The sequence below is a fragment of the Mauremys reevesii genome, linkage group 3 (assembly GCF_016161935.1).
Source record: "Mauremys reevesii isolate NIE-2019 linkage group 3, ASM1616193v1, whole genome shotgun sequence".
Classification (NCBI taxonomy): domain Eukaryota; kingdom Metazoa; phylum Chordata; order Testudines; family Geoemydidae; genus Mauremys; species Mauremys reevesii.
Window position 1 is genome coordinate 135,352,551 of NC_052625.1, and position 288,358 is coordinate 135,640,908.

Genomic DNA, 288,358 nt, shown 5'->3' on the forward strand with positions numbered 1-288,358 from the left:
TTAAGAGGAGTTCATCAGGAATAGCTCAAGGAGTTCATCAGGAATAGCCCAAGCTGCTAATTTTGTTTCACCTCCCCGTAAAAACAATTAGCCAACAAACGAATTAGAAAGAATATTTCTAGTTAAATCATTGTCCTTTTCACCCTGTAATGTTCACTCATGGCACTTAGCCCGGGGAACAACGCACTTCGATTTTGCTAGGATGCTTTTCATAATCTCTACAGATCTTTGATCGGGAGATGAGGGAAGAAGCAAGATTTTTAAGTTCTACGCGCACAACCTGCGTAGCAAACCTCGATGTAAAAAGTGTATCGGAGCCGGGGTGTCTCTCTGGGCACGCCGCGGATGCCGAACAATCCCTTTCTAACCTTTATTTGTCTACATCAGAGGGGTAGCCCTGTTAGTCTGGATCTGTAAAAGCAGCAAAGAGTCCTGTGGCACCTTATAGACTAACAGACGTATTGGAGCATGAGCTTTCAGTGGGTGAATACCTGCATCCGACGAAGTGGGTATTCACCCAGGAAAGCTCATGCTCCAAAACGTCTGTTAGTCTATAAGCTGCCACAGGACTCTTTGCTGCTTTTAATTGTCTACATGTAACTACTCCGATCATTTGCACCCTTTAATACCTGAGGCGCAGCACCGGGATCTATATAGTTCCGTATCTGTAGATATCTATGCTTCAGGAGAACTGTTTCTCAGTTTAAAGGGACAGGCCTGATTCCTCCCCCCAGCAATCCGCTCTAATGCTCTGGAGGCCTTCCTAATGTTCACTGGGGCCCGAGACTGAAGGCGGTGAAGTCCCCTTTGAGCGGAAGCCCTCCCGAGCCTCCCACGAAGTGGAGCGCAAGCCCCCTTTGTCAGCGGCAGCTGGTGCCTTCTGCTGCCGGAGAGCTCGGCGGCCGGTCGCAGCAGCTGGCAGGCCAGCTGTAGCCACGCCTCTCCCCACCCCTCCCGCCTTCCCCTTTACCTGGCCAGGCGCGGCCCGCGGGTGGCCGAGCTGGTCCTTCTGCTCGACCAGGCGCTGCACAGCCGAACGGCTCTGGGTTTGCGTGCGGCTGCTGTTGCTGGTCGAGCTGCGTGGTGTGGGGGCTGGACACCAGCCGCTGCACCCCCGCCGAGCTGCTGCGGCCGCTGTCCTGGAAGCGCCGGCCGGCGGTAGGAGGAGCTCCTGGCTGGGCTGCGGCTCTGCGGGGCTCTCTGCGGAGGGCTGGCTGGAGGGCGAGGGGTGGGTGGCTAGAGGAGTGATACTGGGGTGAAGGGAGAGGAGGGTGCAGACAAGGAGGGAGGGATCCCAGTCGGGACAGATGGAGAGGGGTGGATGGTCACCAGGCTGGGTGTCTAGGAATGGCCGGCTGGAGGGGCGAGTGCCGGAGCAATGGAAAGCTGGCTGGAGCTAGCTGAGTGTGTAGTCAGTGGCGACGCTGGCAGCCTGGGAGCGACATTCCCTTGTTGCAGCGCCAGCAGCTCAGGAATGTCCTAGCCGGGTCCCAGCAGCAGGCGGACTCACCCTTCTCTCCTGCCCGTCAAAATCCCCCTCAGAAGCCAGATCCCCAAAGGAGAAGGGAAGGGTTCGGCAGCAGCCTTCCCTCCTGCTGCTGACCTAATGCCTCAGTCAGGCGTGCCAGGTCCAGCATGAGAGCTGGAGAACAAAGCGTGCGAGCAAGAGTCTGAATATACGTGAAATGTACAGTGCCAATGTGTCTCTTAACTTCTGTCTGCTCTGTGTGAGACACAGCGGGCTATGTGAGAAAGGGGTGGGGTGCTTTTAAAAAAAACATCGGCTATATAGGCAGCATCTCCAGCACTGCAGCGGAGCAAATTATAATGCCAAGGTGAACATGTACAAGGGACTGATTCACAGAGGAGAAAGAAAGAAGCACGGAAAGCGTTCCTTCCTAATAGCTAACTTGAAGCGGGATCAGAACATGGCTACTACTACTTTAGCATATGGATTTTAAGTCCCCTCCCCCGCCCCCCGGAGTTATTTGTATCACCAATTTCACCATTCCAAGAAAAAGAGACAAGAAAAAAAATGTTCCAAGAATTCATACTGGCGCTCACACGTTCATTTGCAGGGGCTGCATAGATCTTCACGTTTTATTAAATATCAATGAATAAAAAAATAGCTTTTATTACATGACATAGGACACACATGACACGTGCTTTGCTTTTACTACGATCACTAGACTGAATGTGCAAAAGAGTTAAGAGAAATAAAATGGTGCTGTTACTTGCTCCCTTGAAGCTTATTAGGACATATATTCAAAACTGAAACAACTGATTAACCTTCAGTCTTGGGTTGGTCGAATTCTTTGTTCTAATGGGTATGTTTTAATAATCTAAAGTCTTATTAGTATAAAACATAAAGATATTATGGATAGACCATTGTTATTTTAAGAATATAGGAAATGCAGTACTGGAACAGAGTGAAAGTCCATCTAGGGAAGGGTGTTACCTGTCAGATCTGTGTTCTTGGGGAACCAGGGCGCAGTATCCAGCCTGTCTGACTCAGGAAGGACCCCCCCCCCCCTCCCCCAGCCTCTACTTGAACCAAAACTGATCAGAAGAAAGACCAAAAAGCAATGAAAAGGCAGTGGGAGACACACCTAAACCCCTCCGGACAAGGGTGACCAGATTAAGGCAATTCCCCTAGCCTCATTTGCATTGAAGATGGGACAGGGAGGCATCTCCATTAGCATACAGAATGGAGAACAGAGATTCCAAGGCAAGAACCACACTGAACTCTAGGACCAGAAAAGCAGGGAAGCACTGCATGATGGGGGAATCTCTGCTCCAGATGTTAATGAACGCACACCTGCACACACCCAGCTCAGTAGTTATCAGACCAAATCTAGCAATAAATCCTTTATTGGTATCCAAAATACTGAAGCTGCCTAATTGCATTGTGAGCTCCCTGGAAGGAACACCGCCCATAGCCAGGAATGATCAGTTCCCATTGTCTAGCCTGAACAAAACAACGTTGGTATACTCCCTTGAGCCATCAGTTTACCCATAAACAAATCTAATGTTCTCCCTTGAACCATTGTTAAAGCAGCAAAGAATCCTGTGGCACCTTATAGACTAACAGATGTTTTGCAGCATGAGCTTTCGTGGGTGAATACCCATTTCGTCGGATGCAAGTAGTGGAAATTTCCAGTGGCAGGTATATATATGCAAGCAAGAAGCAAGCTAGAGATAACTAGGTTAGTTCAATTAGGGAGGATGAGGCCCTGTTCTGGAAGTTGGCAAGCCATTCACAGTCTTGGTTTAATCCTGAGCTGATGGTATCAAATTTGCAGATGAATTGAAGCTCAGCAGTTTCTCTTTGAAGTCTGGTCCTGAAGTTTTTTTGCTGCAGGATGGCCACCTTAAGATCTGCTATTGTGTGGCCAGGGAGGTTGAAGTGTTCTCCTACAGGTTTTTGTATATTGCCATTCCTAATATCTGATTTGTGTCCATTTATCCTTTTCCATTGTTGTTTCCCTACAAAAACCCCTACCCACGCTCAAGTAAGTGTTCTGATGCCTGGATCTAACATCTGCATCAGTTCCATTGGGACTTCATCTTCTCCTGATTGATTGTGCTGGGGGCTCTGTCTCTCTCCAGCACTCCAGACCCTCAGCTACCACTGCCATATGGGAACCCTGACCGGTTCAAGCGTCACGGAGTGGTGAGAACCTGACTCTCTCTCTCTCTCTCTCACACTCGCTCTGGTTTTCTAAGTACAGCTTTCTAACCCTGGCTTGTATGATCAGATACAGTTTTCTAAGCCTGACTTTTGTAATCAAATTTAAGCTAGATTTAATATTGTAACTGTTTTGTTTGTTTGGCTCTCCTATGGTTATTACGTGGCAATAAATAACTTCTATGGTTTGGCTGGCTGGCTGGCTGTGTGTGTGTGTGTGTGTGTGTTGTTGGCTTCCCCATTTGCTCTGCAGCAACTTTCCTCTTACCTAAGATAAAGATCCCTGTAGCACCCAAAATTCCTGTGGGGCTTACTCATCCAGTGGGTTACTACTGGAACAATTGTAATATGAAAGTGGGGATAGGGATGTGCTGAACCTGTGGCATAAGAGGGTGGCAGCTTCGAAGTGCTGCTTGACCCAGCCTGCTGAGTCCAGAGGCCTATCAGGGTGGCAGCTTGAAAGTGCTGCTTTATCCAGCCTGCTAAATCCAGGGGCATATGAGGGTGGCAGATTGAAAGTGCTGCTCAACCCAGCCTGCTCAGGCGTACTCTATTCCGGTGCGGTGCTCGTGGCATAATGAGGGTGACAGCTTGGAAGTGTTGCTCGACCCAGCCTGGGCAGTACCACCCAGCACAGTTCTCTGCTTTGAAAGTTTCTCAATAACTGTTATTCTTCAGATGTCATATTTTATCCAGTGCAGATCAGCCAAGTATCCAGTTAGAATATTATCCCCACACTTCCTCTCTTTAAATTTCTCTCAGCAAGCTATCAGGTGGTCTACTGCTCTTGTTATCTGTCATCCTATTAAAACAAAATATAAAGAGTGACTGTAAAGAGGTGTCAATAATCAACATAAAAATCTATACATTGCTTTTTATGTAGTCAACTTCAAAAAGAATCAACAGAAACAGAAAAATAAAAGCCACCTACTATGAATTGTTCTCCCCCAATTCAGATTAGATAGTACTTCAACATCTTCACTATACAAAGTGACTTTTATCAACTTCTTATGTTTGGTACTTTCCCCCAGCTTCATTAAGCATGCTTTAGGCATACTTACCATGTGTCAGCATGGTTTATGTGCTCTGTTGTGTCTAGCTCTCCCACTAGACTTGCTAATTTTTCTAGACACAACTACACTATTCATTTTCTTTTTCTATTCCTGTAAACCCTCAATAGAGTTGTGGGAGCTCACAGAAATGCAATGTTCATTTAGGGCCTGATTTAGGAAAGCACTAAAGTAAGTGCTTAAGTGCCGTCTTGAATAGTTGTGTTTTACTGAACCAGCAGCACCTTAGCTGTCAAATATATAAATAGCTATCACAAGGTGTTAAAAGTAGAGAAAGCATGAATACTGGTGTATAAGGCATATAGATTTCATATAAACTGACTTACATATTATAGACCAAAGCTTGACGTCCTTATTCAGTTTTTATGCTTGTATTCAGTCTTTACTCAGACAAAACTCTCAGTTAAGTCAAAGGGAATTTTGCTTAAGTAAGGACTGAGAGGAAGATAATTAAAGTCATGATTTGACTCTATTTATTAGTTATTATTTACACAGATTTTTAAGGTGCCCATTATTACCATAGTGTCTGGGTGCTCACAGAATAGAAGCTCACTGAAACATCATTGCCTTGGTTACAAGCTGGAAGAACTATCCGTGACCCTTAGAGCATACCAAGGCCAGAAGGAACACTGTTGTCATGATATTTACCCAAAAGATGGAATGTAATATTTCATTGGAAAACCAATAACTTACTTATCATTAACATTCTTGCATGATGTATGTATGATCAACTCACACAGAACTTTACAGATGGGCTGGAAATATGAGACTAAAAGGTGTTTAAACCATCCATGTCAGGGAGAGTTCACTCCAGACAAGTTTACTCCAGATAAAGGAAAGAGGCCAACACCTCAAATCAGGTGGCTATTCATTTGTACTGGAGGTTACAGGAAGAGATCATTTGCATTGTAAAAGCCACCAGTGTGGGAGAAGACAGCACAGAGTCTACACCGGGCAGCATGGCATCCACATCCACCAGGGAAAAGGAATTCTATCCGGGGACACATTTCAGAAGATACATTTCACAGGTTTACTGGACTACAAAGAGAGGGAGAAAAAACCCCTAAGTTATTCTTCACCTGAGGAGACAAAGCAACTGAGCACTTTATGTTCTGTGAAGGGTCCTGGCCAGCCAGTCTGGGCAGCCATGCTGGAAGAGACTTGGTGAGAAACTTCTCTGAACAAGAGATTTAAATCAGGTTTTAGTCTTAGAGGCATATTTTTACTTTTGTTTGTGTGTAACCATTTCTATCTTTATTTCTTATACTTGGTATCACTTAAACCTATGACTTTTGTTTAATAAATGGGTTTTACTTTTAATATAAACCAAGACAGTGCTGTGATTGAAATAAGTGTGTTTGTCAAACTGCAGTTAAATTAATGAGTTGCAATGTGTTGTCTGCAGTGTATTAAAGAAGCAATGAACTTAATAATGTCTGTGAGTGTTTCAGGAGAGGGCTGGACACTGCAAAGAGATGTCTCTGGGGAACTTGTAAACTGGAGTGTGCTGTAAGTTACCTGCAAACAAGGTTAAGTCTTGCGGAATTTGCTCATAAGAAAGACAGGCTGGTGTGGCAGAGAGTTGACACACAGCCTTATCTGCAGCAAAGCTCACTCTGGCTGAGGCAGAGAGGTGGCTTACGGTTTTGGGTGTACTGAACAGCATGTCACCATATCATATGGGGAGATTGGAGCAGCAAGGACCAAAGTATTCTCAATATTCACTGGAGTTCAGTGCTTTGGGGAGGTGACCTACCCGATTTCTGAGGGGAAGGAAGAGTGATGTTTGACATCAACCAATTCACACATTAACATTATTGTGCATCTCTCATATAAAATAGTTGCTTACTTATCATTTTGACCCCAAAAAGTGTCCACAATGTCACCTTTTGCAAAGGGTGGGAATGTATTGGGGTAAACAGGAAAAGTTTTAACTCCAGAAAAGGGTGTAGGGAATTCAAGAACCCAATTTGGATCAGCCTTCTACTCAGGGTTTGGTGTAGTGAGGAGAATCAATTCTCAGAAGATTTAGGAATAACAATATATAGGATCCAATTGTGATCTCACATTAGTTGTACGAACAAGACAGTATAACAACAAAAGATTTACACTGATGTAAATGAGCAATCAGGTTATAGTCTATATTAAAATAAATAAAACAAAACTTACCATAATATGGAATAAACACACAAGTCGTGAGAAATTCTGTAGTAATCACAGTCCAAATGGAAGCATATCTGTTTAAGCCTAACATAAAGTATTATCTCTACTACTCTTAGGGCTTGGCTACACTTACAAGTTGCAGCGCTGGTGGAGGCTTTCCAGCGCTGCAATTAACACCCCGTCCACACTTGCAGGGCACAACCAGCGCTGCAACTCCCTGGTTGCAGCGCTGGCTGAAAACCCATCCCGGCAGGGGTATAAGGAGTGCAGCGCTGGTGACACCAGCGCTGCTCAGCAGGTGTGGACACTCACCAGCGCTTTACCTGTCCTCCAGGGAATAAGGAGCTATCCCAGAATTCCTGTTCAGCCACTCTGCACATCAGTTTGCACTCTACTGCTCTTGCCTCAGGTGACCCGCCCTTTAAATGCCCCGGGAAATTTAAAAATCTCCTTCCTGTTTGCTGCAGCCAGGTGTGGAGTGCAATCAGTTAATCAGTTACAGGTTACAGGTAACCATGCCTCCACGCGGCAAACGAGCCCCAGCATGGAGCACAGGTGAATTGCAGGACCTCATCAGTGTTTGGGGTGAGGCATCTGTTCAGGCACAGCTGCGCTCCGGCCGTAGGAATTACGATATCTTTGAGCAGATAGCAAGGGCCATGCTGGATAGGGGCCATGAACGGGACGCACTACAATGCAGGGTGAAAGTTAAAGAGCTGTGGAGTGCCTATTACAAAGCCCGCGAGGGTAATCGCCGATCCGGAGCTGCTCCCACGACCTGCCGTTTTTACAGGGAGATGGACAAGATACTTGGGGGTGACCCCACTGCCAATCCCAGGGTAACGATGGACACTTCTGCGCCGGCGGGGGGCCCGGCGGCGGCGGCGGCGGCGGGGGGGGGGAGAGGAAACCGCGAGTGAAGCTCCTGGGATGGGGGAAGAAACCGCAGATTCCCTGGAGGCATGCAGCCAGGAGCTCTTCTCAAGCCAGGAGGAAAGTACCCAATCGCAGCAGCCAGCAGTTGCAGAAGGACAAGCAGAGGAGCGGGGTACCGGTAAGCGGCTTTTATTTTCTGGGTGGAAATGTTTCTGGAGAGGAAGGGGGGTTATGGATGCATGCATGGCAGCGTCTAGATGTGGAATAGCCCGTTGATGTGGTCTATCACGTCGCAGTAATCTGCTTCAGTTATCTCAGCAAAAGCTTCATCCAGAGCGTGGGCAATATGCCTGTGCAGGTTTATAGGCAGAGCCACTGTGTCCCTTGTCCCAGTGACGGTGACGCGTCCGCGCCACTCTTCGGCCAGTGGGGGGGGGACCATTTCTGAACACAGGCACGCCGCATAGGGTCCCGGGCGGAATCCACATTGCTCTAAAAGAGCCCCCCGCTGTTCCCTAGTGACTCGCAGTAGGGAAACATCTTCCAGGATTAAGTCCTGTGAAAAATGTTGGGAGACTCTTTAGTGAAGAGATAGGGAGATAAGATCACCCCTGCATCTGCATCTTCACTCAACCCCTCTAGCACTCCAGATTACCCGAAGCAACCAGCTCCCCTCACTCAAGCCCCTCTTCTCCCTATATAAGTAAACACTCCTCACTCACCATTTCGTGGCTTCTGTTGTGTTTTCCTTTGGGATAAAGAATGCAAGTGAGAACTTGCAAGTGAGAACTCCCTCAGTGTAACAATTCATGTCTGGAGATAGTGGATACAATGCTGCCCGTGTTAAATGTTGTCATTTCTGTGTCTACAGTGACCTTGAGTACTGGACTGCCCAGATGTTCAACATCACAGAGGCTTCAAAATTTGAGAAAAAATCCCCGAAAGAGCAAAGAGGACATGCTGAAAACTGTTCTTCAGCACTCTGCTACAGAGAGAAAAGAATTGAAGGAGTGGCGAGAGAAAGAAAGCAGGACCGCAAGAGAAATGCAGTGGCCAAGAGGAAAGCACGGAGCGGCTGCTAAGCATCCTGGAGCGCCAAGCGGAGTCTATAGAGTCACTCGTTGCCATGCAAGCAGAGCACTACCGTGCTACTCCCCCACCTGCCCCGTCCTTTGTGCCTTGTGCCCCAATGTCAGCTCAAACCACCTTTCCCCAGCATCCAGGCTCTTACCACCACCAGCTGCCTCCAACACCTGTACGTTCCCCAACCAGCCCTGATACCTACCACCACCCTTACCCTCTGCATTCAACCCCCATCACCATGCAGTATATGAACCCTGAAGTGCAGGATTCATTAAACAGCAATCCAGACATGGCATATGCAAACTTGTGACTGTACAGTTCACCAACCCATACCATTGCCCTCTTGTGTTAATGAAATGTTGTGTGTCTGTCTGTCTGTCAAGGAAGTTTTTTTCTTTTCAATAAAACAATTCTTGGCTTTGAAAACAGTCTTTATTATAGCAGATAGTGAAAGATACCTTAGCCCAGTAAAGAAAGAGGCACTGCAAATCATATTATTATTATGGATAATAGAATAACAGTGTAAGCAGTGCAATTCACTCCCATGCAAGGCAGCAAACATTACTGTTGGCTTTCAGCCTCAAATTCTTCCCTCAAGGCATCCCTAATCCTTGAAGCCCTGTGCTGGGCCTCTATTAGCCCTGCTCTCTGGCTGTGCATATTCAGCCTCCAGGACTTGAACCTCGGTGGTCCATGCCTCACTGAATGTTTCACCCTTCCCTTCACAAATATTATGGAGGGTACAGCAAGCGCTTATAACATGGGATGCTGCTTTCCCAAGTCTAGCTTCCCATACAAACATCTCCAGCGAGCCTTTAAACGCCCAAAAGCACACTCCACAGTCATTCTGCACCGGCTCAGCCTGTAGTTGAACCGGTCCTTGCTCCTGTCAAGCTTCCCTGTATAGGGTTTCATGAGCCAAGGCAGTAACGGGTATGCGGGGTCTCAAGGATCACAGTGGGCATTTCGACATCCCCTACTGTGATCTTCCTGTCTGGGAAAAAGTCCTGCCTGCATCTTCCTGAACAGGCCACTGTTCGAAAGATGCGTGCATCATGCACCTTTCCAGGCCAGCCTGTGTAAATGTCAATGAAACGCCCGCGGTGATCCACAAGCGCCTGGAGAACCATAGAGAAATACCTCACGATTACCGTACTCTGATGCCAGGTGGGGGGGGCAGACTAGGAATATGCGTCCCATCTATCGCCCCACCACAGTTAGGGAAACCACTTTGTGGAAAGCCATCCCCCATGTCCTGCAGGCTCCCAGAGTCACGGTCTTTCTTAGCAGGATGCGATTAATTGCCTTGCAAACTTGCATCAAAACGATTCCCACGGTCGACTTTCCCACACCAAACTGTTTCCCGACCGACCGGTAGCTGTCTGGATTTGCCATCTTCCAGATTGCAATAGCCACCCGCTTTTCCACCGTCAGGGCAGCTCTCAATCTTGTGTCCTTGCGCCGCAGAGTGGGGGCGAGCTCAGCACACAGTCCCATGAAAGTGGCTTTTCTCATACGAAAGTTCTGCAGCCACTGCTCATCATCCCAGACTTCCATGACGATGTGATCCCACCACTCAGTGCTTGTTTCCCGAGCCCAAAAGCGGCGTTCAACGGTGCTGAGCATTTCCGTGAATGCCGCAAGCACTGTAGTGTCACACGCGGCAGACAAATCCATATTGATATCATCGTCGGACTCCTCACTGTCACTTTGGAGCTGAAGGAATAGCTCGACTGCCAAACGTGTTGTGCTGGTGACACTCATCAGCAGAGTCCTCAGCAGATCGGGCTCCATTTGCCACAGAAATCGCGATTCACAGAGAGTAACAGAAAGACACTCACAATGGCGCCAAACGCTGCCGGAAAGAGTGAATGCTGGGATGTGAAGCGATGCACCACGGGGCGCTGGCAAACAGGAAGCGGAATGACCCGCACACTTCCTTCCCCTTCCCACAATACTCAGCGCCAAAATGGGACGAGGTGCTCTGTGGGATAGCTGCCCACAATGCACCTCTCAATACAGCGCTGGAAAGTGCTGCAAGTGTGGCCACACTGCAGCGCTGGTAGCTGTCAGTGTGGCCACACTCCAGCGCTGGCCCTTACACAGCTGCATGAGCAGCGCTGTAACTCCCAGCGCTGCAACTTGTAAGTGTAGCCAAGCCCTTATTCTTTTGAATTCTATGAGTACTCTGATACATATGAGTACTCTGAGTACTCTGTTCTAACCTATTGCATATAATAACCTGCATGCCATGTAATTCCTGATGGGTTAATAACTGATTGCGGACTACAATATATAAATAACTCAGTTCACCAATTGTTCAGAAAGCATCTGTTTAAATATGTTTCATCAAGTTCATACAATCACAAACAAATGGGGTACCTGAGGGTTCTCTTCACACATCATGGAATCTTCTAACAAGGAAAAACTACATGTTCTTGATTCAAATGTTTTACTGATGGTTTACTGCATTATGCCACTGTGTAAAGTCATTGCATTACACCTATAATTCAGTTATCCATTTAGAAGTGAATGGCCAGAATGACATGAACATTTCTGTCTACCACAAGATTACATCTAGCACTGAAGATGATCAGCTCTAAAATGGTGGCAAAACCACCCTAAATTAGTAGAAAAAACAAATGTCATTGCAGAATTGAACAAATACTATGCCAACTCTGAAGAAATTTGTGAAAATGCTGATGGGAAATGCCACGGTGGGTAATCACTGCCTTAGACTGACAGTCATGTTTACAGAATTTCACTATACGGTGTGGATGAATGGGACTTGAATGTAAATAAGCTGCATATTTATGAACAACAGTTAAATAGCTGATTTCTAAAAAGCAAAAATTTGCCAAGATTTTGACTGTTTTAGAAAGTGGTCAGCTGTGTTTTCTATTAGTCTACTTATGTCTTCTGTCAGCTCTTGATGAAGATTAAAATGTTGCTCAGGAATTGCATACCTGCAAAAGTAATTAATGTACTACAAGAGAGAAAAAAAGTATGCTCTCCAGAAGTCATAGTCACTGGGAGAGTAGCAAGTATCCTTAACAATTAAACTATAGACATTTTGAAAGAACATTGGGTCATACTAAGCCAAAGTTTCAGTAAAATTATTATATACTGCCTCCTTTGCTAGTATTCAATAGAGACAGGAGCTTGAGTTTCCTTTGATTTATACCAGTGTGAATGAGAAGTTATTCCACGGAGGTTAATTGAGTTACAGCTGTACAAACTGTTATAAGAAAGAAGAGAATCAGACCCAGGATCTTCATTATCAGGCAAGCAGTGGTTAATCACACCTCCCCCTATATCAGCCATTTGTCATTTGGACAGACATCAATGAAATTATACCAGCAATGATTGTGGCTTCATACAGTAGGTATAAACAGAGGAGATGGGGTCTGCATTACCAACTGGATTAGATACAGCTTTGAACCTCAGATAAAGAGTCAGATTGGTCACTGCATTGCTCCAGTTTTACACTGGTGTAATGCCATAGATTTCAGCGGTGCCATGGCAACATATATTTGGCAAAACACAGTGATGAATACGGTCCAAGGACTCGATTACACACCCAGAGGCCAAAAAGTCAGTCCAACCTACCACTAATGTGATAAAAACCCACAGAAACAACAAAAACTCACCTGAAGAAAACATTAATGTATTCCAATATAATATTAAAATAATGTGATCTTTTGCTTTAATCTAGGTCAGAAATGGTCATGCAGTGAGTTAATTAAATTAAGAACAAGGGGAGCTAGCAGCAACAGCACTGTGGGAGTGAGTGATTCAGACTGAGTATTCTCTCATCTTGGCCTAAAACCTGGAGGTAGGACTACACCCCAGCAGCTACTCCATTCCCCTTCTAGGAGCAACCATGTAAGGCAGGAAACCCCAGCAGGTCAAAAACACTCAGAGGACTGCTGCAACTTCAAACTGGGAGCATGCCCCAGTGATGTCTTGAGTATGGTGCTAATTTCTGTTTGATTGTTGAAAAGTAGGTGGCTAGAAGACTGACCCTAAAAGAGAGATTGGGAAGATACTACTATTGAGTAGGTTTTACTTCAGCACTTTGGTAGGGCTTTGTGTGGGAGGAGGAATTTTGTACTTTTCTTTTTAAATAGTTAACCAGTAGCAAGATGCATAATTGTTGGCAGAATAAATTCAATTTTTTAATAAAAGTTACCTAGAAATCAGGTTAGGTGCAACACTTAAAATTGGGGGGAAAGGGAACTAACATGATTTGTGCCTATCATCAACCTGATTATTGTGCTTGGATGTTGTATCCCTTTTCCCCATCCTTTGTCAGTTATCCATCTTTTTAGACTGCAAACTCTTCAAGGTGGGAACATGCCTTCTTATGTTTGTATAGCACCTAGCACAAGGGGCCTTCTTCCGTGATTGGGGTTTCTAGGCACTGCCGCAAAACAAATAATAAATAGTGATAATGATGATGACCAAAGCAGAAAAAAGTCTCCATCCTTTGTTTAGTGACAATAGGAAGCTATTTGTTCTCTGTCACTCAGCACTGAAACCTGGGGATCATATTTGTCTCCTCTTTCCCCCTTGCCCCTCATGTTTAAGAGGTGAGCAAATCCTGATGTTTCTTCCTCCTCCACTTCTCTAAGATCTGTTCTTTTCCTACCCACACCATGAAATCTCTCACCTAGACTCTCATCATCTCCTGTCTTGACTTTTGTAACATTCTCCTTTTTAGTTCCCCTATCACTTTCATTGCCCCCTCCAATCCATACAAAACACTGCTACTAATATAATCCTTTATTGCTCCCTGCTTTGATCAGACCACCATATTCTTTTAGTCCCACTACTGGCTCTCCTTCCAACTCATCAGATTTAAACTTCTTGTTACCACCTTCAAAACCCTGCATGACTCCCCTCCTCCCCCACTTACTTATCTTCCCTTGTTTTGTAATTTTATTCTGGGTCCACTCCCCCCGTGACTGCCCATCTGTCAGAACCCCACAATATTGTTCTGTGCTTTTTTCTAAGCTATCTCATATGCACAGAAAGACCTTCAGGAGTTCTTCCTCAAAAGCCCCCAACTTCTCTATCTGTATGTCTCTCCTGAAGACCAAACTTTATCGTGATGCCAAAAGGAAATTTATTAATTGACTTTCCATGCATGAGGAGTAAATTACCTAGTAAATATCCTATTTATTTATATTTATGAACATAACTGTATGTTTGACTTCTGAAATAATCACAGAGAAATGTCCAGATATTGTGATGAGATTATTTTTGTCATGATGTTGCATCAACAACAGGGGCGGCTCTAGGCACCAGCAAAACAAGCTGGTGCCTAGGGTGGCAAAATCTAGGGGGCAGCAAAAGGCTGGGGCCCCAGCTCATCCTGCCGCTGCGAGCCGAGGAGCGACCCGTCCCCTGCAGCCGGGGGGGGGGGGGAGGGGCGGCAGGCTGGGCCGGCGGACCTGCCACAGTCATGCCTGCGGGAGGTCCACCGGAGCCCCGGGACGACTGGACCTGCCGCAGGCATGACTGCGGAGGGGGCGCTCGTCCCGCAACTCGGCTGGACCTCCCACAGGCATGACTGCGGCAGCTCAAGCGGAGCCGCCGGACCCGCGAACCGTCCGCAGCCGCGGGAGGTCCAGCTGAGCCACGCGGGACCAGCGGTCCCTCTGCAGTCATGCCCGCGGGAGGTCCGCTGCTCCCGCGGCTCCGGGGCACCTCCCGCGCATGACTGCTTGGGGCGGCCAAAAAGGTAGAGCCGTCCCTGATCAACAAGGCCCTTATGGGTCCCTGAAAGCAGAGAAAACCTGAAGTAATAATATAGTTCAGCCACACCCTTGATGTGTTCCAAGCCCCACCTACTATCTGAGGGGCTGTGAACAGGGCCAATATAGAATTCTTACACCAGCTTTACATCAGCCAGGAAGGGTGTCAACGTGCCTCAGTGGGTCACAACCAAGAATACCAAATTCAGGACAAACTAGTGGGAAATAGGACAGACACCCCCTCCCCTCCCAACCTGGTGGTTATTCTTCTATGATATACCAAACCAGCAACAAAAGTAAACTTCAGAAATGCAGCCTTCTTAGGTATTCCAGTCCTTGTTTCAACACCCAGACACTAGACTTAATGGAGAGTGGTTATTTAAAACCAATTTAATCAATGAAAGGGTTCTTCTGATCCCAAAAGACCAGCCACATAGCCAGGTCAATATATAACTCAGATCTTAATGAATAATCACACTGTTGCCAATCCTTTAGTATCTAATATTTATAGGTTTATTTATAAGAAAAAAGAAAGAGGTGAGAGTTAAAATTGGTTAAAGGAATCAAATACAATAATTGCAGCATTCTTGGATCAGGTTTGAAGCAGTGATGGTATAAACTGCTGGCTTGTTAAGTCGCTGGTTGCTTCCAAATGATTGGAAGGTCCTCAGTCCTTTGGTTAGAATGCTCCTATTAGTGTAAGTCCATAGTCCAGAGATCAGAGCAGGAAAGAGGCAAAATGGAGATGTTTGCAGGGCCTCTTATAGCTTCTGCCATGTGGAGGGAAACTTATTGTTCCAAGCAAAGCTCTCAGCAGTCAGCACAGTTTGTGAAAAAGTACTGGCACTAGATGGAGTAGTCTAGTGTCACACGAGCTGGTCACATGCCCTTGCATGCTTCAATGAGTCATAATAGGGCCATTACCCATATTCTAGCTAGAACGTCCACAAGCAAATTCATCAGGTGGGGATAAGCTTCTTCCATGGCCAATAGAGTTCAGTTTGAATAGTTCATTCACAATGTGCTGGCTAGACTGGATGTAAACTACCTTGTGGATGTTACCACAGGAGCAAACACATTTGAAATACAGGTACATAGTCAATATTCATAGCTTCAGATACTAAAATGACACATGCATACAAATAGGATAATCATGTTCAACAAATCATAACTTTTCCATTGACACCTTACATGATATACTTTGTACAAGATTTGTTGCAATTGTTTAACAGCGGTAGCAACAATGATATATATGGTCCTATTTTAATCAGATAACATCACAAAGGGCTATTCTCAAGGGTTTGTTTCCACCCTTTTAAAGCACTCTTTTTAACTGCTAAGGCAGAATTCAAGGGCCTTAGCATAACTGAAACAGTCCCAGGATCTGGGAGTTATTGAAAGACAATAAATATTGACGACTACAATGTCATTTTTTACAGAATCTCTTTTCAGAGCAGAACCATGTGTTAACACAAGCACTGATGACTGTGAATCAGTTATAATGGAAACATTACCTGTGCAGTATTGTGTAATGGACAATCAGACACCAGATTGCTAACTTGGAGAAATGGGAGTAGGGCCTGATCTACTTAAAACATAATGGAAGTTTGGCCATGGAAGGGCAAAGGATCAAGTCCTACACAACCAGAAAATAATACAGATATGAGGGAACATTCTCTCATTTGACTTTGAGTATCATCCAATTTCTTAACTAGAATTATGCCTCGACCCATGAAACAAGAATAAGCAAATCAACATGGCATGTGTAATAGTCTCACGATTCTTCATAAAGGGCTGTTTTCTATAGGATAGACACTTATTTTTCTTTACTGCAGCCGTTATTTTTCTGCATTCTCTATTATTATTTACTGCCTTCTTGAGAGGCTCAAGTTACTGACACAGCATAATGCCATTTGTTTATCAGGGTTTTTTTTGCAGTAAATTATAATGCTGTCTTCCAACGCTGCCACATAATTGTATATAGTGACTGGACAGTCAGCTGTGCCAAGCTCTGTTCAAAGCAGCTGACGAGAAAGAGAGCACAAAAGGTTTACTTTTGCTCTCCCTTACTCCCCAGGGCTGCCAAGATTGTTGTAATTGCCAATGGCTTTTAATGGCTCCCAAGGTTTTGCAGGTCTCAGATCTCTGGAGAGCAGTACCCTCTAGAAAGGATCCAGCATGTCCACACCCACTAAGAGGACATGGGGTATAGCCAGTTATGCTGGGGAAATCCTCAGGTGCCTGCTGAGGGTAGCTTTGTGGCCATTTTCTGCCACTCAATTGATGTAAAGAGACATAGCTTGGGTCAAAATAAGGCCCCTTAATTTTGTTAGTACCTTGCAAAAGTTTTCCTGCTTATTATCTGCATATAACACATTTGATTTCATATATAACCTCCCCCCCTCTATATAAAAATCAACAAAGAGTCCTGTGGCACCTTAAAGACTAACAGATGTATTGGAGCATAAGCTTTCATGGGTGAATGCCCACTTCGTCAGACGCATGCCTCTATATATATAGTTCCTGGTGGGATTTTTTATTTTATTTACTTCATTTTTCTTCTGAGTCTAACATCTACCATGTAGCATTCTATGTTTTTAACTAGATGAGGTACTATAACATGTCCTAGCATATTGTGTTTTGTCTTATAGATAGATTGTAAACTTTTGGGGGCAGGGAGTGTCTTTCTGTTCTGTGTTTGTACAGCCCTAGCACAATGCGGTCCTGATCCATGACCAGAGCTTCTAGATGCTAAGATAAAACAAAATATAAGTGAAAAATAATAATATAGTGAAAATCACCTTCCAGAAAATTACATGGTGAAGTGAATTGGTTTTATTGTATATGTAGGTGATGTACCATAAACTCTAATGTTAATATTGTTGTTTTAGGTATATTTGAACATAATTGGTTTATTTTGGTGTTAACAAACACTACAAAAATATCAGTCAGTCACTTTGTAGGCAAATGAATACTTTTCTCATATAACCAAAATTTAAAACAGTATATTATGAAACTACTTGTAATAACTACTACAGTGTTCTCTTAGGTCCACAATCTACAACACTTCAATCCCCTCCAAAACAAACAAATAAACTCACAAACAAACAACAAACAGACAAAACCTCCCAACCCCCACAATTTACTTAGATCAAATTTACTTACACCAGAATTAATCAACACTGATTTCCTTTGATGTAATCTGGAAATTTTATGGCCCTGACCCTGAAATTGGACCCATGTGGCTGGACACTCCCACTCAGGTAAAACCGCATAGCAGAATCTTGGCCTGTGTCAGGATTAGTTAATTGTTTCTCTGATCAGTTTGAGAAAAGTAACAGTTACTGTTATAGCTACAGCAAACACAAATTAGATATTTTACACTACCTGATGGCAAGCATAACACATAGTGTAATCAATAAGCTCCATGAGCCTGGTGTGATTATTCTGCATGTTGCTATGTTTTTGCAGGTTAGTGTTTGACTGTTAGTGTCCATATGTTTTTCTTGTTGCCCTTTTACACCTCCTTAGTGCTGATTTAAGACTTATTGTTCTTAGTTCACAGTAACAGTGATAAAATCAAATTATTTGCCTGCAAAAGAAGAAAATTGAATCTAGGCATAAAAAGGAAGCTCCAATTGCTATAGAGCAGTTTCACAATATCTAGGGCATGCTAAGGAAAATTAAGCTCATGTGAATTCCTTGTGAAGAAAACAAACTATTCTTTCAGTCAGTATTTTGCATGGTCTGTGAGTTGTGCCAGTCAGTGAATCTGAAAGAAGAAAGCCACTTCTCACATCTATAGATCACAGTCCAGATATCTTGATATTGGATGCTAGCTAGAACGCTAATTATTATTCGTATTTGTTTTTAACAGCATCCACAATGGGCTATGTGCACCACAATCACAGAAGTAAACATGGTGTCTACTCTGAATACTTCATATAATAGAAATTAGTATTAACTATTATTATTGTTGTCACTCCTGGGAACCTCAGTAAAGAACAGGGTCCCATTAAGCAAGGCACTATGCAGGCAAATAAAAAAGGCAATTCCCATCCTGAAGCAGAGCTCTATGTGGCTCAACAGCTTGTATCTCTTACCAACAGAAGTTGATCTATTAAAGACATTATCTCATCCACCTTGTCTCTCTAATATCCTGGGATCCCACAGAGCTACAGTAACACTGCATAACTCCTGTCCTGTCAGACACTAGGTGTCAGATGGTTGTAATAGGTGGGCTAAAGTGACAACTGGGGTGGGAGGAGGCAGGAAGGGATGATGAGGTAAGAAAATGAACAGAACTTGAAGCAAAATACAAGTCCTTGCTTGCCATTTGTGGTAGATAAATAGATAGACAGATAACCAATTGCAACAAGAAAGTGAATGTCTGCATTCAGGTACATAAAAGGTTGTTATAAGGACGAAGGAGAAAAATGGTTCTCCTTAACCTCTGAGGATAGGACAAGAAGCAATGGGCTGAAACTGCAGCAAGGGCAGTTTAGACTGGACATTAGGAAAAACTTCCTGTTGTCAGGGTGGTTAAGCACTGGAATAAATTGCTCAGGGAGGTTGTGGAATCTCCATAATTGGGGATTTTTAAGAGCAGATTGGACAAACACCTGTCAAGGATGCTCTAGATCAGTGGTTCCCAAACTTTAACAGCCCGTGAACCCCTTTTACTAAATTGCGAAATCTCGTGAACCCTCTCCTAAAAATGAAATTTTCCAGGGATTTAAGTTTAAATTTCCTCAGTGTGATGGATGCACTTGCTTTGCTCTGCATAGCTCTTGGAATCCAGAACCACTGGAGAAAGATAAAATCTCAGGTCTGATTCAGCATCCGGCTCCACTCTCCCTGGGGTTTGGGCTGCCAGCTCCCCTGCTGACAGGGGCAAGGCTCAGGCTGTCTGCCCTGCAACCGGGTCCCACCTGCTGCCTCCAATGCACAGGGTCCTCTGGCAGCTATTAGTGAAATTTTTCTGGCAACTCCCCTGAAAGGTTCTGCGAACCCTCAGGGGTTTGCAAACCCCACTTTGAGAACCACTGCTCTAGATGATCGTTAGTCCTGCCATGAGTGCAGAGGACTGGACTAGAGGTCCCGATATTATTGGGACAGTCCCGATTTTAAGATATTTGTCCTGTGTCCCGATATCGGGGACCGCTCACCACACGCACCTGAAGTCCCGGGGCTGACGGCACTTCCTGGTGGGGCAGCTCCTGGCGCCTGCTGCCAGCTGGAGCCTGCAGTGTGGCCCCTAGACACAGAGGCGGAGGGGGTCTCCGCGTGCTGCACTGGCTCCTTCCTGCCCAATTAGAGCTGTGGGGGCGGGACTTGCAAGCACCAGTAACGGGCAGAGAGCCCTCCGCCCCCCACCCCAACCCTATGAGCAAGAGGGACCTGCCGGATGCTTCCCGGGAGCCGCCCCAGGTAAGTACCGCCGGGGCTCCCTACCTCGCCCCCCAGCGGGTCCCTCTGGATCTTAGGGTCGGGGTAGCAGGGGGCTCTCTGCGTGCTGCCTGCACCTGCAAGCCCTGCTCTGCAGCTCCGGCAGCTCCCATTGATGCTTTTCCCAGTCAATGGGAGCCACGGAGCTCGTGCTTGTGGCGGGCTTAGCACGTGGAGACCCCTCGGCCGCCCCTGATCCTAGGAGCCAGAAGGACCTGCCAGATCCTTCCTGGGAGCAGCCGCCCAGGTAGGCACTGTCGGGACACCCCCAACCCTGGCAAGTCCCTCTGGCTTTTAGGGTCGGGGGGTGGGTACGGGGCTCTGCAGGCTGCTCCCACCTGCAAGCCCCACTCCGTGGCTCCAGCAGTTCCCATTGATGCTTTTCCTGGCCAGTGGGAGTGACGAAGCTCCCACTTGTGGCGGGCACAGCTCGTGGAGAGTCTGGAGCCCCTCCCCCCTCATGGCTCTGACCCTAGAAGCCAGAGACCTCCCAGCACGGCTGGTGAGTGCAGCCAGGGAAGGGGGCAGAGTGTGATGGAGTGAGTTTCTGGAGGGTACTGGGCTGTGAGGGTCTGGAGGGGGCTGGGCAGTGGGGGAGGTTTGTGTGTTTTGGGGTGCTAGGCAGTGGGGGCCTGGGCAGTGGGGGAGATCTGTGTGTGTCAGGGCACTGGGGTCTGTGTGGGGCATTGTTTAGTTGTGGTGGTGGGGCTGTGGGGAAGGACACAGGGAGGGAGGGAGGAGAAATCTGTGGGGTGGGGGTTCTGTGTGGGGTGCTGGGCAGCTGTGGCTCTCTCTCTCCTCTCCCATCCTGAACATAATAAGAACATAAGAACGGCCGTACCGGGTCAGACCAAAGGTCCATCTAGCCCAGTATCTGTCTACCGACAGTGGCCAATGCCAGGTGCCCCAGAGGGAGAGAACCTAACAGGCAATGATCAAGTGATCTCTCTCCTGCCATCCATCTCCATCCTCTGACGAACAGAGGCTAGGGACACCATTCTTACCCATCCTGGCTAATAGCCATTTATGGACTTAACCACCATGAATTTATCCAGTCCCCTTTTAAACATTGTTATAGTCCTAGCCTTCACAACCTCCTCAGGTAAGGAGTTCCACAAGTTGACTGTGCGCTGCGTGAAGAAGAACTTCCTTTTATTTGTTTTAAACCTGCTGCCTATTAATTTCATTTGGTGACCCCTAGTTCTTGTATTAAGGGAATAAGTAAATAACTTTTCCTTATCCACTTTCTCAACATCACTCATGATTTTATATACCTCTATCATATCCCCCCTTAGTCTTCTCTTTTCCAAGCTGAAGAGTCCTAGCCTCTTTAATCTTTCCTCATATGGGACCCTCTCTAAACCCCTAATCATTTTAGTTGCCCTTTTCTGAACCTTTTCTAGTGCTAGAATATCTTTTTTGAGGTGAGGAGACCACATCTGTACACAGTATTCGAGATGTGGGCGTACCATGGATTTATATAAGGGCAATACTATATTCTCAGTCTTATTTTCTATCCCCTTTTTAATGATTCCTAACATCCTGTTTGCTTTTTTGACCACCTCTGCACACTGCGTGGACATCTTCAGAGAACTATCCACGATGACTCCAAGATCTTTTTCCTGACTCGTTGTAGCTAAATTAGCCCCCATCATGTTGTATGTATAGTTGGGGTTATTTTTTCCAATGTGCATTACTTTACATTTATCCACATTAAATTTCATTTGCCATTTTGTTGCCCTAACAATCACTTAGTTTTGTGAGATCTTTTTGAAGTTCTTCACAATCTGCTTTGGTCTTAACTATCTTGAGCAGTTTAGTATCATCTGCAAACTTTGCCACCTCACTGTTTACCCCTTTCTCCAGATCATTTATGAATAAATTGAATAGGATTGGTCCTAGGACTGACCCTTGGGGAACACCACTAGTTACCCCTCTCCATTTACCATTAATTCCTACCCTTTGTTCCCTGTCCTTTAACCAGTTCTCAATCCATGAAAGGACCTTCCCTTTTATCCCATGACAGCTTAATTTACATAAGAGCCTTTGGTGAGGGACCTTGTCAAAGGCTTTCTGGAAATCTAAGTACACTATGTCCACCGGATCCCCCTTGTCCACATGTTTGTTGACCCCTTCAAAGAACTCTAATAGATTAGTAAGACACGATTTCCCTTTACAGAAACCATGTTGACTATTGCTCAACAGTTTATGTTTTTCTACGTGTCTGACAATTTTATTCTTAACTATTGTTTTGACTAATTTGCCCGGTACCGACGTTAGACTTACCGGTCTGTAATTGCCGGGATCACCTCTAGAGCCCTTTTTAAATATTGGCATTACATTAGCTAACTTCCAGTCATTGGGTACCAATGCCGATTTAAAGGACAGGTTACAAACCTTAGTTAATAGTTCCGCAACTTCACGTTTGAGTTCTTTCAGAACTCTTGGGTGAATGCCATCTGGTCCCGGTGACTTGTTAATGTTGAGTTTATCAATTAATTCCAAAACCTCCTCTAGTGACACTTCAATCTGTGACAGTTCCTCAGATTCGTCACCTACAAAAGCCAGCTCAGGTTTGGGGATCTCCCTAACATCCTCAGCCGTGAAGACTGAAGCAAAGAATCCATTTAGTTTCTCCGCAATGACTTTATCGTCTTTAAGCGCTCCTTTTGTATTTCGATCGTCAAGGGGCCCCACTGGTTGTTTAGCAGGCTTTCTGCTTCTGATGTACTTAAAAAACATTTTGTTATTACCTTTGGAGTGTTTGGCTAGTCGTTCTTCAAACTCCTCTTTGGCTTTTCTTATTACACTCTTGCACTTAAGTTGGCAGTGTTTGTGCTCCTTTCTATTTGCTGATATTTCCTGATATTTCACTCTTGCGATCTGGTCACCCAATCTCGAGGTCCTGTCCAGCCCTACGATGCCATTCGGATGGCGAGAGGGAATCTTTTCCTTAGCCCAGATCTGTGTCTGCTCTCAGACATCAGCGGGCTACAAAGTGCAGCAGAGAGCAGGGAAAAGCCGCTGTCCCCGGTGCAAGGTGCTGCCCCAGCAGGCAGCGCCCCACAGGCACCCGGAGCCCGGCCAGCTGCGCGCACAAGGGCTCCTGGTGGTACATTTCTGCTCCCGCCTCCCCAGCGCAGCCGCCCCAGCCTGACCCTGCCTGGCCCCGCCAGCCGCCCCAGCCTGACCCAGCCCAGCTCTCGCGTCCCCCGCCCGGCGGCGGGGTGGTTTCCAGGCGGAACCCGCCCGCGCGGGAACTGGCGCGCTCGGCAGTGTGCGCCGCCGGTCGGCGGAGCGAGGACACCACCGGGCTCCTGCCGCCGCCTCCTCCTTCCTCCTCCTGCTGCCGGGCTGAGCGGCGGGGTCGTCGGCAGCGTGAGGCGAAGCGGTCGGCTCCGGTCTCCTCTTCATGGCAGGGAACTTCTGGCAGAGCTCGCACTAGTGAGTGGCCCCCGCCCGGCCCGGGGCTGCCTGGGGGCGCGGGGGGCTGCTGTGTGCCGGGGCTCGGGCAGGCTGGGCGCAGCTGTCCGTGTGGCCGGGGTGCCTCTGGGAGAGTTGGGCTGGGGCTAGGGGGTGCGGAGACACAACAGTGTGACCCCGGGGCTTTTAAATCCATCCAGACGCGCTTTAACCCGGTCCTTTGCCCATTCGCTTCAGTTTGCTCCTGACTCTCTCCCCCCCGCCTCTCCCCTTGTTTCCACCGCATTATTTTTTTAAAGTGAAGGCCATAGAAAACTTATTAAACTTGTGTGGAAAGATGTAAGGTGAGGGTGGGGGAGAGCTTTACTCGATTTGGACAATGCCAATAATTTATGAATAATAATTAAAATACCTGTTCGTCCCCCCCCACCCCTTCCGGTTTTTGACACATCCAAATTGTGGGCCGGAGAATGTGTTCTGAAAGACTGAATATCATTTTTTTAACAGACAAAACAAAATTAAAAAATAACATTTTCCAAGCAGTTGAGAAGGAAATCTAGAGCATGAAATTAAAACTGGTGACAGAAGGAAGAATGGTGTGATGGGAGGAAAATATCTTTTAGCAAAATCAGGGACATGACCATATAAAATAGGGTTCATAAGGGACTTATGATAGATGAATCATTGCTAATTAAAATGACTCAAATGGAAATAGTTATAAACAAAAATAAACATGTTTTAGTAGCTAGAGCATATTGGTATCTAAATATTTAAAACAGCTGTCAGTTTCTCTGGCCTAGTAGCAATTTTCATGACACCTGCAGTTTAGCCATTTCCTTTCTCTTCTGTTTTGTTCCTTGCTCACTTGGCTACCCTGATTATTATAATAATGGGGAATGTTCATGTACACACAAACTATTTACCAGTAAATCCCCAACTTTCCATCCCACTCCAGGTGAACTTTCCATATTTATACACAGGATAAGCATGCAAAACTCATGACTGGACAAGCTCAAGAAGTATGATTATATGTCAGAAGTGAAAGTGGTTCAGTTAGATTCACACAGGTTAAGCACATGTGCAAATATTTGTATGAAGCATTTGAGTAATCCCAATTGAGGTAGTCAGATTAAAAATGTTGGCAACTAATTAAAAAAGGTAATTGTAGCATCAGTCAGTGGAAGGCCAGCATTTTAAACATTTTTTTAAAGCAGTTGTATATTGGAGTTGCAGAAGAAAAGTCACAAATGCCCCAGGAATGGCAGTGTAAATACTCCCTTCATGTCTAATAATATTCTGTACCAAGGAGAGCAAGAGAGAGAGAGAGGAATTGAAAAGCCTTTTCTGGAAGGAAAGGCCCCTTGAACTAAATATGTAAGGTAGCCAAGAAGAACTGATAGAGTATCTCTTTATTATACAAGAATGAAGAATGCAGATCAGTCCAGATTTGAGTATACATAATTTTAAAAAGCATATTTGATAACAATATAGAATAAAACAGATGAATAATTGACAATTTATCAATTTTATAAACATGTTCAGCAATAGTATTAAAAGAAATCCTCTTACTTTTTGTGAGTATTTTTCTAAAAGCCTGACTTTAATGATCCTAATGAGTATTAATTTCACAAGCGTGCCTCTAGTATTGCAAGACTTGATTAAAGGGAACTGTCAGCCTTTTTGGTCCCCAAATATAATCTGCAATCTACTTGTGCTAGAGACACTACATAATGTTTGTGCATAGTTTTTAAAATTACTTTCCCCCCCGCCTAGTTTACAATGGATTTTGGATAAACAAGATTTGTTGAAGGAACGCCAAAAGGACTTGAAATTTCTGACAGAAGAAGAATATTGGAAACTGCAGATATTCTTTACTAATGGTAAAATGGTTTTAATTTTAGCTTAGCTGTTTAACCCATACTGTATTTACCATGTCTGAATTCACGTTTCAGTTGCTTAGAATATCTCATTAACATCTTATATACATTCTCTCAACCTATTTAACATGTAACTTTAAGTAATCTTTTATATATTATTCAGATTAGCTGTATTCTTAATTATAAGAGGGGTTTTATAGATAAACTAGCTGCATATGTATTTCTCAGTTATGTTATGAAATTTCAGTAGGCTTCCTCCTTATTTTCAGGAGGTTTCTGTAAAGACAAAAGGAAGGGGGCAAAAAAAGAAGTAAATTTATATGACGAAGTTTAAAAGTTAGAATGTGGAGTTATTTAGGGCTTGATCTTGTAAGGTGCTGAACACTCTGACCCTGACATTTAAGCACCAGAATAGTCCTGTTGGAGCAATGAGATACCTTTGAAAATCTGAGAAATGTAAGTGTTGCTATACTCAGCATTGCAATGCCTAAGTTTCATTTTTAGAAGTGATTTAGGGCACATCCACACTGCAGGAAAAAAAGCAAAAAGTGTAGCAGTGAGTCTCAGACCCGAGTCAACCGATTTGGGCTTGTGCTAGGGGGCTGACAATAGCAGTGTTGACGTTGCTGCTCAGATTGGAGCCTGGGCTCTGAGATCCACCCCGTCACCAAGTCAGTTGACCCAGGCTCTGAGACTTGCTGCTGCAGGGTTGTTGTTTTTTTTCCCCCCGCGTTAGTGTACCCAAAGTCACTTTTGAAAATGAAACTAGGCTCCTAAATCAGTTAGGCATTGCAATGCTTAGCACAGCAATGCCTAAATAGCTTTAAAAATACGGGCTTAAGTGCTTTGTGTCATAAGGATCAGAACATTGATTTAAGTATCTTGCAGGACAAAGCCCTAAGGGAGAAGAGACTCTTAAACTAGCACTTTGTGCAAAGTGCGATTTAAATACTCTCTCTGAACCATCCTGTAAAGTAGGTAACGTAGTAGTTTCTCAGTTGTCTGAGAGGAGAAACCGAGGCAGAAAGGTTAGTGACTTTTTTGAGGGCACTTACAGAGTTCACTCTAGTTTGCCATCCCCCACTTGTATGCTCAGGTGCATTTCTCTTTGGCATAGCTATTCTTATTTACAATTACCAAGATTAAAGTACTCTGCAAAATCTGGTCACAAATAATTAGGCTGTATTAACAGTCATATAGTACAAAATAACTGAGTGAGTACTCGTGTTTATCTAATGGATTAACTATCCTAAAGTTCCTTGAGGACAAAATAAAATAATACTCTAATTTTGTAATCCAACAAGATTTAAAAGGATACTGATAAGTTAACAATCACATATTTCCTTATTTATGTTACTCAGATTACTTTAGATTTATGAACACTAAGATATTTTAAAAATCTAACTTTTTCCATTGATGTTGCTTTTAGTTCTTCACTCCTCTTGACAAAGAAAACAACAGACTAGTTAGTTTCATTTTCTGGTGAAGATTACCAGCTGATTAAATGAATGACATAGTCACTTGTTTTGTTACATACATTTTAAGTTAGGTTTTTTTAATCAGCTCTTACCATTGTCCAAAGAAGGATGTTTGTGGCCACTCTCATCTGTAAGATTGTGGATGTTTACTAGAATTTATGCTCCCCTTGGGGTAGACTAGTTTCCTTTTCTGGTTTTCATGCACTAGCACAAAAGCTATGTTTGTGTTATAAGCTATTAAGAAAAATATTTCAACTTTAAACAGAAATGTTTTCATTTTTAAATCAAGTTTTTGAAATGGTTGTGAAAACACTTGTTAGTATTAGATTTTTGTGAAACATTGGAGCTAAACAACCTAATAATTTTCTTTAAAATACTTCATTTGAAAGCTTCCATTTATAAGGTCTCTTTAGGCACTTATCAGTTAACTTTTTTTTTTTTCCTTTTCTAAATCTCACTTGATTTCTCTTTCTGGTCACATATGGCCCAACCATTCTCTCCTGCAGAAAAACCCTATGGGAAGGGAAAATGAATATATAAAATTCTTTGTGGCTTACGGTGTGGATTTTTCTGATTCATCATCCCCGATGTGAGGACAGCAGCATGTAGTCAGATCAGGGGACACAATACTGTAATTGTGCAAATGTCCCAAGATTCATTGGGAAGCTTGTGGATATTGAGGCATTTGTGCAGCGACGTTTCATGTTGCAGCTTGGCCCCTTCCCTGGCAGCATTGCTTATTTATGTGCTTTGATGCCATTGGCAGCCTGACCTTAGCTGTGCAGCACGCGGGCTCTCTCCCTGAGGGGGTGAGGAGGTCACATGTCAGAGATAAGGACTTAGTCTTGCTTCGAGTAACGTTAACACATGACATAATTTTTTTCTCTGGAAAATCTGCTGGGTGGCCAAGGAATAAGGCTATTAAGAGTGACTTTCTCTCAGGTTCATCCCACCTCCAGCCAGCCATGCCCCCAGTACCTTCACATGACGTTTGTGTACTTGAATGTGGGGAGAGTGCTTCTGTTGTCTGTGGGAGACAGTGGACAATGGTGCATGAGCAAACTAGACAATTACAAGTGCTTATATGTTTCTAATACAGTGTAAGATTCTGGCATTTTTTAATAATTTAAACTGCTTGCTTTCCCCATCTAATATACCACTGTTTGGTATTGTACATACTTAAAATATATTATGTGTAAACTAAATGACAGAACTTGAGACCTCTGTATAAAAGACATGATACTGATATGGCATTGCCATGCTCAGACTAACAGCAGAGTGGGAAATACAGGAAAAATAACATGTAACAAAATGTAATGTTTCATTCCATCATTCTCTAATCCCTCCTCTACTCTGTATCCCAGACTGATGCATCTAATGTGCTTGGCACCGTTCCTTTGCCTGGGAGGCCAAATGAGCTACCTGCACAGCTGACACCAGGGCTGCTTCTTGGCCAACTGGCAGAGAACACTTGTGATGGAGCAGCTGACTACTTCCTCTGGTCTCCCACCTCCTTTCCCTAGACTAAACATGTCACTTCTCCAACACCTGCTGCCTCTGCCAAATCCAGTGACCATGTTTATGTTGGCAGCTTTATTCAATTTACAATGCATTTAAAAGTCATAGGTTTTAATTTAAAACATTTGAATTTAAAATATTTTAGACTGTAAAGTGGACACCCACATTTTACCCAGCGGAGGGCTGTGTAGTATGTGGTCACCTTCCAAAGGGACATGTGTAATTTGTACATAATGGAGCAAATTCTCATCCTCATCTTTAAGAAAAGGTCCAGTCCACATACACCACTGGCTGCAGCATGCATCCACTGCTATCAAAATGGCCTGCTGAAACATGGTCTCTGTGGAGCCAAACCTCTGAATTAAAAATGATGGCTGTCTGACCACACTTTAGAACACTTTCAGTTCAGTTTCTCCCAGGGGCCACATGTAGAGTGCCCAATAAATGGTACCAAATCATATTACAATGCAACTTAAATATTTTGTTCATTTTTTTTTTAAGTCATCCAGGCTTTAGGTGAACATCTTAAATTAAGACAACAAGTTATTGCCACTGCTACAGTCTACTTCAAGAGATTCTATGCCAGGTAGGACTGTTTACTATGATGGTACAAGAATAAAGCATTTGTTAGGCAGATTTTGATAGCCCTTTAAAAGTGCAATAATAAAATAAAAATACCATTTTTGTTTGTGAATGGTGTAAAGCTTTTATGTCGATAATGTTAACTTAAGCAGTTTTTACTTTTCCAAAGGAATGTGGTGCTCTTGATAGATTAATCTTTCTACGTGTGTAAAACGACATAATTTTGTTATAACATTTCAGATATTCCCTAAAAAGTATAGATCCAGTATTAATGGCTCCTACGTGTGTGTTTTTGGCATCCAAAGTAGAGGTATGATGTATTATAATTTTCTAATGTAAAAGTATATGATATATAGGGGAGATGAAACATTTAGGGTTCTTAAGGTATTTTTTGTTGTTTCCATGATTTGGGGGTTCAGACCTCTTTTTCTATGGATTTCCATATTGCTTTAGCATCAGAGAGAAAAGACCCAATAGCTGCTATTAAGTAGTACTTCATCTTTCACAATGTTGCCTGAGTTACTGACCTGTTTTCTCAACCCTAAAGGATCTTGGAGACATTGACAGAGTGTTTAGATTATATTTTAATGTAGTTATTTTTTATATCTTAAATTGTGCTGCTGTTCTGTAAAATCTCCATTTTTATGTGGTTCAGTTTTGTCTTTTATGTATAGAAACTGGTTAAATGTTTACTCTAATTTTCAAATATAACTGATATTCTACTGTGTTTTTCACTGTATATGGGAAGGGATCTCCAAAATTTACCACACTTGCTTTTTTTAAATTTCAATAGCAAATGCTGTAGCTCAGATGTTTATTTTGAGAAAAGTGTGTGTAGTTGGATGGCAAAGGATATTGGTAAGGAGGAACCAATCTTTCCAGCTGAAGCTCCCTGAGTATGGCTAGGGTCAGCAATGCCTGAGATTTGTTATAATCTGGAGGCTGTTCATGGCCCTTTGTGAAATAAAATGGTCTCAGGTCATTCTTTGATAGATGTCTGCACCACCAGAAAACATACCTGCAACTGACAGACTTGTACTGTGTCCATACAAGGGAATTTTACACACACACAAAATCTGCTGATGTTACTACTGGTTCAGCTGAACCCTTGTTAGCACTAGTGGAAGTCTTGATGTAGATGAAGCTTTGGCAGCATCCTGTGTGTATGCAGTTTCTTTTTATCATCGTGTTAATTTAATCTGCTGAAAATGGCAGACAGAAATAATAGATACACAGTTTTAATTTACACAATATTGAAAACACTGGGTGCCACCAAAGCCTTGTCTATACTTGGACTCCCACTGGTGTTAAGAGGGCAGCTGAACTGGTGTTAGCACTGGTGGGAATTGTTCTGTAAAATTACCTGATGTAAATAAGGCCCGGTCTTCTTGGCTAATACTGCCAACAATAATGCATGGAGACTGAGCTACCCTTGAAACATTAGCAGTGGCTTTCTAGAACAGGGTTTCCTCTCGAATAAGATTGAGATGTATTGGTAGTGGGATGTTGGAGCTTGCAGTATGACTGCCTATTCTGTATGGGTACTATAAATAAATTCAGTATTGTGAATCTGACATTTCTGAGTATTAAATGTTTGTTTCTATTCATTTTTTAATGAGAACAGTGGAGTAATTATTAAATGAAAAAGTAACCTCTGTCATGGTGTAGCTTTACTTAAATAATTAACTCATTCTGATCACCTAAACAGAAATTTAATAGCGGAGAAAATATTTAGTTAAAATACAATGTAAAAAAAAAAAAACTGTAGGAAGAAAGCCCAGTGCTTTTAAACTGATAAATAGTGTGATCAAATGATATTTCAGCTAGTTCAATACTAACTGAGTCACCTCATTTACCGCTCTTATTTGCTCAGGAATTTGGTGTGGTCTCAAACACAAGATTGATTTCTGCTGCTACTTCTGTATGTAAGTGTAAATGATGTATTTGTTATACTATATTAAGGAGGCTATTTTCAGGGGAGAGGAGATGTTCACTTTGTCAAGAAATATCAAATCTCATATCATTTCTTATCAAATCATGAGGGATTTTTAACCTTGCTCCATAAGGGCAATTCATTTACATCATCTGTGCTTTTAGGGGAAAAGACACCTGTTTTAAGTGTGTATGTGGAAGAAAAGGTCCTTTCTGTGTACCATTCTACACTGGTATCAGTTCTGGTGGGAACATATCAGTCAAATCACAACTGAAAATAAGGTGCCATGATGATTATCCTAAATAAATAAATCCTGAAAATCAGCTCTAGATTTCAATTCAAGCAGCAGTGTAAATCAGAAGTGTTGGGCTTTATTTGTCCTTTTTATCATGATTAGCTTTCGTAGAACTACTGCTCTGTTTGAGATTTTGTTTTCATTTTAAAAATAAAAGATCTTCAGATTAGAATCTTAAAGTTCGTAGAATCCTATATTTTGACATTTGGAAAAATACTAAGGTTGTATATGATAAGATCTTGTAAGGACTGACTTAATGGGAAAAATATTTATATAGAATTCTGAGACTAAAAATACATCAGTACTGCAGTTAGTAGTAGGTTTGCCATTTTACATTAAAATCTTATCAAGAGTGCAGATTTGTGTGATAACTTTGTGCATCAATGAGGAAAGCAGATATGTATTGGATAAAGATACAGGAGTCTAAATTTGATGTTAGTTTGCAGGAATCTTGCTTTTTTTAGAAATTCCCGTGCATCAGAATCCAAAAGAGAAATGTCCTCTGTAGTGCTTTAAAAACAGAATACTCCACTGCACTTGGGAGCACACATTGAGTGTGAGGACAATGCACAGGTGGCTTTTTCTTTAACATCACTTTTGTATGTCTGTCTTTTGCCTGTGCCTCTGTTAGCAGAGTTTCTTCAGCAGCACAGGTTCAGTTGGTTGGTAGAGGACTTTGGAGAGGAGGGGAAAAAAGAATGAGTGGAAGAAATAGGAGATACATAAAAGGAAACTAACAGAAAGGAAGACCTGCCAGTTAATTGAGGCAGTTTGGTCCTTTGCACCTTGCGCAGTGGCTAGAAGCACCGAGGAGGCACTGTACACTTCTCCTTGGGGAGAAGGCACCTTAAATTGATCTCTAGCAACCTCTTCACTCTACCCCTGCAGTTGAGTGCAGGAAGAGCTCAATGGAGAGGTGGCTCCAGCATGCTTTGAAAATCATATCTTTTCCCCACAACTCTTCCAAAAAATTGGGATTCTTTTACCCCAACTTGCTTGAAAAAGTGTGGTGAGGAGACCTTTTCTGCTCAACTTCAGAGTCAATTAAAGAGCCATGATGAAAGGACTGTCCACTGATGGTGAACTGTAGTCTTGTTTCTGTTTGACACAGAGCAGTAAAATTGACCTGCAACTGAGTCTATTCCTAAAACTTGGCTTGGTCAAGCTATAGTCTCCTCCACTTCTAATGCTGTTTTTCTTTGAGGCACTGGTATACACAGGGTTCTCTTTTTAAAATTATTATAGAATTGTATTGTTTACATTAGTTTTTGGCTTCTTTGCATTGTATGTTGTTTCTGGTGTAAATTAAAAACAAGTAAATGAAGTTGCAGTAGTTTTCTGAATAAATAGTCCACATAATCATTGAGCAGTTCATTGTTTTTAATCTATCGAACAACTCAAAATTAAAATTATTCTCTTAATTTGAAATAACTAAAATTTCCATCTAATGGTGTGATCCTGCAGACAAAATTCATATGGAAGCATATGGAATATGCATACATACCTAAGGACTTCAGGTTCAATCCTTTAGTTGTTCAGAGGGCTAGATCCTCCTCCCACTGATGTCAATGGTGTAGTGACTTCAGCCAGAATCAAGCCCTAAATTACTGTCTCTCAGTATTACAGGGAACACTGTCTACTCAGAAAATGTTAAATGTTGTCCATTGTGTCCAGAGGGGGAGCTTCTAAAATAGCTTTAAAAATGCATGATCTGACAGAATCGACAGTCTTTATTCAAATAATACTTCACCTTTCAGGAATTAAACAACTGAGTTATACAATTGAGTTAATTCTCCTCTTCCAAGTAGGATTGTTCTTTATGTATAGCAGTAGATGGTTAGCGGTCAAATAAGAGGGTTTGAGGCTCTACATACTGATGAACTAATAGAAATAAGTAAAGAAGAATATTTGATTTAATTTTGTCATGATTTTTAATACATCTATCTCTTTTTACTACAGTGAAAACTAGGTTTTCTTATGCCTTTCCGAAGGAATTTCCTTATAGGATGAATCATGTAAGTATGATATAACTCTAATAAATAAATACATAGACAAGCATGTGTGAGCAGGAATAAATTGTATGTTCTTCTTCGAGTGCTTGCTCATGTCCCTTCAACTTAAGTGTGTGTGCTTGCCACATGATCCGGTGCTGGAAGTTTTTCCCTCAACAGTATCCGGTTACTGCTGAGGGAAAAACTTCCGGCATCAGTGCATGTGGCAAGCACACACACCTAAGTTGAATGGGCATGAGCAACACATCTTGAAGAACACCAGTTATGGAAAAGGTAACTGTCTTTTCTTACAGGTGGAACAGCTCTGTATCATTAATAGGGTCCTACCAAATTCAAGGCCAGGAAAAACGCGTCACGGACCGTGAAATCTGATCTTTTGTGTGCTTTTACCCTCTACTATACAGATTTCATGGGAAAGATCAGCATTTCTCAAATTGGGGGTCCTGACCCTAAGGGGAGTTGCGGTGGGGGTCACACGGTTATTTTAGGGAAGTTGTGGTATTGCCATCCTTACTTCTGCGCTGCTTTCAGAACTGGGTGGCCAGAGAGTGGCAGCTGTTGACTAGGTGCTCAGCTCTGAAGGCGGCGCCCCCACCCCAGCAGCAGCGAAGTCAGGGTGGCAATACCATACCATGCCACCCTGACTTCTGCACTGCTGCCTTCCAAGCTGGGCAGCCAGAGTGTGGCGGCTGCTTACTGTGAGCGCAGCTCTGCAGGCAGTAGTGCAGAAGTAAGGATGGCAATACCATATCACAGCTTCTGCGCTGCTGCTGGTGGTGGCTCTGCCTTCAGAGCTGGGCTCTCACCGAACAGCTACCGCTCTCCAGCTGCCCAACTCTGAGGGCAGCGCTGCCGCCAGCAGCAATGCAGAAGTAGAGGTAGCGGTACTGCCACCCCCCCACCCACTAACCTTGCCACCGCCCCCCCCCCCCACTCCTTTTTGGGTCAGGACCCCAACGATTGCAACACTGTGAAATTTCAGATTTCAGTAGCTGAAATCATGAAATTTAATTTTTTTTAAATCCTATGACCGTGAAATTGACCAAAATGGACCATGAATTTGGTAGGACCCTAGTCATTAATTTAGTGACCTGACTTGTGCCATTCTGGCTCTGCATGAATATTTAGCTCCTTCGCCTTTTTATTTAATTCATATGGCTACCACACTGTGACTGTTTTATAAATGTAATACATTGTACTATTTTGTAACAAGAGGCAATTAAATCTCAATTTGGGGCCCAAGTGAGCAAAAATTGCACTAGGCAATCCTTTGGAAACAAGGTTTTTTTCAGGTCTTCCATGGAAAAGAAAGTCCTATTCTTTGCTAAACAATTTCTAAGCAATATAGTGTCGCTGTTATCTCAAGGTATTCACAATTAACTTTGGATTGTTTGTAGGGAATTTTTTTTTGGATAACCCACATCCATGCTTGCAGTTTCTTTATGAAAGAGTTACTTGTTGTATCACCTACTTTCCTTAAATTAGTAGAAAGAAATATTATAAAGGGAATAGAGAAATAAAGTGGGACTGAATAAAATATCAGTAATTATACAGCAGTTGGTTACCAAGTACACTGCTCCAGGGCAGGGCCGCCCAGAGGATTCCGGGGGCCCGGGGTCTTCGGCGGCGGGGGGCCCTTCCGTTCCGGGACCCGCCGCCGAAGTGGCCCGAAGACCCGCGGCAGGAGCCTCCCGCCGCCGAATTACCGCGGCGGGACCCGCGCCCGGCGCCGCCGCGGGCGCCGGGGCACTTCGGCGGCGGGTCCCGAACAGAAGGGCCCCCGCGCGAGGCCGGGCTGGTCGTCGGCGGCGGGTCCTGCTTCCCGCCCCGCCCCCTTACCCGAGTGCGTCTCCGGCGGGGCCTGAGCTCCGTCCCGCTCAGAGCCGCGTGGTGAGGGGGCGGGGCTGGGAACTCAGCCCGGAGCTCGCAGCCCCGCCCCCTCCCTACGCCGCTCTGAGCGGGGCGGGGCTCAGGCCCCGGCCCCGTTGGAGCTCCCAGCCCCGCCCCCTCACCACGCGGCTCTGAGCGGGGCGGGGCTCAGGGGCTCGGCCGGAGACTCGGCGCTTGATGCGCTGAGGCTCCAGGAGAGGGGCGGAGGCGGGAGCTTCCGCTCTTCTCTTGGGGGCCCCTGCGGAGCCCGGGGCCCGGGGCAAATTGCCCCCTTTGCCCCCCCCTCTGGGCGGCCCTGCTCCAGGGTAGATCAAAGTAATTCCAGTTCCTGGGATACTCACCAGGCCTACACATGGGAACAGTTGGCTCATGTTAAGGGTTTTTTATTTTTGTCCCCAATATTTAATCTGTAGTAAAAATCTGTCCATTTTTCTACAACTCTTATTTAGAGTTAAGAAATTTCCAAGTGTTTTGAAAGCAAGATCTTTGGTGATGCAGCCTCACAATAATGAGGGGACTGGTGCAGATTTTATTAATGTAATATATTTTTTTCAAATTTACTTCCTTTTAGCTTTTACTATTTATATTCCCATAGGCAAAGCATGTCTCCATACACTCTTGGTAACTGTGATATATATATATATATAATAAGATACTACTAAATTCTAAGCTCAATATATTTTTTTCATTTTCATTTGTATAGCTCTCCAAAAGAGCTGGCCAGCCCAATTCTATATATTAATTCTTCTTTAAATCTTGATATAGATCTCTGGGGCAATGCTGTGCTGCTATTTTAGGGTCAAACTCAAAACCACGTAAAAGTATAATATTGAACAACACTGCTATTCTGGTTCTTGTTGAGTCAGCATTCAGTTTATAGAATTGTATGACACATCAAGGTGTGGTTACATGGAACCGATACCACAGGAAACTTCAGCATACCCAATCTCTTAGTAGATACCTCTGAAATTACTTATTGGTAATGAAATATGTGATTGGAGGCTGGTAACTGACATTCCTACTCGCCACATAATTGTATTAGAAATGTTAAATGTCTTCTAGTTTAGTGTAACACAGTTAGTGCCATCATTATAGTTCATAGCCTTTCTTAATATACAGGAAAATATTGCTTGCTTTAACTGAACAAATGCAGTCTAGTTCCTTTCTTGTGGTGCTAAACCATTGTCCTGAGTCTTGAATATAAGATATCTTGTCTTGATGTCTATAATTTGACAGAATATTTTAGTAACATTTTATACTCTAATATCCTATGCATCTGTCAATATGCCCGATATCCCTTCCATTTCATTTCAGTCTTTGCTGTAACAGTAGAGAAACTAAACCTACAAAGGCGCAAGTGCCCTTAACTGTTTTTAACCTCCAGTGAAGTTGGGGGCACTCAACCCCTTGAAAGATCCAGCCCCAGGTGAACAAAGCAGCATAAGTACTGTAAATGAAATAGTCTACAGAACATATTCATATAACAGTTACATGAAAATACTTAAGTACATAGCAGTGATAGGAAAAAAAACTCTGTTCTTAGAAGTGGAGTGGTTATTAAAATGACGAGACAGTTGACTAGCTAAAGATGTTTTCTGTTGAGATATTTCTTAATTAGTTTGTAGTATTTCTATAAAAGAAATTTTGGAATTGGTGAAAGCTCTTGGGAATGACTGAGGTTTTTTGTGCAATTTGTAGTATATGGGAATGCTTATATGTGGGAAAATGTATTGGTCTGGTTACTGATTAACCCTTTACTCTCTTTCCTGTTAAGAGAAAATTGTTGCTTAATTATATTTTTAATTCTTTGCAGATATTAGAATGTGAATTCTATCTTTTAGAATTAATGGTAGGTGTCTTTCTTTCTCTTACTACCACATTAGTTTATTTTTACCTAGCAAGAATGTTCTGGATTCTGCACATACAAAATAATATGTATGGAGCTGCCATTTGTTTTTTCAACCTGAGTTTCATTGTTTGGGTTTTTATTGTCCCCTTTTCTCAATTAACTTGTGTTTTCGAATATATGGAGGTCAGCGACCCCCTGTATTTAGGTTGCCTACCATTTTGCACTGTAAAGATTCTAGTGACCATTTTTGAAAAACTTTAATACAGTACTTCCATTATGTGCAGAAGGACTCTGAAATTTAACAGGCTGAAGACCATAGGGTCAGAGATAGGGATGTTTCTTTTGTACCAAGAAATTCTGTTCAGGTTTGGCAGAGAGAAACTTTTGAGAGTCACCATTTTCCTTTCAGCTAAACTTTGGCAGCATGCCAAAATAATAACCAAATGTGAACATTCAAATTCTTACAGTGCAAATCTGAGGATAAATTCATTAATATTTGTGAAGCATTCAGATATTAGAATAATTAATGCACTAGAAAATACCACAAGGAAATTAATAATTCTGTATTCATTGCAGGGGTTGGATGGTGTCCTGTTAAGACAGGGTCACACATTCATAATTAAAATAAAAATAAATATTGAACATGTGCCTCATTCCCTGAACATTGTCCATCTTGTGCACTGAATGAGGCAGAGGTCCTGTGGAACAGTACAATCATGTAATTAAATATTTTTGATCAAATAGTATGTGATCATGTAACTAGAGACTGTAGTATGATGCAGTGCAGGAGGCCGAATTACGGTTTCAGAGGGAACCTAAAATCTGACATTTCCTAAATTTGAATGCTAATTCTACAACCTAAATAATGTTATTTTAACATAGGTTTTTAAATATGTAATTGTATACATTAGTAATGTTGCCACTACCTGTATCCAGTACTATAAAGCACTTAAATGTTCCAAATACAGGTGTGCAGTTCTTGGAATTGCCCAAATACTAAATAATTTATTTAGTGGCTACATCTTCAGAGCATCACACCAATATTTAGCTAACTTGAGTCTTTGTTAAGGTTGTTGTTGGGATTATCTTAATTTTATAGTGGAGGAAGTGAAGCGGAGGCAGGGAGATTAAGCGACTTGTCCCAGGCTGCAGAGGGAGTCAGCTCAGATAACTAGACTACACTTCGCATAGCTAGTACCAGAAAGAAGAGCCTTTTTAAATGCATGATAAGGATATAAAACATAGGTTAATTTTTGTAAATATGGAAGAACAAATAGTTGAAGGTACTGCAGCAATGAAATGTCCCAAATTCCCTGTATTTGACTTTTGGTGTTTTTGTAAAAGGAGTAATATTTCTTTTGTTGAGACAGAGGTGTTTTGAATATTGGCATCCTGTGCTGTGCTTAGGAACAGTCTCTGATCTTGATAATTAATCAGACATCAATTGCAACTGACTTTATTTACAGAAAGTTACTTTTTGTGACAATTAACATTTCCCCCCTGAAACAATGTACAGGTAATATTTAATTTCAGCGTTGTATGTAGCATATATTCACTGACACAGCCCTCCAGTGTTGCATACCTATAACTAGCTATTGTTGGGAGGCGAGGAGGGGTCTTTGTTCTTCCTTGTACAGTAACTCCTCACTTAATGTTGTAGTTATGTTCCTGAAAAATGCGACTTTAAGTGAAATGATGTTAAGTGAATCCAATTTCCCCATAAGAATTAATGTAAATGGGGGGTTATGTTCCAGGGCAGCTTCCCCTACTCTGCAAGCACCAACCTTTAGCCCGTCCACTCCACTCCTTCCCCCAAGCCCCCACCCTTGACCTGCCTCTTCTCCCCCCCACCTCCTCCACCTTTACTTCACTTGCTGCGTCCTGGCTCCTCCCCCCTCCCACCCCTCCCTTCTAAATGCCACAAGCCAGCTGATTGCCAAGTAGGGGAGGGAGGGGGGAGGCACGGCGAGTCCTCACTCCTCCCCCCTCCCTTCTGCCTGGGGCAATTAGCTGGCTTGCCGCATTCGGGAAGCGGGAGGGAGCCTGTGCGCCAAGTCCTTGCTCCTCCCCCCTCCCTCCAAAACGCCGCAAGCCAGCTGATTGCCGCTGGCAGGAGGCAGGGGGAGAAGAAGAAAGCGCTGATCCGCAGAGTCTGCCGGTGGGTGGGAGGCACTGGGGGGGAGGGGGCTGTAGGGAGGCTGCGAGCTGTGGAGAAAGCAGGCAGCCAAACAGCGTAAGAGTAGAGCATTGCACAACTTCAAATGAGTATGCTCCCTAATTGATCAGCAATGTAACAACAAAACAACGTTAAACGGGACGACTCTAAGTGAGGAGTTACTGTACACTCCAACCTTAAGAGTAAGGAAGAAAATTCAGAGCTGTGTAGACTTTTAAAACCAGTGTCAGTTATTCTGGCAAGCTTCTCATGTATGGTATTATTTAGTGACAGACTGTTTTCTGGCAGCGTTTTGAATTTTCAGTTGGGAATTATGGGTTTGTAGGCAAATAAGGTTTCAGTGTGCTGCAGATGTGGCACTTTGCCTCTCTAAGGGAAAAGAAAAGGATATTGACAGACTGGCAATCAGTCTATTTAATGGTATTTTAGGAGAGTGCTTCCCTCATTATCCCAGACTTAGGGTGTCATGATGCTAAAATGTATGAAACTGAAAGGGAAAATAAAGAAAAAAACCTGATTGTTAAATCAACATTTGTAATGCAAACTGATGACAGTGTATTTTCTATTATAATTATAATTTGATTTTTTTAAACTTGTTTCTAGGATTGCTGTTTGATAGTGTATCATCCTTATAGACCTTTGCTCCAATATGTGCAGGATATGGGCCAAGAAGACATGCTGCTACCCCTCGCATGGTAATGAAGACAAAGGTTAATACTAGTGCATCCTTTCAGTAGGAAAGCTAACTTGAAAAAATAAAAAATTTCAGAGATGGTCAAGTACAAGTTGGTTTGGCCAGGTCTAAACACAAAGTGGCAGCAATTTATTGATGTAAATGTGTCTACACAGGGATTGACAGTGGTGTAACTATTCTATTTTTAAACTGATTTTAAACTTGTGTGTAGACCAGAACTAGTAGCATAGTGCCTGCCCTGCTAAATAATGAACATTGAATAGAGATGCTCTTTCCCTGCTAATGTGAGAGCTTTTTGTTGTACCTTGTCATAGTAGAACGTCATAAGTAGTATACAGTTGATCTGTTCTTTTAGATCAGTGATTTTCAAACTTTTTAGGCTGCATACCACTTTCCAAATAATGTCGTTTACACAAAGTGCCCCCATCTGAGATAGGCAGATTCTATGTGTGGGTGGGTGGGTCACGGGCAGAAATCTGGAATGGCACTCCATTTAGCAATAGCTTCTAGAGGATTTCCAACTGAGGTGTGTGTGCCCCCGCCCCCCCACGGAGGCCTGGAGGAACATTCAGGGGGGTGAGTAAGGATGCCAGGTGGCTTGGACCTGCCTTGCGTGGTGGGGCTTGGGGAGGGAATGCCACCTCCACCCCTGACTCACCTCAGCAGGCCACCCACCTGTCTGGGTTGGGGGGGAGGTGCAACTAAAAATGGTAACTCAAAGGCGGGGCTCAATGCCTTGCACCCTCCCCCGGCCCCGACCCAGACAGGCTGGGTGGCCGGTGGAGGTGGCACTCCCTGCTCAAGCCCATCCATGAGGCGCTGGCCCAAGTTGCCTGGTGTTGCCACTTGCCCTCCGTGAGAACTTTCCTCAGTGCCCCCCATTAGGGGTACAATCCCCATAGTTTGAAAACTTCCGTACTAAATAAAATGCATTGTCCACCATTACAGGATTTTTCCCCTGATGAGGACTTGCGTACCCCTAGAGATATGTGTATCCCAGTTTGAAAACCACTGTTTAGATTAACAAAACTTTGTTTATAAAATAAAAAAATGCAATAAAAAATGTAGCCTATGCCACTCTGGACTGTCTAGTAGAAGCCAAGAGCTCCTGAATTATAACTTAAACTCAGACATGGACTCCTTCTGTAGCTTTGAACAAGCTACTTACTCTTTTTGACCTTGTTTCCTCCTCCATAAAATGAGGATTATAATACTTCACAGGCGAGCTGTGAGGATTGGTTGATGTTGACAATTTTATGATGAATCTTCAAAATACTTTGCAAAGCAACATTTTATTAGGAAGCAAAATATACTTCTAAGTAGAGTGCTTAGAAGCAAACCATTACTATGGTCACTTGGGAATGAATCAAAAGATTCAAGATGAGAAGTGTGTGTACCTGGATAGATATCCATGATTTTCCCCACCTTTATTTCTGACTGCCTTAATGTAAAAAAAAAAAAGTCTCCTAACTTTTAAAATAAAAACGGATGGTAACTTCTGAAGTAAAATGAGAGTAAAGGTGAATAACAGAGTGTTTATCTACCATTTTTGTTTGCACAGGAGGATAGTGAATGACACATATAGAACTGATCTTTGTCTACTGTACCCTCCCTTCATGATAGCCCTAGGTAGGTAACAAGTTAAACTACTTCACTGTATCTGAATGCTTTCATCTTGCATAGTGTTCCATGAATGGGCATTTCTTAGCAAATCCACTGTATTAAAAAATGTTGATTTGTTATCCCCACCATCTCCTTCAATTAGCACATCAGATGTTATTGACCATGCAGTCATATGGCTTGAAACTCTAGCAAGAAACCAGAAAGCTTGATTCTGAGCTTAATCCTTGAAAACTATGACTTGGAAGTGTTGTAGAATAGACAGTGGTAAAGGGAGGCAGAAACACTCAGAATTATAAAGAAGGAAATAATAGTAGAAAATGTATTCTGAAAATTATTTTCATTTACAAACATCTGTTCTCGTTACAATAAACAAACTAATCTTTGTTCAGTAGACATGTCCCCACACATATTTTACTTTGCAGCTTGCCTACATGTGGCCTGTGTTGTCCAGCAGAAGGATGCAAGACAGTGGTTTGCTGAGTTGTCTGTTGATATGGAGAAGGTATTTTTTTTCTTACTTGATACATACTGACCAGAAAGATATATCATTAATATTATAAATTGATATTTTGCATCCATATCATTTAGAGCAGGGATCGGCAACCTTTGCCATGTAGCCTGCCGGGGTAAGCCCCCTGGCGGGCCGGGCTGGTTTGTTTACCTCCCGTGTCCACAGGTTCATCCGATCGCGACTCCCACTGGCCACGGGAAGCGGCGGCCAGCACATCCCTCTGCCCATGCCGCTTCCCGCAGCCCCCATTGGCCTGGAGCGGCGAACCGTGGCCAGTGGGAGCCACGATTGGCCGAACCTGCGGACACGGCAGGTAAACAAACCGGCCCAGCCCGCCACGGGGCTTATCCTGGCGGGCTACGTGCCAAAGGTTGCCGATCCCTGATTTAGATTTATACTCTCGTTAAATGATGCACACTATGCACTGTTAAAGCTAGGTAGGAGTTGGATGGGAGACATCTCGAAAAACCCTGATATTTCAGGAAGAGGACTTTGTGATTCAGTGCATAGTACTCTGTCCTCTGAGCCAATGCTCAAACACAGAGTGCTTCTGGAGTTGTCAAGAGTTCTGAGCTCTTGTTCAGTTGTGGTCATTAAATAGTCTATGGCATTTTTCACAAAATAAAGGTGTTAGCCCAAGCATTCTGGCCAAACTCCAGTGTGGGCAATTCTGCCTAATTCTTCCTGCAATACTGGTTGCTTATTCGCCATTCTTATTTTTAATATAACTGTTCTGTAGTTTCCACAGTGCTTTACACACAGCAAATCTTTCTGGATGAAAAGCACTATGACCCCAATTCATTAAAGCACTTAAGCTCATGCTTAAGAGCTTTGCTGAATCAGGCAATATGAATCACTCTTTGGGCTTGACTGCACGGCACAGTTGCAGAGTGTTGTGCATACAAGTGTAAGGTAAAATGAGTTGAACATGGCAGAGAGTACAGGGGGAAACTACTCTGTACCAATGGATGGTCTTACGTAGCTACCAAGTTACTCCTGCTATTGAACATATTTGTGTGTTTAGACTTCCCACTTCTGATACTAATGACAGCCTAGGCTTAACAGTTCACATCACCAGACTCCTTAGCTAATTGTGACTCTGATTTCAGAGATGTATGTTGCTTCCATGGTGCTCAATGCTTTATCTGAACTCAGGGTTTTTTAATTTATTTTTGTTTTACTATCTAACATTAAGTCAGTGATTGCCAATGTGAGAGCCATACATCACATGCAATCCTTGCTTAGTAAAAATACTGCACTAGAAAGTCATATTTGTAGAGGTTAGTAGGAAGAGAGGGCAGAGCTAAGACAGGCACAGAGCAAAAATAAGTGGTATGAATAAAAAGAGAATAAACTACCAATTTTTGACTTTTTTCACCTATTATAGACAGTATTTTGGCAAACAAAAGAGCTGCTCTGGGAATGTTACAGTTTATAGGACAAAATAGTTGTGCACTGTTCAGCCCCTCCCCTCCTCTGGGGTACCTAAACCAGTGGTTATCAAACCATGGTCCACGGAGCACCTGTGGTCTGCAGACCACTTGCTGGGTGATCCATGGAGAGCTGGCTGGTTATATGCTACTGCCTATCCTGGTTACCAGCTGCTAAATAGTCTTAAAAGAAGCTAAAAACACATTCCTAATATTATTTTTCCATGTAACAGGTGGGATGTTCAGTTTTTGATGGGGGGAGAAAAATAGTGGTTTGTGTAATTCTGAATGGGAGGCAAAGTGGCCCAAGAAACACTTTGTTTGCAGTATCATAGAAATGCAGGGCTGGAAGGGATCTTGAGACATCAAGTCCTGTCCTCTGTGCCTGAGGCAGGACCAAGTGAATCTAGACCATCCGTTACAAGTGTTATGACGTAATTTACCGTAAGGAAAAGCTTTAGAACCCCTGAGCTAGACCAAGATGCTCTCAGCTATCTGTGGAAATAGTTAAGATTGCTAAATTGTTGAGACTGATGCGAAAGCCACTCTGATATAGAGAAAGCATCATACTTACATTTTGGTTGGTTAGTGGCTACACATTTGTATGGGTAGTGATGAACACAGAACCACTACAGTATCTGATCTCAAATATCTTTCTAATTAGATTTTGGAAATAATCAGAGTCATTCTAAAACTGTATGAACAGTGGAAGAACTTTGATGAGAGGAAAGAAATGGCTACTATTCTTAGTAAGATGCCTAAACCGAAACCACCTCCAAACAGGTACAATAATGTCTTTAATTTTCTTTTTTCATACCACTTCATAATATTGTACAAATGTCTTAAACTAGACTCTTCCTCGTAAAACAAGCGAATATTTCATTGGGGCATAGTAAATATGTTTACAGTGCAGATCTTTCCATGATAGACTCACTCCTATTTACTAGTTTGGGAGCCCCGAAGAGGAGTTGCTTCTGGTTGAGTAGTTTTAAACATTTTTTTTAATGTTAGCTTTTCTGATTAAATTCATTTAATGAGAACATCTTCGATTCAGTTCAGCAAACATAAGGAACTTCATTTACATGAGTTCACCATAACTAGGAAGGTCTGACTGCTCAGAACTATGCATGTACAATTTTATGCAAAATTTGCTCGTGTAGATACGGTGATTGGGTGTTGTGTAAATTGACAATCTGCACATGCAAATAAAAACTAAGGTGCAAATATGTGAGCTTAATTATGGTAACTGCAGAGGTAAATTCGGTTCGCAATTGGACATAGTGTTTTTGCATGTGCAGTTTGGAAAATCAGGTCCTTCAAGTGCTGGTTGTTTTGCATGCTTTCTAGTGGAATTAATTTATGTAGACCTAGTTATCAAAACAGTGAGTTTTTAATTGCATAGAGTTGGGAGAGGCAAAAAAAATGCTCTGAATTTTGTGTCTAAAGATTCTTCATTTCAAGAGGCTTTTAGTGCTTCGTCTGCTATTGCACAACAATAGTTCTTCCTTTCTTAAAAGCTAGCAATGTAACATATACATTTTGTATCTGAAATATGTATTTCTCCCTCCAAACAGTGAAGGAGAACAGGGTCCAAATGGAAGTCAGAACTCCAGCTATAACCAGTCTTAAGACATTCCAAAGAACTTTATTATGGACCACTTTGGATCAAGACATACTAGGATCTTAATTGTGTTCGTGAAATGGACAGAAGGTTTTAATAATGTCTTTGACAAAGAACTTGAAGAATAAATGGCTTGTTTCTATCAAGCATGTTGAAAGCTTTTTCTTTAAAACTGCATGAACCCCTTTAACACTGGAACAACCGTATTAGCAAGATTTCTCAATGTAAGGCAGTCAAGTTTTGAACAGACCTTCAAAAGATTCACACATCCACTTCAGTATTAATAGCTGAATACTGTTTTGTTTGTTTGGTTTCAGAAAAATGTAGCTTGCCATTAAAGTGAAGATTATTTTTTAAACTACAGTAATGAAGCCTGTTGATTGTAACCATATTAATGACCCTGTCTTTATCATTCAGTTTGTTACTGAAGGAGGACAGTGTATAAATCTTGTCATTTACCGAGTTTATTTTATAGCTAAGGCATATTATAAAAAAACCCCTAATCTTTCAGCAACAAAAGCTGCAAAAACCTGAAAACAGGGCAGGAAAGAAATTAAGTTCCTCTTCTGGACTGAAGTGATACTGTTTTACTCAGTACATGTAGCTTGGATATTTTTCCACAAAACTTAGTAGCCCAGCCTACCAGAAAAGTGCAATATGTATAGTGGACAGTTGAAATGAACCTCAGTTTTCTTCACTATTGCAAATATTAGGAATTTTAAAGTTTATAAATTATTTGCAAGTACTATACTGTGCAATCCTCAAGTGTTTTAGAAGCACATAGCAATATTATCCAGATATCTTTTTTTGTGGATTTTTTTGGTACAAAAAGGTATACACTGTTAGTCTGCCTCCATGTCATGAATTTGAAATTTTGTAGAAGTTTATTGAAAGGAATAAGCTTCATCCTGGCTGTTTTAAAATGTGACTAAGAGTAGCTCTTAAGAATTACTGCAATGGGATTCTTTTGTTACCTACTTGCTGGACAAAATGAGTTTCCTTCAAACCACAGGTTGTAGCCTACATTCCTGAGTCATGCAGAACCTCCCACACAAGGCATGATTAGGCCTGAAAAATGTTAATGTTTTGTCGCCCTTGCCCAACAACTTGTGTACTATTTAATTCTCAACTGAAAATGCTGATTTGCCCACAAATAAAAGCTGAATGATAAAAACTGAAGTCCAATAGCTTTTTTTATCCAATCTAATTTTTTTCTAAAGCATAGTAACACATTACACAGGTCTAAAATATAGGCAATAAGTGCTTGAAAAACCTGGCCCGATGGACCTTGTTAATTCTAAAACTTGACCATTTAAAACCCCCCCTCTTTTTTGTAGTCCTCTACTGGACTCCGCATTCAATGAAGTGCAACCAAAATGTGGTTTTGTATGCAATCAGTGAGGCTACTTTACACTTATTCTAGTTATTTTTATAAAACATTTAATGCAAATTAAAACCTGCTTTATAGTAAGAAAACAGGTATTTTAGTCTTATTTCATTACTTTTGCTGGTAAAGACACTTGGTCCTTCTACTCTTGAAAACTGGCTTGTTGATTTTATCCCTTGAAACTTACAGTGTATTGTTTATAACATGGATATGATGAGTAGGAATAAATCAATGTAAACTAACAATGATTGCGTGTAGTTCTTAAAACACTGATTATTCCTGAACTAAAGCTTTATTGAAGTAGTATTCCTCAGCAGTAGCTGTACTAGCAAAATAAGTATTTTACAAAAAATCTACAGTTTTAATATAAGGTTTTAGACTAGCAAGTTAACCATTTGTTTTCAAAACTTCTTGCTTCTGCATGTAAATATGTTTTCATTATTATAGTGGTGAAAGTATTTTTTCCATGTACTTCTAAAGAGTTCACTGATTGCCTTAGACAAGTATCAGTTCTCTGCTAGTCCTCAGAGCTAAAACGTCATTACACTGTTGTAGCAGATACAAGAAAATGGTGACCAGAGAATCCCCACCTGAAGGTGATATTTGGGGGAGGGACAGCAGGAGAAACAGTTTAACAGGTTATAGACCTAAAATAGCTCTGACTGTTAAGATATTGTAGACTGACCTCCAAAAAGAACTGTGTCTACACACACAATACATGAAGTAAACAGCATAAACTGAAAGCCTTGCTAAAGTGAAATAGATGAGCTGGTTTCTGGTACCTTTTAGTAGGATGTCTACACCTTAAAAAAAAAATCTAATTAAAAAGTATTTGTCCCCCCTCATTTGTACAAACATTTAAGATACACACAAAACACCCCAACTGTCCCTCTAAGGGTGTTTACATAGATTTACCTTAATAAAAGCCTGCAAGAGAGAGAACTTTTAAGTGTACCCTTTTCACCAACAAATAAAGATTCTGTCAAAACAACTTGGGTGGAGAAGTAGAAGAGTTCTATTGTTGGAAAGTGCCCTTCCAAAGCACCCTCTTCCTTTAAAAGGAGGGGATGGCCTAGCGTAGTGCTTCTGTAAATCCTACTTTTTGGGGTTGCATATAAAGAGGTGGTCTGTCAGATAGCCAAGTAGTATGCCAAAGAAGGCTAAGGGTCTGTCTTCACTACCCACCAGATTGGTGGGTAGCGATCGATCCAGCAGGGATCGATTTATTGAGTCTACTTTAGATGCAATAAATTGACTCCTGAGCGCACTCCCGTCTACTCCTGTACTTCAGCACCACGAGAGGCACAAGCAGAGTCGATGGGGGAGCAGCAGCTGTTGACTCACCACGGGGAAGACACCACGGTGAGTTGATCTAAGTACATCGACTTCAGCTACGTTATTCACATAGCTGAAGTTGCGTAACATAGATCTATTTCCCCCGCTCCCCAGTGTAGACCAGGGCTAAGTCAAAACTCCAACTCCACAGGGAAGCTATTTGTACAGATTAGAGGATGTGTAATTCACTTATCATATGAAGCACTGCTAAATCATGTTCCAATAACTTGCAAATGGACTTAAGCAGTGGTTCTCAACATTTCCCTACACAGTAACCCCTCTATTCCTATTTAGCAAGAATCTATCCTGGTAGTTCTCCCCTCCCTCATTTAACAATATACAATAAACAGGTGTATACCCCACTGCTCAATAGTTGTTGCCCTATTAGAGAGCATTACAGTTGTCTAGTCAGGCACAAGTAACCAGTAAGACCCATATCTAAAAGAAAAATCCACATTTCTTCCCATATGCAGATGGAAAGTTATGGGGCAAAGCTGTTCAGAGTTGCCTGTGATCTAATCTGCAACAAATTGCAAATCTAAGCACAGCAGAACTTCAGTTTTATAAGCTACAAGTTATACAAACCATTTTTCCTGATGGGAAAAGTGTTACACAATGAAAATGTCTACTTGCTGCTCTGACATCTCTTCATATTCTGATTCCTTCAGTGCATTGGAATTCACTTTGCAGTAGTATGAAGGAGAAGAAAATGATGCAGTGCATCATATTACAACTTGTGCACCATACCTGTTATAACTTCATAATGTTCAATTTTATGAACTCAATGCCAAATTAGTTTATAAAATGGGGATTCTACTGTAATACAATAGCAAGTGTACTTTATCTGAGCAGGGTTGCTAATTGTTGATTTGTATTTCTCACTGTAGATCTAGTCAGTGTCTAACTCCCTTGGGCTCTGAAGAATCCTAACCTAAAATCAATCACATCTATATGCCTAAATTCTTATTTCACATTAGGCTCATAAGGGAGGTATATGCATTGTCTGTAGTTTTCTGTCCAAAACTCTACATTTGCTTTTAAACAAATGTTACTGAACTTTCTTGAAGTACCCAGGCATAGCTCCTATAGCCAGACTCATTACATTTTGTAGTCAAATTTGAGAGAGTGTCACCTCTTGTGTTTGCAGGATCTGTTCCTCCCTTCCTATTTACCCTCCTGACAAGACAGACAGGTTAAGAACAGTTGCTATACTCAGAGTAAATTGGTACTTAACTGCAAAGTATCATTCCAACGCAATTAAAATAACTGCAATCTGATGTTTCTAGATAACTGTGCCAAGAGGAATATATAACAAAATGACTTGTATAAAGTCTGTTACTCATCACCGTAAGTTTAATCATGATCCCCTGTTGTACACATTACTATGATGTATATATATTAGTACAGCATGTTCAGTTTTTACATTGAAGTCCTTAGCTTTAAGTTAAGTTTTCTTCATGGAGTAATTCCACAGTAATTTTAACATATGACCAAAGGAGAATGAACAGTCTACTCATGTAATCTTCAACTCTCAATCAATTTAAATTCAAAATAACCAGCTACATTTAACAGTGTGTATTAACTTTACATATATAAACAATTGTTCCCCTTCACACTACATTCTCAATCTTATTTCATACAAGATATTACTAGCCTTGTGTAAGTTTCAGGACACTATGTAACAAGGCTTATATTCCAAAATTTATCTTGATTGTTTTTTCTCTGGTGATTCATATTTTGCCCACTCCTCCAAGCCACCAGCATAGTGCTGAACTCTGAAAGTATACAGAAGATTGTCAGTGTTATGGACATACTACTGCTGGTAATCCTGTGAAAAAAAGATTAAAGCCTAGTTGCTTTTATATTAAAAAAAAAAATAGTTTCTCTGAGACACTGCATAATAGTGGCAGTGTTCACTATTGCAACACAATGTAATTGCTCCTGGTTTCACAGAGCAAAATGCAAGTATTTTGCAGTAGTCTTTATGGCTTACTTTCACTTAGAGATCTTATTTCAATTAGAGAAAATGAATAACTGATTAAATATCAAGCAAGTGGTGGCATATGTCAATGCATATTGCACTCGGGGGGAAAAAATGAAAGCACTGGCCATGTTTAAACGAAGTTTGAACAAGTAGTTGTGTAATAGTAGTACATTCACTTTAGGAGATTTAAGTGGCATCAATTTAGTACTTAATATTTCATCTGTCCAAACCATTTTCAGAGACCAGATTCATAGAATACCAGGGTTGGAAGGGATCTCAGGAGGTCATCTAGTCCAACCCGCTACTCAAAGTAAGGCTAATCCCCAGACAGATTTGTGCCCCAGATCCCTAAATGGCCCCCCTCAAGGATTGAGCTCACAACCCTAGGTTTAGCAGGCCAATGCTCAAACCACTGAGCTATCCTAGATTGATATTGAGCTATACAGTCTCCAAGGAGATGTGTATAAACATCTTGAATGCATTGGTAATAGAGTGCTAACATTTCAAACCATTACAGTGAAGACCATTTTGGCCTCACATTTGCACTAATTTAAGAGAGTTGGAATTTTTGTTTTAAATCCACCACTCACATTTTCCGTGCATACTTGTTTGATAGGTTAGCTAATGAAAAACCTGTTATGTTTGCAATATGGATTTCAGATTAAGGAGATTCTCTATATTAATGTAGGTGAGGGAGAGAAGGTTCAATATCTGACTGGTACCCGACACCTTCCCAGATGCTATACTATCTAGAACAGTGGTTCTCAAAGATGGTCCTCTGGTTGTTCAGGGAAAGCCCCTGCCAGGCCAGGCTGGTTTGTTTACCTGCCGCATCCACAGGTTTGGCCGATCGCGGATCCCACTGGCCGTGTTTCACCACTCCAGGTCAATGGGGGCTACAGGAAGCGGCGCGGGCTGAGGGATGTGCTGGCCGCCCTTCCCGCAGTCCCCATTGGCCTGGAGCGGCAAACCACAGACAGTGAGCTGCGAGCAGCCAAACCTGCAGATGCGGCAGGTAAACAAAACTGGCCCAGCCCACCAGGCGCTCACCCTGAACAAGTGGCGGACCGGCTTTGAGAACCACTGATCTAGAAAATACCATAGAGAGGCAGGTAGGTAGATAGTGGAGCATTTAGGGCCAGAATGACAGTTTAAAAAGAACTGTGAGAGACATTAATTAGGGAGGTTTTTCCAATCTACAAAGTAACCAAATTTAAAAAAGGTAAAAACACAAGAGCCTTCTCTATGAAGCAATATGAAAACAGATGTTGAAACTCCACAGGAGGGAGAGGGAAAAAAAAAAACAAAAAACCCCACACACAACAAATGTGGGGTCATAGATGGTTTAGTCTGGTTCTTCTCAGAAGAAGAGAGTACAAGATTGGAATTGTGGGATTCCATTTTGGTTTGAACTATTTCCACTTCAATATTTGCTCAGTTTACAAGAACAAAGACTGCCAGCAATCCAAACTCAGCCTGCAGCCTGAAAGTCAGATTGATGGCTAGATAAGAGGAACCTGAGTAATAAGATGAAAGCAGCACTTAACTGCAGAATTCTTACACCTGTGCAATCATGTTATGCCCTTAATTACCATATACCTGAGCAATCTAGTAAAGGATTATATAATTGAGGGCTTGATTTGAAGACAATAGCATTGCACAGATGGCACTGCAATTGCAAGTGAGCCAATAGTTTTGTTGATATGCAACAAGAGAATTCAGTTCAGTCTCCCAGAGCTGTTCTAGTTTTGCAGAGCTGACAGCAGTGGGAAAAAAGTCTTGTTACTGATTGACCAGAGATGTCTCCGAATAGATTCTGGGAGCATATCTGCAAAGTACCATTTTCATATAGCCCATCTTTAAGACAAAAAGGTAAAATAACTAGTACCTAAGTTGTATTTGTTTTCACCTGTATCCTTAAGATAATGGCCATGCTAGGCCAGACCTATGGTCCATCTAGCCAATATCTGATCTCTGACAGTGGCTAGTGCCAAATTCTTCTGGCAGCTGGAGGAGTAGGGGACACCTTGCATATGGGGTTGCATCCCACTACATTCTCTGCAGTGAAAACTGATGAAAAGAATTAATTTAGCTTCTCTGCAACAGCGTTGTCTTCCTTGGATGCTCCTTTAGCACATCCTTCTTCTGATGTACTTAATTTTTCTTAGTGTTAGTTTTTGTATCTTTTGCAAGTTGATCTTCCAGTTTTCTTCTTGGCCTGTCTAATTATACTTTTACACTTGATTTGCTGGAGTTTATGCTCCTTTCTATTTTCCTCACTAGGATCTGACTTCCAATTTTCAGAAGATGACTTTTTGCCTGTGATTTCCTTTTACACTGCTGTTTAGCTTATGTTTGTTCCTTTATTGTTTGTTTTTGATTTGGGGTATACATTTAGTTTGCGCCTATATTATGGTGTTTTTAAAATTTCACCCTTGTGACTGTTCCTTGTAACTTCTGTTTAACTAGAGTCCTCATTTTTGTGTAATTCCCCCTTTTGAAGTTAAATGCTACTGTGGTAGGTTTCTTTGGTATTTGCCCTCCTACAAGGATGTTAGGTTTAATTACATTATGCTCGCTATTACCAAACGGTTCAGCTATATTTCCCTCCTGGACCAGAGCCTGTGCTCCACTTAGGACTAAATAAAACAGACGTGGGGAAACTACAGCCCGCAGGACCGTTCTGCCCAGCCGGGGAGCCTAGGGCCTGGCCCCTCCCCTGCTGTCTCCCCTCCCCCGCAGCGGTCACGCTCTTGCCCGCCGCTCCCACTGGGCAGCGTGGGGAATGCAGCTGGCTCTGGCCGGGTGTCGCGGCTGCAAGCTCCTGCTGTTGATAAGGGAGCGAAGGGTCCTGGGGGACAGTCAGGGGATGGGGAACAGGGATAGTTGGGAGTGGGAGTCCCAGGGGCCCTGTCAAGGGGCAGGGATGTGGCTAGGGGTCAGGAGGGCAGTCGGGGAAAGGGAGGGTTGGATAAGGGGGTGGGATCCCAGGAGGCAGTTAGGGGTGGGGGTCCCAGGAGGGGGTGGTCAGGGGACGAGGAGCAGAGGGAGGTTGGATAGGGGATGGGAGTCCCAGGTGGGCTGTCAGGGGGTAGGGGTGTGGATAGGGGTCGAGGCAGTCAGGGGGACAGGGAGCAGGGGGATTGGATAGGGGGCGGGGGTCCCAGGAGGGAGCGGTCAGGGGACAAGGAGCAAGGGGGGCAGTCAGGGGGCAGGAAGTGGGAGGGGGCAGATAGGGGGCAGGGGCCAGGCTGTTTGGGGAGGCACAGCCTTCCCTACCTGGCCCTCCATATAGTTGTGCAACCCCGCTGTGGCTCTTGGGCCAAAAAGTTTGCCCACCCCTGAAATAAAAAAAAATAAAAATAAAAAAAAATTGCCTCTTCCTTTGAGGGTGCCAGGACAAGTTGCTCCAAAAAGCCATCATTTATGGGTTCTAGAAGTTTTATTTGCATTCCTTCCTGAAGGGATATGTATCCAATCAATAATATGGGATCTGTCTTTGCAGCCTCCCTAATCTCTGAGCCCACCAGGGAAGGGGTCTACTTTTCAGAAAGTGACTTTTCCCACTGATCCTGTTCTCCATACAGGAGCTTACCCAGCCAGCACCTCAATTGCTTACCTGCTGAAGCCCAAAGACATAGCAATATCCAATGCCTTCTTGCTTCGCACTCCTGCCATGCAGGAAAAGACTAGATGGTCAGATTTAGCAGGCATATCTTGATTGTACCGTTCTTTAAAGTCTTTTGGGTTCATCTGTAGAGCTTCCACAACCTCACCCACTGCAAGAATAGATGCAAAGCCTCTTATGTGTAATTAATGAAGGTGTTTTGTTGGTGAAGACTTACACTAGTTAGTTTCCCAGAAGAGTTTGCCATATGTATTGCAACTTGTTTTTGTCAAGTCACCAGGGTTCGCTTGCAAGTTTAGGCTTAAAGGTTTCTGATCTTGTTGCTATGCAGTGATACATATAACTTACATGGTATGTTGACGGATCCAGGAATTTTTCCAAACTGTCCAATTTCCCACTTCTCTCGAACATCAATAAGAGTTGTTTTGGATTTTAGCAAGCCTTTGAGTTCTTTATACGAAAGACTACAATCAGCAGCAGTGTCAAGATTTCGAAAAATCACATTTACTAGGAAAAGAAAAAGGACTGTTATCCCACAAGAAGCAGGGGGAAAAAAAATAAATCAAAGAAATCTTGGAAAAGGTGGTAACCAGTAATCATGCTAAAAAATTAAGATGCTCCAGTCTGAGGGAAATTTCCCACTGAAGATTCACTAAATGGCAAGTTTACAGATGTTAAGGTGAGCCAGAGTTATTCCACTATCTTTCACCGTGGTTATCCTAGTGCCTCCCAAAATTAGAAATGAAGTATATACACATTTCTCTCTTTTCCCAAGAGTCAGGAAGGAGTGGGCTGTTTATTCTCTATGACAGGGGTCCCCAACGTGGTGCCAGCATCTAAATGCGCCCGCGTCCTGGCCGGCGGCAACACCTCTTGATGACGCCGCTTGTCGCCGACAAGTGACGTCACCGAGAGGTGTTGCCGCAGAAATGCCGCAGAAATTCGGCGGCATTTCGGCGGGTGCTCCACCGCTGCCACGGTCCTTCATCTGGCGCCTGCCAGACGAAAAGGTTGGGGACTACTGCTCTATGAGGTTCTAAAGTGGATTTTAAAAGGTATTGTGAGATGGCTCAAAGAAGTGGGATTTGCTTCCTATCTTTGATCAATACTGACAATGAAATTGTTTCTTTTTCCAACTTGAGAATTAAGAGAGAAATCTACTATCAACACAGGTGCAGGTCTTAATCACAAAAATTTAGGCTGTATTTTCTATTAATATTTATGTTAAGGATTGTGCTTGTCTCAGGTTCATTTGCATTTTAATAAAACTCCTAGCAGGAAAGGGTTAAATACACTTTTCAACACTATAAAATGGATTTTTATTTACAATGTATTTTAAATCCTTGGTTTCCTACTGGCTGGTCATAGACCCATTCCACTTACATAGTCATTTTTATTGCTACCATCAGGTTAATAAAAACAGAAATCTTTTTTAAAAAGCAATTTGATTATAAGAAAAAGGTCTGAAAAGACACTTATTTTGGTTGTGTGTGTTTGTTTTGTTTTTGCTGGAAGACATCTTGAAGGTATGATGCATATTGACTGGGAGCGTTAATAACTGAAGGAACAAATTTTCTGAAATTAACACTTTGGATAAAGGACTGATTACTTAGATTCAGATTTTTAAGGTTTTTGGCATTGGTGTGCTCAGCAGTCCAACACTTAACTGATTTAGGAGCCTGACATTTCAAAAGCAGTTTAATCACTTAGGAGCCAAAGTCCCATTGACACTCAATTGGACTGAGTTCAGCAACACCTAAACACCTTTAAAAATCTGGGCCATAGTCATTTTAAATTAGAGAAGTATTCACATAAAATTTAACAGTGATTAAGAGTCACTTTCCTTTTCAATTGCTAAAATTCTCTTGACTTTCCAGATACCACTTGTCTACCTTTACAGTCATCCTAGAGCAGGGGTCTCAAACTCAAATGACCCCGAGGGCCGCATGAGGACTAGTGCATTGGCCCGAGGGCCGCATCACTGACACGCCCCCTTGCTGCCCCTGGCCCCACCCCCAATCCACCCCTTCCATGAGGCCCCGCCCCTGCCCTGTCTCTTCTCCACCTCCTCCCCTAAGCGCGCGGCTCCCCGCTCCTCCCCCCTCCCTCCTGGCGGCCCGGCCCCGGCGGGTCCCGCTTCCCACCCCAGGCCCGGCTCGCTCCCCCTTACCCGAGCGCGTCTCCGCTTCCCCCCCTTACCCGAGCGCGTCTCGGCGAGGCCTGAGCCGTCCGCTCAGAGCCGCGTGGTGAGGCGGGGCTGTGAGCTCCACGCCGAGCGCAGCGCTCAGCCCAGAGCTCCCAGCCCCGCCCCCTCCCCACGCGGCTCGGATCGGGGCGGGGCTCAGGCGCTCGGACGGAGACTCGGCGCTCTATGCGCCGAGGCTCCAGGAGAGGGGTGGAGGCGGGAGCCTCCGCTTTTCTCTTGGGGGCCCCTGCGGGGCCCGGGGCAAATTGCCCCCTTTGCCCCCCCCCCCGGGCGGCCCTGGGGAGCTCCGCGGGCCGCAGGGAAGAGCTCCGCGGGCCGCATGTTTGAGACCCCTGTCCTAGAGCCAGGGTAGTCAATTATTTTTTATCAAGGTCCAAGTTTCTTGAACCTGGTATAGTCAAGGTCCAGACTCCAGAAAAAGAGAGAGAGTAAAAAACACACACACACACACAACCCAACAATAATGATGCTTAAATAAATAAAATAATAATAAAGTTAAATAAAAAGTTTTCAGAGTCCATTCAAAAGCATCTGCTGGTCTAGATTTGGCTCATGATCTGCCTATTCACTACCTCTGTCCTAGAGTCTTCAGGCCTTGTGTCTGATTAGAGAAGGCCCACACATTTCTCAGACCTTCCTTAGCGATTACAGATAAGGGAATGTCCATAACTCTGAGCAAACATTATGGTTGTTCTTTCAAAAGTTTACAACTGAACATTGAGTTAATACAGCTTTGGAATTTTACTATGCAGAAGAATGCTGCTGCTTTTAAACCATCTTAATTTAAATGAAACAAGGACAGAAACCGTTTCCTTACCTAGTAAAAAGAAAATTTTAAGTAGTTTACATTTAACATAGTACTGCATTTGCTTTTTTTTGTCTCTGTTGCTGCCTGATCACATACTTTCGGTTCCAAATGAGGTGTGTGGTTGGTCAGTCAGTTCATAACTTCCACGGTATCACCACACCCACCATGGCTCGCTAATATCCTGGGACCTACGACTACAACTACAGTGCAAACAAAATCTACGAATTTGTAATACCAGACCAGAGTCAAGGGCAGGGCAGCAGCTTCAGCAGATGCTATTGAGTAGCCTCACTTCGCATGAGCCTGCTCAGTCCCAGCCATGCCATATTTTTTTTAACACCATACCGCAGCTTCCAGACACACGCCTCCCAGCCCCAGCACGGCCATTTTCCCGCGCAGCAGTGCGCCAAGCCTTGCGCGCTAAGAACGGCGCTTCGCCTGCCGCACACCGTGGCCTCGGGCTCCTCCAAAAAGGGCTAGGCACGTTCTCCGACCTCAGCCCGGCTCGCTTCCCAGCGGGACAGCCGGCTGCCCGGCGCCACTCACCGGGCTGCAGCGGGCGGCGACCGCTGGTCCAGCCCCCAGACGCCCGCGGGACACCAAGCAGAACCCGGGCTGCGCAGCTCAGCCCGCGGCAGCCCCACATGACCGGGCCCCAGGCAGCGGCGTCTGCGTGCGTCTCTGTCTGACCTCGGGGCCGCCCCACTGGGTAGCGCACGGCAGGCGGGGCTCGCTCTTGCCCGGCCCTTTCAAGGGCCTGCGCGCGTGACAGCTGGGCTGGGCTGCGTCCCATTGAGGGCGTGAGGCGGGGTGATGGAGCCTGCAAGGTGAGGGCTCGTAGCCGGGGTGTCCCGTGAAATGGGCAAGTGGAGGCCCGCGGAAGTATTTGATTTTTCTACTTTTAAAACAATATCTTTGTTGTGGAGTCCCAACGTTTGAAAATTTATGTGGAATTTAACAGACGTAAGTTAACAAGTGCAAGCTTTTGTGTTTACCCTTCAGCTAGCCCAGGGAGCAAAGATTGCTCCAAACTTGGGACTCCCACATGGCAAGGGTAGTGCTACCAGCTGAGGCTACAGGCTGGTGATTCAGCCCCTAGCATTATGGGCACAGCTCCCATCTAGCAATCTTACAAACCATGTCTCTTCAAAGAAAAGAAAAGGGTTTGGTGTACAGGTTGAGAAACTCACATTAGACATTGATCAGCGGCGGTTTTTCTGGCAAGCAATCGGGCGTATGATCTTAAAAAGTGGGTTTCTATACATATATAAGATAATATGCATTACTGAAAAGATGATTTTTTTATAATGCTTTTGAAAAGACTCTAGCAGCCAGCCTAGTGGCATATGGTGGCTGTACATTTCCACATGGAAGACCTGTCACTGGTGCAAACCAGTCATGTCATATAATAAACTGTTTTCCAACCTTCAGTCTAAAAGAGGAGGTAGCATAGTTTAGAGGTGCAAGTAGGGACTAGGAGTCAAGAAACGAGGTCCTCGACCCTACAGTGATCAATGCATTGGCCCAAGGGATCTCCAAAGGTTCAAAAGCCATGAGTCAGACCTAGGGTGACCAGACAGCAAGCATGAAAAATCGGGACAGGGGGTGGAGGGCAATAGACATCTGTATAAGAAAAAGCCCCAAATATCAGGACTGTCCCTATAAAATCGGGACATCTGGTCACACTAGTTAGACCCCCCCCCCCACTCCCATTCATGAAATTGGCTTAAAATAGTGAAGTTTTTTAAAATAATAGTTTTCCACCTGCCTTATTATTTTTTACACTTTTGGGGAAGCTGCTCACAATCAGTTTGTGTGTGATCCTCACAGGGTCAAAATTCAACCTTAAATGTCCACACAAAAAATGCAAGCCTCCCCCTTGACTACAGGCCTTATAAATACATGTACCAAAATAATAACATAACAGTATTTCTAAAAATTTCATTAGCATGTTATCTAGATGCCTGTATGCTAATTCAGAAGTATATCAGTTTTCTCAAGGAAAATGTACACAGCTCCACTCCGCAAAAGAATAAAACAACTTATTTAAGTCAACTCAAATTTAAGTCACCAGTGCTACAATCAAATCTGCACAAATCTGATTCCAGAACTGAGGGGGAAAAGAGCAATTTCCTTGAGCATGCAGCCACAGCCATTTTGGGTATGTCTACACTGCAGCTGGGAGAGTACCTCCCAAGTTCCAGCCCAGGTAGACAGACTCTCACTATCAAAGGGGTAGCCGTGTTAGTCTAGATCTGTAAAAAGCAACAGAGAGTCCTGTGGCACCTTTAAGACTAACAGATGTATTGGAGCATAAGCTTTCATGGGTGAATACCCACTTTGTCAGACGGATGCAATGGACATTTCCAGAGGCAGGTATAAATATGCAGGCAAGAATCAGTCTGGAGATAAGGAGGTTAGTTCAATCAGGGAGGGTGAGGTTCTCTGCTATCAGTTGAGGTGTGAACACCAAGGGAGGAGAAACTGCTTTTGTAGTTGGCTAGCCATTCACAGTCTTTGTTTAATCCTTATCAGATGGTGTCAAATTTGAATGAATGAACTGAAGCTCAGCAGTTTCTTTTTGGAGTCTGGTCCTGAAGTTTTTTTGCTGTAAGATGGCTACCTTTACATCTGCTACTGTGTGTCCAGGGAGGCTGAAGTGTTCTCCTACGGGTTTTTGTATATTGCCATTCCTGATATCTGACTTGTGTCCATTTATCCTTTTTTGTAGTGACTGTCCAGTTTGGCCAATGTACATAGCATTGGTGGACGTGCAGGTGAATGAACCAGTGATGTTGTAGCTGATCTGGTTAGGTCCTGTGATGGTGTTGCTGGTGTTGATACGTGGGCAGAGTTGGCATTGAGGTTTGTTGCATGGATTGGTTCCTGAGTTAGAGTTAGAATTGTTATGGTGTGGTGTGGTGTGTGGTTGCTGGTGAGAATATGCTGTGACAATCCACCAACCTTAAGCATATTCTCACCAGTAACCACACACCACACCACACCATAACAACTCTAACTCAGGAACCAATCCATGCAACAAACCTCACTGCCAACTCTGCCCACGTATCAACACCAGCAACAGCAACCTTGGCAAAATTAAGGCAAATAAACTTCCCAAATGGATGGAATGCGACGGGCAGATGTGCTGATCTCTTGATATAAAAGCACTGAGCATATGAAGTAACTGTTAAGGTTTTGCCTTACAGTGTAAGTCTGATGAAGTTGGGGGATATATTGTTTTTGGGTATCTGTTGGAGATGGAAGTCAAAGCATGATGGAGCACTGGAGTGTGTTAATATAAAAGTGGAAGAGAAGGCACAAGTTTACCCCCTAATTTCTTATTTCCATACTTTTAAGGTTTTGGGTGGGATGGGATGTGTCCTGCAGTAACCTTAACTGTGATTAAACATAGTTTTGCTTGCTAATAGTAACTCTATATTTAGTTTCTTCTTTTCAATGTTAAAATGGCTTAAACCTAGTGCCATGTCTGAAAACAAAGCCACCACCATCTCCATGGAGATTTTAAATTCTGCATTTAGCATGAGTACAAAAAATGGCCATATTCTGATTTTATTTACATCTGTGTAAATCCCAATTAGTTTTTTAGTTCAGTGGGATTACTCCAGATTTGCACTGCTGCAACTGAGATGAGAATCTGGCCCATCAGCAGCAGCTGTTGAAAAAGCAGGGTTGCATTGTAGTTCCGTGACTAAAGTCTTGTATAATTTTAAACATGTAATTTACATAAACAGTATGACTTCTAATCACACTAAAGAAAAAGTAAATCAAAATGTAATTGAATTTGCTTGAAACCAGAAGTATACTACATCATTACATTTTTAAGCAATCTACAATTAGGTGAATAGGTTTTTCATGAATACAGGGTAACCGGTCTCACAGAGTGCACCTCCTCCAGTGTCAGGTCTTGTGTCTTACTTCTCCTGAGGTAGAATTCCACTCTTGGACCAGACTCTGAGCTACAGTATACTACAATCAATTATGTTTACCAAGCAGTTCCAGTTGGGTTTGGAATCTGTAGTTCTCTTCTCTCTGAGGCCAGACAGCCGTCTTAAAACCAGAGTATTATTTAATAGTGGGAACAAAGCACTTAGAGAAAAAGGATTTTAGGACAGTCTACACACTTCTATTTTACCTAAAGTCCTACCATCTAGTAATGGTGACCTAGGCAAGCCTAGTATCAGATGGGGTAGCCATGTTAGTCTGGATCTGTAAAAGCAGCAGAGTCCTGTGGCACCTTATAGACTAACTGACGTATTGGAGCATGAGCTTTCGTGGGTGAATACCTTCGTCGGATGCATGAGCCTAGTTTCTCCAGACATCCCTGATGGTCCTGTGTATCAGTCTAGTTACCCCAAACAACTCCCCAACATATACCCCTTCTTTGACAGGGTCTACCTTTTTAACCCTGTCACAGGTTTTGTTTTTGTTCCTCTGGTTCCCAGGCCTTTTCCAGTCTCTCATCCACCCTCAAGTGTTTGCTGAGAAGTGGCTTATCCTGAACCACTGTTTTCCTTCCTGCTTGTTTTTCCTGATAACCCCCCATTAAATTAAACCAATGTATTCATACAGTAAACATCCTCATTATCTGGTCAATATTCAATGTTCATAAATTATTACAGAGCAGTTTCACTTCTATCACAGTAATCACCATTACTACCAGTAATGACAGGCTCAATTTAGGATGCTTCCAGAAAGTCATATCTAAAAAGTTTAGAACCATCTGGTTTTTTTTTTCTTTCTCATTGATGTAATTCTGTCACATGCTACTTATTAGAGACTGGGTTAACAAAGCACTCTACCTCCTACATTTAATATATATTTTACATCTAATTTTTCTTAATAGTGATTATTACTTATGGCTAAATAACAATGTTATCATACCTTTGTCTTTTTTCTACCAATCTCCCTTTCAGCTATCTAGGATTCCCACTTGTATCATATTTGAACTTAGTACCTGATCCTGTGATTGGATCTGCACAGAAGTCTTGTGCCTGTAGGAAGTCCCACTGGTTTCAATAGGGCTCTGCGTGGACACAGGGGTCCACCAACACAGATCCAGGGGCATTCAATTGTAAGCTTTTTGGGGCAGGGAACATATATTTGTTTCTGTAAGGTACCCAGCCAACTTTCTAGTTCTCTCTTTAGAGGGAGCTATACCACCCTCTTTATAGCTCACATGGAATAATTGTTAAGTATTATTATGTATTTGTAGTGTAGTAGTGCTCAGAAGCTGCAGCATCATTGTGCAGAAACATACAACAAAAGTATGGTCCTTGCTGTAAACTGCTACAGTGTTTGCTGTTATGGAGAGTTCTAATACCTTCTAACCCAGAAAAGTTCCATAAAGCTCTTATTTTGAGTGAAAAGACCTGAAAATTAACAAGGAAAATCAAAATAGTCATACTGATAAATGACCATCACAGAATATTATCAAAGTCCCTTATTACCAACTATGCACCAAATTGCAGAATTTTTCTGACTGGCCTTGATCTTGATCCTGCAAAGTTAAACATGGTAAATCTTTACAAAGCTCTCAGGATCAAAATCTGTTAAAACTAATCCTACAAAGACTTGCACATGTGCTTAACTTTACACGTGTGAGTAGTGTATTAACCTTAATGAGACTACTCATGTGGTTAAACACAAGCATAACAGGTCTAAGTTACTCATTCTGTGTGTGATCTTGGGCAAATTTCACTTGGCCTCCTATTGCCAGGAAATCTATTTGTAAAATTAGGTAAAAAGCAGGATCTTATGAAAATCAGGGGTGAAATCCTAGACTCATTGAAATCAATGGACATTTTCCACCCCAGTTATCTGAGTTCAGCAGCCGAGGTACGTGAATTATACAAAAGATTTATCACTGCATATGTAGCACCATCAAGTTTATATATGAAATTTGCGAACTCAACCACTGTCTTCAGTCTCAAGCGAGTCAGCATATACTGTACAGTTTTTGCTACATAATTAAGCAAAGGAAACTTCCATAAATGTCTCAAATACTCCAAAAGCATCAAAGACTTTAAATAGTAATTTTTAAAAAATCTGATAAATACAAAAGTAAACGTAACTTAGGGACCAAACCTAGCATTCAGAAAAGCTATCCCTGAAAATTTACAACTATATATGTAAGTGGGATTGTATGGTGTAACTGAGGGCAGTATCTGGCTTCTGGAGTTTATTTCACAGTCAATATCTGTATTACTATTTATGTCTGAAGACTGTACATTTTAATTTGATTGTATGTTTTTGAGGTAGAAATAATGTCATTTATGTGTCTCCACTTGTGCTCTAATATTTTAAGTCTATTATCTGCTTTGTATTATAGGGATTCACTTTAAAGATCAGGCTGCCATTTGGAGTGGGGGAGGGAATGGCAATCTACACAATGTCTGTTTTAAACCAGTATTTCATACCTAAGGCCCAAGTTCTCTAATGGCAAGCCTTTATGCATATGCTTAACTTTATGCATGTGAGTACTGGTGTGTAAAGTTAAGTGTGTGTGTAAATCTTTTCAGGACTGGGGCTTATATAACCAACATTTTCTATAATTGTATTAAGGAAAAGATTATTTTGATGCATCTGTAGCTTCAAGATATTTCAGTATGTTTTTTGTAACCCATGATGTTGTTATTGGGGAATCTTTAGTGTTGGATTATTGCTAAAATTACCAATCCTTTTAAATAATGTAATATAACTTTATGGGTGGTTTGCCTTTTCCCCTCCATACATGGAGTTACGCATATAGAGGCATATTGTTTCTTTTCTGTTCACAAAGGATGTATTTTGAGAAATGTATTGTTAACTTGTTCCTTTATGAGAGTTTTTTATGCTCAAAACAAGGATAAAGCATTTTCCAGAAATGAAAAGTGTGACAAATTGAAACTGGCACATATAGCTGGTTCACTAGTTGCCCTTCTGCTAGCCTTTCCATATGGCATTCTTTTTGACAGACATTTGCAAATTTGTCTTTTAGAGGCAAGGAATAAAAATATAAAGATCGTTTGCAGTTTTCTGTGTTTTTTGGCTTTAACATGATATGGGTAAGAAAAAAATACTTCTATAATTCCTCATTTAAAATACCTTTAGTAAAACAACCCAAACAATGTGCAATTCTATACTGATAAAATTCAGACTTTAAAATAATAAAATATGAGAGAGTATTTATGATATGGAATGCATACGCGTATGATATATTCTGACTGATTCATTTATTGTCTTCATTTTACAGATAACGACAGGACCATATATAAACAAAACACTGGCAGAAATAGGACTGATGGAACTAGCAGCTTTTCCAAAGGGCTCAAGGTAGAGAGTCAGAGGAGATGAAGCCACAGCTAGTCTCCTCAGTGGGAGAGGGGAGCAGTCCTCCTGCCCATAGCACTTACAGTTACCATTATTTAATATTTCTGATACAGTAGCACTTAAAGGCCCCAATCAGAATTAGAGCCAGGTTGTGGTAAACCCTGAACAAACACATACAAGGACAAAAGTTTACAGTCTAAGCCCCAGATCCTGCAATTTGTTCCACTTAGGAGTCTACACTATTACTTTTGTTGGCAAAACTTTTTTTTGTCAGAGGTGTGAAAAACACACCCCTGACTGATAAGTTTCACTGACAAAAGTGCCAGTGTGGACAGCACTATGTCTGCTGGAAAGCATCTCCTGCTGGCATAGCTACTGCCATTCATTGGGAGTAGTTTAATTATGCCGGTGGGAGAGCTCTCTCCTGCTGGCATAATTAGGCTACACAGGAGACCAGCTGTGCCACTGTATGGTCCATAGTGTAGACGTAGCCAAACAGAATGGCTTACAAAATTGGGGCCTTACAATATCGTCCTTTCCCAGCCAAATTCAACACTGGCGTAAGCAGACTTCACCCTACTTCAAAAGTGTGGTCCTTTTAATACTGATGTGAAGTAGTTACTTATGTATTATCCCCATTTTCCAGAGGACAGACATAACTAAGACGTGAGGCTAACCCTGCTGTAATGCCATAGACTTTAATTGAGTTATGCCAGGGTTGACTTGGCACTCATGGTAAGGAGGGTTTACCCAAGGCCCCCCAGCAAGTCAGTGGTAAAGCAGGATGAGAACTCGAGAGTTTTTAAGAAGAGTTGGGGTGTGTCCACACTACCCACTGGATCGGCGGGTAGTGATCGATCTATTGGGGATCGATTTATCGTGTCTTGTCTAGACACGATAAATCAATCCCTGAACGCGCTCCCCATGGACTCCCGAACTCCACCAGGGTGAGAGGCGGAAGCGGAGTTGACGGGGGAACCGCAGCCATCGATCCCACGCCGTGAGGACAGGAGGTAAGTCTAAATAAGATACATCCACGACTTCAGCTACCCTTGCATATCTTACATCGACACCCCCCCTTCCCCAGTGTAGACCAGGCCTTGGTCTTGGGTTCTTGCAATACCCCTCTGCGCAGGCAGGAAGGACTGAAGCCTGGTTAAATGGAGGCAAACCATGAGGAGTAGCAGTGCCTTGTGGAGACCCAGGCCAGGAGAAGTTCACAGGGAGCTGCAGCTGCTCTTTAGGGATTTGGGAGCAGAGAGAAATGCTTAAAAAAGTGCTCTTGCAACAGCAGTGCTGCTTTGCTGTGTGGTTCAGGAGTTCCCCTTGCAGCATGGGGGCTTCAGTGTTGTTCAGTGATGGGTTAATACGGGGCTTGGTCTCATTGCTGGGGGCCATGGGAGATCGTGATTCAGGGATAGGTTAATATGTAGCTTGGGGTGTGTGTGTAGGGGGAGATTTTATCCTTATTCGGGAATAGGTTTATATGTGCATCAATCTCATTGCATGGGGATTTTTTTCATGATTGAAGGATAGGTTAAACTGCCTTGGTCTGATTGAACAGAAGGATTTTATGACATGCTAATAATAGGTGGCTAAGTCTAATTGTAGGGGGGGGACTTTATCGTGACTCGGGGATAGGTTTATATGTGGCTGGGCCTCGCTGCCGCCTGGCTGGAGGGGGGCCTGCACTCAGTTGGGCCGAGGACAGAAGAGCCCAAGGGCTCTTTGCCGCCGCTGCACTGGGCTTGCCCCTTAGCCGGTAGCAGCAGCTCCCGACTTCTCTCCCGCAGTGCGGCGCAGGGGCCGGGGATCGGGAAGGTGGGTGTGAGCGGCGCGGCCGGGGGCGGGACGGGAAGGCGCGGCCCTGGCCGAGGCCCAGCTTCTTCCGCCGCTTTCTGCTGCCGTCGCCTGCGTGTCGGGGAGAAGCCCGTGAGTGAGGGGCCGCGGCCGGGCGACGCCGGGGACCGGGCGGGGGGTAGCTGCGACCCGAGCGCAGCGCGGCGCCTGCGGGGGGAAGCCCCGAGAGCGAGGCGGCCGCCTCGGGGCCTGGCTCTCGAGCTGCGTTTTCCCTGGGGCTAGCAGCGGCCTGCCCCTCTGCGGGCCAGGGGCTCGCCCAGGCCGCTGCTCCTGCTGGCCCGCAGGCGCCATGGCCCCCTCCTGTCCCTCCACACACATGGGCTGGGGCCCAGGTGCTGGCTGGCTCCGGGGGCCCGCTCGACCCTGCCGCGCTAGAGCAATGGGGCGGGTTATTCAGCCCTTGGGGGCCGGGCCGGGGGCTGACCCAGGGGTGCGTTTTGTAGGCTGGGCACTTGGCCAGACTGGTGCTTGGAGCCCGTCAGACGTAGTTCATGGTATTTCACCTGAGCTGCCATCAGATGGTGACTTGTCTGGCTACCAAACTGGGCTGGGTTTGCACCAGTGACATGGCTGCTCTAGAAACGCTACAGCAGCACATTTGTACTGCGGCGCAGACATTCGGGCGTAGTTAATCCACCTCGCCAAGAGCTGGTAGCTAGGTGGGTGGGAAACTGCTTCCCTCCACGTGACGTTGTCTGCTCTGTCCTCTAGACAGTACAGCTATGTCTCTCTCAGGGCGTGGGTTTTTCACATGTCTGTGTGTCCCAAGGAGGGTCCCATCTTCAAAAATGTCTAATCCCAGGAATGAAGTTACAGGAAACTTTCTTCACATAAAGAAACCAAATTGCTTGTTATTTTTAACTGATCATTCTGCTGGTGTGTATTGTCTCATTGCCACACAGGCACTGCTAGGGTGGGGAGAAGAATGAGGAAGTAGGTTTCATGATGTAAGACTTTGGACCCTTCCCAGTCCCCTGTGGGAAAAAAACTACCTTAGATGTGTTTTAAGAAAGGCCGTATGAAACTCAGTTTCTTGTCTTAACACTTTTTATTTGTAATAATATTTGGAAGAGTGTAACTTTTGTGTTTGTGGGTTTTTTCTTCTAATTGCCTAAGATGACTTAATTGAGGTTTAGTTATTTAAGAAATACAGTACAACAAAAATAGCAAAATGGGAAAATGTACTTGACCTTGAAGTAATTTCTCAGTTAATTGTCTAATAATAATGGAACATTAGTGTCACGATTTGTTGGATTAAAACGTGGACTGCAGATTTAACTAAGAAAATTACATTCACTTTGTTTGTCAAGTTAACAGAAAGTCAATGCACTTATTTAAAATTTGATTTTCTTTCATAGTCCATGATTCCCATTGCTGTCAGAGCTGATTCACACACTTCTCTGACATCCTAGCATTTGCCATGCTTGCGATCCCACAGCCTCCATGGAATTGCTCTGGAGCCATTCTTCTGGGAGGGAAGGAGGGAGGGAAGGATTTAGTAATAATAGTGTTCAGCATGCCTCTTGTAACCTGTTAAAACCACTTAACACAAATTCCTGAAGTGCATGCATTTTTTATCTTCTATTTGAAGTTTGAGAGCTGATGGTGGTGATTGGAGGAAAATCCAAAGAAGAGGCTGTTAATTAGTTTGATACTTAGTATATTAGAATCACCAGTGCAGCTCTAAATGCTGTATTTCAGCAAAAATTGTTTTAATTTTGGTTCCAGGTTTTAGAGCAGCATCCACTTTATCTTGCAATTAACTTTACATCAAACCGATGAACATGATTCATGTGACCTATAGACACAAATAAGCAACTTCTTAAAATTAAAGTAATTTTGTGCAAAATAATTTGACTAGCAAGGATGAGCAGTTTAAACTGTATCTATTGCATTGCTCAGCTTTTCTACAAGTATCATAATTTCACATGAGGTGCTGAAATGCAGTCCTTCAAAAAAAAAGCTCTTTTTAGCTGTTAAAATGGAGGCACATATATGCTAGGCCAGTTTCACAATATGCCTTATGAAGTTACTCTGTAATTTACTCCATTTGTAAATATTTTTGTCAGATTTTTTCAGGAAATACTGTAAAACTGGTATTCTGTAGATTTGTTTCCCCTTGAGTTCTATGGCAGTACAGCATCTGTCTTTTGGGTTTTGCTGGTAATGTCTAAAGCAGAACAAGTTTTCCTTGATCTGGGATTGACATGTCATAAAAACAAATTGGGGCATTCCTGTATGTAAAAAAGAAAATTGGATGTAATCTTACGCTCTCAGCAACTAGTCTTTGACTTTCTGAGAAATAGCACTAATACATAGACTTTTCATAGCACTTCACATTTCTGATTCCATTACTGTCATTAACTAATCCTTGTCAGGTAGGTAAATATTCTCTCTACAAATAGGAAAACAGTGGTTAGTTAAATGACTTGCTCAGGGCCACACAGTGAGTTCAAGTGTCATAGCAGATGTTAGCATTCGTGATTTTCTGGCTCTCAGTCCTTCAGCTTGATGTGCGACCTCTTGTGGGTTACAGAATAGTAATTCCACAACCACAATTCTAAGGGTTTGTCTACACTGGCACTTTACAGCACTGAAACTTGCAGCGCTCAGGGGTGTGTTTTTCACACCCTTGAGCGAGAAAGTTGCAGTGCTATAAAGTGCCAGTGTAGACAGTGCACCAGAGCTATTTCCCTCGTGGAAGTTTTTTTTTTTTAACAGCCATGTTAAAGTGCTTTACTGTTGCTAGTGAAGATATGCCCTTGCCCTGTTATCTCAGGAGTTTATATGTTCTATGACTATTCTAGCAAAATCCAAATTAGACCACAATACACATCCAGTGAACTAGTTTTACCCTCTGTTATCTTAGTGTTTTCCTTTTCTTTTTTTGGGTGGCTGGTGGGAGGTAGGTTAGTTTACTTCTGCTTCGTGAAACTGTATGTTGACAGTGGTGTCAGTCTGACATAAAATACCCTAGCCATTAGTCTAAAAATACTTGCCTACACTCAGTAACAAGATTTTGGCAACTTTTGGCATAGTATATTTCAGTCAAAAAAATAGCTCGTGAATACTGTCACTGGGCAGGCGAATCTGATTTCTGTGAAACATAAGAAATCACAAAATAAAGAACAGGGTGAGGAATCTGAGGAGAATCACATAGGTTTCAAACCATGAGAATGGGTAAATAGTGGTAGATGAAAGTGAAAAGTGCTCTCGAATCTTTAACTGTTATGTGGAAAGCTGTGAGAGAGAGGCAGCCATGTCTGTTTAACGTCTCGTCCAAAATACAGTCACCCTTTTGGACTGTAATGTAATGTCAGTAGTGGACTATGAGCTCCAATCATGGTGTGCGATGTGTCTTTGGGCCAGAAGATCATGGATATGACACTACCAGAATTTCAAATGACAGGCTCCAATGAAAGAAGTGTTCCTGCCACTACCAGTCAGTAGTTCTGATCCTTTTATTGCTCTAGCAGGCAGTGGGTACTTGTTTGCTCAAAAGGCTTTCATGGCTGTCAGGGCAGTGAAAGTCCTAAACTACTGATTGATGACTTTGCCCAGTTGCTAGCAATGATGAATGCTGTTCTTGCTCTGATTGGATAACATTTGATCCAGCAATGAACCAGCCAAAATGCCACAGGTAGCTATGAAAAGTCACCCAAACATTTCTACTTGCTGCTTACATCAGAACGTGCAACAGTTCTGCAATACTCGCAGAAGATGTGTTGATTTGGCACTACCAGCCCACAGGAATATATTCCTTTTGTACTTTGTCAGATTTGAGGAAATGCATTAGGATCTCTCCTCCAAATACAGCTACAGAACATCTTGGTCTCTGGATGCTATATAATAAAGGCTCCATGTGCTCTGAGCCAAGCTGTACCTAAATTCTGTGGCAAGGACCTGTGGTTTCTGTGGCAACCTGGTGCTGGAAGTTCTTCAGCAGCTTCATTTAATCAGTACAGTAGCCCTGTGTTAGTTGTTTTTATATTCAGTTTCTCTCCACAATGCTGTCTCCACATTTTCAGTGTGTTGCGATTATTTCTTTACAGTATTGGCAATGTAAAACTGCATCATAGTTGTTGAAGTTTTTGGCAGCTGGATAGGGAGCAGTTGGGGCTTATGGTGCCTGTTGGGGGGGGGGGGGAGAAATCAATTTGGGATAAACACATAATCTAAAATGCACAGTAGTGAAATATGCAGTGTAGTTGTGGCCATGTCAGCCCCAGGATATTAAAGAGAGAAGGTGGATGAGGTAATATCTTTTATTGGACCTACTTCTGTTGATGAGGGCTTTCGAGCCACACAGAGCTCTTCTTCAGATCTGGGAAAGGTACTCTGAGCATCATAGCTAAATTGAAGGTGGAAGAGATTGTTTAGTAGTTACCATTGTTTAGTAGTATCATTCAAGGTAGAGTGGCCAATTAACACCTGCAGTCATAGGACAAAAAGAAGGGGTTAGTGGGTTAAAGATTGTTGTAATAATCCATAAATCAAGTGTGTGGTCAGTCCGTGATTTTTAGTGTCTAGCAGAGTTATGAATCTAAGATCTGGGCTCATCTTTTGAAAGTGTTGTGCAGGCTCATTTGAGGATGAGGACAGATAGGTCAGACATAGAGTGATTGCTTTGTGAAAAGTATGAGGAGTACTTGTGGCAACTGACTAACAAATTTATTTGGGCATAAGCTTTCGTGGGCTAAAGCCCACTTCATCAGATGCATGCAGTGGAAAATACAGTAGGAAGATATATATACAGAGAACATGAAAAAATGGGTGTTATCCTACCAACTCTAATTAGACTAATTTGATTAAAGTGGGCTATTATCAGCAGGAGGGGAAAAAAAACTTTTTTGTAGTGATAATCAGGATGGCCCATTTCCAGCAGTTGACAAGAAGGTGTGAGTAACAGTAGGGGGAAAATTAACATGGGGATATAGTTTTTAGTTTGTGTAATGACTCATCCACTCCCAGTCTTTATTTAAGCCTAATTTAATGGTGTCCAGTTTGCAAATTAATTCTAGTTCTGCAGTTTCTCGTTGGAGTCTGTTTTTGAAGTTTTTTTGTTGTTGAATAACTGCTACTTTTAGGTCTGTAATCAAGTGACCAGGGAGGTTGAAGTGTTCTCCGACTAGTTTTTGAATATTATAATTCTTGAGGTCTGATTTGCGTCCATTTATTCTTTTGCATAGAGACTGTCCGGTCTTGCCAATGTACATGGCCAAGGGGCATTGCTGGCACATGACGGCATATATCACATTGGTAGATGTGCAGGTGAACGAGCCTCTAATAGCATGGCTGATGTGATTAGGTCCTATGATTGTATCCCCTGAATAGATATGTGGACGGAGTTAGCAATGGGCTTTGTTGCAAGGATAGGTTTCTGTGTTAGTGTTTTTGTTGTGTGGTGTGTGGTTGCTGGTGAGTAATTGCTTCAGGTTGGGGGGCTGTCTTTAAGCAAGGACTGGCCTGTCTCCCAAGATCTGTGAGAGTGAGGGATCGTCCTTCAGGATAAGTTGTAGACCCTTGATGATGCGCTGGAGAGGTTTTAGTTGGGGGCTGAAGGTGATGGCTAGTGGCGTTCTGTTACTTTCTTTGTTGGGCCTGTCCTATAGTAGGTGACTTCTGGGTACTCTTCTGGCTCTGTTAGTCTGTTTCTTCACTTCAGCAGGTGGGTATTGTAGTTGTAAGAACGCTTGATAGAGATCTTGTAGGTGTTTGTCTCTGTCAGAGGGGTTGGAGCAAATGTGATTGTATCTTAGAGCTTGACTGTAGACAATGGATCGTGTGGTGTGGTCTGGATGAAAGCTGGAGGCATGTAGGTAAGTATAGGTTTCTGGTATAGGGTGGTGTTTATGTGACCATCACTTATTAGCACTGTAGTGTCCAGGAAGTGGATCTCTTGTGTGGACTGGTCCATGCTGGAGTTGATAGTGGGATGGAAATTGTTGAAATCACGGTGGAATTCCTCAAGGGCTTCTTTTCCATGGGTCCAGATGATGAAGATGTCATCAGTGTAGCGCAAGTAGAGTAGGAGTGTTAGGGGACAAGAGCTGAGGAAGCATTGTTCTAAGTCAGTCATAAAAATGTTGGCATACTGTGGGGCCATGCGAGTACCCATAGCAGTGCTGCTGACTTGAAGGTATACATTACAGAACTGCTGTGCAGCTCAAGCTGTGGTGAGCCAGCCTAACAGAGAGGGAGGTAGTTTACTACATGGAAGGTTTAGACACTGGGCATCCATAGCTATGAGTATAGGGAAAGTGTAGTTAAAATATTGCCAATATTTTCTCAGGTAGTGATGATTTTGGTTGATACCTCTCACTCCTGAGTGTGACAAAGGCACAGAGAATCTAGCTGCTACTAGCATTCTGAAGCTGCTTGCTTGGGCCCATATGCTGCTAGCCTGTTTATTGTGATGATGCCAGCAGAACTCATTGCAATGTGGTGTGGGAGAAGAAACAAGCCACCATCCCCAGAAATATTCAGGAGGGGATTGCAGAGTATCTCCATGAAATTTTCATTGAGACTGCTCATGAGCATAAAAGGGACATCCTTCTTTAGTTAAACAAGTGCCCCACATGGTCGTGAATTGTGGTCTTCCCTGCCTAGCTGAACAAACCAAATAATGGAAATGTCGATGTTGGCGCTATTGGAGCATGTGATGCTGACTTGCTGTAGAGTAGTGGCTCTCAAACTTTTTTTTACTGGTGACCCCTTTCACATAGCAAGCCTCTGAGTGCGCCCCCCCCCCTATAAATTGAAAACACTTTTTAATATATTTAACACAATTATAAATGCTAGAGGCAAAGTAGGGTTTGGGGTGGAGGTTGACAGCTCATGACCCCCCATGTAATAACCTCGTGACCCCCTGAGAGGTCCTGACTGCCAGTTTGAGAACCCCTGCTGTAGAGCATGTCTACTCTGCAGCAGCATAGTTATGGTGATGCAGCTGTGCTGCTGGAGCATTGTAGTGCAGATGCTTCCTACATAGATGGAAGGGTTTTTTTCTGTCTATGTAGTTGATCCACTTTTCAGAGCGGCAGTAGCTACGTCGATGGAAGAATTATTCCATTGACATAGTCAAGTCTTTATTGGGTTTGAGGTCGAACTAACTGTAATGATCAGCCCTGAGTGACATAGTTAGGTCGATCTAATTTTTTAAGTGTAGACCACGCCAAAGACTGTGTAATTCAGACTGCCGTACTAATTTTTTGACTTTATTTTTCAACATTTTACAAGTGAAGTGAGCAATCAAAAAACAATGCCCTTGTTCTGTAAATGTGGGGATAGGATGGGCACCATTCTTAAATGGGGACTAAGGAAGGAGGAGTGACTGGTTTCATTTTCCTAAAGGGGGTTCAGCTTTCAAAAGTTTGAGAAATACTGGTGTAATGAAAGAGAGAAGGGAAAATATCTGTACGTATGCCAAGACTTAAATGTGTTTTAAACAGATTTTTAGGTTTGTACACCTGTATTTGGTACAGTTTAACTTGCTTCTGTATTAGCAAATTATTGTGGTGATGTGAGTAAATACTGTATGTTGCCACAGTATGTCATCTTTTTCTAAATAGAATTTATGGCTTGTGGAATTCTGAGTAGAATTCATTGCCATGGGACATTGTGATGGCCAAAAGTATAACTGGATTAAAAAAGAATTAGGGCTTGGCTACACTTGAAAGTTGCAGCGCTGGGAGTGCAGCTGTGTAGGGACAGCGCTGGTGTGTGGCCACACTCACAGCTACCAGCGCTGGTGTGTGGCCACATTTGCAGCGCTGTTGGGAGTGATGCATTATGGGCAGCTATCCCAGCGTTCAAGTGGCAGCAACGTGCTTTTCAAAAGAGGGGGGTGGGGGGTTGTGTAGTGTGACAGGGAGTAGGGGGAGAGAGAGAGAGTGGATTTTTGGAGCCAACACTGTGTGTTTAGCTTCCTGCCTTGAAAAATCAGAAAATGTTCCCGATCCCTTAGTCTTAACTCTTAATTGCAAACAGCCTGCATCCAACGGACTGCCCGCTGTTTCTCTGTCAAGCAAACACTCACTCCCTGCCTGCCTCATTATCTCATTTGATTGTTCACAGCCAGGTACAGATTGATCACAGCAAACAGGAGCTGTGTTTAGATAAGCAGCTCCGGGATCAACGGAGCTCCGAGTTCACAACAAAACAAAGAGAGGCTGCATAACAAAACAAAGAGAGTAATTTATAAAAGCATTCTGAGATATCTGCTAATACCCTGGAGGCCAATAAGAGCGCTGGTGTGTGTCCACACTTGACGAGCAGCGCTGGATCACCAGCGCTGCACTCGTTACACCCCAACCAGACCAGGTGTACAGCCAGCACTGCAGCCAGGGAGTTGCAGCGCTGGATGTGCCTTGCAGGTGTGGACGGTTACTAATTGCAGCACTGGAAAGCCTCCACCAGCGCTGCAACTTTCAAGTGTAGCCAAGCCCTTAGATAAATTCATGGAGGATAGATCCATCAATGGCTATTGATGCAGCCTCATGCTCCGGGTGTCCCTAAACCTCCAGCTGCCAGAAGCTGGGACTGGACTACAAGGGATGGATCATTCACTGTTTTGTTAATTTCTTCTGAAGCATCTGTCAATGGCTGTGTCAGAGACAGGATACAGGGCTAGATGGGCCATTGGTCTGATGATTATAACTATTCTTATATTCTTAGGGCTTGGCTACACTTACAAATTTGCAGCGCTGCAGCAGGGTGTGAAAACACACCCTCTGCAGCGCTGCAAATTGCGGCGCTACAAAGCGCCAGTGTAGTCAAAGCCTCAGCGCTGGGAGCCGCGCTCCCAGCGCTGTCCGTTATTCCCCACAGGGAAGTGGAGTACGGACAGCGCTGGGAGAGTTTTCAAAGCGCAGCAGCGCTTTGAAATGCAAGTGTAGCCAAAGCCTTAGTTAACTTGTACTACCATTGTGCTTTATGGGAAGTTTATCCTGTCTGATATAAAATGTAACCAATATTAAAAGGGCAGCCTGTGAAAACTGGCTATTTATGTGATAAATTTCTGTATCAATACATTTATTCTTCTTCTGATTTTAAGATAAGCAATAGATGGACAATAAATGTACCATTTTTATGAAAAGTGCAAAATGGACAATTTGGTGTTTGAAAAAGGAGATATTTCTCATTTTAACAAAACGACTATGGTAAACTATGATGGATGCACTATAGCATCTTATCTTTTTATGACTAACAATATGTAACACTATTTTCTAATTTGTGAAATCAGCTACCTCCTTGTTTCTACATGTTGCAGTAGCTTATCTAACAACACTGCTCGGTGTGTATTCCTCACTACAAAATAGCTGAAGTTGGATGAAAGCTTATCTATTATAGAATATATGTATTTTGTGGACTGCGGTTTTTCTGAGTACTTGATTTGCTACTTCCATGCTTTGAGAATATAAGTCCTTAGATTTGATGAAATATATAGAAGGTGAAGTAATGTGTGTTTTTTCCCTTCCTTTCCCAGTAAGTAACAGATGCGGGTAAAAGATCCATCGAGGGCTAACCCTGAAAAAAACAAGAGAAACAAAAGGCCTAATAGGCCTCAGGATGAAGACTCTTCAGATGACATTGCAGGTAAATAAATTATGTGACATTTGGCAGTCAGAGTGAGGGAGGGAAAACAGTGTCCATATGGTTTTCATTAGTCAACAAAGCAGAAGACACATGTGGGAACCGTGAACTGCGTGTTGGTTGAATGCAGCAACAGAGATGCTTACAATCAAACATCTTTGGCGTGATGAATTGTCATTACATTGCACTCAGGGAATTGGTGCAAAAAATAATGAACAGGAGGATAGTTTGGCTATATTAACATTTTAAGGAGGCAGGTGTAAGGACAGTGGTGCAGTGATGTAGTTGAAACACAGGGAAGGCCTTCCTTGTCCAAACTACCTATATATTCATATTCTCTCTCTCTCTCTCACACTCTCTCTCTCTCTCTCACCAGTTGTGTTAAGTGTTAGAAAAATGAATGTTTAGTAATTTTGTCCTTTGGTTTATCTTAGATTTGTTGGGTTATGTCACCAGCTTGTAGCTTTTTGGGTGTTCTATTTAGTAGGAAAAATAGTACTTTTTTAAAAGATGGAAATAAAATCCTTCAGATGCATCACAAAATGGACACTATCGTGTCCTTGGAGCTATGTCCTGCCTTTAAAAACTATATAGATAGAGCTAGATAGTGTCTTTGTAAGGTGTAATTTATGTAAATAGTAGACAACTAATATGTTTTACAATTACAAAATTTTGTTAAGTTGAGGGTAGGCTACAATTTAGATCTGTCAGTTTTGATAGTTACCTTCAAAGTAATCTCTATAATCAGCTTTTGTGCTGGAGCAGGGTTCTGGAAGGAAGTGCTGTGTCTGAAAGCCCTTAAGTTGTAACTTGAATAAGCATGGTGTGCAAGCTCGCTAAAGCTCCAAAGTATTAAACACGTTTTTACAGTAATGAGTGCCACCTGATTAGCGTAAAATGGAATGTGATGTGTTATTACAGCGCTTTTTTTTTTTTTTTTAAAGAAGGCTTGAATCTTTGTAAATGAACTTAGAAGATTGAATCTGGCTTTTGTGAAAGAAGTGAACATTTCCTGTTTCATATTTAGTTTTGTGGCTAATGACTGAGTATCTTTTATTCTATAGGTTTAACCTGCCAACATGTAAGCCAAGCAGTGGATGTGCATCATGTGAAGAGGGCAGTAGTTCAGAATGTTTGGTCAATATGTTCAGAATGTTTAAAAGAAAGGCGAATAAATGATGGCGATCCAATGATTCCTTCTGATATATGGCTGTGCCTCAAATGTGGCTCTCAGGTAAAGAAACTTGCATTGTAAATTTATGGACAAATATAGACCCTGATTCTCTGAAAGGAGTTGCAAGTGCAGATTCTTATTTCTGCATGGAGTCTCACTGACTTCAGTGGAACTCTGGGCAGGAGCAATTGGATTCTGCCCAAAGGAAAAGTGTTATCACCACAGATCCCTGCTTTTGGGATAAGCCTCTGCACTGCACTAGAGTTAGAGCTTTCCAGAGGTTTCAGACTCCTGAGGATGGTGTTGATTTCTCTTTTGAGCTATACAAACTTTCCATGCAAGTCTATACAAGGAGGTGTGCATGCTACCCTACCCGCGGTACACCCACTGTTCTTTCTAGACATCGAAACAGCAGTTCAGAATTCCTTCTGGTCTCTTGACTTTGAGACTAGAAATAATTTTTAACAGTGAGAGTGATTAACCATTGGAACCATTTACCAAGGGTCGTTGTGGATTCTCCATCATGGAGAATGTTAAAATCAAGATTGGATGTTTTTCTAAAATATATGCTCTCGGAATTATTTTGGCGAAATTCTATGTCCTGTGTTATTCAGGCGGTCAGACTAGATGATCACAGTGGTTCCTTCTGACCTTGGAATTTATGAACTCGCTAACTGTGTATATTGTTGGCCCCCCTAGCTCCCCCTTGTGTTGACTGTTCAGTGCCAGGAACTGCCCTTCCTGAAGGATGACAGATCTAACCCAAAACTTAGATTTAACAAATGCTTGTCTCATGCCTCATCCTTGCTTATGGAGGAAGCCATTAGTGTTTTCCAGGCAGAATATGGGCAGGTCTAGCCTAGAAGCACTACACTGGTGCAGCTGAAGTGCCTCTGGTGAAGACACTCTATGCTGACAAGAGAGCGTCTCCTGCCAACATAGCGCCACTGTGAATAGCGCTTAGGTCACTGTAACTTGTGTTGCTCGGGGCGCAGGGGCCGTCTTTCACAGCAGCGGCTCCGGCCCTAGCTCCAGCTGAAGCTGCAGAGGGCAGGGGAGCGCACAGCCTCGGGTCCCGCCGCGGGAGAGCAGGGGGCGCACAGTCCTGGCTTAGTCCCCGCCTCTGACAGCTGAAGCCGAAGTCATAAAGGTCTGGTAAAGTCACTGAATCCGTAGCCTCCGTGACTAAATTGTATCCTTAGTTATAAAACATACTATTAGTTAGCAGATATTGGGATACAATTGACAAGGTCTAAGGAGGACTCCATGGCTTATATCCATAACATTCCTATTGTTAAAATATGTAGAACTGTTACCAGGAGCCCAATACCTATGTTTATATAACATTACTCTTGATCTGGCCTCTAAATTTGATATCACAGTTCAGAAAGGAAAACAGTCACTGTTTGATTAATCTCCTTAATCCCATCTCTTTAGATGGTTATTATTGCTTATTACTCTCCCAAAAGTGGACATCTGTACTGAATGACAGTACTAAAGGAGAAGTTATTCCACTGTAACGGAGTAGCTTGTCAGTACAGACGCATGTTCTCCCAAACTTATCCTCACTTTCCAGAGTCTATGCTGAATTCTTGGGAAATGGAAGGAATTGAGGGTATATTGGGGGCCATCCATCCTTGTATAACTTCTCATTGAGCATTCCACGGCTACAGGAGAAGTCTACTTGGCACCCTATGATCAAAGCTTTCGAGAGAGTTTTGTCCTTTAGTGAACTGCTCTGGGGCTTCCCAAGAGGGTTGCTCTGTACTGACAATCTACTCAATGAATTCTAGTCATAGGTGAGTAACATTTCTTTCTGAAAAGTGATAACTAAATTTTGGAGTGCTTGTAATAGTGAGTACAGTTGGGCAGAAAAAAATGTTTTGTCCCTTGTAAATTTTAAAGATTTCACAACTCTTTCCTGCTCTGTATTGGGATGAAACTGAGACCTTTTGACATTTATTGTGAAAAACTAGAGCAAGACCACACCAGAAAAGCCAATAGCCTGGCGATTAGGGGACTTAACCTGTCTGTCCCATATCCTAGGTCAAGTCCCTACTTTACCTGATTCAGAGAAAGAGCTTGAAGCAGGGAAAGTAGATAAATTCAGACTGGCAATAAGGCATATGTTTTTAACAGTGAGGGCAATTAACTACTGGAACACCTCACCATTGGCTGTGGTGGATTCTCCATCAATGAAAATGTTTAAATCAAGATTGAATGTTTTTCTGAAAGATATGCTCTGGTTTAAACTGGAATTAATTCAGGGAAGTCCTGTTGCCTGTGTTATACTGGAGGTGGGACTATGTGACCACTATGATCCTTTCTGGCCCTAAAATCAATGCAAGCACTAGTAAAGTAAATCAATAAAAATCCTGCTTTCTGGAGTTCTAGATGATTTTACCTCTTTTTCAAGAAAATGATCTTTAGTTCTGTTTTGTAAAGTAAAATATTGTAGTGATTTGTTGAAATATAATATGTATAACCTTTTCTTAATGATCTCATTTTCAGGGTTGTAGTCAAAACTCTGAAGGCCAGCATTCTCTGAAACATTTCCAGACTGCTCGCACAGAACCTCATTGCATTGTAATCAATCTCAGCACGTGGATCATATGGTAAGATTGTGTATAGGAGTATTTGTGTAGCGCGCGCGCGCACACACACACTATTAAAAAGACTTTTTTAAATTAGGGCAGTTAGTTAATCGCAGTTAACCATGTGATAACTCAAAAAAATTAATTGCAGTTAAAAAAATTAATTGCAATTAATCGCAGTTTTAATTGCAGTGTTAAACAATAGAAGACCAATTGAAATGTATTAAATATTTTGGATGTTTTTCTACCTTTTCATATATGTTTTATTCTGTGTTGTAATTGAAATCAAAGTGCATATTTTTTATTACACATATTTGCACTGTAAAGATGATAAACACGAGAAATAGTATTTTTCAGTTCACCTCATATAAGTATTGTAGTGCAATCTCTTTGTCGTGAAAGTGCAACTTACAAATGTAAATTTTTATTGTTACATAACTACACTCAAAAACAAAACAATGTAAAACTTCAGAGTCTACAAGTCCACTCACTCCTACTTTTTGTTCAGGCAATCACCAAAACAAACAAGTTTGTTTACCTTTACAGGAGATAATGCTGCCCTCTTCTTATTTATAGTGTCACCAGAAAGTGAGAACAGACATGTGCCAGATATGCTAAATATTCATATGCCCCTTCATGCTTCGGCCACCATTCCAGAGGACATGCTTCCATGCTGATGACGCTTGTTAAAAAAGTGTTAATTAAATCTGTGACTGAACTCCTTGTGGGAGAATTGTGTGTCTCCTCTCTGTTTTACCCACATTCTGCCATATATTTCATGTTATAGCAGTCTTGGATGATGACCCAGCACATGTTGTTCATTTTAAGAACACTTTCACTGCAGATTTCACAAAACACAAAGAAGGTCTCAATGTGAGTTTTCTAAAGATATCTACAGCATTCGGCCCAAGGTTTAAGAATCTGAAGTGCCTTCCAAAATCTGAGAGGGACGAGGTGTGGAGCATACTTTCAGATGTCTTAAAAGAGCCACACTTCGATGCAGAAACTACAGAACTCAAAGCACCAAAAAAGAAAATCCACCTTCTGCTGGTGGCATCTGACTCATGATGATGAAAATGAACGTGTGTCGGTCCACACTGCTTTGGATTGTTATCGAGCAGAACCCGTCATCAGCATGGATGAATGTCCCCTGGAATAGTGGTTGAAGCATGAAGAGACAAATGAATCTTTAGCGCATCTGGCATATAAATTATCTTGTGACGCTGGCTACAAGAGTGCCATGCGAACACCTGTTCTCACTTTCAGATGACATTGTAAACAAGAGGCAGGCAGCATTATCTCTTGCAACTGTAAACAAACTTGTTTGTCTGAGCGATTGGCTGAACAAGAAGTAGGACTTGCAGGCTCTAAAATTTTACATTGTTTTATGCTTGAAGGCGGGTTTTTTTGTACGTAAGTCTACATTTGTAAGTTCAACTTTCATGATAAAGAGATTGCACTACAATACTTGTATTAGGCGAATTGAAAAATTCTGGTTTTTTTTACAGTGCAAATACTTGTAATAAAAAATAAATATAAAGTGAGCACTGTCCACTGTGTTTTCTGTGTTGTAATTGAAATCAATATATTTAAAAATGTAGAAAAGACCCAAAAATATTTTTAAAAATGGTATTCTAGTATTGTTTAGCAGTGCAATTAATTTTTTTAATCGCTTGACAGCCCTACTTTTAACTTAAAGTGCTGTCTTTGTCAAAAGCTAAATAACCTCCACTCGTCTTGCTGCTCACATGAATGAGACCTATCCCACTTCCTTTGTCTCCTTCATGGCTTCCCACAAACTACTGAAAAAAGGACCACTTCCTAGTAGGCAGTAAGCCTTAGTGCCCCTTTTCCGTCTGTCCTCTGCTCACATCTTCAGCACAGAATGGCTCAAGCTTAGTTCAATAATGTTTCTACTGGGGCTGTCAATGAATCACAGTTAACTCAAGCAATTAACTCAAAACAAATTAAGTCGATTAAAAAAATTAATCATGATTAATCGCAGTTTTAATTGCACTATTAAACAAGAATCGAATACCAATTTAAATTTATTATAAATATTTTGGATAATTTTCTACATTTTCAAATATATTGATTTCAATTACAATGTAGAATACAAAGTGTAGAATGCTCACTTTATAATTTGTTGTTAAAATATTTGCACTGTAAAAAAAGATAAAATTAAAAGAAACAAAGAATAAATTAATTTCATATATAAATTGTCTACAATAATTGCTTTGGCTGTCCCATGTATGTTATGTGGTCACAAATGAGAGGGAGAGGAAAATAGTGCATTAGACAATTTTCCACGACAGTGTGGTTCACATAATGGAAAAAATGAAAACCTCTGACCTAAGATTTATGAATACAGCCTTTTCAAATTAAAAAATCAAGAACATTTTTTCTTCCTTAAGTTTAAGTATAAAGCTACTAGTAACGGAGTTTTGCATGAGCAGTTCACCATGGTAGAATTTTTAAAGAAGGTAAAATGAACCCAAAATTATTAGTTTTTTTCCTTCATTTTTTAAGTTTGGACAGAAAAACAAGGTAAAAGTCAGTCTGTACTGAGTTTTTTCGATTTGCTAATCCTTCTTTTGCAAACTATCTTTTTTTTGTATACTGTATGTGTAACATATATATTGTTTGTAAAAATGTAAAACCCTTAGTATTTATTTGCATGATTTATTTTAATTATTTATGTCCAATCAATATTTAATTACTCATTTGTTGATTCTGTTCTACTTGAATTAAATAAAAGAAATTGAGAGAGATCCATATCAGAACTATAGTCCAGTGGGTAGGGCATTTGCCTGAGAAGCAGGGGAACCCTATGGACACCTAATGGATCAGTCCACATAGACAAGATAGGCAGAGGAATGCTTATCTTTTCCTGGTTTGTGGATAGTGGTGGAACTTAGGCATCTGGATGCCTACAGCAAAACGGCATTGAGTATGCGCAGGTGCAGAAACGTAGGCACCTAAGGTACTTTTTACAGAGAAAATTTAGGCACCAAGTGAGTTTAGACACCTACGTGGTTTGGTGGCAGCCATACAGGGGTTTTGTGGATGTCAGTGGTTCCTAAAGCTGAAAATTAGGTGCTTAAGTCCCTTTGTGGATGTGGCCCTAACTGACTTGCCCAAGCACACAGGAAGTCTGTCAGATCTGGGAAGTGAACCTGGATCTCCTGAATTCCAATCTATTTCTCTTTTTGTTTAAATTTTGTGTATTGTTTAGGTGTTATGAATGTGATGAAGAGCTGTCAACACACTGCAACAAGAAGGTTTTGGCTCAGATAGTTGACTTTCTTCAGAAACATGTTTCTAGGACTGAACCAAGTAAGTAACAATTTTATTTAATGCACCTAATTACATGTCTCTCTGTTTCCAAAAACTATGGATGGTATTGATACAAATGTTTATCACAGTTGTTTCCAGAAACACTGCCTTCTATTGTGGTACTTGAACAAATATAGATTCATAGACTTAAGGTCAGAAGGGCCCATTATGGTCAACTAGTCTGACCTCCTGCACAACACAGGCCATAGAATCTCACCCACCCACTCCTGTAACAACCCCCTAACCTATGTCTGAGTTATTGAAGTCCTCAAATCGAGGTTGAAAGACCTCAAAGTGCAGAGAATCCTCCAGCAAGTGACCCGGGCCCCATGCTGCAGAGGAAGGCGAAAAACCTCCAGGGCCTCTGCCAATCTTCCCTGGAGGAAAATTCCTTCCCGACCCCAAATATGGCGATCAATTAAACCCTGAGCATGTGGGCAAGACTCACCAGCCAGCACCCAGGAAAGAATTCTCTGTAGTAACTCAGATCCCACCCCATCTAACATCCCATCACAGACCATTGGGCCTATTTACCTGCTAATAATCAAAGATCAATTAATTGCCAAAATTAGGGTATCCCATCGTACCATCCCCTCCATAAACTTATCAAGCTTAGTCTTGAAGCCAGATATGTTTTTTGCCCCCACTACTCCCCTTGGAAGGCTGTTCCAGAACTTCACTCCTCTAATGGTTAGAAACCTTGTCTAATTTCAAGTCTAAACTTCCTAGTGTCCAGTTTATATCCATTTGTTCTCGTGTCCACATTGGTACTAAGCTTAAATAAGTCCTAAGTATGTGTGTTAAATCATAGCATGAAATCTGTAATAAAAATTCAATTTAATATAGGCAATGTCTACATTGCAGAGCCTATGCTGGGCTAGCCCCTTAGTGTCGATGCAGCAGACGCTGACAGAAGGAGTTTTTCTGTGTGTCAGAACACAATCTCCCCAAATAACATTAGCTACGCCATTGGCAAAGCTGCGTCTACACGAGGGGTGGGAGGGGAGGGGGTGGTTTGTCAGCACAACTATGTCACTAAGAGGGTGTGGTTTTCACACATGCCTGACTGACCTAGCTATGTTGGGCACTGTAACATAATTCTCCTAGAATTTCACCTTCTGCATCTGTATTTTATTATATCAGTTTATGGTAGATGATAAAACCTTCCTTAGGTCCCCAGAGGTAAAGGCAAGTACTTGATGATAAACCATTCATTATCTCATTTATATTCACACATACAAACTGCATTTTAAAAAATAATAATTGGTTGAGTTTTTGTAACAGTCACGTTTTTAAACTGCACAGTTGCTTACTACTTTTATTGATGACGTTTGCACAGCAGTTCTTTAAAGCTTATTGCTGGGCGTAGTGCTCTCAATCACTTTATGAAATTAATTGCACAGTTTAGTACTATTTGTAGTAGTAAGTTTTAGTGGTATCAGGCTCGTAAAGCATCAACTAATGTGTCTTTCTTCTTGTACCTATATATTGGAGATAATTAGGTATACTTGCTGCTCACCTTTGCGCTTTTGAAGATTGAGATGGGTGATATAAGCACTGACACAAGTCTTGCTGCAGCATTTCAGACCCAAAGCTTTACTGGGACTGGGCAGATTTCATATTGTTTAGACGTAACTGGGGCAAAGGGAGACGGACTTGGAAAAGACTTTTGATTGCACATTCCCAGAAGGGAATAGTTGCATCAGCTGGTTAGGGATAGGATCAGAGTTGTATAGCCTTATGGGTAGGTCTTTATATGCCCCTCAGTGCATGTGCATAACTCTTGTTAGTTTTAATGGAAATTGTTTTCCAGGTGATCATCTCACAATGAGACCCTTTCAAGTTGTCATATTTAAAAAAATCTGCAGTTACAAATAATGGCATATTGTGTTTTAAAAATATTTCTTCATTATGCTGTTTTTACTGTACGTGTTTCTCTCATTTTGGACAATGAAAATACTATATTCAATTTCACTTTCCTTTATAGTCCTATTTTTAATGTCTGGTTCTCATGCACAAGTAAAAGGCTGTGATATTTCCATTTGCAACTACAGTACTTAAATACTGTGGTAATTGTTTCAAATAATTGAATGTAAAATATTTAAATTTGATTAATAAAAGCTTGTTTTTACAAAAAATAAAAAAGATTCTGGCTAAGATTTTCAGAAGTGCATAATGATTTTGGATGCCTCAAATTTTAGGTGCCAATTTGAGATGCTTTTAAGGTGTCTTGATTTTTGCTTATCACTTTCTGAAAATGGGACACCCAAAATTACCAGCCAGCTTAATCTTTAATCTTAATCATTGTCAAGTCATGTTGGGCCCGATGCTCATGCAAAGGAACAGCATTTTATTTGTGGGTGTTTTTTTGTTTAATAGAAGCACATTGAGTATGCCCTATTTATTTAATCCAAGAGTTAGAAAATCAAATTTTATTAACACTGTCTGAGAATGCAGGCGTTAAAAGTGAGATACCAAAAAGACAGAAAACTCTTTAAGATTTAACTCAGATGAACATGTTTGTGAAGACATTTTCTGAATGAAGGAGTAATGTCACAAAATACTGAATTATAGAGAATTAAATTTAAAATCAGTGATGTTTTAAGCTCAGCTTTTTGGTGAGCTTCAGTATGTTGCTGCTGCCGTCTCATTCATTCTAGCTTATGTATAGTGCAACTGGTGCTGCACTAAGTAACGTCTTTGCACTGTCTGATGTGTTGCTGGATTTTTGAGTTCCTCTAGTTTAATTCAGGGCCATAGACAATTTTTATTTTTTTATTTGGGAGTGGGGGCTAAAGTTAAAACATAATAAAATAATAACAGTTGACTATCACTTCAATTAGCAGTTTAGTACCAGAACTAAATTTGCCCACTGTTAATAAAGTGAGATAAGCTAGCTTCTGTTCCAAACTCAGTCTTTCCTTTATCAACGGAGTCACTAAGGGCTTGGCTACACTTACGGTTTGCAGCGCTGGTAGTTTGCAGCGCTGGTCATCCAGCTGTGTAGGAGCAGCGCTGGTGTGTGGCCACACTCACAGCTACCAGCGCTGGTGTGTGGCCACATTTGCAGCATTTCCAGCGCTGTTGGGAGTGATGCATTATGGGCAACTATCCCAGCATTCAAGTGGCCACAACGTGCTTTTCAAAAGAGGGGGGTGGAGTGGGGTCTAGTGTGACAGGGAGCGGGGGGAAAGAGAGAGGGGATTTTTGGAGCCAACACTGTGTGTTTAGCTTCCTGACTTGAAAAATCAGAACATTTTTCTGACCCCTTAGTCTTAACTCTTAGGGCTTGGCTACACTTACAAGTTGCAGCGCTGGGAGTTACAGCGCTGCTCATGCAGCTGTGTAAGGGCCAGCGCTGGAGTGTGGCCACACTGACAGCTACCAGCGCTGCAGTGTGGCCACACTTGCACTTTCCAGCGCTGTATTGAGAGGTGCATTGTGGGCAGCTATCCCACAGAACACCTTTTTGGCGCTGAGTATTGTGGGAAGGGAAGGAAGTGTGCGGGTCATTCCGCTTCCTGTTTGCCAGCGCCCCGTGGTGCATCGCTTCACATCCCAGCATTCATTCCGGCAGCGTTTGGCGCCATTGTGAGTGTCTTTCTGTTACTCTCTGTGAATCGCGATTTCTGTGGCAAATGGAGCCCGATCTGCTGAGGACTCTGCTGATGAGTGTCACCAGCACAACACGTTTGGCAGTCGAGCTATTCCTTCAGCTCCAAAGTGACAGTGAGGAGTCCGGCGATGATATCAATATGGATTTGTCTGCGCGTGTGACACTAGAGTGCTTGCGGCATTCACGGAAATGCTCAGCACCGTTGAACGCCGCTTGGGCTCGGGAAACAAGCACTGAGTGGTGGGATCACATCGTCATGGAAGTCTGGGATGGCGAGCAGTGGCTGCAGAACTTTCGTATGAGAAAAGCCACTTTCATGGGACTGTGTGCTGAGCTCGCCCCACTCTGCGCGCAAGGACACAAGATTGAGAGCTGCCCTGACGGTGGAAAAGCGGGTGGCTATTGCAATCTGGAAGATGGCAAATCCAGACAGCTACCGGTCGGTCGGGAACCAGTTTGGTGTGGGAAAGTCGACCGTGGGAATCGTTTTGATGCAAGTTTGCAAGGCAATTAATCGCATCCTGCTAAGAAAGACCGTGACTCTGGGGAGCGTGCAGGACATTGTGGATGGCTTTGCACAAATGGGTTTCCCTAACTGTGGAGGGGCGATAGATGGAATATTCCTATTCTGGCCCCCACCTGGCATCAGAGTACGTTAATCGTAAGGGGTATTTCTCTATGGTTCTCCAGGCGCTTGTGGATCACCGCGGGCGTTTCATTGACATTTACACAGGCTGGCCTGAAAGGTGCATGATGCACGCATCTTCGGAACAGTGGCCTGTTCAGGAAGATGCAGGCAGGGACTTTTTTCCCAGACAGGAAGATCACAGTAGGGGATGTCGAAATGCCCACTGTGATCCTTGGAGACCCCGCATACCCGTTACTGCCTTGGCTCATGAAACCCTATACAGGGAAGCTTGACAGGAGCAAGGACCGGTTCAACTACAGGCTGAGCCGGTGCAGAATGACTGTGGAGTGTGCTTTTGGGCGTTTAAAGGCTCGCTGGAGATGTTTGTATGGGAAGCTAGACTTGGGAAAGCAGCATCCAGCGGTTATAAGCGCTTGCTGTACCCTCCATAATATTTGTGAAGGGAAGGGTGAAACATTCAGTGAGGCATGGACCACCGAGGTTCAAGTCCTGGAGGCTGAATATGCACAGCCAGAGAGCAGGGCTAATAGAGAGGCCCAGCACAGGGCTTCAAGGATTAGGGATGCCTTGAGGGAAGAATTTGAGGCTGAAAGCCAACAGTAATGTTTGCTGCCTTGCATGGGAGTGAATTGCACTGCTTACACTGTTATTCTATTATCCATAATAATAATATGATTTGCAGTGCCTCTTTCTTTACTGGGCTAAGGTGTCTTTCACTATCTGCTATAATAAAGACTGTTTTCAAAGCCAAGAATTGTTTTATTGAAAAGAAAAAAACTTCCTTGACAGACAGACAGACACACAACATTTCATTAACACAAGAGGGCAAGGGTGTGGGTTGGTGAACTGTACAGTCACAAGTTTGCATATGCCATGTCTGGATTGCTGTTTAATGAATCCTGCACTTCAGGGTGCATATACTGCATGGTGATGGGGTTGAATGCAGAGGGTAAGGGTGGTGGTAGGTATCAGGGCTGGTTGGGCAGGTGTTGGAGGCAGCTGGTGGAGGTAAGAGCCTGGATGCTGGGGAAAGGTGGTTGGAGCTGACATTGGGGCACAAGGCACAAAGGACGGGGCGGGTGGGGGAGTAGCACGGTAGTGCTCTGCTTGCATGGCAACGAGTGACTCTATAGACTCCGCTTGGCGCTCCAGGATGCTTAGCAGCCGCTCCGTGCTTTTCCTCTTGGCCACTGCATTTCTCTTGCGGGTCCTGCTTTCTTTCTCTCGCCACTCCTTCAATTCTTTTCTCTCTGTAGCAGAGTGCTGAAGAACAGTTTTCAGCATGTCCTCTTTGCTCTTTCGGGTATTTTTCTCAAATTTTGAAGCCTCTGTGATGTTGAACATCTGGGCAGTCCAGTCAAGGTCACTGTACACACAGAAATGACAACATTTAACACGGGCAGCATTGTATCCACTATCTCCAGACATGAATTGTTACACTGAGGGAGTTCTCACTTGCAAGTTCTCACTTGCATTCTTTATCCCAAAAGGAAAACACAACAGAAGCCACGAAATGGTGAGTGAGGAGTGGGGCTTGAGTGAGAGGAGCTGGTTGCTTGGGTAATCTGGAGCGCTAGAGTGGTTGAGTGAAGATGCAGATGCAGGGGTGATCTTATCTCCCTATCTCTTCACTAAAGAGTCTCCCAACATTTTTCACAGGACTTAATCCTGGAAGATGTTTCCCTACTGCAGTCACTAGGGAACAGCGGGGGGCTCTTTTAGAGCAATGTGGATTCCGCCCGGGACCCTATGCGGCGTGCCTGTGTTCAGAAATGGTCCCCCCCCCCCTGGCCGAAGAGTGGCGCGGACGCGTCACCGTCACTGGGACAAGGGACACAGTGGCTCTGCCTATAAACCTGCGCAGGCATATTGCCCACGCTCTGGATGAAGCTTTTGCTGAGATAACTGAAGCAGATTACCGCGACGTGATAGACCACATCAACGGGCTATTCCACATCTAGACGCTGCCATGCATGCATCCATAACCCCCCTTCCGCTCCAGAAACATTTCCACCCAGACAATAACAGCCGCTTACGGTACACCGCTCCTCTGACTGTCCTTCTGCAACTGCTGGCTGCTGCTGCGATTGGGTACTTTCCTCCTGGCTTGAGAAGAGCTCCTGGCTGCATGCCTCCAGGAATCTGCGGTTTCTTCCCCATCCCAGGAGCTTCACTCGCGGTTTCCTCTCCCCGCAGCCTCCTCCGCCTCCGGTCCCCCAGCCCGCTCATAAGTGTCCATCGTTACCCTGGGATTGGCAGTGGGGTCACCCCCACGTATGTTGTCCATCTCCACGTAAACCAGGCAGGTCGTGGGGGCGGATCCGGATCTGCGATTCTCTCGGGCTTTGTAATAGGCACTCCGCAGCTCTTTAACTTTCACCCTGCATTGTAGTGCGTCCCGTTGATGGCCCCTATCCAGCATGTCCCTTGATATCTGCTCAAAGATATCGTAATTCCTACGGCCGGAGCGCAGCTGTTGAACAGACGCCTCACCCCAAACACTGATGAGGTCCTGCAATTCACCTGTGCTCCATGCTGGGGTGGAGGCATGGTTACCTGTAACCTGTAACTGATTAACTGATTGCACTCCACACCTGGCTGCAGCAAACAGGAAGGAGATTTTTAAATTTCCCGGGGCATTTAAAGGGCGGGTCACCTGAGGCAAGAGCAGTAGAGTGCAAACTGATGTGCAGAGTGGCTGAACAGGAATTCTGGGATAGCTCCTTATTCCCTGGAGGACAGGTAAAGCGCTGGTGAGTGTCCACACCTGCTGAGCAGCGCTGGTGTCACCAGCGCTGCACTCTTATACCCCAACCCGGATGGGTTTTCAGCCAGCGCTGCAACCAGGGAGTTGCAGCGCTGGTTGTGCCCTGCAAGTGTGGACGGGGTGTTAATTGCAGCGCTGGAAAGCCTCCACCAGCGCTGCAACTTGTAAGTGTAGCCAAGCCCTTAATTGCAAACAGCCTGCATGACTCCCCGCTGTTTCCCTGCCTGCCTCTCATTTGATTGTTTACAGCCAGGTACAGATGATCACAGCAAACAGGAGCTATGTTTGTTTAGATAGCAGCAGCGGCAACGGAGGAGCTCCACAGAGCTGTTCACAACAGGGAGGAGGATCTCATTTGATTGTTCACAGATTGATCACAGCAAACAGGAGCTGATTAGCAGCTCCGGTAGAAACGGAGCTCGCTCCGGAGGTTCACAACAAAACAAAGAGAGGCTGCATAACAAAACAAAGGGAGTAATTTTAGTTAAAAGCATTCTGGGATATCTCCTTATTCCCCGGAGGCCAATAAAAGCGCTGGTGTGTGTCCACACTTGATGAGCAGCGCTGGATCACCAGCGCTGCAATCGCTACACCCCAACCTGGCCAGGTGTACAGCCAGCGCTGCAGCCAGGGAGTTGCAGCGCTGGTTGTGCCCTGCAGGTGTGGACGGGGTGTAATTGCAGCGCTGGAAAGCCTCTACCAGCGCTGCAACTTGCAAGTGTAGCCAAGCCCTAAAAGTTTTCTGGGGAGAGGCCTGTGGGCTAAAGCCCCCCCCCCCTCTCCTTCTCCCGGAAGTCCCCAGTTGTCTATGTCCATGTAATTGTGAGTGCAAAATTAGACCTAATCCCACAAACAGTTATGCACAACTTTTGAGTATGTGAGTTGTTGCATTGACTTCAGTGCAATTATTCACATGCTTAAAGTCAAATGTATTTAAGTGTGTGCAGGATTTGGAGCTTGAAGAACCAGAAAGCTGAATGCAGAAGGCTGGATCCTGTACAGTGACCAGCTTTCTGACCCTTGTTCAACAAAGCACTCAATCCCATGCTTAAGTGGTTCAGATCAGGGCCAGTGCCTGCAACACTTACATAGATCTCAAAGGTTGTATCTTTATCACTAAAGAAGCAAGGAAAAGAGATCACAGGCTACAGAGGAAGAGAAGAGGATTCTGACTGGTAGAGCTGAGGTCTTAGTCTGGTGAATTGGTACAGCTGCCAGAAGAGTCTGGGAATTGTTGAACTATTGATAAATACTGGTGAGAGGGGACACTTCTGAACAAAGTTGACTGTCTGTCTTGTTACAGTTCGATAAATTTAGTTACAGCGATTGCTCTTCTCTAAATGATTTATTAAATTCAAAGTTAAAAAAAATTGTTTTTCCACTGAAAGAATTTAACTTGGACCCTTATTAGATCTTGGAGGATAGAAAAAACAGACGACATACCGAAAATCTTGACTGAGACTCAAACTTAACTCACATTAGTGTACAAACAGAAAAGGGGATAAAATATAATGGTCTGAATTAAATATATGAATTTGAATCTTCTTGTCTTTTGTCGATAGATCTGAGGCCTTTATTTCTTGTTAAATAGTAATTTTCACCATAATTCTTAATTTCATTTAAATGCTTATTTCATAGTTCAGTTGATTGTTTCTTTTTCCCTTTTGATTTTTTAATACAGTATAGAAGATTTTGATTTTTGTAATGGTCAGGTAATGAGGTTAAGAAAAATCCTAGTAAATGTGATTTTTTTTTTAAATGATAAATCTGAAAGTATTGACTACCAGCTTGCAATACTTGCTACCAATAACCTGCTATTAAATATTTTAAAATAAATCTTGTGCTTTGTTGTATTTTCTCCCCTTACTCCCCCATTTCTTCTGATCTGTGAGTAAGCATACTGAAGTGGGAAAATTGCTACTTATTTTTCATTGCAGAAATTGTGGCATCTATAATAAAATGTACAGTCTAATATCTGTATGTTTTGTTCTCTGACAACTGATTGGCATGGCACTTCATAGCATACAAATATGTGCAAGCCTCTGTACAAATACAGTATGCACATGAATATTAGATGTTGGCTATTATACTTGTCAAGTTCTTGATAATCAAGAATCCATATAAAGATAAAGTAAAACATTTTAAAACTGGAAAGAGAGGGTGGGTTGTATAGATTTCCTAATTAATGCATCTTGGAGGATAAACAAAAGCAAAATGCTTGTCATTTGGTACTAATGTGGTGGAATAGTGTGGCAGCAGGACCCCTGCCTTTTACTCAGTCTCTCATAAAGATTGAACTTCACTTCAGCTGCAGAAATGTGCAAATTACATTACTACTACATGACTGACTTTTGTAATTACATTAAGCGATTGAGATGAACTCCAATGCTTGGTTCCCAAAAGAATGCTTGCAGCTGTGTGGTTTTCGCATCTGATCCTATGGTTTGCTGTACCCAGCAATGTCTTTATTTTATTTTTTTTAAGTCTGTTTGGTTAAGAGGTCATGTTGGGCACAAGATGGAAGAATAAAGCAAGACTGCTTTCTAGGGAGTACCACCCAGAAATTTGTTTTGTAGAAAAGGTTAGCAGGCCATGATGGTTTTCCCAGGAAGGCAGGTGCAGTATTGTCAGGATGGCACACTTGTGAACTTCACAGGAACATAATGCACGTGTACTACACAGGAACCATGCTGAGATGCTACTATTTGAGTGTCTGATTTCTGGGGAAGAAGAAATTATTTTGCAGTCTTGAAAATTATGTATATTTCCCCTAATAGAAGTGCAGAGATATAAATGTTTGAAGACTGATTTAAAAAAAAGTTTGTTAAATCTGTCACAGATGATTGTTCCCAGTGTGGTTTTTGAAGAGAAAGAAGAAGAGCTAGTATTAGTTCTCAGGCTTTGCAGTCACAACCCCTGCTGGGGAGGCCAAGTAGTGGAATGGGTTTTTGCTGTTCAGCTGTGCTGCTCTGCTGAAGCAGCTGACAATAGGTGAAAACTGGGAACTTGATTTGTATTTTCATAGATATAATTGCTATAGTACAGTTTCTGTAATAGCTAGAAAAGCAATACGTTTCTGAGATTGGTAATTTGTGTGAAATTGTACCAGGGAAAAATAAGTATTCTGAATAATTACCCTATTCAACATTTGTGGGTGGATATTTGAGTTGACCGTGTTTTACACTGAATTAAAAATTGTAGCTTTTTCTTAACTAATTTGTAGTACATATAATTCAAAATTTAAGGAGCCAGATTAACCAGTTGTATTGATTTAGGGCAGGCGTGGCCAAACTGTGGCTCGCAAGCCACATGCAGCTCTTTTACAGTTAAAGTGCTGTTCACAAAGCCCCAACCACTCCTCCCTCCCCTCATTCTCCGTCTACCAGACGGAGGGAGGGAGCTTGGGCTTCTGCCCTGCGGCAGGGTGGTGGGCTCGGGGCTTCTCTGCAGGGAGGGGAGTCTCGGGGCTTTAACCCCACACGGGGTGGGGGAGGGCAGGCCTTGGGGCTTCAGCCAGGTGCGTGCCATGGCAGGCGCCACCCCGCAGGCCAGGTTGTGAGTGTCTTATAGCTCTTGAACTTCTGAAGATTATTGTATGCGGCTCGGAGGGTCAGTAAGTTTGGCCACCCATGATTTAGGGGTTGCCTACACTGCTCTGGCAGAGCATGCTAGAGAGGGCTGATTTGTAAACTTGTCTAACCTGTATTTGTCCTGTTTAGATCTTGCTGGCACACTCTAAAAGGTACCTAAAAGTTAATACGAACCAGGTATCCTTTAGAGAATGCCAGCAGGATTTACACCAGGCAGTCAGAGTGCTTTACAAATCCCATCCTCCTAGTGTGCTTTGTTGAGGCTGTATAGACAAGCCCTTATGTTTAGAAACACAATTAACAAGCAAAATAATACTAAATGTGCCCCTTACCAAAATAAGAGAGGATACACTTCCAAAAAAAACCAAACTCCTCTGTTGTTGGCCTGAAATTCAGTTTGACAAATACAGACCTTTCCTTGAGAGATGCTGTTAATTAAGAAAACAGCTTACTTTTGGGGGAAAAATAAGATGACAACTCAGTGACAAATTGTTCTTTCCTAGTGCTGCTATAACAAAATAATTTGCCTCACTGAAAAATTATTTTGATTCTCTCTCTCTCTCTCCCCCCCCCTAGTCTTTCTCCCTCATCTATTTAGTAGTGAACAAAAGTACAAATAGTCTGATAGTAGAAACTCAAAATTAGTGATTGAATAGCTGCACAATTATGAAAGAACCAGACATAATTTTCAGTTTATTATATTCTGGCAGATGCATAGAAATAAAACTCTAGTTTGCTTTCTCTAATCCTGGCATTATTTTAGCACTGAAAGAAAAAATTAGGCTTTTAAAACATAAAATTAGCAGCCATTTAAGAAGATAATATTTCTTTTTTCTAAGGGTTAGGTTTTCATGATTGTACAATATTGAGAAAACTAGTTTTAGTTCCTTTTTTTAAAATAAAAAAGGAGCGCTAGGCGATTTAGTAGCATTTCATAATGCAGCATGATGAGAATTTACTAAAAAAGAAAGGAAATCTATTAACCTTGCTTTTTCTATGAAGGCCTTCAGCTGAAGTACCAGAGATATACTCAATAGAAAAGGCTTGACCTTGGAATAAGGGTGCATATTCCTGGAACTCTCATTTTTAATTTTTTAAAAAAAGTTACATTGAAAAAATAAACAAAGATGTTTAATCCCCCAGTTGAAGGAAAAATTGATTGTCATTTACGTTTTTGTTTGCATACCATCTGTATCCCCAGATACATTTCTGTTTCAACAAAAATATTTCTGAAGCATGCACACACTGCACATATTTGAAATACAATCAAAATAAATTGATACAAAACCTACAATAAATCTAGAGAGTTTCTTGTGCAAATCAGAGTTGCATACTTCAGAGTTGCATTGTTGTTTAAACTTCGGACTGGTAACTTTTAACCCAGTGCATAATCTGAATTGAGGAGTTTTTGCTAACAAGATTTATTGTGAACCTGTTAAATGTTCCACTGAATTGTAAAGAGAAACTAAACTTAAAATCTCCAGTTTTTATGAATTATGTGGTTTTAGTTACTTTGGGCTCAGTCCTTAAGCCCTTCACCTTCCCAACTCCTATTGACTTCAGTGAGTGTTCTGCCACTGGAGGAATTTCAGGATCAGGCCCTTTATTTGTAAGCACTACCAAATTAGCTCGCCAACTCTCTACTTTTTCTCCTACCCTTCCTAAGAGTCAATTTCTTCAAGGTGCTGCACACTCATAGCTCTCATTGATTTCAGTGTTCAGCCCCTTGCAGGGCCAAGTTCTAAGACTTTATGAACTCCCACAAACAGTGCAACACTAATGGGTATGGAATAGTGAATTCTGTTCAACGAGGTGGCAAAGTCAGGTCTCAGACCTGCAGTAGATGAGGCTTGATATTTCTGATATAAAACAAAAATAAAAAACAAAGTACAAGAAAATCCACCTCACACTCTGCATTCTCCTTTGTTCTAGTCTGCTTTTTAACATTCAAACACTTTTTATCCCCATTTGCAAATCACCTTTAATGCTGAAACACCTTTCTTAACATACTACATCCTTAAGTAACTCTCCCAGTGCCAAAGCAACATAGCACAAGACTATTGTCCCAATTCAGCGAAGAGATTTTTTTTCTTTTTTAAGGTCTAAAAATACTTTATATGATGCACATAATATTCTGTATAAAAGAAAAAGAATTCAGTGTACTTCACTTTTATTTTAATTTATTTTTTTCTTAATATTAATTTGTACTTTAACTTTTGCCTTTAAAGATCTCAATTTAGAATTTCATACATATTTTAGCACCTGGCTAAATACAGTTTAATTGACATTGGCTAAATGTGTTCCCATTATGCCAAATATATACGGTAATAATTTTGCCCAGACTAAGTAGCAGTCATTACAGTTCAATACTGTTTGCCTAAATCAGTTCCATAGACAATATCCCAATTAAGCTCATTCTGTTCAAATGGATTGCACTGTATGATGCACATTGTTATTGATCATGGGACTAAAGCCAAGGAACTGGAAGCAAGATGGGAATAACTCTGCTAGATACTTGTCTTCAAAAAGATCTCTATAAGCAGTTTATGCTCAGAGAGGCGGATGATTAGTTTACAGTGCGTTTGTGAATTTTTGAAATATCTTCCCCCACATACAAATCTAACAGAATGGATGTGTAGGTTCACAAAATAATTAATTCTAAATAAAGTGTTGTATAATAGAATTAGGAACATATATTTTAACTATTCTATTTACATTTATTTTGCACTCAGGGAAATGCATTATTTCTCATTTGGTTAGCTGGGAATTGGAACTTTTATTTTTTTGTATTGCAGTAGTATTTAGTAGTCCCAGTCAGTTTAAAAAACAAACAAAAAAACCCAACCTTTTGGCCAAACTACTATTGTTACTTGGTGCCCACTGCAATTTTTTTTTATGTAAGATACATTTTTGTGAAGTGTTTTGAGTCCCATGTAAATGTATTACCTTGTTCTGTTTAAAATCTCTATTTACACCATCACTAATTTTTAGACTGTTTCCCGTAGTTTGAAAGTCAGCATGAATAGTTCTACATACAGCTTCTCTTTATCATAACTCCTTTGTAATTTTGCTTCTTGGGAGTTGATTTGGTTTTATAGAAGGAAGATGTTTTTTTCTTTTAATCCTTGAACCTGTGAATCTATACTGGTATGTGTTTGTAGTAGCATACAGCTGCTTTGATAGAAGAGTGCAACTTTTTTTTATAGAGCCTTTGTTGTGTCTGTATTGGATTCAAAAGTCACATTCTGTTACTGAAAGAGGAATGATAAAATATTTGAATATGCGCCACATTGAATCAAAAAGAGTCTATAAAAATGTTTTTGTACACAAGCACCGTCCTTTTTTTTTAAAGGTTAGGCTCTAGCATGCTTCTAGCCTTGGGTTATTTTTTTGAGTAGAGCCCTGAAATTTAAGTCTGTAGAACAATCAGCAATTGCAGTTATTACCACGGTCACTTATTAAGTTGGCTGGTGGCTGGCTGACCAGCTCTATACATGCCCACCAAACATATTCAGCCTTACCAGCCCAAGGCCCAACTGCCATTTATCACTGAACTTAGGGCTTTCCCGTATGGAATCAGTAGATGCTGTACCTTTTGAATTAGAGATCCTGTAGATGTATAAATGTGCTTACAAGTCACTGTACCAAATGAACTAGTTAAGCAATAATGTCTGAACTGGGACCAGTTTACAGCTGTGTCTGTTTAGACTTTTTCCAGACAAAAATACCTATTCTTCTTAGAAAATGTCATTTGGGAAAATCTATTAAAGATGGAGGGGGGAAGGGGGCAGGAGCAATATTTATAATCTCTGTGGAGGAAAGAAGGTTCCTAGGAATCACTGATAAAATGTATACAGCTTTTGTTTATTTAGTTCTATTTTTTATCTTTAAGTTTTATCTAGCTAGCGTGACAGTCAGATCTATAATTCTGGTTTACTGTATTTTGTAATTACATTCAGGTCTAATAACAAAATTGGTCATCGTTGTTTTGATTTTGTTTTTTTCTTAAATTATTTACATGTGAGACTTAGCAAATGGAACCTTGCTACTTGTGTGAAGCTGCCATTTAACCATGAAGTGAAATGCTTTTATTGAGTTTGCCCTGCAGATATGGTCTGCTGTGGCAGTGCTGTCCATATTTGGTGGCTGTGCAAGGAGAGCCAGGTGGTGCTGCAAAGCATAGCACAGTGAAGCGTAGACAGATCTAGGTTTGACATTTGTCATCCTGTACTGCTAAAGGGAAGAGAAAAATCTGCTTTTCCATATGTTTATGCTTTAATTTTTGCCCGCAGTTTTGTCCAGATGGCCTTGTGAACATTGTTTACTTTAAGATGCTGTCCCAGATGTTTTTGGATGCCGATGGATAAATGCAATAACTGTGGTATACCAATACACAAATTATTTACACAATTTTGGCTTTTTTTGTTTAACCATCGATTTTCTCCACATACAGAACTGTTTTAGTGTGTGTGACAGGGGGAAGGGGAGTGATTTTTATTTATTTTCCAATGCTGAACAGTACCTTCAGGTGGCAGATATTTGAGGATTTTTCTTCTCTCTCCCTCCCCCCCCCCCCCCCCCAAGCTCTCGCACTTTTCTTGCCTTAGGAGTTTTATGTGATGGCGCTGTTGCAAGACACTGTAGCATGCAGCTTGTAAGCATGTCAGTGAAAGGGTATTACTGCATGTATCCTAGTTTGTGGGAGCCTATTTAATTATGAAGGGTTCCCAAGCTGTGTATCATTTGTTGTGTTCAAAAGTATTCTGTCTACTTTTTCAAAGAGAATTTACTCTCTTGCTGTGTCCTTGTACTGTCTTCAGTTTCCACACCAGTGGAATAGATAATATTTGTAAGCTGCGTAGACTGTCATTGAGAGCATTTAAAAAAGAAAAATTAAATGGCAAGTGCCTCTAACTGCATTTTGACAGACTTGAAAAATACATAACTTGAAAAATAATTATGCCTTGCTATCCTTAAGGAGTGCATGCAAATTACATCAAAGGTTTGTGGTCAGCCACAATAGATTTTTTTAAATTTCATCTACTTTTTTCTGCATTTAATTATATTTTTCCACATTCTAAGGAAGTAAGTACCTAGGAGTATACATAAAATAACCTTTTGGCATGAGCATTTCATTAACGTAAATAGGTCTGTTAGTTATTTCTCAAGAACACTTTAATGAGACTTCACTGTGTAACTCATTAGAACAAATATATGAATTCATATGTCATGATGTAGATTGCAGCATCACAGTGCTTGGCATCCATTAAGTCCATAACTCGTTTACATTGACATGCATTGTTAATCAATACTTAAAACGCTGTAGATGTCAGTAATGTTCATATTTAGTAGAGCAATCATGACAATATGAAAGTTGCTAGTAGAATTCTAGGCTAAATAGTGTATCTCAAGTCTTTACATTACCTCTAGGCTACAAGTTAATGACTGCCTAACTTCACTGCCCCTTGTCTATTTAAGTAATAAGGCAAATGGGAAAATACAAGGAAACTACTGGTAGCACATTCTATTATGGCTTATTAAATCTGTTTTTTGTTAAATTTTAAACAAATAGCATCTTATGCAGCTGGGTGTAGCTTAACAGATCCTGTGCCAGTGACAAGGGGCAGGAGAAGTAAATGTGTCATCTGGGAAAACAGATGACAGTTCATATCCAGCTGTTGAATGGGTTATACAAGCCAAATTGAACAAAGTACAGTAATTGAGAGAGATTCACTGTACTCAGGTGGGAGCTTTTGCACACCTCCCTTCAACAGCACCTAAAAGCAAAGTAATAACTACTGCCTGGTCTTTCTAGTATGTGTATAATGCACATAAATCTGAAGTCTTTACTGTTCTCAGTTACTAAAAGGGCATGCTGCAAGACCCATCTCTTTGTGTGGCTGGTAGAAGAGGGTGGAGGCTGCGGATGCGGGGGTTTTTTTTTTTCTTTGTCTTTTTATGCTGGATAGAAGTTCGGTGGGAAAAGTATCACCTATTGGTTGTGTTGGTGGTAGAGTTTGTCTAGGAGATTTACTGCTGATTTTGTTTTTGTTGTATTATTTTAAAGAAAGTCAAAAGTACCCACAGTAGCAAAGGTTTTATGTTATACATTGCAATAAATAAATAAATCAGTGGAAAGAGTGAACTAGGAAACAGGGTATAAGTAAGATCCCATTTCTGCAAACACTTAAACGCACATGCTAGCTTTAGTTAAGCACTAAAGTCGATGGAATTACTTCTGCATTAAGTGAACCATGTCTGTAAAAGTTTTCAGGATTAGGGCTTGTATCAGTACTTTCTGGGTGGGTGTAGGGCCCCATTGTGGTAGGCATGGTGCATGTGTATAGTAAAAAGACAGATCCTGCCCTAAAGAGCTCATGATCTATACAATGTTAAGCTATTATTTTTGGTAAGTAGATATCTCAGCAATTGAATATAATATTCCATATCAGACATATTTAACAATCTCATATTGGGTACTGGAAATAGTTTTTACATAAAAGCTAGCTTGTTTGCAACCTTTCCTTTTTTTTTTTCTCTAATAACTTTAAATCCAACTGTTCAATCAAGTAAACTGGTATCACTTTTAGGTAAAGGGAATCAATATTTCATGCTAAATATCTGAAGCATAAATAGCTTATCTTTGGGTCACTTAATGTTAATCTATAGCTTTATTTATAGGTTCATCGTCAAAAATTATACGACTTCGAGAAGAAAATAATGAAGGAAGTGAAACATTGAAAGGAAGAAGTTCTGCAAATGGCACGTCGATTCCAGTTAAGGGAATAAATAATTTAGGAAATACATGTTTTTTTAATGCTGTCATGCAGGTAAGATGCAAAAATGACACCAGCTTTCCTTGTTGATAGCATTTTAGAAGTATTTCATTTAATCGTTACAAATATCCTTTATAAAATTCACATTTGTATGTTATCACTTCAGTTATTGCTTTTTGACATTTCATTCTAATAGCTTTTTCCCAACTCTTTCCTTCTTCCTTGCCTCCCCTGTCCCCAAAAAATATTTTCTTCGGTAACAAACCCTGTGTCAGCAGTGCTTAACAAATGAATGAGACAGAAGAAAATGTCAGGTGTTACACATCATGTTTGTGTGTGGGTTGTAGCTGTATTCAGTTGCAATTCAATGTGTGATCTTTGCAATTCCATATTAAGTAGCCATGAGTAATGCACTGAACTTGTCCTACCTGCAGGAGTGAAAAGGGTGTTGAGCACCTAGGCATTGTCTACACACAAGAATTGTATTGCTTTTACTATAACCTCCCCCCTCCTAGCATGAATACACGTATTCTGGTATAAAAGTACTTATAGTAGTTGATATAGTTTCTTCCCTAATGGGAAGAGCTATACTTCATGAGCTATACTGGCATAAGCACTTTTATACCAATATAATTGCATCCACACTAGGGTTGTACTGGAATAACTAAGGGTTTGGCTACACTACGGAGATTATGCTGGCATAGCTATTGTGACATAGCTAGGCTGGCATAACCCTATAGCATAGATGCAGCCTATACCAGCGGAAGGGGTTTTTCTATCAGTGTGGGAACGCTACCTCCCTGAACAATGGTAGCTATGTTGACAGACGCATTCTTCTGTCAACACAGCTGTGTCTCCATTGGGTGTTAAATCAGCGTAGCTATGTTGATCAAAGGTGTGGTGTTTGTTTTTCCCCCACACCCATCACTGATATAGCTATGTTTACCTAACATTTATGTGTAGACCAGGCCTAATTCATTTTGAAAAACAGTACACCTCTAGTGGAAATAGTTATACCAGTACAAAATCTATGTGTAGAATAGCCCGAGTCAAATTAACCCAACATTGTTTCTCTGTCTATATTTTTAGTAAAGGTCAGGTATGTTGAATTATTGACTTTTTCTCATTTTTTTTTATACTATATATTCAGGGATGTGACCAAAAGCTGTTACGCTAAGTCACAGTGCCCTTTGAAGCATATGTCAACACTACAGAGACTATACTGGCATAGCTATGTTGCTATACCTACGGAAGGGGTTTTCCCATCAATATAAGAACACCACCTCTGAACAACAATAGCTGCATCAACAGAAGCATTCTTCCATCAGCATAGCTGTGTCTACGCTGGGGGTTAGGTTGGCATAGCTACGTTGGTCAGTGGTATGGATTTTCCACTCCCTTGACTGATTTTTCTGTGTTGACCTAACTTTTAAGTGTAGACCAGGCCTTAGACAAACAGGAAAACTCTAAGTTAAAAATAATAAATGATTTGTTCTGCAATGAAAATAATAAACAAACCAGTATAGAGACAGTGTTATTGCTGTTCCAACTACTTCTGTTATTTTTATTTAGAGACCTACCAACAATGACTACACCTTTTATAACAGTGAGACCTATTTCCTGTAGGAGATACTTTTTTCCTGGGGCCTGATTCAATACCCACTGAAGTCTTTCCGTTAAATGTATTTTTGTACATGCCAGCAGTTAGAATTTGTGACTGAAGAAGTTATGTTCTAGTTAAGAGATCAGTATGTCTAACTTTTTCTTTTGTTTTTCTCTTTAAGAATCTGGCACAGACTCACATGTTAAATGAACTAATGTATGAGATGAAGGAAAAGGGAATAAAGTTAAAAATCAGTCAAGCTGAAGATGCGCAATTGGTAGGTGTGTAGTAAGAGGTCCAGTTTGTGTGAAATGTGCAATGGGAGAAACACAGATCAGAATAATGTCTATAAAAGATAAAGTAGGCTGAGAGTAGTTGATGATGATCACACCCTTGGCCTACAATTTCTTTTGTCTTTTAGTTCTCAGTTAGTCTGCAGTACATACAACCTCACTTATTTTGTAGAGTTAATGTTGTAAAATCAACATTAAAAGAGGAAGAATGATCACTATCTGATATTCTGCTGAACTAAAGCAGGAGCATAACTGAATGCAAATAATGCCTGACCTGAAGAAGGAGTGAAAGAAAGGAGAGTTATGTAGTAGATTTTTTTCAGTTCTCATTAAATCTGGTTTTTAACATGCACAATACAAGAAATGGTATGTTTGTGCTTCATTAAATGTTTAAAAAATTTCATTCCAATTTACCCCCAGCCCTTCGTGTAAAATTTGTGAAATTTACCAAACACTGAATAGCGAGAGCACTAAACCAGTATAAAGGGCCCCACTACTCATGGCGGCCTCCAAGTCAAAAATCAAACTCCTGTTCCTCAAGTTGCTGAGGTTTTTATTGGGCTGCTATTCCTGGACCTTTTTTAGGGTCTCCTATCTTTCGTAGATGCTGGTTAGTGGATATCTAATAAACTTGACACCCCTTTCTCTCCATCCATCTGCTGCATGCATTATCTGGCTATGGAACAGAGTGGAAACATTCTCTCCTGTTCCTTATGCCACCCCGGCAGCCTCCTGGTTGGTGGGAGAAGGGTGGGGTTGGTGGTGGGACTCTGTTCTACCATACACATTGCTTCTCTGCTTTGGAACACTCCTGCTCCATTGCCTGCCTCTGCTGCTCCTCAGAGCTTTTTGAAATACAGTGTGACATTAACAGGATTCTTGTCAGTTTCACTGCTCACAGGATTCTGAACAGCAGCAGTGAATATAGATAACTTTAGCTCTGAGCACCAACAGAGTCTCTAAAGCTTTCTGCCAGCAGGTTTAGGAAGACAGCATTGTACTGGTTTAAACTCGGTTCATGCTTCACATGATACCTATGCAACCATAAGGGTTAGAAATGTAATTTATTTTTAATGAAAGCGTATATTCTCAAGATTGCAAGATCTGTGGAGCAGGGACAGTCTTCTGATCTGTTTATGCGGTACCCGGAGCCTTGGAGCACTACAGTTGTATAAACAATAACAATATTGAAGCTGATGGCTTTCTACTTGCATTTCAAGTTCCCACTATTTATTTATTTATTTATTTATTATTGTTATAAAAATAAGAATACCGTATGCATTTATGCATCATAAAGCTTATCTTTTAGAGAGACATCCTCTCTAGTAGTTCAACGAGAGGTTTCAGTCTGTATGTTGCAGACTGTAATGGTCCCTTTTAGCCTTAACATCTATGAACTCCAGGGGCTAAGGAAACATAATGCTGGCTAGCACTGTTTTGAAACAGGCTGCAGAGGAAGCTATGTATCTCTCTTACCCACTAAGTTAAGGTGCAGATGGTGGTAGTTTGGGAATAAGAGTAAAACAGATCTAAGAGCACAAGAGTGTGATGTAAACTTTCACTTGAGTTTCATATACTAAGTAGTTGATGTAAGAAATAGTCCTTTTATCATATATGCTTGACATCAATACAATCATTGCATTGATTGTTTGTGGAAAATAAGAGGAAAACCCTGCAGATGGTATTTATCGATCTTGAGAAGACTTTTATGACCACATTCTGAGAGAATTCATCAGGTAGTATATGAGAATGAAACAGATATCTGAAGGCTATATCAGACTCATTCAGGATATGTATGAGGGTGCTGTTAGGCCATGTAGAGAAATGGAGTAGTTTCTAGTAAGAGTCAGAATCATCAAGCATTGACACTAAGCCCCTTGTTGACATAGGTGCTCAGTGCACTTACAGAAAGCATCAAGAGAGTGGCACCTTGGTGCGTGCTTTTTGCAGATGATGTAGTGCTCTTGTGGGAGAGCAGAGTGGAAGATTTAGAAAGATGGAGGTGCATCCTTGAGGAAATGGAATCATAATCGGCAGATACAAAATCATAGAATTGTAGAACTGGAAGGGACCACGAGAGATTGTCTAGTCCCCTCCACTCATGGCAAAACTAAGTATTATCTAGACCATCCCTGATAGGTGTTTGTCTAACCTGCTCTTAAAAATATCCAATGAAAGAGATTCCACCACCTCCCTAGGCAATTTATTCCAGTGCTTAAACACCCTGACAGTTAGGAAGTTTTTCCTAATGTCCAACCTAAATCTGACTTGCTGCAATTTATGTCCATTGCTTCTTGTCCTATCCTCAGCGGTTAAGAAGAATTTTTTTCTCCAGCCACCTTGTAACAACTTTTTATGTACTTGAAAACTGTTATCATATCCCCTCTCAGTCTTCTATTTTTCAGACTAAACAAAGCCAATTTTTTCAATCTTCCCTCATAAGTCATGTTTTCTAGACTTTTAATCATTTTTGTTGCTCTTCTCTGGACTTTCTACAATTTGTCCACATCTTTCCTGAAATGTGGCACCCAGAACGGGACAGAACACCCCAGTTGTGGCCTAATCAGTGCAGAGTAGAGAGGAAGAATTACTTCTGGTGTCTTGCTTACAACACTCCTGCTAATACATCCCAGAACATACTTGCTTTTTTTTTTTTTTGGTAACAGTGTTACACTGTTGACTCTCATTTTGCTTGTTGTCCACTGTGACCCCCAGATCTCTTTCCGCAATACTCCTTCCTAGGCAGTCATTTTCCATTTTGTATGCGTGCAACTGATTGGTCCTTTCTAAGTGGAGTACTTTGCATTCGTCTTTATTGAATTTCATCCTATTTATGCCAGACCATTTCTCCTGTTTGTCCAGATCATTTTGAGTTATTATCCTATCCTCCAAAGCATTTGCAACCCCTTCCAGTTTGGTATTGTCCACAGATTTTATGTGTACTTTCTATGCCATTATCTAAATCATTGATGAAGATATTGAACAGAACCAGACTCAAAACTGATCCCTGCGGGACCCCATTTGTTATGCCCTTCCAACATGACTGTGAACCACTGATAACTATTCTCTGGGAACGATTTTCCAACCAATTATGCACCCACCTTATAGTAGCTCCATCTAGGTTGCGTTTCCCTATGTTGTTTTTTAATGAGAAGGTCATGTGAGACAGTATTCAAAGCCTTGCTAAAGTCAAGATCTACCACTTCCACCCTATTCACAAGGCTTGTTACCCTGTCAAAGAAAGCTATCAGTCTGGTTTGACATGATTTGTTCTTGACAAATCCATGCTGACTATTACTTATCACCTAATTATTGTCTAGATGTTTGTAAATTGATTGCTTAATTAATTGCTCCATTATCTTTCTGGGTACAGAAATTAAGCTGACTGGTCTATAATTCTCTGGGTTGTCCTCATTTCCTTATTTATAGATTGGCACTATATTTGCCCCTTTCCAGTCTTCTGGACTCTCTCCCGTCTTCCATGACTTCTCAAAGATAGTTGCTAATGGCTCATATATCTCCTCAGTCAACTCCTTGAGTATTCTAGGATGTATTTCAGTAGGCACTGATGACTTGAAGACATAACTTGTCTAAGTAATTTTTAACTTGTTCTTTCCCTATGTTAGCCTCTGATCCTGCCTCATTTTCACTGGCATTCACTATGTTAGACGTCGAATCACCACCAAACCTCTTGGTGAAAACTGAAACAAAGAATTCATTAAGTACCTCTGCCATTTCCACATTTTCTGTTATTGTTTTTTCCCCCTCATTAAGTAACGGGCCTACCCTGACCTGGGTCTTCCTCTTGCTTCTAATGTAATTGTAGAATGTTTTCTTGTTACTCTTTGTCTCGTGGCTCCCACTGGCTGCGGTTCGCTGTCCCAGCACATCCCGCGCCGCTTCCCGCTGCCCCCATTGGCCTAGGACAGTGAACCACGGCCAGTGGGAGCCAGGGTCGGCTGAACCTGCCAACACAGCAGGTAAACAAACTGGCTCGGCCCACCAGGGTGCTTACCCTGGCGAGCCGCGTGCCAGAGGTTGCCGACCCCTGATCTACAAGATGGTAATTATGCCTGTACTTTTTTGTATGGATCTGACTGCTGGGCACTGAGGAAGAGACAGGTACATATCTTGAATATAGTGGAAATGAAAATGTTAAGATGGATCCTTGGAGTTACAAGGATAAACCATATTTGGAACAAACAAATTAGGGAAAGTATAAAGATGATACCTATTATAGGAAAGTGGACGGAATCCAGTCCTGGGTGGTTTCAACATGTGAAAAGAAGACTGGAAGAATGCATAGGAAACCGGGTGTTAAACTTCTAAGTGAAGGGTCAAAGAAGGGTTGGAAGACCCCCAACTGGATGGATGAATGTCATACAAAAGGATCTGATTAGCTGTGGAGTTTCTGAGGAACTGTTTCAAGACAGACTGGAATGGAAAAGGAGGACTCCAAGAGCTGACCCGATAAAGATGGGAGTAAGGCTAGAAGAAGACTCGTATATGCTTGACAACTAGTTTTGGTGAAAATGGGGAGGGGCCTGTAATAGCAAACTATGATGTCCCAGAAGTCTAAAATAAAGGAAATCGTTAATTTTATAGGAAAGATATAGTTAATTGTACTGCTACCAAATAATTCATCTATCTGTTACAGTAGTGTGTTTGGTGGGTGGTCATATAATTTTAGATTACTTCCCTTCCTTCTTAATTGCTATTACTTTGCAAATAAGAGATAGAAGGTGAGGAAAAATTACAAATTACAAAATCTGATGTTTATTAAAATACTATAGTACAAGAATGTACAAAACACAGGGAAGAGAAGTAACAGCTGAGCTATATTGTTTGCTTCCTTTGACTTCATCTTGGTGTGGTTTCTTACTCAAGCCTTGAATTTGGGAAGCCAGTCTTAGATGAAAGAAGTGAGAAATATGCATAGATGCTGTGCTGACAACACTTGAGGTTCTAAAGTACCTGACAGGATTATTCCAACATCGCAAACCCACCCTGTAAATGCAATTGACATAAAAAAGAGAAAAAATAAAATGGGACAGATCTAGACCTTCTGAACATTTAATGAGGAATATATCTGTATGTGAAAACAATGCTAATAAATTCATTACTATATGTTCCACTAAGTTGTGCTAAATTTCACTTCAGTCTTCAGTTAGTAAGCCACTTCCCCCCCCACCCCCTAAATTAATACTAACCAACAATTTATATGTCACTATGAAAAGTTGCTTGATTCTGAAGTTATTCTTTTAAGAAACAAAGGTGTATATGGGATTTTTTTGACTAAGATTCAGTCAGGATAAACTAAACTTCTGAAATTGATGTATAAATTACTAACCATTGAGTTAAACTTTTTAAGCCCTACTATCAGTTACATTGATCTTTAATGTAAATGTATTAATTACAAAACAAGTCTTGTGCATCAGTTATATCAGCTAATGGCATCCATGTTACTGATACATAATTCAACTTTTGTTCCAAAGGATCCTTTGGTGGTGAACCTCTCAAGCCCTGGACCATTGACTTCAGCCATGTTCTTGTTCCTTCACAGTATGAGGGAAGCTGGCAAAGGCCCTCTTTCTCCCAAAGTTTTGTTCAGCCAGCTCTGTCAAAAGTAAGTGCAATCAGTAGTTTTGTTTTTAACAGAAAGTTACAAAGGGTGCAATCTCTAGTATTTAAAAGATATTAATTTATTGATTAATGTGGGTCAGACTAAAATATAAGCCCATAATCTGGCATTTATTAATAATATCTCAAGATATATTAAGTCACTACTCCTTGCTTTCAGTGCAGTAGTATATTCTCCATTCAGTTTTAAATAACTCAAATGATGGGACTGTTGCTACTTCGGAGACACTTGGATGGTGGTATCCCTTATTTAGGTGTATCACTCATATTGAAGCCAGTGGGAGTTGCATCTGTCTGTCTGACTTTGCCCCTTACAATCTAATAGATTTCAAACTTTGGACGTTTTTCTAATATTCAGTACAATTTGTCTTTGTTAAATTTAATCCCATTCAGTCTAGTAAAACCTCTTTTGACCACTCTAAACTACTACTTTCCTTCCTGGATGTGAAAACACTTAAAATATTTGTGCATAACTTACGCAAATTTAGTTGGCATTTATCCTTATACATTCAGTATTTTGACTTGAACTCCAATTAACTGCAATGGGCTTTTTAAAGAACAGGTGGTGGGTAGAAGCTAAGGAAAAAGTCGTTAAAAAGATTTAATTTTCAGGCTTCTGGGAAGGTAATAAGAATAAAATACATGGATAGTAGCTACCCTGTGTCAAATGTATGTATGTGTTTTTTAAAAAGTGTTTAAGCTTTTAAATGTGAATCCCGTGCTATGATGTTTTGCTTTGGCTTTGATCCAAAACTAAAAGGGCCTAGCAAGCAAGGACTTGAAGCACTATTGAGATGGCATATGGCTCCAGATTGAGAAGAACTTGCAAGCCCTGAAGAAATGCATGTTTCTTAGGGTGGAAAATGTTCACAGTGTTGCTTTATGGGTGTGTTTAATTGTGGCACAGACAAGTGTATTTTTTAAAACACCTGTAGAAGTGCTATAACTGGATCAAATATTTGAAAGTTAAATGTTTAAAGGACTACACTGTAAGTAAAATAATCTGTAGGTTATGATAGAGTGGTGTAGTGCAATACAGTTGCAATTCATGTTTTAAAAAAGTATGAAGTATTATAATGTGGTGTTAATTTTATTTACTGTGAAATTACTGTACACCACTCAATGCCTTTGTGTGGGAACACCTATTATTATAGTAACAAGTTGTAATGAGCCCTCTACAGTTCTTGCTTGCACCCGTGCACAAAAAAAAAGAACTCTGTGAAATCCTCCAGTACCCCAAAGCTTTTTATTTTGATCAGAAACCAGCACTGGTATGAAATAGTTGTGAGCTTAAAAAAAAACCTCTTTTGGGTAGTGACATACAGTTGACCATGGTGAGTGGCTCCCTTTGCCCTAAACTTCTAGTATCCTGTACAGCCACACGTAGCTTTTTAAACTGAAGCAGGATTGACCATTTCAGGTAAGTGGCCCTGCATTATTTTCATGTCTCTCTTCCCCCCCCCCCCCCCCCCCCCCGTATTATTTTGCTCTCAAAATTTGCCTGCAAAGGTTTGGGTATGCCTGGTGCTTTTTATTGTACTTGATTTTCATTTGGTGTTTGTACTGTAGAAGAAAATATCAAATGCATATTTACTGGATTTAAATAAAAACAACCATCTTGTGTATATAGCATTCTGTACCCTCTAAAAAGCATATGGGATACTTTCCCGCTTTATAAAAACAAAATGTGATGTAATAATATAAAAATACAACACTTAACAGAAATTTCTGGAAACAGATGAGGATTATTTATTTTTTTTAAGCAAAGGGATTGGAAGGAAAATTACTAAATATGGGGCCAACAACTATTCTGTATATATCTGAGGGGTGAGAGGGAAACAATAACATGCTTTTATAAAGTGGAGAGGGATGAAATAGAACATTTTGGAGGAAGCAAGTTTCATACTGTGGGGCCTGCCTCAGCAAAAGTATGATCACCTGTCAACTTCAGACCAGACGGAGGTATTCTTAAATGACAGCTGGTGTGTGCGCGCGTTTGTTTGTGTGTGTGTGCGCACAGATAACGGATAATTCAAGATTTCAAGCAGTGCAACAAATCCAATAGTGTTAAAAAAATTTAAAACCAGCTGTGCTGAATTTTAGATGAGGCCTTCACTTTACAGTGACTGTGTAAAAATGTTACCTTAATCACCTGATCAGCTTTTTGTTATTTAGAATGATAGCTGCTGACTTTAGTAAAATCTTACTCTTATCACTACTTTTTACACCTGTTGCCCTGTAGAACAAACACAGCTCTGAGAGAGATTCTGATTCTTTTCTGGCTCATGCGTCAATACTAGAACTGTTAGCCAAGTCCCCATTAGCAGGAAATTGTGTGTTCAGTTACACTTGTGCAACCCCACTGAAGTCAACAGACGGCTGCACAGGTATAACAGAGGGCAGCATTTGGCTTGCAGAATCCTTTGTTACTGATGGTGATGCATGAGCCAGAAAGAAAACGGACTGACATTCAGCAAACTCAGATGAATTTGCAAGTCTTGAACCTAGAAAAAAAATCTTTATTTTATTTAAATAGTTCCATAAAAATATTGTTCTGTTTTAAAAGTATGAACACTGAGTTCCACCCTGGCATTTTTATAAACTCATTTTTCAGGATAGCACTGCAATGATAAACTCAATTTCCTACTTTATAAGCACCATGTAAAGAATGTATAGTGGTGTAATGTGATTGTGATGGCCCTAACCAGTGAGAATTCCTTGTTGCTGCACGTTCTCAGTAAGCTACGAAATAGACTTCTAGCTACTTATGAGCCTGGCAAAGAGGGAATTGGAGTAATAGAGCCTTGTATCCACAAATATGTTGTATTACTATTGTCTGGTCCTCACAGGTTAAATTCTAGATAAACTGGAATAAATTCTCCAACTAAAAAAAACAGGAGTACTTGTGGCACCTTAGAGACTAACAAATTTATTTGAGCATAAGCTTTTGTGGGCTAAAACCCACTTCATCGGAGGCATAGAATGGAATACACAGAAGATATTTATACATACAGAGAACATGAAAAGGTGGGAGTAGCCAAAGTCCAACGAGAGACTGCTGAACTTGAATTAATATGCAAATTAGATACAATTAACTTAGGTTTGAACAGAGACTGGGAATGGTTGGGTCATTACACTAATTGAATCTATTTCCCCATGTTAAAATATCCTCACACCTTCTATGGGTTATCTCGATTATCACTTCAAAGGTTTCTTTCCTCTCCTGCTGATGATAGCTCATCTCAATTGATTGGCCTCTTACAGTTGGTATGGCTACTCCCACCTTTTCATGTTTTCTGTATGTATAAATATCTTCTTTCTGTGTGTTCCATTCTATGCATCCGATGAAGTGGGTTTTAGCCCACAAATGCTTATGCTCAAATAAATTTGTTAGTCTCTAAGGTGCCACAAGTACTCCTGTTCTTTTTGCGGATACAGACTAACACGGCTGCTAATTTGAATCCAACTAAAAAAAGTCTGCTTCATTTGATTCAGATGAATGTACATTAATTTATTTTGTGTAATTCTGCAGTTCCTGCTCTACAACAAAAGTGTCTTGCATTTTAGAAAACAGAACATCTATATTGCAAACATAGAACAAGAGCTTAGTCTCATACAGGCATTATTATTAAAGATAATGCTTTGCTTCATTAAAAGAATGAGATTTTGGTGAACAAGATCATAGCATTCCTAGTTAAGACTGATCAAAAAAACACAGAAATTGCTTAATACAGTAAGCTGTCATCCTTGTTGAAGCTTGTGTTACAACAACAGTTCAGTCCCCTCTTCAAATTCTTACATTTTAGAAAGCCATTTAAAACGGGGGTTGACTGGGTATATCTATCTGACCAACAGAAGGTGCAGTGATTTTTATATACCACACACACCTCAAATAATGTCAATACAATTAGTCAGTTTAGTAGAGATTATTGTCATAGGTCTACCTTTAGCTGGTTCTTTGATCTCATTGAGATATTGAACCTTCTTCAGAGAGACATTTTAATAGGTAGCTAGGAAATTCTCTCATTATATGGCAACGTTCTATAGCTAGTGATTAAAATTATCTAGTAATATTTACTGAAAATGATGAAAAACAATCAAGGTAAAGGTCAGAAAATGTGATGGCAAAATAAACTACTTGATTTCTGAAGTTTTGCTCCAATAAAAGGATAGCCCCACTGAATGAAAGGCACTCTTATTAAGCTAATAAATAAGAGAGGCTTGGGAGCGGTTTGTCTGTTTATATACCATTATGTTTAATTTCACTCTGCACAACGGAGCTTCACAACTTCAATGTCAATGGGCAGCAAAAATCTTACGAAAAAAAATGAGTGGGCAGCAGTCAATATTAGACCACAATAATAAAAGAAGCTTAAATCACAGTATAAATTAAAGGCCTGGAATTACGTTTTCAAAGTTGGCTTCGAGGTTGTATAGTAGTGCATAAGAAAAGTACACTCCCATTTGTACCTTTTGTAAATCGGTATGGAGTGTTATTTCCATCCTCCTTACTCCTCTTGCTTCTGTAATGAAGATGAACATATGCCTCCTTTGGGCCCCATCTGGAAAAAATCATTGGAGATAAGTGTAGGGTGATCCTTTGGCTCAAAAGTGGAATATGCTTTCTTCAGAACATCAGCCCATCCTTACCCAGGCAGGAAGGAATTCGTTCCAAACACTCAGACCCCACAAGATAACACATTGCTTTACCACTAGACTATGCTGGCTCCAAATGTCCACATTTTTTTTTTATTTTTTGCACTCTTTTAACTTACAATTAAAAACAATCCATTTAATTTATGGGCTGAGATATATTGCAGGTTATTTAAAAAAAAATTTAATTATGTTTCAGGTTCTAATTATACCTTAATTTTGGTATAACTCTTAATTAGACCTAGAATCAGTTAATTCTTTCTGAAAAGATTGTTAGTATGCTTAGTATTTGGAATTTAGAACATTTTTAATAATTTTAGAAATTACTAATATATTTTAACATTTCATTAAATGTAATTAATATCAGAGCCCTTAATCTTTGTTATATTTTACAGTATATTTAAAGGGAAGTTATGAAGCTAAAACAAAATGTTGAATTTTGTCCTTTTTTGCTCCTTTATTATATATGAATGGGTCTTCAAGCTTTCTTTCTTTAAAAAGTTATCCTTTTTTGTTTTTTTACATTTTGAAATATGAAGACTATTCAGTCCTCACTTCCTCACAGCTGGAGGTCCTTGGCAAGAGAAGGTCTGAATAGAAATGGTTATTATTTGAGCTTAATCTCTCCACAAAACTGAAATGAAGAGGCAGCTAAGGTTCTCTCTTAGTGTAGGATTCAGCTAAGATTGTTATAGAATCATCATCCCCTCTCCCTCAGTTTGATGGAGGTAAAGTTGCATTTAGAAAGCAAGTTTGACAACCTTGTGTGACATCACTCTGTAGGTCCTTCAAAATTATTACTAAGGACTTCCAACAAAGAAAAAAAAGAGCCCTGATATTTCTAAAAATACATAATCTGTAAGATATTTTTTAATTATACACTTTTTTTGGCTTTACAGTTACCTTTTAATAGGAAAAAAAATGTTAACCTACTAAAAATTTGCTCCCTGAGTCTGTTAGCAAAAATTTATAAAGAAGAAAATATTGGATTTTTATTAAGACCAGACACTTTATTTTTAATGTCATAAGATGTCACTACATCAAATGGTGGTAGGCTTGTTTATTGAAGTCTACTTTAAAACATTGGAAATATAGCAGTAGTGATTTGCCAAAGCTAATTAGTGGCCTACTAGTTTGTTCTAGATCAGATTGCCTGATCAGAGAATGGCTGGCTATAAACTGGAAACCAGATGTCAGCCTACTTTATTTGGAGCATGGTAGCAGTATTTTGAAGCTAGTATTAACTGGCTGTTGCTCTGAAATATTAGCCAGCGTACTAGAATGGAAGAAGAAGCTGTAACTGAAACTAACTTTACTGTGAAGTTTTGTTCTAAATTTATAGCTACTTGAAATAACTTAAAACAGGATGAATTAACAAAAATGCAGTTTTTCCTTTTACATAATTTTACCTCATCTTTAAGAAATGTATGTAATCAGATATTCTTCAACAAATGGAATCATCCACAAAATATTTTTTACTGAAAATAAACAACCAAACATATTCTATTCTGTTATGTATGGATTGCAAAATTGATTTCAGAAATTTTCTTTATTTTGAAATCCTCCTTCCCCTCCCGCCCCCCGTCAGTAACTGCAAATTAGAAAGAAGAGTAGATCTATTCATCTTTTAATTTGGGAAAAGAAAGTTTGTTGAATTTGAAGTAGCTGAAACATGAACGGTTTCAAGAAGGTAAAGTCCAAATAACTTCTAGTGGCGGGGCGGGGGGAGAAGAAGAAGAAACACTACATTGGAAAAATACTCTGGGTTTGTGGTCTGGTGAACCCAGTGCATTCTCCACTCAGGAAGTGAGAGAAGAATTATCAGCCACAGGAGATATAGTCTTGTAGCTGTGTGGGATGAGATTACCTGTTAGTTCTTATATGGGTCCATATATAGGAGTATGAGGACTTGGAGTGCTTCAGCAAAGATTTTTAAATGTGATCTCCCTCTCCCTGCACCGGAGGTCAGTATCTCAGTCCACAATTTGTTGGTCTAGTAATGGATCTTTCTTCAGCAGGAGAAGTATACTGACGCTAACTGGATTTCACTTGACTAGCTGCTTCTGAGTTGCATGATGATTGTGAAGGTGGGGAGTTGTGATCTGTTTGTCATGACCCTCCAGAATGTAAATATACTTTACATAATGGTCACTTACAAACCACTGGAACAATTTACCAAGGGTTGTAGTGGATTCTTTATCACTGGTAACTTTTTAAAACAAGATAGGATATTTTTCTAAAAGATGTGCTCCAGGAATTATTTTGGTCTGTGTTATACAGGAGTTCAGATTAGATGATCACATTGTTCCCTGCTAGCCTTGGAATCTATGAATGTATGGTGAAATGGCAATTTTTAAGTCTAAGTAGGTGAAATACTGAAGCTTTCCGCAACTCATGATACATTTTCCTTATTCTTCATGTTTACAACTACAGTACCTGCTTGGCAGGAATAATACAAGTCTGCTACTTTTTTTACTAGAAAACATGCTGTACTCTAATAATATTGTTTTCATGTGTGATGTAAGGCTGGTTCCTCAAAAATAGATATTCTTCCCTAGTGTTGATATAGGTCATATGGGAAGTGTAGATCTGGATAAAATTGGTATTAATGTAATTTTTATACTCTAGAAGACTGAGATACACTCTTATATGGGAGAATTAATAACACTATTAGTGTAAGATGTGAGCGGCATTGCTATAATTAAACATCTGATGCTAGCAGTTCTTCTAGAGTTTGGTACTAGAGATTCAGTTTTCAAACGTGAATGCTCAGTTTTGCTTTATTCATGTTCCTGTAGGATGTGAGGTACCCAAATACTTGCTTAGATGTCAAGTGCCACTTTAATTACCCAAGTACAGAGCTAGATACCTTAACTGTTTGAAAATAACACTTCTGAACTCTTGCTACCATCTAAGGCTAGAAGTGTTTAGTGAAAGAGAATTCAAGAGGCTAAGGGGGAAAGAAGAACAATAAGGGAGGAGTTGAGGGGGGAGAAGAGTCAGCAATGCAAAGGTGAGGATGGAAACAGGACATGTAGAGAGATGAAACAAAGAGCTGGTACCATTTACCAGTCCATGACAAGAAGCCCTGACTCTAAAAATAAAGCTAAATGTCATCCAGGAAGCCAGGAGTGAAAGGAACCTGAAGGGGAGGTGCAAATTGGCTGACTAAATGTTTTAAAAAAAAAATTATTGGGGCGTGACCCCTTCAAAATTGTGAGCCCTGTCTTAAAGTTCTAGATGAGCAATTGAATACCTTTTACCCTTTTATGTATATTAAGTATATAAAGGGGTCATTTGTGATCATTTATAATAAAACAATATAAAACAATAGTGTTAATTTGGGGGGAATGGTTGTGGTGGGTCGATCAGTTGAAGAAGGGGGGGGGGGAGAAATAAATGGATGATTCTTTCCATAGCAACTGTTTAGCGTCTGGTACTAATTCATCCACTGTTAATTTTGTTAGTGTTGCAGCTGTCAGACGTTTTGCTAGGACAGATTGTGTGCATAGCTACAGGGCCCTTCTGTTTGTTTTCCACTATTCTGAATATTAGGACTGCAGACTTTTGACTTATCTAGAGACTTAGTGACTGACACCTCATTTATGTATTAAGAGAACCTAAATATTTCCTATGTTTGTTATGGCTGAATAATTTTATCGGTGGAAGAAACTTCAGTTACTTTGTTTAGATTTGTGCACCAAGTTAATATTGCAGTACTTGAGTGATTAGTGTCAATGAGTGTATTTTCAGGTATCAGAAAAACTGCTCTGTACTTCCCCCATAATACAACTAATTGTTTTTCTGCATGAATGTTGCTAAACAAGATTTTATTGCTGGTCTCCAGGATGACATGGAACAATTTACTTCTGGTGAAGAAGAGATCTCGATCTCTCTCTCTTTCCTGATGTATTGTAAAGCATAGGGAGGGATTCACTGGGGACATGGTGAATTGAGATTACAAGCACTTATGTGTACTGAGCTTTTTGGGGAGACACCTTACAAAATGCTTGGAACATTCCATCATCATCATGGCTGCTGAGAGAAATAATGTTTATGGAAAGTTGAGATAATGCTACAGGTGATTCATGGAATGAAGGCAAGAGAAACCATTTTTCTTTATTTGTCAGTTTGTTAGGACACTTTTTTTTAGAAGGACGATTGAGGATTTTCCACAATTTTCTTTGTTTTTAATTGAAAAAGTTCCCAGGTTTCACTGCTCACCTTACTTCATTAAAACAAACAAAACCCCTCCCCCAGCATCAGACTGCAAGGGATGCTTCTTTCCTGAGTGACCATAGAGAATTTTTGAGTCTCTGTGACCCGCATAAATGTACTTGCACCACTTCTGTAGCTCTGTAGCAGAGAAAAGGGGACCTATCAGGCTGACCTTTCCCTCTTGTGCTGCTGACATAAAACGACATATGTTGGTGTTGTGGACCCCCTTCCATCACTGCAAAATTAAGTAGGTGACACACCATTCTTTAAATTAGACTAAAGAACACTGTACGGAACTTCAGAAAAACCTAACAAAGCTAGGTGAATGGGCAGCACAAACTTGGATGAAATTAATTGCTGGCAAGGCAAGGTGTTGCATGATGCCAGGAATAATTTGTACTGCTCATATATGTTCCTGGATTCTAAATTAACTATAACCACTCAGGAGAAAGACCTGTACATCATTTTGAACAGCTCAGTGAAAATATTTGCTTTGTCTGTAGAGGTGGTAAACAAAGCAGACAAAATGTTTTTATTCAGATGTATAAAGAACAGGATACAAAGCAATACTGAAAATATTTTAATGCCGTAATATAAATCATTGGTATGCTCTAACTTGGAATACCGTTTAGTATCTTTTTTGAGTATCAGAGGGGTAGCCGTGTTAGTCTGGATCTGTAAAAGCAGCAAAGAGTCCTGTGGCACCTTATAGACTAACAGACGTATTGGAGCATGAGCTTTCGTGGGTGAATACCCACTTCGTTGGATGCATGTACCTGACGAAGTGGGTATTCACCCACAAAAGCTCATGCTCCAATACGTCTGTTAGTCTATAAGGTGCCACAGGACTCTTTGTATATTTTTTGAGACAGACTGTCCAGAACTGGAGAGGCAAGGTGGGTGAGATAATGTCTTTTATTGGACCAACTTCTATGGGTGAGAGAGACAAGCTTTCAAGCTACACGGAGATATTCTTCAGGTCTGGGAATATCACAGTTAAATAAAATGTGGAACAGATTTTTTAGTATAAGTAATTTAATACATATTTCAATGGACCATTCAAGGTGAAGTGGCCTGTTAACAACCTTCCAGTCATAGGGGGGAAAGGAAACAGGGGATGGGGGAGAAAGGCACCTGGGTGAGGTTTGTCAGTGAGTTACCCATTTTTGTAATAAACTGTAAATCCAGTGTCTCTATTCAGTCAGTGATTTTTAGTGTCTAGCAAAGTTATTACCAGTAATTTAATCTGTTCCATCTCGTGTTTAACTGTGACACTCAGAGTACATTTCCCAGACCTGAAGAAGAGCTCTGTGTATAAGAGATTACCTCACCCACTTGCCTCTCTAGTATCCTGGGACTGACAGGGCCACAACAACACTGCATACATTTAAAAAAATAAAAAAAATAAAAAAGAGGATCCAGAGAGAGGCAACAACAAATATTTAGAGGCACAGATGTACTTCCATATGAGGAGAGGATCTTTAAGTATTTTGTCATTAACTTTCCCATGACTTGTGAGGAAAGCACAGTAGATAAGATTTTTTTTAAAAAAATTTAAATTTTTTTTATAAATCAAGATTATATATTGCCTTTGTATAATGTGATTGGACTACTTTATTACAATTGTGGATTTTTTTTAGTGTGTTGCTTAATTGTGAAAAATAAAGGGTGACTTAATGTTGAATACATATGAAGAGTATTATACTTTAAAAGAACTGGATTACTTTAAGAAAAAATGTATTTGTAGTGCGCATGTTTAACTAGTACTGCATAATTTTCATTGTAAAAAAAATAGCTACATTCTAACTGGTAGATAATGATTAGAAACATCTTTTTAGCTGATGTACAAGATATAAATGTTTGACCCCAAGATCAGCAATGAAATGATAGGCTTAAGTAATAAGTACATGGCTGTCACAGTTGTCCTTCACTTCTTATGACCATTAACAGGAGTTCAACCTGTTCTGTCGTTATACTGCTGACACTGTACAACAGGTTGTAGCGCATTGGCACTGGCTTCCATATGTCGGCACATCTGTGAGCGGTCAACTCAACCAACCATCTTAGAGTCCTCCACTTTTGCCAAGGATCTTGCTTGAAGCATATTTTCAAGGAGACCAGAGCACATCTTTTAGTTGTCAGATTTCTATGAATCAGTGTTGATTAATTCTTTTACTCTCAAATTTTTGTTAATAAGGATAGGAATCTTCCTGTAAATATCCTGCATTGTACTGGTTCACCTTTTTATATTCTTCTCCCCCCACATCCTCCCAACATAAACAAAAAGCAAACCCACTAATCCTGAGCATTTTTCCACAGCATTGTAGAGATTTAGAATTAACTGTGGCATTATATAGCACGTTACAGGCATGGGTGCCCAATTGTTCATCTATTAATCAGTGTGTTAACAATGACATCACTTGTCAGTCAGAGTGAACCAGCCAAACCTTACTTACCATCTTTTAAAAAACGTTTTCCTGTCACTTCACCTTTAAAATGTTAACTGTTATACTCCAATCATCATTTCGTTCCATATAATAGCATGTGATAATTGTTAGTTCTTTCAGTTAATCCATTTTAGGTATAGTGAATGTCTTAAAAATACAGCAAAGTCTAAATTTTTTTAAAAACAACCATTTCTAGCCCTGTTAAATGCCCCTCACACTACAATACAACTCTAAAACAAAAGGTGTCTTAATGATTTCTGTTTAATCGGAACTACCACATCTTGTTGGTCATACATGTCCTTTCCCATTTAAGACAATAAAGTTAATATGTAGAATATCAAATGAAAATGTTCTCCCTTGGAATTTTTTACTAAATTAATTCTGATTAATAGTATATGTTGGTAATTAATGGGAAACTATATTGTACATCCATTAATGATAATGAAAGATGTATGTAATTTCCTTGAATTGCATTACTAATTTTGGGTGTTTTAAAACAACAGTAAGGTATATACAGTAATACTGAAAGTCTCATATATGTAGCGAAACCCAGCAGTTCTCCGGCTAACATGTTTTTCCAAAAGTGAGTTGATTTTACAGCTTGTTACTTAAATAAATTTCAGAGTGAAGAATGACTTTATAGATGTCACTTCTCTTGCCCTATGTTAACCTAGAAGACCTCCGTAGTGTATGACAAACAGGCACAGAATGCAAATTATAAGGTACTATATTTACAAATATGAGTATTTGATCTGCACATATACTGTGCATTTGTGTAATTATTAATGCTCGTTATTGTCATTTATTTTTGTTTTAGCATCTAGGACCCCCGTGTTTCACATCCTTTCAGTGTTCCTTTCACAGGCTATTGGTATGATATTTCCAAAGCAAAGCTGACCAGTTCTGTTACAAGACTAGAAAAAATCATATTGTCTTATAACTCAAGACCTTATCTGGACAAGTGAAATTACTGTGTATTGAACAAGGTGATGACATGCATTTAAAAGTAAATGCACTGAATAGTCAGAATGTGCAACCTGAGCCTGAAAATGAAAACTCTCCCTCTTACGTTGATTTAATTTTAAATATAATTGAGCAGTGGAAGAAATAGGTTTTTTTTTTTTTCTGACAAGTCTGCTAATTTGATGAAATTCCTACTTGGGCTCTGCTCAACCAGTTTTGCCCCATACTACATTTTGGGGAGGGTGCAGGTGGCTAACTATGCATGTGCTGTTCCCTGTCTACCATGTGATACGGTGTTCATTTTATAAATAGATAGCTACCCATGTAGCTTACAAACATGTCATTTGTAGAAACTGTTGGCTCAGCCTGCAATAATTTTGCTTTCTTTGGGTTTGAGAGGTGGACAGTGATGCCTCTGACACTCTTAAAATAATAATTTTGCTAGTGGTCGTTTCAGGTTTTTTTCATTTGTCTTGGGTAATAACTGTAAAATCAGCAACTGCCAGTGTTCCTGCTGTGTCCTTGCCCTGACTCCCAAGCTGGCTCATTTCTTTTGCTGCTGATGCCAGACACCATAAAAGAGGACAGCTCGAAGGATGCACTGTGAAAGGACAAGGACAACACCAGACATATGTTTGGATTCCTTGTTTGACAGATTTCTAATTCGTAGGGACCAGAAATTTTGTAGGAGTAGACTGCAATAATTGTGGTGTTTCTGAAACCTGTGGTAGTTTAGATCATTGTTTAATGTGGGAAGTATGTAAGTCTGGTAGTGGTGTAGGGAGGGAAGTGTATACTAGGAATTGTAAGCAAGCATTTGATATTGCACATCTAAAAGATGCTGAATTTTACTGGCATAGACTCCTGTTCGTTGTTACCAAATGAAGCATACAAAATAAGTGTGTGTGTGCATGTGTACCTCATTGAAAATGTGACACACTGAGTTTTGTTTTGTTTTTTTACTCATTTACCTCTTGTTACTCGCCTAGCCCCGTTCTTATATCTAGTATCATGGATGCATAAAATAAATTAACTTCCCCTGTGGACGAGGAGCCTCATAGGAGCAAGAATAATGAATTTTGGCTGATTAAAACTCCCTCATTTATTTATTTCAATAGCTTCCTGTTTTTTCTCTCATGTACTTGAAAATGTTCAGCATGCAGTTAGATAATCTCTTTCCTTTTGCGGTGCTTTCAAAGAATTTCATTGTAGATTCAGTGCTCTCCAAATAGCATTCAATTCTATATTTATATTCATTGGGGCATTTGGAATTCATATTCCCCAGCTTTCCCTCTAACAGCGTGACAGGATATGTGTTTGTCTGAGTGCATATATTCCAGTAATTCTGAGTTCTCCTGGCTGGTATTAATTGCAGAAGATTGTATTGGATGCAACAGACCATGTAACAGTTATTTTGTTGACTTGGGGAATTCATGTACATGGTTTGAGTAAAATTTTTCTTCCTTACTCATTTTTGGCTTTTTGCCTATCCATGGATGCATACTCCATATCACTTGATAGTAAGACGGTAAGTGAAATAATCTACCAAAAATAGCTGTAAACAAGAGTAGATAAATTAAAGAAATAAATAAATGGAGATATCTTATCTCCTAGAACTGGAAGGGACCTTGAAAGGTCATTGAGTCCTGCCTTCATTAGCAGGACCAAGTACTGATTTTGCCCCAGATCCCTAAGTGGCCCCCTCAGGGATTGAACTCACAACCCTGGGTTTAGCAGGTCAGTGCTCAAGCCACTGAGTTTTCTCGATAGTGAAATTCTGTCTTTGCTATTATTTTTCATCACAGAATTTCTTCTTCAGAAGAGGCTGAAGAAAAATGTTCTGTAGCAAATTCCTTGAAGAACTGATCTCAAAATTGCTGCCATCTTTTATTGTTCTCATTGGAACTGAGACCACAAATTTCCTTCATCTAATATGACCACTGCTTCCATTCTCCTACTCCTCACTGTGTTCCTCTCTGTCTTCTGACAGCATAGAGGGCTGTTATTTTCTCTGAGGGCAGCTTGGCTTCACTCCTACTGGGAACCAAGGAAGGTGGTAACAGTTTCAAAAGAAGGCAATTCTGAGTGAGTTTCTCTGAGGAAGCTGGTTTTGTTCTTCAGCCTCTGCAGAAGGAGAAACTTCTAGTTATGAAAAATAACAGCAAACCCACCATCCCTACCATTAACTCTAAATTTATTTTTAGAAGCGCATTTCTTTACTTTGCACCAAATCTACTGAATGGAGTGGTGTAGGAGGATGTAGAGGTGGAGGGCTGGAGGCAAGGGAAACTATTGTGTGTGCATGGCAAAATGCAGAGGACAGAAGACCAGAGAAATGGGGAACTTGGGGCCTATATGTATAAGGGAATGTGGAGGACAGGCAGGAAAGGAAAAATAGGATAATGCACTCTGACTGCTTTGTGCTGCTTTGGTGATGCAACGCAGCTGTAAATCTAGCTTAACTGGCCAATATATTCTGGATGCTTTGTGCTCTTCCAGTGTGTCATAAAGCTACCAGAGAAGACTGGTGAAACTGGCCTTAAAAGTTAAAATGATTTAAGTTTGATATTACTTATCAACATTTCTGTACAACCATTAAAAATAGCATATGGTAGCATTCTCTTTGGGCTTCTTTTTAGTGTTTATGTATGAAATTTTCAGGGATTTTTTTTTAAATTTGCAAACAAAAACTAAGATGGAGTTATGGTAGATAATACATATCAGTAATATATTAATGATTACAGGGATATTGTAATTATATCAAAAGCAAGCATTACAAACCTAGGAAATTCAGAGTTAAGGTTAAACTTAAAAGAAATCCAAACATGTTAAGATATGGAAATGCACAAACAACTTTAACTGTGCTCTGCAGTGGCACCATGCAATAACTGGATGATTATAATGAAGGCATTTTACTGTTTTTGGTCCCAGAATAGATTGGCTTTTAAAGACTCGTGAATTTTTTAAACACCTCTCAAGATATCATTACAGGGCAGAGTTAAGGTTGTTTGGGTGTCTGAACTGTGTACTTCCATATCTTAAAGTGTAGATAATCTAACAATTTTTAATTCAGCATCTATATATTTTTTTAGAATCCTGGGTCTCTACCATTCTTTTTTACCATAATGCCAACTACATTCACAGGAGGCTGTTATCGTACCAATCACTACTATTATTAACTTCTCCTTCTCCTTTCAAACATTACTTGGCTACTTCTGTCTTTCTAGATAAAAATAACACTGCTTCCATGAAGTATTTAGGAAATCAAAGACCATTCTGGATCCATCTGTTTGTCTGTTAATCATACTGTCATTTTGTGTGGTTTGTTTTTTGTTTCTAGGTCTTGTAAGATTGTTTACATATACTATTGGTACATAATTCCATTCCATTGTACAAGTACAGGAGCCTTCCACACTCTAAATGGTCAAGCTTCATTATTGGGAGCAATCAGGAAGCCTTATAAGGTTCCCTGCTAGGGTCTCATCCTCTAGTGTTAAGGATTATTAAGGGTGATTAAAGCTCTGCCAAATTCCAGATTAGAACTTCTCAGACGCCACTTTCCTCTGTGTAAACTTTCAGCCACGGTCTTTTCCCTCCCTTCTGACCTTTAAACAGGCTACTTCCATGGACAGTATTTACCTCTGCTGAAAACATTGGTAAATTGCTGCCTTTTCCTGTAAATACCTTTTTTCAGTTTATCATAAAGATATAGAACATTACATTACCCTGTTTTGTTCCCAAATCTAATTCACAGGAATCAGATCATTAACCTCCTTTCTGTCAGTCTAAGGGAGGCCTTTAGGCAGACTCTGCCATAGCCCTGACAATATCCAGTGTGTCTCTATAGAACAAAAGTGCTTTGTAAATGGATGCAGAGGGCTCAAAAGTATGAAAATACTCTAAATAAATCATAGTTAAATGGTCATTAATGTGTATTAAGGGACCATTACTAGCATAAGGCTTGCCGTAGCCACTTGCAGTATGACCCACTCTTCTTAGAGGATGGCTTCCTCTTGGGCTGAAAAGGGAGTCTGCTTCGGTGGATGAGATCAGTGCAGTATCAGTGTAAAGCTTGATTCGTCCCTTTACTCATCATTACAGAGTGACTGTAAGAATGTCTGAACATGCAGTCTTTGGAATTCTGGGAGCCAGTGTCTTAGATCGTATTCCTTGCTTTCCTCCATAGCTAGCCTGCTTGGTGTCAAGATAAGTACTGCTAAGAAAGGAGGTTCTCTCACAGAAAGGAAGATTTTGATCTTACTTTCTCTGTAGAAGCCAATCCTGATTTGAGTTCTAACTGGAGGTGGCGTAATTTCCAGTTGCATTTTGTTTTATCACTTGGCGAGCTCAGGGTGGCTGCAGGGGGAGTCCAGCTGCCCATTAAAAATTGGTCTTTCCACACACCATCAGTTTGCATGGATGAGACCAAATCTTCCTTCCTCCTTGCCAGTTATGGAGATGGAAGGTTATTAAAGGGAACTAGGATGACAAGTACAATGCAGCTTTCTCCCCCATGGAAAGCTTTTGCATATGGTATATACATACAAGAAGGGAACAGAGAAGATTAACTTTGAGTTATAATTGTTTTCAGGGCTTCTTAGGTCATCCTGTCTTAATCTAGAAGGAACAGATTCTGATATCTTTATGCTCGTACTGTTGAGCCTGGGTAAGGATATTAGAATCTGGCCCTTACACTGTAAACTTTTTGGGATGGAGTTTTGTGTCTTGTATTGGTCAGTCATAGGGTCAGCCCTTTAAAAAAATATAAAAATAAAGCAAAGATGGTTGCCAGTTTGAAGAATTTTGGGTAACAGGCTAAAGGGCACTAAAAAGAAATTTGTGTGGGCTTAGGTATCAGGATGCATTGCAGAAAGTTTCTCCATAGATGGAGTGACCAGGCAAACTGAGGGCTTTAGAGACTGATTCTAGGCAAAGAGATGAGGTACAATGAGCCATGCAGAATAGGTCCAATGAAATCCTGGAATTAACTGATGACTTTTCTTTTTTCTCCTTATATTTAACTACTTTAGTTTCTGCCTGATTTTCTCATTGTGTTTTTGTTTTATAGTTTGTTTGTTTTTGGGTGGGAGATAATTCTAAAGAGATGCCGGTTGGAGCTTTCCTTGGGGAAAGGGTCCTGGAACTGAACTCCTGCTCCTTCTACACACTGTTCTCAGATCATGGTTACAATGCTCACAGAGGTAAATGTTTGCAGTAGAACAGTTGTTTGTGTGTGGCAGAGTAACTCTCTGTGTAGCCATGAGCATGCAGGAGGAGAGAAGGAAAATACACAGCTGCAATTTTTTTCTGAAAAACAATTAGACAATCTCTACGCTTCGGACATATTCTACAGTTATAGTTTTAATGCCAGAGGGTGTAATAAGTGGTTAAAAGAATTAGCATGAGGAAGGATGGCAGAGCCATTTAAGAATATGCTATTCAGGCATATACAGATTTTCCTTCTGGCAGTGGTCTTGAAGAAAGCTCATGGCAACTTTAGACTTGTACATAATTTGTTCTATCCGGAAGGCAATCAGTTAATGATTATATAGACCCTTTGCTGTGCTCCGTATTATATGCTGCTTTTGATCAAGTGATACAGATAATTAGGACTTGCAATAACTCAACTCATGGCAGAAACTGACCTAGAATCCGCATTTTGCCTGTTGCTTAAACACACAAATTCTCTTTTCTATATTTGGAAGACAATATTTTTCTTGATCAGAGTATACCTAGAGCTTGTGCAGTTTCATGTTTGTTGTTTTTAAATTCAATACATTCTGGAATGGGTGTTGAAGCAGAGGACTGGCAAAATATTCCTCCAATAGTTAGATGACTCTTTTTTTGTTGTTGTTTTTGTTTGAGAACTCATCAAATACTAGTTACTAGTGGAATTGGGAAAGATTTCCAAAATGATTTGCAAGTTATGATAGCAGATAAAAATCTGTGGTGAATAACTTTTTGGGTGTTAAACTATATCTTCAAGAATTGTCTATTACTGCTGAGGTTTCTTTGTAGTCTCTTGCTACCAGGTAACAGCAAAGAAAGTTACCAAGTATTCATACAATGCTTCGTGTACCTTGGGCCATGTAGTGGGTAAAAATTTCTGAGGAGACTGGGTCTACTGTGCTAAGCATAGCATTAGCTAAGCTTAATAGGACTGACACCAATGCTTTTCTGGGTATAGAAGTGTCTGACTCTTGGAATTCTGTGTCCCCGTCATTGTCCCCCTTCTTCTCCCCCTCCCCCCCCCCCGATTTCTTGATGATATGATCAGAATTAGAAAAGGTGCCATTTATTTTAAGACCCTTTTTGATACAGCCTAGGTGATTTAGTCAGATGAGCCGAACATGCTGCAGAATACAGTAAGATCAAAATTGCCTTTGTTATGAATGAATAATTTTTATGTGATCCTCCTTGGGTTTTGATGACATGTATAGATAACTTATTGCTATATTCAGTAAAGATGGAATGTGTAACGTTTGGTATTTAGCCATGCTGTGAGATCATAATATATTTTATATAACTTAGGATGGAGTTACTTGAATTACTACTGTGATAGACCCAGGCCAGTTGGGCACAGGAGAGGAGTCGAAGGGAGATATACTGGCCACTGGATAAGCAGTTTTCTGTTCCCTGAGTGACCAGAGCAGGGGCTGCTCCAGGCTAATGAGAACACCTGACTCCAATTAACCTCGTAAGAGTCAGGTGAGGCTGTTAAGCACCTGACTCTAATTAAGGCCCCTCTGATGCTACAAAAGGGCTCACTCCAGTCAGGCCAAAGGGAGCCAGAGGAGAGGAAGTGCGTGCGAGGAACTGGGAGCAAGAAGCGTGCAAGAAGCTGAGAGTGAGTAGGCATATTGCTGAAGGACTGAGAACTACAAGTGTTATCAGGCATCAGGAGAAGGTCCGGTGGTGAGGACAAAGAAGGTGTTGGGAGGAGGCCATGGGGAAGTAGCCCAGGGAGTTGTAGCTGTCACGCAACTGTACCAGGAGGCACTCTAGACAGCTGCATTCCACAGGGCCCTGGGTTGGAACCCGGAGTAGAGGGTGGGCCCAGGTTCCCCCCAGACCTCCCAACTCCTGATCAAACACAGGAGGAATTGACCTGGACTGTGGCTTCTACCAGAGGGGAAGGTCTCTGGGCTGTTTCCCGACCCACAGGGTGAATCTGTGAGGCAAGCAAATCCGCCAATAAGTGCAGGACCCACCACGGTAGAAGAGTAACTTTGTCACACTACAGTGAGACATGAGCTGGCTCCTTCAGCTGTGATTTTTCAGAACTACAGTTGGGCATCCAAATCCCCATGGCCACTTTGAAAAATGTCAGCAGTCACGTACACCAACTTATTACCCTGCTGTTCCAGACCTAGCTTTATGGATTGGATTGGCTAGGTCAAAAAGATGCTTAAAATATTTTGTTGTCAGTCTGAGGCGTTTTAGGTATTCTAGAAATAAAAGTATCCTTTTGGGTTGGAGTAATCTAGCATTAATATTTTTCAGAAGTGGAATGAGGTATTATAGTTTGCTAAATTTAAGAACAAAGTCAGACGTGGGTGTGTGTGAGTTGAGAATTCATGGTGCTGCACATGTCCTTTTAAAACTGTATACAAAGAGAATGTAAGAACGGCCATGCTGGGTTAGACCAGTGGTCCAGTTTCCTGTCTTTCAGCAGTGGCCAATGCCAGGTGCTTCAGAGGGAATGAGCAGAACAGGTAATCATCAAGTGATCCATCCCCTGTCTCCCATTCCCAGCTTCTGGCAAACCAAAGCTAGGGACACTTCAGAGCATGGTTTTGCATCCCTGTCCATCCTGGCTAATAGCCATTGATGGGCTTATCCTTCATGAACTTATCTAGTTCTTTTTTGAACACTGTTATAGTCTTGGGTTCCACAGATTGACTGCAGGCTGGGTGAAGATATACTTCCTTTTTTTTTTTTTTTTAACCTGCTGCCTATTAAAGAGATGACAAGAGTTAATTATTGTATGATTATTAGGGCTATCAAGTGATTAAAAACATTAAGCATGATTAATTGCGCAATTAAAAAAATATTCGCGATTAATCACACTGTTAATAGAACACCATTTAAAAATATTTTTGGATGTTTTCTACATTTTCAAATATATTAATTTCAATGTGTACAGTGCTTACTTCATATTTATTTTTTATTACAAATATTTGCACAATAAAAAACAAAATATAGTATTTTTCAGTTCACCTAATACAAATACTGTAGTGCAATATTTTTATCATGAAAGTTGAACTTACAAATGTAGAATTATGTACAAAAAAACCCTGCATTGAAAAATAAAACAATGTAAAACTTTAGAGCCTACAAGTCCACTCAGTCCTACTTTTTGTTTAGCCAATTGCTCAGACAAACAAGTTTGTTTACATTTGCAGGAGATACTGCTGCCTGCTTATTTACAATGTAACCTGGGACCCCACCACCTATCCATATCCCTGCCCCCTGACAGGCCCCCCCGGGACTCCCATGCTTATCCAACCCCACCCCCCATCCCCTGACTGCCCCCAGAACCTCTGCCCCATCCAACCGCTCCCTGTCCCCTGACTGTCCCCCGGGGCCCCCCGCCCCTTATCCAACCCCCACGGCCCGCTTACCATGCCGCTCAGAGCAGCATGTCCGGCCTCTGTGCTGCCCGGCCGGAGCCAGACACGCTGCTCGGTGGGAGCGCACAACCCCGCTGCCCTGAGTGCTGCCGGCGTGGCTGCAGGGGAGGGGAACTGTTTCTTTTGTTTGTCGTTTTTACAGTGCAAATATTTGTGATCAAAAGAAATATTAAATGAGCACTATACACTTTGTATTCTATGTTGTAATTGAAATCAATATATTTGAAAATGTAGAAAAACATCCAAAAATATTTTTAAAATTTCAGTTGGTATTCTATTGTTTAACAGCGCGATTAAAACTGTGATTTATGCGATTAATGTTTTTAATTACAATTTTTTAAAATTTAATTTCATGAGTTAACTGCAATTAACCGCCATTATTCATTATATAACATTGAATAACTGATTATATAACCAAAAATTATTTGGCTCATATTAGTGATTAAGAAAATTACCTGGTTTTCCAGAATGGGAATGTTTATTTAAGAACATCCATCTCTATTAGTAACAGCATCATTTAAAGAAATTTAGCATAAATGACTAACCTAATTGCCTTCTATGATGAGATAACGGGCTCTGTGGATGAGGGGAAAGCAGTGGATGTGCTATTTCTGGACTTTAGCAAAGCTTTTGATACAGTCTCCCACAGTATTCTTGCCAGCAAGTTAAAGAAGTATGGGCTGGATGAATGGACGGTAAGGTGGATAGAAAACTGGCTAGACGGTCGGGCTCAGCGGGTAGTGATCAATGGTTCCATGTCTAGTTGGCAGCCGGTAACAAGTGGAGTGCCCCAAGGGTCGGTGCTGGGGCCGGTTTTATTCAATATCTTCATTAACGATCTGGAGGATGGTGTGGACTGCACCCTTAGCAAGTTTGCAGATGACACTAAACTGGGAGGAGTGGTTGATACGCTGGAGGGTAGGGATAGGATACAGAGGGACCTAGACAAATTAGAGGATTGGGCCAAAAGAAATATGATGAGGTTCAAAAAGGACAAGTGCAGAGTCCTGCACTTAGGACGGAAGAATCCCATGCACTGCTACAGACTAGGGACCGAATGGCTGGGCAGCAGTTCTGCAGAAAAGGACCTAGGGGTTACGGTGGACGAAAAGCTGAATATGAGTCAACAGTGTGCCCTTGTTGCCAAGAAGGCTAATGGCATTTTGGGTTGTATAAGTAGGGGCATTTCCAGCAGATCGAGGGATGTGATCATTCCCCTCTATTCAGCACTGGTGAGGCCTCATTTGGAGTACTGTGTCCAGTTTTGGGCCCCACACTACAAGAAGGATGTGGACAAATTGGAGAGAGTCCAGCGGAGGGCAACAAAAATGATTAGGGGGCTGGAGCACATGACTTATGAGGAGAGGCTGAGGGAACTGGGATTGTTTAGTCTGCAGAAGAGAAGAATGAGGGGGGATTTGATAGCTGCTTTCAACTACCTGAAAGGGGGTTCCAAAGAGGATGGATCTAGACTGTTCTCAGTGGTAGAAGATGACAGAACAAGGAGTAATGGTCTCACGTTGCAGAGGGGGAGGTTTAGGTTGGACATTAGGAAAAACTTTTTCACTAGTAGGGTGGTGAAGAACTGGAATGGGTTACCTAGGGAGGTAGTGGAATCTCCTTCCTTAGAGGTTTTTAAGGTCAGGCTTGACAAAGCCCTGGCTGGGATGATTTAGTTGGGTTTTGTCCTGCTTTGAGCAGGGGGTTGGACTAGATGACCTCCTGAGGTCCCTTCCAACCCTGAGATTCTATGATTCTATGATAAATAGAAGATTACTGGGGTAATTACTGGGGTAATTTTTGATTAGTAACTTACTGAATGTAACCATATGAATATTAGTTTGTACTGGGGTAGGAGTTCCCAAACTTGGTTCATGGCTTGTTCAGGGTAAGCCCCCGGCGGGCTGTGAGACAATTTGTTTATCTGAGCATCCACGGGTACAGCCGCTCGCAGCTCCCAGTGGCCGCGGTTTGCCGTTCCCGGCCAATGGGAGCTGCGGGAAATGCAGGCGGCCGTACCTGCGGACGCTCAGGTAAACAAAGGATCTTGCAGCCCACCGGGGGCTTACCCTGAACAAGCTGTGAACCAAGTTTGGGAACTGCTACCCCAGTACAAACTAAAATTCATATGGTTACATTCAGTAAGTTACTAATCAAAAGGTTGGTTGAGCAAGTAGGCTTGAAGCTGTCATAGGTAGATTATTGAAATATAAATGAGGGGGATGAGCTCTTATCTTACTGTTACTTTCTAAGTAACTGTACTTGTGTAATTTCTGACCTGGAGTCGGTTACCATTTGGTCCAAGACTCAAGATGTTCCTTCAGTCTCTAAATACATTTTTTTCCAAATATTGTACATATTATAACACTGAGTCTTGTATTCTATATGTCAGCCTGAGGTTTTTGTCTTTTTGATGATGATGATTTAATATTATAATTATTATTATTTTGGAAGGGTAGAGGGAGGGGCACGGTAGGGGGAGGGGGCAGAGTGTTTTGAAAATACTTCCCCAGAGATCCTAAGTGGAAGCCATCGGAGTCATTTTGAACTTCTTTCTCGCTTCTTTTATAGGGCCCCTCGGTTTAAAGGATTTCAACAGCAGGATAGCCAAGAGCTTCTCCACTATTTGTTGGATGCAATGAGAATAGAAGAAACAAAGGTAAAATCTTTGTATATTTTCAGTGAACTAGCTTGAATTGACTGTAGATCAGATGTCAACTTTTCGCACACATTGTTTTCTCTGTTTAAAATCTACATAATGAAATGACTACTAAGGCTTGTTTCTACTATTTTTCAAAAAAGCAACTTGATTACTACATTTTCATTTTGGTAGTTTAAATTTGTTGATCTGGATACAGATTTAAGTTGATGGGGATATCATAAATGGTGGTGGTTATAATTTTACAGTGACTTTGGAAGCACCATTTTAGGAGACTGATTCATCCATAGTTTTTAAAAATATATACTTTTTAAGTGGTAGGGTAAAAGTCATGTCCCTAGCTCATTTGGTAAAATCTACTTCAGGATAAAACTTCATATACTGCCCCACATCCAGGGAGCAATTAGTTTATGTTATAAAACTTCACTGAAACCAATTTGATTGGAAAAAAATTAAAGCAAAAATATTATCCAAGTTTCTAATGTATTTTAGCAATGTTCTAAGTGAAAAAAAATTGCTTGTTTTACAAATGAAATTGTACTTCCCATTACTTAACAAATCTAGATCCAGTACTAAAATAAATAAATAAATAAAATATAAATATATACACACACCTCTACCCTGATATAACATGAATTCGGATATAACGCGGTAAAGCAGTGCTCAGGGGGGCTGCGTACTCCGGCGGATCAAAGCAAGTTCGATATAACGCAGTTTCACCTATAACGCGGTAAGATTTTTTGGCTCCCGAGGACAGCGTTATATCGGGGTAGAGGGGGTGTGTGTGTGTACGTACATATATATACACATAAAGAAAGCTTTTTATATAAAAAAAGATATCTATACAGATTTAGTATTTACTTTCTTCATTTCTGCCCCTCACTTCCCTGTTTCCAGAAGTGCAGTCTTGAACCATAATACATCTGATCTGATTTGTTTGACATCTCAGGTTCATCAATGTTTTGCCTCTTTCTGACTCAGAGGAAAAGGTCTTTCTTCAGGTGTAATAGAAAATAGCCTTTTCCCAAAGGAGGCACTTTACTATAGTAGTGATCATTCAATATAGCCCTTCTTCCATCCCAAGCAAAGTTTACTTATCTAGTATCTGTAATGTACCTATACTGAATTATCATGGACATGAGATCTGAAGCCACTCCTGTACCCGGCACACTCTGGCACAAGAGAGCCATTGAGCCATTGCCACATAACAGCTCTATGTTGCAGTATTTTTATGTATTTTGGACTTCATGGAACTATTTTTTTGACAAATGGCACATCTGGTCATCAGTCAGTCCATATTTTCATTGACTGAATAAAGTCTATAGACATTACTATTATAGCTTATAAGGTACAACAAGATTATGCAGGGACAGTATGCTATAAATAAGCTGCAAAAGTGATTAGCATGAATTGTGGAAATGCATTGCTAATGTGCAACTCAAACCCAGTTTAATATCAACATGCTCCTTGTTGCAAACCTGAAAACTTAGTTCATGTAAACAATAGGCTGCATCATAAAAATAGTGAACTATGGAGAAGCTTTTCTCAGTCCTGACATTGTAATGTCATAAAATAACCCACTGAGCAAAACTATAAGGACAGCTGTTTTTTATTTCTTTTACTTTAAGGGGGGAAAAAAAGAGTTTTCAGAATGTTGTTGTGATGGCATTACTGTGCTGTTCCTATTGACTTTAATGGGGTAGAGAGGTTTAAATCCTATTTACAGTACAACCTATAAGAATATAGGTTTGACAGTAAAAGCAAGGGAATGCTTACTTAAACTAATATTCTGACACTCCCCCCCATAATGAACAGATTTAACAAAAATGACAGCATAAACTCCAGTGCCATCAGTGAACATGGCAGCATCATTAGGTCTTAGTGTATATTTTTTATTTGTCCTATTAATGGTGGCTGCTGTTATCACCATAATAGAACATGTTGAGGAATATTTTCTTCATACATTAGGTTGTACAGTATTTCTGCCATCTCTGTCATTGGGTAAGTGAAGGTTGGTCCCACCTTTTACAGCAATTAAACCCCTGTTTTGCAATAATGGTACATTAGTATTAACAGGGACTTTATCACCTCAGGCTGTGCAGTAAGGGACATTACTAGTAAAAGCTCTCTTTTTTTTTCTCCCCCTTTCTTTTTTGGGTCTATAAATGGTATGACAAACTGAGACTGTCAGATCTGTGGATCTATTCAATCTTGTGAGCAATGACAGTTGTGCCAGTCAGATACAAGCAGTAGCAGCATTGTCTGTCATGGGAACTGCACAGCTGTTAATCGTGCTATTGTTATGAAGTGTCACTACCATGTGTTTTTTGATTGAAGAAAGCCTACAGCAATATGTCTGCCACCAGAATCCTTTAGAAATGATTATAGCCACTAACCTTCCTCTTTCATGCTGCTTTTAAATGTTTGCTTTTGAGTGTAAAGTTTCGGTAACAGCCCTGATAAAATAGCAACTAACCACTTCAGTGTACCTGTGATAAACCTTCTGTTTAGTTGAGCAGTCTAATTGGCACTTCTCTTACAAATTCTGATTAATTTTTTCAATCAAAGCTATTTGGTCCTTTAAAATATATATACTATATTCAAATAGGTGAGTGCAATCTCAAAATGCTTTTAGAGCGCTACATAAATTGCCGTTTCACTATGCTTTTAATTTGTTTTTATATCGTATAAAACAGTTCTACAGCGCCTTGAGGTTTTGTCTCCAATTTCTGGGCTTTCTGAAACAATACCGCATTATTTGGAATCCTGTTTTTATTTTTTTCTGCATCCTTCTGAAAATACATTAATCTATAAAAGTGGACCTTTAAAATAAAAGTCTGTCAATACCACAATCCAAATTACCCACTGTCTGCTGTTTCCAGCAATGTGTGCTGGAGATTGTTTCACACCAGGGTTTGAAGTAGCTGAACCTTGCTGCTAATTGATTAATGTCTGCTGCCATTGTTAGTAGCACCCTGACCATTCAAAGACTGTGTCTTTCTTTGACCTAAATAAATGGTTCAGCGCACTAATCCCAACAAAAGGGGTTGCTTATGGCCCTAAACCCATTTATGGTATTCAACTTGGTGAATTACGTATTGATTAGACCTTTTAGTATATTGTTGGCTTTAAGATGAACAAAGCGGAGCTTGGGGCATCCGGACTTAATTCACAAGCCAGGTCACATACTCATAAGGTAGAAGTATGACTAGTCTGTGGATGAACTGGAAATCGAACCTCGAAAGCTATCCTTCATCATAGCATTTCCCAGTACATATGGTTTGAGTGGGACATGACATGACATGACCACTTATAACCATCTCAAATTTTAATATATTTTTATACTTTAGAATTATGTTGTAAAAGTGATGATTATTTGTTAGTAGGTCTGCTGTGGACTACATACAAAACTTTTGTAGCATCACAGCTTGTTTCTGGAATGGTACTGTACTTTGTTCTGTTTGTGACTTCCATGTGCCATTTAACAAATATAGTCATACTGTAGAACTTAGCTACTTTTCACTAATGAAATGGAAACCCATTACACATTACTGAAGACTGTGAATTAAGTACAGTACTTTTAAAAAGAGAGGAAAATAAAAACAGGGACATATGGATAATGCATCCAGAAATGTACTCTGGTCCTGTATTTGAGAGTATTGTTTAGTTTAATTATTTATGCTATTCCACAGCATAATGGGGAAAAGTTAGTTATATATTCTGTAGAAATATTGAAGCCTTAATAATATGAGACCTCACTATGGTAACTGCTGTTAATTTTTTGCTGAGAAGTGGGCAAAACTTCTTGTTTTTATGTGCAAGCTGTAGGTACAGGTAATATAATTCTGTTGGATGCTATTTAGATGCAGTTAGCCTCCTCCAAATATATATTTTCAGGGTTCTACATTCTCTTCAGTACATTCAGATAATCCTTATATGGATTAATGGGAGTTTTCTGTACACACATTGATGTATGACTAGATTGGTTATTATAATTGTTTTTAAAAGGTTGTATTGACTAGCAAATAAAATTTAAACCTAGTACTCTCTAAATAGAGTAATTGAAGCATGGTTAAAGATATTTAGCAAATTTTACACATTTTATATTCCAGTCAATCACTGCACTACAGAGCAATTTATCCATTATCACATTATTTTCTTTCCTAGCAATGTTCACTTCATAATCCACAATTTCTTGATAAATTCACTACCTACCTAAAATTTGCCCTTTTTGTGAGGGGAAAAATGCTTGACATAGTTAAAGCTAGAGTTATATAAACGTGTGTAGTTTTCTGGAAATAACCAATAATTGTTGTTTCTAACAGTCTGTCAGTGTTTTTAGAGTGCCTATCACACACTGAAAATACTTACGAAATATTTGTGTTTATAATTACAGCGTATACAAGCTGGTATCTTAAAAGCATTCAACAATCCAACAACTAAAACTGCAGATGAGGAAACTAAAAGAAAAGTTAAAGGTATGTTGTTCTTTAATACAATATTGTCTTGTTATTTATAGTGATTTATTTTTAAGTTCTTCTTAGCAAATGAATCACTATTTAAAAAAAATAAATGTACAAGTTTTAAAACATAATTTTCAAAATTGACTGCCCTAAAGTATTGTAGATGGTTTTATAAGGCTTTTATTACATGTTATTCTGGTGCCATCTAGTGCACATGTAAAGTATCGAAGTGTTATGTACTAATCTATTTCCAGTATCTACAATAAAGGCTTTTTTTTGTTAATCACTGTCATATAGGCATGTAAAACTTAGTTTTACTTTTACTTAAATATTCTGCTGCATCTTCAGATCTTTCATTAAGGCCACAACTGTTGCATCACTCATAAAGAGACCACCTTAATAACAACACAAAAATAAGATAATAAATTATTTGAATCAGGGCAGTATTTTCTAAACCTCAGCCTTTTATTTACATAATACTTTAACTTTCTGTGTATAGCAAGCAATTAGCTTCATTAAAATTTCCAATGGTATTGTAATTGTTCTGAAAAATTAAGTTAATCCTTGCCAAATCTGTTGTAATTTGATCTTGGTAATGTATTACAAATCTGTTGAACAGGTTTCGGTTTTGAGTTGTACAGTTTTTTAGAAGCTATTTGTCATTTAGAAAATCAAGCAGCAGGTCTCCTGCCTAAATGCCTGCTACAGTGCAATAGAATATTATATCAATAGGACTTATGGCTTGCATTGTGTATTAAAATAAAAAACCTTTCTTAAAAGGAGATGCAGCATTATTCTGTTACTGAAGGAGGAGGGGGAGGGAGAAACTGAATTCTGTATTACTAAGCATTGACAAATATTAAAGTAAATGATATATTTTATTGAATTAATTTCTTTAGTGGTAGGAAATATTTTGAACATATTCCTACATTGTACTATGTGTGTTCAGAATAAACCATAGAAAGAATTACATTGTACTTTTACAGTGGAATTGGATCTGTTTTTTCACATTAAAAAAAGGTAATGTTTTTTCAGCATATGGAAGAGAGGGTGTGAAGATGAACTTCATAGATAGGATCTTTGTTGGTGAATTGACTAGCACTGTCATGTGTGAGGAATGTGAAAATGTAGGTATTTTGGAATTCAGCTCGATGTGGAATAGAAATGTATTGTCAATTTTATACTATTTATTTGTAAAAAGATTTTATTGAAGGCTGCTTATTAAAAAGGACTAGTTTGTCCTTAAAATATTATCCTTTCCACTCATGCAAAGGAGTCATGTGACTCGGAAAAGATTTAAAAGATTTGTTTGTGTCTAGCTAATCTTGGGCTGGAGGTTCCAAATTCTACAATAGTTTGGGAAATACTGATCATGTATTTAATGTAGCATTTCCGAGATTTTTGAAAACTGAGCCCCTCTTCGGGAAAATGAAACCAGTCCACCCTCCCCGCCTCCCACAACTCTGTCATGTGTTGTTAAATTCCTCCCCATCTTAATGTATCCATTTTTCTTGCCCCCATGGGTAGTCTTTTGGGACATGGACCACACTTTGGGAAATGTTATTTGATTAATGGGAGTGGGGAAAATATATGTAATCAGATTATGGAATTGATAGTGATCTAAATGGTCTCTTCTTTAAATACTTTTAGTAGTTAACTTGATATTTTTATTAAACAATATATAACTTTAATAACTTAGTATCGATCAACATTTTATCAAAAATAAGTAATTTCCATAATGGTTAGAATTTCCTTTAGAGTCAAAACGATGAAAATTTTATTATGATAAATTTTCATGAATGATTGAATGTTGCATTTATATTTGGTTTACAATATTATATTTCATATTATAGACATATAATAAACCCTTTCAGTCTGAATAATTAATCACAGTTCTGCAGTGCCTGGTAATCTTCCCCTTGTGTATAGTGCAGAATATAATTTTAATATGTCACTGGTATCAATGAAGAACTTCATCTGCATACAACTTAGGAAGGTTAGAAGTTATATGTACCATATTACTGTTGCTTAGTCTGCACAGGAATCAGGAATTTGCTGGCTACAACCACATTAAAACAAGGTTCCAGCTCAGTTTCCTTTATCAGCGTTGGTAGGGATTTTTTTGGTCTAGCACTGGTTCTTTGCAAAATCCCTCTCCACAGAAGCCTTGCTGAAATCCTGCTGACCCCCCCAAAAAACCACATAAACAAACACCACTTAAATTTAAACATGGAGTGCTAGGACAGTTCTAATCCTAATTGATTATTTTTCTAGCATCCAATGATATATTGGGTGCAACACAAAACAAGTAAAAATGTTTTCCTGGCTAAATTTAACATAACACCCACAAGTGAGGGTCATAAACATACAAGGGGAAAGGAATGGCAAGGATGACAGTAATAAGAGAACATGGTTAGTCACTGGGTTGTATATACGTCTTGGTATTTTTTTTGTTTGTTTACCTTCCACTAACTTCTCAAAAGCAAGGTGGCAAAAAATTTTTTAGAAGGGATTTGAATGTGATGAGAAAGGGAGCTTAGTAAACAGGTTTTGGCAGGATATTTCAGGCATAAGGTCAGCGTGGAAGAGGGCATGGAGAGAAAATGTGAGAGAGAATGTAGATAAAGGTGGGTGACATAATATCTTTTATTGGATCAACTTCTATTGGTGAGAGAGACAAGCTTTTGAACTACGAAGAGCCTGAATAAGAGCTCTGTGTAGCTTGAAGGCATGTCTCTCTCACCAACAGACGTTGGTCCAGTAAAAGATATTACCTAAGCTACCTTGTCTCTCTAATATCCTGGGACTGATACAGCTACAACTACACTGCATATGTAGATAAAGTCCAACTCTCTCTAATTCTAGCATATGTTTTTATTATGGTTTTCAGGAAGCAAAACATAATTTTGGAATAAAATGAGGGTATTTTTAAACACCCTGTAAACTTTTTCCATAGATTGGCTTTAATTTAACTACTAGTACCACTCTAAGTGTAGATGTATGACCCAAGAAATTCATATAATAGCTTTTTAGCTTTAGCGAATGAACCAGTTTCATTATTTAACCCATTTTGGGGTACATCACTTCAGATATGACTAGGCAGAATCCTTTCATTTTACCCACTTGTTGAGTAAATGACAATTATATCAACAATTGCATTCATGAACAGTGCAAAAGCTCAAACATTTCTGCATAGGGTCAGAAGATTCCAAGTTTCCCTTCAGAGAGTTTACTCTGCAGTTTTCCATTGGGTTTGCACCTTCTGCCTGCAGAAGAACTTGGTAATCCAACCACAAACACCACATGTCCTCCAACATCTGCATAGATCTGAGATCCTCCAGCTATCACGTGATTCCTGTGGCTCACTTCCTGTTCCCTTGTGCCATGTTGCTGTTCAAGCCATGCTGCCAGTGACTCCCCATCCAGCATCTGTCTCTGGGACTTCCCTTTCAAAGGGTTTCCCTGTCTTTTCAGTTTGCTCTGGGTTCTGGGATGGGGACAATATGCATCTCCCCCGCTTACCTCCTGCCCTCTCATGTTTGCTACACCCTTAGGCCATGGCTACACTTGCAAATTTGCAGCGCTGCAGCAGGGTGTGAAAACACACCCTCTCCAGCGCTGCAAATTGCAGCGCTGCAAAGCGCCAGTGTGGTCAAAGCCCCAGCGCTGGGAGCGCGGCTCCTAGCGCTGTACGTTATTCCCCACAGGGAGGTGGAGTACGGACAGCGCTGGGAGAGCTCTCTCCCAGCGCTGGTGCTTTGACTACACTTAGCGCTTCAAAGCGCTGCCACGGCAGTGCTTTGAAGTGCAAGTGTAGCCATAGCCTCAGAGAGTCTGTGCAGGTAAAGGAATACTTAGCCACAACTGACATGGACGATAGGTCCATCAATGGCTGTTAGCCAGGATGGTCAAGGATGCAACCCCATGCTCTGGGTATCCCTAAGCCTGTAGGACTGGATGACGAGATGGATCACTTGATAATTGCCCTGTTCTGTTCATTCCCCCTGGAGCATCTGGCACCAGCCACTGTCAGAAGATAGTGGCTTGGGTTGGATGGACCATTGGGCCGTTCTTATGACGCAGTAGGGCCATTCTTATGACACTCTTTGAGTGGGAAGGGAAGGTCTCTTCTGTGTATGGATCACGAGATATATTTGACCTTGTCCAGTGTTTTTATACACTGAAATTTGACATCGCATTCTCCAGTACTTACGGACCCAAAATAAAATCACAGTTAGCTTTAAGTAAATATTTAGTACAAGGATTATAGAAAGTTCTTCATGCTAATTAGAAAGATCTTGCACCTGACAATTAGCTTTTGTATAGTTGTTTTTCTACTATAATAGAAACATGGAGACTAATACAGTTCTTTGTATTTAATTGTCTTTTCCTCCAAGATTTCCACAGTAAAGGAACCTTTCATTGATCTTTCACTCCCTATAATAGAGGAGAGGGTAAGAAACAAATCACATATTTAATAATCACAGCTTCTGCTGGAGTATGTTTTTACACATCTGTATAAAAATATGTGTATAGAAGTGTATAGATACACATTGTTTTGCTTTATAACCTTAGAGTGTGTATGTATGTAATATACTACTATGTAATTTGTATATGTGTATACAAAAAATATGTACAGTATCTGTATATTAAATTAGCCTAAATGTAGAACAATTAATAGTCAGTCATATGTTTAGTTTTATAATACTTTGTGTACATATACCCACATACGTTCAAACAGATTATTGTAAAATTAGCCTAAATGCAAATCAATTGCAGGGTACTTAGAAGCTTTTGAAAAGTCAATTCCCAATCTGTTGCTTTCTATATCTAAAGAAATTACTAAAGTAGTATTTAAATGCTCAGAGATTTACCTGCAACTCTCACTGAAGGCTAACAAAGTGATGAGGTAATGTAAAAATTGGTTCACTGTGAGTATCATTGTTCCAGTTTATTTTAGAACATTATTTTGAATGTAATGATTAGCACAGAGTTTTATAGGCTCTCTTCATTAATTGGAAGAAAGCCTTGGGTTTTTGTTTTAAGTATCCTTCTTAGCTCCTCCACTGTAGATTCACATGTATGCTGAGGAGAGCATTTAATAACTTACGTAAAAAAGGAACTGATGGTTGGAGGCTGGAACACAATTATTTATTTATTTGATCCCTGTTGTTGCAAATTTTACCTTTCTGCATCTGTGGAGTCAGTGGTCTTCCAAAATAATTCTCTCTGCAGAGAAGACAGGCAGTTTTTTCACCACCACTCTTCCCTAATGGTTCTACTAGGGAAAGGCAATTTTAACTTGTGTTTGAGGCTTACTGAGAATGAGTGGAATTGGTGCCTCTTTGATCATATTGTTTTCCTGGGAATGGAAGTTCCCATTTTTATATCTGCAGACGCTTGGGTGTCAATGCAGTTTTCCCAGGTATAGTGGGTTATGTTCTATAAACTTAGAAAACAGTTGTGTATCACAAGTCAGAGGCCAGTTAACCAAATAATGTGGCTTTATTTAGACTAGTACTGCAAATAAGATATGAGAGCTCTCTCAGTTTCATGGAACCAACATGGCTACACACTGCAAACAACTGAGATACTTTCATTTAGTTATTTTATGGGTACAAGGAAAATGGGATTTTATATCATTTCTTTCCTAAATCACAATATTTTATTTCTCAGGTCTCAAAACCCATGCCTTTGGGAAGGACAAGTAAATGTAAAAACATACAAGAAGCAGATCTTGATCAGTTCAACTGCTCTTCTATTACTGTGCCAAATAATCAACAACCAAAAATCACCAGGAGACACTCTTTAACAAAAGATAAGGTTAGAATGTAACAGTATTGCTGGCCAACTTTATATTCAAACCCTGTTAGAATGTTTCAGGTAACAAAGTAGAATTCTAGTGTGCAGTGAATGGGAGGCTTAAAAAAATCAACTTCAAATTGATCTGCTGCATATTTACTTCTAGATTTATAGATGTTGGAATTTTTAAAGTTCATATTTTTAAATAGCTAAATTACAGATTTTTAAAAATATATAGATCATTATATGCATGAAAAATCAGTGACCGGGATGCCCTGTGGTTTGAAAATATGGCTTCGTTTGTAAAAGTGACATATTTTCTCTAGATCAGTTTTTAATTCATGTGACTTTGTTTTGTTGGCCTCCCGCCTCGTGCTATCCTCCAAGTTTGCTTCTGGCTGAAATCACAGGCGTGGTAATGCTGGCAAAGAGCAGGCAAGTCAGCATTAGTGTCATTTGGTGGATCAGTTGGCAGGGTGTGCTACAAGAGTAGTACAGCCAACACAGTCCCCCTGGAGACTGAGAATATGGCTTCTATGATGCACTCAGCCTCCAGTTGCCCAAAGGCTTGGGAATCACAATTCAGTCCCTTAACATGGTCCTTTTTGATGGTGGCACAATGTTCTGAAGACCTGTCAAACTAACAAAAATGTTCATTAACACTGAAACTCCTTCCTGTGTCATGCTCTGTTCCAGGGGTAGGCAACCTATGGCACGTGTGCCGAAGGCGGCACACAAGCTGATTTTCAGTGGCACTCACACTTCCCGGGTTCTGGCCACCGATCCGGGGGGGGGGGGGGGGGCGCGGCATTTTAATTTAATTTTAAATGAAGCTTCTTAAACATTTTAAAAAACTTTATTTACTTTACATACATACAACAATAGTTTAGTTATATATTATAGACGTATAGAAAGAGACCTTCTAAAAATGTTAAAATGTATTACTGGCACACAAAACCTTAAATGAGAGTGAATAAATGAAGACTCGGCACACCACTTCTGAAAAGTTGCCGACCCCTCCTCTGTTCTATAGTATTTCACAAGAAAACATTTTCTTTTTAAAAATTTCAGAGCTCTGCAGAGGAAAGGAAATCTGTAATCCATGTTGTGTATATGCATTATTGCTAAGAATGTGTGGCAGAGGCTTTGGTTTGGTATTAATGTTCTCTATTTAGAATATCCTTTTTGTAAGCCTCCTTATTGTATGTAGCATCCAGCAGAATATTAGAGTATGTCAGAATACCAATGCTGACATGACTTAAACAATTCCTGAATGTATAGGAAACTACTAATAATATTGTGTGACAGACCCAGAGCAGTGGGGTACAAGAGTCTGGTAGAGGGCAAATATACTGGTCACTGGATGAGTAGTTTTCTGTTCCCTGAGTAACCAGAGCAGGGGCTGCACTAGAGTACTCAGGAACCTGCTAGAACCAATTAAGGCAGACAGGCTGATTAGATCACCTGCAGCCAATCAAGTATCAGAGGGGTAGCCGTGTTAGTCTGGTTCTGTAGAAGCAGCAAAGAGTCCTGTGGCACCTTATAGACTAACAGACGTTTTGCAGCATGAGTATATGAATATTCACCCACGAAAGCTCATGCTGCAAAACGTCTGTTAGTCTATAAGGTGCCACAGGACTCTTTGCGGCTTCTGCAGCCAATCAAAGCAAGCTAATCAGGGCACCTGGGTTTAAAGAGGAGCTCACTTCAGTTTGTTGGGGGCGTGTGAGGAGCTGGGAGCAAGAGCTGCAAAGAGCTGAGAGTGAGAGGGTGTGCATGTGCTGCTGGAGGACTGAGGAGTACAAGCATTATCAGACACCAGGAGGAAGGTCCTGTGGTGAGGATAAAGAAGGTGTTTGGAGGAGGCCATGGGGAAGTAGCCCAGGGAGTTGTAGCTGTCATGCAGCTATTACAGGAGGCACTATAGACAGCTGCAATCCACAGGGCCCTGGGCTGGAACCCAGAGTAGAGGGCGGGCCCGGGTTCCCCCCAAACCTCCCAACTCCTGATCAGACACAAGAGGAGTTGACCCAGACTGAGGGTTCCACCAGAGGGGAAGATCACTGAGATGAGCAAATCTGCCAATAAGTGCAGGACCCACCAAGGTAGAGGAGGAACTTTGTCACAATTGACAGAAGCATAAATCTCTGCAGGTAGTTTGTCAGTGAATTATGAATCAAACTATAAATCTGATTTTTAAAACCTTTTTTAAATACAGGATTAATTTAAAATTAGTATTCCACGTCTAGGCCAGACAAAACCCTCTAATAGATTGTAGGAAGCAACTTTGTTTTCCCAGGTATACACAAACTAACCGAATAAATCTGTCCCATCTCTAACTTGTGTGGTTCTGTGATTCAGAAATCCTTATGCTTTTTTTCCTTTTGGACCATACATCACTTTGTCTTTCTGAATAACTTGGTTAAGAGATGTTAAATATCCTTTCTCTGTCTGTCTATCTGAAACAGGCAATTGCCAATTCCAAGTCTGTTTGTATTCTGTCTCTCTAGCGCAGGATTTGAGAAGCCTATATCTGGAGCTCCAAGGACACTTGGAAAAAATCCACTTTCAGCAGGAAGACATCCAAGCACTAGTTGCCAGTCCTAATGCTTTTATTCAGCAAACTAGACTTCCTAATGTTAAGGACTTAATGAGCTCTGTTTGCATAATACTGTATCCTGAATTCTAGTAGAAAGTAGTAACAATAATGAATTAGTTCCTTTTAACAACTTGTAGAAATTAAACAAACCTCAGTGGGGCAAGACATTTTTCTCACTAGTGGTTGTTTTGTCTTTGTAATTTTCTTCTTTGCTAAATTGCACCGTGACTTTCCAGTCTGAGGCCCCGAATTATGAAAACACAAGTCCATCCCTATGAAGTAAAACATTTAGGAACATGTTTAAGTTTCATTGACTTCAATGGGACTTAAGCACGTGCTTAAAATTGAACACGTGCTCAAGCACCCTTCCGGAGCAGGAATGTTTTCCTGAATTGGAGCCTTCAGCACATGCGAAAGGGTTCTGGTAAATCAGGGCATAAACACAGAAAATGAACATTTTAGAATGAAAAGAATAGCGGCGGAGAAGGACCAAAGACGACGCATGAGAAAAAACTAGTGAGAAGAGTTAGGGCCCTACCAAACTCACAGCCATAAAAAATGCATCATAGACCGTGAAATATGGTCTCCCCCCATGAAATGTGCTCTTTTGTGTGCATTTACCCTATACTATACAGATTTAATGGGGGAGACCAGTGTTTCTCAAATTGAGGGTCCTGACCCAAAAGTGAGTTGCGACATTGCCACCCTTACTTCTGTGCTGCCTTCAGAGCTGGGTAGCTGGAGAGTGGCGGCTGCTGACTGAGGGCCCAGCTCTGCAGGGAGCAGTGCAGAAGTAAGACACTGCCTTCAGAAGTAAGGGTGGCAAAACCATAGCATGCTATCCTTCCTTTTTGCGCTGCTGCTGGCCTTCAAAGCTGGGCTCCCAGCCAGCAGCTGCTGCTCTCCAGCTGCCAAGCACTGAAGGCAATGCCGAGCAGTGCAGAAATAAGGGTAGCAGTACTGCAACCCCTTCTGCAATAATCTTGCAATCCCCCACAACTCCTTTTTAGTTCAGGACCCCTACAATTACAACAGTGACATTTCATATTTAAATAGCTGAAATCATGAAATTTACAATTTTAAAAATCCATGACTGTGACCAAAATGGACCGTGAATTTGGTAGGGCCCTAGGTATAGTAGAAACATGGCAAAAAGATAGAAAGATAAAAGCACAGATAGCCATAGTAATGGGAAAATTAGAGTCTGATCAATAACCCATTGAAGTTAATGAAAGGATTTCCATTGACTTAGCTGGACTTTGGATGCACCCTGAATATATAAAGGAAAATGAAATTAAGTATAAAGATAAAAATAGACGGACTAGAAGTTTGTCATTGAAACTTAGCTACAAGAAGGTAGACAGAAAGAAAAAAAAGAGATGAGAATGTAAATAGACATTTCTTAAAAATCTAATCAAAACTGGCGTATGGTTGTCTATGATGGTATTTTTCTGTGATTGCAAGGTTTCCTCTTCTTAAATTTGAAATAATGCAACTACAGATAATATAACTATACATACAAGGTCAATGTAAAAGTAGAATTGGTATAAAAATATATAATAAAGATACATAGACCATCCTTTACATTCGTTTATGGTGCTGCAGTAGTAGAGTAGTCAATACAGAAAAGGTGAATCTAATGGATGGCAAAATTTTCAACCTTCGGTACTTAAAACATGCTGAGCCTGGTGCAGGTGGGAATGGAAGAATCGAAGTGCCACCCCTTGAACTCCCATCCACAGCACCCATCCCTGTAATTGCCTAAATCGCCATCTAGAAAACATAGTTCAGCTTACTTCCAGCAGTTCCCAGGCCTGCACAAGCAACACCCAGCACTGGAACTTGTCTCAACCAAAATCAGCCATAATTTCTTCCTGTGACCATTATCATGCATTCCTTTGCAGCCACAAAAGATTGTGAGAGTAATGACGAATTCAAATTAAGCTACCACAATGATTTATTATTATTATACTGGGTGTTCCAGGACAAGAGAGTATTAAAGAAAATAGAAAAACTTTGGCATTGCCATTCACTCTACATTAATATGAAGCACATGAGAGAGGGCGTAGTCCACACCTCTGTTGTTTGGCTGGAGATAGTTGTCTGCATGGTTGCAATAGTAAGGGAAGAAGCACATGCAGTAGTGCTGGCTGGAGAAAGTTTCTGAATCCTTTTACTGATTTTGAAGTAATAAAAAGTTTGTTGAAAAGACCTTTTTTGATACCTTTTTCTTGTTCATTTTTAATAAGGATTTTTTAATATAATAGTATTTCTCAGTTATAAAAAAAATCAATATATTTCAAAATCTTAAATCAGAATTCTTGTATGAACAAGACAGCCCAGGTCCCATGAAAGTTACAATGATTAAAAATCTTGTTATAGATCTGGGAGTGCTATTTCTTTGTTAGCAGCAAAATGTATAATCAGTCCAACTAAACTAACAGTCCGAGTTTATAAGCAGAATGTAGAATGTTTACCATCCACAGCGGAAGCTATAGTGTCACAAATTTGATATGATTTGTCTCAAGAAGCATTGATCTCACTAATTATGTAACATCTCTTTCTGCGCAGTGTACGGATCTACATTTAAGCACCAGATGATCTAAAGAATTTAGGAGATCAAATCTATACATTATAAGTTCTTTGAGGCAGGGGACTGTTGTTTTGTGTTTGTACAGTGTCTAGCACAGTGGGGGTCCTGATCCATGAATGGGGCTCCTAGGTGCTAACACAATACAAACAAATAAATTAATAATTGTATAGCTAGATGATAAATTAAAATATTGGGTTTTATTTTGTTTTGAAAGTGTCATAAGTTATATTTACTGCTACTTAATGATATCTGACTGTCTTTAGATTCACTAGTATATTTTTTTCTGTTTCTCTCCCATGCCCCTTTGAAATAATAATGTGGCAATTTCCAGAATCAGTTAAATCATGAAAGAAGTCTTGCCAGGAAATCCTCCTCTGGGGAGGAGGAGAGAAGTCCAGTTATCATGCATGAAAAAAGAAAGCTTGAAGTAGAAGGTGGTTCTGGAGTTTTGTATTCTGAGGCCATAAATACAGCTACTGTATCCACAGCAAATGGAAGTCAGACTGAAGGCAGTGAAAAAGAAGTCAGCCATTCAGAAAGTAGCGTTGATGCAGACAGCGAAGCCTCAGAAGGTGAAAGTGCTGCTAAGCGAGCAGTTACTGGTAGATCTAGTAACGCATCTGGTTTGCACGTTGACGGGCTTAACCACTTGGTAAACATTAGACTGCCACACAACAAACCAAGTGACTGTAATAATGAGATGATCACCAGTGCCATATCCAAGCTCAGCTTCAACAGTATTGTAAATGAAAGTGAAGAACCCATCAGTCGGGATCCATCATTAAGTTTGTCAAACAATTCCATGTTTTCAGTGGAAAAGTCTCCTTTGTCCCAAAGCCCTCAAAATGCTTTTCAGACTCTTTCTCAAAGTTATATAACTAGCTCTAAAGAATGTTCTGTTCAGTCCTGCCTCTACCAGTTTACATCTGTGGAGCTGTTAATGGGGAACAACAAGCTTTTATGTGAGAATTGTACAGAAAGGAAACAGAAGTATCAAAAGAAAACTCACACCACAGGTAATGTGCCAATGTGTTTATTCATTTAAACAACTCTCTTTAACACACTCAGGGGGTCTGCCCTGGGTCTGGTACTATGCAATAATTTCAGCAATTACTTGCATAATGGAGTGGAGAAATATGCTTATAAAATTGTGGATGACACGAATTGGGGAGGGGTTGCTAGCACTTTGGTCAGGATTAGAATTCAAAACAACCTTGAAAATTGTAGAATTAAGTCTGAAATCAACAAGATAAAATTCAATAAAAAGTGCAAAATGCTTCACTTAGGAAGGGAAAAAACCAAATGTGCAATGACTAAATGGGGAATAACTGGCTCGGCAGTAGTGCTACTGAAAAGGATCTAGGGGTTAAGGAAAAGGCTAATATCATTCTGGGTATATTAACAGGACTGTTCTGTGTAAGACTGAGACATTTCGGGGTGCAATCCAGACCAGAGAGAAGTTATGTCACAGCCTGCCCGGTAACCTGAGTGCCTTAAATGGTCTGCTGCTGTGGTTCACTGCCCAGATACCAACAGCCAGTGTACAAGTCTGCACTGAGTGTCTGTGTGCTATGGAGTTCTGGTTCAGTGCTCTGACTCCAGCAGCCTGCCTACAGCACAACAGTTTTACCCTGGTCTCCACCAGCCTTGGTTACCATCTGCTCGCTGTGTTGGAGCTCAGGGTGAAACTGTTGTGCTGTAGGTAGGCTGCTGGGGTCCGAGCACTGAACCAGAACTCCATAGCACACAGACACTCAGTGCTGGCTTGTATGCTGGCTTTTGTTGTCCGGGCAGCATAGTTGCTAGGGGTCTTGCTGCACCCTTGCTTGAAGTAGTTTCCATCATATACGGGGTTTACAGTTTGGTTCAGTGGCTCACAGCACCCACTATACAAATGGTTCCAGCACCCCGTTGGGCATTGAACCACAGCTGCAGGGCATTTAAGGCACTCTGGGTTACCGGGCAGGCAGTTACACAACCTCTCACTGTTTCTGGATTTTATATTGGTGTAATCAAACAGGATCTTCACACAGCTTGTTGTTTTAAGTGTGACTTACATTTTCAGAACTGGTAAAATAGCTTTAAGTAATTCTCAAGTGAGAAGATTGGGATCAATCAAGGGAAGGTTACAGTTTGTTATTTTCTGTTTGTTTATTTTGGGGGAGGAAATAGAACAAAGGAAGTTTAAATTGAGGAGCAAAGAAGCAAACACAAAGTTAGAGCTGAAAAAGAGCAAAAAGGCCTAAAACAGGAAGCTGAAAAACAGCATAGAAACACCAACAATGGGAAGCCAAACAGAGAGTGAGAGAGAGCACGAGCACCAAAAATTAGAGGCAGAGCAGCGAGCCAAGGAGGCAGAAAACCAACAGCGTGTTACAATAACGTGTTCTGGTGGGCATTGGAGAGGCCTCAACTGGAATACTGTGTCCAGGTCTGGGCACCATGCTTCAAGATGTAAACAAATTGGAGAGAGTCCAGAGAACGACAAAAGTGATAAAAGGTTTAGAAAAACTGACCTATCGAGAAAGGTATTAAAAAACCCCAAACTGGGCATATTTAGTCTTGAGCAAAGAAGACTGGGAAGGAACCTGATAAGTCTTCAAATATGTTAATGGCTGTTATAAAGAAAACTGTGGTCAATTGTTCTCCATGTCAGCTGTAGATAGGACAAGAATTAATGGGCTCAGTCGGCAGCAAGGGAGGTTTAGGTTAGATACTAGAAAGAACTTTTTACCTATAAGGTTTGTAGGCAGTGGAATAGGTTTCCAAGAGAAATTGTGGCATCCCTGTTGTTGGACGTTTTTAAGAATGGGTTAGACCAACCCCTGTCAGGAATGGTGTTGGTTTACTCTTGCCTCAGTGCTAGATGTGGTGACCTCTCAAACAAATATTCTTACTCCTGTGTTTACTGTACATAGCAGGAAACTTCTGAACAATACAACAATTTACTCCATTATAATGCAGTCTTTTACTACAACATAATACAGTGAAATACAGATGCAACGATGTACTTTACTGTAATATTACAGTAAAATACATCAAGTTGCAATATTACAGTAATTACATCTTATCATAGAATATCAGGGTTGGAAGGGACCTCAGGAGGTCATTTAGTCCAACCCCCTGCTCAAAGCAGGACCAGTTCCCAACTAAATCATCCCAGCCACGGCTTTGTCAAGCCTGACCTTAAAAACATATAAGGAAGGAGATTCCACCTAGGTAACCCATTCCAGTGCTTCACCACTCTCTGAGTGAAAAGGTTTTTCCTAATATCCAACCTAAACCTCCCCCACTGCAACTTGAGACCATTACTCCTTGTTCTGTCATCGGGTACCACTGAGAAAGAGCCATCCTCTTTGGAACCCCCTTTCAGATAGTTGAAAGCAGCTATCAAATCCCCCCATGTTCTTCTCTTCTGCAGACTAAACAATCCCAGTTCCCTCAGCCTCTCCTCATAAGTCATGTGCTCCAGCCCCCTAATCATTTTTGTTTCCTTCCGCTGGACTCTTTCCAATTTTTCCACATCCTCCTTGTAGTGTGGGGCCCAAAACTGGACACAGTACTCCAAATGAGGCCTCACCAATAGAGGGGAATAGAGGGGAATGATCACGTCCCTCGATCTGCTGGCAATGCCCCTACTTATACAACCCAAAATGCCGTTAGCCTTCTTGGCAACAAGGGCACACTGTTGACTCATATCCAGCTTCTCGTCCACTGTAACCCCTAGGTCCCTTTCTGCAGAACTGCTTCCTAGCCATTCGGTCCCTAGTCTGTAAGAGTGAATGGGATTCTTCTGTCCTAAGTGCAGGACTCTGCACTTCTCCTTGTTGAACCTCATCAGGTGTCTTTTGGCCCAGTCCTCTAATTTGTCTAGGTCCCTCTGCATCCTATCCCTACCCTCCAGCGTATCTACCACTCTTCCAAGTTTAGTGTCATCTGCAAACTTGCTGAGAGTGCAGTCCACGCCATCCTCCAGATCATTAATAAAGATATTGAACAAAACCGGCCCCAGGACCGACCCTTGGGGCACTCCACTTGAAACTGGCTGCCAACTAGACATGGAGCCGTTGAGTAATAATACTTTGTAATTGTAAACAAGCTTTATAGAAATAGATATTGATGCAAAAAGGATTCAATTATTTTTTTTAGCTGCAGTTCTGTGCAGTAGTATCTCAGATTATAAACTTGGACTTGTACATATGGACCTTTGTTCCTCCCAGCATCCTGCTGAATGGGCGCATAAGAGTCCAACCATTTTGATCCCTCCGTAGAATCAGAACCTTAGTCTTGTCAACACCCGTATTTATGAATACAAGAACTAAATTCAAGACCAGTATTAAAATGCTCAGCTTTTACCACTGACATGTCAGTGTCTCTTCTGAGCAAGAGTCTGAGCCATTGATTGCTGATCTATAGAACAGAGGTGAATGGTGTTTCTTTGCTAACTTGTGTGATGAGAGATCATAACAGTGGCCAAGAGTGGGTAGGGTCATGTGTTAAAAGAATACAAAAGAAAATGTTCTTCCTTTCACTGCCATTCCCACCAAAAATTCCACTTGTTGTTTCTTGGTGTTATGTTCCTAAATTCACCGAGTGAGTATCACATACAGAAAGTATTTTTGCTGGCTGTAAACAGTGAAACATGTTGAACTGATTAAAAAAAGAACATTAGAACATTCTGTCTGTGCACGTGCCTTTCAATTGTTCTAAATATTCTGTGTGACCACTTCGATATTTATAAATTATTGGATTGTTTTATAATTCTTATACTATGTGCTGCACAGAAAAGAAAACCGAAGGCTTATACACTAATGCCCGGAAGCAACTGCTGATTTCTGCAGTTCCTGCCATTCTTGTTCTCCATCTGAAAAGATTCCACCAGGTAAAAGTAAAAAAATTGTTTCTTTTAAAATTCACTCATTGAAAGAACTTGTTGTAACAGACTGTCTGTACCTAGTAGAGATGTACAGAAGTGGCTTTCATACAGGGGTGTGCTAAGGGTTTTTCGTAGGACTGCTGTTTTTTTCCTCTTATTTAAGAAAGAAAGTACAGTGGCAGCAACTTCCTGGCTACTGCTATGTTATTCTGGCCATGCTAGATGACTACTGAAGAGAGACAGCAGTCTGCAGCATAGGGCTGTGGGTTTGAGCACTAGCTGCTAATACTACATCTATTAATTCAGACTCCACTTGGGGTATATTGTTGGTTCATTCAATGAATGGGGGAGACAGTTTTGGGAGATGCCTCACTTCCCTCAGTAGACCACAGGAAGAGCCAGGTTGGAGATGTTGGGGGAGCCCCATGTGTGAAAGATGGAAACTGGGTTAAGAGGAGGCAGAGCTGGCCAAAACTCAGGATTCTCAGTTCTTGAGAAGTATCGGTATTTTGGAATTTGGTTTCATTACAAATTGGAACAAAATCAAATTTTATCAAAATCTCTTGCAAATCCCTTAAAATTTTGTTTCGGAAATGTTAGCCCCGCAATCAAATTAACAGTTAAAAGTTGGGAAATTCCAGATTTATGGTTGCCTGTGCAACCTTAATTCTGTCCCCTGGTGTCTATGCAGTATGATGATATTTATTCTTAAACATCATTTATTCACATTCTACTTTTTCCATGGTACCCTGTCTCCATTGCACAGAATGGTCACACAAAGGAGCAGAATTAAGGTTGCAAAGGAAACCAAAATAACGTTTCTGTACCATAGGTTTTTTTATATGTAATGTTGAAGAGATGAAAAACAAATTTATAGAAAATGTGTTTTATCCACATTCGTTACAGATTTTGTATTCTGTTTTGTCTTATCAGGTTATTTTAATACTGAAGCAATACACTTAGATTTAAAAGACAGCTATGTAAAAATGTTTCTTTCATACTCTTATTTTCTCTTGAAGGCTGGTTTGAGTCTACGGAAAGTAAATAGACATGTGGATTTCCCACTGATTTTAGACTTAGCACCATTTTGTTCCGCTTCCTGCAAGGTACGGTATATTAAGAATGCATTTTAGAGTCTTTATTTTAAAGCATTAATTTATTGTAGTGTAACTTTTGTAGCTATGGATACAAGTTAAACTCTGATTTTCACCCCAAAGAAATTACAAATGAATGTGTTCAAGCAGTAATCTAGAATCAGTTCGTCAACTGGTGTAAACTGGCATAGCTCCATTGAAATCAGTTGAGGAGGATCTGTCCCACTTAATGTTTTAAAATGAACACAGTAGCATTACAGCTATTTATCAGTGCTTCCAACAAAACTGGATTTAGTTATTGAACTCTGAATAACATAGTCTTCACTTCTTTCTCAAGTTACTTCAGCATTGCAAAACATAGTTAACAAACTACAGTACTTATCAACTATTTACTCCCTTTATTGTTGTAATATTAAAATGTGTTAACATAATACTGTTACAAAAATCCACTGAAATGATACAATTTATCTTTATTTTCTGTGATTTTTGTGAATAAGAATGTTACAGACGGAGCAAGAGTTCTGTACACTCTTTATGGAATAGTGGAGCACAGCGGCTCAATGCGAGGCGGTCACTATGCAGCATATGTGAAAGTCAGAACACCTTCCAAGAAATTATTGGAGCATATTGCTAGCAATAAAAATGTTCAAGGTATGTCCAACAAACCCTTCTCCCTTTGTAAGGAAACAAAATTGATCATTGGTACAACTCATCCAGTCGCTGTACTTATATTGAGTAAACACTTTGGCCTTGAATCTTCTCATAATTTGCAGTGCCACACAAGTTGTTAATTTTTGTTTTAGTAAACCCAATTATATAAATTATAAGCACTAATTTTTATGCCACCTACTCTCTACCAAGTCATCTTCCTGTCTTTACTGAAGTCCCTCCTAAAGGCTCATTTCTTTCCCAGTGCCTGCAAGAAGTGAGTCAGTAACAGTTTTTAAAACAAGTTATTTCCTTCTCTGGGGATCTTATCTCTTCTGTTTCTCTTAGATTGAAAGCTGTTTGAAACAGAAGCTGTTCCATTTTGAGTTTTATACTGTGCTAGGCACAGTGTCAGTATGCAAAAAATACCAAATACTCTGGTTTAGTGTGAGAAGTAAGAAATACTATTTCTTGGAGGATTGAAAATTTCTCCTGGTGACTCTGTGCCAGCAGAGTTTGAAGTGGCATCCTATGAAATAATGGAGGGAAGGAGAAGATACCAGGAGTTCTGCCAAATAACGGCTGGGTGATTATTGGGCAAGAGAATTGGGCTGATTTTGGGGGGAGGAGGGTCAGTCTGTAACTTTTTTTAATTTTAGAAAAAAAACTGCCAGTCCTTGCTAGCAATCATTTTATATTAGAAGCCCATCTCTCTACAAGGAAAAGGACTAGAGATGTATTGACTTCTTAAAAGAAAACTTAAGTCTCCACTAGTCACTTGGTTCTCTTTGAAAGTTCATGGGAGCCAAGTGGATCCTTGTAGTGTTTTTAAATTGCTATTAAATAACTGCTGAAATATTCCTTTTTCTGTCTCAGAATTGATCCTGTGTACTATACATTATCAATGTAATTCAAAAAAACCTCAAAGGAGGACAAGCTGCTTTTTGAGAAAAGACATGGCAAAAACAAGATATGACAGTTATCCAGTGTAAATAATTTTTTTGTGAATGGCATAAAACAATGGTCATATTCTGTATAAATATCACCTTTCACCTGCTCCTCCCATTATGACATTTTTCCAATACATTTATTTGGCTACAAAGTTTAAAAAACAAAACAAAAAAAACCTTATTCAGTGTAAACTTAAGATATAAACAAATTATTACACATGTTTCTAAATCATGAATAACTGATGTGTTCAAAGGTATTTTCCCACCTCTTCTGTGAAGCACCAGTGTGTCATTTGATAGTAAAGGTATAAGCCGGTGAATAGTAACTCTTTGCATTTGCATTTCAGGTTTAAAGGAAGCTGTGGGAGCATCAGCAGGACAGTGGGTGTATGTTAGTGATGTCCATGTACAGATGGTTCCAGAATCAAGAGTACTAAATTCACAAGCTTATCTGCTGTTTTATGAAAGAATATTGTAAGAGTGTTTACCAGTTTAATTTGAAAAATGGTAATGGTTATTTGGTCTATCTTACTTAAATGCTGCAGTGGTTGCAGTACCTGTAAATATTGTGCCTTAATCTGCCCTTTAATAGAAAACGTACCATACTTTGACCCTGAACTTCAATCAAGCTAATTATCAACACCCCAACACTAGCTTAAAAATGTACATTTTGCTAAACATTAAAATTCCTGAACTCCCTGTATCAGCGAGAGAGAGAGAAAGTGAAACACAGGATGAAATCCTGGCCCTGTTGAAGTCAATGGGAGTTTTGCCATTGAATTCAGTGGAGCCAGGATCTCACCCCTGATTTTTAAACCAGTTAAGAATGAAAATGACATTGGTAATGTTAAGTGCCTGGAATCCCAGTGGACAGTAATAATGCAAAATTACTCCTCTTCTGTGGGATTTAGTTCAGATCATACAAATTGCTGGGTTAGATCTTTTGTCTTAAGATTTCTACAAACAAATTTGCATCATGGTATATTTCCAGACTTCTTATCTGGAAAGCAGTGCTTCCAGAATTGGACAACATTGATTGGCTAATGCTGCAGTGTAATTTCCTGATGTATTACTGGGAAAACTTAAAAATATAGCATCTACCAGTTCATGCTTCCTGATGGCAAATAAAATATTTAGGGTTTGGATTCTCTCAAAAACCCAATTCGGTTTGATACACTTGCTCTGAGCCATCTCTGAATGGCATTATTATATGAATTTTCTACCCTCTTCTTACCTGTGGAATAACCTTGCTGTATGTCTGTCATTTCTAAGTCTACTGATTTAATATGTAGCCATCGTATTTATTCAAATAATTCTGTATTTTAGTAAAAACTGCTATACTTTGGTTGTGATTACACATGTACAGTATATAGTGAGATTGTGTGTATATATACAGAGTTATTCAAGCACGACTGGGTAATTCTGTTACTAATTATTGGTTCTAAAAACAAATTTGTTCGTCTGTTGCTGATTACTTTTCTCACAGAAGTAATAAATGACAAATTATTTTTGCAGTGTGTGTGAGAGTTGGACAGTAGATGACAAATTCTGCCCTCAAATAGGTACGAGCAACAACCGTTGAAGTCAGTGAAGAAGGTGAGGAGGTCCATTGGCAGAATTTGTCCCTAATACTCTAGCTGCATAGGGTATTGTGTCTGCCATAATGCCAGCACTTATTTTTCTTGGCAGCCCCATTATTTCTGTCCCAAATGTGATAGACAATCATTTCTGTCAGTCTTCGGCCTTATAATTAAACTGGTTATTTTAATTTTTAGGTAATCTGATAATTTATTGAAGTTAGCTAACTCATAACTAACTTCTGTTTAGCTTGCAACCCATCTGTCACAACTGCCGATTTATTTGGTAAATAAAAAGCTTTGTGTTTGTTTCTGTTTACTGTTTCAACAGTAGAAATATTTAGTTTCATGGTGAAAATTAAGTGCCAGTCCTCCTCACCACAGCATTCCCTACTGCAGAACTCTGAACTTCTAGTGCAGCAATTAAAGCAGCCTGCAGTGTACAGATAGCCAAATCCTACCTCTTACCCGAGGGATTCAAGGTGTGAAAAGCAGCAGGAGCTACCATAGTTACCTAGCTCAGAGGTAAGGAGCAGAAGCTGCACAAGGGGACTCCGTATTGCACATGGTGCAGCACAGTGTTCCATGGCAGCATACACTGCCATGTAGATTCACCTGGCAAAACTCCAATGTGGGAAGGCAGGAGGTAAGCTGGCATAAATGTCTTAGAGCCTGTGGGCTGTATAGCAGATAGGGGGAGCTAATGGCTAGCTGCAGCTAGTTGGTCATACCTTTGTTTAGAAGAAGTTGAGGTTACAGCAGGGTTAGCTAATATACGTTGGCTAACCCAGACACACATTAATTTGAATCCCCCCCGCCCCCGAGTAAATTCAAATTAATGCCTCTGACCTCAGTTTAGCTGGTCTCGGTCAACCGTTGTGGGAGCCTAAGGTTCAACCTCAACCACCCAAGTGAGGTAAAAAGTCTTGACCTTAGTCTACACTAGGGAAAATTTCATGGGGAGGTTGGAGTTAATTAACATATTAGTTACCTTGACCTCTTTTCCTAATCTAGATAAAGCCACACAGGGTGCAGAGAGGTGTTCTTTTCTCTCTCTTTTTTTTTTCTTTTCTTCTTCTGTTTCTACACAGTTAGTTGAAACTCATAAGATTAATGTGGATGGGACTCCCAACAAACAAAATGTGTCACCGGGATGCTGACAGAGAAGTTTCACCACGGTGACAGACTCTCCTCCACAGAACACCAATGGTCCAGTATTAGAATCACTGAATTTACATACATAAATCTCTAACTGGCCAGATGTTCAGCCTAGCACTACTCTGTGGGATGCAAGACTGAAGGATCCAACAGCAGAGATTTTCTTGGCCCCAGTCAGCCCCAAGGAGATCACTTTGCATGAGGTCATGGAGTCCTCACAGAGCTGGCCTCTGCTCCTCTCCAATGTTTGCACCCACTGTGTGGCCTGTCTAAATTCTGCTCCCAAGGCAATAGAAATGCCTGGGTTCTGCTGCCAGGGATCCTGCTGCAGCTGTGGAAGAAGAGGGACAACTTGCCTATTAGGGCTCAGGCACACATTTCCTTACTTTTATGCTGCTTTAGAGGCTTGTCAGCAAAAAAGATGCAAAAAAGTAAAGTGAAATGATGTGAAAACAGAATCCAATCCTAATATTATAAGACGTACATCTATCCAAGATGCTTGTTACTCTCCCTGCTGGAGTTCTGGTATTGGCAGTAAACGCGACATGAGCTAAAACACAAAAAACACTAGCAGTGTGTGGCGGAAGCTACAGCAAATATGGAGAAAAAATTAATTTGAAACTTCAGAAAACATCCTCTGCAATGGATTTATAGCTTTATATGGAGAATTACTTTGGTAAAATGACAGTGATGCCTGAAGCCACAGACTTCAAGCCTTATGTCTCCTTCAATAACTTTTTTTAACTACTTAAGGCAATAGTTTTCCCACAGTAAACCTTACTCTGTTTCTTACTCCAAACAAACAAAAATCTGTTAATAGCTCCACAGCTACACACGTTCTGCATCAGGAATTGAGAGAGAAGATGACACAGACTTCCAAAGGTTCTAGTGACGTAGTATCCCATACTTGCTAAGATTTGAAACATTTTTCTAAGGACATTTTTTTTCAGATAAACTGGACAATCTGGGAGCTACTAGGTTCCTCCAGCTGCCTCAGGATTCTGTGTGCATTCTGTTGCATGTTAGGCTAGTATGAAACTGCTCCTGCCTTTTCCTACCTACCACTACCCTTCGTGCTGTATCATGAGGTTGCAACTGATGCATTTTCAAAGCCCCCAAAGATTCAGTATTTGGATAAGCATCCTAAAATAGAGATGCTTTTCCAGTGGTGCTAGAACAATTTTTATAGTGGGGGTGCTGAAGGAAGAAACCATGTATTTGGGTTGTTATTACTACTTCAAGCCAAGGGGTGCTGCTGCACCCCTACTTCCAGCACCTATGTACTTTTCCAGAATAATGAAGTCTCCCTCCGGGGCCCAAGGGTAGATCATAACTATGCCTTACTGTTGTATTCTTGCAGATACAAGAGGTAGTATAGCCTGCTACTGCACCTGGAGTTGTCAGGGGCTGGATTCCTCTGCAATCTTTGTAGGGGAACAGTCCTCTTCTATCTGTCCCATCCTACACTTTCCCATCCCTCCTTGTGATGTCTCCTCCTCCTCTCACTCTGACACCAATGTTTCCCTTCCTTACCTCTACATGGATAACTTTTGGTTATCCATGCTGTTCTACCAGCCTCTAGAATTTGTCTGTCAGTCACCCCTCTTTTATCTCTTCTCACTACCATCTGAATTTCTTGATCTACTGGAGCCTTTGGTGGGGTGCTCAACTTACAGACCTGCTACTCATACTGCCTTTCTGTGGAATGTAGTATGGGTTGTAGAAAGGCCTGAGAAGATAGAGAAGCAAGTAATGGCCGCTGAGCAACTCCTCTGCTGGCCAGCTGCAGGAACTTGATGGTGTGGAGGATTCCCAGTATGTGGGACAGACAAAAAGTTCTGCCCAAAATGGGACTGTTGGCAGGTGTGATAGTGTGTGCATGGTAACTATCCCTGTTTGGAAGGTAGAGTCCCTATATTTTGAAAAAATTGGTTCCCACTGGCTACCTCCAGAATTTTTAATCCTGTTTTGTTTTGTTTTTTCAATAAAGTAAACCTATTTTTTCTTCCCAAATGTCCCTGTTTTGTGGATTTCAAATGTTGGCAAGTATAACAATGGTTTATAAAGTCATCAGAAGTTTGAGATGTCTTGTATATCTTTGTCACCATTTTCTTCTCCAATGGACTTTATATTCAAATACTACTACAAACTGACATTTTAAATGCTAAAGAGGTTAATGTGCCTATGTCTACTAGAGAAAAAAAAACTAACTGCTCAAATAAGATTTTAACAACAGAAACTAAGCTCTTGAAACTATAAAAACTTATTTCTGAAAAGGAACTCCCAGCTGGAATGATGTGTAGAGGATGGGGAGGGCAGATGGAGGAGACCTACAGCAAATGTAAAGATTAGAAAACAGGTGTTTGGATATTTAACAATTTACCACACAGTTGTGCAATGGTCTCATGAAACAGCTTTATGTTGATATAGCAGTAGCTGTGAAATACATTTTTCACCAGCTGGTAGTTGATTCTAGAGATGCTTCTTGCCATATCTAAGTTTGCACATAGTTTTATAAATCTATACAAAAGGGACAACATCAAGTTGCAATCTAAACAGTTTTTAAGATGTGGTTAAGTAGTTTGTTACTGCATCTGAATCTCCCTGTCTGTCCGTGGTTTTGCAATGACATTTTCACATATTTAAAAAAAGAATTTCTTTCCCCTGTTGCTGTGTAAAAGACTCAGACAAACAATGGGAAGCTGAAAGTGCTGTTAAGTGGACAAAGTAAACAAACAAACAAAAAAACTCTAATTTTTTTCAGTTATAATAATTTTAGGTGGCAGTTGTTACAATAGTAGGTAAGACCATGTTCAGAAAGCAGTGTAATTTTTAATTGATGGTGTCCCTGTAAGAGCAATTATTTGCACAATATTTTGCGGGAAGCCCCCCCCAAAAAAACTAAGCAGAATTTACTTTGTACGTGCAATAAATGAGCCTAATTATAACTGTATTTTTACACTTGGGATGACTTGTATATAAATTGTCAATAGAAATATAAGTATTAATAATAGAACAGAAATACAATAATATATTCTAATTAAGAATGTTTCTTCCATTTATTGCAACTTCATATTTTTATTCCATTATGTTTGTAATACAAAATATTCTGCAGTAATATTGTTTTTTTGTTTTTTTTTAAAGAAAAATTACTGCACATCCTGCTTATGAAAGAATTTATTTTGATATTTATTTTTGGAGACTCTTACATGAAATCATAGTGCATATTTATAACCCCATTGTTTACAGTTGTATTAAACTCTGGTTTCTGAATTGTGTAACCTGACATTGCAATGAGCTCTATGTGCTACTCTGGGGGGAATTCTCTGCCACTGTGTATGCGCAGAATTTGTGTACCCCACAGATTTCTTTACTTTCCCGCAGAAAAATGACTTTCTGATGGGGGAAGCAAAGGGAAGGCATAAGAGCGGTAATGCGACCTTCCCCAGCAGTATGTTTTGGGTGCCCAGGGCAGCTATCAGAGAGGTAAATCACTGTGGGATGGGGTGGGACAGGGGAAGACCTGGCTGGTGGCTCCTACCCTGCGCTGGGCTTGACTGCTAGTCCTGACTGGGCTGGAGAGGATGGGACTTCCTCTTCCCCCTGCACAGCATATGTATCAGACCCACCCCCAGATTTCTCCCCTGACTGCAAGCTCTGCAAACTCTTCCCCCCCTCCCCCCCAGCTCCTCAGCTGTGGGAGAAGGGATTACTGTACAGGGAGCTGCTCCCATATCTGCCCAACCCCCGTGCATCCAGACCCCCTCATACCCAGACCCTCCCGCCAAGCCTCACTCTACCCACCCTCCCGAGCCTCAACCATCTTCACCTGGACCACCCTGCAGCGTCCCATTACCTTTGCACCCATAACCTTCCAACAAGCCCCTGTGCATCCAGATCCCCCCTGCACTCAGTCCCCCACTGAGCTGCCTGCACCCAGATTGCCCCACACAGAACCTTCTCAATCTACACCTGGATCCTCTCCACACTTGGATCCTGCCTTGCTGGGCCTGCCTGCTCACACCTGGTGCACCTGGCATGGGGGGCGGGGCCCTGAGGTGTTTCTGGGGCAGGCCCACTCCTTGCAGTGTGTCAGTGTTGGGTGCAGCCTCACTGCTGAGTCCGTGTCCCGGGTGGGAGCTGCACAGTGATCTTCCACCTCTGTGGCCTGTGCTCCCCAATGCCATGCTGGAGCCTCCACATTTATTTGGCAAATAAAATTTTCAGAATTTTAAAATATTGTGTGCAGAATTTTTTATTTTTTGGCGCAGAATGCCCTCAGGAGTAATGTGCAGTCAGACCCTGTACCTATGCAGAGCTCATTACACCACTGGGATATTAATTCCCTAATTAACTATTCTGCAAAGGAAGGCCCAATCCTACAAACACTTATGCCTGGGAACAGCCCAATTACATTCAAATTACTCATCCCTGTAAGTGCTTGCAGGATCATAGATCTAAGCAATCAAAAACCTGTGACATACTAATTCTTTAATTATTTGCAATAAACAGGAAATAAATCAAATATATATTTAAATGCTGATTGTTATTCCTTCTCTTCTCTTCACCCATTTTGGCTCAATACCGGTACTCTTACTCTTGCATCTGTCAAATATTTCTATGATCAAAAGGCTTAATTTTAGATTTATATTGCAATGTTAAAATGCTGCTTTCTTTTACAGTTTTGTTTGTAGACTGATGGTACCAAATCTTATTCCTAAAGAAAATAAGGACTTAACTTCAGGCTGGACATTAAAAATCAGTTTTTGCATTTCACTTTGTTCTCTTCTCTCTGTTTTTATATCACCTGGCAATATCTTAAGTACCTTCACAATGTAATTTTTTTTTTTACAGAATAAAGATACCACTTGTTTCATACCCATCTTGTTTTTTGCATCTGCAGTGTATGCTGTGTACTTAAATATGTGAATAAAATATCTGAACATTTGTAGAACTTACTGAATTGTCTAACTTTAAGATATGTGGCATACCTGACTCTCCACAAAGCTTCAATTGTCATTTTTGATTAAAGAAAGAGAGAACAATGTCCTCTCCCTTTTGTGGTGAAGTCAAAACATTCGTTACACATTCACTGTCTCATCTGTTTTCAGAAAGTTGTTTCATATATCCTCTGATTGAACACTGTGTGTACAGAACATTAGCCAGTGTGTAAAAGTCGGTGCCTTTCTTTTTTGGGGAGGAAGAACATGCAGTAGCACTAATTTGATTTGTCCAATTAATTTTGGATAAACCTGCTTTTAAATTTGGCTAATTTATTACATTGGTAGTCATTTTCTATCAAATAATTAAACAGAATAACATAGATGTTGTTATGAACAGTTCATAAAAGGAAAAACCTTTATCACAGGAGTTAAAGTGCTCACATGGTACACATTCCTGCAGACATAACCAGGTATAATACTTACTATTTGAATAGTCCCATTCAAATCAATAACATTATTAATGGTAGTAAGCACTGTACCCTGGCAGAGCTTAGAGGATCAAGTAAAATAGTTTACAGCCATATTTAATGTATACTTGCCTTTGATTTAATTAAATTAAAATATGAAACACTATTAATCAAGTACTAACTATGGCCCTAATGCTGCAAACTCATATGCACATGAGAAGCTTTACATGTCAGTAATATCATTAATTTCCATGACGTTAGTCCTCTATGAAGTGTTCTAAAACACTGCCATGTATCTCGATACATATGCTAGTACTCATCCAGTGGCTTTGTAGTCATAGTGGATGTATTGTTCAAGAATTCATTAGTGCTGTAAAAGTGTAAATATGGGGAAAGAACTAAACTTTATTTTCATGTAAAACTGAACAGAGGATTATAGAAATGTAGGGCTGGAAAGGATGCCAACAAGTCCAGCCCCCTATGCTGAGAGAGGACCAAGTGAGCCTAGACCATCCCTGACAGGTGCTTGTCTAACCTGTTCTTAAAAACCTCTCGTGGAAGCCTATTATAATTAGGATAACTATCCTTATAATTGGAAAGGCTTTCCTAATATCTAACCTAAATCTCCCTTGCTGCAGATTAAGCCCATTACTTCTTGTTGTACCTCCAATGGACTTGGAGAACAACTGATTACCATATCTTTATAACAGCTCATCCTCTTTATAACAGCTCTTAATGTATTTGAAGACTTATCAGATCCCCTTTCAGTCTTCTTCTCTCGAGAAGATGGCTAGTGTTTTTAACCTTTCCTCATAGGCAGGAGCGCTGCCAGCTTTTTTGCCACCCTAGGCGGTGGAAGGTCCTGCCCCCGACAGAGGCGGCGGAAGGTCCAGCTGCCACAGTTGCCGCCCCCCAAATGTTAGCGCCCTAGGCGACCACCTAGGTCACCTAATGGGTTGCGCCGGCCCTGCTCATAGGACTGGTTTTCTAAACCCTAGTCTTGAACAAAAACTACTAGTGAAAATATTGTGTTGTAGAAAATCTTATGGTCTATGTAGCTCTTAATAGTCACAGCACTTGGTCTTGTATGAGGTTTTGTGGGTGCAATTTCATTAAGAATTGCTAGAGAACTTTCAGTGGTAGAGCATCAAAGCTTTATAGTGAACTTGGCTCCTAGAGGATACCTGCAAGGATCTTGAAAAACTGTGTCCCTGTAGTCTCTCCAGTTGGAAACCTCTTTCATGGATGAGACAAAGTTGGGAGGTATTTCCAATGTGGAGGAGGACCAGAATGTCATATAAGATGCGGGGGACCTTGAAAACTGGAGTAATAGAAATGGGATGAAATTTAATAGCGCAAAGCCATGTACTTAGGGACACAAAATAATTTTTTATATAAGCTGAAGACTTATCAGTTGGAAGTGATGGGGAGAAAAACCTGGGTGAATTGGATGATCACAGGATGACTATGAGCTGCTAATGTGACACAACCATGAAAAAGGCTAACACAATCCTAGGATGAATCAGGCAAGACAGAGAAGTATTTTGGCATGATACAAGGCACTAGTTATACCTCATTTGGAATACTGTGTGCGATTTTGGTCTCCCATGTTTAAGAAGGATGAATTCAAACTGGAACAGGTTCAGAGAAGGGCTACAAGTATGATCAAATGAATGGAAAACCTACTTTATGAGGAGAGGTGCAAGGGACTTGGCTTGCTTAGCCCAACCAAATCAAGGCTGAGGGGAGATATGATTGCTCTCTGTGAATAAACCAAAGGGATAAATACCAGGGAGGGAGAGGAGTTATTTAAGTTAAGCACCAATGTTGAACAAATGGTTGCCCCATCCGAATCTTAGCTCTCTTCATTTGACGGCCTGGAAGTTCCATTACTGAATCCTGGAGATCAGGCTTGGTCAGAACAGGTTTGTCAGGTCCTGTTAGGTAGTCGAAAGCCCTCCACCAGGTCTACTTACCTTGCAAAATGGAAGCAGTTTTCCATCTGGTCTTCCCAGTGCCGAGTTTCACCGTTTCAAATTTAAGCTTGAAATTAGACAAAGGTTTCTAGCCATCAAAGGAGTGAAGTTCTGAAACAGCCTTCCAAGGGGAGCAGTGGGGGCAAAACTTATCTGGCTTCAAGACTGAGTTTGAGAAGTTTATGAAGGGGATGGTAAGATGAGACTGCTAAAATGGCATGCGGCCTATCTACGAGCGCTAATAGCAAATATCTCCAATAAACACAAATGGGACACTAGATGGGGAGGTCTCTGAGTTACTACAGAGAATTCTTTCCCAGATGTCTGGCTGGTGGGTCTTATCCACATGTTCAGGGTCCAACTGATCACTATATTTGGGGTTAGGAAGGAATTTTCCCCCATGTCAGATTGGCAGAGACCCTGGGATTTTTTTACCTTCCTCTGCAGCATGGGGCAGGAGTCACTTGCTGGTTTAAACTAGAGTAAATAGTGGATTCTCTGTAACTTAAATCTTTAAATCATGATTTGAAGATACGAGTAACTCATCCAGAGGTTAAGGGTCTATTACAGTAGTGAGTAGGTGAGGTTCTGTGGCCTGCCATGTCAGGAGGTCAGAATAGGTGATTGCAATATTCCTTAAAGTCTATGAGTCTCCTGGAAAAAGTCTCCCCACATTTTTTAATCACATACCATATCAGCTTTTGGTTACTTGTTTTTATTTCAGCAGTTAGTACAAGTTTGATATTGTATATTGGGGGAGAGGGGAGCAGAGGGGTATTTAATACTTTAAGTGAAGCAAAATGCAGTTCTGTAATATTTTCCTCAACAGACCACATCTGTGACTCCATCACTTAAACAAAATCTAAACTATATCTCTTTGACACATTATTGTGTCAGTCTCAGTCAGGAACACAGTACAATTAAGGAGATCCACACAAAATGGATAGTCAGATTTGCCTGATACAGGCCCAAAATGAAAATGTTTATTCTGAAAAAAAGTTACCTCAAAATATACAGATTAAGAAGGGATGGGGAAAGATGTAGAAAACATTCTATTTCTTGACTTCAGCTGATGGACTAAGGACCAAGAAGATTTTATTTTCCAGCTCTCTTCCCAGACTGCTTTTTAAGTCCATGTTTTCCCTAATTAACATATTATCCCTGACTCCTCCAAGCCTTTGCATGCTTCTGAGGGGTACAGAAAATATGATTCTGTATTGTAGTATAAATGAATTATTACTCAGAGTTCTGTATTAATATGCCTAATAAGGAATTTATTTGTCAAAAAAAAAGTCCTGAATCTTTGTTGTTGTCTCTATTGTTACAGACATACTTGCTGACAGGTATTTTGAAATAAATTACCAAAAATAATTGAAACTGGTGTGATTATATTGTGTTATTTTGGCAAATTAAAATATGCAGAATTTTGCAGAATATTAAAATATTGTGTGCAGAATTTTTATTTTTTGGCATAGAATTCCACCGGGAGAATGTTGATATTTGAGATGTGTTGCACATCTCCATTCCAGACCAACCCTTCTACCCCTCTGTCAGAGTTGGCCGGAAAGAAGGAACCGAGGGGGCACAGCGTTAGGTGGGCCCTTTATACTGGTGCTATGAGTGTGCAGCACCAGAGGGAGTCAGAGCTGACCCAACGGATACCACTGAGGGGAAAATTTCCATCCACTGTGCTCTGGGCATGCACATGCCTATATTGGAATGGACCCGTGTAACACATCTCAAAGAACAACAGTTACAGAGGGTTAGTAACCATTTTTTGTTCATTGTGTACATTTGTCTTTTGTCAAGTCTAATGCCAAATAACGTACCTCCACCACTTCTCATGGGAGACTATTTTACAACCTTATAGATCAGAAAGTTTCTGCTAATATTCATCTTAAATATTTCCTTTCTTAATTATATCTCACTATTATAACACTAATTTCACTATTTTATTATACTATTAATAAAACTGCTAGTTGCACTCTGTTGTATAAATATTTTTCTCTTCAGTGTTCACTTCAAATATTTGTAGATATTTCTGCCCACCTCCCCAGTGCTAAGTCATCATGGTGTATACCATTGAAATAAATTAGACTATTCACAATGGTAAGCACCATGATGACTAGTGAGTGTCTGATTTTGCATCACTGAAATCAATGGGACCATTGCCATTTACTCCACTGGTTACAGAATCAGGCCCTAAAGTTACTAAAAGGGCCCATTCATAAAAGATTATTTTAATACACCCATGTAGGGTATTTTTAATTGCGTGCTTTCAAATTTCAGAGTTAAGTCTTTGACAACTAGAATCTGGTCTATTTTAAATAAATTCAATAAGGACTTTTACAGATCTAATTAAAAAAATTATCCCTCTCCATCACTGCTCCAGCCATACCTACTTCCACCATCATCACACATGAATCTTAAGTTGTGCAGAAATTTCTGTGGGTCCTTTGCAAAAGAAGTGTTTAAAAAGAGGTATTGCATAACTCTGCTGTCACAACTGAGAGTTATAACCATCTCATGACCTCACACCCAAGTGTTACCTTGCTTTCCAACAGGCAGTGTCAGTTATAACAAATGTGTGCCTGACAGGAAGGATGAAGAGTCTGATGGCACTTAGGCAGGGTACCAGCTGTTAAAGGTGTTATCACCTTAGTGCTATCTATAACCCTGACTGAATATACCTGCTAAATGGGTCCTGGGGGGCGGGTGTGTGCGCGGGGGAATTAATATGTAAGTTGAAAGAAAATGAGAATTAGAATATTAGAGAATTTGAACTTATTGTAAATGTCTTATAAGTTAAGATTCTTTGAGTGCCTGTCCATATATATTCCACACCTGGTGCACATGTATCCTGTGTGCTCAGGATTGGAATCTTTTGGCCAGCAGTTTCTGTTGTAGACATGGATGCACCCTGAATGTCCTCATGCCAAGGGAATAAAGGATGGAGTGGGCCCAACTGCCCCCCAGTTCCTTCTTACTGCCATGGCTCAGAGACAGAACCCCAACAGTGTCTGCATCTCAGCACACTTTCTAAACCACTTATTGTAGATATTTGTAAATAGTGCTAAGAATAGGAGTTTTTAATGTGTAGTCAGTGTAGTTTTGGCCCATTAACATAATTAATATTTTTGGAGAGAAGTTATTTCTCCTGGTACTGGGGCTTAGTCATGACTGAACCTAAGTCTCCCAGGTCCCAAAACTGTCCCTCCTGTGCTGCTTAATGATGGTCAGACAAGATGCCTTTTTTGCCTCAAGGACAGACACACCCCTGATAAATCCAGAAGGTCAGAGAGGCTCACTTCAAACTTTTTCTCTTGGACCAGGCTTTGACCTTTCTCAGCCCCAGGCAAGCAAGACCCCCCTGGACTAACTCAGTTTGAGTCCAGAAGTGCCCCGGTAAACTCCTGATCAATAACTAGCTCCTAAGCCCCGTTCTCTACAGTGGCCCTGACTATAGATTCTCACAGGCCTATGGAATCATCAGCTAAAACTTCTGATAGAGGTAAGAAAGGAGCATCACTCCTTTAGAAAGCATTGGGGCATATCCCAACTAGTTGACCCAAGCATACAGAGAATGAAATCGCTTCTTCATTCACAGTCTAAGGGGATTTCACAGCCTGAATAGGGTACTGCTGTAGCCCAAAGGAAGCATGGTACCAGACTCTTAGCGTGTCTCATGGAGCAAAACTTATTGCCTCTGGTACCAAGTCTGCAGTACCAATGACTCATTCAACACCAGTTACTTTGGCACTAACCACTACAGCACAGTCAGCCCCCACACTGCTATTTGCAGTGCCAGGGTGGAACTTGCTCAAAAAAGCAATGGATGTAAAGAAGATCCATTTGTGGCACTACTCAACTATAAAGCTACATTGTGGCAATGTGGAACTCCTCTACAACAGAAGTATAAATATTGATTACCAGATATGGGACAAAAACAAAGTCTGACTAAGGAGACTGTGATAGTGAGAAAAAGACTGGAAAAGTACAATCAGACAAAATATTACAATAAAGGAGTAAGACATCTTCCACAGTTAAAAAAGAAAGTCTCTGTGAGAATTTGGCAAGATGAGTACTTGCCAGTCAAAGCTATAGTGATCAAAGAGGAGTCACCTCACTCATACTGATCATAGATGAAGGCAAAATCTTACACAGGAATATGCTTGAGATACCTGACACCTTAGCCAAGATAAGAGAAGTGAGAGCAGATGCACAAGGTGAAAATATTTCACAAACTGCCCCTATTATTTCATGAGGCTGAACAGTTTCTTACAAACAAGGACTTTTCTAAAGATGGTTTGCAATACAACATCTCGGGAAGACTGCTGAAATGCCCTAATGACTGATCAAGACATGGTTGTGTTTAAGCAACTTGAAGGATTGTTGTCAGGTATTGTATTTATCATTTATAGTCTGTTTAATTTAATAATGTTTTAGTTAAATACAGGAAGATGGGATGTAGAATAAGTCCTCCAGGAAGTGCATACACATCCCACTTCCTGTGCACTCTAGATGCAGTCCTTGGTTTCCAGTGTCGCAATGCTAGAGCAGGACAGGACTATCACAACCTGCAGCTCCATAGAACAGCAGAAAGTTTAGATACCTCACTTCTGTACATAGACTTTATCTTGAAACTGGTCAGCTCATCAGTAAGATACCACAGTGGAGGAGATTGTAGGGGAGGTATAGGTTGTGACAAGGGATTGGCTATGGGCATGGGTTGTGGCAAGAGTGTGTGTGTTTGTAGGGAAAGATATAGGTTGTGGGTGCCTGGGTGTAGGAAGAGTAGGGGTTGGGTTGTGTACATAGATATGTGTGTGTGTATATAGAAGAGGATGAGTTGTGGAGAGTGTGTGTAGGGACGTGTTTTTGTGTAGAGAAGGATACAGGATGTAGCAAGAGATCTGTGTGTGGAGGGGGGAGGGTATGGAATCAGACAAAAGATGTGTCTGTTCAGGGAAGGATATGGGTTGAGGTGGTAATGGGTATATAGAGGAGGGAGCAGTGTGGTGGGGTGGGTGCATGAGATGTGTGAGTAGAGGATAGGATAGAAATTTTGGTGGGGGATGGAGCGGGTCTGTATGGTCCAGATTGTGGGGTGTGCGTGTGTGAGGGGGAATACAGATTGCGGTGGGGTGTGTGTGAAGGATGAGGGTTGTGGGAGAAGGGGAGGGTACAGCATGGGGTGGGATAGGGTGTGGGTTGTGACAGGGAGGGATTGTGGTGGGGTTTGGGGACCAGGGCAGGGATTGTGGTGGTGGGATGTGTAGGAGGAAAGGAGTTTGTGAGGTGGAGGAATGCATGGTACAGATCATGGTGTGAGGGATGGCAGGGGTGGTATATGGGTTGTGGTGGAGTTTGGGGGGCAGGGGTTGTGGTGGTGGGGTGTGTAGGGGGACAGGAGGTTGTGAGGTAGGGTGAACAGATGTCCTGATTTTATAGGGACAGTCCTGATTTTTAGGTCTTTTTCATATGTAGGCTCCTATTACCCCCCACCCCCATCCTGATTTTTCACATTTGCTGTCTGGTCACCTTGTTGTGAGGTAGAGGAATCCATGACACAGATCATGGTGTGAGGGACGGCAGGGGTGGGGGGTTGGGATATGGGTTGTGGTGGGGTTTGGGGGGCAGGGGTTGTGGTGGCGGGGTGAATGGGGTTGTGATGTAGAAGAGTGGGGGTAGGGTACAAGCAATGGTGTGAGGGATGACGGGCGGGATATGGGGGGTGTGTGTGTGTGAGAGAGAGAGAGAAGGGAGGTGCGAGGGGTGGGGCACAGGCTGGGAAGAGGGTGGTGGGGTGCGTGGTTGCGGCGGGACGCGGTTGGTGGGTTCCCCGCCGCGGCCTGTGCTGTCTGAGCTCAAGGTACCTCCTGTCACCCAGCAGCAGCAGCTCCGCGGTCCCTGCTGAAGCCACAGGGGCTTCCCCGCCCCAACTGCTAAGGTGAAATCGGTGCAGTCGCCCTCGCTAAAGATGGCGGCGGCTGAAGCTTGGGTCTTGCCCTTGCTAAAGATGGCTGCAAGCGAGGCTGCAGCCCGTTCCCCTCAGTAAAGAGGGCGATTGATAGGGAGTCGCACACGGCCACGCTACTGCCCACATTAAAGATGGCGGCCGAGAGCGTTCACGCTGCCCAGGAAGGGGTCAGCCCAGTGACGCACATTTCACTACCGGGTGAGCGCCAGCGGGCGCCATATTGTCTTGTTCGTGAAGACGAGGAGTAAGGGGGAGGAAGCGGCAGTGGCGGTGAAGGAGACGAAGCGGCGCCGCCTGTGACCGGCGGGGGGAGGAGAGGGAACATGTAAGTAACGGGGCGGGCGGCGCTCATCGCGGCGACGGGGGGCTGAAGCGACCGGCATCCCCGCCCCGCTGAGCCGAGGGGGGAGGGGCCGGAGGGCGCTCGGCGCTGTTGTCCGAGCCGCTCGCTGTGTGAGGGGCTGGGTGGCCAGCGCGAGGCTTCCTCCGCCCCTTGGTAGAGATTTACGTTCCCGCTGAGAGGGAGAGCATCTCCCGCCCCCGTGGCGGTTGGCACTTGCGCATGCGCTACGCGAGGGAGCTGGGGTACAATCGAGGTGACTGGAGAGAGTGGCCCCGTTTCTCGCGGTGCGCATGCGCCGCTGTCCTAGGGGGTACCCAAGAGACTGATGGAGGAGACTGGTCTCGGTACCCCGTATTGCGCATGCGTAAGTGGTCAAGTCTAGCAGAACCCAATGGGTTGGAGCGCGCAGCCCACGCTGCTGTTCGAGCATGAAGGGAAGCTCTTTGTTGAGGTCTCTGCCATGTGCCCGTGGTCTCAGTGGGTGTGGGAGACCTGCCTATTGTGTCTAGGGCTGCCCAGCTTTTGGGACTTTGCCTGCGACAATGTCATTAAACTTACTCTGAAATCTAGTTGAGCCATCCTGGGTGGAGGGTTACTAGGTTTGCATACACCCGACCTGCTTTGTGTTTAGGTCGCAGTGACGATTATGCCATTGGGGTAACTTAGGCAGTGCCTTGCTCAGATACAAGAAAGTGAGTGACAGCAGGGATAGGTTCATGGTCTGGCTGATGGAGAAGCACAAACCTCTCTTTAAACTCAAAAAAGTAGGATTCTTCAGCTGCTAGCAGTGCTGATTCTGTGTGCTATTGACTAGAGCATTAATAGCTATGGGCCAGGTTTTTGCCGTAACAACGTTAGGATTCTGTAACTGTTAAATTACCAGGATACCTCTTTTAAATACTTAATGTGAAATATATGTTGCTTTGAACCAGCGTGTGTGATGATCATTCCACTGGGGGACTCCTAAGGGGTAGCATTACGAATATTATCATTTACAGAATGCCTACACTTAGTTGAACAGCTCAGCAGAGATAGGACATTTCTAAACACCTTCTTAATCAGAGCTCTAGTTTTCAATCCTTACTTCTGTTAAGTGAGTAATACTTACAGAAGCAGTTCCATGGAGTTCAATGGGACTGCTTGTATGAGTGTATATACTACTCTCTGTGAATAAGGGATTGGGCCCTTAATTATGTAGCTACTGTTCTACCTAAAGTTTTGACCTGTCTAACTTGGAGAAAATTAACTTCACAGCCTGCCATGTATTATTTCTTTTCTTCTGTTACTATCGTACCTGCCCTAAAACACACAATAAGAGCCTTCCTCTCAGGAGTGGGGGAGGCTCACATATTCTTGCGTTAAAATGAATCCCCCAGATGGGGGAGTCTCAAGCAGGTTTGGCCTTCGGTTAGGCTCAGCAGAGTAAGATATTGTGGGGGCAGGTGCCTCCAGCTTCATTTTCCTTCCATGGCTGGCAAGTCAAGTATGGATTCATAAGGTTGCCATTGACAACAGGTTTGCAGTGGGTCTTTGGATGGGTTTTACTTGGCTATAGAAATAAATATAATGGAAGAGTCACCTTCCCTGATACGATACACAAGTAATGTCTGTGCATGCCTCATCAGTGTGCTTGGTTTCTATAGAAAACAAATCCTTCGGGAAGGATGTTACAGTCTAATGTAGACTGATAGTGCTATTCAGGCACACAATACATTGGATGATCAGTTGAAAAATCTGGTGCCAGCCCTGTTAGTTGGGGTGACCTTGATTTCATTTCTTTGTGCACCCATCATTTTTTTCCTGAACGTTTTCTAAATTTAGTAGAATTTTGACCATGATTTAAAAAAAATAATTTTATTTCTCATGTAAATGTAAACAGTCCAGCAGCTGTTTCTGTATGTGATATCAATGTAATCTTTTATATAAAGATAATTTAAAAGTAGATTTGGTATATTTGTTACATTAGTCACAGATTTGTGAGATTATCTGATCCACAACCAGGTGAAGAAGAATAAAATATGGCAGGTTATGATGGCTTGGATGTACCTATGCGCGTCTGTCTTTATCTCTCCAAACATCAGAAAGTGCACATAAGACACTGCAGTTGCCCATATTTTGCCTGTTGTGCTTTTTAAAGTTATCTTTCTGGATCAGTTCATTATGCAAGTATAAGTTTGAAATAACAGAAGACTAAAGTTTCATCCCTTTGGATTGTTCTTTCAGTACAGGTGTTTTTATAACAATTTTTCAGTTAAATTTACCTCTGTTCAACCTGCTTCATTCCGGTGGGTAGTAATTTAAATGTTTTTCAGAATTGCTGATTCTTGAAGACTGTTACAGGGGCTAAACAAGCCACACATTACAATTTGTCATTTATTTGTCCTTTATTTTGGATCGTCAGTACATATTTGGAAGGTCTGTATTCCATGCTTTGACAAAGGGACATTGGGAAGAATGGTTAAAGTAGACTTCAGATACTAAGACCTAATGCAGTTAGGCCTAACTGCAAGGGCCATAATAATAAGTAACTGAGATAAAAATGCATTAGGTTTTGCTCTGACTCCTTGCTAACAGAAGCTGTAGAAATAATTGTATTCTGCAAGAAGTTGACATTTGAAACAAATATTAAATTTTTTTATGATACTTCTGACTATCTTAGGTATAAGGCAGATACCACAGTAACTGAGCAATAAATAACTTCAGCAACTTAGAAATGCTACTCATGGTAACACTGAAGCCTTTGGTCAACTAAAAATGGATTGGGTGAAGCAGAGTAACACCCAAGATAGTTATATTAACTCAGTCCAAACTCACTTTGCAAAGTTTTCATATTAAAGGCCACCAAATACAGTAATATATTTAGTATCCTTTTTTAAAAAATGAAATAAGGGAAATTGGTGCTTTTACCTGTTATCGGACTGTATAGCATATTTGGGCACACATTACAAATCTACAAGAAAAGATTTCATTGTAGGGATAAGGAGGGGGGGCAAAAAGAACAAATGCATGTTTTCTGAAAGAATAGGGAAATGTGTATATAAAGGATATTGTGACCACTGTTCTTGGCTGTGGCTGAAGAGTGCACATTGCTATTTGGGGGGATATGCATAGATGTCTTTTAAGTAACCTTTGTGCTTCCCTCTGTCCTGGGCTGGCTGTGTGCTGGGTCAGCCCCCCACTGTAAATTATGCCAGTTGCCAGTGTCTCCAAGAGTCTGTTATAGCTGTTGGGATCACTGGGCTACAGGAAGGCCCTGGACATGCCATTACACCAGATCTACAGCACGAGAAGGCCCTCCTACAAAATATTGATTCTCTCATCGGTGTTTGCTTCAACATTAGGCCCTTTTTTGTGTGGGTGGCATGGCACAACATAGCTCATACAGGGGGAAATCTGGGCCAGTATTTTAAAGAATAACGCACAGAAGCGGTATTACAGAGAATGTTACAAGACTATTTATATTATTCTGTGACATCCTACTAACGGTTACATTGTCTAACAGGAAAATATATACAAGTTAAAAAAAAAAAGGGTAATTGGAATTAATTAGGTACCTTTCTTTCAGGTAGTCATGTCTGTATAGCAAGAAAACTGAATTAGGTTCTTGTTCCCCCTTTGATAAACAGATTTTTAATAGGTCCTAGTCTTCTGGTCTGACATGGGGGAATAAGAAAACAATTCTTAGAGCTCTGATTAAGTGGTCTTTTGTTTATTCCTGGCATGCGAGAACAAGGAAATGCAAAAGAGAGAGAGCTAATTTCACTGGTAGGTGAAACAGCCAGAAATGAAACTACCACAACTTTGTGTTTGAGTGTGTATTGATTGATTCCAGGTAGGCACACATGAATTTAACATTCTTTTTTGGACCTTTATATCCAGTTATGCCTTTTAAATTGTATTCATTTATGAGATCAGAGTCATACCCTCTTCCCGTTTGCTAAATGCCAAACTGACATGCCACTCTATTGGAGGGAGGGTGTCTTACTTAATTAACATCTGAATCCAGCCAGCAAGAGAAATATTCAGCTTCCTCAAGCTCCCAGCGGGAGGGATAGGCCAGTGGTTTGAGCATTGGCCTGCTTAAACCCAGGGTTGTGAGTTCAGTCCTTGAGGGGGCCATTTAGGGATTTGGGGATTGGTCCTGCTTTGAGCAGAGGGTTGGACTAGATGATCTCCTGAGGTCCCTTCCAACCCTAATAATCTATGGTTCTATGTTTGTACACTGAACTGTATTTTCCAGCATTTCTTTCCTTCTCAAAGGGGCTCCACCATCTCTTTGGAAGGGAAATATCTTTTAGAACCTCCCACAACTCTTACTGATTCAGTGTTATAGTGAATTTTCATTAGTGAGAAGTGGATTTGGATTTGTCCAAGTGCTACCCAAAGGGGCTCCACCTCTGTGGTGTCGCCAGTGTAGGAAAAGACGGTCAAAGCAAAGTCCCAGCCATTTATCTTTTGTGTGGCAGTACTCCCACTAGGCACCATACTTGTCAGTTGCATGTCATTTATCTACATGACTCCTGAGTGCCCATAGTGGGATTGCCTTAGCAATACAGTTTTTAATCAGCTCATCATCTAGCACTTCTAATTTCAGAGGTGTCTTTCTTATATCTCTTTAACTTGGATTCTGTCTTCTACAGCCTCCACTCATTGCTGCCTGCATATGTCAGTTCTTAATTTGAAGAAAAGGGTCTTAACTTTCAGATGGATGAAAGTGCCCAACACCCTGTCAGTTATTATGTGGAGACACCCATCAGTTCTCTGAGATCAGTTTTTTAAATTTATTTTTGAGAGCACTAAATTGGTGATCCTGACAGGGAAAAATACAAGAATAGCGCCTGTTATTTATTGCTTAGGAGTATGAGACAACATAAATCTGCCTTCACATTCTAGTTATACTTTTCACCATGCAGTTTGGGTAGATAAGTGTTCATTATAGTCTGTTATGGATAAAATAGATAACTTGGTTCAAATTAATTAACTACTAGCTTTGAATCTTAAAACCTTACAGCTTCACAAAATGCTGGCACCAGAGGACTCTCCTACACTGTGGTGATCCTCCCATGGCCAGCCATGCTGGCTTGAGAACCATAGTGTCCCAGTGGTGAATTTGTAAAGCAGCCACCCCACACAGAGGATCTGGACTGAAAGACTTCAGTTTTCTCTAATATATGATCCTCCTAAGAGAAAACTCTCTAGTCTTTTTCTGTCCAGATTGTCTGTGTGGGGTGGCTGCTTTACAAATTTGCAGCTGGAGTCCCCCTTTCCCAAACTTGGGGCTGTGAGCCAGGCTGGGGCTCAATTTCACAGCAGGGTGCCTTCCAGCAGTGAAATTGACATTCTTGTCAGTTTCATGGCTGCTGCTATTTCACATTTCCTCTTTGGCTCCTACTGTCAGGTCTGGGCTCATCTGGCCGCCTCCTGGTGATGTATTGGGGGCGGAGAACCTGGGCAGTGGCTGGACTCGGGCTCTTCCCTCTTCCCCCCCCCCCCCCCCAGTCCCTCATGGGGAGGAGGCGGCAAGGCTCTGGGCTGTCAGCCAGCAGGCAATGTAAGCAATGCAGTGTCTACACCAGTCTTCCCAAACTTTAACAACCTGTGAACCCCTTTCACTAAAATGTCAAGTTGAGTGAACCCACTCCTAAAAATGAATAGTTCCAGGGATTTTCTCCTTTACCTGAGTATAAATTAGAAAAGCAGTGATCTTGGAAATATAAAATTTGTTTTTATGACAAGCTTATTACACAGTATTGTTTATCATTACAGTATTTTTATTACATTATGAAAATGGCAGCGCTCTTCCAAGATCTCACTTTCATTGGTTGTATCATTTTCAATAAGCCTCTTATAAGACAAGGCTCCTTTGTTTCATCAAGGAGTATCAAATGTGAAACAGCATGAAGATATTTAAGAAGCCAACTCAAAGAGTTCCTCCTACACAAGCATTCAGATCTTGAGCAGTCCAGGCAAACAACACACGTTACAACAAAGCTTAAACTTGTTCTTCATAGTAATTTAAAAAACAATACTAGCTGTCTATTTAGTTTTAAAAACAGCAAAAAAAGTCCACCTCCCTTTCCATTTCTTATAAGGAGTCTTGAAGTTTAAATCTCCTCAGCGTGATAGATATGCTTGCTTTGATCTGCTTAGCTTTTGGAAGACCAGGGGCTCTGGGCTGCTTGCCCCAAGTTGTCCCGGTCCCTAGGGACAGCTCTGTCTGCCATTAGGAATTTTTTCACGAGAACTCCCTGTAATATTTTGTGAACCCCCGAGGTTCATGGACCCCAGTTTGGGAACCACTGGTCTACACTGACCATGCATCGTCCTAACTACATTGACATAAATGCTATGCCTCTCACAGAGGTGGAGTGATTGGGTCGAGGTAAAAGGTGACTTACATTGGCGGGAGCACCATTCTAGTGCAGACACGAAATCAGGTCAACGTAAGCTGCCTTGTGTCGACCTAACTCTGTAGCGTAGACCAGGCGTGAGACTGAAGTCTCCTACTGGAGGTTTGAGACCATCACCCTCCAAGAGTTAAAATCTTGTAATTCTGCTTCACTATCAATATAATCTCACAAGTTATGTAATTTTCTCTTTGGAGATACCATCATTGCAAAATTCTCATTTGGAGGAAAGGTTTCAAACCTCCAGTATGAGATTGGTGTCATGGTAGGAAGCATAGACCCAAGCCTGTCAGAATATCTTCTTTAGAGAGGCAGAATTAAAAGTGAGTTAGTTTACCATCATGGGATGTGAAAGGGAGATTGGTTATGGAGTCTGGTTATTCTATATAAATCCCAAAATGTTTTCTTAATTCTACACTTTGTCTCTTATAAGTTCCTTTCACTAAATCTACTGCTTTGTGTACTTCACTGTACCACTCTTTTATAGAAATATTGATACTTTTTAGTGTTGCGGTATTATTTTCTTGGCCATCAAAGGAGTGTATAAGAGCTATCTCTACTATTGACTGAGGTCCAAGGGGTTACTCCATAAAAACAAACTGTAAATGGAATAGTCCCTTCAATAGTAAGATTAAATAGTCTGTACGTCCTCTTACACAACTAGGCTGCTGGGACTTATGTACCAAGGAGCTATTTGTGGTATTTTACAATTATGCTGTTTCTTTAAATTATTACAAAGACCTACTAATAGCAGCATTAGCCCATTTAGCAAGTTACCTGCTTACGTTTTCAAAGAATAAACCAAAGAGCAGGGCTTCATTTGAAGTTCATTTCTAGCAGCATGGAACATCCAATTTTGACAGCTTATTTAAGTGTAAAATTGTTAATAATATTCTGGGATCTTAGTCTTAATGTGTCAGCTTGAGGTACCCAGAACAAATATTTGTTCATTCCCAATTAGGGATGTAACGGATAATTAGATCTTTTTGGTTGAGCATTAATCAGAATGCATTTTGAGTATTCATGTCAGTTGCATGTCATTTATCTACATGACTCCTGAATGCCATAGTGGGATAGCATTAAAGTCTGTTTAGTATTCAGAGACTAGTGGTGAACTATTAGTATTTAAAGCCTTGTCTACGTTAGGGAAGTATAGATTGGTGTAACTGCATCAGTAGTTACACTAATACATCCTTCCATTTGTTTGTCACATGACATCCTTACAGCAGCCTGTGGTGTTTGTTTCTGTGGAAGCATAACAACAGTGGGAGTATTGAAATATATATTTTAGCTTTTCTTACTGTAATATAGAAGCCAGAAGTCAACACAGATGGCATCGTGTGACCAGTCAGCTCTTTGGAGTCTAGTGGTTGTCTACAATATCTGATTCTTTATTGTAGAATGTAAAGATATTTAGGAAGAAACTTGATTTATCTTCACAATTAGAAGATGTGAAGATCGCTGAAGAAACAAACTTAATTATGTACTATTTCTTTGTTATTTATGTATGAAGGCAAGGTTTTTGTAAAGTTGCTTTAATTCATACCTGCAGTCTAATACAGACTCTCTCTTAAGCATAAGTCAGACCTTGCAAGATCATTTTAAATGCCAGGCTTGTGCCCTTGACGTGTAGCTTTTCCCATCTTTCTACTGATACAAATACAAAGTGGGCTTCTTAGTTACAGATCAAGATGCTACTGTCTTGTGCTCTGCCTTGGTGTTATTTGGTGTCGGTATGTCCTAAACTGGTGCCATTGAGTAGTATGATACCTTAATGTAACAGTGAAACTTCTTTGTTTTATCCTGCAACAAAACGGTGGTGAAAGAAGTAAAATAAATTCATGCTGATAATCCCTCTGATAATTTCAAAATTGAACTGGTCTTGTTAAAAACCTACAAAGTTTGTTTCACAGCTTCCAAGAGGATTGCATTTTCTTTTACCTGCTGTGCCGTATTCATGCAATTACATACAACACATTTTGGCCCCACTCCCACAAGCCGATATGTGGGTAGAGCCTGATGCCTGTGTGGAACCCCAGTAAAGTCTGTGCAGATCAGCTTTCAGGATCAGGGCCTTTCCTTGTCTCTTGATAACAGCATTGTTTGTAGGGTGTATAGAAAAATACCTTTCTCCACAAGCAGCAAAGAGTCCTGTGGCACCTTATAGACTAACAGACGTTTTGGAGCATGAGCTTTCGTGGGTGAATACCCACTTCTTCGGATGCATCCGACGAAGTGGGTATTCACCCACGAAAGCTCATGCTCCAAAACGTCTGTTAGTCTATAAGGTGCCACAGGACTCTTTGCTGCTTTTACAGATCCAGACTAACACGGCTACCCCTCTGATACTTTCTCCACGAGATATGCTGTCTATATAATATCTGTTTTTTTTTTTTTTAAAGAACACACAGGTGCATCAGTTGGATAATACTGTTCTAGTTATAAAAATAACTCCTTAAATGTGAAGTGGTAAACTAGTATTTACTTTATTTAAATTGCTGTCATATAACTTTATCTTAAGAAACTTATTACCACATCTTGCATATCATTTTGTAATCTATTAAATGCTTTATGAAAATTTTAGGGAAAGAATATTAGTGTTTCAGAAGTCATACAGTGTTGTTGAGTTTAAACAGTACACAGCTGTTATTAAAAACTTCTTTCAGTTGATGTTTTGAACATTTAGCATTTTCCTCCAGCTAAAATTATTAAACCAATACTGCTTTGTCAGCTTGGTTTTGCAGGAGTTCTATGTCTCTGTGCAATTGTGTAATAGGTTCAAGTATGTAAAGCTTCCTGAGTATCAGTTCAAATGTAAAACCATATTTTTTATTAAACGTAGACTATATAAAGAATTAAAGATGTGGGATCAAGGTGGACAGCCTTGGCAGCAATGGCCTTTGAACCAGCAACAGTGGATGCAGTCCTTTCAGCATCAGCAAGATCCAAGTAAGTAAATAACAAGATTTGTGCTATCAAAATACAATTTAATTTATTTTTTGTAATCTGAATTTTAGTCCTTGGATTACAGCATGCCTGTGGTTACTTCTTTCTTATACCAGCTATTGAGAAGTTGTATTTTCTGATGCTCTTCTGGACCATAACAGTTCTTAGGCACAATGATGCTTAGTGTCTCCCCACCCTCATTGATTTTTAATATGTACAGTACAAGTAAGTGAATTGATTTGTCTTGGGTTGGTAAAGTATTGACAGACTATAATCTGTTCCCAACAGTTAGTCTGCCTTATTTGTTCTTAATTTTTGTTGCCTTAGTGATTCTTGATGGCTTTTGGCCTTTCTTTTCAGAAACATTGGCTTTTGGCCAAGTTAAGTCATGAAAAACCTTGCAGTTGAGAATGCCTGCTGTACTAGGAAATGCCTGTCTGGTAAAGTGTGCATGCAGATGTGTTTAAAAATCACTTCAGTGAAATCTGTTTTTGTGTAGATGGATATATTATTTATTTTGGTTACAGTAATGTGAATGGTGTGCAAGATGCTTTTCAAACACGTAAGACAGTCCCTGCCCAACTAGAGTGTGCAGAATGCTGGCAGACACATGTCTTTAGTTCTGTGTTTTTGTCTGTTGCATAAACTATCCCCAACTGCACTTCTACCTAGAGATTATTTGCCAACTTTATGATGTCTAATACTTATTATGACAGTATCTTTGTGAATTGATGGCTTTATGGTAATTCACCAGTGGTGTAACCCCAAGTAAGTTATTTCCCCCCCTATTCTTGTAAAGATATATTGCATAACAGAGGTGAGGTAACATACAGTGGGGGAAAGATGGTCTTGAGGGAAATGCAGAGGACTAGTGACCCAGAGGCCTGGAGTCTATTTAAATCTTTACCACAAGCAAGTCCCTTTTCAGATGTAAGACACTGTACAATTTTTAAAATAACTCTTTTTAGTGTTCTGCAGAACTAAAACTGATATATATGAGAATTGTAGAAAATGAGAAGTGCGCAAAATACTTGTGGAGCCAAAAGGTTATTAGGACTAAACACAAGTTATGTCCTCCATAAATAATATATGAAATAAGAATAACGCAACAGTATATGACAACAAATACATGAAAAATGGAAAATGTGCATTTAAACTAGATGAGTAGCAAATGGAACTCTGTGCTCCTGTTTGTACACATCTGTACATAGATAACTTAAATCAGGAGTAATTAATGTATAGTTATTCACTTTGAAGTACATTGTACCTGTTGCCTACTGTTTCTTGGCACACTTCCAATTGCTTCTAGTTCCTGTGCTAGTCTCTTGCTTTAATGCCAGGAGTGATGGTGGGAGAAAAAATGTGGAACAAAAAAGTAGCAAGTCCAATCTCAAAGCAGAACAGACAATAGTTAAGAAAACATTATGGGAGAATAGACAAGGTAAAAATGAGGAGTGATAGAGAAAAGGGAACAAAAAAGGAGTAGGAACTCAAAAGACCATTATAAGAAGATAAAAGATTGTTTTAACACACACTACAAAATATGTGCTCTAACTATACATCTTCCTTAAACTTAACTTCACTAATATAGAATTTACAGAGTTTACACCTTTTAAAATCTGGATTTGTATTCTTCACTCTCAACAAGAGTATAACTACCATCCATTCAAGTAATGACAGGAAAACTAAAACAGTATATATAGTATTCATTTAGAGAAACTCCACTGCAACAGTATGCACATACACATTGACATATTTGCAATTGGCAATAAAAATGTAATTAATTACATGCCATGAGTCATTGGCAAGGTAGTTGTAGGTAAATAAAGTGATTCTTCTGTTAAGAGAATATATGTCTATTTCACTAGTGGAATTGTATTTTGGAAGTTTAAATACTGAAATGGTAAAGTTTTTTTTTAAATTTGTTTTAGGCCAGATTGATTGGGCTGCATTAGCTCAGGCATGGATTGCCCAACGGGAAGCCTCGGGGCAGCAGAGCGTGGTGGAACAACAAGGAATGATGCCAAATGGACAGGATATTTCCGGAATAGAGCCTGGTCCAAACAACCATGGTAATTTTCAGGGGGATCCCAACTTCAACAGAATGTGGCAGCCAGGTTTGTCTCTCTTTCTCTCTCTCTTTATTTTATTTTATTTTTTCTCTCTCTCTCAACCCCTCCCATATTTTAATTATTTATTTGGTAATTTGGTGAATGTGTGAATATGTATTTATATTATTCCCTGTTTCTCTATTTTCTATTTGTGTCACCCTCCCCATTGCATCATTCACTTACTTCTGACAACATGATGTCTACACTCAACAAATAGCTGGTTCAGGGATGGGAAAGAATACAGTCATGAAGATTTTATAGCACAGTCTAGTCAACTGAAATGTTCATAGGCACCAGTGTGTGTGTGTGTGTATAAAATAGTCTTTGGGTTTTGTCTTTGAATTTTAATATAGAAGGTGAACACGTTTTCCCCCTGTGGTATTCAGTTACTTGTTTCACTTCTTATTCCCCGGTTGGTAGGAGCTGGAGCATTGAAGGGCACAATGTGCTCTTGAGGAAGAGAGCACTTATTGTCACTCTGTTGCAACCCTTTTAGCTGTTTTGGACAATGTTTTTGACAAGTTACGGAATGAGTTCTGTCCACCACTTAGCTGGTGGGATGCTTGCTGTGGTGTTCTTTCAAGGCACTACAACTTGGAGATCAGAAAGGGCAGAGGTCTGCTTGTGAAATACACTTTTATTATATGTGTCTTCCTTTTTGACGTTATCTGCTCTCCCCAGGTCTTGCCCTACCCATTATATGTATCGCACATGGGATGCCTATAGTTAAGATGAACTGAACATTTACAGTTAATTATAACTTTGTCAAAAAATTAGTTTTTGGCTGAAACATATATTTCTTTTCCTATCAAGGAAAATGTTTGTCCTGAAAGTTTAATTTAAAAAATGAAATAGAGATGATTTCAAGAACAGAAGGAGTAGAAGAATTGCAGTTTTACTTCCAAGAATTATTTTGCAAACATTTTCTTTTGCAGTTTTTAAAAAACAGATCTAGCACATCTGCAGAATGTAATGGCGATTTGAAATTTGGCAGGAATGCAGTTTCTAAGTCTAAGTCCGTAGATGGTTTTTTATCCAGTGAAAATTGCATTTGATTTTATAGCTACAAGGGAGGGGAAAAAAAACCGAAATCTGCACGTGCACGGAATTATGTTTAAACTGTTAAAACAATGATTTCCCAAAGTTCTGTTGGCACTCTGGCAGATGTGCCTATGTGAACTGAATGGAAATTTTCATTAAATAGACTATCTCAGACAATCACTTGTGGTGCATATACATGCTTAACAACATGGAGTAGAATGTTAGATTTGAAAGGTAGAAGTTATGTGGTGTATAGTGTCCCAATTCAGTGACTTAACCACATTCTTCTTCCTCTTTCACTAAAGATCCAGGGGAGTCATGGCTCCAGTATGCTGCTCTGCAGACTGCAATAAGTAGGGCAGCCCTCAGGGCTGTCTAAATTACCCCCTGAGCAGCCCCAAGGTGCAAAGGTGTCTTAAGGGCACCTTAGTCCTTCCACTCCTAGTCTTCAATCTCTGTGCTGCCACCTCTAAGATATGCAGTACAGAATCTTGCCTATAATGTTTGCAAGGTTTAAGGGTTGGGGTTTTTCTTGTTTTGGTTTGGCTTTTTGGTAGTTTTGTTGTAACTTTCTGCATTGTAATGTAAACATGGAGAACTTGACATAGAAATGTTGACTCATTATTAAGTGGTTATGTTTTTAGTGAGGTCCTGGGTGATTGTATGCCATTTAATATTTTTATCAGTGACCTGGAAAAAACAAAATCTTTATTAATGAGGTTTGCAGAATATACAAAGATTGGAGGAATGGTAAGTAAATGTTCTGTTAGTGCCTTGTCCTCTTAATCTTAATCCACTTAATCAGTGAGTAAAATGGATGCAAGCAAGCAATATGCATTACACTATAGCCAAATGTAAAGTCATGCTTCTAGGAACAAAGAATATAGGCCATAGTGACAGAATGAGGGACTTCTGTATTTGGTATTGGCCTAACCACATATACTATGTCCAGTTCTGGCGTTCATACGTCAAGAAGGATGTGTAAAAATTGGAGAAGGTTCAGAGAAGAGCCATGAGAATGGTTAAAGGATTTGAAATCCCTGCCTTATAGCGATAGACTCAAGGAGCTCCATCTGTTTAGCTTATCAAAGACTAGGTGGAGGGGTGACTTGATTACCATCTGTAAGTATCTACATGGGGAACAAAAATTTGATATTAGAGGGCTCTTTAGTTTAGCAGACAAAGGCATAACTTGATCCAGTGGCTAGAAGTTGAAACTAGACAAATTCAGACTAAGAATAATTTACCCAAGATTGTGGTGGATTCTCCGTTGCTGGAGATTTTTAAATAGAGATTGGATGTCTTTCTAAAAGTTATATGCTATGTTCAACCATGTTTTTTGGATTTGAAGTAGGAATTAATTCCTGCTTCATCAGACTAGGTGGTTATAATGGCTCCTCCTAACCCTAATCTATGACTCTCTCATATCTATATATATGTAAAATATACCTACCTGACTCCTTATCAGACAAAAGCTGAAAGTCTTGTTTTTTGGCACTTCATGAGATTGATAGCTTAAGAACATTTATTATTTGTCTAAGTCTCATTGTTAACTTCATATTGAATTTTATTCTAAATCCTGAACAGAATGGGGAATGCCTCACCAACCTCCACATCCACCTCCAGATCAGCAGTGGATGCCTCCAGCCCCTGGTCCAATGGAAATTGTTCCTCCATCTGAAGACAGCAACAGTCAGGATAGTGGGGAATTTGCCCCTGACAACAGGCATATATTTAACCAGAACAATCACAACTTTGGGGGACCACCTGATAACTTTGCAATGGGGCCAGTGAACCAGTTTGACTATCAGGTGAAACATATTTGTTGCTTTAATATTGTAGACGTACAGAGTCCCTTCTGTGGAAGTGTTCCTCTAAGAATATCTAGCGGCGAGACTCACTCTTCAGTTCTACAAACAAGAAGTCTGTTAGCTGCTAAATCTTAGCAGCTAAGATACATTTTAACACAATGCAAAATACCTTATGCATACAGAAGAAGACTTTAGAGTTTTCAGTTCTGAGGCCAAACAAGATTTTTTTCCATACAAATAATGAGAAATGGTTGTTATGTGCAAGATTAAAACGACTCAGTGTTTTCCAGTATATAATTAACATGACAAAGTTGTGTAAAAGAAAGGAGCATTAAATAAAGTTAAGATGATAATATATCTAAATATACTAGAGAATGTACTATAGGGCAGCGGTTCTCAACTGGGTATCTGTGGCCCCCTGGGGGTCCATGAGCCCTTTCAGGGGATCCATGGAGCCCTACAGCTGAAACCCAGTGCCCTGAGCCCAGCGCTGAAGCTGGGAGCAGCATAGGGCTGAAGTTGGTGGCCACCCCACTCCAGGGTGGAACAACGCGGGGCTGAAGCTGGCACACTATTCCCCCCCCCCCCCCCCCCCAGCCAGTAGTGGCGTGGGGCTGAAGCCGGTGGCCCCTCCCCAACCCCACACAGCTGGGAGCGGGGCTGATGCTGGACCCCCTCAAGCTCCCGAAGCCGGGAGCGGTGTGGGGCTGAAGCCGGCCCACCTCCTCTCCCTCCCCTCCCCTCCCCAGCTGGGAGCTGCACTGGGAGTCGCCCACCCAGCCGTACATAGCCCCTAGCTACCCCCTGCCTGCACCCTGAGCTACTCCCCTGTCTGCACACAGGCCCTAGCTATTCCCTCCCTGCACCCTGAGTGCTATTCAACCTTTTTGAACTGAGTCCCCTCCCCATTTGAGTTATATATTTTGGTTGCATCCCCACGCAGCCCAGACAGGCTGGGTGGCCTTCTGAGTGAGTTGAGGGGTGGAGGTGGCTGGCACTCCCTTCCTGGACCCCGATGCATGGAGCTGGTTCAGGCCCCGCCAGCTCTTGCCCTCTACCCCCCTCCCCATAGAAGTAAAACTATGCCTATGCCTAAGGGTCCCCCCTGGTCCAGAGCCCCAAGTTCCTCCCGGCCCCTGCTGGGCCCTGGTGTTTTTATAGCATGTTGAGGGGGGCCTCAGCAAGAAAAAGGTTGAGAACCCCTGCTGTAGGGAATAGTCCTGCATTTGCAGGGAGATAGACTGGAGGATCCGATTGATCTTTTCCATCTCTATCTTCCGAGAGTCTATGAATAAACAATTATTTTAAAAAATATTCACATCCAATTTTTTCTTTACTCTTGCAAACAAGTTATGTGCAGTGTATATAAAGAATAGATTTTTTTTTTGAAGTATTACAGTGAGGGATATTGTCCAAGTCTATATCCAAAGAATTTACTCGAGATTCCCCCCCCCCCCCCCCCAATTTTCAATGGTATTGTATGCTCAAACCTATTACAATAAATTATAAACACACATTACCTTTTGGAACATCTACCTCATATTCACAGACAATAGAAATCTGTGTGGAAGGCTGACAAAAGGTATAGGAATTTATTTCTCTTCTATCTAATTTCTCTACTCTTAAATTGTAGTGTCAGGCATCATTGTTAGACGTGAGGTGAGCCATCCATTTTCAAATACTTTAGACTATAAAAGTCTTCTGTCTGCTGTTACTGGACAAAGTTTTATAGATAGCTTCTCAGAATCCTGTAAAAATGGTACTGAAAGTCCACTTTGTAGCAGATGATGCAGTAAATGCAACTATCTTTAAAATTACATTGGAAGTACTAAATGTCTGTTGTTTGAATAACCAAAAGAATATAATAAAACATTGATTAAAAAAGAGCAAAAAATCAGATTTTTTAAATTTAAAACGTTTTTTTAAAATAAACCTGTTTCAAATTAAATTTCAAATTAAGATAACCCGTGTTAAATCATAAACTTATTATAAATATTAAACTAATTTAAATTGAATTAAAATATTAAACAGTAAGTTTTCTGCCAAAATCTTTAAAAAAAAAAAAATCACTTACTGAGCTACGGAAGTCACTGGCTAAGCACCTAGAACCAGAGTTTGTTGAAGTACTAAGCCAGCTTTTGATAGTAGTAGCAGATATTTTCTTCATTTCAGATTATTCAGATAGTTCAATGACTAGTTCAATCAAAGTTAAAAAGTTGATTGGAGTAGAAAAAGAAGAAAAGTTTGTTTTCCTCTTTCAGTCTGTGAACAAAAACTCCGTGTGAAAGAATGAGATCTACTAGTTCTAAAATCTTGAAGGACATGGTGACCCGAAACAATCAGTTCAATTTATTAACTACAGATAACTTTTATTATTTTTATTTATTTGTATTGTCGTAGTGCCTAGTAGGACTAGTCATGGACAGAATATAGTAGTTTTCTTAATAATCAGTTTTAAATGCAAAACATGTTTTGATAAACTTGTTTTTATGTATCTAGCACATTTAAGGGAGTTTTAGTTAACTAATAAAAAAAATTAAAATGCTGTTTTTGTGCATTTTTAATTGAATTCCAGTTTGCATGCAAATAGAGCTTGACACAAATCACACATAAAAATGAACCTAGTAAATAAGAAATGTATCATCCATATAATAGGTACCATTTCAAACAATACATTTATTTTTTTACATTTTTTATGTTAAGCTATATAATTGCTTAAATAAATGTGCATAGATATAGTGTGTCCCCTGGTTAACAAAGAGTAGTATCAAATTTTGTGTAAAGGGTATATGTAGTTGTAAATTGGCATGTTTTAATGGTTACCAACCAATGAGAATCAACCTTATTTTAAAGAATATAAGTAGTACAAATGCAAAACAAGATTAAAATAATCAATTTTAATCAAGGTCCTGCTTGTTTAAATCATGCTGAAAATTGGCAATTTAATAATTTTTACTTAAATCACCATCATAAAATATTTGATCCTTGCAGCCTTATACCTATAGGCCATCCTTTTAAATGGATTCGGTGGCTATTTCTAGGAACCAACTATAACATGCACTCATCTGTGCCACAGCTTTGCAACTCTGACTTGCATGGCAACTTGGTAGGAATGCAGGAAGTGTACCAAACTTGCATATAAATTTATGCATTATTTTGATCAGCCATAATATATCTTTTTATTTGTAACATCCTCGATTAGATGAGTGGAGATTGCAGGTGAAGTCCAGCAACAAGCAACAAAAAGTTGGAGCTTTTCACCTTTGTCTTCAAGTTGTAGTTATAGGGAGAGAGTGATTGCATGTCAACACTTCAGGACGCTGCATGCTACTATGGCCCTCAGGTTGCACTTTGTGCACCCCAGCTTTAACTGAGTATGCTGATGGTAGTTGGTAGTGAATTGGTTAATATTGACAGCAGCTAGATGGGTATCAGACTTCAGTTTTGAGAGGCTGTGAAAAGGGGTTGTCTGCAGCCCATTCATAGATTCATTATGGTGTCTATGCATCGGTTTACATTCTAAAATCTATTTTCAAAACCAGAAGTTCTTAAATAAATAAGTCACTTTTTAAATAAAAATTGACACTTTAGATTTTGGGGACCACAGTAAAACAGGTAGAAAGACCATAGTTAGGTAGAAAAATCCATGATTTCAATTTGCATGGACTTCTGTCGTTTCACTTACACACACACACACACACACGTGCGTGCACACATGCTCTGTGGAGCCCAAGGAATAAGTTTAGAGTGCATTGTATTAAATGTGAAGGAAAATGAACTGCATTACTCTTTCAGCATGGGGCTGCTTTTGGTCCACCCCAAGGTGGATTTCATCCACCTTACTGGCAGCCAGGACCACCAGGGCCACCAGGTCCCCCAGCACCTTCAGCGCCTCCCCAGAACCGAAGGGAAAGGCCCTCGTTCAGAGACCGTCAACGTTCACCCATCGCGATGCCTGTGAAGCAGGAGCCTCCGCAGATTGGTACATGTTAACCACACTTTAATGAAAGAAATCCAAAAACATGATTTCAGAGATGGTTTTCATTGTAAAAAGAAATGTAACATTTGAAATCTGTAATTACAACTTAATAGCAACAACAAAAAATTCTAATTGGGTGAGAAAGATGTATCTTTTTATTTTTCTCCTTCTGACAAAACTATAAATCTCTGGCATGCAGATGCTGTGAAACGTAGAACCCTTCCTGCTTGGATTCGTGAGGGTCTGGAAAAGATGGAACGAGAAAAGCAGAAGAAGCTGGAGAAAGAGAGAATGGAACAGCAACGTTCTCAGATGTCTAAAAAAGAAAAGAAAGCAAGTGAGGAAGCTGAAGAAGGAGATGGCCCACGGTTACCTCAGAAAAGTAAATTTGTAAGTAGAAACATTCACTTTTGACCTAGATATCTATTTTCCTGAAAGATCTTAACATTTCTCTCTGTAAACTGAAAAATAGTTTCTTTATCTACAACACTTATTTGTTACTCATGTTAAAAATTAAGTTTGTATCAACTGCAGTGCCACTTACCTGACCTTTGTAAATTCTTGGTAGATAATGAGCAAAAATTTAAGCATAGCTTAAAGAATATTTATTTTTACTTGGTTTGTAATAGCAAAGAGGCAGTGATAAAATTGGCCTTTATTTTCTGTTTGCATAAATTGGTAATTGGCATAGACTAGAAGGGAGGTGTCTATGGTAAAGAATTGAACTGTTTGTACTTGAACTAGTTTGAGTACAAATGTACCAGTGCATCCATGCTTGCCAAACTGAACCAATTTAGGGAGTCTTATGCTGTAGCCTTGTGTCTGTGGTAGTTCTTCCTAAATGATTTGCTGGATACCTATCCTATAGTGCATAGGTGGTCTTTCTGGACATAGAGGGGTCAGGTGAGCAGTCGAGAGCCTTTAGTTTTTCTCCTTGAGCAGCTGCCTTGCCTAACGAATATCCTAGGTTGTTGGGTGAGGGTCCTCTCTGGATCCCGTAGTCAGATTCCTCCAATCCATGCATAAATCCTGTTCACTTGGGGAAATGTGTCTATGTTGGTCCCCATACATTATATCCTCCACACCTTGCCTCAAATAACAGCTTTGCGTGTCCTAACCAAAAAGACCCACCATGGCTTGTCCTCTGCAAATAGTGGTTTGACGATCCATATGAGGATTACCAAACCTGCATTGCAGCTGGTGATTTATGGTGGGATTTCTGGCTCCAAGGGCTTGCAGAGTGGGAAGGGGGATTACTTACTTGTTTGGAGGGTTGTTTTGCTTCATTCTGAAGTGCTGTGTTTCAATTTCTGTTGAGAACCATAAATAGAAACTGCCTTGTTTTAATTATGAATTAGTCCTAAAGTATGCAATGGTCTTCTTATAGGACAGTGATGAGGAAGAAGACGACATCGAAAACACAGAAGCTGCAAGTGTTGGAAAAGTTAGTAGGAGCCCCTCTCCTGCTCCTCAAGAAGAGCAAAGTGAACCAGAAATGACAGAAGAAGAAAAGGAGTATCAAATGGTATAAATAGCATAGTTCTCTCAAAAGGGTGTTCATCTATACGTATGTTTCTGTTTTTAAGCATAGAAGAGTAGTTGTGCTTTTCTATGCCTGACATTTTAAATAAATATATAACATAGATTGTATAATGTACTGGGATTATATATGGAGTCGTGTGTGTCTCCAGTTTAACATATGGATAGCATTTCTACATAGGAGAGAATATACTTACATATGTGTGTGTACCATACCATATATGTGAAGTCTAGAGCTATCTGATAAGATGTAAAGAAACACAATATACTTATTTATCATGCATTTTTGCCCACCTTACTGGTCTTCATCCACTAATAATTCTATCATTCTTCCTTGGAATTTATTCTAACATTCCAACTCCCCGATCATCTACATTTTGCTAAAAATACAGTTTCTTAAAGCCTAAGAATAGCAAGATTAAGTCTTGGACTAGCAGCAACTTTTCTATCCAAAAATTATAATTATTTGAAGTGCAGTATCTTGTGGTGGTGCACGATGAGAAATGGGAGCTTATTTCCCAGTATGACCTTGTATTCATTGGAGGGTCTCTATCTCCTATGTATAAAAAGGCTATTTCAGGTGACTGGTATAGGTTTTTGTGGTTCTTTCTGAACCCTCTACAACTGAAGTCCTGGTATTTAAGGCCACAAACCTGTGAAGTCTTATGCATGCACTTTATTTTACCCTGCTTCTGTATGTGAAATGCTTATGATTATAGGTCAGTGTGAGAGTATAGACTTTGGATATTTTCAATTGGACTTGATTTCCAAACTACTTCAGAGTCCTAATTTTAACTGATCTTTTGTATAGAAAAATAAGTAAAAGGAACCAAATATGGTTTTACACCCATGCAAAGCAGTGGGGTTGCATATATGTAACAAAGTGTAAAATTTGGTCCAAATACTTGGCTTCCAGTGTTGTTTAAAATTATTTTCTTCAGATGATGTTGACAAAACTGCTGCTGACAGAGATTCTTTTAGATGTCACAAATGAAGAAATTTATTATGTAGCCAAAGACGTACATCGTAAAGCAACTAAAGGTATGCTTTTCTTTTTTAGCTTGTTCAGTGAATATTCTATATTTGCATGTTTTTAGAACATTTTACTCCATAGCAACTGTTCCCAAGAGCAATCAATATCTAATGCATCTGATTTGCTAGAGCTCAAATCCAGTAATCATATACTGTTGTCCTGTGCAGTGTATTGTGAGTTACTTCAGTTATTCCATGTCTTTCATATAATTCATTTCTTTAGTTATGATGGTATCTCTGTGTTAATGGCTTTTGCAGTGTAGATATCTATTTGTTAATGCTATCATTTTACCTCAAACTTTTAGTTGATCAGAAATGAAAAGAGACAAATATGAATCCTCAAGTAGCTCATTTTCTTGCACTGTTAACAAGCCACTCTATATATAACAGCAGGTGATTTTTTTTCTATACAATTTTGAGTAAAATTAAATATGTAAATACTGGTATTTGAAATGTATATGCAGATGCTGTAACTTGGAAACGGATTTATGAATATAGATTTGTGGTTTGCAAGTGACTATTAACTCACATTTATAATGCGAAACTTTTACATGGTGAGAAAATCTAGGACTCGTTTTAAATGGATGATACGTTTTTAATGTTTCTTCTCTCCCTCCAAAAAACAGCAATAGTAGTAGATTTAACAATACCATAGAATCTCATGACTATGAAATCGTGGCTATTTGTGTTAACATGTTGTTCCTGTTGTTGATGTGATACAAAGCTCCTGCAAAACAGCTGGCACAGTCCAGTGCACTGGCTTCCCTCACTGGGCTCGGTAAGTATGTTCCTTATTTTTGAGAGGGGCTTAATGGGGAGATCACTTTTATGTTGCATTTCCAGAAATTGTGTGTTGAAACTAGGTTGTAATTACCCTAATAATTAAGGATCATTCTGCTACCTTTACTCATGTTGGGTAGAACCTTACTGTATAAGTTATCCCACAGATTTCAGAGGGTTAATTTGTGGAGTAAGGAACTAATCATATGAGTAGAGTATCAGAATCTTGCCTAAGTTTGTAAACTAGGTAAACACATGAGAAGTACACTTACTTTTTTTTGGCTGGATAGTTTACTCAATAACTAATCTTAATAGGATGGTTTTTAAATTGTTCCAGGAGCAAACTACAATCTTTTTGAAGGAAGATGACTATTTTTATGCATTAGTCCCGTTTTGGTCCAGCCTATATTAACCGTGGGTAACCGTTGACAATATAACTGATAAAAATGTAAAGCTCTGATTTGCAGAAAAAGCCTATTCAAATGTTTAGAATAAATGTATACTTTCATTGAAAAACTACACACTTACTAAAGCTCCCATGTCCACGATTATCAATCTGAAGATGTGCAGGATGTGAAACGTAGAATTGCGTTCTGAGATGTAATAGGAAAAGCTCTTTCCCAATGTTGTCATCTTACCATAGTCTAGTAGCAGTGCTACAATAAAATGTCAATGATCATGTGCTGATTACACGATATTGCGAACTTTGTTGAACTCCTTTACATAAGGTGAAATGTTCTCTGTCCCAATTATTCATCTGTTTTTAAACTAATTGTAATAAAGATTAAGAGAAACTCAAATGGAAAGAAAGTAAAATGCCTCTGTCTCAGATGTTTAAGGTTACTTTGTATCAGTCCAGTGTATATACTCAGATCTTTCTTTTGGGGGCGAGGGAAGTCCCATTTTTATTCCATCTCTGTACCTTTTGACGTACAGTATTTTCTAAACCACAGTAGAAAAGTTGATATGGCATTCAGGAATTCTAAACCCTGGACAACTGAAGGTTGCCGAAGTCATTGCAGAGATGTCTTCAGGGACAGGGTCCCAGGCATTTCACTGCTTTGTCTGTGCGCTTGCTGATACATGGGAAGGCATTGTTACTGGCTCTATATGGAGCTTTTTTTGCCCTTCCATACAATGAGAAAAGTGCCATGATCACAGTGGTTGCTTGCTGAGAAATAGACAAGCTGTTCCAGAAGGAGTAAACCCAGATAATAAGCATCAGTACAGAAATGGGGGCCTTGAACACTCCAGTCAACCAGCATTGGCACTTCCCTAAGAATAAGTGGCTTCTTCAGAGAAGAGAAAGTGAAAGAAGGGCAATGTACTCTCCTCTTTGCCCCACAGAAATATTAAGAACAAGGCTTAATCTTTCCTCGTGATAGACTGGGCTTTATGCACGCAGGTGGACTGGGTGGTTATGGATCAGGAGACAGTGAAGATGAGAGGAGTGACAGAGGCTCTGAATCATCTGATACTGATGATGAGGAACTACGACACAGAATCAGGCAAAAACAGGAAGCATTTTGGAGAAAAGAGAGAGAACAGCAACTATTACTAGAAAAACAGCTAGAAGGTAAGTCACTTAAATGTGTTCCTGCTGTAAAAACATATACATGCATACATTTTACAACTTAGTGGAATATGTGTGGGGTAGTGAGATATATATAGATATAGATAGATATATATGCTAAAATATATGGAGCCTTATATAAAAATGATGTTCCTTAATTCTAAAGTTTTGCTCAGAAATGTGTTTGAGATACTTTGCCAAAAACTGGTTTTGTGTCCTTTTTTTTTTCTTTCCTGCTTGTAAAATCCATTATATATGTTCTTCATAGACTATTTATTTACTTTCTTAGTTTTAAAAGAGCAAATCACAACAGATAGAGCCCTGCAAATCCATGGATATCCGATTTATATCTGCGGATATCCACAAATTGTTTTTGCAGATCAGATGCAGATACAAATTTTGTATATGTTCAGGGTTCTACAGATAGTTTTCAAAAGTAAATTCCTTTAACATATCAACCCTGATTTAGGGTAAAATTCACCCCTCTGGAGAGGGACCATATGAAGCCTTTTCTCCACTGTTCTTTAAAGTGGGACATAAGCCTTACGTTGTCCCTTCATAAGGCGAATTAATTTTACAAGGACTGCATTGCACAAGGATCTTTGAAATAGTATACATTTACAAAGTGTTCTCAGGTTGAGAACCATTCTCCAAACCTATTTGTCAGGCTACACAGTGGATATATGTCAGCCTACTAGTGGATGAAGAAAAGAGCTTGTGCAGATGAAGAATTTTGTATATACATTCTAAATACATGAAAAATATTTTAACTCTTGTGATGTCATTCCCCATTTCAAAGGGGCAGTCTGGTTCTGTCTCTCACTAGATGGTGAAAACTTGGTGCTGGATAAGCTATGATTTTTTGGGGATTTCCCCCTTTCCCTGCCTTTTAGAATTTTTCTCTTGTCACTTCATTAGGGCTAGATTAGCATAGGATGCTTCTTTGTGGATAGTTAGACTTTTATATTGCTTGTTTGCCTTAGGGTTTTTCCCCCTCTTCCCCCAAAGAAAATCATACTGCAACTTGGGTCTCTGAGAGAAAGCTGAGCAGTCCTCAGCCAGAGGGATTATCTTCTTTCAAACTGCTGAAAGTTGGTTTGGAGTGATTTGTGACTGCTCAATCCTTGAAGAAAGTAAGACCCAGGATATGCAATTTCTTAAAGCAGATGTAGAGAGATATTCACTGCTTTTTGTAGCCTAAGGCACCTGTTGGGTTCCACTCTATTGTAAATATGAAGAAAGTGAACTCTGTTTTCTGTGTGCCAATCTAAGTTCGGAGACTCAATTGTCCATGATTCAGCAAGTCAAATGGAAGGAATTCTACAAGAGGCCTGCATTCACATACTCATTCATTCAAACAGTAAGAAGTTCCTTTGGGTTCTCAAAACCAGCCAAAAGTTCCTTGTCCCATTGCAGAAAACACTTCCAGGTTAGATACTCTGCTAAAGTGTTCCTTTCAGGATCTCAGATTATGCAACTAGATATGTTTACATGTGTATCTTCATAACTTGGTGTCGGTTCCAGTTTTCATATTCAGTCACTCCAACTATAGTTTCGGAGAACATAGCCTTGATCAGAGCTCTCTCTGGCCTACCTCTCCTAACACTTTGGATATTAAGTCCCCCCTCATGCATGATGGTTACAGCACAAGACAGTTTGCTGGAGTTACTTCTGTGTTTCCTGCCTGGAGAGCAGTGGTGCTTGGTACATGCATGGGTGAGAGGCTCCACTGGATGTAGGCAGAGAATAATGTTTACCAATCATTTTGCTTAAAACAAGGGGGCTGTAGGCAATTCATTACTTCAGTCAGGATCTGATGGTGGCACGGAAGTTAAAGTTCAAACAGTGTATCACTGGCATATTTATTTCATGTTGCATTGAAGTTGGACATTTTCTCCTTTTTGTTTAAAGGCCTGGAAGCTGACCTGGATCAGCCATTCCTTTATAAAGAGGTGTGATATCTCAACATTTAGTTTCCATTCCTCTCTCTTTAGGTGTATTAAGTGCATATATCAAAGGAGAGGAATGTGGAAGTGATCTGTATTGTGGTCACATGAGGGAGAAGAGGTCTCCCTGAGGAAAAATATTGAAACTATGGAATTTTGAAAGGATATTTTAAATTTGTTTTCAAGGTGGTCCTTGTAATAATTTCCTGGCCTTCTCGATTACTTCTAGTTAAACATGAGCAAACACAGAACCTTTGTCATTGCTGAATATTCAAGAAGGTGGGTTTTTTTGTGAAGCTTGAAGTGAAAATGATCCAAAAACTCTTCCAGATCACTTCATTCTCCTGGGTTTTTTCCCACCCCTGTAAAAGATGGTCTCTTCATAAGGCAGTTCTTACATGAACACACACTTACTTATTGCATCTGTGTATCTCAAACGAAGTTTTGTGTGGCTTTTAAACTCTTTCTGTTTAGAAACCATGTTGCCTCTTTAAATTTTCAGTTTCTCTTCCCCTGCTTTTATTTGTATTTATATTAGGATATTTACATGAAAACAATACTATTTTTCTTTAGTCTTCTGCTCATCATGTAATATTCCCCATTTAAAGGCAATATTAAAGCTATGGGCCCAAGCCCATTAGCTAGAAAACACTTCTCTTCTGAGGTATTCACTTTGCCATTTAAACTGTCACAGCAAGCAAACAATGGAGTTGTGCATAGCTATTTAGCCAGACTAAGTTATCACCAGATAGAGCAGTAAATTGATGTTTCCTATCATAAATAGACAAAAAAAGCTTTATTGCAACAGAACTGCTTTACCCTGGTTGAGTGCATTTTTGGATCACAACTATAATCCTTATCTGTGATCAGTGAGGTACAGCCGACTCAGTTTTATGTAGAATTTTGGGGGGCAACCGTTAACCTCTTCAACATGCAGCTGAAACAAACATATCTTGTTACTCCACATCTGTGTGTGCTGTATATCAGAGTTGATTATAATTGAATTGTAAAAGGTGAGCACGTACAGATTTTCTGGATAGCTGAGATTTTTGGAGATGTATTCATTTAATGTAACAGTGTCTTGTTCTGCTATTTAAAAAAAAAATTATATTGAAGGGGAAAAAGTATTCTAAATTTACTTTTTACCCCTTAAAGGTATCTTAATCCTTTAATATGTTTAAAATGTGTATAATGCACTGAAAAACCTTATACAGTTCATGATAAGTATTTATTTTTTGTGCTTAAGGGCTATTTTAAAATAAAATATATGGAAGGTCTGGATGATTTGGGGAACTTGGAAATGGGATATATAACCTTTTTACTTTCATGTCACCAGTTTGACTTTGGTCCATACTGGTAGTGATCTGTCAGCAGTCTGGTATGCTGAAGGCTTGTCTATACATGGAGTTGTTCCTGATTAACTCCATGTGTGAACAGTCTTATTCCAGATAATATCAATACATGGAGTTATTTAGGATCAACTCCATGTATAGACAAGCCTTTAGTCTTGGTTCTAGTGGACAGATGTCCTCTAGAATCATGCTCCCTCTCCCTCCACAACATTGCTAATTAGTCTCAACAAAGAACCTAATGATTGAATGCGTGAGTATGGAGTCTCCACTATCCTTTTCTAGAGATGTGGTCTGTCAGGGTGGAATGGAGAAGTTAACATGTCTTGCAGTACATATCGCTTTGAGGTGATTTTGTCGTCATGGAAACAGAATGGTTTCTCTTACTCATATGCACCAAGTTCAGATATGTTTAAAATACGAACATAAAGTATGAATTAATCACTTGCCAAAATTGAGTTATGTAAACAAAAATAGCATCCAAAACTGTTAAAAATATCGCCTGTTTCGCCTTAAAAAAATAAATAAATCAGAAAGCAGGTTTTAGAAATCACTTCTAAATTATAGTGTCATAAAATTAGGTCATCCAATGCAGCTCCCTGTCATTACAGGCTTGTGAATTAAATCCTATATGTTAAACAGTATTAAGCACTGGGTGGGGGGATTTTTTTGGAACTTGAAGATGGTGGTGTAGTGAGGATGGTGGCAAGTGAATTGTTTCCTAAAAATGACTAAGGTGGTCTAGGAACATGTTCCTTAGCCAAGAAGGACAGCACATTTGTTCTCTTGCCATGTATCTGTACCACATTATTTGGCATTTATTTCTGTTTTTTTTCTTTCTTATGCTTTTCCAGAAGAAAAACTACAAAATGAAAAAATTGCAAAAGAGATGAATGAATTCATTAATAAAGAGCAAAATAGCAATTCAGCACCACAGGAAGCGAAGGAAACAGAGGATGATGTGTTTAATGAAAAGAAAAGATCTCCAGGTGAAACTGCACCAGATATAGAACCCAAAAAAGAGGTTAAAGAAAAAGAGAGAACAGGAAGGAGTAGATCAAGAAGTTCTACTAGTGGTACCACTAGCAGCAACAGTAGAAGCAGTAGTAGCAGCAGTACTGTGTCTAGTACATCATATAGTACAAGCTCAGGTAGTAGCCGCAGTTCTTCACGGTCTTCCTCTCCTAAAAGGAAGAAGAGACGTAGTCACAGTAGATCTCCAGCACATAAAATTAGGCGCAGCAGAAGTAGGAGTTATTCTCATAGAAATAGGAGAGAGAGGAGTAGAAGTAGGGAAAAAATAAGAGAAAGGAGAAGGTCTAGTAGAAATAGCATGGACAAGGGGGAGAGACGAAAAAATCGTAGTCCTTCCCGGGAAAGAAGTTGGGAGAAGCATAGAAGCAGTAGTCACTCAAGGGATAGGCGAGCTAGTCGTGCTAGTCGCAGCAGGAGTCGAGATAGGCGTAAAAGTGATGACCAGCATAGAAGTCTTAGTGGAAATAGGCACAAACACAAGGGTGACGGTAAAGATCAAGAGAGGAAAAAGGAACGAAGTAGGAGCATAGATAAAGATAGGAAGAAGAACAGAGAACGGGAGAGAGACCAGGAGAAAAGAAAAGAGAAGCAAAGAAAAGAAGAAAAAGACAGTAAGTCTGGCAATCATGATGAAAGTAGGTTAAAGAGAAAAAGAGATAGTGAAAGAGCTCTCTCTCGCAGCAATTCAATGTCTGCTAAAATTTTAAGACAGGATTCTAGACAGGAAAGCAAAAAAAGTTCTACCAAAGATAGTAAAAGACATTCAGACTCTGAATCTAGTGTCAGGAGCAGTTCTGAATCACCAGGAAGCAGCAAAGAAAAGAAGGCTAAGAAATCAAAGCATAGTCGGTCACGATCCATGGAGAAATCTCAAAGGTCTGGTAAGAAGGCAAGCCGCAAACACAAGTCTAAGTCACGATCAAGGTAGTATACTTTTTAAGTATTTTGTCTGATTATTTTTTTTTACTATTCGTCTTCCTGTGTACAACATATAAAAGTATTTTTTAAAATAAAATTCGGTATTCGTTATAATTGTTGTCTTGGGCAAAAGTAATTTTGGGAAGTCTTTTACAATTACTAATTGTTAAGCCTAAAGTATGTGTGGTTTTGGGGCGGGGGTGTCTTTCCCCATTAACTTTTTTCCCTTTCCCTTTATTTTTCAGGTCAACCACCCCTCCTCGTCGTAAACGCTGAGGAACGATGTGGCACCAGTGATATGACATTAAAAAATTCCATGAGTTTTAAGGGCTTGTCTCATTATAGAGGCACATTGTGGCTGTGTAGGTGAAACCAGAATCCTTTTTTAAACTGTAAATAGGTGTATTTTTTTCCAAATGCTGCTCAGTTCAATAATAGGATTTCTTTGTATTGCAATTTTTTCAGAAACAGTAGTGCTTAATAAGAATATAAAACATGCCATTCTCTTTCAGCTGTAATGTTCTTAAAATTACTATTGAATGTACTGTGGTGTCAATAAAGCTCTTTAGTTCATTTTTGTTTAAAATTCTTGCACCTTAATTTTACGTGTTAAAATATAGATAGTACTTTTTTTAAAAAAGCAGCTGTTTTTTTGTATAACAAATCTTAAAAAGTACTTTGAAAAAAGTTTTTAACATCTATCGTTTTTCAAAGTATGTGAGGTTTTTTGGTTTTGGTTTTGTTTTGGTCCAGGGATTTAAGATTAATCAATTGGGTGGGGTTGGGGAGAAAAAGGAATAGACTTCTAATTATTTTTTTCTTTAGATGAAAATGTCTTAACATTTTTACAGTTCTCTTTCTTTTTTGGACTATCAAGTAACATATACTGTGTGTGTAAAATATAGATCATTCTGTAATATGAGATATGCTAAACCCAACCGAGCACCAGTAGGAATATGTGCAAGTAACTGATTATGTGCACCATGAATGTTCAGCTTTGGAACTATATTCCTCAATCAACCACTTCTATTTTGTGTTCAAACGCTACTTAATACTGGTTGGAATATAAAATAATAGATAATACTCTGCTCTCAATAGACTATCCCTTAAGAAGGGAGAATTTTGTGAAGAGTTGGTTATCTTGACAGTTTAGACATTTGGGAATGCGTAGATTTTTTTTCTTTTTTTTTTTTTTCTCCAATCAGCTACAATTAAGTTTAAGATACACTACTGTGGAATACAGCTTCCGTGATGCACTGCATTTGGTTTTCAGTCCAGATCTTATATTAGCTGTTCAGTTTAAAAAAAAAAAAAAGTGAAAGGTTTATATACTCTACCAACAATTGGAATTTTGTCACATCCTGTACTTATGGAAATTACATTATTTGACACAACTGCACTGATATTGGTAGTGACTTGCCAATAAAGAGAGCATACTACAGTACTGCTGTATTTAAAAATTCCATAGATCTAGCTAAATAGCATATACAGAACATCTATTACTAGCAGTACATTGGCATTAATTTTGTTACATTGTTGACATTCACGAACATTAAACTTCGTGTTTTATAAGAGAGTTCTCTTATGAGCATGTTTGAATGAGAAGGGTAAATAAGAATGCCAAGTATAATTTTATAGATGGAGGAGATGTGATCTTAAACAATTCTGTGGGTAAGTATATAATGGGGGGGTTGTATAAATAAAGACAATTCTAAATTTGGATGCTCTATTAGTTTAGAAGTGTGCAGGCTTCTGCCTGTTCTAAACAGACACAGATTAAAATAATTTTAAAAGATTTGTGCAGTAGGGAAAAGGAAACACTATTTTTAAGTGTATGGAGTAAATGTTATGGGGTTTCTTTAAAACCCAAGTCCACAAATTAAGGCTGGGGTGGAATGAAAATAGTATCCTCCCTGTTAGGGCTTCCCCTCATCCTCCCTTGGTTATTGTCATGCAGACAAAAAGAAGACCAGAGTCTGAAGTGCAAGCAATGCAGTGTTTATTGGGGTCAAGCAAGCAAGCATATCCATAGCTTTGTACACCAGTAGAGTTTTGTTTTCTCTTCTTCCCCTCTTCTCCCCACCCTTCCCCCAGCTCTTTTTTTAGCATGCTCAATTATACCTGTAGTGCATGCCCCAGCACCACCCCTTACAGTTTATGGTCATGTTCCATTTTTGGAGGGTCAAGAATCTGGGGCTTTGGTACCACCTCTTTTGTATCCCATGGGATGGGTAGGGAGTGAGGTTGTATTTTGGCCAGGGTCACCATTTCTTTGGCTTTTTAGTGTTTCTAACACCTCCCCCCCCCCCCTCCTTTATCCCTCCCAACTGGTTGCTTGACCTTGCCTTGAGGTAGAAGTCAAAACAGTCATGTATATTAAACTCCCACTAAAACCAGCAACTTTAACTCTCTTCCTTATCTTTTTTCTTCGTGCTATAAACCCCTTCTGGTTGTGGACCGATGCAACACAGAATGTCTTTGTTTTTGTTCACAGGTTAGTAAGAATATTATAAGTCAAACGGGCAAAGAAAACCCAAAATTCTATCTCAGGCAAATATACAAGCCTGAATGCTATGTTAACATCACTAACACTCTCAGGCTGTGTATATGTGAAGATAAGTGAAATAGCACAGTTGGTAAACTCCTGAAGAAGGGTGGGAGACAGTTGGGACCTGAATTGTTGTCTGAAAACTCAAACTGGATGCAAATAGATGAATCAGTCAGGTGTAGTCAAACAAAGGACATTACTAATGTTACAGATTTTTATGTACTGAGGTTCTGCAAATTTTCTGGTATATGGTTAGTAACCTCTACTCCGATATAACACTGTCCTTGGGAGCCAAAAAATCTTACCGCATTATAGGTGAAACCGTGTTATATCGAACTTGCTTTGATCCACCGGAGTGCGCAGCCCCACCCTCCTGGAGTGCTGCTTTACCGTGTTATATTGGGGTAGAGGTGTGCATTACAACCTTCTCTGGCTCTGAGGGACCTTTTCAAGGCTGCCACTTACTAGCTGTGTCTTATTTAAAACTATAGCATATAGAAGTAGAAAGACTGAATAGACCATCCATATATATCATACTCAGCTTAAGTGAAAATTTTGACTGTTGTACTTTTTGTAAATAAATATTTTAATGCAGTAAATAAATATTAAAAAATGACGACAACATAAGCACTAGTCCTTATGCCATAAAGGAGGTACGAGTAATTGTTTTTCTGGTGTACTTATAGACTATACATCCTAAAGTTGTCATGAAGGTGGAGGGCTAGCTCTTCTTTCAAATTTCCCATCTGCATTGTTCTTCCTCATCTTATGCAAACTAATTGCTGAAGTCTGATACACAAAATTTTAATTCTCTTCAAGCCCGAGGTTCAGTTTTGAGTCCTGAGAAACCTTCCTGCATGTCAGCATGAAAGGCCTCCTTTCTATCTTTGAGCCAGGATTCTTTGACAGCTCTGCCATGGAATCCTTCAGGTACATGGACTCCTCAAAGAGGTTTTACCACTTTACTCTTAGAGATTACTAGCTTGTTGGCCTTGTTGAGCATTATGAGCCTACCTGGAGAGAGGGGGTTACAGAAGGCCCGAAAGCACTCCAAAGTGAAAAGGCCTCTTGTATGTCCTCATCACCAAAACAAACTTCTGTGAGACCAGGGGCCTCTTAGCAGTTGTCCTCATCCAGTTTGTCTTTTGAAACTAAAACCAGATTCCAGACAGCCAACATATTGAGACTGTGACTACACAACCCTCCCTCACAAATAATTTCTATTATAATTGGCATCATGATGATGAGGGAGGAAATAAATTACTTACAAATTAAATTACCAGAGTTTCCTTTAACCAGGAACAAGAGCAGAAGACTCCATGCTGTTTACCATGGACCTCTCCATGCATGTTTAGACTGCTGAAGGAAGCACCTAAATATTAGTGATTGCAGCTACAGAGACCATTAAGGTATACAGAGAATCTAAGAATGAAAAATCCATAGGCACGACTATCTGAGGAGGCCCACAACCAACCTTGTCCTTGAATGATTATGTAGTTAAACTCTTAATTTCTGCATCTGCTTCAAGAGTTTCAATTAAGGCATAGAGCCAGCAGAAGATGTCTGATCCCTGCATCCATCTCACCTCCAGTAGAACTGACTATATTAGATTCCACAGAATGGTTTTAAATAGTTTGTGTATCCTATCCCAAGCTCACCAATAGACCCAGTAGTTGATTGAAGAGCTAGAAGACAAAAATGCCTAGGCCTGATCAGGAAATCATTCTTATTGGGCACCTTATGGGGTAAATAGCCAATTATGGCTTGTATTTCAGTAATACATTCCTACAAAGAGGACAGAGCAGCATTCTCTCTTAAGTTCAGGGGAGTAGAGTAGCCAAAGCTGCTGCTGCTTTTCCAGCAAGGATTAGCAAGCAGCATGTTTACCCATGTGAAGAAGAGGAAGGAAAAGTCCAGAATTAATTTGAGTTAACCCAACATATGTTATGGGAGGAAGTGTCAATATTGATTTTATTTAGGGTTTGGAATCTGATTTATTAGTGAGGCAGTGAACTTGTGGCAATACAAATGTAAACCTAGCACCAGAGGACATTTTGTTTGAACTAGAAGAAACAGGTGAATGTCAACACATTTTTTCAAACCTTGCTGTTGGTAGTGGACTAGACTTACCACCTAGATGTATGTTGCGTGAGCCTGCTGCATTATTTTCTGGCTTTCTAGTGTTTACATTGTTACATGGACAGGGCCGCCCAGAGGATTCAGGGGGCCTGAGGTCTTCGGTGGTGGGAGGCCCTGCTTTGGCGGTAATTTGGAGGCAGGGGGTCCTTCCGCTCTGGGACCCGCCGCCTAAGTGCCCCGAAGACCTGTGGCAGGGGCCCCCCTGCCGAATTACCGCGGAAGACCTGGCACTTAGGCGGCGGGTCCCGCTTCGGCGGTAATTCGGCAGTGGGGAGTCCGGCGGAAGGACCCCCGCCGCTGAAGACTCGGAGCGGAAGAAGCTCCGGGGGCCTGGGCCCCGCGAGAGTTTTCCAGGGCCCCCGGAGTGAGTGAAGGACCCCGCTCCAGGGGCCCCAAAAAACTCTCGTGGGGGCCCCTCTGGGGCCCAGGGCAAATTGCCCCACTTGCCCCCCTCTCTGGGCAGCCCGGTACATGGAAATGCACTTTAACATTCCATGACTTTTTTAAAATTTCATCAGCAAAATGAATAAAGTGGTACAAGAGTATCATAGAGAGTCCTGTCTCAGTCCCCCATGTTTAAGCACTGTAAGGCTTCTCTCAAACGAAGGCTTTTTTGGTTTCATGAAAGGGTTACTTCTACTGCCCTCTTTTCCTCATTTTATTTTTTTCCTCTTTTTACTGTACAAAGGCATTTTCTTAAGGACTGCAGCTACTGTCTTTCTCTTTGTCCTGTCTCTGTCCTCTTTGTGTAGATAGAATTCACTGTGGCTATTGGTGTGTCCCTTTTATCTCAAAAAATGTAGTAAGGAAGCACTTTATTTTTATGCATTAGTCCCAAACCCTTTATTAGAACCTTTTTTCATTAGCCACAGTGGCACAACTTCAATAGGAGAGATTGGGGAAACCCTCTAAAATCAGAATACTACATAGCTCAGTGGTTGGAGCACTCACTTGAGAGGCAGGAAACCCTTATTCACATCCTTTTCCCCCTCTGGCAGAGAAGGGGGGAATTGAACCTATTCCTCCCACATCCCATGTGAATGCTCTAACCCCTGGGCTAAAAGTAATAAGGTGGGCAACTTCATCTCAGGTGGCCAAATTTTGAATGGGACCTAATCCAGTCTGTAAGCACACCTACTGGGTTGGGCCCTGAATGTGACTTAGGCATTCAGCTGCCTATCTTCCTCTGAGGTTGTGAATTGCTCTGGGACCTAGGCAGGAGTTAGGTGTGCAGCTGCCTAGATGGAGACAGCAATGTGCATGCCCAAATGCAAAAACAGGTGCTAGGAAACTCTGACCCTGAAAACTTAGGCTTCCAAGTAGTTTAGGCACCTACCGGGTTCAGCAGACTGGTTCCTAAGTCTGTGGTTTAGGCTCCTAAGTACCTTTGTAGATCTGGGCCCTTGTTCCTTATTTCAATAATTCCATATTCCAAAAATAGAAATTTCCTGATTAGGTTTCCTCCTAGTAATGCAGCACACTAAGACCTGTTCATCTATTTTAGCACATTATAATCCACTAAAAAACAAACACCACCGCATGATTTGAGGATTCTGATTACTGCTTCCAAGTTGATGTGTTAATTGCTACTTGTTTTCCATCATCATTTTGATTTCTCAACACTGTATTAGTTTAATGTTCTCAATTAGCATCAGATCCACTGATGATCTTACCCACAGTTTCAGTGTTTCCCATTGCCTGCTACAGCTCGGAAACAAAACTTTTAAATTCTTAATCCAGTACAACCACTGTATTATGTCCAAGCTTTTGTTACTATCCTCTGCTCATACTAAGTAACTCAACATAGTTCAATAAGATGTAGATACATCTTTGATGTCCTCTGCAAACACACACAAAACCAACCTGTAACACAGTGGGAGTAGCCTAGGGCTGACTCACCACTCTGCACTTTGTAAGCACCCTGACATGGGCCAGACTGAGAGTTGATTAGAACTGGGTGATTCAGCTCATCAGCTAAGGACTATTAAATGGGAGACAGGCAACAGAAGGAAAGGTAAAACCGCCCAAGATCTCAGGTAAGACCTCTCTGACCCTGTGACAGGAGGGGTGTTGAAGCTTGGGAGAAACCTCCTGGTAATGGGACATGAAGTCTGCATAAGACACTGTAAATAAAGTGCACTGCTAGTGAACTCACCAAGGGTGTGTGAGGACTGCTTGCAAAGAGAAAGCCAGCGTGAGGGAACCTCATGCAATTTGGAAGCTTGTCCTGGGATTTCCTACTCCACTATGTGAAGGACTGGAAAGGGAAGCTGAAGTGGGTAGACTGGGAAATCTGAAGGAACTGTGGTGGTTAGGTGAGTACGAGTTACAGCAGAGATTGGCAACCTTTGGCACGCAGCCAGCCAGGGTAAGCATCCTGGTGGCCCAGGCCAGTTTGTTTACCTGCCATGTCCGCAGTTTCAGCCAATCGCAGCTCCCACTGGCTGCGGTTCACTGCTCCAGGCCAATGGGGGCTGTGGGAAGCGGCGTGGGCCGAGGGCTGTGCTTGCCGCCACTTCCCGCCACTTGGCCAGACCTGCAGACGTGGCATGTAAACAAACTGGCCCAGCCCGCCAGGGTGCTTACCCTGGCAGGCCGCGTGCCAAAGGTTGCCAATCCCTGAATGACAGCAACCCCTACGGGAGTTTCAACAGATCTTGTTATCTTAACAAGCTGAAAAACAAATCCTACAGTAATCTATTGCAGGCCAATTGCACGTGCAGCAATAGATCTTTGAGAAGTTGGTGAATCCCTCAATAGGGAGTGATAACCAGGCAATGGGCATGACACTGCAAAATGGGCCTAGTGGATGACCCTGAGGCTTTTTTGTTAACACTTGAGAAAGTGACTTCAGGAGCAGCCTGGGAAAAGAGGGTATGGGTCTATATGTGGCTTTCTATCTCTTGTAAAAAAGTCAATGTCACTCAGTGATGAACAAACAGCAGATTATGATACCGTGAATGCAGCCATTTTAGATTGGCTGGGTCTGTTGGCAGAATGATACAGGCAGAAGTTTTGAGCAGCAAAGTGGTTGGAGGGGTTAGGGCTGTTGCACAAAAAGTGATTAGATTGGGCCTGTAGGTTGCTGAGGCCAGATGTGTGGGAGATTTGTGGACTCCATTATTTTGGGACTTGCAGACTGAGGTAGATAGAAATCTCTGAAACTTGGACTAAGACAGTTGTGGCTCACTCAGCTACTGAGCAACCAGTTACACCCACTATTTCTGTGGACACTGCAGTTGGTATATGTGGAACACCTCCAATAGATTCCCCCACCAGTAGGAGCTCGAGAAATACACAAAGTAATCCCATCACCACCACCTTGAGCTGGCTACTCCAGCACAAGGAGAAGAGGCCCCAAGTGGGAGTTACCCAGATATTGTAACCTACCTCTTCTCCCCCTGCTGCATGGTGGAAGCCCAGGGTCGGAGAAGGCAGCAGGGGCCAGAGGCAATGGGGAAGGGGTGGCGAGCCATGGGCTGGAGCCTGCTGACACATGACCGAAGCCTGGCTAGTGCAGCCAAACCCTGGGGCTGCAGGAGGGAGTAGGGAGCAGTGGAGAACGGATGAGCCTGGAGCGGGAGCCTGTCTGCTGCTGTGCAGCTAGGGCCCATAACTGGAGCCTAAAGCCCCATGGCTGGAGCTCGCTGCCTGCCACCCCAGAGCTGAAAAACTCAACCCCATTGTCTGTGGGAAGGTGGGGAACTTGTTGGCTGCCTTCTCCTCCAGTATTTGTGGCTCCAGAGGGGGGGCAGGACCCAACCTCTGATAGCGGTCCTGGGTGAGAGGCTGCCTCTTCCTTCCCTCACCAGATCACAGCCCAGCATGCTGTGGCCACAAGAAAAGCCCCAGGTGGCCGCATTTGAGAAATGCTGGTATAAATCCATATTGAGATTCATGAAGAATGTCTTCACAGAGGAAGAAGATGGTTCAAATGAAATCTAGCAAGGATGTTTCCTGAAGTTGCTAGCAGAGAGATTCCTCTACAATTTCCACAGTCAGATTTATTTCCGATGTTGGGTTAATGTGTCAGAATATATACAGGTACCATTGATATAACTAGGTTGAAAGCACACTAAAGTTTTCACAGGTTTAACTAAATCAATTTAAAACAGATTTAAAATAAACTGGTGCAAATCCTGTGTTTAAACAATCCCCAAAAGCAAGGATGGCGGGAAGTGGAGACAACGGGTAGGGCTGTGGAGCAGTAAAGCAGTGACCTTCCTGCAGCGCTGGGGAGGCAGGTGGAGGGGCTCTCCCAGGGGGCTGCTGTATGCTGTACGGCGATCATGTTTTTCACTCTGGCTCGGGGCACGTAAATAAAGAAGTGTGGGTCAGACAGGGGCTCTGCCACTCCTGCTCCCCACTGGCGGGGGGCAGGGGTGATAGCCCCGATCGCAGCACCTGTGCCTGCACATGTCTCCCAGGAGCCATTTGGGCCGCTGCCCGGCTTTAGGGTGACCAGACGTCCTGATAAAATCAGGACTGTCCCGATATATAGTTGTTTGTCCCGTGTCCCAACCAATGTACGGTTGGGATGCCATTTGTCCCGATATTTTGGCATGAGGCTGGAGTGGATTGGTCACCCTAGCTGGCAGGCTCCCGGGCAGCTCCCGGGAAGTGGCCTGGAGGCCCCTGCGGCCGCTAGACACAGTGGCGGGCAGGGGGGTCTCCAGTACGCGTGCTGCACCCATCACCAATGCCATCTCTGTTGCGGCCAATGGGAGCTGCGGAAGCAGGGCCTGCAAGCGCGGGCAGCACGCAGAGCCCCATGACCCTACGTGCCAGAGGAACCTGACGGCCACTTCCCCAGAGCCGCCCCAGGTAAGCGCCACTGGGATCCCACCTCACCCCTGCCCCAGGCAGGTCCCTCTGATGCCTAGGGTCAGGGGTGGCCAGGGGACTCTGCATGTTGCCCATGCCATGAGAGCCCTATCCCCGCAGCTCCCATTGGCACAGTTCCAGCCAATGGGAGATGCGGAGCTGGCGCTAGTGGTGGGCACAGCATGTGGAGACCTCCCCAGCCGCCCTGACCCTAGGACCCAGAGGGACCTGCTTGCTGCTTCCGGGGAGCAGCCCCAGGTACATGCTGCCTGGACCCACCCCCCACACCAGCCCTCAAGTGTGAAGGTGGTGGGAGCCGGCCAGGGGCAAGTATGGCATGATCAGATGCACACTGGTCTGCCTGGCCCTTCCTGTTGGGGGCGGGCCCATGCTGTGCCACACAGCTCCCCGCCCAACACCTCCTGGACCCACTATGCCCAGTGCCCCTCCCCCACAAATCCAGTGCCCTGCACACCACCACTGCTGCCCAGTGCCTCCCCCGTCCACAGCCCCACCATAACTGCCAGTCCCCCCCACATAACCCCCCACTCCCTAGTGCCCCAACACACAGATCTCCCCCACTGCCCAATGCCCTTCTCCACAGCCCCACCACAACTACACAGCTCCCCACACAGACCCCTACTGCCCAGTGCCCTGACACACACGGATGTCCCCACCTGCCTAGCACCCCAAAACACACAAACCTCCCCCACTGCCTGGCACCCCACCAGGCCCTCTCAGACACTCACTCCACGCCCTTCCCCCTCCCCTGGCCACACTCACAGGCCCTGCTGTGAGGTGAGGTGACTGTCAGCTGGGCTGAGCCAGCAGCGCGGCGCGGGCTGGAACGGGGATCATGCGCCCCTGCCCCGCCGCTTCTGCAGGGGGTGGAGCTGGGGCCATGAGCCCCTCGCCGCTTCCTAGGGCTGTGCGTCCCCCCAACCCCAATGGCTCCCGTCGGGTCGGGGACGTGCGCCTGTGGCTGCCCCGCCCCCGGCCCCATGTGTCCTCCCCGCCTCCCGATAGTTTCCTCTCGCGATCCGCTCACCCCACCTAGCCCGGAACCGCGCTGTGCAGCGGCGGCAGGCGGGTCCCGCTAGGGGCGGAGCTCGGCGGCAGCGCTCTGCCTGGGGCAATGTGGGGCTGCGGCGGGCTGAGCAGAGCAGCCCGGGCTCTAGGCGGCCCGCGGGGCCTGAGCAGCGGGGCGGGCCCGCCCGGGAGGAGGCTGGGGGCAGTGGCCGGTGAGTACCTTCTGGGCCCGGCCAGAGCCAAGCGGGGCTGGGGCAGGCGGCCCGGGGCGGCGGCACCAGCTGGCGCTGGGGGTTTCCTGCGGGGCCTGCCTGCAGCCCGCGGCGGCCGGGCTCCGTGTCCCCCGGCGCTGGACGCGCCGCCGCCAGCCCCTGTGGCTGTGCAGGGGCCGGTAGCGGGCCCCGGAACCGCCGCGGGGCCTCTGCGGCCGGCACCGGCTTGCGACATCGGCGTGATTGGCAGCGCCCGGGCGCCTCGCCATGCCCCCGGAGCGCCGTGCAGCGGGCGGGCGGGCGCTTCCCCGGGGCACAGCGCAAACGCGGCGCGGCGGGACCCAGCAGCCCTGCCCCAGTCCAGAGCTGCAGCGTGTGGCAAGGACAGCAAGAGGCTGAAGTGCTAGCCGGCCGTCAGGGCTACTTCTAGCTCCCCGAAAACAGTAGCGTGGCCACTTACGCCCCTGGTAACCCGTGTTTGCCAGCATTTAGTCAGCGCCGGTGGAAGCTAGGCTTTCTGTGCCTAAGAGCAGCCATACTGGGTCAGCCCAAAGGTCCATCTAGCCCAGTACCCTGTCTTCTGACAGTGGCCAATGCCAGGTGCCTCACAGGGAATGAAGGGAACAGGTTAATCATCAAGTGATCCATCCCCTCCTGTCGCCCATTCCCAGCTTCTGACGAGCAGAGACTAGGGACACCATCCCTGCCCATCCTGGCTAATAGCCATTGATGGACCTATCCTCCATTACTTTATCTAGTTCTTTTTTTAAACTCTGTTATTATCTTGGCCTTCACAACATTCTCTGGCAAAGAGTTCTACAGGTTGACTTAGTTGTGTGAAGAAATACTTCCTTTTGTTTGTTTTAAACCTGCTGCCTATTAATTTCATTTGGTGATCCCTAATTCTCCTGTTATGAGAAGTACTAAATAACACTTCCTCATTTACTTTCTCCACACCTGTCATGATTTTATAGACCTCTATCATATCCCCCCTTAGTCATCTTTTTTCCAAATTGAAAAGTCCCAATCTTATTAATCTTTTCTGATATGGAAGCTGTTCCATACCCCTAATAATTTTTGTTGCCCATTTCTGAACCTTTTCTAATTCCAATATATCTGTTTTGAGTTGGGGTGACCACATGTGCGTGCAGTATTCAAGATGTGGGTGTACCATAGATTTATATAGAGGCAATATATTTTTTGTCATCTTGTATATCTCTTTGTTAATGATTCCCCGTGTTCTATTAGTTTTTTTGACTGCCACTGCACACTGAGTGGATGTTTTCAGAGAGCTATCCCTCACAATGACTCCAAGATCTCTTTCTTGAGTGGTAACAGCTAAATTAGACCGCCTCATTTTATATGTATAGTTGGGATTATGCACAGTGATTTCACTTCACTGGGTCTTTCTGGGAGCCCCAGCCTATATAGTTCACAGCTTACTCTCTTTAGCGCTCCTTGTCTGCCCTGAAAGTAAAACTCAGCCTTTCTTGGCTACAGTTAACTTTCAGAGCAAGGAGCTTACCCATGGAAACAGCTCAGCTCTCTAGTTTAGCGCATCCTTGCGAAAACCCACACTAGGGGTACAACTAGGGACTCCTGCTGTTATCTGCAGAATATCTGAGGCCAGTTTGATCACAAGTGGCACCTTAGGCTATCTTGTTCAGCAGGCTCATAGGGGCTTTCTGTAAATGTTAGCTTAAGTGGTTTAGTGGCAGACCTTTTGTTAGGGTCATGCAGGAGTGTTGGAAGGAGAGGCCCCAAAGGTTATGTTAGCAAGCACAAATCATGGTGAAAGATATAAACAGCACACAACTAAGGCACACAAAGTAAAATGTTTGGTGATAGCTACATAATATAGCTCAGTGGTGGGCAACCTGCAGGCCACATGTGGCCCATTAGGGTAATCCGCTGGTGGGCTGCCAGGCAGTTTGTTTACATTTGTATGGCCGCCCACAGCTCCCAGTGACTGGGGTTCGCTGTTCCTGGGCACCGGGAGCTGCGGGCAGCCGTGCAAATGTAAACAGACTGTCTTGCGGCCCGCCAGCGGATTACCCTGTCGGGCTGCAGGTTGCCCACCATTGCAGTAGCTGTTCCTGTGGTCAGTGGCTTAGAAATGTCACAATACTGTACTTGCAGACTAAATTGTTATAATATGTAAGGAGGAGTAGCTTTTTAGAAAACAATGGAGAGTTGGTTGGTTGGCATGATGGAAGTTCAACAGTGAGTAGTAATTAGCTATTTTGCTATTGTCATTTAAACAGGAAAGATAATTGTCAATGTATTTAGGATGGAACTAATTATATAAAATTAAGCTTAGAAGCATTTCATGGAGTGTTTGCTCTATTAAAGCTTGAAGGTGGCAATTTTGAATGGAACAACTGGTCTGCAAAGGTGGCTTACAGGAGTAAAGATCTAAAGAGTACCATCGTCATGGATTCACAGGGTCTGGTCTGTGCCCCAGCTTGCGACCTGTTCCTGGGGAGTGATCCTTTTTGTGTGCTGGGCCCCAAGAACTCACAAAGTTCCACAAGGGCAGGCCCGGGACCTCCCAGACTTTGAAACTGTGCCTTTGGGCACCAGTGATCCCTGTTTCTCTTGACTCCCTGCAGCAAAGCTAGCCAAGGCAGACTTCTGTGGGAGACTTGTGTGGTACCCCTTCAGGGCACAGTGCTCTCAATGTGTGGTTGCTGCGACACCAGGTATCCTTTCCAAAATAAGATGGTAATTTATTAATCACCTAGTATACAGAATCTGAAAGTCCTTAAATTAGCATAGAGAAACAAAGGTTAATATAGAGTTGATCCCTTGAGCCATGCTGCCATGCCAACTAAGCTGTCTTGGCACACTCACTATATTTTTGTCCTTAGTCCCACACCCAGAAGGTGAGAGGGTTACATCTACACTTGCAGAGTTTTTGCACTGTCAGTTACAATGGTGATAGTGAACCGGTGAAAGAAAAGAGCTGGTTTGTGTACTCACTCACTTCCACAGGAATCAGAGTGTGTTTACATTTGCAGCTCTTCCATCCCTGATGAGAGCAATGCACTGAGGGCAGCTATCCCACAATGCAGCTCTCTCCATTTTGTCTATGGGTCTTGTGAGAAGGGGTGAGGGGTGATTGCGGGGCATCCTGGGTCCTTGCACAGTCTCCTCTCCCCAAACACTGATCAGCTCCAGTAGGTCAGCATTGCTCCAAGCAGGGGATCATTTGCTCCCTAGAGCAGGCATTGTCACCTGGCCAGATGATAAGTGAGCACTTGCCAAGAAAACAGGAAGGGGAGTTTCAAAGTTCCCGGGGCTTTACAGGGGGAGGGTGGGTGTCTGTTTAGCTGGCATCAGATCAGTAGAGCTGCTGGCCAGAGTGGTCACCTAGGCACTGTGGGATAGCCTACGGAGGCTAAAGGCTGTGTAAACAGGAAGAAGTATCTTCACTTGCACATCACTGCAAAAGCATCACCGGTAAGAGCTTTACGCCTCTCATGGAGGTGGTTTTCTTTTTGAGGTGAAACTCAGATGTTTCACTGCAAAAAGTCATTGACAAGTGTAGGTGAACCCACTGTTTTGGTGTAAAAAAGGGACTTTTTCCATTTTAAATGGCAAGTGTAGACATGCCCTAAGTCTCTTCCCCCTCCCACAAGGCCAGTTCTTAATCCAACTACCAAAAACCTTTCCTCTTCATTCTTCAGCTAAAGGCTTCTGCTCTGCTTCGCTGCAGGGAGGTGAGGGGGGAAAAAAATCCTTTCTCTTGGTTGTTGATTGCTAGGTCTGAATGTCCGAGCCACTGGGGTTCCCATTGTCTTTCCATAGATATGTGTTGGTTTCAGTCAGTCCTTAATAACCCATTCCTACCACCCTAGACACACATGTGGCACACTGCACAGTCAACTTATGGAATTCATTGACGTAGGATGTTATGAAGGCTAAAAGTATAACTGTGTTCAAAATAGTTAGATAACTTCCTGGAGGATAGGTCCATCAGTGGCTATTAAGCAAGATAGTCAGACACACAATTCCATGTTTTAGGTGTCCCTAAACCTCTGACTGCCAGAGCCTGGGATTTGATGACGGGATGGATCACTCGATAATTACCCTGTTCAATTCATTCCCTCTGAAGCATCTGGCACCTGCCCCTGTGAGGAGACAGGATACTGAGCTAGACAGACCATTGATCTGACTCAGTATGGCCATTCTGATGTTCCCATGTCCCCTGCTCTGCCCCAAGAGCAGTTTTTTAAGCCTTTACACTCCATGCATAGCCATGCAGAACGCAGAGGGAAGCTGAAGCGCACATAGCAATCATAAAAATATTACCAAAATTCTTTCTTCATCACACCATAAAACAGGATAAGCACTTTTCTACTTCACTGGTGGATTTTCCTAAATCAATAACTAAAGGACATAGTTGTAGGTATATGTTGTTACATAAAATAAGGGCAAAAGCCACCATTAGCAGTATAAATATTCATATCATGATAGTACTGAAGGACCCCAATAGGGTTAATAAATTAAAACTACCAAAATGATTTGCTTTGTATTTTTTTAAGCTGGCAGCAAAAAAATCAGACTAAAGCATTGCTAGAGTTATCTGATCCATAAAAATAATACTGACAGATCTATATGGCCTTTGAACTGTGTACTTGCTTTATTTGCATTATACGTTTCCAGTCCTTTGACAGCACATTTGTGTTTCATTTTATCTACATTAGTTCTATTTTTGTATGCAATGTTGTTGTAGTCATATTAGTCTCAGGGTATTAGAGAAACAAGGTGGGTGAGGTAATATCTTTTATTGGACCAACTTCTGTTGGTGAGAGAGACAAGCTTCCAAGTTTACACAGAGCTCTTCTTCGGGTCTGGGAAGCTAACATTGTGTCAGTTTTGCAGATCTGAAGAGGAGCTCCATGTAAACTTGGAAGCTTTTCTCTCTTACCAACTGAAGTTGGTCCAATAAAAGATATAGCCTCACCTACCTTGTGTGTGTCTCTCCCCGCCCCCCCCCCCGTCATTTAGTTGCTTTATTTATCACCTGTAAATTACCTAAGTATTTTCTATAAATAACTTAGTAGTGAGATTCTCCCTTCTCTCCTCAGAAGGAATACAGCACTGTTAGCATGAAACTGGCTGTAATATAAACACATTGGAGTGTGTTCATATAAATTAATAAATAAAACAAAAAACCCTACCAAAACACTACACTAGCCTACATAATTTTTCCCATGGGGAGAGGATGAGACACAGCAAACGGCATAGGAACAGATGTTAGTCACATTACTTAGCACGCTGCTGGAAGGCACTCATATTTCAGTGATGAGGGGCGGTATAAGAACTTACATAAGAACAAATTGCTTAAAATAATTGCTCTAATTCTCTTTTGTTACTCAAGTATAAACACACAGACTATGACTTGACGCGTGTGTCTAAATGAGAGGTGATAATTAGTTTTTCTAGATACTTCAAGCTTGATGCCCGAAATCGTCTACTACGGGAATAAAGCTAGCTATTCTCTTTGTTCTGTATCTGAGTTCTTAATGACAAACCGATGTTTTGGGCAACTTTTCTTTCGATAGTTCTTGGTTTTTCTTTTTTAAAAGCTCACTCACTATTTAATCTTAAAGTGCACTGGAAAGGGGACAGGGGGAGGGAGAAGAAGCTATATGCAACATTATGATTCCACGGTTAAAAATTAGGAATTCCAGAAGTTATGGTTGCAGTAGTGATGCTAACTCAGCTGCATATCCTGTATGTTTTATGACAAAGAATACAATGTTAAGCTACATATTTAACTAGAACAGTGGGAATAGAAAATGAGTAAAATTTTCAAAAGTACCCAAATCCCATTTTCAAATGAGATTTAGGAGATAGGTCTCATCAAAAGTCAATGGGATTTAGGACCTAGGTGCTAGGATTTGGCTTAAGACATTCAGATTTCGGAACATATGAATTGTCATCTTGGATCAGATCTAAGGTCCATCTAGTACAGTATTGTGTCTCTCACAGGCCAGCACCAGCAGCTTCAGAGGAAGGTGTAAGAATCCTGCAATAGGCAGATAGACAATGTGGAGGCAGACTTTTCCTGGTCTGTAATGGCAGAGATCAGTTGAAGACCTGAAGTAAGAGGTTTAATGTCCCTTCCAAAATGTTTATCATTAATTATTTTTAATATCCATATAAATGTCCAATCCCTTTTGAAATTTTGTTAATTTCTTGGCCTCAATATCTTTCTGTGACAAGAGTACCACGGGTGAATGATATGTTGTGTGCAAAAGTATTTGCTTTTAACTAGTTGGAATTTTCCACCTTATAATGTCATTGAATGTGCTCTAGTTCTTGTGTTATGAGTCAGGGTGAATGGAAGTTCCTGATCTACTCTACTCTGTATCATTTATTATTTTATAGACTTTTATCATGTTCCCTTTTACTCGCCTCCTTTCTAAGGTAAAGAATCGTAATCTGCAATCTCTCTCTTCATGTAAGCATTTTTCCAGGCCTTGGATCATTCTCATAGCTTCCTCTGAACCCCGTCCAGGTCTGCAGTACCCTTTTAGAGATGGTGTGACAGTACTGTACACTGTATTCCAAATGAGATCACTCCACTGATTTATATTATTATTATAATGATAATGTTTTCTGTATTATTCTCCCTCCCTCCCATTCCTTATGTATCCTAACATCTTGTTTGCTTTTTGTCTGGAGCTGCCCACTGAGCATGGGTTTTCATTGAGCTGGCTATAGTGACATCCAGGTGTCTTTCTTGAGTTAATACAATTAATTTAGACCCCTGTAAGGTGTACAAGTAGTTTATATTTTTTGTGTTCAGTGTGCATGACTTTGCATTTATCAATTTTGTGATCATTTGCCTTTGTGTTGCCCATTCACCCAGCTTGTTTGATCTCTCTGAAGTTCCTCACAGCCCTCTCTGGTCCTGAATTATCTAAATAACTTTGTCATCTGCACATTTTGCTATCTCGCTACTTAGCTTGTGTTTTCAGATCACTAAGCAATATATTGAACCACCCCATTGTTAACCTTTTGCTATGATGAAAATTGTTCATTTAATTCTAGTCTTTGCTTTCTGTTTCCTAGCCAGTTTTTTATTTCACAGTACTTTGCCTCTCTCCCCATTACTTTTTAGCTTCTTTATGTAGGGCCTGTGTGAAGTCTAAATTATGTCAGTCAGAATTCTTGGAATGTGTCAATAAACTAAGATATTAGTGAGACATGATTTTCCTTTGCAGAAACTGTGCTTGTTAGACCCAGTTATGTAATCTTCTAGGTGTTTTATTCTGTTTTTAACCACCATTTCAACCAATTTGCCAGATAAAGAGGTAAGGTTTATTGGCCTATAATTAATTCCCTATATCATCCCCAGTGCCTTTTTAAAATATAGGTACAACATTTGCTACCCTCCAGGCCTCTGAAATAGTGGCTGTTTTTCATGACAGATGGCATATTTTTGTTATTAGCTCAGCTACTTCATACTTGCATCCAAGAGTTCTAAAAGAGATTATCATCTGGTCTTGTTGACTTTTGCTTCTTAAATTATTAATTTCCTCTAGCACCTCTTCTTCTGATACTTCAGTCTCTGAGAGTACTTCATCTTTATTACCAGAATAAAGCAGGTCCAGGATAGGCATCTTCCAAACATCATCTGTGGTGAAGACTGATGTGAAGAAGCTTCCTTATCTTCCTCAATTGTTTCCCTTAATTCCTGGTGATCCTACAGACCCACTGATTGTTTTATAAACTTCCTGCTTTCCGATTTACTTGTTTGTTTTTAACACCTTTAGCTATTTGCTTTTCAAAATCCATGTAGGCCTTTCTAATTTTCCTTTAGTTTATAGCCTTCTGTAATTTATATTTCTCTTTATTGATTTCACTGGGTCAGATTTCTAAATTTTGGAGGATTTCTGTTTGGCTTAAATAGCTTCTTCAACCTTGCCATTTAGCCATATTAGTTTACTCCTTGCTGGTTCCCTTATGTTCCCATCTTTTAAGATGCTTATATTTTTAAAATTAGCATATATGCCACCTCTGCGGATTTTACTTTCTTAGCTTTTAACTTTAGGGCCTTCTTTTAACTAATCTCATTTTATTTAAATCTCCTTTTTTAAAGGTTAGTGTTCTGTACTTTGTCATTTTTCAGTATCCTCCCTTTCCCTTTGGAATTTGAACCTTAGGCCTGGGCTACACTAGTAGGAGGGGGTTCGAACTAAGATATGCAACTTCAGCTGAAGTCCAAGTATCTTAGTTCGACTTACCTGGCCATTCTCATAGCGGTGAGTTGACCACCGCAGCTCCCCTGTCTACTCCGCTTACTCCTCCTGCCGAGGTGGGGTACCGGCATCGATTCCCCAATACATTGAACACTACCCGCCGATCCGGCGGGTAGTATAGACGTACTCTTAGTTCTTCACAGGGTGGATTTGATGTAAATCATTATTTAAATCACTAGTCAGGAAGACTCTATTTAATCGTGATTTTCTACATACAAGTACATTCCTGGTGGTTGTTATAACCTTAATACATATTCTTCACAACTCAGAGATAGATGTAGGTTTCATTTTTAAAAGATACACACACTACATTTTTAAACAGTGATTTATTTTGAAAACTTTTCAGATTAGTTTTACAGCTATATCAGAAAATGAATGATTGTTTGGTTATTTCATTTACCAAAGGTAATTGAAGCAGATAGTTCACCTCCCAATGATTTCATAAATATCTCCAATTCAACAGGTTAATCATTAATATGTGGAGGATTTTCTTATGCTGTATTAGGAGGAGACCATCACCAGACAGACATTTAAATTGTTTTATTTAACTAAAACAACGTTAAGTATTCTGGATTTTTTTTCTTTAACAGCAAACATATAATATTTTAACAAAATAAGCATATGTCCCTTGCTTCTCACATTTATCTCCAGACTTCTTCTCCTAGTCCAGATCTATTCTGCCCCCAATAATCTTCTATTCATTGATCTTTTCGAAACTTTGCACTTTTAGAGAGCGGTAAGGGATTGCCTCTGTGTACATAAATTTGCAGAGGGGCAGTAGAGTTGAGGTCTGTTATTTCTCACCTTTGTTTGTTTGTTTGTTTAAAAACATTTTTGTTATTAACAAGCATGTTACCTCTGGAGACACAAATCCACAGTTTGAGAACTGCAAAGCTAAGACTCTCTGATGGTATCTTCTAGATTGAGCACTGAGTCACACTGGGTAGATAGAAAGATTAACCTAAATAATCTGTACAGTTGCCCCTAGAGCCCCATAAGATTGGGTCCCTAATCCATCAACTATTGGAACTCATTTACAAAACTTTTCTTAAACATTACATGAATATATTGTCTCATACTATAGAATTAGAATTTATAATTCCTGTTTCATGATGAGATATCTTTGAGCTATAATGTATCTCAGTTAAAACTATCTTTGGATATGCTTTTTGAGGGGGGAAAAACCTTTTATCAAAAAAATCCGATTTTTTTTAATTAAAAAAAAAATCATTGATTTTTATCAACTCTGGTGCTTCATGTTCCCTATGTCTAAATGGGGATTGTACAATTTGTTTTCCAGATATTTTGTGTGATTTCATTAGTTTCTGATAAAGCTGAAATCCTTGGATAGAAGGCATGGTAGAAGTACAGTATGATGATAAGAACTACAGTTTATAAACCTTTAAAGATAATATGATAAAAACAATCAGAAATATAATCACAGATCTCACTTTGAGATGGATTGCTGTAGTTCTGAATAATACTCAGCAAATCAAAGAACCTATGCTTATTAGTAGTTCTACTCAAAAACAAAATTTTTTTGCAGCGCTTGATCTCTTTGATAGTAGGTATGTCCACAATTATTTTCTCTGTATGGAACTATCCTGGCCATTTCTAATAATAAATCAATAACAAAATGACCAGGCGTAAATATGCCACAAGTTCACTGTTACAGAATGTAAGCTGTACAAAGTATATTTTTCCTGAGCAACCCATGTGAGCAGTGTAAGTGAATCCCATTCTACTTGGCACTGTGTCCCTTTTTAATGATAAAGCACAGAAGTGATTAGAGGGAAGATTGTGTACCTAGTATTTGTACAAATAAATTGTAATTATTCCAGAAAGCTTCAGATTGTATAGAGTTGATTAATAACAGTAGGGATTCTGAGTTTTATTGATCTGCATGCAGGAGGTGTGCTTTGCATCGCATAAAGAGTGAGTCTGTGATGGTATCCTTTATCCTAAGTAATAAGATTTCCTTCTCCCCAGACCTCCTTTAGTCTCTGAAAAACAAACTGGATTATTGTTTTACTAGGCACTGTCGAGCTCTCCATCATCCACTACGCTCTCAGACAAATAATCTTACATGTGGAACAAGTTAAAAAGTCAGGCAGGTGGTAATCAAGTATCCCATGGGTACCTATTATGGAGCATGGCTTTGACTAAAGCTATGGATGAGGGTGCATGTGATGGTGAGAGGAGATGAATGGACTGGAAAAGTATGGGGCAGACTGGGGGAGGAGGACCACAGTTTCTAAAATGCCCTGGTGGATTTGGAGTGTTCCATCTTTAAATGTATCAGGGATCAGAGTCCTGTTGTGCTAGGCATTGTACATATACATTAAAAATGGTCCTTGCCCCAAAGAGCTTGCCAACTAAGATCCCAGTCTACAAACACACACATCCTTAACTTAACTACCATGAAGTCTCATTGAAGTCAGTGGGGTTACTTGTGGTAGTAAAATTAACCATGTGCATATGTTTTTGCAGTATTGGGATCTCCACTACAAAGTTTGGTCAATGCAAATTACGTATCTATACAGCCACCAAAATAGGCGTATTGCGTGGGTGTGTGTGTTTCTGGTTGCTTGCACTGGTGCTGTGTATGCCTACCCGGAGTCTGTGTGTCGATGTAACAGTAGTGTGAAGTGTAGTATATCCTGGCTAGGTATCCCAGTCTGCCCTGCTTTCTGACGCAGTGCCTTTTGGGACACTTTTGCATTGCTTTGTGGAATAGTAGCAAATCGCCTACGGATTTCTGGGAGTGATGGGTCAAGTTTCCACCATGCTCGCTCGGCGTGCTTTTTGGTGTCCGCCATCAGCCTGACAGAAGCGCGGAGCCGGCAGAACTCAGTACAGTTCTCATCTGCATTGCTAATACAGGACACATGATTGTCCAGTATTTTCACAGCTTGAGGGATTACTGCTGCAATCAGAATTGTGATGAAGATAATGCAGCGTTATTTGAGCACAGTAACTGGATGCTGATGGACATAGTGAAAAACAATACCAGGTTGCTGCCGGCATTCCCGGAGCTCCTCTGCATGATGGAGCACTGTTTCTGGGCCTCAGAAATGAGCACTGATCGGTGGGATTGCATCATAATGTAGGTTTGGGATGATGAGCAGAGCTTTCAGATGTGAAAAGCCACATTCTTGGGGCTGTGTCGAGTTCACCCCAGCCCTCCGCAACAGGGACACCAAAATGAGAGCAGCATTGACAAGTGGGGAAGGAAGTGGAGATCACTCTCTGGAAGCTTGTAACAATGGCTTGCTGCTGGTCAGTGGGCAATAATTTTGGGTTGGAAAATCCACAGTGTGGAGCCTGTTGTTTTATGGCCTTACACAGTTGGATCACATCTCTTGCTGTGCAGGACTGTGACTCTTGGTACTTATAGGAAACAGTAGGCAGATTTGCAGTAATGGGGTTCCTGAACTGTGATAGGATGATAGATGGCACACACATCCCTATAGTGGCACCAGCCCACCTTGCCACACAGAAAGGGTTACTTTTCTGTGGTTGTGTAGGTGCTAGTGGATCACCAGGTGCACTTCACTGATACCAATGTGGCTGATCAGGGAAGTATACAGGACTTTTCAAAAAGCTGCAAGCGGGCACATTCTTTCCCGACCAGCAGATTGCCATTGGTGATGCTGAAGTGGCAATAGTGAGTCTGGGGGACCCAGCCTACGCCTTGCTTCCCTGGCTCATGAAGCTATACACTGGCCATCTCACACACCAAGAAAGTTTAATTACCAGCTCAGCAGGTGCAGAATAACATTAGAATTTGCTTTTGGGAGACTGAAGGGACACTGGTGGTGTTTACTTACTAGATTGGATCTCAGTGAGAAACATTTCAATGGTTGTGCAGTATACAGCATGCAGCTGTAACATCTGTGAGGCGAAGGGGGAATAGCTGCCACTGGGTTGGAGGGATCTGGTTGATTGTCTGCTGAATTTGAACAGCCAGACACCGGGGCTACTAGAAGAGGACGTGTGTGTCCGAGGAAGGCCATAAAAGAGCATTTTGCCAGTCTGCTATAGTATAGTATTAAGTCACCTGGGCCTGTGTGGGGCTAGCCTGTTTACTGCAATGGTGCCAGCTGAACTCATCACAGAGTGGCATGGGAAGGTGTCTTATCTCAGAGGAAGAAATAAAGCTACCATCCCTAGAATTCTTCAGGAGAGGATTGCAGAATATCTCCATGAAAGTTTCATCGGGATCTCTCGAGGATAAAAGAGACATCCCTATTCTGATAAACATAGTACTCCACATGCCCCCCACCCCCAGCCCAACAAGCCAAAGAAATGAGAAGTGGACCTCGAGTCTGCCTCTGTTTGTTCCACTGCTACCTGAGCACGACACTGATTTAATGTGGATTGTATGACCAGACTGCCATACAACCATTTTTGAAAAGTATTTTCCAACATTACACCAGTACAGCAATGAAAAGTTGATCCCTTGTCTTAACTTGTGAATGGGACAGGTGTCATTTTAAAATGGGGAACAAAGGCGGGAGATGAGATTTGAGGGAAAGGAAAACTGTTCGTGCACTTACTCAAATCCCCTTCCCCTTTTGCAGTGGGTTCATCTGTGCTCACTGGGTGGAACTGGCTAGACTCCTGCACAGTTTTAGACCGTTCCTAGCTTGTGGCATGGTTTGATTTCCCTGCCATAGCCCTTCTCCCCCCCACTTGCTGTTCATGACAGGCATCTCCATCTCTAGCTCCTCCACAGTCGCTATCCTGAACACCGTAGTTAAGTCAATCTAACTCCTGGAATTGACACCGCTAGGTCGATGGAAGAATTCTCCCGTTAACCTAGCAATGGCTTTTCGAGGCGGTGGCTTAACTACAGTGATGGAAAACCCCATTCACTGTGGTGCGTACAGATACACAGTTGCCACACCATAGCTGTGCCTCTCTAGCATTTACAGTGTAGACAGGCTCTAAGAGCTGTACTTTCATAGTGCAAAGGCAAGAGTCAGCTTCTGTTTTTAGCAGACTCTTAGATCACTTGATTAGCTCAAAAGAAATGCATTCTTTCTTAACTTTCCTATGAAGTCTTGAAGTAATTCTTGTTTTAACGTAGTAAATTGATTTAAATGCTTATTGTAGTAATTGGCAAACCAGATAAATTGAACCACAGATCTGTTAATTGAATTTCAATTGTAATATTAATTTGATTGTGTCATATTTGATTAGTTATGGGAAATTAGAAGTAAATCAGTGATAGATTTGCTTAGCGTCATATTTGTTTGCATGTTCTTTTAATAAATCTATTAAAACCAGGGGACTGGTTTCTCTCCCTAACTGTTGTGTGAGGAAAACCGTGTATTCACAGGTAAAGATAAATATATTGATTAGCTCCTGGATGCATATTTTAATTATTTAAAATCCTGTTACCACTACATAATATTTCAAACCAATTTGACAAACAGATTTTTTTAATCTCTGAATGATCATAAAGCTGATGATTTCCATTGCATTGATTTTGTTATATATGCAGGTGACCATTATGATCAGGCTTTTCAGAGGCGCCCTGGGGGCTTCAGTGAGAACTACAGCTGGAAAATGCAGTTGACATCCAACAGTACAAGGTTCGTCCATCTGACTGAAATGAAAAGCAGCATGTAAGTACAGTAGCTAATAGAATTATCTATTACATCCTTTACTGTATAAAAATGAGCTTAATGATGTGTGATGACAACTTGATGATCTGAAAGATCAAAATTGATTTTATCAGAAGAGTTTTTCAGATAATTTTTTATCTTCTTTTTTATTGTTACTTTACAGAAATACATACTACTAAATTAAAAAAATCCCCAACGTTATGTACATTCCATAATCTGTTTTATGCTCAGAGTTATTATTAATTCAGTGTGATGTTAAATGGTCTTAACTAAGTTAAAAGGAGAGATTTTAGATTCTAGACAGTGAGATATAACGAATGAAAAGTGCTTTCTCTGGCTTTGTCCCTCCTCCCACCTTGAAGGAAATATTTTTCCCACCTCTTAATCCAAGTTTATGTTTCAGTCACATGTTTTGGTGCCAGGTATCCATGTTTATGACATGACGTTTGGCTTTCATTGTTTAGGTCTGCTATGAAGAGGCTATACAGCACTTCACACACAACAGTGGATTCAAAAGAGATGAACAAATTCCAGCTTTTGGCACATAAGTGGTGGGATGAACAAGGAGAATATTCCACCCTGCATTCTCTGAATGATATTAGAGTGCCTTTTATTAGGTACAGTTTTGGGATTACTTTTGCTGTGTAATGCTATGTCTAAGTATCCATCTAAAAACAGTGTAAAATAACTAGACAGGAAAATGAGACATAACTTGTTCAACAAGTTATCATATGACCCCACCCCTAGCCTGGGACCCCCACACTCTCCCCATCCCATCACTTCCCACCTTATCTTGGGAGGGCCAGGGGAGGATGTCTCTGGCCTGGCTGGAGCTGCTCCGGCAGGCTGGGCAGCACGGCCGCAGCCTGCTCCCGTGGGCCAGACCAGGCGGCGCAGACGCAGCATGTTCCAGCGGGCCGGGCCGGGTGGCACGGCCACAGCGTGCTCCAGCGGGCCGGGCCGGGTGGCACGGCCACAGCGTGCTCCAGCGGGCCGGGCAGCACGGCCACAGCCTGCTCTGGGGGGCGGGGCTGAGTGGCAAGGTTGCAGCCACTTCGGAGGTTAGCAGGAGAGCAGCGTGGCCAGAAGTGGAGAGACTCTGGCCCCACCTCTTCCCTTCTGGCTCTGCTGCCTCTCCTTGCTCCCTCTGTTGGGGGGAGGGGCTATGTCCCACCTCTCCCACTCTATATATACTCATTCATAATCTGAATTTTTTTAGTAAAAAAGGAAGCACCAGAGAAGGGGGTCGGCTTATGAATGGAGAGGCAGCACAGCCAGCAGAGCCAGAAGGGAAGAGGTGGGGCCAGAGTCTCTCCACTTCTGGCCACGCTGCTCTCCCACTAGCCTCCGAAGCAGCTGCAGCCTTGCCGCTCGTGGGCCCCTCCCCAGAGCAGGCTGTGGCTGTGCCACCTGGGCCGCCGGAGCACACTGCGGCCGTGTTGCCTGGCCCAGCCCTCTGGAACATGCTGCAGCTGTGCCGCCTGGTCTGGCCCACGGGAGCAGGCTGCAGCCTCTCTGCTCAGCCTCCGGAGCAGCTCCAGCCAGGCCAGAGACATCCTCCCATGGCCCTCCCCAGATAAGGTGGGAAGGGATGGGATGGGGAGAGTGTGGGGGTCCTGGGCTAGGGTGGGGTCATTTATGGGGACGGATAGCTCAGTGGTTTGAGCATTAGCCTGCTAAACCCAGGGTTGTGAGTTCAATCCTTGAAGGGGCCATTTAGGGAACTGGGGCAAAAATCTGTCTGGGGATTGGTCCTGCTTTGAGCAGGGGGTTGGACTAGATGACCTCCTGAGGTCCCTTCTGACCCTGATAGTCTATGTGGGGTGGTGGTCACAGGGGTTACTCCCCTGACTCCTAGCTTCTCTTCCCCCCTCCTTCCCCCCCCCCCCCCCCAAAAAATTCCCCACCAGTTGCTGTCCCGGCCCATCAGGGTAAGCAGCTGGCACACCGGGACACTCTGTTTACTTAGGTTTACCTCCGGGCCTGCGGACGCTTGAGGTAAAGAAACCATCTCAGCCTGCCAGCAGCTTATCCTGATGGCCTGGGAGCCAAAGTTTGCTGACCCCTGAATTATAGGGTCAGCTTATGAATGGGTTATAAAAAATTTCCATTTTTACTTATCCATCTGGGGGAGGAGGGTAGGGTTGGCTTATAAACGAACCGGCTTGTGATCGAGTATATACGGTACTTAACACAGATTTTAAAGAAACATTTCAGTTAAACCATTTTGTATTGTTGTGCTTATTTATGTACACTTTATTTCAGAGATACTCTATTGAACATGAGTAGTGATCATCAGTTGGGAAGCCCTCTGTCCGGTGTAAAGATTCTAGATGTTGGCTGTGGTGGTGGATTGTTAAGTGAGGTAAGAAACACAGTTTGTTGTTCCTGCCTCTCTAGCTAAGGAGATATGAAGACTTTGAAAGGTTTTACGATTTGTTTATTTAACTCCTAAATCTCAAATGAGGAGGAGCTGCCCCGGGCCCTTTTCTGTAATATTGGTACATTGATAAATGCATATTTTGGAGTGCAAGTAAATTCTACAAACCACATTTGTATTTGTGTTTAAAAAAAAGTACATGCAATGTTTTGTTATAAACAACTGAGCTTCATTAAGAAAAGAGAAACTATAGGAAGAGGTGCTAAAACCTTAAGGTTAACCAACAAACAGATTATTCAAATATTGTCGCAAACAACAAAATAGCATCGGTCCTTTCTAGCATTCCTTTGGAAAGTCATTGCAAAATAACTTTTATTTGTGTGTGTGTCGGGGGGGAGGGTTAGTAAAAGATCACTTTTTATCATGACCACTCTTGTTAATGAAGTAACATGTTTTCCATTATAACCTATTTTCACATGCTTGACACTTTTGAAACTGTCATCTTTTGGGCTTAAATTTTCCATATTGGGCAAAGTTCTCATCTCTGACCTTGCCCCTTGACACCACCTAATAGTACTGAGGCTGTACAAAGGGTCCCTAAAAGCCCCGTATCTGGCATAAGGAGGATTCCTATGGTGCAGGGGGCAGTTGTAAGGATGCCTCATGAGGACCCCCTCACAAGCCTGGGGAAAGGGGGCATTTTGAGGGCATAGGTGCTGGAACTAGGGGTGCTGCCACACCCCCTGGCTTGAAATGGTTTCCATTATATACAAGGTTTACAGTTTGGTTCAATGGCTCTCAGTACCCACAATATAAAAATTGTTCCAGCATCCCAGCTTGAGGGTGGGAGTGTAATATACAGATTCTGGTTAGCACTGTGACCCATAGGGCTGCTCTAACTTAGACTGGCCCCCAGGACTGTCTAAGTTACGCTGGGGACCTCTCTAGCCCACAGAGCAGCCCAAGATTTTTTGAGGCTTTTATGTTCAGAAGTTTTATGCACAGACACTCACTCTGGCTCTCTGCACAAAGGTGGGTCTCTCCCTTCCCCCCATTTCTGGTAGCTAGAGGTAAATCCTTTTTAACTGTGAGAGAGTGAAAAATGTGCATCTTTACCCTGTTATAAAACAATTCCTCCTTCACCTCCCATCTCCCAAATACGTGAGCCAGCTAGAGCAAAAACTACTGAAGTGGAAACTTGGTATGGCCTTAATTCTCATTGACTATTAGTAGTTTTGCTTGATTTTTGAAAAATAAAACAAATGGTTTCTAGTTAATAAAATGACTGCTTGAAAATTGTACATGAGCATTAGAAAATTTTGCAGGTGTGTGCTTAAAGGTGGATATACTGTGCATATGTGTCCATCTAGTTAAGTTCTCACTGTCTGTACTTACAAGCACTGAATCACTATGGATGAGTGGCTCTCTCACTCTGCTGGTAAAGCCAGTGGATCTTGTAACTTTCACAAGTGTAATAACTAGTGAATTTAGAGCTCCAATAACACAAAGTTGGTTGTGTTGCACAAAGTATTCCAGTTTCAAAAGAGACATCAACCTCTGAGGAAAAAACACACTTAAAATATTTCAGTGACAGTCAAGACTGGTACTTTCCTAGTAAACATCTGAATATTCAGCTTTCAGCATTGAGCAGGTATCATAGATAATCATGTATAGAGTAACCATTAAAAAGACATGTGGATTCACCATTCAGTAAGGAGTGACCATAAGTATAGGTTAAAAAACCCAGTGGAGAAAAACAGTGTCTCTGTGATAGTTGCAGTGGAGAAAATCTGCACTCATGTGGCAAAGTGGACAAAGAATAATTATTTTAAAAACATATAAAAGAATCACTATCTTCTATTTGACAAAATTAGTTTTTAAAAGAATAGAAAATCTAAAATGTGTTTTCTGCTTTCTCTCTAATAAACTTTTAAAAATGCTGCAGATCGAAGGCCACCCCTCAGCTGTTTGTCTCACTGTTCTAATGATGCTTACTGGAAGATTTTTCTCTGACTTCGACATTAGATTCTGTTATTTTACATAGAGCTTTATGTTTACGCTGATTGTTTTAATGCAGTGAATAACCAAACGGTGTATCATTAGCCTCTAGGTAGACTGGGAGCTTCAGTTACTGGAATTGATCCTCTGGAGGACAACATTAGAACAGCAGAACAGCACAAGTCATTTGATCCAGTTCTAGCCAAGAGAATACAGTACAAACCATGTTCACTGGAGGATATTGTGGAAGAGGCTACAGAAACCTTTGATGTAATTGTTGCTTCTGAAGTAGTGGAGCATGTGGCTGACCTAGAAACATTTATCAAGTACTGCTATCAAGTATTAAAAGTAAGTGTTTGTTTTAATTGTAGGAAATGTTTGTTCCTTCCTTCTTTAATAAAGTTTTTATTTAAAAAGTTAATCAGAGCACATGTAGATCCCAGAGGCCTCAGTGACATCATCATTTAATATTGCAGTAGTACCATGACTCCCATTAAATTGTGTACAAGGTCAAAACCTAATGAAAAGTTGTTGCAGCCTGATTTTTCCACTGATGGAGGAAGATCTAACAGCTGTGTTGATGGTGTCTACAAATATGAATTAACTGTGCACTGAAGTTCTGTCTGCAGTTAAACTTCTGTCTCATGGCATCTTATTCCAACTCAGCATTAAAAGTCAGACATATTCCTGGATTGCTTTAAAGAGTGCCATGTTTACATTTAGACGTGCTTGGGATTTATTTTATTTTTTCTAGTATTCTTGTTTCTGGTTAGTAGAGGATGACAGTAGCTCCAGTGTGCATACTGGGACTCTTCTTTACTCCACAGCTTTGTTAAACTACTCACACAGGGAACATAGTTTATCTGAATAGGAACCGTCACTCTCTTCTGTCTGATAGGGGCATGAGAAATTTATTCTTTTTCCACCAGTGCACAGGACCTCTAACTATTACTTTTGTTCTTGGTAAGTGTTTACATTAGGACATGCAGAGAATCAATTAAACAAAATTTTATCTAGAAGTATATTAATTGTGCAATGATATCTCATATTTTGCAATTTATACTGCTGTACGTTTTGAAGATTTGCTGATGACTTTGTGTTATGGCCAAATTCCAGCATGGGAATTACAGTCTTACCTATCTAAATTAACTCTTATAGTTTATCCCACTGAAACTAAGTTTCACTTCTTGTCTAGAACTGCTGTGTAGTGTAACATTGTTGCAGCTGTTAAACAGTGCCTGTGGCCTGCTACACAGATGGCTGCATGTCAGCGGGTAAAGTGATCTTTCTGTACAGTCTGTAAACTGTTTTAAGGTCTTTGAGGATGAACTATGCAATATAAGTTTATTAATGTGCTTATTTTGACAAGAATGCGGAATATATATTATTTGAAATAGCAAGTCTGCTAGTCAGGACAACGCTCACTTAACAATGGCCCAAAAGAAAGCCCCAAAAAGTGAGCACTGATTGGCTGCACTATCCATTTGGCTGCCCATAACAGTCCTCTACGCAAACAAGCATTTCCATTAGTAAGTGCCCCACTGATCCCACTCACTGTAGGAGAAATGTCCTTGGGCAGTTTTTGCTGTACAGATTTGTGGTGTGATCAGCAGCCACCGTTAGATATGAAAGTAGCCCAGACTAGTCTGCTTGCAGTTGCCATGGAGAAGGGTGTGTATGTTTGTTTAAATTAAATTGAAGTTTAAAAAATAAGACAAGATATTGTCTTGTGTTTACTATACACCAAGGGTTGGCAACCTTTCAGAAGCACTGTGCCGAGTCTTCATTTATTCACTCTAATTTAAGATTTCGCGTGCCAGTAATACATTTTAACGTTTTTAGAAGGTCTCTTTCTGTAAGTCTATAATACATAACTAAACTATTGTTGTATGTAAAGTAAATAAGGATTTTAAAATGTTTAAGAAGCTTCATTTAAAATTAAATTAAAATGCAGAGCCCCCCGGGCCGGTGGCCAGGACCCGGGCAGTGTGAGTGCCACTGAAAATCAGCTCGTGGGCCGCCTTTGGCACATTCTTGTACTTGTAATTCATTCTTTGCTTGGGGATCATTTGCATGTATTAATTAGGTGTTATCCTTGATTAGCATAGATGTTTCTGGGCATGGTTGCTCTTTTTAAATGATCCAAAACCTGGAAGATGTTGACTGTTGGTTAAATTTTGTAAAGAATGAGTCTTTTCAACAAGAAAAATCAGGATGTTATGATCACCTACTGATGTCTTAAAACATTTATGTACGTGTATCAATTAAAGTAGCTTTAATTCCTGCAGCCCACAGCTTCAAAATGGACAAATTCTGTACTTGAAGTTCAGAAATGATTAATCTTGTACTTTTTCATGTGAAGAGTCCTCACACTTTTTGTTCAATTAAATGTACTGCTAATAGAATATTTTAATATTTTTATTAGCCTGAAGGCTCGTTATTCATTACTACAATCAACAAAACACAGTTGTCCTATATATTGGGGATTGTAGTTGCAGAGAGAATTATTGGCATTGTACCAGAAGGCACCCATGACTGGGAGAAATTTATTTCACCTGAAGAGCTAGAATGCCTGCTAGACTCAAGTAAGTGTCAAGTAGAATGATGGGAGTGAATAGAGAGATCCAAGTGTTACTGATTATAATGGCAACTGTCAGGGGACTAGATAGTTAAGCTGTTTGGTAACCTTGAAGTGAAGAGCTCTGTACTCCTGTTAGCAGCTCAGATTTGGTGTAGGTCAGGCATGGCTAAAAATCATTACCACACTCTGGCTGTTCTGCTGAGTGTGTAGAGTTGATGGTCTCAGTTCAATTTCAAGCATACAGAGGTCATCTAAACAAAACCACCATCACAACTGGCCCCCTTGTTGATAGCCAAAGACAATAGTGTTTCGTTTCTAAGGGTGAGTCCTCTAGGTCAGGGTTGAGATACTTGATGAGCCAGTGTCCAAAGGTTGCACTGCTGCTGCATTGTATAAACCGAGGGCTTTTGTCTTCATCATCTTTCACTAGCCTTACATTTATTAAAACATTTCATTTAAAAGCTGTCTGAAGTTGAAAGCTGACCACAGACTTTCCAATAAAACTTGAGAGAGTATATTATTAAGTCACACCAGTGATCCTAGTTTGAATGCTTTCCTAAAAGATTAATTTCTGAGGTGTTGGGTTTTTCCCTCAGATACTTCTTCTCTACAGAAAGTTAATAAACAAAAAAAAACCCATCAGCAAGCACCTCACTTTTTCTTTAACTCACTGTAAACAAACTGGTGCCTGAACTCAATCTTTTATCTTGTATCCTGCTGGGCCTGGGATGATGCAGCATCATATGATGAACCTAAGGGATATTAAGAAGGGAGCATAAAATTGCTCTTTATTTACAGTGTTTCCTTGATCCATATTCTTCTTGCCTTATTTTTTTCATTCATAGCTAAATCTCCAGCATCTTCCATAGATACACCTCTACCCCGATATAACATGAATTCAGATATAACGTGGTAAAGCAGCACTTGGGTGGGGGGCGGGAGCTGTGCTCTCCGGCGGATCAAAGCAAGTTCGATATAATGCGGTAAGATTTTTTTGGCTCCCGAGGACAGCGTTATATCGGGGTAGAGGTGTATATTCCGTTTTGAAGTGGATGACCTGAATCTGCGAAACTTGAGCAACATAAATATGCTTCCGATGACTCAGTATTGTTGCTCTAAAGCTCAGTGGAAGAATGTGTATTTAGAATTTGCTATTTTTTTAGAGCTTGATGTTTCATTGACTTAGAATGTCTGAGGATCACCATCTTTTTTCCCTTCTTTTACAGATGGCTTTTTAGTCAAGACAGTGAATGGAATGACATACAACCCTCTGTCAGGGTCCTGGAGTTGGACTGAAAGCACTAGCATTAACTATGCGGTGCATGCCATGAAATGTAGGGTAAAAGAACAATCAAGTTCAAGAGAGCCGCCTTCAGAGACAGATAAGGAGGAGCACCCAGCCGAAACTAGTGCCAGCACAACTGTCTGAGACACGGTAGTAGGCAAGCAGCAAGAAGTTGAAGGAAGATTTGCATAAATTATTATAATAAAACTGTTTGCAACAAAAAGTCTGCTGTTCATGTAAATGGCAGCTAAGATGTTTTTGCCAATCTATTTCAATGTAGTCTAGGGGGAGAACAATTGTTTGTTCTCTCAGGAATCGTGTAGGATTAAGATGGGCAAAATCTTTGGAGAGAAGTTCTTTTATGAAAAAATAATTTCAAACTTTCAGATTGTCAGTATTTGTGTACGATGGCTTTTACAGTCCTAACAAGAAAACACAGGTTTCAGCAGGACTCCAGAGAGTAATGGGTTGATGCTGAGTTCAATTTGAAGTCACTTTTAAAAATGCAATATACTGTGTAAATAGAAGGGTTTAAGCAATTTTTAAATTAAACTACCAAGTGCACTGTTCAGAAACTTGTCTGTATTTAATTAATTGTTAAAACACCAAAACCCTTTTTTCCTCCTTCCGTTCCGGATACACCAACTGTGGGAAAAGAAGGGAAGGATAGTGACATAGGAGCTCCTGCTCTGCCTCAGAGTCGCTGGTATAAGCCTTCCATGGATGGTTATACTAGTACTGCAGCCGGGTTCATCTGTGGCAACACCACACTTGAGAATCTGGTCCCTGAATGTAAACCTGTCACACCCTCCAAAAATGGGACCTGTTATCAGGTCCTCCATGTTTAAGTAAAATTGTCACAATTTAAACAGTCACTTTCCTAGCAGTAAGCTGCAGTTATCAGGCCAGCAGTTTGTTTACAATCTGTCATAGAATCTCAGGTCTGTAAATGGCACAATCCTTCAACTATTTCACGGGGCTGATGAGAGGTGTAGTTAGTAAAAAGCTATTCTGCTCTGAAATGTGAGTCTCTAAACAAAATTGCATTGCATGTGTCCATGATCATCTGTCCCCAATTTTTTTTTTGTCAAATGTGGTCAGTTTACACATAAAGAGAGAAGTTTGTTTTATTTTCCTAACTGCAGTCCTGCAAACTCAGCTTGGGATCTGAAAGTCAGTTGGGTCCTCTTTGTCATGCATCATCACCTGTAAAAGGTTCAGCAGCTCAAATTATCCTCTCTGCTCTGTGTAATCCCCTTGCCTTCACTGGCCTCTCACAGGTGCAACTGGCCTTGTAATTGGAATTTAATAGATGATCTGATGCCCAAAAAAGTATAGAATTCAGTTTGATTGATCGATTTTGGCTTTGCAATGGTATTGTCAGTAATTAATAGTTTTGTTTTGTTTTTTAAGGCCAGAAGCAACTGGTATGATAATCTACTCTGACCATATGCATAACAGGCCATAGAACCACACCCATCAATTTTGGCATCCAGCCCATAACTTCTCTTTGAGCTATAGCATTTCTTTTAAAAAGATGTCCAGTCTCAATGTAAAGGCTTCAGGTAATAGAGAATCCACCATAGCCCCAGGTAAGTTGTTCTAGTGGTTAATTGTCATAATTATAAAAATTTGCAGTTTATTTGTAGTAAAATTTCTCTCATATTACAACAGTTGGATCTCATCATGCCTTTTTCTCCTAGACTGAAGAGCCCTTTACTATCAGAAATCTCTTCTCTGTGCAGGTACTTGTAGATCAGGGATTGGCAACCTTTGGCATGCAGCCTGCCAACGTAAGCCCCCTGGTGGGCCAGGCCGGTTTGTTTACCTGCTGCGTCTGCAGGTTCGGTCGATCGTGGCTCCCAGTGGCTGTGGTTTGCTGCTCCTGGCCAATGGAGGCTGTGGGAAGCCGCGGCCAGCACATCCCTCGTCCCGTGCTGCTTCCCGCAGCCCCCGTTGGCCTGGAGCGGCAAACCGCAGCCAGTGGGAGCCATGATCGGCCGAACCTGCGGACGTGGTAGGTAAACTGGCCCGGCCCACCAGGGGGCTTACCTTGGCAGGCCGCATGCCAAACGTTGCCGCTCCCTATTGTAGATTGTCACCTGTTCACATTCTCTCAGATAAACTAAATAGACTGAGGTTCTTAAGCCATTCACTAAAAGGCATTTCTTCCCAGACCTCAATAATTCTTGTAATTCTCTTCTGAACCCTTTCTCATGTTCCAGCATTCTTTGTGAACAGTGGCCACCAGAGTTGGACAACAGTATTCCAGTAATGGGTCTCACTTATACGATAGGGGGAGGTAATACCATCTTCTTACTTGTACTTGATATTCTTCTACCTATACATCCAAGGATTGCATTGCTGTCTGAGCTACAGCATTGCACTGGGAGCTCATGTTCAGTTGGTTATCCACTATGACTTCCACTTCCTTTTCAGTGTATCTGCATTCTAGGATATTCTCTCTCATATGACTTTCATTCTTTCTTCTAGATGTATGACTTTGCGTTACGTTGTGTTAAAACACATTGTTTAAATGAGCCTGCCTTCCCAAGTGATCCAGGTTGGTCTATGTAAGTGACCTGTCCTCATCAAAATGTTATAAACCCCACACTAGGACTGAAGGGGTTAAAGAGCAACTCTAGGCCAATCTAGATGACCCTGCCTTGCCACACCTGCAGACCATGTTCCAGGTGGAACTGGAACTTAAAAGGAAGCCACACAACTCAGAAAGGGGCCTGACAAGGCATGGAGAGGAAGCTGTCCTAGGAACTACTCAGAAGGGGCCCTACAGCAGCCTTATTATTGGGAAAGGAGAGTCTGCCTGCTGGTCCCAGACTGACTGAAAGTGGAGGTAATGCCTTCTTCTACGATCATTTCACTATAAGCTGCAAAACTTGGATGATAGAAGGGTGGTAAGAAGTGGCCCAAGGAGCGGAGCCATAAAGTGCTCTGGGGTGCTGGACCTTTGGTAGCCCTTACAGTACCCTGGGCCAGAGCCTGGTGGAGTGGGAGGGCCTGGCCTCCCCTACCAACCCCCCTTTTTTGCATTCAGAAGGGCCTGGCCACTAGGCAACACTTCCAGCAAGCACCAACCATCACATACCACTCCACTCATGTTTGCCAATAAAGTTTGTAGATGACACAGTGATTTTATATTTTTCTCAATGATTTGGAAGAAAATGTTGAATAGCATCAGGCTTAGAGCAGCTTGCCGTGGGTGCCTACTAGAAATACCCCCCTAGAATGATGATTTCCGAGCATGGATTTATCAAGAACAAATTGTGTCAAATTAACCTAATAGCTTTCATTGACAGGGTAACAAGCTTTAGGGAAGGGGGAAGTAGTAGATGTGGTATAGCTTGACTTTAATATGGCTTCTGATATTGTCTCACATGACTGTCTTCTAAACAAACTAGGGAAATACCACCTAGCTGAAGCTACTATATGCTGGGTACATAACTGGTTAGAAAACCATTCCCAGAGAATATTTATCAATGATTCACAGTCAAGGTGGAAGGGCATAACAAGTGGGGTCCTGCCAGGATCAGTTCTGGGTCTGGTTCTGCTTAGTATCTTCATTAACAATTTAGATAATGGGATAGAAGGTACACTTATAAAGTTTGCAGACAATACCAAACTGGGAGGGTAGGATTAAAATTCAAAATGATCTGGCCAAACTGGAGAAATGGTCTGAAGTAAATAGGATGAAATTCAATAAGGACACATGCAAAGTACTCCACTTAGGAAGGAACAATCAGTTGCGCACATACGAAATGGGAAATGATTGCTGAAGAAGCAATACTGCAGAAAGGGATCTGGGACGCATAGTGGATTACAAGTTAAATATAAGTGAATAATATAATACTTGCAAAAATAGAAAACATGATTCTGGGACGTATTAGCAGGAGTGTTGTAACCAAGACACAAGAAGTAATTCTTCCGCTCTACTCCATGCTACTATGGCCTCAACTGGTGTATTGTGTCCAGTCTGGGTGCCACATTTCAGGAAAGATGTGGACAAATTGGAGAAAGCCCAGAGGAGAGAATCAACAATGATTAAAGGTCTAGAAAACATGACCTATGAGGGAAGATTGCAAAAGCTAGGATTGTTTAGGCTGGAGAAGAGAGAACTGCGAGGGGACAACAGTTTAAGTACATAAAAGGTTGTTACAAGGTGGAGAGAGAGAAATTGTTCTTATTAACCTCTGAGGATAGGACAAGCAGGGCCATCCCTAGACATTTTGGTGCCCTATGCAGCCCCACTGCGGCTGGCCCCAGGCCTCCACAGGGTGGGGCTGCACCCAAGGTCTTTGGGGGACAGGGGGGAAACCGCCCCCCAGCACGAGATGCCAGAGCGAACCGGGCTGGGGCCGGGTCACTCCACTTCCTGCCTCCTGGTGAGTGCAGGGCGCGCCCGACCCCTGCTGCAGTCCCCCGGGCTGTGGCTCAGGGGAATGAGTGGAGTGGGGGCAGCACGGGGGCTTTGGAGAAGGCGTAGAGTGGGGGCGGGGCTGTGGCAGAGCAGAGATGGGAAGAGGTGGGGTGGGGGCTTTGGGGAAGAGGCAAAGTAGGTGCGGTGCAGCTTTCCTAGCTGGCTCCGCCGACTGGAGGATCAGGCTGGCCGCTCAAGCAGCACGCAGCTGTGTAGTTTGCATATGGGTAGGGACTGCCCTGAAGACAAGAAGCAATGGGCTTAAAATGCAGCAAGGGAGGTTTAGGTTAGACATTCGGAAAAAGTTCCTGTCAGGTGGCTAACCACTGGAATAAATTGCCTAAAGCGGTTGTGGAATCTCCATCACTGGAGATTTTTGAGAGCAGGTTAGACAAACACTTGTCAGGAATAGTCTAGATCAGGGGTTCTCAAGCTGGGGGTCATGACCCCTCAGGGTGTCACAAGGTGGTTACATGGGGGTTGCGAACTGTCAACTCCTTGGGGCTGACAGCTCCCAACCCCCATTAAATTAAATTACCCTCCCATTTTTAATGTATTGGGGGGGTCACACACAGAAGCTTGCTGTGTGAAAGGGGTCACCAATACAAAAAGTTAGAAAACCACTGGTCTAGATAATATTTTGTCCTGCCATGAGTGCAGAGGACTGGACTAGGTAACCTCTTGAGGTCCCTTCCAGTTCTATGATTCTACGATTGCAAAGTTCTTATGTCAAGTTTGAAGCTGTAATGGAATAAACTGCTAGTTTGCAAAATCTCTCTGGAAATTACCCAAACAGCTTTGGGGTCATCAATCCTTGTTTAGAGCTTCCTTGTTAGAAATCCAGTTCAGAGAAATGAAGCAGGATATGAAGACAACATGGAGATGTTTCCAGGGTCTTTTATACCCTCTGCCATGTGGATGGAATTCTGCTGTTCCAAGCAAAGCCCACAGCATAGTTTATGGAAAAGTACAGGCACAAGGTGGAGTCCAGGGTCACGTGAGGAAGTCACATGCCCTTACATGGCTTTGATGACTCACAGGAGCAGCCATTGCCCACTTGGAGGTTTAGGCGTTCACAGGAAGACTTGCTGGGCAGGGCGAGTTTCTTCTGCGGCTCATTGTGCGAGTCAGTTGCCTTTGAGGAACCATCAACACAAAGCTGTCTGGCTTCAATGTAGATTTTTACCTGATGGATGTTACCCCTGGAACAAACACATTTGGGATACAGATCTGTAGCCAATATTAATAACTTCAGATACAAAAATGATACATGCATATAAATAGAATAATCACACTTTGCAAATCATAACTTTTTCATTGACACTTTACATGACACATTTTGTAGAAGTTTTGTTGTAATTGTCTAACAGTGGTAGTAACCATGATATACATAGTCACATTTCAATCAGACAGCATCACAGTTGTCTGTAGAGTTCCATTGTTGAAGCTGATTTTTGTGTGCAGGAAGTTGATGCTAATGTTCAGAGATAATTTAATGGTCGGGTGGTGGTTGTTGAAGTTGTAGTGGAAATCTGTGAGGGAGTTTGTTGTCTGTCCAGAGGATGAAAATATCAGTGTATTACAGGTATATCATTGGTTTCATGATGCATTTGTCCAGAAATTCTTCAGGGTGGCTCATGAAGAGTTAGTTTATTAGGCAGTCACCCTAGTATTCAGAGCTGTTTCCATGGTCTGGACAAAGTGTTCGTTGTTGAATGTAAAATTGTTATGAGTGAGGATGAAATTGATGAGTGTGGTGATGTGTTTGTGGGGGATTGTTTGGGGAAAGATTTAATGATATCCTTAAATTCCTGGGTAAAATTGTTTTATGGTGCCTCATTAACATAGTCATCACAATTGAGAACTACGATGGTGCCCCCTTTGTCTTCTGGTTTGATTACTATCGTGTGGTCAGATTTCAGGGACTGTATATCTGTCTTCTTGGCGGTGGAGAGATTGTGGTGGATGTGATGTTTAAGGATTTCATAGTCAATTTTTTTTTCTTGAAACAATAAATGTAATGATCATGAGTGTGCTTTCATCTGCTCCATGAATGTCTGGTCAGATGATTCTTTCTTCTTATGATTGTCAGTGGTGGTAGTTGTGAGTGGTGTCGTCATTGTTGTGAAAGAATTTGTTGAGGCTACACAAGCTGTTCCACCTTGTATTTAGCAGTGACACTCTGAGTTAGTTTCCCAGACCTGACGAAGAACTCTGTGTAAGCTCAAAAGCTTGTGTCTCTCACCCAACAGAAGTTGATCCAATAAAAGATATTACCTCACCCACCTCTCTAATATCCTGGGACTAACACAACTACAACAACTCTGCAAACATAAAATAAACACACACGATTTAAAGGTGAACTGTAACCCTAAAATGAAATATGAGTTAAACACAGAAATTTGTTCTATATGCTCCCACCAACTATGGTGTGGGGTCATTTAGCAGCTAAGTTTTAACTTACCTTTAATAAGCTTACTTTCCCATTCTGTGAAATCTTTTTGAACATCCTGGTTTGGGAAAGGCATCCTAACATTCATTTTTGCTATCAGAGTTTTCGCGGATCTTGTGGGTTGCATGAATTTTCTAATCCAATGCTGCTGCAGAGTGATGCACCTTGGGCAAGCTAGAAAGTCTTGGGCAAGCTAAGGAGTATCAGAGGATTTCCTAGAGGCAGAAAAGAATGTAAAAATGTGTAGGCATTTCTGTGGCCTTGTTACCACAGCTTCTTAGCCCCTGACATAAATTCCTGAATTTACCACTGTAACATCCTGTATTATTACCATTCCCATTTTACAGATAAGGAACTGATGCACAGTCAAGTTCACATCTCTTGAGTCCCAGTCCAGTGCCTTAACCACAGCTCATTGTAATGCTAAATTCACCACAGCCTGGTTCAAGTACAGTGCTGGTAGTCAAACGGCCAAGAATGCTAATCCTGGCTCTGTCACTGGCTCACTCTGTGGCCTTGGTCAGGTCACGTCCATTTTATTGCTTCAGGTTCCCTCTCTGCAAAACAGGGCTGATAACACCACACATGAGTGGTGTGAGGAGTACTTAATTGGTTGTGAAGTGCTTTGAACATGTGAATCTGTGTTTAGAAATAATTAATAACATTTATTAATCTTGACACCATTTTATTGTTAATTTTGCAGTTTGCCTGTAATTGTAGAAGAAACTCTTTCCAAACCACTTCTTGCAGTGACCATCTTACTCACATTCAAGTGAAAATGATAGTATTTAACTGACACATTATAGATTATGTGGCACTGAAACTTCTTTAACCTATAAACCAGATATAGTCACAACAAGTCATCTAGCAAAGTAAATATGTCTACAGTTTGATGTCTCTTCCCTTCTCATAATTTAGTTCATTAATATTGTTACTATCTTGGTTGGATAAAGATTTAGTATTATCCCTGGAGAGGGGAAAAAGCCTCCAAAATGCTGGTTAAACTGTCCCATATTGGAGATTGTGATTCTTTTAGAAGTTTTTTGTCTGAATTAAATGAGTCCTCCTTTGTCTATTTAAATTTCATCTTCATTGGAAGGAAGATGCTACCGATAGTGGAAATAATCACAGTACCTGTGTCTGCTTTACAAGAAATGAATTTATCGAGACATTTCATAGACCTCTAGGAGCTGAAACACTAGAAACACTGACTCAGCTATACATCTGGTTAAGCTATGTGCTGGCATAGGAAGGAGTGTTGATAATTTTCCTTAAGAATAAAGACTATAGGAAAGTTTAGATTCATGTATAAAAACATCAATGTATGTGAGGATACCAATATTATTTGAGTACATACATATATTTTAAAAATTTCTGGAAGACTAGTGGACAGGTATTAGAAAAATGTATGCACATGGGCACATCCATTAATCTTTCTTAAGAACTGAGATGGCTCCCCTCACCACAGTGTGTGAGAACCACATAATCTTTAATGTATTTATCCTTTCAACACCCCTTTGAGGCATGTTATCCCTATCCTACAAATAGGAAACACAAAGAGACTAAGTGACTTGCCCAAGGTCATACAGGAACTTTGTGACAGAGGAAGGAATTGAACCCAGTTCTGCCAAGTTCTACCCACTGGTGTAATGTATCTATATGAAATGCGTTCGGTAGCCTCAGTCTATTACCCAGTGAATATAGGTTTTGTGGTTTGGACACACCAGCTGGCACTGATCATCACCATTGTTAGTAATCTCAGCAGAGAGGCCAAGGATCAAATAGGTATGATGGCTGAACAGTCTTCTTCCTGCCAGGGACGGTCCTTCCAGGGCAGGGTTGAGGGATACTGACAGGTAAGGAGAGAAACTTGCACTGCCACTGTCTCTGCTGTACCTGCTCTGCATGTCACCAAAAGGCTTCAGTCTCCAGGGTCAATCTGGCTCTTTTCAGACGTATTAAATTGTCATCACCACCCCCACTATCTGGTAGCATTGCCCTAAGGTTCAGCATTTCTAGTCAGAGGTCTCTCACATATAGAATAACTAAGGGTGAACTGCCATGGGATGCTAGATGTTACTTTTGAAGTTTCCACCACATGAAATCAGTAACAGTGAGGGGAGATCCTTTCTTTCACATGTATAGGTAGCTGCCCACTATGATACCATAGCAAGAAAGAAATCCCCTGAGAATGTGATCTGGCTAAACCAAATAGAGGAGATGTTTGCTAAGGAGAAAAATACACAAGGGATCAGGAAGAGAAGTAGTTACATGGGCTGAGCCTTGAGGTGGCACCTCTAGGCTGGGGTGAGGTTCAGCATGGGAATACCTGCACAGTCACTGTCTGTGCTGTATGTAAACCCTAAATAAGGTAAAAGCTGCTGTTTCCACAGCTGTCATCCAAGCACCTTTTACCAGCCCCAAACAAAGATACCTATTGTTCTGCTGCAATGGCCTTTTATTTCATTTCTCCGAGGATGCAGACAATCATGCAGCTGCAAAAACACAATTACTCTTATCCCTCTTTATTTCTGGAAGCTCTCTGAATCTGAAAGAACACTCTCACCCTGGGGACATACACACTTAAATGGGATCCTTGCCCTCCCCTATACCTATACCCCCTTATTCTTCTGCTGTCATCTTCAGCTTTAATTTGATTTGTTGATGAACATGTTGCATTTAAATGATCAACATTTCTTCCTGATCACTTTTTTATCTTATTATACTGCTCTGATATGGTTTGGGTTAGACGTTCCACTCTGCAGGTGGGTGATGCCCAGCTTTTTATCTGTTATCACAGCTTTGGGCTGGTCATTTACTAATCTGAGACAAATGCATGTAATAACCTATTTGTTCACAAAGACAGGCATTTCCCAGGCAATGTGATTGCATCTGAATTTTGTATACATCATTTTGAAATAATAAAAAACACAAGGAAACAGAAAACCCCCAAACAAACTGGCTCATGAATCTTTATTGCTAGTCAAATATGAACAAAGACATTGAGCCAGTTATAGGAGATTGCAGTATATATCTTAAACATCACTGCATCTAACCAAAGGAATTCATACTAGCAAGTACAGTGCCTGTACATCCCCAGGAAAAGACAGGATCAGATGTATTTCTTTTTGGTGGAAAAAATTGTTTATTAATTACTATTAATCTAGCTTTTTGGAGATCACCAGGCTGTCAAACACAACCTCCAGTGCTGAAATAACATATCTGAAACCTGTTGGTTACGCATGGACCCCCAACAATATTTTATATATATGTAATATATGTTCTTGAACAGTACTCATTAATGTAGGATCTGCTACAGTGCAGTACTAGTTGCAGACACTAGTCAACAGCATTCCAGTAAAATAACATCACTCATCCTCCATGAGTTCTCCAAGATAACTAGCAGTTCTGAGATTGCTTCAGCTAGTTCCTTAAGTACCTTAAGATGAATTTCATCAGGCTCTGCCGACTTTAATACATCTAATGTATCTAAATATTCTGTAATCTATCCTTTCCCTATTTTGGCTTGTATTCCTTCGAACTTGTTAATATTACTTGTGTTGAGTATCTGGACCCCCTTAACCTTTTCAATGATGACTGAAGCAAAATAGGCGTTAAACACCTCAGTTTTCTCAATGTCAATTGGTTATTAGTTCTCCTTCTCTGCTAGATAGAGGACTTCCACTTTCCTTCATCTTTTTCTTGCTCCTAGTGTGTTTAAAGAACTCCTGTTTATTGCCTTTTATGTCCTTTGCTAGGTCTAACTCATAAGCATAAGAGTTTAACAAATCTTTCAACTGCAACCGATCAACTTTGGCATGAGACTCCTGCCACCAATGCTTTAGCTGTCTTCTCTCTTGCTTGCTTGCAGCTCATCCACAAAAGAGCGTAACCTGTGAGAACTAAGCCAGAGAAGGGGACACCTCATCAATGGTGGACAAAAGGAGTATTTTAATGTCCTACCTGACCACTGAGGGAATAGTCTATCAGTAGAACAAGATGCTCCCTCAGAGCTCTCTGGAACCTTTCTAATTCCATTTGTCATAGGTCTCACCCCCACTTGGAGCTGTTGGGTTCCAATGTGGGGACCTGCCTTGGTTTCCCTCTAAACTAAAATCCTAGTTTAGATCTAGTAAAAGCTGCCACCAGTCAGTTTTTAAGTGTCTGACACACTCCCTGTTCCCCCAAAAACTTCCCCTGGGGAACACAGATCCAAACACCTTGAATCTCACCAGAGAGAGAGAAACAGCCAGTTCCCCTCCCCCGTTCTCTCTCTCCAGCCTGCTTTGGAGAGATTACACCGAGTCAAATCCTTGACTCAACACAAAGAGGGACTCCCCTCCCCCTCCCCTTCCCTTGGATCTCCACAAAAGAAGGAATTAACCAAGTCCAAAGAAAAGAAAAGAATTTATTAAAGAATAAAAAGAAAGTAACTGTCTCTGTGATACCAAGCTGGAACAATACACAGGGTCTAAACGTATCAATCTCTGGAGAGAATTCCCCCTTCCCCTTTCTCAGTAAAAGCAATATCAGCAAACAGGAATAAAGAATTTCCTTTAGCAAACACACAATTGCAAATATAGAAAGCAACTCAAAAGACTAATCTGCCTTTCTAATTAATACTCACTATTAAATAGTAGAAACTACTCCAGGAGAACTTGGAGACATGACTGACCTCTCTTAGATCCAAAGAGAGCTCTAACAAAGAACACAGACAAAGGCTTCCCTCCACAGAGATTTGAAATTATGTTGTCTCTGATTGGTTCTCTGGTCAGGTGGTCATTAGGTACTGCATGTTAACCCTTTACAGGTAAAAGAGACCTTAACCCTTAACTATCTGTTTATTTATGACACCATTAATCTCCAAGGATGGATCATCAACACAGGTGTTTTGGATCAAACTATGTTTCTACAGTGCCTAGCACAATAGGTTTTAGTAGTTAGTTCAGTTCTTGTTCCAGTTAGCTAGTAGTTTAGTGTTAATTAGTGTTTATAGTTAGTTCAGTTAGTGTTGTATTCTTATTTATATATTATATTATTTAGTAGTTATTAAGTTGAGGGTTGGTTGGAATTTCCGCCCAGCCTCCTGCTTAGTTGCGTGCTTACCTGTGTAGTTGCGGGCTCATAGTTTAGTGCCGTGTGCAAGCGGCCTATTGCCTCTTAGCGCCGCCAGCGCCTGATAGCTTTTCGAAGAGAGTAGCGCGCGATCCCATTTCTCATGCTATAGCAGCCTTAAGCTTAAGGAGAGAGAGAGAAGAGAGACCACCGAAGCTGCCGAGTACTTAGCACCGGCTCCAAGCCTTGCAGGCGCCCAGGCGCCCGCACGCGAACGACCCGCGCCTGATCCAGCGCTCCCGCACCGAAAGCGCGGCGACCGCAAAGCTCGCACCGGCGCCTTCCCCCGAGACCGGCGCGGCGAAGAAGCGCCACCAGGAAACAGCAGCGCGAAGCCGCTCCGCCCCCGCGCGCGCCGCCAGCCCGGTGGCCCGCGCAATGCACGCGGCGCGCCCCGCCGCGCGCCGCACCGCCCGCGCTGCCGCCCGCTCCGCCCGCCGAAACGCCCGAGGCCCACCGACCGACGAAACCGCGACGGGCTGCCGACCGCGCGCGCGCGACGGCCGATCGGCGATCCCGCCGGGGCCGCAGGACGGTGCCCGCCACCCCCCATTCCAGCACGCAGAGGCGCCGCGCAGGTGCGCCGATTCGTCGGGCGATCGCGACGGGCCCGCCGCGCACGGCCGCCCATCCCGCCCTCCGTCTATCACCGTCCGGCCGGCCGCGTCTCATCCAGCGTCGCCATCGCGCGCCCCGCCCCCGCCCCGCCTGCGCCGCCCGGCGGCCGTTCGCATCCCCCGCGCCGGGTCGGCCACGGTCACGCACCGGGCGGCCTCCCGCGCGCCGGTCCGGCGCATCAGGTCGCGCCAGGCCTGCCGGCCGCCCAGGCGCCCGCGGCGGTCGCGTTCGCGCCGCCGCCGTCCCGGGGGCGTTCGCCCCCGCACCCGCTCCCGCAGATCGCCCCGCCGCCGCCCTTCCGCCCCGCGCCGCTCCCGCCGCCGCTCGCCCAGCCCGCGCGCCGCACCCCGCCCGCACCGGTACCCCGGCCCCGCCGGCACCTCCCTCCCGCCGCCGAGCTCCCACCGCCGCGCGCCTTCCAGCCACCGCCCTCACGCCGCCCCACCCCCCCGCCGCCCGCTCTCCCCCGCCGGCCAGCGCCCGCCCACGCCCGCCCCTCCCGCTCAGGCTCGCCAGGGCCGACCCGCTCTGGCCCCGCCACCGCCCCCGTCGCTGCCCGGTGGGCCCCGCCCCCGGCGCCCACCTCGGGTTCAGGCCCCCCCTGCCCCTGGGCGCACAGTGCCCCGCCATGGCCCCACCTGGCCGCCACCACCTCCAGGCCGCCACCCAGCCACCCGGAGCGCGCCGCCGCCGCGGCTGGCCCCCGCCCAGGCCGCCACCGCCCCACGGGCCGCCCCAGGCCCAGGAGCCCGTGCGCCGCCAGCCCCAAGGCCCCTCGCCAGCGCCTGCGGCCCCCTCTGGCCAGGGGAGCCGCCTCCTCGGGACTCGCGGGCACCCGCCATCAGGCCCCGCAGGGGCCTCCTCAGGGCACTCAGGACCTCTCAGCAAAGGGGGCAGGAGCCACTAAGGAGGAGGATAGAGGAGGTGCAAAGGACCGGTGACCGACGCTAGGAGATGAAGGGTTCGAGGGCGGCGCCAGAGCGCCGCCACCTCATTCGCACTATTCAGAAGAACAGTGCCACTGGCGGCTCGTCGAAGTTCCCGCATGAGGCCCGGGCCTGACCGCTCCAAGCCGCCCGCCCCCCCCCTCCTACGCACTGGTCGTATTCCACCCATTCGCGACTGACCGGTAACTTGAACGTCGCGACCGCGCCGGAAGTCGGGCCGCCGCGCGCCAGCGGGGCGAAGGAGGCGCGCATGGACCCATTCGGCGGCGGGGAAAAATCTATTCGGCGGCCCTACTCTTCCGCGATAACCAGGTGGCTCTCTTATCACCTCACTTTGAACTCGCATCTGGATGCGCTGGCTCCCGCACAGAGCCGCCCAGCGCCAATCCCTGATGGCCTCGCCTGCTGCAAGTGGAGGTCAAGAGCACCTCATGAACATCTCAGCGGCCAGGCGTGCCAGAGCAGGACGGGGTCAGCATGCAACGCACTCGGGTGATCACACCGGGGGCATGCTCTTCCCAGTACCCTTCCACACCCTCCTCCCAGTCACCCTCCAGGACTCTCCAGGGCTGCGCTGGGAGAACAGATTCTGGCCCCTGAAGAATCCTGCCTGAAGCGGTGGAAGGGGCTGGTCAGGGGATGCCGGTCCTGGCACGGTACAGCCAGACGGCCACGCCTGGCCGGCGCCGCCCAGCGCTTCTACGCTCGCAGCCAGGCCGCCCAACCGCGCCGCTTAACAATCGCAGAACGTCCCGGGCGGGCGCAACCGCCGCCACCGTTCGCGCGCAGGCTCGCAGGCGCCCCGCCCGCGAAGGCCAGGGCGCGCTTGACCGGCCGGCTCCCGCCCGGAACCGCCCTCTTCAGTTTTCTCTCTTCCGATCCATCCCTCCGCTTCTCTTCTTTCCGGTCCTGCATAACATTATAACATCGGGCATTATAACTCACTCCCCCCGCCAGCTCGCCACTATCCACCCAGCCTCCACCCCTCCACCCCCCCTCCCCCCCCTCTCCGCCCTCTCTCTCACCTCCATCAGGAGCAGGGACCTCCAGTCCTCAGCTTCTGTCGTGAGGTGTGGTGCCCTGCAGCAGGGCAGGCAGGGGGATCCAGATATTTCCTCTTCCGAGTCCGGGCAGCTAGGGAGAGGTCTTCACCCTCTTGAGAGGAGCTATATCTTCTGCTCTCCCTCCTCAAGCTCCTGCTCTGGGGGTAACCTTGGGGTCGGGATTCCCTCCTCGGTCTTTGATCCTTCTCTGTTTTGGATGAAGCTTCGGATGGATGCCCTTTCTCATGGCGCGCTTCCTGCGCTTCGCTGTCAGCGCGCTTCACGTGGTTTTTGCCCACTGTACCACCGCCCGGTTACCACTTCTGCTGGCCACCCTTCCCAGGGCATGGCGGGCATCGCGTCACGCGCACGTCCTCGTCTCGCCGCCGCTCATCCATCACGCGACGACGGCCGACGACTGGGCTCCTCTGGCGCTGCCCGCAGCTCATACTGCCCAGCAGCTCGACTGTTCCGGTCTCTCGGCCTCTCTCGGCCCCTCGCAAGTCCCAGTTACTGCCGACACAGCCCCACGGAGCGCGCTCCCTCGTCGAGCGTCCTCCCTGCCCCCGCCTCCCCTGCCTCCTCCGCTCGACGCGCGCGGCGGGCCTCGCCCGCACCGCTTTGCCCTCCTTCTCTCGTCCTTCGGTGGCCCTGCTTCGCCCTGCCACCGCTGCCTGCTGCCCTGCTGCGCACTGGCCCGCTGAGGCTGCTCCGGGCCCGGTCCATGTGGCTGACTTCGCTCGGCCCCACCCACCCCCTAGATCTCGTGGGACCTCCAGAGGTGGTGTTCAGCCACTTCACACCTGCTGGGCTGGCTCCATGGTGGGGGTGCCTGGCCCGGCGTTGCGCCCTCGCGCCCGGGTCACTCTGACCCACACACTGCCGCTGCGCTGGATGGGGGCTGGGTGGAGACCTGCACACTCAGGGCGGGCCTCTGGCCCAGCCCAGGAGCTCTCATCCATCTCAGGGACAGGGCCCGCCTGCACACTCGGCCTCTCGCCTTTCTCTTTCACCTCCGGGATGCACGGTGTACACGGACCACACGACAACACGGCAGCCATGTTCTATCTGAACAAACAGGGCGGGGGCCCGATCCTCCCATGCATGCAAGGAGGCGATGCTCGCTGTGGGACCTGTGTGTGCCCCACTCGGCTCTCGCGCTTCTTTCTTGTGTTCTTTCTGCAGAACGCGCTGGCCGCAACCTCCGCTCCGGTCCTTCGCTCCCCAGCCTTGTCCTCCGGGCCCACCGGCCCCATCTTCCAAAGGGTGGGATGATTTCCCAAGCCGTGACCGCCTCCAGGACCACCAACAGGAAGTGTTTTGGTTTGTCTCAGCTGACTCCAGGACTCCTCCATCTCCGATGCTCCATCTCCCCGCGGTCTCTCATTCCCCTTGCCTTCCCCGCCCGCTCCTTCTCCCCTGCCTGCTACTGCCAGCCTACGGGGACAAGGCGCGCGCCGCCGCCGCCGCCCCGCCTGGGCGGCGCGCGGCCGCCCTCCTGCTGCTATCGATCGCGGATCGATCCCCTACCCCTATGCTTCTACATCTCCCCGGGACCAGGACCCCAGCCCCTCGGCAGGCTTTGTCACCGCAACACCTACGCCCTGGTTCCCTGGTGGTTGACCGACGGACTGGTTCCTGGCGGTCGAGCGCGCGTCGGCTGTTCGCTGAAAGGCCAGCACACCACCGAACTAGCTGGTACCTCTACCCAAAAGTGGAAGTGCCTGCCTGTGCGCCCTATCACGCCCTTCCCTCCCCGGTCCCCTCAGTCCCGATCCAACTCTCTGGTACTCTCCCCTGAAAGACTACCGGCTCTCGCGAGGCCGCTGGCACCTCGCTCTCTGGCGCGCGCCGCCACCCCCTCGGCTCTTCGGCCCGCTGTTTTCCGCCCCCCGCTCGCCCTCGGTCGCCCGCATACGCCTTACCCGCCTTCCGCGCCCCCCGCTACGTGGCCTCGAACCTGGGATCTGGCTCTCTCCCTCGCCCTGCGCCGCCTCCCCCCCCTGGCCCTGCGCCCATCTCTCGCTCAACCCTCCTCGGCCCCCATCATCGTGGTCCATCAGACCCGCAGACGCGCCGCGCCGCCGCCGAACTTCCCCCGCGCGCGCCCCGCCCGCTGACCGCTTATCCCGCATCCGCCTTCCAACGCCTCCAAATCGCACCTTCCGGCCTTCTTAATCATCTTCTTTCAGGAGATCTTCGCCCATCTTCTTCAGCAGCCTCACGCGCAGCCTCCACCTCAGCCAGCCTCCACACCGCACACCGCTTGGACCCGCCCCTTACCCTCCGGGCCCTCTTCCTTCCGGCTCTTCCTTCGCTCTTGTCGAACTCTCTTGCAGCCTCTTTCAGCCGCGCCTCATTCTTCTTTTTCTCTTCCTGGCTTGATCCTGTGACATCCTGCATGCCTGCGCACGCCCGCCGCCCCGCGACCCCCGCACACTCACGCCGAGAGCACGCGCACGCCGCCGCGCCGCACGCCCCCACATCCCCCCCCTGACATCTGGTCGAGCCGCCACCTGTCCTTCAGTCCACCTTACGCCTCCCACACACGCTGTGCAGCAGAGAGCAGCAGTCTCTCGCCTCGGGCGTCGCCCCGCTCCCCACCGCTCTCTCATTCCCCACCGCCCGACCGCAGTGGGAATCACCTTCACATGGAATGGGAGAATGGATAAGAAGAAGAAAGAAAAGACGGTTTCTACACCTCAGTAACTGGTGTTCTTCGAGATGTGTCGTTTCTATCCCCTCCCCTCTCCCCCCCGTCGGAATAGATAGCCGGAAGGGAACTGAGGAGCGGACGGGCGGGGCGGGGGGGTATATACGCGCCGCATGGCCGCGCCACCAGGGGCGCCGCCGCCCGCCGGAGCTGCTAGGTAAAAATGTAAGAGGAGAGCGAGACGCGGCGCGCACACCTACATGGAATGGATAGGAGCAACACATCTCGAAGAACACCAGTTACTACAGGTGAGTAACCGTCTTATCCTGATCGATGACTGGGGCCACTTGGTGCTACCACAATACAAATAAATAATAAAACTTAAAGAATGGGGATTAAAATGAAAAACTGTGAAGAATTACTGCAGGAAAAGGCAGATGGAATATGATATCACTCCTATTAAATGTAGGTTAAGCACAGACACTTGCTCTTGCTTATATGGCTGAATAAAAATGAGCCTGTATCCAAACACCATTGAATTTTGAGGCAGTTTGGATACAGCTCTGAACTTCACAGCTGTTCCTTTTCTCTACAGTGAGCATAACCAAAACCTTGGATCCAAACATTCCCAAACTTCGAAGAGGTTTGGTTGGGAATCAGGTTATGAATCTGATATCTGGATATGAACTTTACTGCTTAGCCTACTTCTAGTTCTGAGTGATGAATAATTATGGCAGATTTAACATTAGGGATTTCAATTCTTTCAATTGCTTCTATGTTGTCTAATCTATCCCGTATGCATGAGGTAAAACAGCTCCAGCACTGTGACAGCTATCTGGTATGTTCCTATTGAACACTGAATATCGTTTCATCAATGTTAAGAATCTTGTAATTTTAAGAGTAACTCTTTTTTGTGATGATATGAACAAGTATCTAAATTCATGGCAGTTGTCTGGGGCCAGCTCTGTGGACAACAGTATTTGGTAAATAATTAGCTATATGCTTTTCTTTAGTGATGATGCCATTAGCAGGGGAATATTAGGGCTATCTTATCTAATGGGAGAAGCAGGTCTGTTGTATATTATATGCAGGCTAAGATCTTGATCCTACAATCTTTGTGCACCCAAGGCTTCCCATGTGGTAATCGATTTAAAGTAGGGCTGTCGATGAATTGCAGTTAACTCGCGTGATTAACTCAAAAAATTAATTGTGATTTAAAAAATTAATCATGATTAATCGCAGTTTTAATCACACTGTTAAACAATAGAATACCAATTGAAATGTATTAAATATTTTGGATGTTTTTCTATATTTTCATATATATATTGTATTATGTGTTGTAATTTAAATCAACGTGTATATTATTTTTTATTACAAATACTTGCACTGTAAAAATGATAAACAAAAGAAATAGTATTTTTCAATTCACCTCATACAAGTACTTTCAGGTGACATTGTAAACAAGAAGTGGGCAGTATTATCTCCTGCAAATGTAAACAAACTTGTTTGTATGAGCAATTGGTTGAACAAGAAGTAGGACTGAGTGGACTTGTAGGCTCTAAAATTTTGACATTGTTTTATTTTTTATACAGTTTTTTTGTACATAATTCTACATTTGTAAGTTCAACTTTCATGATAAAGAGATTGCACTACAGTACTTGTATGAGGTGAATTGAAAAATACTATTTCTTTTATTTTTTTGCAGTGCAAATACTTGTAATCAAAAATAAATATAAAGTGAGCACTGTACACTTTGTATTCTGTGTTATAATTGAAATCAATGTATTTGAAAATGTTGAAAACATCCAAAAATATTTAAATAAATGGTATTCTATTATTGTTTAACAGTGTGATTAATTGTGCAATTAATCACGATTAATTTTTTTAATCACTTGACAGCCCTAGTTTAAAGTTACAGGAGATCTATACAGTTCATCCTGAATGAGTGACAGTAAAATCTCTATACCACCTTATGATACCTTGTATTTTTTGTATCTTATTGCAGAAAAGTTATTCTAGAACACTTTTTAGTTTTAAAATTATATTGAGACTATTTTTGTATCCTTTAGCCTTTTAAACTTATGTTTCTTAGTTACCATTTGCAAGCCTCGAAATGACAGAAAAATTAGAACTGGTATATTCTAAATTGATCATAAGTGTATTTTTTTAATAAATCCAGGTGCCACAATTTTATGGTATGGTAGCTTGTGACCAGCTGGAGTTGAATAGTAGAGGCTTGGGATCCCAGATCCTTTATGGAGAAATTGAAGAACAACTGAATACTAAGAAACATTCTTTTAGAAAATAACTGATTTTTTCGATAAGGGAAGTGCGGTAGGTCTAATGTACTTGGACTTCAGTAGATCATCTGACAGTAGCACATGGGAAGATGAGGATCAGTACAAGCATTGTAAAGTGGATTAGGAATTGGTTAAAGGAGAGAAGGCAATGAGTTGTGCTGAAAGGTGAATTATCAGACAGGAAGGAGGTTACTAGTGGAGTTCCTCAAGGATCGGTCTTAGGACCAATCTTATTCAATATTTCTATTAATGACTATGGCACAAAAAGGAGGAGAGTGCTAATGAAATTGGCTGATGATACAAAGTTGGGAGGCATTGTCAATAGAGAGGAGGATCGGAATATTATATAGGAAGATTTGAGTGACCTTGAAGATGGGAGTGACAGAAATTAAATGAAATTCAATAGTACAAAATGCTATGTCATTTATTTAGGGTCTAATAATAAGAACTTCTGCTGCCAGCCTGGGGCTCATCATTTGGAAGTGACAGACAGGGCCGACGAGGTGGGGGGGAAACCAGTACAAATTACCGGGGTTCGGCGGTCCAGAAGGGGGCCCGGGGCCCAGCTTCCCTGGCTTCATCAGCCCTGTTTAGCTGATCTGTCCTGGCTGAGGGGCCCGAAAATTTTTTTTCACTGGGGCCTGAACCCGCTCTCGGCAGCCCTGGTGACAGAGCAGGAGAGAGACCTGGGTGTGTAGGTTGCTAACAGGATGAGTATGAGCCAGCAATGTGATGTAGTTATGAAAAAAAGGCAAATGCGATCCTAGGATATATTAGAGGTATTTCCAGTAGAGATAGAGAAGTAATAATGCCGTTGTACAAGGCACTGGTAAGACCTTATCTGGAATACTGTGTACAATTCTGGTTCTGTGTACAATTCTGGAATACTGTGTACAATTCTGGTTCTGTGTACAATTCTGGAATACTGTGTACAATTCTGGTTCTGTGTACAATTCTGGAATACTGTGTACAATTCTGGTTCTGTGTTCAAGAAAGATGAATTTAAACTGGAACAGGTGCAGAGAAGAGCTACTAGAATGATCAGGGGAAAGAAGGGCCTATCTTATGAGAGCAGACTGGAAGAGCCTGGTTTGTTTAGTCTAGCAAAAAGAAGGTTGAAAAGGGATATGATTGCTCTTTATAAATATATTAGGGGGAGTTAATACTAGGGATGGTGAAGAGCTATTTAAGCCTACAGACAAAGTTAGCACAAGACCAAGTGGATATAGACTGGCTATGAAAAAATTCAGGCTGAAAATCAAAAGGTATCTAACCACCAGAGAAGTGAGGTTCTGGAACAGCCTCCCAATAGGAGAGGGAGGGGCTAAAAATTAATTAGTTTTAAATGAGAGCTGGACAAATTTATGAGTGTAATTGTATGGTGGGGGTTGCTTGTGATGGTAGGGTGCAGGGCTCACTTGTGAGCTCAGGAGGCCAGACTAGATGATGTGGCGGTCCTGTCTGGTCTTAAACTCTATGACTGTGTTGTATAACCATTGATGTTTTAAATGATGGACTTAAACAGCAATGAAAGACTAGATGTACAACATGCAGTGATTTCAGTGGGTCCAGGATTTCACCCCTGAGTTTTAGACACAGTTGTCTAAACGGCATCCACAAAATCTGCATGTATTCCTACTATGCATGGATGTATCCACAGCTGCACCTACAAAATAGGTCATTCCTATGATTCTGCAGAATGGCACAGCTGGTCATTCAGAATTCCCTGCTATATGTTTATAAATGACATGGTTCTTCATACATGGCAAGAGGTGCAATTATGCTAGATGCCCATCTAGCACACTTATTGGGAGGTATTTAACATTTAAAAAAACCCAAACCCTAGCCTTGCTACCTGTTCCAATGCACATTGCAAGGGTAGGGATGCAGCTGGCAGGTCTTTACTGACAACCCAAACGAGGGTAGATTGCAGTCAGGTTTGTTTACCAGATAAAACACACAACAAGGGTTGATTTCCATTTTCTCAAGCTAAAGCCTAAACATGTGACCTGTTCCAGGCTAACTGTGTAATGTAATTATAGCTTCGGGGGGGAAATTAGCTATCAGAGCAGAAAGCTGCTTCCTCCCCCTAGAGAGTAAATCTTTCCAATCCAGCCATTAATCTGGATCCTCCCCCCTCCGCCTAGTAGCAAATGCCAGCATGTCCCTATAGCTCTAGGTGAGTTTTGCCCTTTTCCTGTGCCCTTCCCTGGCCCGCGCTGATGGGGAGAGAAGGGCTGCTTTTCGGACGAGGCTAAGCCTATCTGTGGGGGAGGACAGGAAGGGGAAAGGAGAGAGGGGGGTGATTTTTACTGCCCCGGTATTTTGATACTCCCAGGAGCAATGACATCACCCAGCCTCCTGGATGCGAAGAGACAAAGGCGAGAGGCAGCTGCAGAAGGAGGCGGCTGCTGCTGCTGCAGAGATCACCACGGAGACCCAGCACCGCTGCTCCATCCCCTCCTGGCCCGCCGCTGAGCTGAGCGCGCCGGCTGGCTCCAAGCAGCCCTTGCCCATGCAGACTGCCCCGGCGAGCGGCGGGGGGAAAGGGAGCAGCAGGCAACGCGCAGCATGCACTGGGGTGTTGGTTTTGCCTCCTCCAGGTCCTGTGTGGTTGAGCTGAGCCGGAATCAGAGCCTCACCCTCGGCTGGTGTGCAGGGTCCGAAGAGCACTTCTCCTTTTATGGGGACATCATCGCTTTCCCTTGGCAGGATTACGGTGGGATCATGGCAGGGCTGGGTTCTGATTCGTGGTGGAAGAAAACCCTTTATTTGACTGGGGGAGCCCTGCTCGCTGCCGCGGCGTATCTGCTACATGAACTCCTGGCAATTAGGTGAGAGACAGGGAGAGAGAGAGCGTGGGGCAGGCTGCAGCAGGGAGTATTTGGAATAGACGCTGCAATGGGAATAGGAAATAATGAGACAGTGCTGATCTGATGGGAATGCATTGTACTCGACCTTCAGCCCTTGAGAAACTGACACAATAGCGACGAGCAAGGCAGAAATCAGGAGTCTTTTGTAATTGTTTTTACTGGGCATTTCAGAGCTTCACCTCTGTAAGGATTAATGTCACAGCAATAGATACATCATTCTTAAAACCCAAGTGTCATAGGTACTAGGGGGATCAACCACAGGGCTCTTTTCAGAGAGAGTTTTAGCCTTATCTGGAAACATCTGACTTGTCTGGCCTGTGTTTTAAGGACAGAGGCTCAGAATTAAACCAGTGGGCTTTAAAACAAGAACTACCTTTATCATGGACCCACCTTACCCTCAGATCTTGCCATTTTAGCTGGTTTGCAAAAAATTGTTTAATAGATTGTCATGTATTAAACCATCTTCAACCAAACTACCAGTATGTTTAAATAAGACAACTCTGCATAATAAACCTCAGCATCAAATTAAACATACTGGTCAGTGCTTTTTTGGGGTTGCTCAAAAATCTAATATGAAAATGCATATTTAAAATGATGCAGCATCAACTGGTTATACAAGATCTCTTGGAAATAAGAAGAAGCCACAATTGTTTTCAATGTAGTATTGTGTCTGGTTATGATCTCTAGCTTCATAATGGTGTGACTAATAGGGATCATGAGAGCAGGAATAGACACAGGAGTATGTTTGTCATAGACTGAGATCTGAAGTAAACAGTTGCATATGGTGCTGCAGTTTGTTTACAAGGATAGTAAATCATCTCATAAAATGGTGGCTTTAACTACTGATTTCCCAAGGATGTACCTGGAAATATAATATCCACAACAGAGGTGATATGTTACCAGTACACTGTTTTAAAGAAATCAATGAGAACAATCTCAGGGGATTTGAGATATGTACACCATAGACGTATGGTGGAGACTAACATTATGAAAATGGAATGGAGATGAACTTCAGACCTCTATGGGCCCCAGCCTTCCCTTCTTACTCAGCTAAGTCTCTCATTGATTTCAGTGAGGACTGCATAACTGGGTCCTAACTGGTTACTATGATCGTTGCACAAGACAGCTGTGTAATATAAACAATGGCAAAATATAGAAGTTATTTCTGGATACAACATTTATAAAGAAATAAAGGATCAAAGTAGCCCTGTACTAATGAGCTGCCATGCACAACATAAGGTAAACAAAAATAACGTTGCCATTGATAACCTTTGAATAACACTAGCACTGAAAGATATATTTGCCTTATATATTTTATGCGCTTATTTTAATTCAGCTTACAATAAATAACTGTATAAACATAATTCTTGGAAAATACTTGAATTCGGGGATGTTTTTAAAATTTAAATTTCATAGATTATCTTGCCTCTATTCTTAGGAGAGATTTACAGAATGAAATTACTTCACAGAGCCATATTTTAAAAGATACTAAATTTTCTGGAGAAATGTGTAGATGTGATTTACAGGTTCAGCAAATAAGTGCCATCTGCACAGGCTACTAGCAATGTTAAATCTGTGTTTGAATGTTTCAATATGTACAGTATATAAAAGGATGCTATGAATGAGGAGGAAGAAGAGACTATGGATCTGTTGTTTGTGGCCCATGCGGTTGGGGTGACGGGCATGAATGAATGATGAATGATGAATGTATTAAATGATTTAAAATCAGACATTTGAAAATATGTCAAATTTGGCAGTCAAATTGCAATTGCTAGTGGCCAAATTTTTAAAAGCAAAGCAAACTAACATAATCTCTGGCCGTTCAGAGCTCATTTTTGAGAGGTTAAAATCATCATCATCAGGTTAACCAAAACTGCATGGGCTACTGTCTGTGATGTGCAGTGCAACCCTATTCTGTACAGCATCTTTCATGGACAATATATCCCAAATGCTTCACAGACTGAAACTATTCAACACAATGTATTGTATCAAGATAGTGTGTGATGATTCAGTTAAGGCCCGGAGTCATAAAGGGGGTGATTTCCAAAGACATAAAGAGCCAGTAAGCACCTCACTCCCTTTGACACATGTGCCTATGAAAATCTCCCTTAAAGTCAATAACCAAAAGCAGTTACCGTAAGAGAAATTTACAGGCCAGAGCAAAGAAGAACAGATATGTTTTTAGATAAGAAATCAACAGAGATGAAGACTGGATGAGGTGAATGGAAACTGAAACACTATTAGAGATGGCAGAAGCATCAGAGCAGAAGGCTTTTACACTAGCAGTTGCAAATTTGTGTGAAGGCACAGATAACATGCCAGTGCTAGACAAGTGCCAGAGGTGCAGGAGTGTGCTTAAAAGACAATGGGCCTTCTTACTCCTTTGACTTGCTCCAGTTTTACACCTGTACAGCTACATTGACTTTGATGGATCTCATGGAGCTTGGGTCAAATTCTGCTCTCGGTTACACTAGTGTAAATCCTTTGGTATCCTCTTGATTTGCCTTAGTGTAATTGAGAGCAAAAGTTTGGTCCCAAGTCCAGGAGGTAGATTGGAACAAGTCCATGGTGGGCTTTGAGAACCATGAATGGGACATTTTGAATTGGATCCTGAAATGAATGAATAGCCATTGGAGTTGTTGACAGCAGGGGTGATGTGGCTGTGAGTCTCTGTAGATGGGAGAAGGGAGGCAGCAGTCTCCGGGATATTCTGGAGTTAGGAGAACATGGATCTTGAGAAGCCATAGAGATGAGAGTTAAAATAGTTGAGGCGAGAAGGGATGAAAGCTTCCACAGGGTGGAGTCAAGGCAGTGGGGTATTTGGGCAGTCAAGTGCAGAGGTGGTAATGGACACATGTACAACGGGAGAAGATACAAAGAACAGAGAACAAGGCCAAGGATAATGACCTGTTTACAGACAGTGGAGGTGAATGGCATATTTGAGGGCTGGAACTATGCTTGAGTTGATCATGTTCTTCAAGAGAGCCTCTTTTTTCTTTAAGGCCCTTAACTGAAGGAAGTAGATCTGCAGGGCCTGGTTTTACATTGCCTCACCCCTTGTGTTGTCATTTATAACTGTGCAGAGTGCCTGAAAACCCCTACCACAGCAAAGTCAGAGCATTTTACACTCACTTTGTCTAAGGGGTCAGTAAAAGACTTAGACTGAAAACAGAATTCAACTATATTAACAGACAATAGATTTCCAAAGGGGCCTGCACCTCGATTTGAAATTTCCAAGGAGGTCTTCACCTCCATCTGAAATTTTTTAGGGGTTCGCAAATGAAAAAAGGTTGCGAACCCCTGCCTTAGTCCACACAAGCTTGGGTGTCAATTTTAGTTCATACTAACATTCTGCACACTAACTGGCTTGTATGAACCCTACTGACATGCACTAAAAGTTCGCTAGTGCATGTTAATATAGTCCCATTTCAAACAGTAATATGCTACCCAGAACAAGAGAACTTTTAATGTGTGCCAGCAGGGTCCACACAGGCCAGGTAGCGTGCAACATGCTAGTGCACATTAAAATTCACACCCTAGCTAGTGTGGACTAAGGCACCATGTAGACAAGCCCTAAGTGACTACATGAGGCACAAGGCAGGGCAGATTCAGGCTTCATTGCTTGCTTATTTATTTTAGTCAACGAGCCTGGGCTTATTGCCTAAGGTTTGCAAGATTTTTTGGTCTCTCCAACATAGAATTAACTAAGCTTCCTGTCTGAATCCTGCTCCTGCAATGTAAGTGCTTTTTAGTGATTTCAGACTTGATGAATAAAGAATTACAATAACCTATTAAAGGGAGGACAAAATGTTTTGCCTCAGCCATTCTCGCTCCTTCATGCACTTAATATATTGATATGTGGCACATGCTGTAATCTGGGTTTCTTTTAATTCTGTTTTGTTTTGCCAGGAAAGAGCAAGAGGTTGATTCCAAAGATGCTATTATACTGCATCAATTTTCAAGACCTAACAATGGTGTTCCCAGTTTATCTCCTTTTTGTTTGAAAATGGAAACTTATTTAAGGATGGCTGATTTACCCTACCAGGTAAACTTGAGTGCACTGTTTCCCTTTACATTATGGTTAACTATAGTAACACACAATACTAAATATGCAGGGGAAATATCTATCATATCCAAGAGAAGTGTATATGTACACACATAGCTAGCTAGATACACACTTATCACTATAGTGAAGTTTTGGTCTGTGATCTTCAAGGTAGACCTAACATAAGTTGGTTGGTCTAAACATTCAAGCACTATTCCAGATTTCATTGCTTGATGGCAATTGAAAATTTAATTTTTGGGGAAATGAACTTTTGGAGTGGCTCAGGGTTCATATAATGCTACATAATGGACTGGGTTTGCTCTAAAATTAAATGTTGTTTAGTTTTATTTACCTACCAGGTCTGCTATGTTAATAGAGCAAATTTAAGCTGTTGCCATTTTTTTTCCTTTCCTTTGAGGGTGTCTCTTCTATGCTCTCCTAATAGAATAGTGACAAATCCTGCATTTGGCCTTTCATTGCAGACACTGCCCTCCTCGCTGAGGAGGACAGGATTGCTTGCAGAGCCCATGAATGCCCTTTCTTAATAGTGGATGGGTTGCTGTTGAGGCACTGTCTTTCTCCATGGAATGAATCCCAAAGTAAACCAGGGATTGAGAGACAGGAGACTGGGAAATGTATTCGGACTTTCCACTCTGTTAAGTCAAGATCTAGCCACCAGGCCACTGTATAAGCTCACACTCCATTGTTGCAGTTTTAACAGAGCTGTTTTACATTTTATAATATATATGTTTGTCAGCTCGCTGAGGCAGAGAACATACCTTTTTCTGCGTGTAAATTTAAAATGGACTATACGAATGCTTAATAATATGATAAAAATACATGATGGTACAATGTGGTATAAATGTTTGTTTTATTGGTAGACGTTTTGGGATGACTACATTATTCACAAGTAGTGGAGCCATGAGTACATTGTGTGGTCATCTCAGATGGGTTCCAGTAACACTTTTATATCACACTGCTATGAAAATTATTTTGGTTTTGCCATGTAGCTGGCAGGATTTTTTTATTTTTTAGAAATGTTATTTAGAGTATTTTTATTTTTATTGTTGTTGGTATCCACCCCCAGCAAAACTCTGCTGCTTTACTGCTATGAATAGAATAGTGAACACGTATGGGCATCTGAGGTAAAGAAAAATGATAACTGATATACCTTAGAACCCTTTAAGAGTAACTAAAATAGTTTTAAAAAAAGTCATGTCTGGTTTTAATGTCCATTATCTTGTGATTTTCCTGCACTAGAACCAAGTATTGTACTGGAAAGGAGGAAATTCCTGGCCTCCCAAGGATATATGCCTCCCAGGTCCAGCTGGCACAGCTCACAAGATAGTGAACTTTAAACATATCATAGGTGCAGCATGGGCAAAAGCCCCTCTGACATCTCCGACCAATTTGAGGCTGAATTGTAATTTAGGGATGAAATTGCTGTTTGCAGGGACAAACATATTTTTGGCGGGTTGTCTTTTCTTTGCAATTGGTTGGTTAAGCAGGTTTGGAATGATTAAAATAGCTCTAGTGAAGGTGGAGTAGTGGGCAGAAAGGCAGGTGAGGCTGACAAAATTACAATATAAAAGCAGCTTATCCCATGGTTCTGCAATTTTTAAAGGAATATTACTTACCATGTATATGATACACCCCCTGGACATCCTGTTCTAGGAATGTGTGTATTGGGGCCCTCTATGCCATAGGAGGTAGGTCTGGCTGGCAGGAGGCATCAGTGGTCCTGGCTGCAGTGTGTGATGGATGCTGATAATGGCCAGTGACAGGGGCACTATCGAATGGGCTGGTTCAGAGTGGGCAGACCTGCCTTCCACACAGCTGGTGTGTAGATCTCAATAGCTGTTGTGCCCTGGCACTGAATCCTGACCCATGGGGAGTGCATCATGTGTGTACTGAGCACAGGCATTTTTGCAACTGCCCATTGTCAGGGGACAATCACACACATGCTACTCTAAGAATCTTCCTTTTTAGCAGGAGGCTGTGCTATGCTGCCCTCTGCCCAGGGTCTGCTAGTGTTGTCTCCAACACATGCACCCTCAACCAGCTTTATTTTGCACTGTACTTACTCTGGATTTTTACATGCAGTTGGAAGGAAGCATGTGGCACAGTCCTCTTTCCTCTGGCCATACAGAGACTTTGCATGATCATATCTACTTTCCTACCACCACTTAGCACGTCAAGTGTGTGTAAGGCTATGCTTGTCTCAGCCCTGCACAGGAGCATGACAGCAGTCTTTTCTTGGTGTTCTCCAGTCAGGTCAGTTGAGTACACCATGCACTCTTAGGATATGTCTACATAGCAATTCAACATCCACTGCTGGCCCATTCATAGAATCATAGAATATTAGTGTTGGAAGGGATCTCAGGAGGTCATCTAGTCCAACCCCCTGCTCAAAGCAGGACCAATCCCCAACTAAATCATCCCAGCCAGGGCTTTGTCAAATTGGGCCTTAAAAACCTCTAAGGAAGGAGATTCCACCACCTCCCTAGGTAACCCATTCCAGTGCTTCACCACCCTCCTAGTGAAATAGCGTTTCCTAATATCCAACCTAGACCTCCCCAGTGCAACTTGAGACCATTACTACTTGTTCTGTCATCTGTTACCACTGAGAACAGTCTAGATCCATCCTCTTTGGAACCCCCTTTCAGGTAGTTGAAAGCAGCTATCAAATCTCCCCCCCCCGATTCTTCTCTTCTGAAGACTAAATAATCCCAGTTCCCTCAGCCTCTCCTCATAAGTCATGTGCTCCAGCCCCGTAATAATGTTGTTGCCCTCCGCTGGACTCCTTCCAATTTTTCCACATTCTTCTTGTAGTGTGGGGCCCAAAACTGGACACAGTACTCCAGATGAGGCCTCACCAATGCCGAATAGAGGGGAATGATCATGTCCCTCGATCTGCTGGCAACGTTCCTACGTATACAGCCCAAAATGCCGTTAGCCTTCTTGGCAACAAGGGCACACTGTTGACTCATATCCAGCTTCTTGTACACTGTAACCCCTAGATCCTTTTCTGCAGAACTGCTGTCTAGGCACTCGGTCCCTAGTCTGCAGCAGTGCATGGGATTCTTCCATCCTAAGTGCAGGACTCTGCACTTGTCCTGGTTGAACCTCATCAGATTTCTTTTGGCCTAATCTTCTAATTTGTCTAGGTCCCTCTGTATCCTATCCCTACCCTCCAGTGTATCTACCACTCTTCCCAGTTTAGTGTCATCTGCAAACTTGCTGAGGGTGTAATCCATGCCATCCTCCAGATCATTAATGAAGATATTGAACAAAACCAGCCCCAGGACCTACCCTTGGGGCACTCCACTTGATACCGGCTACCAACTAGACATGGAGCCATTGATCACTACCTGTTGAGCCCAATGATCTAGCCAGCTTTCTATCCACCTTACAATCCATTCATCCAGCCCATACCTCTTTAAGTTACTGGCAAGAATACTGTGGGAGACCGTATCAAAAGCTTTGCTAAAGTGAAGGAATAACACCCTCACTGCTTTACCCTCATCCACAGCTGACTTGGGATCATGGGGCTGTCAAATTGCATTGTAGACATTTGGGCTTGGGCTGGAGCCCAGATTCTGGGACCATCCCCCTTTGCAGGTCCCAGAGCTTGAGCTCCAGCCTGAACCCAAACCTCTACACCACAATCTTACATTCCTGCAGCCCGAGCCCTGCAAGCCCAAGTCAGCAGACCTGGGCCATCTGTGGGTGTTTAATTGCTGTGTAAACATACCCTAAACCTCCCCTGTGTATTGTGTATCTGGGCCTGCTGGAACAGATGTTACTGCAGGGGCTGCAGGTTACTTGGAAACCTAGCTGAAGTTTTAATAAACTTTTAAAAAGTTTAATCAGGAGGGAAAATTTTCTACCATGACCCCCAAATTGCCTAATGTTCAGTCCCTGGGTTGAAATCTATGGGGCTGCATGGGGTTTAAAGGCAGAATTTATCCCAGCTAAACTGTTGACAGGAAGGGACAAAGACAGACCTTTTAGCTAACAAAGTCTTTGCTGCTGGCCCTGGAGGAACCTACCTTTCCTTGTGTTTCACAAGATGCTGCTTGGGGCAGCTTCCTTATAAATGTAGTCGCAGGGAGCTGTCCAACAATCTCACTGGCTGAGACAATGGAATCTGACTGCCGATATACAAACTTCTATGGGGTTTGAGGATTTAGAGATTTTTGCCTCTCTCTGCTCCCCCTCCCCAAATCTAAGCTTTTATTTACAAGGAAAGAAAGATTCTAGCCCTGCAGGTTTTAGAGGGCCCCTTTCCCAGTGTAAATTAAAGCACCGTACTTTGTTGGGTCCCATAAACATTGTAAAACCAGCAGTGCTGGAGGGACCGAGTTAGACCATGGTTGTCTCCTGGCATGGTTTGTTATAGTTACAGGGCAAATGTGCCTTAGACGCCTTCTAGTACCTCTTGAGTGTACCCAGTGGGTGACAGGCCTGGCTCCCTGCACCTCACTCTGGGTGGAACCATGTAGGCCAGCCACTCTTATTTGGGGTCTATGGGCTGTAGCCCCCTTTTCCCCACTGTGCTAATCCAACAGGCCCAACTTCCCTTGGCATTGGCACCTGCCAGCCCTTTCTTTCTGGGGACCTGTGACGAGCAAGTTGATTAAAGTGACTCAGAATCAGCAGCTTCAAAACAAAGCTGTATTTATTCCTTCCTCCAAAGGTAGAAAGCATGTAGAGCAAAGGGTACAAACAATAAAAGGCCTGTATGCCTCGTTCTTACTTACATCTTAGTCTATTCTTGCCAACTTTTGTAAATTTCCCTCAGTCCAGCTAATCCCCATCTCTGGCTGGGAGGAACTGATTGCTCTCTCTCTCTCTCTCTCTCTTTCCTTGCCAGCTCTCACTGACACTTCCTGGGCAGTGTCTGGCCACTCACTGAACCCCAGCCCTTTTCTAGGCCCAGGGTCCTCTAATAATTGGTATCCTCCTTCTGATCCTAGATTTAGCCTTGGGAAGAATAAACTGTTCTCAGGCTACCTTGTAAGGGGTATTCCCTAATAAACAGCTTTTTTCATTGTTCCCTCTAGGTCTCCTATCTGTTCCATTGTTTTACCTTTCCTTCTTGGTTCCTCTAACAACTCTTTTTTATCTAACTCCATAGCCAAGTACCCATCATAGACAAACGCAGAGAGGCGTGTACCATATTCATAAAAATAATACAGCTATTTCCCAGTTTGTCTTATGGTTAAAGTACCATTTTTTTCTTGCAGTGCTGATGGGACCTAGCCATGTGTTAGCTGTCGCTGAATCATGCTAACGCCATGGCTGCTCTGCAAGAGGGAACCTTCTTTTAAGCATGACTGGGGATAATAGGAGTTTTGCTGTTGACTTCAGTGGGAACAGAGTGAGACCAACACTGAGTGCTTTTGAAGATCTAGTTTTATCTCCCGAGCTGGCACTGTACCTTTGAACTGCAGAAGCAACTCTACTCTCTGAAGCAGCAAGGATTCTCTTTTTACCACCCTACTAGGAGTCTGGTGCTACCCACAGACACACCTTAGCTTCTAAGGACATGTCTACGCTTTGTCATGGGGCATAATTCTTAGCTTGAGAAGACACACCCACGCTAGCGCTGATCAAACTAGAGTGCTAAAAGTAGAGTGTATCCGCAGCAGCATGAATGTTGGGAGAGATTAGCTGCCCAAGTATATACCCCTCTGATGGCAGGTATGTATTCAGGAGAGCTAGCCCCTCCTGTTGCTTTCACCTCCACAGCTACACTGTAGTCCACTAGCTGGATCACAGCTAGCGTGGGTATGTCTCCTCAAGCTGTGAATCGCACCTCCAGCTCCAAGTGTAGACACACCCTCAGAGAAAAGGAGGATTAAAAAAAGATGGAATTAAGCTACTGAGGAACCTTTAGAACTTCTTAGAAACTCCGGTTAGCTGGACAATAGCAGACAGCACAGTTTTGAACTGGATCATTTGCTACTCCCTGCAGCACACATTTTAATGGTCACTGGAGAGCGATTATCTGGTGAATTTATCCAATGTTTCTCCCCCTCCCTCCAGATATAAATATAATAGAGAAGCAGAAGGTGACATTTACACATCAATTTTGCTGGCATTTCTTGCATTTAGTATATGTTGGCAGCTGGTGCTGCCTGTGCCCTACGGGTGTATAGACCTTTAAAGGAGAATGTGCCTCCCATTTCTACCCTTCCTTTGTCTTCCGTCAGCACTGTGGCACCTTTCAGGCCACACAATGTGGCGAGGACATTTTTGAGCCTGCCTGACTTCTGAACCATCAAGAAATTCACTTGTTGCTAGAATTCCTTGTCCATTTTTATTGACCACTGTCAACAAGTCACTGTTCTATTTTGAGCCAATGTGTTTGCTTGTTGAATATAAGCTTTGCTTTGCCAGTCGTCCTGTGCTAAACGTTGCCACTGATTGCTTTCTCTTCCCAAGCCATCTTGATCTGGCCTGATTGCTTTGTTGGTGTCTGTGAATGTTATAATGTAGCAAAAGGTTTTTATGCCGGGTGTTGAACTTTGATGATGTTCTCTGTAGAGTTTGGTTTGAAGGAACCAGTTTTGGGATCAGGGGTTTTCTGTAAAATAGAATTTTTGAAATACATGGATTTTTTTTTTACAGTCTGACAAAGTATAAAGGCAACAGAAACGTTATATTTATATAAGATATGTTAAGATCTAGTTTTAAAAAAATAGATACAAAGGACACAACACAAACTGCAGTAATTGGAAATATTAGGCTTAATTATTCCTGGTTATCACTGTAAAAGGGCCCCAAAATGTCTTTCAATGCTATTCAGTTTGTAAATTCTGTCTATATAAAATGAGCTTCCCATGGGCTCTTGTGACAATTGCTTTGTAGATTACAGTTAAAGTTAATGTACTAGGGCGGATTTATTAGTTTTGACATGCCAATACCATGGCCACTCACTGTTCTTTGCAGTGGACTGGTTCTTAAGTGAGAGTTCGGTAAATATTTTATAACAATTAGTAGCAGCTTTAAAGATATCAAGGTTTTGGGCCTAAAGATATTTGCTTCAGACACAGTATAATGTAGTATAAGAGATTTTGCCCAGGGATGGAGGGTATCTTAAAATATCACAGGATAATGAATAGAAGTCTTATATTCCATTTTCTTTGCTTAATCATATTGTAAGAAAACATTAAAAAAACAAACTCTAGGAAACCTAAGATTCAGCAGATTTTACCTGTGTAATATGCTTGTCAACTTTGTTTCTAGAATCTTAACTTTTGCATTTCCTAAGTTTAAAATGTGTAAACTTGGATGTTGCATTAACGTAATTCTTTACACACACACACACACACACACACTCATACATGTATTATATAAAATATTCCTCATTTTTATTAATCCAAGCTATATTTATTTAAACTATTGCAGTAAAGAAAATTATGCAATTATATTTTATAAAAGTTAACAGCAAATGCCCAAAATATCAATATTTTTGGCATAAGGGGAAAAAACCCTAATGGAACAGTCCTGTGGCGTTTAATTGAGATTAAACCAACAGTACTGTATATCTATTTAATAGGGTCCAATAGAAACTATTTTAAAATCCTGTAGAACTTAATAAGAATGAGATTCTTTCTATAAGTTTTTTTTAACCATTGTATAGAAGGACTATTAAATTCTATAGGACGGTTTAAAAAAATCTATAAAAAGGTTACCAGTCTATTTAAAATTTTATAGGCCTTTTTTCATAAGGGAAGAGCCTGGACTAAAGAGCATGGAAGAGTTGGTATTCTCTTTTAAGTTTCAAGTCATCTGTTTCTGTAGCCTTTCTGCTATGAGCCAGAACACCTTCCATCTTTCCTCCTCACTCATACATTAGACAGATGATTCCCATTCCCTTATTCATTCATTTCTAGGTACAAGTCATGACACATCATATTTTATTCTCATATCAGGATATCTGTGTATGGGCAGAAATCCAAGAGTGGCTAGAACCAGAAGACACTGTTCCCAACAATGTTCCCCAATATTTCTTCTAATTTGATTCAGAAGGAAGATTTGTCTGAGAAAGAACACGTATTTGTAATGTATCACACATACATATTATTAAATGTAGCCAGGGTGAAGTGCCATCTAACGAGGATCTCCTACTGAATCTCCATTGCCACACAGTATGCTATGTGTTTGTCTATCTTCCACCTTAGTGGATTTCTGGAAGTTAAATTTTTGAGGCCTAAACAGGTTGACATTGTATTGCCAACCCCAAACCTTCAAAAATCATGAGTCACGCACCCAAATTAATTGGCTTAAAATCATAACATCTTAAAAAATAATAAATTTGAGGGTTTTTTTATTTGGCTTCTCATTTTGAGCCTTTAGGATTCACATTTTTGAGCTTTTTACCATGGCCATGAAGGATATCTTTAAATGGAAGCTGAGATTTTTATGTAATAACAGGACTCCAGGAGCTGGGTCTTTAAGAAGAACACCAACTATCATGAGACTTGCTGTAAAATCACAAGAATAGTTAACATTGTTGTGTCCTTTTAAATAAAGGAAATAAAAGAACAAGGATACAGTAGCTCATACCTGTGCTTTTAGGAATAAGCAGACTTGTAATTAAAGAGAATTATGGTCTAATGATCTAATCACATGACTGGAAGCCAGGAATTCCCGTGTTTTACTCCTGACTCATTCCCTGCTTGATCTCTCTGCTTCAACTTCCCTATCCGTAAAATGAGGATAAATACTTAGGTGCAGAGACCTGCTAACTTTAATGGGACTCCACACAGGTGATGGGCTCTTGTGGATCTGATTGCAGGGACCTTGGCTGCAGATGAGTGAGGTTTGCAGACCAGGAAATGCCAGGATCATAGGCAAAGACATACTTTCCCTCTCCAATGAGGGAGTGACATATCATTCCATTGCTTGGGCCTGGCTGTTTGTTCAAGGCCTGAAAGAAGGCAGGAGTACCTGCCACTGGGGGTTTCCTCATCTGAGCTTGAGTCTAGGTCCTTCCTGTTCCCACTTTCCTTCCTACATCCGCTTTTGGTGTGGATTAGTGGGTGTGCAGATTAGCCACATTTGCCTTTCAGGGCTACTGAGATATTTCATTAGTTAGGTATCAGAGGGTTAGTCTGTATCCACAAAAACAACGAGGAGTCCGGTGGAACCTTAAAAACTAACAGATTTATTTGGGCATAAGCTTTTGTGGGTAAAAAAACCCAAGAAGTGCTTTTAAGATGAAGAATACTACTGTGAATAAGTACCAAATATTATTGTTGTTTTGTCTATGATGCAAAATTGTCCAGAATATTGGGCCTGACCCTGTGGAGTTCTGAGTGCTTCTATCCCCACCGGCCTTTAATTAAATAATTAACATTAAATCACACCACAGAAGGCATCAAAGGCTCATAACACCTTTCAGGACTGGTCTCATTGCTTTGCATTAAAAAACAAAACAAAAGAAAAACAATGATGGGTACATTCTTTTGGCTAGGAATTACTTATGCTGGGAATAGGTTTTTGCATTTCCATTTAGAGTAAGGTTATCGCTCTAGTTTGATAGTTACTTTATGGAGGATATTGATTTTATGCTTTGGGTATTGGCACCTTTTAAAGAAAACTTTATACTGATCAAACAGAAGCTGAAGGGTGTTTTTTGTGTGTGTTTGTTTTTTTGCTTTTGTTTACTTGCTTCTTTTCTTAGAACTATTTTGATGGAAAACTTTCCCCTCAAGGGAAAATGCCCTGGATTGAATACAATCGCAAAAAAGTATCTGGCACTGAGTTCATTATTGACTTTTTGGAAGAGAAACTCGGAGTGAATTTAAATAAAAACCTTGGTCCACATGAAAGAGCTGTTTCCAGAGCAGTGACAAAAATGGTGGAGGAGCACTTCTATTGGTAAGCTTGCATGGTAAAGCTAGTTCTGTTCTGATCTTATCAAACTTGCCGCTGCACATTTTATCTGGAAATGAATGCTTGCTTTGTCTTTCAAATAACTCAGAACCGAGCTGTCAATTCCACAATTCTTTTCACTCTTGGAGTATTGGTGTCTCTTTCTGTTCTTACTTGTGCCAGTGTGAATCAGGAGTAAACACCACTGGAGGGTGCAAAGCCATTGCAAATGAAGTTCAGAATCAGGCCCTTTGCCCATTTGCAAGTTTATAAAGAGGAGCAACAACAGGCTCCTTCACATATACTACTTATGCATATGCAGTCCTTTCACATATACTACTTCAGTGGCACATGAGAAGTAACTGCAGGATTGGGCTGATTAATAATAGGCTAAATTTGAGACTGTTTAATATATTTGTGATTGCCAAAAGGGAGAGAGAAAAATCCAGTTTTTGGGATTAATAGGTGACAGGAATGCAATATTTTGAACTAACTGAAAACTATATATATATTTGCACAGTCCTCTTCATTTAATAGAATTTTGTTGTTATTCTTCCACTATCAGTAAGGGGATGCAGTATTGTTGATTGAGCAAAGTAAGGTCTAACGTTCAACTTGAAGGATTTCTCTCTTTGTCTGTCTGGTGGTAGAGTGACCTGAAGTCATTTAAAAGCCAATAAACCATAATATAGTATAGAACCTCACTAAATCTCCTGTTGCTAATGGTTACACTCACACTCACAAAAATGAGTGTCTGCCCACTCACCAGCAAAGGTTTAGGACTAGACACAGCAACCCTGACTCATGTAGGATGCTGCTTGTGACATCAGTGAGGCTACTGGTTGAGTAAGGCCCTTAAAAGCAGAGTGAGGGTTCCTATTATGAATTCATTGCATTAAAAATATGTATGACAGAACACCGATTCACATTGTGGGGAGCCTTGTCATAAATAATTACAATTAAACTATGCTTGCAAATAAATGAGCAAAGTACATTTTGTGATGCCTTATTCTTGCTTTAAAAAAAAAATATGGGCCCCATCCTGCCTGGGGCTGAGTGCCTCCTGCTGAGGCGTTCCACTCCTCCTGGGCCAGCTGCTGAGAGGAGCTGCTGAGCACCTGGAATTCCAGGTATCTTCAGTGGGCATTGTACATGCCTGATGCTTCTCAAGATCTGAACTATTGACTTCAATGGCAGTTGAAGACACTTGGGCCAAGGTTCACCAACGTATGTAGGTATTGTGACACAGAGCGTCACAATGCCAAACTTTTAGTTGCTTAGAAAATCACAGGAACACACTGCAAATCACAAAGCCTGAGTTAGGTGCCTAGACTCCAAGACACTGAACGGGGACAGAGAGGCACCTTAGACTGTGATTCCCAAAAGCTAGCAGGCTAGGCAGGAAGCCACCTAAATTAGCCATTAGGAGATGCCGACAAAAAGGGTGTATGTTAGGCCCCACCCCTCTCACCAAGATAGGTGCTTAAGTCTAGGTTGTAGGGAGGTGTGTATCTCTACTAGTGATTCACATCTGGGAATCCTATTTGCAGTTAAGCGCCTACAGCATTTCCACAAGAAACTAGGGGAAGGAGGAGGACCTCTCTTACAACTTTTAGCTCAGTGGCTAGGGTATCCACCTCAGATGTGGGAGACCCCTGGTTCAAGTCCCACCTTCACCTGATGAGAGACATTTGAACAGAGATCTGCCACCTGCCTTCTAGGCTGAGGTCAGATTTAAAATGGCCTTAAACAATGGTCTTAGTCAGTTGATATGTCCCCTGCTAGAATAGTCAATGTCAATCCAGATTAGATGAAACAAAAATTACCTTAAAGTTATGGTACAGCAGAGAAAGCTAGGAATTTATACATTAGCTTCTTTACACAGACTGTTCTCTGGGGGTCTTGAACAGTTTCCTAATTAAGGGAAAGGAAAGGAATATTACTCATGGCATTCCGAATTTTTAGCTATGAATTACCATCATAGACATCATGGTTCCTGCTGAGTCTACAGGAGAAGTCTTTTGTCTCTTCAAAATGGAGTCTGTCTCCTTGATGCTTTCTAAGGGATAGTCTAGATTAGGAAGAGAGGGTGAGATTAGGTTGGGGTTGGTTAACACGTTAGAAATATGCTTGTTTACCCAGAATGATCTCAACTATTTGCCTAAACTAGACAAAATCTAAGGATCAGATCCTCACCTGGTGCAAGCTATCATCGAAGAACCTTGAGCATCAGTAATGTACACCAGCTGAGGATCTGTCCCTAATGGTCTTCTACTTTCTTCATGTTAAGGACCCCTTTACTTCACCTTTGTGAACACCTATCTCTTGCTTTGCGTAAGTTCTCAATTAGTTTCCAACAGTAAGGGGGCTTCAAGCTAGCCACTTCTGGTGACTCTCTCTGCCTGCTCCCATTCCTGACTTATGTACTGAGACTAAATTAATTACCTATGTCTTTGTTTTAGATATGCTAGTTCCTGGGACCATTCCTATTCAATGGATTATTATTTCATTTATGTCCTAAGATTTGTACAGGAGTGCCTATCTGAGGCACTAGTACGTTTTCAAAAATACACAGATCACACAAATACTTAATGCTAGTGTATAACAGTCTAGACCCATTTAACCAAATAAACAACCAGCTGATGACACTACTCATCCCTCTCCCAATGTCTGAGAAAATAGATCATCTTGCAGTGTTTCCTAAAAGTCCGGAGTTCAGAGATGTCTTTTATAAAGGTACTCGTACCCGGGGTGTGGGGGAGGAACTGGCCTTGAGCTACAGTGGTTTGATTGCTCCCAGTACTCTGTTAAGCTGAACTCTCCTTAATGACTCTTTTCTGGATCTTCAGGACATCCACTGTTGATACCTGGTAGTTCTTATGATTGGCCCAACAGGCCTATTAGGAGTCAATGAAATAGTCAACTTGAGCGACAGTGTGAGCTGAGGCCTGTCTTAGTGCAACAGATGTGTTTGCTAACATGAAGTGTGAATTAGTGCTCAGCTTTAAGCAAGTTTCACCATTCTAATATTACAGATACAAAATGAATAGACATTGGTAATAAGTACAGCTACATCAATTTATCAAGCTGCGTAACAATAACATACTTTGATAAGACCCTGGGTAGGGCCAATTTTCAGTTGCCTTAACCCAACCTCTAAATTTGTTGGCACACACATTTCTGCGTGCTCAAATCATGGCTTTGTGTGACCAGATCAGGTAGTTGGCTATTTAGTTACCTTCTTTGCAGGCCCAAATTTGAGTTTTGGGGCACCTGATTTCCCCAAAGCATCCATACAAAGTGTCACAAGTCTGAGGCTGTTCATGAAAATTAGGCCTTTAATGGATCATCTGGGTCCACCCCCATTGTACTTTCACCTGATTAATATCCATATCGGCAATCTTTATATTGTGTTTGTCCTTTCCTGAACCAACCAGTTCTCAGTACTGCTCCACAATCAGTAAGTGAGACTCAGGGAAATATTTAGTTCCAGTGAGAGTTTAATGGACAGGTGTTGGGTGTTGAAGTTGTGGTGGAAATCTATGAGGGAGTTTTGTCCAGAGGATGAAAATATCATTGATGTATCTCAGGTATATCATTGGTACATTTGTCCCAAAATTCTTCTCCAAGTGTCCCATGAAGAGGTTGGCGTATTGGGGAGCCACTCTAGTACCTATGGTTGTTCCCATGGTTTGGACAAAGTGTTTGTTGTTGAATGTAAAATTGTTATGGATGAGGATGAAATGGATGAGTTTAGCAATGCGTTTGGGGTGGATATCTGAGGGTTGTCATTTGTTTTTGTAAATATTCGAGGCAGGCAGCTATGCCATCATTGTGAGGGATATTGGTGTATAGGGAGGTGACATCCATGGTGGCAAAGAGAGTGTGCTGAGGGAGGTTCTTAATGTTGTGGAGTTTGTGGAGGAAGTTGGTTGTGTCCTGGAGGAAGCTGTCCCTTTGTGTGGTGAGTCGGTTGAGGATGGTTTCTATGAGTCCCAATATTCCTTCAGTAAGAGTGCTGTGGCCAGATAGGTCTGCCTGGGTTCCTTGTTTGTGTATCTTGGGAAGCATGTAGAAGGTCCCTGGTTTGGGTTCGTGGGGGATGAGTTTGTAGAGTTTCTCTTGGATTTGTTTGGGAAAGGATTTGATGATATCCATAAATTCCTGGGTAAATTGTGTTGTAGCGGTCTTCTTTGAGTTCCGTATAATAGGTAGTGTCAGAGAGTTGTCAGTTGGCCTTGTTAATCTAGTCATCACTACATTAGGTGGGTTGAGGACTATGAGTTGTCAGTTGGCCTTGTTAATGTAGTCATCATGGTTGAGGACTATGATGGCGCCTCCTTGTCTGCTGGTTTGATCATTATTGTGGTTAGATTTTAGGGACTCTGGACAGATGACTTAAACTCCCTCATATATTTACACCACAATGTCAGCAACCACCACCCATCCAATAAACTCTCTTGCGAACACTCCCACACAAGCATCAACTTCCTGGATACCACAATCAGCTTCAGCAATGGAATCTTATAAACAACTATATATAAGAAACCCATGGATCATCATATCTGCCTTCATAGATTCAGTGACCACCCCAAACACACCATGAAATCCTATTATCTACAGTCAGACACTCAGGTACCACAGAATATGCTCTGAGGAGAAAATCTGGGATATACACTTTAACACATGCAAAACTGCCTTCACCAAACAAGGACACTCCACCAGAGAAGTAGATCACATCATGGAACAGGCCACCCAAACACCCTGAGAGAACCTGCTTCAATACAGCAATAAGACTCCCTTTGACCACACACCCCTAGTTGTCATCTGTACCCCACACTGGAGCCCATATGGGATATCATCCAACAACTACAACCCATACTCAATGGGAATCCCACCCTGAAATAAATATTTCTTGAATCCCCTCTTCTGTCCTTCAAACAACCCCCCAATCTTCCCAGCTCATAATCAGAAGCAAGCTCCCCGGAGACCAGGACACACCAACTCAAAGTGGCACCAGATCCTGCCAGAACACCAGATGCAAAATCTGCAGACATATCTCCACTACTACAATGATCAACACGCCCCCACAACACATCTTTCAAGATCCATGGATCCTACACATGCCTATCACAACGTGGTATATCTCATCCAGTTCACTGAATGCCCCAATAACAACTATGTGGGTGAAACCAGACAATCACTATGTTCTCGAATGAACTCACACAGGAAAATGGTAAAAGACAAAAACATCATATCACATATTGGTGAATGCTTTTCACAGAGCGATCACTCTATATCTGACTTCTCAGTCCTCACCCTGAAAGGAAACCTGCAGAACACTTTCAGAAGACAATCCTGGGAGCTTAAATTCATATATTTGCTAGATGCTAAAAATCACGGTCTCAGTAAAGACACTGGATTTATGGCCCATTTCAGCAATGAATATAACCCACTAACCTCCCTTTTTGTCCTATGACTACAGGGTATTAATGGGTCACCTGGGATGGTCCCTTAGAATATGTACTAACTACTGATGCTAAACTATCTGTTCAATCTTGTATTTAGCTGTGACACTCTTAGTACCTTTCCCAGACCTGAAGAAGAGTTCTGTGTGGCTCAGATGCTTGTCTCTCTTGCCAACAGAAGTTGGCCCAATACAAGATATTACCTCACCCACCTTATTTTTTTAAAACTGACTTACCTAAATCAATTTCAGATTAAAAAACTTGCCTTGCCTTTAGTTGACCAGCTCTCAGAATACTTAAATATGAATATTAATTCACTGAATTAATTTTAATTTGATTAATTGAAAGTGTCTCTGGGTGCTCAGTTCTGAGAGTATTGTATAACTTGGGCTTTTATTGCAACTTGCTTGGCTATTAAGCCAAATATTCTCCTTTTACCCTTAGCAAGAAATATCCTTGGTGACTTTTTACTACATGTTAATAGAGTCATTAAAATGAAGAATTTGTGAGCTGTTTCCTAAAGAGATTAGAAATGGACTGTAGTGAGAAAGTAGGTGTGGTGTCAGGGGAATATTGAACTCTGCTTCTGTCTGGGTTGCAGAAATGTGTGATGATATGAAAGAAAATGTATAGGAGTGCCCAAAAGGATTTTGCTCATTCTCTCTCTTGTATTAGTTGATCAGTATGTACAATGAGGAAATCTCATAGGCTTAGAACTAATGATAAACTGAAGTCATGTTCAGAACAGGAAAAACTGGGTTCTGGTGGCTTTTGCTGGAAAATCCCAGTACAGTGGAACAGTTAACCTGTAGACAGTATTCTACACTATGTGATATTTCAATGTTTCTAATTAACTGTACGAAGTGGTTGTGCCTCCATCAACCAGCTTCCAACATGACCACAAATGTTTAAGCTGATTTTATATTTTCCAGTTTGGAAATTACTCACAATACCCAGCACATATTGTCATAAACACCCTGCATTTCCCAGACACCCAAGGCTGCATCTGCTCTTCCCACCTCCTCCTCCGATGGATAACTCTTTTTTAAACCACCTGCTCCTGCTCCCACTGAAATTGGTGACAATAATCCTATTACCTTCAATGGGAGAGGTGAACTGTTCAATATTTACTTACAATGACTGTCACTTTCCAAATTAATTGTTCCTTTTCTCACAAGCTTCTTCAGCAAAAAATTGAAATTCTCTTTAACCTGTTGGAAGAATAATAAAGTCCAGCAATTCAAGTGAGACCGGGAGATTTTTGACTGGCAAAGCAAATTTAATAAAGACTCCTTTTAAAAGAATACATCTTCCATTCAACCAACCAAACATATAGATTGAAATACAGCAAAGTCCCTTTGAAAACATATCTCATTCAGAGTAAACCTTCACTTCATAGGAGGATAACATACAAAAGAAAACCAACCTGACAAAGCATAAATCTCTTAAATTAATTATTTTTCTGTTTAAACCATAAACCATAATACATTTCAGAGGAGAGTGGAGGCCTCTGAAACAAATACCTATTACAAGAATCATCATACTGCAGCAAAATGATTCATTTGGCAGGCTTCAGCAGTGCACAGAGTCTCTTCTTAGACAAAGTAAAAATAAAGCATAAGCCAAAGGGAATGGATAAGTAGGAAAGGTTTGTCTAATGTGTATCAGTCTTTTATTAACACCAGATCCGGTTTGCACAACACTTTGCTGGGATAATCTAGAGCCCGGATCTGCAACCCGTATTTCTGTTGAGTAGTACTTACTCCCTGAATTTCAATGATCTCAGTGGGCCTACTTGCATAACTAAGTGCTATGCAGTGTGAACAAGTGCTTCAGAACAAAGGCCAACATTTATTATTCTGGGCAGGGCCGACGGGTGGGAGGAAGCCGGTACAAATTACCAGGGCCTGGCAGTCCGGAAGGGGGGCCCGGGGCCTGGCTTCCCCGGCTTCGTCAGCCCTGTTTAGCTGGTCCGCCCTTGGTGGGGGGCCGGAAAATTTTTTTTCACTGGGGCCCGAACCCACTCTCGGTGGCCCTGATTCTGGGTGATATTCCACATTCATACCAAGATGTATATTTTACCACAGAGCTAGCTTTCCATCAGGCCAATAATCCTCAGGGCCTCAAGACTTATGCAAGCTCTTCATCAAACCCTTTTGCGGGCTACTTTGTAGAGGAGTTGGGGGGGGTCAATGTGCTGCACAGTTGTAACTTGTTTTCACCACATTCTAGGACATTAGCTTATTGCCAGTGGGTGGACAATCTCCACGAGACCCAGAAGATGCTTTCATGCCGTGGCCCCTTTAGTGACCTGCTGAAGTGGATTCTGTGCCACCTAACAAAAGGAATTGTGAAACGAGAAATGTACGGCCATGGCATCGGCCGCTTCTCGGAGGAAGAGATATACCAGCTGATGGAGAAAGACATGCGGTCACTAGCAGGTCTCTTGGGTAATGTACAACCCATTAAATTCTGCACAGTCACTTTTTGCATGATTAGATTTACTGGTAATGCTCTCTGCCAGGCTGTTTAAACATTACATTTTGTTTCCAAACTATATGTACAGCCTATCATGGCACTATCATTCCATGCCTGTCTTCCTAGTTAAGGGGATGTCACTTTTTTTCTTGCTGCCATTGTACATGTATATTGCCAAATTCTGCCACCAGAGGCATACACTCATCTCCTTTTATCTTCACTGGGAATTGTTTTTGTGTGTGTGTGAGGGCAGAACTTGGCCCAGGGCTTTTTAACAGCAAATATTTGTAAAGCTGGTATTTGAAAATCACTTGAAGGTATTATAGTTGTTTTGATGAGTTGAGAATTTGATTGACATTAACAGTCTTTGAGCAAGCTGTTTACTAACAAGTTATAACTGTTATTCAGTTGGCATTCAAACTGGGAGTTGAGCTGCTGGTGAGACATGGGTTTGTACTGTCAGAGTGATGGTGTAAGACTTGTTTGTACCCGGATCGGTGGGTAGTGATCGATCTATCAGGGATTGATGTATCGCGTCTCATCTAGACACGATACATCGATCCCCGAACACACTCCCTGTCTACTCTGGAACTCCACCAGGGCGAGAAGTGGAAGCGGAGTCGACGGGGGAGCGGCGGCTGTCGATCCCGCGCCACAAGGACGCAAAGTAGGCAATCTAAGTTGATCTAAGATATGTCGACTTCAGCGACACTATTCTTGTAGCTGACGTTGCATATCTTAGATCGATCTCTCCCCCCCAGTGACAAAACTGAACCAAATTAGTGACCACCTTAAAAGTTTTTTGGTTTCCTCCTTCAAAAGAGCTAGTCTACACCACTCATCTGCGCTCCTTTCCCCACCCCCAGCCCCTAAGGAATACTGTTCAGTTGACTGCTTGATATAGCAGGAGTGATACTCTGTAGTAGAAAAGAAGAATTTTAGTTCCTTAATCTTATCCTTTTCCACTGTCTTCTAATCTTTCCTCTGTTTCATACGTGTATTATAAAGTTAATAGGGTAAAACTTAATCAAGTTAGCTCATGCCTAGCTGTGTAGGATGAAATCCTGTTGGAGCAATGTTAATATACAAGGAATTTATGAAATGCACATCTTTTATTTGTTAACAATGCTTTTTCCACTCTTGATTCTGTTTTTCATAACATCTTTTCCAGCTCTTTGCTAGCTTCAGCTACATCATTCTTTCTCTGGGATTCACAGTGAGAGTCATAGAATTTAAGGCCAGAAGAGACCATTAGGTTATCTAATCTAACCTGTATATTACAGGCTACTAAATTTCACCCCTGTAGCGAGCCCAATAACTTGTGTGTGACTAAAGCATATTTTCCAGAATCATAGAATCACAGAATATCAGGGTTGGAAGGGACCTCAGGAGGTCATCTAGTCCAACCCCCTGCTCAAAGCAGGACCAATTCGCAACTAATGTACCCAGTTTTGATTTATAAACATCAAGAATCCACCACTTCCCTTTTCAGTTTGTTCCAGTGATTAATCCATCTCACTGTTAAAAATTGGTGCCTAATTTCTGACTTGAATGTGTCTGGTTTCAGTTTCCAGCTCTTTTAGGGCCTGCTAATTTTAAAACTTTTATCCCTAGTAGAGGTTGTCTAGCATCCTCTTCACTGGAGATGTGTGGAAAAAGGGAATTCTGTTTTGAAGAGGATTTCAATATTTTGAAATTTAGTTTAATTCTGACTGGGAAATTTTGGTTTCATTCCCTGGCTGAGTTCCATCAGAACTTTGGCAAAATTAGACTGTCTCTAGAAAAGTTCCAATTTTGATGCATAGGCAAATTCTGAGGAGGGATTGTTTTGCTAGAATTGTGCTGACCAGCTCTGCTCCTTAGCTGGTAATGGCCTAGAAGGTTCTTCATCATTGTAATTAGTATATCATCCTCCTTCTTTCCAAATATAGAACAAAAATATTTATTGAGCACTTCTGCCTTTTCTGTGTCATTATTAACAATCTTACCCTTTCCATATAGTAATGGATCTATACCATTATTAGGATTTCTTTTGTTCCTAATATACTTAAACTCCCTTTGCCCTGCCAGCCCTGGATTTTCCCTGTTGTCGTTAGCTTCTCTTATCATTGTTCTGCACCCTATAACTTCTGATTCATATTGATGCTATCTTTCTTCTCTTTTCCCCATTTGTTATATTTTGCTTTTTTTATTTCTAATTTCAGCCTTCACTTTGCCACTGAACCAAGATGGGCTTGTAGCCAAAGTTTTCCTCTTTCTTGATTTTGGAATTATGGCTTTTTGGCCATTTGATAAACTCGTCTTAAAGAGCTCCCAATTTTCATTCACATTTCTGTCTGAATTTGTTCTCCCAGTCATTTTTGCCCAAATTTTCCTTTTGAAGCATCATGAGTGTGTGTATTTCTGGTTGGAACTATCTTCTGTTTGCCCATATTGAATGCAATCAGGCCATCATCACTGGTTCCTAGGCAACCGCAAACTTCCAGTCCAGTGATTAATTTATCATAAAGAAGTCCAAAATAGTTACCTTATGTTGGATGCAATACTTTTGGTGTTAGAAAAATTATCATCTACAATTTTTTCTACTAGCTATGTGAGACCTCCATCATATGTCTTCCAAACTGTGCTTCTCGGGGTGTAGTGGTGGCAATATTACTTCTTTCCAAAGAGTGTGTGTAGAGGAGATCTTAGCAGATGTGCATTCACTCCTTCTGTGGGACTGCCACTAATTGGAAAATCAAGTGATCAACAGGGATCTCCTACAATATTCTGCATTCCTTCCAACAGCTGGACCACTATGTAAAGATACATCTGGCCTTATTTGCAGAGATTCACAGCTCCAGGAGCTGATATTGAAGACAGCTGCAAATCAGGCCACATGTAAATTAAATTAATAAGCAAATTAGAATTGGTTGAACTATCCATTTTGAATTTAGCCCTTGTTGGGTAGCTAATCAGTTGTAAACTCAACCCAACTTTCTGGGAATGAATTCATTATTCATAAATGGAGGAAGGATGGTTTGGTGGCTAGCAGAGGACTTGGGTGAGTATCTTTGTTTGTGAACTAGTTGCTAGGATTCATTTATTTTTCCTAAAATGGCTTTAATTTGTTTAGCAGGTTTGTGGTTTTATAAAATAAAGCAGTGTCTCCCTCCACTTCCCCCAGTTTCAAAATGCTGTTGGGTCATTCTCTGCAATGGAATGGCTTTACTTTCCACATTGTCTTGTCATATATCTGAGAATGATACATTTTATAATATGCCTAGGCACAGTGTGCTGAATTAAGTGCTAGTCCTTATTTCCTCGTTTATATAGTTTGAAATCAGACCCATAATCAAGCAATAAGGCTTTACAGACACTTCTCCTAGCTTATTATTGCAGATCTTGGGTAATGTAATAAGTAAGGCATCAGTCAGAAGCGCATGTGAATAGCTGCTTGAGAAGCACAATAATCCTTGGAAGTGCAGTGTCAAATATCTTGTTGTAAAAGTTTATTTATAAATAAAAATGAGGCAAACTGAATTTATAAATAAAAAACAGTCAGAGCTTGAAATTACGATGACTCTGGGTAGCCAATCAGAAGACTCTATTTGTGATCTAATCTTCTCTCCTAAAACTGGTTGATCACCTTTTTGGTTTGTTTTGTTAAAGTGTCAGTATACCAACATGATAGCAGAACACACTGAATGTTTTTAGGACACCGGCGGTCTGCATGAAATTTGTATACTTAATAATGAACAGTGTGTGACCCAGGGTGCCTATGGCAGCCCTCACTGAAAATGCCAAAGTCAGGGCAGGCTGCAAAAGGGAGGGCAGATATTCCCAAAACTAGTGATTAACACTGAAGTTAAACTCACTGACGAGTCACAAACTGTACCTCTGATCCCCCACACTGGTTATCAAGAAGCAAAGAAAGAAAGGAGAAAAATTACACAGCCCCCTTTATTGCATTCCAGTTCTCTGGCTCCCAATCAGCACCTAGGTCCAGTACAGTGAGAAGTTATTTAAAAACTCTGCTCACTATACACAATGTTCTTCTGACCCCAAAGAGCCAGCCATGTTACCAGGTCAATATTAGTTTGGATCTTATCCAAAATACCACACTGCCAGCCAATCGTGTAGTGTCTCAGACTAAAGGTTTAATATAAAGAAAAAAGAGAGAACAAGAAGGGAGTTGTTAAATGATAAAGCACTCAGATATATACAGAGACTTTGCAGTCTATATATCAGGTTCTGAGCAGTAGTGGTGAGTTTGCTGGCTTGAAAGTCCCTCTGGAACACATCCACAGCTTGGATGGGTCTGTCTGTCCTTTGTTCAGAGCTTCAGTTTGTTGCAAAGTTACTCCAGAGGTAAGAAGCAGGAATGAAGACAAAATGGAGATGATGCAGCTGCCCTTTATATTCCTTTTGCCATGTGGCTTGTACTTCCTGTGTCCCAAACACAAGTTTCACAGCACATGGCATGGAAAAGCCTTAGGGTTGTCTGTTCACACGCATACCACATGCCTTGCTGACTCATAAGGTGTAGTCCCTGGCCTTTCAATGGGTTCATTGTACAGCTGATGGGCCATCGAACAAGCTAGGTAGTGCTGATGCCAATCTGTCTAGGGGTGTCACCCAGAAACACAGCACAAGTTTGGAAACACAGATATAACCTACATATCTATAACTCACAGTACAAAGGTGATACAAACATATAAACAAGATTATCATATTTAGTGAATTGTAACTTTTCCAGGGATACCTTACATGGTGTATCTGGTAAGATTCATTGCACTTGTATAATATTGGTATCAACAATATCATAAAGTGTCTCCCATATTCCATACAGTGTCACACAGAGAAACACAGAAATTTACATAGTAGTTAAAGAGCAACATAAAATACTTTATTGGAATGGTCTAATATCACTGGGTCAAATTTTGGCCCCCCCATTTGTCTTGATGAATAGTACCTTGCTCCCCAGGTGTTATTCCCACTAATTTTAATGCAGTTATTTGTGGCCCTGGTCAACGATAAGGTGTCAGAATCTGGTCCTTTGTCTTTACAAAATGATTCTCCCTATGATTGACAAACCCTATCTAGGCTTAATTTTTTTCAGCTGATACAAGTGTCATTCAGGCACTACAGCACTGGGAGCCATATAGGCGCCTAGACAGATAAATAGCACTGCTGCAAGAGTTCTCCTTAGCGTGTGGATATCTTTACATAATCACCTAGGCTGGGATTTTTAAAGGTGCATATTGCAGTTAGATGTCCAGCTCCCAGGAAATTCAATGACAGCTGCTGGGTACCTAACTCCTTAGGCTCCTTTGGAAAATCCAGTCTTGGAGGCTGATTGTGTCTGCATCTCTACACAGAGGAGACCCCCTACATTGTGGCTTATAACCCTCCTATGTGAAGGGAGGCTCAGCTGTCTTCCCAGCAGCATCCGCCCCCAGACTTCAAAAAAGGTTCTTGGTGTACTGTCCCACATGGAAGAGACATTCACATTCTGTTGGTCCACTTTGTAATGGAGATCCTCCTTTAAGAGGCAGTTGTTGCTAGGGGCTGTGTGTGGGGGGCAGGGTGGGGAGACAGTTCTGAAGATCCAGAGCTCCTGTGAAATCATAGGACCCCAGTGCAAAGGGTCCTGGCCTCCTGCTGATTCCCTGGGGTAAAGGGTATCCAAGAGGTTTGCAGTCTAACCAGAGGTGAAAGTAAGCTGGTCCGGTCCGTTATGGCGTACTGGCAAGAGCCAGTACACAGCCGACTGTACCAGCAGGGGGCAACTTCCCCGGGCTGGCAATTTAAAAGGACCCTGACCTCTGGAGAGTGGCTGGAGCTCCTGGCCCTTTAAATTGCCACCAGAGCCCCGCTGTCGGAGCCCTGGGGTAGATGCGGTGGCCAGGAGCCCCAGGGCTCCAGCAGCGATTTAAAGGGTCTGGGGCTCCCGGCTGCTGCCTCAGCTACCGCTACCATGGGGCTCCGGCAGTGATTTAAAGGGTCCGGGGTTCCCAGCTACTGCAACCGAAGCCTCGGGCCCTTTAAATCACTGTTTAAAGGGCCCGGGGATTTAAAGGCCCCACCCCTTCCGGTTGAGGCCCCGCACTCCTGCTCAGGAGCCTAGCCCTGCGTACTTGTAAGTCCCTTAAGTTACTTTCACCCCTGAGTCTAAAGCCATAGCATGTTCCATAGAGGTGCAATTGCCCTGACCCTTACAATTCAATAAAAAGCTCTACCGGATTCCCTACCTATCTTCTCCCTTCCATGAGTTTTCCCACAGGAGGGGGCAATTGGTTCTTGGTTCTTAATTAGAAAAACTCAGGGCAACAGTAGGAGGATTAAAGTGCTGCCCAAATCCTAATGCAAAGTGGCTGCTTATCTTGAGTTGATTTTGAGACTGTTACAGATCAGATTACTTTGGAGCCCCTTTTGCAGCATGACAAATATGCACTGGAGCAACAATATTTATTTTTAGCTCCAAAAATAGTTTCCATAAAGGAATAACTTGGCTGCTGCCCAGTCTCTCTATGCGGAAGGGGTGGAAATATTTACCTTGCTTGGTTTGAAGCTGAGCTTTACTCCTCACCTGGTGTCAGAGTAATATTGCAGCGTTCTGAAGCAGACTTCAACATGTGTGTGGTGTCAGTAAGTGCATGCATAGAATAGGGTTGAAATCGAATTTTATATAGCCCCTTTTGTACTGAAAATATCCCAGAAGGCCTGGCAAAACAGCAGATTAGTAAACATAACAGTTCATGCTTAACTTTGGACACCCAGGATTAGATCGTCAATGGGTGTAAATCAACAGAGAGAGATCAATTTACACCACATTAAGATGTGGGCTCAGAGCTTTTTAGTCAATTTTTCTTATCAGAATTTTCTTCTGCAGTTTTCAGAAAGCCCTTCCACACAGATTACTGCCTGAGATGCTACCTTTATCAGAAAGGTGGTATAGTTTGTGATCTGCTGTATTGTCTATATATTTTAGGTATTTAAATGGCCCACATTATCAAACTATCTTAGCACTGATCTTTAATGAATGTATCCTCACAAAATGCTGGGAAAAATAAGGAAATAATATTAGGTCCATTTTACAGATGGGGAACTGAAGCGTAGAGAGATCAATGGTGGTATCCACAAAGGGACTTTAGTAGATTTCTGTGATTTCTTTTACAGTTGCAAATGAGCAAGAGATTTTAATGAATCTGTTAACTGGCCACCCAGCTGTTCTCAGCTGGCAGTTTACCACAAGCATCATGGCCAAGGTGGATTCTGAGTAGGGACTTGAGGGCACAGGCTTTGAGTCAGCACAGGGAGCACATTTCATGCTTATGGGGCAACAGGGAAGTAAGTGCACTGGTGATTATGGGAGGTGAGCACTCTGAGAGATGCAGTTTCAATTACCTTTGTGGGGCAGAGTGGTCTCTCCTTTTATTGCACTTGTCCTAATCCCGGTGGAGAATTCTGTTTCTCTTCTTTTTAATTATCTAAAATCTTAAAGGAGAAGTTCTCAGGGAAATTCTGATGGTCAAGAATCAGGTTTCTTAACATCTCTTGGGGCTAGATCAGGGATCAGCAACCTTTGGCCTGAGGCTCGCCAGGGTAAGCACCCTGGTGGCCTGGGCCAGTTTGTTTACCTGCCGCGTCTGCAGGTTCAGCCGATTGTGGCTCCCACTGGCCATGGTTTGCCGCTCCAGGCCAATGGGGGCTGCGGGAAGCGGTGCATGCCGAGGGATGTGGGAGCCGCCATCGGCCGAACCTGCGGACGCAACAGGTTAACAAACTGGCCCGGCCCACCAGGGTGCTTTCCCTAGCAGGCCGCCTGCCAAAGGTTGCCGATCCCTGTGCTAGCTTGATGAAAGCTAGCATGAGTATAAATTGTAGTGTAGCTATGATAGCTTGGGCAATGCTGGCATGGCTCACCTGTGCCAATATGTACTCATGGAGTTCAGGTGGGTTTGTACTTGGCACAGCTATGCTGTGCTGCAGCTGCTTGTGCTACTGTGGCTACACTATTTTATACCCAGGTTAGGTCTCAGTGATGTAGCCTGAGTATGTGTATGTGAACTGTGAATTGCCCCCAAGCTTGTTGTGTAGATGTAGCCTCAGTGATGACTTGCCTCATGGCTCTGCTGTAACGATGGCATGTTGGGAGTGCCTGCTTACACCTGAATCCAGAGTCCAAGTAGCCCATGCAGAAGTGTCAGGGGGTGTTTTTACTCCCTTTTAATCACTTCCTAAGGCATGTAGTCCTAGTCAGAGTCTTGTTTGCATTTGTTTTTAGGGATCTGAGAACAAAATTTCAGAAGAATGAGGTTGGGAACCCCATTTTCTTCTCAAATGTCTGGTATTATGCTTTAACGGTTTGAAGAGATCTGCTGAGATTTTCTGTCTGCCCACCCCCAGCTGGGAGTGCTGCAGGTGTGAGATGATGCCATTGGCAGGAGAGTAGGCGAATATAACAGTCACTACCTTCCTGGCTGTACCAACATCTACATACAGCAAGGTGGACTGATTTAAATCAAAGTGATTTAAGGATGATTTAAGCCAGCAACCAGGAAACCTTGATTTAACTCACCTTGTTTTGCATTTGCATTTGTTATTTTCCTAAAGAAATGTTGATTCTCATTGATCTGTAACCATTAAAACATATTGATTTGCCACTAGATATAGCCTTTAGACTAAATTTGGTACTCTCTTTTGTTAACCATGAGGCTGCACTATATCTGTACATACTTACTTAATAAATTATATAGCTTAACACACATTTATTCAGATTCTTAATTTTTGCATCTTATCGTGTTAGAAAATAGTGACTGGTGCATTTCTTATTTACTGGATGATGATGAAATTTTTACTCGTGACTTGTGTCAAGCTGCATTTGGACAGAAATTTGAATTAAATTAATAATGTGCAAAACCAACATTTAAGAGTTTTTATTAGTTAAATAAGTACCTAAGAAAAAAACAAGTAAGTTTATTACAATATGTTTTGCATTTAAAACTAACTGATTTAGTAAACAAAGCAAAGCAAGTATTATATATAGTTAGTGAATTGAACTGATTGTTTCTTGTCACAATGTCCTTCAAGGTTTCAGGCTTTGTCTACACTAGCACTTTTGTCAGTCAGGGATGTGAAAAAACATAACCTGACTGACAAAAGTTTCACCAACAAAAGCGCTGGTGTGGACAGCGCTGTGTTTGCAGGAGACGCTCTCCCGCCAACATAGCTACCGCTGCTTTTTAGGGGTGGTTTAATTATGCCGGCGGGAGAGCTCTCTCCCAACAGAATAGAGCAGCTACATGGGAGACCTTACAGCAGCGCAGCTGAAGCACTACAGCTGAGCCACTGTAAGGTCTGTAGTATAGACAAAGCCTTAGAATTAATGGATCTCATCCTCTCACATCAAGTTTTTATTCATAGATTGGAAGAAGAAAACAAGCTTTCCTGATTTTTCAACTCCCTGTTGTTTTCTTACATTTGAATGAACTTGTTATTGAACTGAACTAGTTGAATAAATTGAAATGAAGAAAATATTCACTCTGCACCTGCAGAAGAGGCTACTGTTAGAAAAAGTTGGCTTAGCACTTCAGCAACACTTGCTGCTGGGGTGCTTGGCTAATGACTTTCTTTAAAACTTCAGCAGCAAACATCATTGGCTGAATATTATTTTTTATTTAATTTAAATGATTTTAATATGTTATAGTAAGCTTAGGCCTTAAGCAAGGCTGTCATAATTTCAAATTTAATTTTAAATACATTTTTAAAAATCAGAATTTATTAATTTAAATTGAGTATTTTCATTTAAACATATTTTTATTTAAAAAAATAAATCTATTATTTTAAAAAATAATTTATTTTTAAAAAATCCACCCTGAAATGCAGCGTTACTTCCCAGCATAACACTGTTCTGGACTTGAGCATGAAGCACAATTAAATTGTGTTCAATTCCTGGCGTTGGCAGGTAAAATGGGATTTTAGCTCAAAGTATGTAACTGTGGTGTTAGGAACAACTTTTGAGATTTGTACAAGATGGTTCAAGACTAGATGCAACGTAACTACCACAAAGACATTTGCCTCATTTCCTGCTGCCAAGAGGGATTGTTTACCTGAATGTTCTATTTAGACAATGGACTTATGTAGTAACTGGCCTTTTTACAGGGAAAAAGTGTTCAATTTTAATATTCTCTTTGACTTCTTAGAGGAAGTTGTCATTCTCTGTTGTTCATAAAGCTGCATTGCTACAATATAGGAGGCTTGAGTAGTAGAGTGTGTAGTACTTCGGAATACACTGCATTGCATTTCTGTACAGCTTTGCTTCAAGTGGTTTCATACACCTAAAGCTAGTAACCCCAACAAACCAGAGCAATGTAAACCAAACTGAGGAAGACTATCACTGAGAGGTGGGATGAATAGATTTGGATGATTCAGATCCATACAGTATTGGATGTACCTTTCCTGATGATGATTCTGAATTTTTTTTCAAAAGAATCTTCTTTCATACCTTATTGTGTTATGATTATAATTATTTATTTGTATCATAGTAGCACCTAGGAGCCCCAGTCATAGACCAGGATCTTTTGTGCTAGGCGCTGTACAAACAGAACGAAAAAGACAGTTTTGCCCTGCAGACCTTACAGTCCAAGGAATGTGACTTTTACATGTGACTGCCATTTCAGTTCCATAAGGAAATGTATGACAAAATGCCATTACTTAAGGCTAGCTCCTGCTAGTTAGGTACAGCCTGGGGAAGGGAGCAGAGCACTACAGCACCTCCCCATCAGTCCACATAGAACTGCTCTTTAGTGGCTTGGATGAAATGACTTAGTGATCTCAGTTTCATTTCTAATGAACTAGTGTCCCCATCACACTGTTGCACCATCATTGGCAATTTCAGCAGAAGGGCCAAGTGACTGAGTGGGACTGAGAATAAAATGACCTATTAATCCCCCTGGATTTGAAGTCCAGATTGTAGGGCATTTCTGGGACAGTGTAGGGAAGCTTCCGCTGCTCCTTCCCGTGTTGTGCCTGATGTGTGGATAAGCAGAAGAATTTGGACTCCAGGACTGTCATTCTGGTACCCTTCGCAAGCAGTTTAAATTGCTGTAAAACTTGTGGCTGAAATGGGGAGGTGTTTGTGAGATCTAACAGTACTGGCTAGAGCCAGGCATAGTGTGAGTAGGTATTTTGCAAACTTACTCACCAGTCCAGGGGCATGCAGTAGCCTGGAACTGCAACACACTTAACTATTCCAGCACTAGGCCTCTTTTGAGCAGAAGTTGCCAATCATACCCAATGGGGTGATGATTTGGATTTGGACAAATATTAAGTAAGTGCTTGGTTGAAGTCACCCACTCTCATTTTCACTTATAATCTGAGGAAGGACCTGAAACCAGATCTCCACTGGTGAAAGACTAGTGCAGGATACCCATAGGCTGCCATGGGCATCCTTTCAGCAAAGATGTTAATCATGGATCAGCTTTGATTTTTTCCTGACAGGTGGAAACCACACATTCCACCACTACTGATAGCATAGAAGGCCCTGAATGCAGAAAAACCGACTCGGTGTGTATTCTCTGCATGCCATGGTGGATTCTGCTCCTCAGTGCATAGTGGGTGGCAGAAAGAAGGGGAGCAGACGGCCTGGTGGTTCTGTAACACTATACATCAATTAGCCAACTGACTTGCACAGGATTACATAGCAGTAATGGAGTCCATCCCTGGGAACCTTCTCTGTGCCCAAGCCAAAATTTGGCCCACATGCAGTTGCTAAAGCATAGATCCCAGAACCGGATATTTTTGGGAAGCATACAGGTTGCCAGTCAAATCGTTTCAGTAAGACACATGTTAAAAGATGCAATCCATATTTATAGTTGTGGGAGGTACCTGCAGGTCCATAACTGTTCACCATTTTACCATTTACAGGTGACAAGAAGTACATCATGGGACCAAAGCTTTCCACTCTCGATGCCACTGTCTTTGGGCACCTGGCTCAAGCAATGTGGACATTACCAGGGACTAGACCTGAGAGACTAATCAAAGGTAAGACAATCTTAGAGATTTGGACATTTCTTTTGGTAGCATTCTCTGCTTGTAGGCCTAGGGCAGGCTTTCAGGGAGATCTCATTATAATATGCAAGAGAACATTGTCAGGATCATATCACATTTAAAGACAGAATGAACCTAGAAATTCATCTAGAGTGTCCTGTCTTTTGATGTACTCTGTAATATTGTTTTTCTATCCAAAGGTGCCTTCATTTCCTCCCATGAAATTCTTCACATTAGTTTCTCCTGTTGCTGTACTTGGTAGCTTACACGCTACAGCACTCTTTAAATAAATTTGGCCTTTGCTCTGTTAATTAATTAATGTTTGCAAAGTCTTTGATAATGAAATCATTATGGGCTAGATGCTGCCTCTCTTGCTTACACTGAGTAGTATCATATTCTGCAAGTAGTCCCAGTGAAATCAGAAA

At 41.7% G+C, this 288,358-nt stretch overlaps 6 protein-coding genes across 21 annotated transcripts in view; 5 read left to right on the forward strand and 1 right to left on the reverse strand.

The window, feature by feature from the left end:
* Positions 1–23,274: 23,274 nt before the first annotated feature.
* Positions 23,275–45,406, forward strand: CCNC (cyclin C). Of its 2 annotated transcripts, XM_039532923.1 has the most exons (12): positions 23,275–23,531; positions 25,284–25,390; positions 28,885–28,969; positions 29,206–29,275; positions 30,839–30,890; positions 33,153–33,208; positions 36,909–36,944; positions 39,724–39,815; positions 41,376–41,443; positions 41,860–41,939; positions 44,043–44,161; positions 44,953–45,406. In XM_039532923.1, exons 1-12 carry the CDS (start codon positions 23,500–23,502, stop codon positions 45,005–45,007), a joined length of 852 nt encoding a protein of 283 aa, XP_039388857.1. In that variant the 5' UTR covers positions 23,275–23,499; the 3' UTR covers positions 45,008–45,406. The 2 variants fall into 2 exon arrangements, with proteins under 2 accessions (XP_039388857.1, XP_039388858.1); XM_039532924.1 differs by lacking the exon at positions 25,284–25,390.
* Positions 45,407–49,052: 3,646 nt separating this feature from the next.
* Positions 49,053–57,077, reverse strand: TSTD3 (thiosulfate sulfurtransferase like domain containing 3). The gene is made up of 4 exons (XM_039532925.1): positions 56,894–57,077; positions 53,682–53,840; positions 53,325–53,484; positions 49,053–49,496 (listed from the first exon to the last, which is right to left on the reverse strand). Exons 1-4 carry the CDS (start codon positions 56,991–56,993, stop codon positions 49,424–49,426), a joined length of 492 nt encoding a protein of 163 aa, XP_039388859.1. The 5' UTR covers positions 56,994–57,077; the 3' UTR covers positions 49,053–49,423.
* USP45 (ubiquitin specific peptidase 45) lies at positions 57,056–161,462 on the forward strand. 9 transcript variants are annotated; one of them, XM_039532917.1, is made up of 19 exons: positions 57,142–57,174; positions 63,603–63,682; positions 75,027–75,136; positions 76,198–76,367; positions 78,819–78,922; positions 82,137–82,237; positions 99,541–99,689; positions 101,420–101,515; positions 107,027–107,157; positions 130,657–130,744; positions 135,141–135,222; positions 136,243–136,334; positions 139,605–139,661; positions 140,884–141,030; positions 146,533–147,217; positions 150,986–151,083; positions 152,097–152,183; positions 152,669–152,822; positions 154,117–161,462. In XM_039532917.1, the coding sequence occupies exons 3-19, from the start codon at positions 75,037–75,039 to the stop codon at positions 154,245–154,247; spliced, it is 2,472 nt and encodes an 823-aa protein (XP_039388851.1). In that variant the 5' UTR covers positions 57,142–57,174; positions 63,603–63,682; positions 75,027–75,036; the 3' UTR covers positions 154,248–161,462. The 9 variants fall into 9 exon arrangements, 8 of the variants coding, with proteins under 8 accessions (XP_039388852.1, XP_039388851.1, XP_039388853.1 ...); XM_039532918.1 differs by lacking the exon at positions 63,603–63,682 and having other exon boundaries at positions 57,056–57,174; XM_039532919.1 differs by lacking the exons at positions 57,142–57,174; positions 63,603–63,682 and adding an exon at positions 64,672–64,692.
* An 8,580-nt stretch (positions 161,463–170,042) lies between these two features.
* On the forward strand, positions 170,043–199,266 carry PNISR (PNN interacting serine and arginine rich protein). The gene is made up of 12 exons (XM_039530839.1): positions 170,043–170,195; positions 179,463–179,569; positions 181,498–181,683; positions 184,306–184,529; positions 188,325–188,511; positions 188,708–188,898; positions 189,896–190,033; positions 190,989–191,088; positions 191,804–191,857; positions 193,265–193,435; positions 197,582–198,686; positions 198,926–199,266. Exons 2-12 carry the CDS (start codon positions 179,482–179,484, stop codon positions 198,954–198,956), a joined length of 2,475 nt encoding a protein of 824 aa, XP_039386773.1. The 5' UTR covers positions 170,043–170,195; positions 179,463–179,481; the 3' UTR covers positions 198,957–199,266.
* A 9,944-nt stretch (positions 199,267–209,210) lies between these two features.
* On the forward strand, positions 209,211–232,154 carry COQ3 (coenzyme Q3, methyltransferase). Its single transcript, XM_039532093.1, has 7 exons — positions 209,211–209,432; positions 223,218–223,341; positions 223,806–223,958; positions 225,607–225,706; positions 227,825–228,067; positions 230,145–230,304; positions 231,527–232,154. Exons 1-7 carry the CDS (start codon positions 209,327–209,329, stop codon positions 231,727–231,729), a joined length of 1,089 nt encoding a protein of 362 aa, XP_039388027.1. The 5' UTR covers positions 209,211–209,326; the 3' UTR covers positions 231,730–232,154.
* Positions 232,155–232,276: 122 nt separating this feature from the next.
* FAXC (failed axon connections homolog, metaxin like GST domain containing) overlaps positions 232,277–288,358 on the forward strand; it is a 58,592-nt gene continuing 2,510 nt past the window's right edge. Inside the window, exons 1-6 of one of the 7 annotated variants that reach the window (XM_039532087.1) lie at positions 232,277–233,177; positions 253,487–253,982; positions 257,931–258,066; positions 267,764–267,960; positions 275,655–275,872; positions 287,811–287,927. In XM_039532087.1, the coding sequence (XP_039388021.1) occupies positions 253,720–253,982; positions 257,931–258,066; positions 267,764–267,960; positions 275,655–275,872; positions 287,811–287,927 (931 nt within the window). In that variant the 5' untranslated portion in view covers positions 232,277–233,177; positions 253,487–253,719. Of the gene's footprint in view, positions 233,178–252,151; positions 252,414–252,948; positions 253,328–253,486; positions 253,983–255,093; positions 255,261–257,930; positions 258,067–267,763; positions 267,961–275,654; positions 275,873–287,810; positions 287,928–288,358 lie in introns of those variants that run through there. The other 6 variants (XM_039532085.1, XM_039532089.1, XM_039532090.1 and 3 more) reach the window with 6 other exon arrangements.

What these genes read in the sequence shown, in the direction of transcription:
- CCNC (XM_039532923.1), top strand. Translation starts at nt 23,500, where the DNA reads ATGGCAGGGAACTTCTGGCAGAGCTCGCACTA. An exon ending in TTCAAGAGATTCTATGCCAG is followed by an intron (nt 28,970 to 29,205) that starts GTAGGACTGTTT and finishes ATAACATTTCAG; the next exon opens with ATATTCCCTAAAAAGTATAG. An exon ending in TTTTGGCATCCAAAGTAGAG is followed by an intron (nt 29,276 to 30,838) that starts GTATGATGTATT and finishes TTATTTGCTCAG; the next exon opens with GAATTTGGTGTGGTCTCAAA.
- TSTD3 (XM_039532925.1), bottom strand. Translation starts at nt 56,993, where the DNA reads ATGTGGGGCTGCCGCGGGCTGAGCTGCGCAGCCCGGGTTCTGCTTGGT. An exon ending in TCGCCGCCCGCTGCAGCCCG is followed by an intron (nt 53,841 to 56,893) that starts GTGAGTGGCGCC and finishes TTCTTTTCCTAG; the next exon opens with TAAATGTGATTTTTCGAAAT. An exon ending in TGGATCCGTCAACATACCAT is followed by an intron (nt 53,485 to 53,681) that starts GTAAGTTATATG and finishes CTATTCTTGCAG; the next exon opens with TGGGTGAGGTTGTGGAAGCT.
- USP45 (XM_039532918.1), top strand. Translation starts at nt 75,037, where the DNA reads ATGCGGGTAAAAGATCCATCGAGGGCTAACCCTGAAAAAAACAAGAGA. An exon ending in AAGCTGAAGATGCGCAATTG is followed by an intron (nt 101,516 to 107,026) that starts GTAGGTGTGTAG and finishes TTTGTTCCAAAG; the next exon opens with GATCCTTTGGTGGTGAACCT. An exon ending in TGTGTGAGGAATGTGAAAAT is followed by an intron (nt 136,335 to 139,604) that starts GTAGGTATTTTG and finishes TTTTCCTCCAAG; the next exon opens with ATTTCCACAGTAAAGGAACC.
- PNISR (XM_039530839.1), top strand. Translation starts at nt 179,482, where the DNA reads ATGTGGGATCAAGGTGGACAGCCTTGGCAGCAATGGCCTTTGAACCAG. An exon ending in TGAACCAGTTTGACTATCAG is followed by an intron (nt 184,530 to 188,324) that starts GTGAAACATATT and finishes TTACTCTTTCAG; the next exon opens with CATGGGGCTGCTTTTGGTCC. An exon ending in GCAGGAGCCTCCGCAGATTG is followed by an intron (nt 188,512 to 188,707) that starts GTACATGTTAAC and finishes TCTGGCATGCAG; the next exon opens with ATGCTGTGAAACGTAGAACC.
- COQ3 (XM_039532093.1), top strand. Translation starts at nt 209,327, where the DNA reads ATGTGGGGCTGCGGCGGGCTGAGCAGAGCAGCCCGGGCTCTAGGCGGC. An exon ending in GAGGCTGGGGGCAGTGGCCG is followed by an intron (nt 209,433 to 223,217) that starts GTGAGTACCTTC and finishes TTATATATGCAG; the next exon opens with GTGACCATTATGATCAGGCT. An exon ending in AGAATGCCTGCTAGACTCAA is followed by an intron (nt 230,305 to 231,526) that starts GTAAGTGTCAAG and finishes CTTCTTTTACAG; the next exon opens with ATGGCTTTTTAGTCAAGACA.